Source organism: Aphelocoma coerulescens, chromosome 3 (genome assembly GCF_041296385.1).
Source record: "Aphelocoma coerulescens isolate FSJ_1873_10779 chromosome 3, UR_Acoe_1.0, whole genome shotgun sequence".
Taxonomy (NCBI): Eukaryota; Metazoa; Chordata; class Aves; order Passeriformes; family Corvidae; genus Aphelocoma; species Aphelocoma coerulescens.
This window is the reverse complement of record NC_091016.1, coordinates 43,708,448-43,984,610: the sequence shown is the minus strand read 5'-3', so window position 1 is coordinate 43,984,610 and position 276,163 is coordinate 43,708,448. Positions and strand designations below refer to the sequence as shown.

The 276,163-nt window shown below is 38.7% G+C and overlaps 3 protein-coding genes and 2 long non-coding RNA genes across 9 annotated transcripts; all 5 read right to left on the bottom strand.

The window, feature by feature from the left end:
- Window positions 1-8,936: 8,936 nt before the first annotated feature.
- Window positions 8,937-43,774, bottom strand: LOC138108000 (visual pigment-like receptor peropsin). Its single transcript, XM_069009973.1, has 7 exons — window positions 43,282-43,774; window positions 40,147-42,354; window positions 30,768-30,973; window positions 17,254-17,353; window positions 15,110-15,214; window positions 11,925-12,148; window positions 8,937-11,272 (listed from the first exon to the last, which is right to left on the bottom strand). Exons 2-7 carry the CDS (start codon window positions 40,265-40,267, stop codon window positions 10,832-10,834), a joined length of 1,197 nt encoding a protein of 398 aa, XP_068866074.1. The 5' UTR covers window positions 40,268-42,354; window positions 43,282-43,774; the 3' UTR covers window positions 8,937-10,831.
- Window positions 43,775-48,261: 4,487 nt separating this feature from the next.
- Window positions 48,262-49,713, bottom strand: LOC138107216 (uncharacterized). The gene is made up of 3 exons (XR_011149328.1): window positions 49,525-49,713; window positions 49,066-49,132; window positions 48,262-48,589 (listed from the first exon to the last, which is right to left on the bottom strand). It is a non-coding gene; the product is annotated as an uncharacterized lncRNA (long non-coding RNA).
- An 810-nt stretch (window positions 49,714-50,523) lies between these two features.
- On the bottom strand, window positions 50,524-53,881 carry LOC138107999 (uncharacterized). 2 transcript variants are annotated; one of them, XR_011149821.1, is made up of 4 exons: window positions 52,383-53,881; window positions 52,168-52,231; window positions 51,878-52,079; window positions 50,524-51,344 (listed from the first exon to the last, which is right to left on the bottom strand). It is a non-coding gene; the product is annotated as an uncharacterized lncRNA (long non-coding RNA). The 2 variants fall into 2 exon arrangements; XR_011149820.1 differs by having other exon boundaries at window positions 52,168-53,877.
- Window positions 53,882-57,557: 3,676 nt separating this feature from the next.
- On the bottom strand, window positions 57,558-85,060 carry FEZ2 (fasciculation and elongation protein zeta 2). 2 transcript variants are annotated; one of them, XM_069009971.1, is made up of 9 exons: window positions 84,769-85,060; window positions 83,158-83,266; window positions 79,981-80,097; window positions 78,437-78,581; window positions 75,508-75,776; window positions 72,703-72,783; window positions 68,148-68,223; window positions 65,895-65,960; window positions 57,558-59,714 (listed from the first exon to the last, which is right to left on the bottom strand). In XM_069009971.1, exons 1-9 carry the CDS (start codon window positions 85,005-85,007, stop codon window positions 59,698-59,700), a joined length of 1,119 nt encoding a protein of 372 aa, XP_068866072.1. In that variant the 5' UTR covers window positions 85,008-85,060; the 3' UTR covers window positions 57,558-59,697. The 2 variants fall into 2 exon arrangements, with proteins under 2 accessions (XP_068866072.1, XP_068866073.1); XM_069009972.1 differs by lacking the exon at window positions 72,703-72,783 and having other exon boundaries at window positions 84,769-85,058.
- Window positions 85,061-87,061: 2,001 nt separating this feature from the next.
- CRIM1 (cysteine rich transmembrane BMP regulator 1) lies at window positions 87,062-262,546 on the bottom strand. Of its 3 annotated transcripts, XM_069009969.1 has the most exons (18): window positions 261,859-261,905; window positions 222,827-222,904; window positions 206,159-206,259; window positions 176,838-177,080; window positions 171,597-171,717; window positions 155,201-155,322; window positions 142,967-143,149; window positions 138,727-138,924; window positions 122,466-122,594; window positions 109,936-110,092; window positions 107,197-107,318; window positions 103,390-103,599; window positions 99,672-99,887; window positions 97,737-97,958; window positions 93,114-93,308; window positions 91,999-92,121; window positions 90,434-90,621; window positions 87,062-90,016 (listed from the first exon to the last, which is right to left on the bottom strand). In XM_069009969.1, the coding sequence occupies exons 3-18, from the start codon at window positions 206,205-206,207 to the stop codon at window positions 89,840-89,842; spliced, it is 2,655 nt and encodes an 884-aa protein (XP_068866070.1). In that variant the 5' UTR covers window positions 206,208-206,259; window positions 222,827-222,904; window positions 261,859-261,905; the 3' UTR covers window positions 87,062-89,839. The 3 variants fall into 3 exon arrangements, with proteins under 3 accessions (XP_068866070.1, XP_068866069.1, XP_068866071.1); XM_069009968.1 differs by lacking the exons at window positions 206,159-206,259; window positions 222,827-222,904 and adding an exon at window positions 247,511-247,684 and having other exon boundaries at window positions 261,859-262,546; XM_069009970.1 differs by lacking the exons at window positions 222,827-222,904; window positions 261,859-261,905 and adding an exon at window positions 247,511-247,570.
- Between the last annotated feature and the right edge of the window lie 13,617 nt (window positions 262,547-276,163).

Below are 276,163 nucleotides of genomic sequence, written 5' to 3'. Positions count from 1 at the left end.
GAAATGAAAAACAACAGATAAATTGAATTCAAAGGACATCTGCACAGCCATTTTTTCCATCATTACCTCTGCTCTTCTACAAGAGTGGTTCATGCAAATTAAGACATATAAACAAGAAGTGCTCAGAAAGTGAGTGATCAAGAGCTTAGCAGCACCTGTAGGAAACAGGTACAAATGCTAGATTTCATTTATTTCTCTCTTTATTTTTCTATTTTTTGAAGAGTTTTTGAAAACATTCTGTTATGTCTTTGGTGTTTCTTCTGTAGGAAATCGTGACAGTGCAAGTGAACCTCCATGGAGTCAATTGGCGTGAAGAAGATCGAACTTAGGAACTAGATTTTAGTGCTTGGAGCTTGGACTGGTATTCCAGAAGACGTTTGCACCATCCTCACTTCTGCCACTAACTGTTTTATAGTCAACTCGTTGGACTAGGAGCTGTCTCAGGCACCCATCAGTGGGAGAGTGCAAGTGGTATATGCATGTTCTGTGTCATAAACAGTTGATGGAGTGTCATTTACTGCTGTCAGTGTGGCTATTGTTCCTAATCTACAAAACTTCAAAAAGTTTTGGAACAGTTTTATGCACAAGAATTTCAAATTCCTTATCCTGCAGCACCCCAGCACTCGGCCTTGGTGTTCTCCTTTCTCAACATTTTACATGTTCTGTGACTTGGCCTCATCTGAAGACCCTGCAGATGAAGTCTTTGCAATTTGCAATTAATCATTTTGCTGTTGCTTGCAAGGGAATAGGATTTTATCTCTAGGATAAAGGGAGGACCTTTTCTCCCTTTGCTCCAAGGGACAGACATAAACACATAAGCAAGGGCATGATGGAGAAGGGAAACGGGGTGTTTCCTCTCTGATGTCCTCTGTTTCTCCTTCCTTCAGTACTGTGAGGAGAAGCTGTAAGGAGGCTGCAGGCATGATCCTGGCTGCTTGGGTGTGGCAGGATCAAATAGGGAAGACCAACAGCTTTTTCTTCAGTCCATCAACAATAAATCTTACAGGCCTGGTCATGTGCTGATATTGCTGTGGCCATAAACACCAATGTTGAGTTGTTACTTGTGGCTGGGAGGAATTTCATCCTGCATTTGCAAGGGTTAATAATTGTGGTGAGTCTTTCTGAAAAAGGGTATCCATGGTGCGGTTTTTTGTAGTCACACAGCTTCTTTGTCACATGGTTTTATACAGTAAGGCTGAGGATTGGAGTAGTGGTACAAGGATTTTGGAACAAAGCCCTGAATTTTAATTATTCCAGGCAGGCAGAGGAGTTCTCTCTCTCTATGAATGATATTTAGGGATTTCTGCAGCTGAATGCCATTATCAAAGACAACATTTTGAATGAATAGCCCTACACATATTCTCCATGGCTGCCATATGAGTAACTATGAACACTTCTCGATCTTCCTCTTCCCACTCCCCTCTCCCACCTCAGCTAAAGCACAAACACTCATTTCAGGACTAAATATATACTCTTAAATAACTTCTGATATTTCTTTGTTGCTGCCTGATGAAGGCTGTGTTGATGAGCTAGAGAGAAGTTTTACATAAGCCCTTGTTGAGATGTTGTCATAGGATTGGAAGCGGGCAGCACTGACAATTGTTAGCATTTGTCTCTGGAGTTTATTTAACTGCAGGTCTGTAAGTCTGCATGTCTGCTCAGCATACAGGGCTTTGTTGTATTGGTTTTGAGCCTCAGTGATGTGTCGTGGTCCTGAGGACTGCGGGGTTCGAAGATCAAGCCACACTGCTGTCCCCGCTGTGCTAACAAGGGGTTTCTGTGTGCCCTTGTTTGGAAGGAGATGTCCCACCAGGGACGTGCCAGCTGCTCCTCTTGGCTTTTCCAACCCTTTCAAAACACTTTTACGCCCTGCTTCTTCCATTAATTGGATTATTTGTTTTTTAAGCTTGTTGCTGAGGAAGTCAAATCGACCACGCCTGGTTAACAAAGCCTGAAATAATTGTAAGTAAAAGCAGTGCTGAAGGGGGAGGCCAGCCACACAGACCAGGCCAGTTTCCTGGCCCTGCTGAGAGTACTTAATCCTTGCTGGGTTTATCCAGGTGTCATGAAAGGACACCTGAATGGCAGCCAGAGACGGGAAGCATGTCCACTTGCTACCTGGTCTGGCCGTTCATCCTCTGTTGGTAACCTGGGCTAATATAGGGATTTACAGATAACAGGAATGAGCTGGTTTTCTTGTGGGGTGTCTGGAAAAGCTGTCTTTTCTGTGTTGACCTTAACCTAACAAATGAAAATGTTCAGTTCAAAACGAGGGCTTCCTCCTGTTACCTGTAGGTAAGGGTGGTGGGACATTCTGCCCTTTGAAGTTTAGGTAGCTCAGTGAGATACCATAAGTCTGTGAGACCAACACATGAGGTAAACCTACTGTTTTGATTAAGCAGAGAAAATAATTTAAACATCTTTAATGACTGCAACTGCCCAGACAATAGCTAGTTTTTATTTTGCTTACTATATTAAAAAAATAAGATAAGCCTATTTTTTTTTATTTTATTTTTTTATGGCAGAAGTTCTTTGGGTACATTCTGCTACTCAGAAAGCAATCAAATTCTTCTGGATTAGAGGCAGCCGAGGCATGCATCTTCATCAAAACCTTTGGGATCTACAGCTGAGAGACCATATGTTTAGCATCCTTAGACCTGACTGTGCCCACTGAACTACAACTGAACTTGCTGGGTGAAGTACTATTCCAGATTTGGCAGGTGGAAGCATTAGGGAAAAGTCTTTAGGTTATTCAGCTGAATCACTGAGTGGGTCTTATTTGGAAACCATAATTTTATAAGACCAGAAATAGCATTCCAGGTATAGATTGTGGTAATATAACTAATGTTGTTAGCTTCATTTCTATTGCACATACTTGTAAAGGGAAGAAGGCCCCAAAATCCGTGTTGTCTTTGCAGGAGAAGTTCAGGGAGATTACCCTCGGTAGTGGTTTTTTGATGCATATGCTAGACCTATTCTTTTCTGCTAGCATGAGAAATGTTTAAAGGGCTCTTTGTGCGAGAACCAGGTAGGAGTTAACCTTATGGGAACTCCCTGTGTTTCGCTATTCCATGGTGATGCTCCATTTTCATAGTAGGTTGGGTGAGAAAAAGCATTTGGCAACAATTGCCCTCTTTATGGTAAGAATTCTAGTTGGAAAGTGTTTTGGTGGTGTATTCACCCCTGCTAACTTTCTGATTGTTGGCTGTGCTCTTCCTCATCTGTTGCCAAAGCACCTGCTGAAAATGCATATTGGGTTATTACGGGATGTGCCAATAAAACAAGCTGAAAACATGAAGCTTGAAACATGGGATTTCTGTTAGACTGGAAATGGGGAACTGCAGCGCTGCTTCTCCTCAGGTCATGGTGAATCAACAGAGACATGAGTGGGCACCACCAACCATTACAGAGAGACAGTGAGTGGGGCATAAGCAAACAGGACATCTAAATTAAACTGAGAAAGACTTAAGTGTGCTAAACACTGCTGCAGCCCAGGAGTTGGTAGAGCCTCCCTCTTATCTGTTCTAATGTCTGGTGTCAAGCTTTTTGGCTCCTTTATCAGCATACATACCTGTCTCATTATCCTAGTGCTAGCCAGGTCTTTTCTCACAGCCCCCTAAGAGTCACATTTTCCCACACTTCCTGAGTCCATGTTCTTCGCCTCTTGTAAAAGCTCTGATTTCCTTCAGAAGTCAAACTACTAAAGAGCTTCTTGTGAAGAATGTATAGCATCTTTCAAAGAATAAGGTGTATCAGTTTTCCAAAGTGAATGTTTTCCCTTGCCATGACTCCAAGGATGTGGAATGGTCTGGTAATAGCTCCTCCAAACTGTGGGGAGATATGGGTCTCATCTCTGGAGCTAAGAACTTAAACTTTCAAATTCTTGAACTGGTTATTTGCCTGGGATGATTTTTTCTGATAGGACACACAACAATGTGTGTCAGCTGATGTACTCAACTGCCTTTCAGCAAAGGAAGCTGAGGCTGGATTGTCAGGTAAAATGGTATCAGTCAAGGATAAGCTAAAGCCCCCTTTCTATTCCCTTTAAATCCCTGTATAGGCTACATGTTATCTCATGATTGGTAGCTCATTCTCAGAGATGTTGGTGTTGTTCATTTCACACAGCAGTTTACCAGTGGTGCAAAGCATGCCCCAAGTTCTCCCAGTTCACTGTATGAACATTAATGTGATATGAATCTGTTAGAAATTTGTCTTTGGCACATGACAAGGCTTTGCCAGGTCACATCACAAAGAGATGTTCATGCTCTCATTTGTACTGCCAGATATTATTCTTGACTTCACACTTTGTTTTGCAAACACTGTGGCAGATGTGACATATAGAGGTGTGTTGTGCTTGGGCAGCTTGCAGGGACCTTGTGCTGGACCCAGCAGATCTGCCTCTGGCCACACATGCACCCTCCAGGACCATCCCAGCTTTGCTCTAGCAGTGGTTCTTTCCAGCAGCCAGGCTGGCTGGTGTACAGTGTGAAAGGCTGCTGAAGGCTGTCAAATATCAGTGAAGGAGGGCATTTATTGCAGTGATATTTGCAAGTCCTTCCACTCTCCTTTTACTAGGTTACATCCTATTACATAATTAAATGCTGGATGTTTGTTATCCCAGAGGCCTTTTCTCATTCACTGAGCATCAAAGAAGATGATTATTGGCACAGACAGCCCATAGTTCTATTTTTATTTTTATTATTCAGCGTGGCCCTGTTTTTTCTATCAGTAATGGGCTTATTACATTTCATTTAGTAATTTTCTTACTGTTCTGTGTTCCTACTGTAGTACTATTTTGACATTCTTTAAATCTTATATTTATTCTTGTGCTTCTCCTGCACATCAAGATGTTTTCAGTCTTGTTTTCCTTTTATGATAATACAAAAATAATCCAACCCAGAAAACAAAGTACTTTAAGAAGTATGTGTTAAATACACATGTGGGTACCCAAAGCTATAGAGGAAAGCACAGGTCTAGATGACACTCCTGCAGTCAATGCAATTCACTTACCTCTTTTAATCTCAGTGTGGGTATATGAAGCTCTTTAAGAGTCTGCTAGGCACAAATATTCTTGCAGAATCTCTGGATATGAGTATTCAGTAGTACCTTTACTCCATTCTTCTGGACAAGACCACGTTTTCAGTTCTAGCTTGCTTCATCTGGAATCACTTAATTGCCATCTCCCAGGAAGCAGGAATATATGCTGATCATGAGGACCTTAGAGGTATTTTTTCCCAATTGCACAAGATTGTAGCTTTTCATATTCCTTCATCACCAGTGCAGGAAGGGATTAGGGAGTTTTTGCTGCAGGTGGGAATTAGGCACTTCAGACCAAAACTAAACACAGAGCCATTTTACCCTGCAGGCGCCTTCGCTTTGGTCTGCAGAGTTCCTGAAGTGCTTGCAAAAATCCTTTGCATTTGTTGATTTACTGAGAAGGCTCAGACTCCACACTTTCAGCAATTTGAGAGGTAGGCAGAGGCACACACAGCATTGGAAGAAAACCTGGTTTGCCAGGCTCGTTTGAAAACAGAGCCAAGGTAGTGTTACCAATCCTTTTCTTTATTGCCCAAGGTGAAACTATTCACCAGGGTAGCAGCAGAACAATGTTCTTGTTGAACCCTGTCCTCAGGAAGGGGTTTTGCCTCCATCTGTCTCTCCTGAAGAAAGAACTAAACCATAGGCCATGTTTGGATGCGCACACTCTAGATCTCTCTTATTGTGTTAGTCTGTGCAGCCAAGAATGAAGAACTTATGGGATGAAGAGAGAGCCTGCAAGGGGGTGCAAGCCTGAGTGGTTCACACTGTAATAAAATCACTGTCTTAAAGGGGGATGAAGGGTTTCTTGTTTTCTGGCCTCTGCTACAAGAAATACTTTTACATGAGTCATCAGATAAAAATGCATAACAGCACTGAGAACAGGGACTGGACTGGAGTAGGCTATCCCACTCCCTCCAACTACACACTCAAGTTATTCATGTTTGCGCTTGAAATGTCAAAGTTATTAAGGAATGCTGTTGTGTATCTCAATGTGCCAACATCCTGAAGGGTTTTCAGCTTGGCAAAAATGCTAGCAGGGTAAAGGTGGGCCCAAATGGTTTTCTTGGCATAAATAAACAAAGGATTATGATAACTTTTTCCCTCTCCCCAATCCAGAAGTGGATATTTTTAAATGTGGAAATTGAACAGAATTAATCCTGAATTAACTTAATTGTTTGAACTCTGTAGTCCCAGAGAAAGGGTTGTGTCAGTGGCAGGGATGTTGGTAATCCACTTGTAAGGCCAGGTTGTACATGTGAGTATTAATAACTGCACTTCATGATTAATAACTGCAGTGATTTTGGTATAATACTGATATGTTGGTAATAACGAATAATATTGATAATAAGAAGTAATCAAGTAAGATCTAATGAGATTTTGATACACATGAATTATGTGGCCATTAAGAACACCTGCTGAGTGTACTAATCAATAGCTAATCAAAACAGTTGGGAAATGGTTGGAAATTAATATGTAGAGTAGCTAAAGGCATAATTTAAAGGGTGCCTTAAGGGCTTCAAGCATTTTTCAAGGTGACTTCATTATGCTCAAGCACATTGGTTTTGCTAGGTTGCTTTAGCAATGTCAAAAACGCTGTGATTACAGAATTGGATAATGAACAGCTAGCAAGGAGTTTTTGGGTGGGTTCCTTGCATCTAGGGTAAGATGTCTGTCTCAGATCCTACTGGAGGAAGCCAGAAAACGCTGACAGCATCCTTCAAAAATGGTAGAATTGGTTGGCCTACTACCTTCTGCCAGATAGTGCTATAATTTTGGTGTTCCATACATGAAAACAACCCCAACAATCACAAAACCTCACAGTAGAACCCAGGGCTGATCAAGAGAGACAGAGGGAGCCTACAGGCTAGAATTCCTATGCCAAAGGGAGAGAGATCTAAATATTGTTCTCCTACCTCATGACAAGAAACCATTTGGATACTAGCAATAGACATGAGATCTCATTTGTGCAGGCTGGCACTAAGCCATTCAATACGAAACACAATGAAATAGGCCCATGGCTGAGGCAGTGGAAGAACTAGGTGCTGTTATGCAGCCCATGTGGGTTGTCTCCTCTGTGCCTTCACAAAATCGGAAGAGGCATCACTAGGATGGATATCCTATGTCATGGAGATATGACCTCTAGCCCTGCCTTTGGTTCACCCATCAGCTTTTGGCATTAGAACAAAGCAAAAATATAGTGTTGCTAAAGAGAAAGCACTGGGAGAAGGTAGTTCTTTGCTTGGTCACGCTGAGCAGGACCTCCCTTGTCAGACCATCTCAGGTGGAGAGCGTTCAAACCTGCAATTTTCCAGAGAAGCCTCCTTGTCACCAGACTATCAGTCAGGACAACAGCCTTCTCACACCTCTGCTGCTAAGAGTCACCAACTGTAAAAGAAAATCCAAGGCTGTGAGGAGCAGCAAGGTTACGGGCAGAAGTGAGAAGTGAGACTCTCTATGTTGTTTGTCCTTCATTCTTGCTAAGTAAAAATCATGAAACCCCACACCCCTCTTCAGCATCCTTCCTGCCTGTCTCAAGCCACCAAGATCTTTGCTCCTTTCTGACTGGCTGTGCTGGCTCAGCAGGCTGAGGAGCCCATCTGTGGATGCAGCAGCAGGGGCCAGCCTAGTCTGGGCACGAGGGACCACAGACAAGGGGAGGAAATCCAAGGTACAGGAAAAGTGTTTTACAAATGAATTTGTGATGATTCCCACACTTAAAATGCTGATGTGCATTCCCTTACATGCACTCCAATAATGGATTCTGGATCTCTTTTCTGCCTTTAGCCACTTGCTGGTGTTGTGGGTGCAGCTACAGGGCACATGCTTTAGGGCTGGAAGCTTTTTTACCTGAGTAACTTTAGTGACAAATGTGCTCCTGCTGTTACTGATCCTGGAACACAGATTGGTGTCTGCAAAGACATCTCGCGGCACCTGTAAAACCAGCTGCTCTGCTCTGCAGCTGTGCAGTCCTGTGGTATTACCATGTATCCACAAAGGACTGGAGCTGTTGGCCTTGCCAGAGAGAGATCTTGAGCCAGTAAAGGCTTTTTCTGTGTTGTCTGCTTCTAGTTGTCTTTCAGCAGGTATGCATCCTTTGACTCCTGGCCTCTTGCTCCCCTGCTGATCTGGTTTCCCCCCCTCTTATGTTTTTCCTCTAATTTTGCTCCTATTTTGCTCCTTTTTGCATACACCCTCCTCTTCCCCCAGTCTAACCTCACTGTATGTGCTCAAGGGTGTATGAACTACTAGAGATTTCAGCTGGAGTTTGGGACGCTCTTGGAAATGGCCTTGTGCTCTGCCTGCCTTCTTGTCTTTTTCACATCTTTCTGTTTCAGAGTCTGAATCCTGCAGATCAGCAGCATTTTTGTAACGCAGCAGGGCAAGAATTTTCTCTAGGTATCTGTAAATTAGCAGAAATACAGATTGCAAGCCAGGCTGGCACCTATGGCCACAGAGTGCCTCTGGGCAGGTGTCCGGCACACACGTGGCTGCTGCGGGTGTCTCTGGGAATGCAGGGGGATGCACGGCACCGCTGTCTCTCTGTGGAGCAAAACCCAAGCACTTTCAGCAGTGAGAAGTCTCAGTCCATCATGGTTACTAAGGTGGATTTTTTTTTACACTTAGAAGCTTTCAAAACTGTATGCTAACTTTGGCTAGCCCAGCCTGGCTTCATCCAGCTGCAACAGGATTTTGCACTAAACAATTTCATCTATTTCTGCAGCTACAGCATGCACTTTTATCTGGAAGCAAAATGTTTACTTATTTGCCTTTAATTATTTATGGTAATGAAATAGCATCCATATCTCAAAATTTTCCAGAAAAATGAATGCTCTTGTAGTTCAGACCTGTGGCCATGAAAGAAAACACAGTTCCTCAGTGTTGCTTGTAATGTTTATTTGTTTTTAACTTCAAAACACAGGTGATTTTCTCAAAACAAATAGAGTAATGGGGGAAATGGAGGTGGGCTCTCTTTGTAACTTTCCCAAGAAACGAATCTGGAAGAGCATATTTTGCAAAACATCTACATTTTAGCACACCCAGACAGCAAGATTTCAAAAATTCATAAATATCAGAGGTTAGAAAAGAGTGTTGCTGCTTTTTTCTTTTTTTTTACCCCTTCTTTTTCCCCTGTTTAACTTGCAAATGGCACTAAATGAACCCACAATTTCCATGACTAACACGGAGACATTTTAAAAGAAGTCTTTGAGTATGCAGTTACTTTTCAAGACAGGAGATTATGAAGACATACCTCCTCATTTTGATTCTGTAAAATAAACTTGGTGATATAATTGCAACATCTGGTAGTCTGGCAACTGATTTAGGCCTACAGCATTGCTATTTAAATCATTATCCTTAGTTTCTACTTAGTTGAGTTTACCTAAAAGTCACTTTTTACCCATAGGCAGGTAGCTACACTTTCTTTAGAAGCAGCAGTGAAGTGTTGGATTATACTTTGTAAATAGCTCTGATGCCACACCTCATCAGTCCTCTTAAAACCTAAGTGTCAGTTTTGGTTTCATTGCCTGTACATCTGTTGCTCCACCTTGATAGAAAGGTAGAAAAATAACCATTTTGGAGACAGTCAGTAAAATCAAAGGCCAGCTTTCCTGAATCAGAGTGCTAGAGCCAGGCCCTGCTCACCAGGAAGGTCAGGGGAGGTGTAAATAATTCTGCAAACCAATGAGGAAAAGTATGAAGCCACTGCTCAGACTATAGTGACCGGAAAATACCAGGCTAGCATTTTCAGTATATTACTACTCCTAGTCCTTGCATAGACACACAGAGAGTCAGGCACAGGCTGTCAGAAGATGACCTATGAAGGTGATCTATGAAGACAGGCTGAGAGCTGGGGCTATTTAGTCTGGAGAAGGCTTTGGGGAGACCTCACAGCAGCCTTCCAGTACAAAAGGGAAGCCTACAAGAAAGATGGAGAGGGACATTTTACAAGTGACAGGACAAGGGGGAAAGACTTTAAACTGAAAGACAGTAGGTTTAGATTAGATATTAGGAAGAATTCTTTACTGTGAGGGTAATGAGACATTGCAACAGGTTGCCCAGGGAAGATGAGGGTGCTCCACCCATGGAAGCATTCAAGAGCGGGTTGGGTTGGGCTTTGAGCAACCTAGTGTAGTGGAAGGTGTCCTGGTCCATGGCAGAGGGGTTGAAATTAGATGATCTATAAGGTTCCTTCCAACACAAACTGTTCTCTGATCCTGTGGTCAGACACACTCCCATGAGGTCCCTGTGGGGCCTGGGAGCCCTATGGTGGGCACACCTGGGTGCTCTAAAGGGAGAACATGGCTTTTCCCACTACCTTGCAGCCTTTGCAGCAGTAGCAGCTCCACAGCAATCTCAGCAGGGCCCATCTTCTCCTACAGCCACAGCTGTGAAGCACCACTGAGTTAAAACAATCATCTGTGGCTGTGACTGTTAAAGAGCAAAAGACATATTTGGAAATGTAGTCCAGAACTTATAAAATTTGGATAGCAACGTATTAATTATTTTTGCTAGCTAATGCCTGGTCTCCTGAAGTCAGTCTTTCTTTTCCTACATGCCTGTGAAAATGAAGTGTTTCTGGCACTGGGTGTGCTGCCCACACTGTAATGTTCTTTGTAGCATTTTGTATCTACATGGAAGGAAAATATCACTTTACCATCTGATTTGCTTGAGTTGTATAGTCATCAGTGCTACAGCAAGAAACAGATGGAACGGGAATTAGTAAATTACTCAAGCACTGCTCTGTAGAGCATCTTCCTGAACACAGAGTGCATGTATTAAACAGCCACAAAACTTACAACCTATCACATTCAATATCAGCGTTCTTGGAGGGTGTATCGAGAGTACCAAAATACACTTCCCTGTTTGCTGGTGGTGGGGTGTTGGTCGGGCTTCCCACCCCAGAATCAGGGCTTGGTGCAGGGCGCATTTCTGCAGCACACTTCTCTTCTTTCTGAGAAGGCTGCGGCTGCTTTGGTTTGAGGTTTTTGAAACGTTTGAGCTTCACAGGATCCTTGACTTCCTTGGCACAATGGAACAAGATAAAAATGTCCCTTCGAAATTTGGAGCTCATTCCAAAGTAGATAACGGGATTGTAGAAGCTAGCAGACTTAGCAAACAAACTGGCAAGGATGCTGGTAAGGTTGGGCACAGGGTGACCGTAGGCAGACCATATAGAGATGACAGCATATGGTGACCATGCAATAATGAAGGCTGTGCAAATGACAATAGAAACCTAAAACACAAAAGAAGAATAGTCTTAAATCTATTCTGGAAGACTACATCAGGAAAGCAAAACACTGGGAATAGTAACCTGAACACTTGGCTGGAAGGGAAAAGTCCAGATTGCCCTGAGGGTATGGCTTACAGGAGAATATGGGAAAGCAAATGGTTTGCTTTGATACAGCCAGGCAGACCTAGGAGCTATATATTGAATTTTGTCATGGTGGTGTGGTTGAGAAATGCCTCATCTAACAGAATGAAAATAGCTACATTCCCATATGTTTATAAGCATACAGAAGGTTTCAGGTAGACTTAACAGTGAGTAAATTGAAATCTCCACTCTGAGTATGCTCAGAAGTAATGTAACTTCTGAAAGAAAAAAGCATATGCCAAACCAAAATTTTGGGGTTTGTGCTGTGTAACCTACTCCAATTATATTTAGATTATTTTTCACATGTGATGTAGCACCAATATTAACCAATAGATGCAGTAGGAATTTTAAACAAAGCTCATATTCTTCACTGAGTTCAGACTCTGTCACTACAGTTATCAAGAAATTAAATGCAATTGATTGGTTTTGTTCTCTTCTGTTCTAGTTGAGACCAATTTTTGAAAAGACAGATTTCATTGAGATGAATCCTACCCAATATGAAACCCAGACTCACCCTGGTGACGTCCCGCTCTATTCTCCTCTGTCTGTCTGTGGGATCACCCAGTCCGGTCAATGCATGGCTTAGTTTGACAGTATTGATAATCGAGACATATGAGAAGACCATGACTGTGACAGGTAGGAAAAAACAGCAGATAAAAATGGAGATGATGTAGGACTTGTAGATTGTAGAGAAGTTGGCTTTTGCCCAGTCTATCTCACATGTGCCATACATGCGATCTGGAAAGCAAGGATATGTTGGTCAGCATTTTTATAATATTTATCTACTTTTAAGCAATTAATTTATTAGTTAAAATGCTGTATTTTTTTTCTGTTGAGCACTACAGAATGGATTTATCTTCCTGATTTAATGAGACATGACATTACTTCCTACATAAATTGTTTTTCAAGACCAGCTAGACTGTAACAAAATTTAATGTGTATTATCATTCTGTCGAGTTTCTATTGCCAGTGTAAACCCATAATGCACAAACTGTTGTTTCAGGATAGGAAATTGTGACACTTTATTTAAAAAAAAAAGGTTTTATGTCCTTGAGTGATATGTACTCTTACTTGTCATAGCACTCTACATAGTAACTTCATAAGATGGGCACTGTAACAGCGTTAACAAGGAATTCCATAGACCGTATGCCAAAAGAAAAAAGTCACTACTTACATAACTAAGTAGAAAATAAAAATATTGAGGCTCCTTGAGACAATGGAACTTCGACTGCAGAGAAGTACTACTGAGAGCCATGAGACCAAATTGATACAGCTAATGATAAAGATTATGAGACAATAAAACATATAAATACTTTGAAAGATATGAGACCTTTCGATAAATGGGAAACACACAGTCCTGCAACACAGAGATGCAGTCAGGCAGATTGCAGGGTGTACCACAAGTGAGACACCAGCTGATCAGGTACTTAAGGAAAAGGCAGTGGGAATAACGTGGGAATAGGCAGTGGGAATAACTGGCTCAAACACTTATATATAACAGTTGACTTCTTTAGATCCCCTGATGTGTTTGTAAAGATGTCCTGATAGAAAAACTTGAGTTCTATAACATTAGAGGGTGTTCTATAACATTAGAGGGTTTTCTATAGATCGTGAATTGTGTATTTTCCTTTTTAAGTGGAAAAATCTGGGGTTTTTTTCTAACAGCTGTGGCAACAAATTGAATTACAAATAAATGAAGCATGAATCAAAATTATGTAAGTCAAGTATTCACAGGTCCCGGAGATATATTACAGGTGAAGACTACATGATTTAGCAGCAGATCTCTCCCTAACATCCAGCAGTAGTTTTGAAGAAGAAAAATTCCCTTAATTCCTCACAGGTGATAGGAGATTTAAACAGGAGGAATTAAATGAGCAAAACCTTAAAATCTCTTTTATGATTCTCATCAAAAAGAGCTTGGTATTTTATCACCAAAAGCTCTAGGTTTTCCTGTCTGAATTTGTTCTGTAATAGAAATAGATTTTTCTCTCCTTTGCCTTTTTTGTCAGTAGACCTCAAGATTCAAAAATATAACCATAAAATCTGGCTTAATTCTGGATTTCTGCTTTTTGGAACTTTTGCCTGAAAAATGAAACTAGCCTCCAGATGACAGGAAAAGAAAATCCTGCAGATTTTCCACAAGTCAGAATTCAGAGCTATGTTTTCCCCCTCCGCAGGGACACAAACAAGTGGCTTTCCCAAAAATCAGTGGGGTCCTGGGGTCCCCTGAAGATATTGTGTAGAAGTGAAAGGTCCAAGGCAGCCAGCTGTAATGTGCTGTGGTCTGCTGCTGCCTGCTGCTGAACTTGCCACTGCTGGGCTCCCACATCTCCATGGGTGCCCTCACTGGAGGTGTGTTTAGAGAGAGATAGCCCAGGAACCTGAAACTGCTGTGAGTCTCAGTAGGGGAAAGCACTCCTAGAAGTAGTCTTGAAAACCACTGTCAAGCAATTGAATTCAAAGTACAAACGAGGTCTACAGGGGCACTTGAATGTCCTGACAAAGCAGTGTTGCCCAAAAAGTCTGTGGCTCCAGTTTAAGGCCAAAAGCAGACATCAGAAGTCCCTCTATAAATGAGGAGCTGGTAGATTAGTGTAAAAAGAATACAGATCACCAGAAGATACACAGAAAATTACCAGTCCAAAACACCCAAGTTTATGACAGGTCCAGAGTGCAAAAATATGACATAAAATTCAAACAGTCTAATAAACAGTTGGAATTTGTCTCAAACCAAAGGTCCATTGAGCTTAATATCTTGGGTGTATTTTGGTTTGTGAAGGATAGAACATTTAACCAACCATAGGAATGGCTGCTTTTCTCACACCCACACTTCAAGGGTCCAGAGATACCTCAAAGTTACGTACTTAGTAAATAAGAAAATAAATGCACATAATAAGAAAATAAATGCACATTCAGTAAGTCTCCATATATGTCATGACTTCTCAAAGAATGCAGAGGCCTACGGGATCCAGACAGGTAACTGCTGGACAGTGTCAGTCACATGATTTCAACTGTTGAGACTTCTGTATCATTACCATTTGTTCCTAGATACTGCTTTTGTTGAATTCTTAGAGGCTTGAATTGAGGCAATTTCTCCATCTTTCCCCCATGAAAAAATTTTCTGGTCTGGGAATATCCCTTAGCCCTTTAATTCCTTCAGTGTTCACTATATTAATTTTTTCCTATTTTAAATCCCCCTCCTTTTTTGATATGGCCTTATCTTGCGCCCTGATTCTTTCTTGGACTGACAAACTTTCCAACATCTTTTAGTTCCTTTGCTATGTAAGTTTTCATATTTCCAACAAATTGTTTTGTCAAATCTTTCTTGCTCATCTTACTATAGTCTCAAGTTTAACTTGCTGGAACTTGTGTTCTTTTCTAGTTTCCTAAACTTGACAGTTTTTGAAAGATGTCTTTTGATAATTTTCTTTATCTCACTGCTTAACCATGCCAAGTATTTTTGGCCTCTCTTTTTTCATAGGCAATGTGCACTTGGTCCAAGCCTTTCCTGTGATATCTTCAAAAAAAATCTCTTTATAGCTGATACCAAAGCAGGCAAAACTCTGCGCCTACATCACGCATGATGAATGATTTTCTCAGCTCCATGGTCTGGTTTATCATAAACAGCAAGCAAGAAAGGTAAGTATCTTTGTCAAGTGGAGAGGTGCCAGGTAAGTACAACTGAAAGATACCTGTTACCTGTATAACTGCCCCAGCCAAGTAATGGAGCTGCAGACCAGAAGAAAGCTGCTACCCAAATGAGAACCAGAGCGACCGACATGCTGCTGTTGCTGATGCAGTGACCTGCAATGGCAATGCTTGTGTCAGAAAATAGTATTGGAAAGGCAAACATATCTCTGAAACCTAAATGGACTCCTATACTACCAGCTAATAAGTAAAACACAGCTATTAAAAAAAGAATCAAGATAGAAAAATGCATATTCATAAGAAAAGTTTGATTTTGAAAGCATCTGTCAGGCTTATGTTACCACTGAAGAGTGGAAATGAATGTTTTTTAAGCAGGAGACAATGAGTTCGTTGAGCACTGTGGAATTAGCAAATTCTAGACTTACACTTTGCAATTTTGTAAAATGCAGGAAACAGTTATATTTTACATAGCAATGAACAAGATAAATCTAAATTCAGGGGATTTTCTTACTTGCTTCAAGGTTTTTCCCTGTTAAAAGGGAGAAACTAGCCCAGACTGTATTAACCATTCTATACAAAAGATTCAATCTGTCCTGCTGTTGCCATTCACTGTGGTTATTTCTTCATTTATGTAGGAAATATTTATTCAGTCACCAATTTCTGTTCCTCAACACGTTTCTGTAATGTTATACTGGGTACTTGCTCAGATTTACTTGAGATACAAACATCAATTATGCACACGACCAGATGGAAATGTGGTAGAGCTTCACAAAAGAGAAATGTGGGTTTAAAATATGACTTCTTAACATGCAATGAATAGAAGATGTAGGATTATATCACAACAAAATTCTATCAGCTCCAGCAGCATTTTGTGCTGAAAGCTGACTTCAACAAGTCTACCATTACCCCAAACTGCAGAAGAACTTTCTGCGGAAAAAGTACCTCCGTGCAGAAGTTCTTTTCACAGCAATTACTCCTTGTGCTAGTAAAGAGAAAAACTCATCTGATGCATCCTGTATACTTACACATACTTTCCCTGCAGACATTGAGAGGTTCCTGCCTGAAAGACAGTGCAAGCCACTTGTAATAAAGGCATGAAAATCGATCATACATTGTCCAAAGATTGGTGAGAAGAAGCCTAGGGATAACTGATGGTAGGTGTAGGTACAAAGAAGAGAGATTACATAAGACTCTCAGTGGAAGTCAAAATTTTGAGCAGGCAGGAGGCCCAGGATAAATGGTGAGGAAGTTTTTACTGATCCAGTGAAAGAGAGTGCCTGGGATGAGCGTGGTGATATATACGGACTGGTGAGGGCTTCACAGGGCAGGAAATGTTTAAAGGATTTCAGATCAGGTTTGTGGGACAGTGGGACAATCATATGTCTTCACAGAGGCATAACCAAAGGTTAACAAAAAACAAAGTTCAAAAATACAGAGTGGTGAATAAAAAGTTTGTAGCACCCGAGAGAGGAATGGACTGCGGGTATGAAGCTGTGGTGATGATGCTTTGCAGATCTGGGAGACAGGTAGGAGACAGGGACTGTGCAGGCAGAGTTGGGTCATAGTCAGTTCTGGGGATGGTAGGAGTAATCTTCATCTGACATGGCATGAAAATGTCCAAGGGGAGTCTGGAGAGGCACGTGGGGATAGCAGTGCTGCAAAAGCTGGAGGAAAGACCTGCAGACTGAATGTTCCCAGTGCCATCTAAAGGCATCATGATGCCTGCTGTGCATAAACCCTGGCAAAACACCCTGAAGAATGAAAATGTTTGTATGCACGGCAGCCTTCTGAATGAAGGATCTGATCCCTGACCGGAAACTTCCGAAACATCATCTCATAGAAGATCAAATCTATTTCTGTGAGATCCAGACAACGATGTATCACTTAGGAGCAATTTAAGTCACACTTTGAGGAATACAGAGGGTCAGGAGGACCTGTGGTATCTTTGGCACAAGGATGAATTTACTCATGGTGGCCCAAGTGTACTTGTAATAATTTGGCTCTTCCTGGACTTTACCCTGAAGGATTCTATGAAAAGATGTTTGTAATGTAAATGACAATATTATGTCCTGGTTTCCAATGCATTTAATTTATATTTAATATAGTCTGAGTGACTGACAATAGTAACTCTGAGAGACATACAGATTGGCACCAGGTTCAGTGAAGGCAGAACTGGATGTGCCTTTATTCCTTACCTCTCTCAGGATGGCAGCCCTTGATATAGCGTGTCACACTGATCACTGTAAGGGTATTAATGCTAGCCAGGCCAAAGAGAAGTGTCAGGAAGCCATCAACCTGAAAAACAAAGCAGTACAGAATGTTCTTTTACTGTAGAGAGTTGAGGGGGAAAAGAACCACAGGAATTTCTCCTGTCATTTTCATGTTAATGAACTCAAAAGTTTTTCCAGAAACCCAACTAGCAGGGAAATACAAAATGTCAGGTGCAGTTATCCTCTATAGGATCAGTGAGCACGTAAATGTTCAAAAATTATATAAGTGCTCTGTCATGTACATACAATAAGCAAGCAAGCACACCCTTACGTCTATGCTTCCCTTAAATGACTTGCTAAATGAAGGAGAAAAACTTTGAACTGGAAAGAAGAAAAGCCCTGAACAGGCAAAAATGCCCTGGATACAGCTGCCCTGCTTATACAGAACAAACATGTAAACTGATCCTAAGAAATTTAGGCCAAAGAGGGAAGAATGTAGGAGGTGATGGGCTTGGCTGAGTGAGAAAATTTGGGTTTTTTTCAAAAAAGACCCCAAAACCTAAATAGATCCAGTAGATTGAGTCTCAATGTCTGGTGCTACTGGTTGCCTGCTATTTCTGAAGGCCTGACCCTCATCCCCTTGCTGTGACACAGGCAGAGCTGTGCAGCTCTGTGGCTCCCACTGACATCAGTGCCTCAGCCACATCCCAGGATGGCCACAACTCCGTGAGCTTCATGTCCGGGTGTAACCAGGAAGTTCTGTTGACTGTAGTGGACATGGATGCAGCCATCTTCTAGGGAGCACTGTATGGCTGGGAAATGATCCAGGCAAAATGTTGACGGCAGTCTTTATTTTTGGAATCTTGCACTGATATATTAAACTGTCCAGAGCAGAGGAGCTCTTGGAGGTCCCAGTTTTACATCTAGAGAAGCAAGAATATTAAGCAAGTGCCTCTGGAGCGTAACTTGGCATTAAAATAGTGACATTATCAGTGGAAAGGCACATAATTATTCTACAGTAACAAACTCTGTCTTTGTATGAACAGGGACAACTCCTGTGGAATTCAATTTATCCCAGCACTGAATCTGGGGCTTTAATCCAGGCTTAAAGCTAAGACCCTGGCAGATTGTATAAATTAAATCGGGTAAAGAGTTAGAAAAAGGACTGCTTCATCACTTCTTTCACTGGTGTTTTTTCTTACTACCAGTGCCCTCATATTGATTCTAAATACTCTTTATTGCAAACTTTTACAGACCCACCACATTTTAAATGCATACAAGGCTTGCTACTACAACAATCTACACCCACCTGTGCTCCAATTGCAATCAGCTCATGCTTGGTGTATAAACACAACCATGTTTAAAACAGACTTTCTTGGATGTCTCAGCTACTTGCTAGAAGCTGCACTCAGCTGAATTTGGCCTGCTGTGTGCTGTGGAGGTTGGTGAAATACCTGGATATGTAAATGTGCTCTGTGTTTCATTAGTCTTACTGGTGCAAACAGCTGCTGCTTCTCCATTTGCTCTACCAATGCTTCGTAGATGCGGAAAGTATAATGGCCATAATCTTAAGGAATTGCATTAGTTATTTGATTAGAAAGGAAGCAGTACTTCAACAAGAATGCAAATAAACACTTTGAAATTAAGTCTAAAGAGCCATGAGATTGAATGCTAAAAGAGCAGAACAGGCTTCTCACTATGTATTACAGGCCTGTGTTGAAAGCAGGGGAGTTTTTCTGAAATAGATCTGTGTTTGTTTTATCACTGGCAGATGTGACTGTCACTTTTCTCCCAACCTCCTTCCCTGATGTCAGACTAAAGAGAGACAATTATATCAAGTGATTGGCCCAAACAGCCTCTGAGCACACCTACAAGGGACAAAGGTGGGTCTAAAAATACACTCTTGTCCTTTATCATTTAAGATGAAGCTGTCACCATAAGAAAGAAAAGCCTAAATGTTTTCTTTGGAGTGGGGCCTTGCTAATAAAATGCAGATTTACCTAAATCAACATAGTTCATAGGATTGAGCCATTGCCAGCACCACATCTTGTTTTCATACTACTTCATAACATCATTTCATCAGATCTTCTGCAGGTGTGGGAGCTACCACCAGAGATGTTACCAGGGCCAAATGGTTTGTGAGTGGCTAAGTGGCAGCAGCCTCCCAGGGCAGCTATCATTGCCCCCATGCTGACCAGAGGCTTGGTGGTTTGGGAACAGGCGACTGCGGGAAATGTCATGAAGCAGAGGGAGCCCTGGGGATGACAAGAGCTTGGATGAAGTGAATAAAGGAGGTAAATGGTGGCTCTCAGGCAGAACAGCCCTTACAGGAGCCACAGCACCTGGAACATTAAACCATGAGAGACCATCCAACAGGCTGCTTTGGGAGCACGATGCTCAGATCACTCTTGACCCAAATGCTTATTGGCAACAAGTGGCTTTTGAGGCCTGCTATGCATAAACCATTTCCCAGCAAGTTTGTCAATGCTGTAACACTTTTATACGGGTGTCACTTAGCCATATGTCTTCAGAAAAAAACAAGGGATCTTCCTCTAGATGTAGCCAAATTACTTCAAGCTTACACCTACTGGATTTGGAAGAAAGATCTGTGCTACTTTTTCTGCTCTTGAGCAGACAGCCCTGAGTGTAGGTAACAAGGCAACTGCTTGGCACCCAAAGTAGGTAACAACAGGAAAACTGCTTTAACACAGTCCCAATTTCTATAGACAGAGATTAATATCTGCAGGTTACAAAAATATGTGATAATTTCAGTTTTCTGCATTTTTAAAGATGTTTGGAATGAGGAAGGAAATACTAGAATAGTAAATAAGATTTAATTACTTTGGGAGATTGATGCTCTTCTCCTTCCACAGTTCTGGTTTTCCTTTTATTCTACCCCCCAGCTAGCTCCTTCCTTCCACAGTCATAATATTTCCTCCATTTTTGTGTAATGCAATTTTGTCCTTCCTATTATTAGTTATGATCAAATAGCAGCAGTGTTAATAGGCAATAACAAATTCTGATATAAACACAAAGTTGATTGCGTGGTAATTTGAATACACCAGCTTTCCCTTTTACCCATTAAGAAGCAGGAATGGATTAGCAATTTTAAAAGCTTTTCTCTCAGTGCTCTACCAGCATTACTCCCTTGGCTATATAGATACTCATGGAAGGTGCTCATTATCTTTATGCTGCCTGGAAGCTAAGAGACAACTGAAGAAAAAATTGTGGGTTTTTTCTGCTTTGTACTTGTGCCTGACTTTAAATCTCACTAATGCTCTCGGTGCACTACTTACAACCCACAATACATAGCACATGCAAATTCATTTACTTCGACACAGGGAGAGTTTGGAATCCCCAGAGCACTATGAACTTTTTAGCTGTGAGCTTGGGTGTGCCCCACTTTTACTACCTTTAATACTTATGAATCCCTACTGATTCATAAGGGTTGTCTTCATTTAAAGCAGAGTAAAATATAACCTATTGTTCTTATTATTGGATTAATCAAGGCTTAATTGCACAAAATCAGATTGGCAAAATAGCTATTACTTTTTACTTTAGGCCAAAATATTGGTCTCACCAGCCACAAAGGCTGCCTCGCTCCCTCCTCTGGCCTACTGGTAAATCTGCTGCAATTTCCCAAAGTCCATTTGTTTCCCTTCAGAACCACAGCGTCCTGTATTTTTCTTCTATTGAAAATGAGATAATGGATATGTAAAGAAAAGGATATACTTCAAACAGGGGTTATTTGCCCACAGCATAAAGTCACCACAATAAGCTCTCTCAGAATCACTTTTTTTTAAAATACAGATCAGATTCTTCTGAGATCATAGTGTAAATAGATAATGGCAATAAACCTCCTTCAACATCAAGAAATGAAAAAGCGCTTAAATCAATCTTCAAGAAACACATTCGTAAAAGCAATTGCAGATACCTTTGAATAGATATTTTAAAATTTAAAAACTTCATTTTAAAGTTAACAATTTCTTAAAGTTTGAAGTAAATGCAAAAATATTCCAGTTGAGTCTGATGACATCACAATTCTCCCATTCCTCAAATATACTATGATGCGTCAACTGGACTACAGTAAATCTTTAGTCATGGAGGTTCTAGAAAAACTACCAGGGTTCATAATCAAAACTTGTCTTCACAGAAGACTAATTAAAACTCACAATGCATAGTGCTCCTAAAGCACTCAGGTGGTTTCTTTAAGATTTCCTACAATACAGGAGGTGAAAGAGACTTATCATTTGCTACAGTTCCCACAACATCTTTTGCTCATGAGACATTTTTCTGCTATGGCTGCATTCTGCCTTTTAAAATGCCTTAGTAGGCTTCAAGGGTAGCTGCTCTTAGAGGTGATGGCATTAACCCAAGCCATTAGAGGCCTCCGACACAAATGCCACTCCATGTATCAGTAAACAATGAGAATTGATACGCTACAGGATTAGGGAGTTTAAACCATTAAATGAGACCATCAGACACTCAGTATTTTGCACTCACAAAGTGATTCAATCTTTCTGTGGATGGCATATATTCTAAAGATAGAAAAATGTGAATGCAGTATTTAGACTATAATATTATGTCTCCAGATATGAAATTATACTAATTATATTATATAGTCAATGTATAGTCAGTGCCACTATTAATATAGGCAGGTCAAGTTTTGCCTTTAGTAATATTGTGGAACCCAGTTTTATATACCAGGTTAATCAAATGAGGTTCAAGGCATACTTACTTTGGGCTGACCTTTAGCTACTTTACTTGCAGCCTCTGAGGCCACAGTTTCTACTCCTAGTCATACATGCCCCTATCAGTGAGCACAGCTTTGAAGTCAACAACCCCACTGAGGGCATGGCATTTAACAAACAGGTAGAAACTGCTTGCAGAATTTCCTTACACAGCCTCATCAGATTATAATCTTACTTCAAATACCCCATCTCCAAATGCTTGGAAACACCTGCTTTCTAGCTCTGGACAGATGCCATGGAATCATGGCAGGTTTTAAGCCTCTCATGTCCCCCCATGAAGAATAAACAGGGAGCATGTAGTTCATACTACCAGATGATCCAGGCACAATGGAAAGATTCCCATCTTCAGGTTAAATGCTGAATTGCCATTGTCTTTTTGTGAATTAGTGTAGAGGGAAATCAAGAAGCACCAGATAGGAAAATCTAGCATTGCCCTTTGGAAACACCTGTGCTACACTATGTAAAATTCTTTTCAGTGGGCTTGAGTCAAAACTCCTCTCCACTTTAGTGATGATAATTCAGATAATTCTACTTGTTTAGTGCTAGCATCACCATTAATACCAACAAACAAATACACAGATAAAAGAACAGAAGAGTCACCTGTCTCATCTTTACATTACCATAGAAGGCAAGGCTTGGCTTTGTGGCCTGTGGAAAACTGAGATCCATGAACATCAGATTAAAATCACGCTTTTGTTTTTTATGTATTTTCTTTGACATTTCAGAATATCATGCTAAATGTTTCTCTAGTTTTACACAGCTCAAGGGAATCAGAAGTCCCACTGTTCATGGACTTTGCCAGGACAGCCCAGAGACTACAAGTGACTCTCCACTTTCTCCAAAGTACAATCGTCTGTGCTGCTTCCCAGCAAGAAGGAATTTGCTTACGTAGCCACCCTCAGATCAATACAAGGCCACCATGACTGCTGGCTTAATGCCTACAGTTGAGCTTGTTCTTCTGCTCATGAAGCTCCTAGGCAAAAGGCAGGGCAGCTTAGTGGTGGTACCAGCTTGGCCTTAAGTGGCCAAGACAGGAACATGCTACTTTCCTGAAAACCTGAAAAAGCTGCATGGCTACTAGCAGACCTCTTAAGTTAATACTCTTGTCCCCTATGGATCCTGTACCAAAATAACAGGAGTCACAAGCATTTCCAAGGAGTCCTAGTAGACCAGGGAGAGCATGGAAGGCAGTATAAAAGATACAGTTTATTCTTGGCCTTAAAGGGTGATCTGGAAACACACCAGATGCAATATCATCCCTTTCTGCAAGGACAATGGTGTGGAAATTCTGTATGTCATGTCATATACAGCCCACTGCAAGCAGCAGTCATCTTGTCATTGATTCACTTAGCACAGGACCAAGGTCAGGACCTGATTTGCTTCCTACGTACTAGCAGTGTACTCACATAATGGAATATATTTTTGTTATAGAGAACATGAGTAAATGTGAGGTAGAACTATATAGGATATTTACAAATTTTATCAGAGTGGTATTTTAATTTCAGATGAAATTTTTGCCTAAAGGGCAGTGAGAGGGTGTGGCATACAGAGAGGATTCAGAAGAATATGAATTGTTCAGCCCCATGGTGAGAAGATCTTGAATGATGAGGGATTGATGGACAGCATTTTTTGAAAGAAGACATTTAATATCTTAGACATCAGCACAGAAGGATGTCGAAGGCAACTGTTTTCCACATAGAGAAATAAGAAAAGGGTATTTCAAAGCCCTCTGGGAGGAAAAGCAAGTGCAGGAATCAAAGCTTAGGCTTTGTAAATTCCTGGTTCTGTAGGAGCACTCTCAGGCAACAAATGCCCATTCCAGGCAGCAGTGTGTGGTTTGACACAGAGCTTGGGTGTCACAGCAGAGGCTACGTCAGACTTGTTAAACAAGGAAACAGATAGTTTGGGCATGATTTTTCACTAACAGATATATAACTTACCTAATTAGTCACAATTGACTGCAGAAATAATAATTTAGAGGAAAATGAAGGAGAATTCATGACTAATGAAAACTGGCGGAACTTCCCTGAAGTCACATTAGTTACACTGAAATGATCTTCTATGTTGCTAATGATTCTGTTTGTGCAGTCTTTCACCCCTTCCCTGCACATGAAGTATTTTTCTCATTAAAATTCAGCTCACAGATGTCTACATGAGTTGCCTTTACCTCTTTGACTGCAATGTGTACACTCTTTAGATTATATGAAGGCAGACCAGAAATAAAGAAATAGGGAAGACTATTACCTCTACAATTTTATATTTCAGTATCCAATCTCATGTAGGCAAGGAAGCAAGAAGGAGGATACATACTAGTGTTCATAATTGAGATATAAATTTGTTTCAGAAAAGGTGAAGGAAAGAAATGAATGGATGATGGAGCAAGGTGAATGGGTGGTTAAGCTGGAACAAGTATGAGAAACAATGCATAGACATTTGGCAGTAGTGGCTGTCATTTTCCTCAGTAATCTCCCCAGGAGCAGTACAGGGAAGGTAGTAAAATGAAAACTTGTGAGTTTTAATTTTGGTCCTTCCCATCTGACATTGCTTTTATTACCAGTCACATGGACTGTGGAGCTACCACTGGTCACTTGTCTCCCCAGAATGTGAGGGAGAACCATTCCACATATAGTAATGTGTAAACACTTTCTTGGTATTTATAAAACACATAAAATCACTAACTGAGTCAAGAGAGTCAACAGTCTATCTAAATAAAGAATTGGTTGGTTTTATGTTTATGTCCATATTAAATGGACAGAAATTAATGTGTTCCAAATTTAATCTGTTTATAAGAACATAAATGCCTTTAGGGTTTTTATCAGACAATTTAAAGAAGATTTTGTTAAAAGAAGAAAGTATTAATCCTCTGTTTTGTGCTCAGACAAGATTTAGCAATATTTTACAATCTGTGTATAGAAAAAGAGATAAATGCATGTTCTGAGAAAGCAAATTCCATAAATAAAATAAAGAAGAATTTATTCTAGGTTAAAAGCCCTGTCCTCAAAACTTCTGAAAACAGCCCATGTGTTTTCATCATACTGTTCTCAGCATTTTCTACTGCTGCAATCTTCTTTTGGTGTTTCAGATATTCAGTTCTGTTTTTTACAGAAGGGGGACATTATTTCTTCTAGAAATGTCATTATAGAGCCCTAGATATTTAATAACACCCAAAATACTGGAGATTTTTAGGTGCTAGCAAGAGGTAGTGACTGGAAGTTGAATCTCCAAAAGGGGGTAAGAGCCAATGTGCTCAGTTTTGCAGGCTTTGCTCACTTGCCTGGTGAAAGGAGGGTTGTGGCTCTGAGCTCTGCTCCTAGATTGTAGGTGGCTAAGCTGGTGAGCAAATGAGGCTCCTAAAGAAGCCAACAGAGCAAGGTAATGGACATCTCACCCTCTGATTTTTCATGTCTTCTCAACACAAGGGATTGTGATTCCTTGTTATTCACAGCCATATCCTTCCCTTAACTGTGCAAGACCTTTCAAAAATTAAGCAGTGTCTCTGTAAAAAGCAGAGGCATTGCTGACCCATTCTCCCTTTACCCCCATGGAGTGTGTAGGAGAGCTGGATTTACTTTTCTCCATTCGAAGGTGCTCAGACCCACATTCCCTGCCTAGGAAGAAAGACCCAAGACTATTCATCATAAGGGGATGCCCAGATGTTCCTAAAGCAAACAAATACTGGGGCCAGAGACTAAAAGAGGCTCCCTACATTACTGTCAGACATCCATCAGAGGCAGGGGAACCCTCCTTGTCCAACAGCAGCATTGGTAAAGCAGGGATATCACACATTTAATTTAGCTTTTCTTAGATATCCTTATTTATCTGTGATTTCAGATGACAACTTGATCAGCTGCACCACCACAATCTAGAAAATCTGCTAAAGTGCAAGAAATCCCAGATATCTGTGGGCCACTTACTCCTCAGTGAGTACACACTAAGTCTGGTGCTTCCAGAAAATTTTTGACTTCCTGGCCACACCATGCCCTTTCAGGGTGCACATACACCACAGATCTGGTGCTGCCAGGCAAACTGAGCATTAGTTTCAGTGTATTAGGGCTAACAGAGTAGAACAATACCTGTGTACATTGTGGGGCTTACTGCTGATCACCACATTGCCATGTGCTTCTGCCCAAGGTATGCCAGGCAGGAATAAAGAAGCTCTGTGTGAAGCATGGAAGCACTGCAGAGCTCAAACCCAGGTTTCCTCCCTGCTTTGTAGCAAACCCAGCCACAGGATGAAACAGTCATTTCTCTCTCTTCTGCTCCCCTCCATGTCTTTATTATGTTGCACAACACAAAGCAGCTTTGTGAGGTTGAAGGCAGGACCTTGAAGGCTGGTGCTTGGGACGGTGAGGGCAGGCTGCAGGGACAGAGTCAGTGGGAGTTGGATCCTGTCAGGCAAGCTACTGTGGTACCCACTGATACCTCAAAGTGGAACTTTTTTTTTTATGGCTGCTCCTAAGGCTGTTTCTGTGCAGAGACAGGTCTGCTGGGGATGCTCTGGCACCATCTGGCTGGCCAGATGGGCTGGGAATACCTGGGCTAGTGATAGTGAGGTGAGTGCATCTGCGGTAACAGCGTCAGTCAGCATGTCAGGGACAGGGGGTACGGCCGTGAGGGTACCGTGACCTGGAGATAAACACTCTGTGCTCTGGGCTGCACAGCCCACACACATCCTACACGTAAGAAACAGGCAGAAAAAAGGAATTTTTTAAAAGAAGCCTATACAAACAGAGTGAGCACGCGGTAAAAACAGTCAGTTTTCTTGATCCTCATAGTAAAACCTGTGTTTATAAAATTAATATTTAAGTAACCAAAGTGCATTATGAAAAATAATTTTAAAAAATTAGAAAAGTGAACTACTGGAAAAAAGTTTAAACTGAAGTACCAGGATTATGAAGGATTTCAAATTCTAAGGCACTCCATAGCCCATTCTTGTTTTCAGACATGACTGCAATGTACCTATGGAGTTCAGATAGGTTATAATCCTTTCCCTGTATTTAGAGGCCTCCTGAAGCCTGCAACTTTTCTTGTATTTGCCATGTGATTAACAAATACAAGAAAAACTTTCTGTCATTTGATGAATAAGGCTTAGAAGAAACCATATTTACCTGCAGAGAAGTAATATTTCTCTACTTCCTACACGTAAGAACATTTGCACACAGTTTTATTTACAGGTTTCAGTGTAACTTCTGGTTCAGCAGAACATACAAATAAAAAAATACAGGAAGGACAAAAATATATTCTGCGGTAGCTGTTCACTCGGAATATGGTCAATGGGCAACAGATGGCTCTTGGTCACTGGGTTACATTTCCTGACCTGAAATTTACCATATGAACCAGTTTACTTACTGATCATATTGGGAGACGCTAAAAAATGAATGTGTCAGAGCCTGACTGTCCTTCCTCTATCCAGATCAGGAACAAGAGACAGTGATAGAGCAGAGGTATTAAAGAGAAACGAAAGCAGATTCCAAAACCCACCATTGGAAAACTGTATTTCTACAGAACATTTGGCAGAGGCAGCACTTGAATACAGACATACCATGTAACCTCATTCCCAAGAGAATAGCCCTGTCAGACTCAAAAAGCAGTGTTTGGCATGGGAAAGAAAAGTGTTGTTTCTTCCATAAAGAGGAGGAGAACAGGAGAACTCCTCTCTGTCCCTTTCAGCAGGTATGCAGTGAGATGGTCCTTGCACCTTTGTTACAGAGAGCTTTCAAAGACTAGGCTGAGAGAACTACTATTTGTCTGTCTTTCCCCTACTCCCTTCACCCGGGGCAGCCAAGGATGGTGAACCTTAAAGTTCAAAAATGTTACCTGAGGGCACAGAAAGAGACCCGAGTCAGAGGAAAACAAAATAGTTAGGTGGATTAAGTGAGGTGATAGTTTCTTCATAAACAGAAATGACAGGCTACCTTGGGAAAATAAAATTTCCCTAAGCATACCTGACGGCAGAAGCTGACTGATCAATAGGAGCAAATGTGTAGTGAACCGGACAATGACAGAAAACCAAGCAAGGCCATCCTCTGCACTCAGCAAAACAAACCAAGTGAGGGAAAACACACAGGCCATGCTAAGGAGAGAGCCATGCTCATGTATGCAAAGTGCCACCCCAGCTACTTGCAGAGGAGCCAGCGTGTATGAGGGGAACAAGAGACACTGACTTTGGCAGGTCCTCACAGAGAGCATGGGCTTTACCTTCATGGCACAAAGGTCCTCACTCCTCATGTTCTGCATGTGAGACCCCTTCTAGCAAGACTACAAATTCAGACTACAGCAATCAAAACACTACTGTTCAACATTAACTATTTTTAGAACGATTTTTGTGCGGGCTGTCCACACACACGTGGAAATTTTCACATCTCTTTTTTTATGCACAGAAGATTCCTTCTATTTCTGCAGAATATTCTTGCTAAAATCTATCCATTCTATTTCCATAACTTACTTTTTCATCACTGGCTTCTGTTTTGTCAAGCTTATTAATCAAGAAGATGGATGTCAGGTTTTAAACATGTTTTTGAGGTTTTCCATGACAGAACAAAATCTCGATGGAAATAGGAATCCTACACGATATTCTCTCAACATGCCGTAACCATCTTGACCACTCAGCAAGCCACAACAAATCCAAACTTAATTCAAAGTATAAATTGACTTTTCCAGATTACCATTAATTTTTAATTAGTATTAATAACAGTATAAATTCTTATTTGGAGTGGTGTTACCTTCTAGAGCCTACAGAGAATAATCAAAGCAGAAACTTTTAATGTTTTGCAAATCAGAGTGTTAAGAAAAGCCAACGCATTATTAGTGTCTCGCACAAAATCTTTGGATCCCTATACCTTAAAACTTTGCTTGATATCCAGACTTTACAAATGAATACTATTTAAAACAAGAAGATCCAAAACAAATTACTTAACACACCCTGACCAACAAACTATCTGGGTACCCTAAAAATGTTATGGACCACTTCTCCCCTTGAAAAGGCAGTTCAAGCACAGCCAGCTTAAGCACACCTCCACCTCACAAAGCTCAAGCACACCTCTATCCCTGTATTTTTAAATCTTAAAAAAAGAAGTCAGATCATCATTAACAAGACTTAATAGCTCCAAGTCAGCCAAAGAAGGACAGACAGAAGCATCATGAAAGAAATCTATAAGGCTGCTGACAGAAGTTCCATGCAAACCAAGATGCAGAGACAAAGTGTGCCATGCCTTGCCAATTCCTCCGTGTGCTGTTTTTTACAGCCCAAAAAAAAAGGAGCCACAGTAGGGACAGGACTCTGAAAGAGCTTGGAGTAAGAATGCAGAAAGGTCATTTAATGTTACCTCTTTCAGCCTTGTGAGTTCTAAGAATTAAGATAAGCCACTGACCTTGGGTCAGGATTTCACACTGAATGGCTTACCCTGTCTTACACAGGAAATCTGCAACAAAGGTAGAACTGAACCTGGAGATGCAGATTTTAACTTTCCTTCCTCATTCATTGCTCCAACCTTCCTTGAAAGAGGGGGAAAATATGCATATGTTTAATTCTGAGTATGGGTGTGAATTTTACGGTTTTCCAGTATGTGTTTATTTATATGATGACTTCAAAGTTTTCCATTAATAAAAAAATTCGAAGTTTCTGCTCAGCAGACCTTAGATTGCAACTATAGGTGATGTTGTTAGAGAAAGAGTGAGTTTGCTGAGGAAATAATTAGCTTCAATTTGATAAGTCCTTTTCTGCCAAATGACTATAGAGATACATTTTAAACAATAAAATAATAATTTTTTAGATCAAGCTACAGCTCCTAGGTTAATCAGAGTCTCCTACAGGAAGTTTTCCTCTCTATAAACCAAACCTTTTTATTGGAAGGGAGGGGAGCATGATCTGTAAATGTTCTTTCATCTATGTTGCACAATAGCTCAACTTCCTCTTAAAAAAACCCGAAAAACCAAACCTCCAAGAAAAGAGGATTATTTCTCTCTCCCTTTTCCTTCATCATGATCTTTCTTACACCTTGCTGTAGGATATCCTGTCATTTTCAGATTTTTGATTCCCTGATGAAACAGAGTATAATATTTCTCACAGATGTTGCTGAAAGCACCAGGGAACCAGCTTTGTGCCTAGCTGTCCATGGGGTGCATTTATATTCTGTCCACATAGATATGTTTCAGAATTAACAATGATAACTTTTTCCGAGCACTTCAACAAAAAGCTGACTCTGAGGTAAGGGATGACTGTGCCATAAAGTTAAATCACTCATTCTACCACAGTCAATGAATGAACCAAGCGTTTAGGAATGTGACTGAACAGTTACAACTGAGTTAGTGCAAAAAGCTGCATGCTAAAACGTATGGGTATGCCCAAATTCTGTGTGGAGGCTTTGCTCTACATGCCTTGTCAAGCAGGAGTTGACATTGGCACTTTAATATTTGGCTTAAAACAACAACCAGGTTGCTTTCAGATGAGCTGAAGACAAGCACAGCTTATGCCTTGACTTTCCAACATGAGTGTGAGCTCCGACATGAAGTAAAAAACCCCAAACTAGTAAGAACTATTGTGAATACGCAGGAAAAATGCCACTGAAAATTGGTGAAGCACTAATCAAATGCACAGATTTATGGGTGTAACAAAAGAGAACACTGTCCTTTTGAAAGGTTAGTGACTACCACCTTTCATTCTTTGGGTCCTGTCTGGTTATTTATATACAGCACACCCACAGAAATAGCTGCACCTCTTCTGTCTAATTAAGTATAATCCAGTCTTACCTGACAAGTCCATATTGACGTGATGACGAAGCCATCATCTCTGAAGACATTGAAGATTTCAATGATGCCCCGCGAATAACCAAACACGGAGATGCTGGCATCTGACACTGCCAAGTTAAATGTGAGGTAGTCGGTAGGCTGCAGAAGATGTCTTTGTTTATACAGGACAAAAATCACAATGCTGTTTCCAAACCAAGACAGCCAACCTGGAAAAAAAATTAAACCTGTAGAACTAGATGATCATTAAGGTCCTTTCCAACTCAGTCCATTCTATGATTCTATGAAATCAAAAAGCAAATAAAGAAAGAAGCTGTTGAGTGTGTAAATTTATGATATCTCTTCTAAAATACCTTTTTGTTCCATTAGAAGCATATTAAACCAGATCATCCACTAGAAAACTATGCATGAAACCTTTTTGAGCAGCTGGGTACATTTCAGAAGTAGGAGCAAGTGAGCAATTGAATGCAGCAATAAAACAGAGCAAACACAAAGAGCTGCTGCCACTTCTACTGCAGATGCACCATTTAAGGGCCTAAAGTGGATTTTTTCCCTAAAGTTTTTTTCCTTAAGTGGATAGATGAAACTCATGAAGTGTTACACCTGGGAAAAACAGGAAGGAAAACAGACTGGCAGAGTGGAGCAGAAACTACGGACAATCTGTCAAAACCTGCAGCTGTTTAGGTACCTCATATACAATAATGGATACAGAAAGTTCATGCACTTAGCCAGAGAGCTGTTTTATCAGTCCTCTCTAGAGAAGTGCACATAATACAACTAGGTTTCTTCTCTTAGAACAGTGTAGGGTCACCTTGCAGCAAAGTCTGTCCTAGATGGGAATATTTTTCAGTAACGCACATGGTAATCCATATGAAAAGAATGTTTGGAATAGAACTTCAAAGTCTCTTTTTATTTATTTTTACAGAAAGTTGCATTCTCTCTTACTCTCCAGGAAGAGAGATGCCTGACTTGTATGTGTCTAAGTATGTGAGGAAAACACAAGGGAAATTACTGTAAAGATGGTGAAAGTCAGACACTCTGTTGGATAGACCTAGAGTTTCCAAATGTCCACAGTTATTGCTCTGCCCATCAGTGCAAGACCCTAGTAGTTTGCATCCCACTTTTTGAAATTATGTAGATGTGCAGAGATGAATGACTTTTAACAAAAAGTTTATTGATAAGTATCAGGTTCAGTGTTGAAAATGTGGCTTAGCCAGTTAAGGGGGTGGAGGGCTGAGCAGCAGGTCAGGCAGCACCTGGCTCCCTGCTGGCTCCAGCTTCTATCCCACAAACCAGCTCTGCCACTTTTGACTTTGGTGGCCTCACTTCACCTTGGCAAGGTAGAGCAAGACATGACCTCTTTTGAGCGTCTGCTGCCTACAACAGGACAAAGAATGCAACACCTGGTGGCTTATGCCAGGGTACGACATTACCAGGTGAGGGAGAAAAGGGCCGACCCACAGCCCTCTACTCAGGCACAAGCTGTTGATAGCCCAGAGTAAGGCTGGTGTATATTGACCTAGCAATAGATGAACACAGACAATAAAGAGGGATGTGACATGATGGCACTGCACAGTGTCTCTGGGTATTCAAAGGAGTCTGTGAGATGAAAGATGGCTGATAGGTTTAATGTTCTAGCAAGGGGGCAGCTGCCTTCCTTCAGGAAGCACCACTTCATATGTCAAGAACCTGGCGCTTCACTGCCAGGCTGCGGTGGCTAGGAAGGGAAGGGAGGAACTTGCCTCTCAATCTCCAGGCCATGTGGGAGTATCAGGAGCTGAAATGCCAAAGAGCAAAGCACTTGTTCTGTAAAGAAAAAGATTGGGCAGGTACCTCACAGTGAGTAGCTCTGAGTACTTTGGAGTGGGAGGGAGGTGGTTGATGGGACGGTCTCTGTATGGCACTATGAGCTGCTTCTTCTGTGGAGCAATTTCCTTTTAATAGTTTCTCTTTGCAGCATTGCCAAGCTGCTGCTGCTCTGGCTTGTTTAGTAAATGCACATGGTTTACTGAAGAGCATTTGAACTGGGAAGAGCTGAAATGTCAGCATATGGTATTGACCAGAAATAGCCACTGGTGCAATGATACACTGAGATACACGCATGCCTTCTATATATACCTTGTTGTAAGATCAGCAATAATAAATATATCTTGTTCTGGCCACTAGATGACAATGTTTCTTAATCAAGTCTTGTTTTGAACAACTGCATTCACTTTAAGTGAGGGATTTTCTGACTTTTGAGTCTGGGTATTATAAATAGGCAGAGCAGGGCACCGGGGGAGGAAGGCTTTGGGAGTGAATGAGGATAGCCTGCAATCAAACATGGGAGTTGTGTTGTTTGTGCATGTTGGTTCTACCCTCTGCAAGGTAACATAGTTATCAAGGCAGTAGGTATGAAGTATTTTTCCCTGTCCCTATGAAGACATAGTGCTAAAATGGCAGACAAACTAAAATGGCACCTCCTTTGTAAATAGGAAAATTTTGCTAAAGGAGTGTAATGGATAGGAGGGCTACCCTCACAGTGTCAGACACCTGCCCTTCCTGGGAATATACAGAGCAGATTCCCCCTAGCATGGAGGGTTAGGGAGTTTTCAGTTGAAGTGTATTAGGGAAGAAACTGAGCAAAACATCACTTTAAACAACATTGCACATTTTAGATGTAGGTGAGAGAGACACAGAACTTGTGATAATTTTTTGGAAGTACATTGACAAATTGAGGTTGGAGATGAGGAAAGCATGAGGATAAGGTTACAGAGCGAGTATGATTTCTGCCATTAGGCACAGTCCTTTTAAGCAAAGTAGTGGAGAACTGCACTGGCATATCCAGTTCCTAAAATGGTCTGTCTTTGTAGTAGACCATATTAATTCTGATTAAAAAAAAAAAAAGAAACTGAAGAAAATCAATTCTTAGTAAACCACTCAGTAACAAAACCAGTGGTCACATAAAAGTGCTGTCAACTAGAGTAGTGACTATGGGACACTGGATCTCTATGCCATCAGATACATGTGCTAGTCTGAGTTGCTGCCTGTACTGACTGACTGAATTAAAAAACCCCAAACAAATCACCCCAAACCAGAGGATCAACTGAAAGAACACCCCAAAGCAAACAAACTCTCTCCCTTCCTCCCTCCAGCCCTGACAGCATAACAGGGAGGAAGGTTGAAAATGCAACGCAAGCACAGTGATAGCTCTGACACTCCCAGTGAGCACAGAGATCTCCCCAGCTGCACTGCAGGTGGTGTGTGCCTCAGGGGACATCAGAGGTAGATCAGGAGCCCAGAAAGAAACCTCTGAACTTTGAAGTGCCTCCATGTTGCCAGGTGTCATCTCAATAAGACAGAAGATAGAAAACAAACAGCAGAGGGAACTTGTTCCATCTTTTGCCAGCTGCCACTAATATTCATTCATAAGAGTAAGTGGAAAAAAACCCAAACCAACCCCAAAATCCAAACCCAGCATACTAAGGTAATTCTGATAAAAAAGACAGATTTCAGCTGTGGTCAAAATGTGGCAAGAGAGGGAAAAATAGCAGCTAGGTAGAAACTGAGCACTCCCTCCCAGCATAAAGTTCAGAGAGGGATCACCACATTTTTCCCATAAGCACAGCCTGACATGAATTGTTCATCAGAGATGCTGGATCTTCTGAAGTGGCAAAATATACAGATAATATGCCAATGCTGAAGTAGTTTTGCAAACATTGTGAGGTGGGAGGAATAGGATGGACAGCAATATTAAAAATACTGTATTGCCTCTGTATAATTCAGTAGTAATCCTTCTCCTGGAATAACACTCCCTAAGAGAGCATTTGAATCCACAGATGTCAAAAGCACTCCACAAGAGAGGCTGGTGCTGTTATATGTGATTTCTTGGGAAGTACAGAAGGGCTGGCAAGCAAGCTGGTGAAAGTCAGGAACTGAAACCCTATTCACAAGCTCCTGTGTCAGTGTGATGCCCACCAGCCCGTGCGAAGAAAACACCAGAAAAGTAGCCAGAAGGAGTGAGTAAGGAGGCTGAAAATCTCTCTGCTGAAAGCAAATGAGAACAGTGAGATAGTTTAGGAATATCAAAAAGGTACATTATAATGTTACAAAGATTTGTGTCAAATCACTCAAGCCTGTGCATTCAGACATCCCTATTTTTCTCTCATGTACCTGAGATGGTCTTGGAACAAGCAATATGCACCTGAGGCTGCATGCAGTTCCATTGTTAACATCATTTCTGGAGTACTAAATAAGGCACAAGTGAATTGATAGCTCTGAGCTGGTCATCCACATTTCCAGCTGATGACTGTCCTGGGGTGACTGTATGATACTGTATTGCCTGTCATCTGCCCTATGCCAGACATGAGTTCTGTGCCTTTAGAGCTAGCTAAGGGAGAGAGGGGAGAGCCAGTGGAATTCTTTTGGCCCTGTGTTCAAAACAGAGATAAGCTTGCTGGCTTCTCCTGCCCGGCTGCCCTGCTTCTGCAGCAGGGAAGTTACATTCCTTTTGCTTTTTAGCTCATTTCTTGTTCGTTAGCTAAAATATGGAGCCCTGGGACTTTGGCTTCTTCTTCTTCCTCTTCTGGACTGTTCAGCAACACCAGAGCATCATGGGGACACCCTACACTGTGGCCTGGAGGGGCCCATGCCGAACCCCAGCTCCGGAGAGGAGAGAGCCACATCCAGAAGGACTTTGAATTTTACTCAGGTTTTCTCCACAGCGAGAGGTTTTATTATTTAGCATTATTTTTTTTTTTTTTTTTTTTTTTTTTTTCCTGTGCCTGTGTGCACTTTACTTGTTAAATAAATAGGGTTTTTTTCACTTTCCCCCAAGGAAAATTCTTTCCAAACCTGGTGGGGGAGGGATGGCTCTAACCTGCCTTCTATCAGAGGATGTTCATTTTGGATGTTCCTCCCAATTGGTCTCAAACCGGGACAATGACTTAACCTGTGCCCAGCCAAAATAGGTTATTATGCTTTCTACTTAGACTTGCTCTTATTAGACATTGTTGCACAGTCTTGTAAAACCTGGCAGGACTGAAATAGAAAAATGGGTGTTACAACTTGGCCATATGCAGTTTAAAATAGATATAAAGCCTTAAGTGGAAGAATTCAAGAAATGAGAGCAAAAGGCGAGGCTCAGTGTTACAAGACAAAGTAGGCTCTTCCCTCAGCAAATAACCTTTCTCTAGGAGAGAAATTGGATTGAGCATCTTAATACAGAGCAGGCATGAATGAAATCAGTTACTTACGCAACTACATATACACAAGCATAAATGCCTATCAGAAGAGGTTTTCTGCAAAACATTTTCCACCTAGAAAACTTTAATTAAAACAGTGATAAAATTCAGAGAATTTGCAAAGCTGCCATTAACTATTGCAATTGTGAAGTGACCCTGCTCTGTTTTCAGTCTTTGCTGCCAATTATACACACACAATATCCTGTCCAGGGCGCATTGCCAGTTCTGACAGGAAGGAGAAGAGTCATCTTGTTTTAGACTTGACAAAGCATGGAGAGATTATTTGTTCAATAAATGCAATTTTGTGGATGAATGCTCTGTGAATAGCTTGTTTCCTTTCCCACCTTCTCAGATTTATCTGTCAAACAAAATCCCAAAATAACACTCATTTTGTCACTTGTCAAGTAACAGTTTACTATTACCATTCGGAAACGTGTGTCTTTTAAAGGCACATTTGAATCTTGTGGTCTGTTCCAGTTTTCTGATAGGATTGGTAATGCTCTCAGCATGCCTTTCAGATAGAAGCACTCACAAAAAGCCAGAATTTGTTCTCTAACAAGTACTCTCTCTTACTGAATTAAAATTTCCTTTTATGCTTCATATTTACTCTAACAGCCTCAGTTAAATGTGAAACTAGGGGAAACGAACAGAGAACAAATTGTGTATAAATGTAGGAAAAAAAACAGCTTAAGAATTCCAGTTAATAACTATGAAGAAAAAAATGCTTTATATTTTTGCCTGATGTCTAGCAGCCAGCAGCAATGGGCAGTACTTTTCAATTGCACCTCATAATTTAAACTGTACAAAGATTTTCCACCGTACCACACCACTTAGGGCATAGGCAAAAAGGGGTCAGATATAATCCTAGCAGCAGGACAAGCTTTCACTTGTCTGTTAGAGACAGTTTTGAGGTCATTGAAGGAAAGGATGGGAGCAGAGTGCTGCCTTAAGAAAGAGGATGCTGACACAGTTGACCTAGTGCACGGTAACACAGCGGTTGCTATCACTTGCAGAGAGTTCCTCTAAAATAGGATCACTGCTGTTGGATGGGCACTGCACTTTCTCCCCACTTTGCTGGTCCCCTAACCAAAACATTAGCAAGGAGAACAATGGAACAATGACTTGGGTATCAAGAAGCACTGCAGTGATCTCAACGTCCGTCAGCATTTGCAAAACACAACGCGCACTTCATGTTGGTTTTCTCATGATGTCAGTGTGTGACACCACTGTGCTCAGGCTGCCATGCAGGGTGCTGAGGACCCCTCAGCTGGATTCAAAGCTGCCTGGCTGCTGTACCACGTGCAACACGTACATCAGTGTCCTGTCGGTCACAAATGACAGCTGTGCTGCCTGTGACCTATGAGAATTTCCAGAAGGGGACACACAAACACCTTATCTCAGCAAAGGGCGTTAGACCATGGTTCTTGGATATACATGTCCTCTGTCAAGATGTGTGACTCTGGGAAGACTTGGCCAAAGATAGGTAGGTTTTTAGTACTTTATCCTGTGAAGGTGAGGAGATTCAGAGGAACCCAGTCTTCTGGATAAATGCTAACACCAATCACATACATCTCTTTGGTTTTGGAAAAGTACGTCAGAATTTGCAAGAAGCTGCACTGCCATATGCATATTCAAAAGAGAAGAAAACAGTAACTACAGAAGTGTAATCGCTGAAGACATTTTTCAAGGCATCAAAACCCCAAGAGTATCAAATATGAACATCTTTGGGGCTTTGTGTAAGGAAGTATCAATAGACTCCAGCAAATGTAGATTGTCTTGTCAGACCCCCAAAAGCAACAGAGGTACAGGAAGCTACTGCATGGACTGGCCTTTTTTCTCTGCCAGAGGGGCAAGAGGGTGTCTGTATGAAAGAGTCCTCGTTCTGCCACATCACAGCTCCCTGGATAGAACAAGTTATTGGTGTACATAAAACTAATACCTGTAAATTGCTGTGGCTGGTGCTTGCAGACGTGCAACAGTAGACCTTTGAGGAGAAAAGACATTAGGACTTTTCTTATTTCTGTATGACTAACAGATTTTTTCAAAAGTTTCATTTCCGAAAGGTATACTACATCCATCAGTTTTAGCCAGATCTACACTACACTTGGAGTAGTGCTACTGCTGGTTTTACATACTCTGCAAAAAACGCAAGTTGGGTTTTGAATCTGGAGGTAAGTTTCAAGACCAGTATCTATGACATGCAAAGCACTTGTAAGCTTGGCTGAAGGACCTGGAGAAATCAAACCCGAATAGTCTAAAGACTCAGGCACCTAAATATTTGCTAGAAGATGTGAGGTCAGTATTAGGAAGCAGCAGAGGAGAACATCTCTGTTGGCTGATGATGGAAGAAGTTTGAACTACCAGTGTGATGCAGAGGCAACACTGAGAGGGATCAGTAGAGTTGGTAGAGTGTAAATATGAATGTGAATAGTGATGGCAAGACCTTGCTAGGATGGTGTATTCAGTCCTGGCTATAAGGCTGCTGGAATGACAGGGGGAAGGTATAATGACAGGAGATAAATACATTATAATCACCCCCTGCCCCCCAATCAACCAACCAACAAAATAGAATTCCCTCAATTGCTTAATATAGGAATACAGAGGTTGACCTCAAGGTATGATCGTTCCTTAAGGAACATAGATAGGCCATAGAATGTCATTTGCCAGCAAAAAAATTATTTCAATTAACAGGGGTCACCAAAAAGTGTGTAAAGTTGTTGTGATCACTTTAGCTAAAAACTTAGGCGAAGGCTCCTATCCAACAGAGAAACAAAATCAGGAACATGCTTTCAATTGGAAGAGTGATAACACCAAAAACCCCCCTAGCCAGTTATATGAGAGAGCACGATAGCTGTGTAAATGAGATTATACACTGTCTCAGCAGGGGACTGGCCTTGCTGACCTAAGATCTTCTTTCTAGTCTTAAGTGCAACTGATTAATTCTTTAGCTGATGGTGCAGACATTTCCCAGCCATTCATGAGGGGATACGCAGATGTGAACAGACTGGGGATAAATTGGAATACCTCTGATTTAGCTTACAACCACTCTCCTAATCAACTCTCCTAAGATAGAAGCCATATGTATTTCTACTACAGTCTCTGTTTTTGTTCTAAGCACAACTTTCCCTAGTTCCTATAGACAAAGATAAGAAAGTCTCAGGTAAACATATTAGTATACTTAGCAGTTTACATTTTAACTTACACAGACCTTTGTCAAGTGTAAGCTGAAGGCTAATAAGTTAATTGAAATATGTAATAAGCTTAGAATAAGAAAAAAATCTGTTAGGCCAATCATTTATAAACCGAATATAAACATTTTTGTACATGCTGTTTAGAAGAACAGATTTAATAAAAGTTAAATTTTCTTCTATTTTCCTGTGAGGTTCTATGGTTGAAATTTTTATTACTTGCACTTACATGCTTGCACTCTTTGAAATTTCATAAATTTTCCCTTGTGTTGTGTGCCCAAAATAAGTCTGCCCAAAATAAATAATATTTAAACAAAGAAAACAAAATTACAGTGGTATCAGAGTGCATTCATCCAGAGTGCCATTCTCAAATCCCTGTTATACACTTACAATAGCTGTCTTCCAGCAGAACTAAAAGAAACACTTGGTATTGTGACTGCTAACACAGGATAAGGTTCCAGTACCTAGATCTTTCATAGATCCTGTTTGAAGAAGTCAATTTCTATGTGCATCCAACATTTAAAGCAAGAACAATATAAACAATTAAAGTTAAGAACCACAAAACCATATTTTGTTTCTCTGCAGAAGATAACTGTAGGATGCCAACTGACAGTCAAAAGCCACAACTCTGAAAATCAGAGAACATTTATTCAGTGGTACTAAAACACAAGCAGACACAGAATTATCACGTACTTCTGATAAGATACTTTTTAAATCTTCCTACATATTAAGCTTAATTAACGTTAGTTGAAAGTTTACAGGCTTCACTATTTATTTTTCTTCCAGATTTCTGCGTTAAATATAAATCTCTTTTTATCAAAAACAAGTTGTACCTCTCTGATCTTGCAATTATTGAAAAAAAATTACATTTTCTACCATCCTGTTCCATTAGGGATGAAATCCAAATGAATCACTTTGAACTTGATAATGTCTATTTAAGAGCTCCCTTTCACATCCAAGCCAAATACCTACCTAAAGCCAAGAGGTAGAAACCTATGATAGTCTCTCCTTGCTCTGTTATAGCTGCCTCTCTGGTCAGAAAACTGATGTTGTTGTTCCTCCAGGGTGCCTGTGCAGAAAACTGGACAGACATTTTCAGTGGAGCTTATGACCTAGAAATCGCCCTTCCCCAGCACGTCCTGGTGAACGAAATGGTTCCAGCCTTTTCCTCAGTTTCTGCTCGCTGTATTCAAGGGAGCTCTCAATAAGACTAATGATCTAAAGAAGGAAATCTCAAGGGACAGGAGCTTTGCAGCCTTCTGACCTATTCTTCTTCACTAATCCTATCTATTAATGCAGCCTGTGAACCTGTGGCCAGCAAAAGACAGCAGATTTCTTTGTATCCTCATTACTGCTGTGTGCAAAAATCTTTAATGAAGAGTGTGGATATGACAAAAGAAAACTTCCTTTAAAATAAGGTAATACCACATAACCTACAGGCTCACAGGCACACCCACACCATACTGATATGCTGCTTAAATAGCTGTACTTTCATCTTTTTTCTTCACTAAAGATGACTTGCATTTTAGGTCAAATGAAATTCAGGAAAAATCTCACACAAATTTAAAAAAAAAAGGCACAGTGAAAAAAAACCAGGGAGGTGTCACTACCTGAAAACGTGACCTCAACATTGCAGAAAAAATCATCTATGAAGTCACTTTGCCAGCAAGTTAGCTGTTAATTTAAGAAGAAGGGAAGGTAATTTCCAATACAGGTTGAAAAATAATGTAAGTACTCTGGATCATATTTTTAGACTGCTAAGCACCCTCCAATCTTGGAGTAAGCTGGAAGTATGATGTGGGATTTTTCCTGTACTGTTGAAAAATGAGACCTTGTCTTGTTGAAGTACATGGACTTGAGTCAGTCAGGAGTATTTTTAATTTTTCTGAGGTATCAATGATTGTAGTCATAACTAAAATATGTGAGTCTGAATTAATTCATCTGGAGCAGCAAAATTTTCCTGGTGAGCAACACATTCTCATTGCACTGAAACCACCATGCCCGTCTTGCACTGGCTTGTCCCTTCTCACCCTGGGCAGCAAACTGGGCCCAGTGGTGGCATCCAGCTGAAGGCAGTAGAGCACCTCACTATGGATCTCCCCTGTCCACAGGCTCTTTGTCCTTCCTGGGGCAGACTGACTGCTCCTGTCAAGCTTTCCCTGTGTTCGTTATGGAAGTGTCACCACACAAGAGGGGAATAATGGCAATGTGACAAGAATTAAAGGGCAGAGCAATCCATTACCATGAGGAGGGAGACACAGACATGCTGTGATGAAAGAGAGGAGCCTCTCACCTTCCTGCTAAAGCTGAGGACAGTGACCCAAACACTTGGTTCAGCGAAGTGCCTTGCAAGGGTTGCAGGTTTGACTTGTCCCCAGCCATCTTGCTCTTGTACCAGGCACTGAACTGCTGCTCTTTCTCCAACCTAAAGTCTGTAGGATGGGTCTGGCAGTTCCTACAGATCACATTTCTGCAGCTAAGTGGTCTGATTTTCCCAGCCACGTGCCACAGCTCACCTTCTGACTCTTTGAGAGACCTATCAATAGACAGCTGGAGTTGAACCCTGACAAGCCTCCTAAAGCTCACTGCTCGGCAGACTGTGACAGAGTGACCAGGGACTTACCAGCTCAGTGATTAAAAATGGCCCTAGCACTGCTCTTGAGGCCAAAGGCCTTCACTGCTGTGCTTCTGCAACAGTTCCAGGTTGGCTCCAATGTTCCCATCCCACCTAACTTCAGGCATCTCTTGACCATGCACACATCCCTCACAAGGCTGTCTGGCATGCCCGGCACAAGAGGCCTTTTCTCTGCTGTGGTGTTGCTCTCTGCAGCCATTTAAGTACCCTGGGCCCCCAGCAAAGCTGTGAACATGCATCAGCTTTCATGGGGAACGTGCACAATCACACATTTTCAGCAATGAGCTGCAGCAGCCACTTCTGGCTAGTTATCCCCCTGTGAGTTCGTCAGATGCCTGTTCAGATGGAGGGCAGGGAGAGAGTTCTTGCTGAAGGCAGTGCCCTGGGACATTCACAATGCTCAAGAAGGCCCACAACAAAGCACAGCAATGTCACCTACTTTCAGGACAAGGAACTTGGATCAGAGAAGAGGTCCTCAGAGGAGAATCCATCACAAAATCTCTGTCCATGAATGCTCATGTCTTCATTGGAGGGTATTTTATCAACTACCAAGAGAAAGATGCACAAAAGGGTAACATTTTACATTGGGCAGAAACCTGGTCCATGCTCTCTCTACTCTCACTGGAGAAGAAACAGCCACCCAACAGCCCATTTGTGGGACAAATCCAAGGCCTCTGGGCAAGATTCCTCAGCTTAGTGAGAGGAAAGAGAAGAGCTCCCCAAGAGTTTCCCCCAGCGACGAGGCACATCTCACACTGCAGGTCTCTCCTGCTGCGCAGCCAGGACCCGGTGTCCTGGAACAGGGTGTTGTTTCCCACCTTGCAGGAATCCACCCTCATGGCAAGCATAGGGTGCATTGATCTGCTACAGCACAGGCAGTGCTGAGTGGCACAGCATGTTTGCTGACCACTTCCCTTTGTGCACAAGCAGTTTTTCCATGGCATTTGACACAGGCCCGGACTTCCAAGTCTGAGTTTGGCATCTCTCGTCACACTAATGCTAGTGCTCTCTACTTTGATTAAATAGGGAGAGGGACAACCAGCAGAGAGGGTTTTTTATGCAAGGAAATAGTATGATTTACATAAATGTGACCTCTTTTGGCACAAGCACTTTAAATGGTAATAAGTAACCATGATAATTATTTCCTTTTTGCCACAATAAAAGGCAAATTATATTATTTGCCTTGATATCCTGAACCTGAATTTTGATTTTTCCCAGCTGTGAGTTTCTTCTGACTTCATAGGAATACCACAGGTCCGTGGATATATCAACTTTACATTTCAATGACAGTCTTCTGCCAAGCCTTATCCCTTGTAATAATAGCGAGAAGGAAGAAAGAGGGGGAAAATATTTTTTTTGCTATTAAAGGAAAAAATAAATCTGAGTAAACTCCTCTCCATGGTTAAGCATCCTTTTTGATGATTGTTTTCCCCCCACCCCGGTCTTCACACATTACACTGAGTGATTAATACCTTAACCTGCTTGCAGTTTTCTCCTTCCTCCCTCTGGTGGCATCCTCCAGTGAAGAACAGAGGCTTTGCAAACTGCTGTGGTTTATTCGGTGGGTCTGCATGTCACCGTGCTTCCAAACGAGAGAAAAAAAGCTCCCTCTGCAGATTACTGGAGCCTAGTTTCACGTCTCGCAGTCCTTCGGTGGTGACCAATTTAGTGGCTTCACAGAGATTATCCCCGAGTGCCTTCACTATCTTCACAAAGTGCTTTGAAAGGATTAAAGCAGCATCTGCTATGAGCCGTTCTATAAAAGGACAAGAAAACTAAAACGCTGTGATGGTACAGAGGAATTACTCTGTTTGACATAGCTGTGACTGTGGGAAGGCATGGGAAAAAAATGGACTTGGATATGAAAGGACCTAAACCAGCCTTTTCGTAAATCCATAGGAACTGCAGGCTGGGTCCGCAGAAGGGACACAAAAAGGCAAACGCGCCTTGGGACGCTGCGGCCCCTCCTCTGCTCCCTCTGCTCGCCCCAAGCCCAGCCGTGCCCTCCCCACGGCGACCCGCCCGCAGGTACAGCAGGGCCACGGCACCCCCTGGGCAGGGGCAGCGCTGGGGCGGCTCCGGAGCCCGGCCAAGCCGGGAAAAGGGCGCACAGCTCCGGGCACACCTGGGGCAGAGCAGCGAGCCCTGCTGGGAGCAGCCACACGGACGCTTCGGTCCTGCTGCGAGCTGCGCCCCACAGACCTTGGGGGGGGACCACAGTGCCGACCCCATCGGGCCGGAGTGAGCCCTGCACAGCCCCTGCCAGCTGCATCCCATGGCCGCCCTGGAATCACCGCTCGGGGCTGCACCTGAGGGCTTGGGCAGCTGCTCCCGGCAGGATAATGAGTGAGGAAACCCCCTGAAATCACTGATACCTCAGGGCACCTGACTAAAGCAAGTGAGGAAATGACCAGATTAGGACACAACTGGGCAATGAAGCCCATTTTAGGAACACACAAAACCAAACAGGGGTCTCTGAGGTAGCAGGCAAAGCCAATTTAGAGCAGATACAAGCCAGCAGTACCTCCTGTTTGAGCTGCTAAAATGTGCAACAGCCTTTTAACCCTCCCTATTTGCCTCTCTAAATGTTTTCAAAGTGACATATATACCAGTACAAGAAGGCAAGTATCACAGCAGCACTAACCAGCCTGAGATGCTCAGTCTAGGTACATTAGAATCCAGTGTACTGTTTCCAATACAGAAAACCAGAAAAATCCTAAAAATTAGTGTGTGACAGAAAACATATGATGAACGTTTCCAACAAGCACCTGTTTTCCCCGAGGAGCACAGAGATTTGGGCAGTTGCCAAAGGAATGATTTTGTCAGAAAGCTGTTGTATGTTCTCAAGGCACTATTTTTGCACGATACCTGTCATGTGTGGGTTAAAGGAAAGGACCACTGAAGAAGGATGCAAAAGGAAAACTATTCAGAAGGGATGGCTTAAAATAATCCATAAGCAGATAGAAAATTGGTTGTGTGGAATAAAATACAGTTTTGTCTCTGTAAGGCATAAAATCTTCTGAGATTTTACAGAAATATAATTGAGGGATTTCAAGGCAAATCCAATGGTGTATTAGTAGGGACATCTCTACATAGGTTCTTTCTGATAAATTATTTTCATTTTTGCTTCACATTTTTGAATTAGAATATTCACTACAAAATGAAAAAAAAATTGATATCCAACAAGACATCACTTAGTCTTGCAATAAACAATCATACAATAATGAGTTATGCCTATGGATTTCATTGAGTTAGCCAGAAAATGCATTTTGTATCAGAAGATTTTTCCAAATCACATCATCTTTTTTTTCCCTGGTTCCAATAAAATACACTTGTTGAAAGTATTTACGCATATTCTTTTCTAATACACATTGAATGAAAAGGAAAAAAATCCTGAGATTAGATCAGTAATGCTCAAAATGTGTTGATGGACAAATGGGAATGTCTGTGCCTGCTGCAAGCCATTTGGAATAGTCTACCTGTAAGAACCAGATCTGAATCTGCTCTTTTGTTGCCAATGTTCAATTTTGTAGCACAAAACCACATCTGAAATTCTTAAACTGAAGAGTAATCATAATGTGAAATATGCTTGACCACTTATATTTCAAAACATGCCTGTTTAACCCTGGAGAGTTCCCTTGCTGTGACATTTTAGCATGAAAACAATTGCACTCTATGCATTGTCTAGTTAAATGTCTAAACCACATTTCTTTGCCTGTGTTGGGTTATTTGCCAAACTCAGTTAAGAAAATGGTTACATTATATCATGAATATATTGTAAAATCCATACTTCTGCCATGATTTCAATGGCCTTTAGCCTATTCAGCTTCATACATTATTTTTGTTCTCATCAATCCTGAATGCTAATGTTTCTCTGGGAGTTGTGTTCTGTAGCTTGTGACAGATCTAGAAAACCACCTGACAGAAAATAATGCTTGATCAGTGCTTATCACTGCAATATACAGTTTGAAATTAACTGTTTCTCAAGGAACACCATTTAGATTGATGCTAATATGAAGACAGGCTATCTTGCCACTTCAGATATCTGCTAGTTTTATGTTGAAAGATGATTGAGGAGAATGGAAACTACTTTGTGCAGATTAGGAGGCTGAGGCTTTGTACTATTTGACCTCCCTGCTCTGAGCTGAACTCACACTGAGATGGTTAGGTGACGACAAAGGAAATGAAAACCTTTTGGGCAGCTGAATCAGTTTGTGAGAGATCTCAGTGAAGTGTGGGAAGTCTAGCTCCTGAGATGATAGGGAGTTTCCTAAAAAGAGGGGGGGCACTCTTGGCAACCACTGGTAGAGTGGCTGAAAGGCAGGAGCCTCTCTGTGGCACAAAGGGATACAAGATTTGAGCTCTTTTATTTCTAACCTGTCTTTAAGAGTTGCACTGACTTTTTATTAATTGAAAGAATATGACTGCTACAGCAAAACTTGGCTTTTGGGCTTTAAAAGCCTTCCAGTCATTCTTGGTGAGCTCATTAGAGTAGCAGGTTTAAACAAACCTACTTCAAAAGAGTGGCTGGCTGGTGTTCTGTCACTGGGGTGCTTTTACTCTCTGTGTTGCAGCAGTGCTTCACTGCTTCAGTTCGGAAGGGAGACCAGCTAGAGCATAAATTTTCCCCAAATATGGGCTTGCACCATATCATATGCCTTCAATCTCAAAATGGTATGTTTTGAAAACTGATCCCTAATTTCTTAGGGGTTTGTTCAAAAAAGCAGAATGTATTGGGATTTTTCAGCTTACCAAACTGTAAATACACTGAAAGAGGCAGGTGCACTGAATGACCTGTCACTTTGACTCAAGTGAAGAATTCGCTCTGCAGAAAAGGCAGAACAAAACCCCCAGAATTTCATGTATCAGCAGGACTTTAATGTCAGGAGAAACTTAGAGTTGCATTCTAGACACTAAGCAAGCTATTGCAAATTCAGCAAATTAGGGAATTAGACAGGGAAAGAAAAAGGGAAGAAAAAAGCATTTCAAAGTGTATTTCATTTATGAGAAAAGAAAATAAAGGAAGAACACTAACATGGGAAAAAGTCTCAACAACAATCCAACACATACTTCCTACCACCTACAATTCTCCCTGGTATTATACTCACCCTTCCACACTTTCTCTTGAGTCTTCATGCAGTTGGCTTCAGTCAGGGGAGGAAATGGTTACAGGGAGCATCATATTCCTATTTTTTTTCTAGAAGGAACACAATGGCAGTACCCAAGAATGATGTTGAAACTGTTGATTTCTTCCCTCTCTTTCTAATGTCCACTCCGGGCTTCTTTTGGTACATTTTCATTATTACTTTACACCTTGTTCTTTTTATTTGGTATGGTACTCCACATTATGTCTGAACGACCTGTCTAGAAAATATCTTACACATGTTGTATGCTTCTTATCTGTTTCCTCAGCCACCTATAAGCCAGTTTTGCCTGTTTCCAAGGTTTACTGCTGAGCTGTCCATAGCTCTCAGCTGACATTTCCATACCCTCTTCTCTCATCCTCTTCATGTCTGCACTCCTATCCTCTGCACCCTGGGTTGCCACAGGCAGCCCTCAATTGCCAGACCAGGCCTTTTTTCTTTTACATTGCAATATTAAGATGATGGAATACATATTTCACTATACACAAAATAACTACTCGCTATTCTTGTCTGTACAAAAATTGTGTTTATATCCCATGGCCAAATAAGGAAATAGTCACCTGATAATTAAAATAAACTGCTGCTACAGCTAAGCCAGCTAAAAAGTTCCAGGCAGGCTAAGGCAATCTGAGGCAAAGCAAGCCTGACATACCTCAGTACCGCAATGTCAGCACATAGCCTGTGTGTGTACATATAGACACATATGTGCAATAGCTATTGCAATAGCAATAACTGTATCCGTGGGCCTACAGGTTACACAGATCAGGCAGTGGCTGGACAGAGCTGCACTGGCTTCAGCAAAGTTTTGTTCATCATATAAAATTATAGAACAAAGCAAGCTTCCTGCTTAACTCCATCTGTTCTTGCCCTGTGTCAAATTATGCACACATTGATTCTGAACACTTTTTAAGAAGTGTGGGTTTCCTTTTGGATGATGCGTTTTGATCACTTTTGATGACCCTGAGCATGCTCAGCTCCAATATCCAAACTGGCAAAACAACACAGACCTTTATCTTAATGTGTTCATATGAGATTGTGTGCAGGCAGCATCAAATAGAGCAAAACCTAGGGCACTGTGCTTTCATTGCCTTGCCTTTCCCACCATGTCTCAGGACAGAGCCTGTGAGGTTTCTCTCCATTACTCTTACTTGTGTTTGCCTTGCATAAAACATCCAGAATTAACAGGGTAATAAGGTTCACACCCCGAAACTTCCCACCCAAACCTCAGGTATGTTGTCTTCCTAAAGCTTCCATTCAAAGTGATGAGCTTTCCAAGGGCTTAACCACAATTAGAATTTAATCCTGGATTAAGAGAATACACCACAGGAGGAAGAAATCACTGCAAATATAAATAATCTTAACCTGCTGTTATTCTTCTGTCAGTTGAATCCAGTTAAATGTTTCCAGGTGCCTGCTGCTATTATAAACTATATCACACAGACTTGTATGAAATGTTTAATACTTGCATTCCAGCAAGTGTGGGAGCGGAAAATAGGAGTGGCTCATAACAATGACCAGTCTAGGAAACTGCTGCATCAGAGGAGTTCTAAACATGCTGGTTTCTTCTGCTCTTACCCTTTCTGGACTTCTTGTAAGTTTCTGTTGAAAATCAGAAAGAATGCCTCCTCCCAGGATGCTGAAAAGGAAAAATGTTTTTCTTCTGATACCTAGTTCATGCTTCTGCACATCTCATGGACTCACAGGTATAATGGACATTTCCAGAATACAGAGAATATCATTCAAACAAACAAGATTAGAGCTTGGAAAGCATCTAACCTACTAGGAGGTTACTTGAAAACAGTACAAGCATTTAGAGAATCACTTGCAAGCTACATCACAATACACAATCAACCCAAGAATATAAAGTTTTATGGACAACAAGACACTTTTCCTTACTTCCTATGTACTGTTGCTTTTATATCTTCTCATATACTGGGCTGTATGGATCCATGCATTAAAATACCAGTACCCACAAGTCTTTATGTCTGAGCTCCCAAGAAAGAGGAAACCAGAAATTTCCTTCCCCTTATATGATTTAGTTTACTTCAGGCTGGTACTTCTGCATACATCAAAAATATATGAAAAATACCCAAACAATGTATTTATACTTACACAATGATAAAGGTCCTTTGCTCCCTTGTTGAACAGGATATATGATTCTAAGACTAGCATCTACACTCTGGAAAGTTAGTGGGACCATTATTTTTTGGACAAACTACTTCAGTTTTTCTTCCAAACTTGGGGAAGAAGTCAGGAGTGCAATTTCTAGAAAAGCAAACTGAGGTTTGGATTGCCACTATGTGACTAGTGGCTCTTTTGTGTGACTGCCAAAGGAATTCTGTATAAATCCCAGGTATCTGGGGCATATGGTAAAACCCGTGAGTTTTATCACAGACATTATTTCCTCACATGAACAGTTTTAACAGAAGCATCATTGTGCCACAGAATACAAGTGTTGTGTGAATGGACTCCATTCTGGCTCAGAATTTAATTTGGCATTTTATAGCAGACAGCCTTCTGCCAATAAACTGTGTATAGACAATATTTTATAACCACATTGTACATACTCACTGTATTAGAGAGGAAGGAGCTGCACATCCATACAAGCAGTGGGATTTTACAGAAGAAATTCTGACTCCTTTAAGCTTTTATTTACTAAAGACAAGACTCCTGCTCATTTGCAACAACACAGGTGAAAGAAAGTGAAAAATGTCAGAAACACTGTATATTTTGTAATGCCAAAGATCTCTGTCTTCAGGGCTTTGGCTTCACTAAGAATATTTTAGAAACACGACAGATACATTATAGGTTACCCTACAGGTGAAACACAATCAGCTGATGATTCCAAAACAAGGCACCTTGGGGCAAAGCAGGAGAGGCAGCACTGCTGCTCCACTGACTTTCTAACACCTGAGCCCCATCACCAGCACCAGCCGTGCTTCAGCCCCAGCACCTGCGAGGAACAGCTCGTGCCTCAAGAACTCCCAGTGCAAGAGCCCCACATTCCACCTTGAAGATGGATAAAGCCTGCAAGCAGTCACACACATTTGCCAAAGAATGGGGGTGCTGGGATGACAAGTGCACAGGCAGTTGCCTGTGTCTGTTGCAGCACTTCAGCCATCTCTCCTCTCATCACCACTGCCCACCCCACTCTCTCTTCCTGAGCTTTTGTGTAGAGAAAGGCTGATTCCCTTCACAGTTCCTTCTACAAGGATTTAATGGAGCTCGAGTGCTCATTTATTTTCTTTCTCATCCAAAACCCAGGACCTGTACAAAATCAGAATGTAGATGCTCTCAATTCACTGGGTTTATTTGAAGCTGACTGCTTTCCAGCAGCATTTCCTAAAGAAAAAGCAGGTGTGCCATCACTCTATCAGCCTGCTCCTCCCTGCAAATTTGAAACAGTGTGCCAGTCCCAACCACCTGCAACAGAGAAGTAGTTTCAGATGAAAGGATTACAAGAGGTTTCAGGTAAAGCTTTCTCAGCCTATGATAATGCCAAGTGAGAATTACTAATAAAGTTTCCTAGCCTCTTCCTTAAAAGGACATTAAAAGAGGGCAATAGTGGTTATCTGTGTCTTCACCACAAGGTTGGGATCAACAGTCTTACAGAAGACAGAGATACCACTACCTCAGCAGTCCTCAAGAGGCCAAGGTGGTACACAGAAAGGCTGTAGATATTAGCCTTCTTCGTGGGAAACACTGATGCAAGACATACATAAAGGCAAAAAGTTTTATTTTGTTTTTTGGTAAACTTCCAAGCATTTCACATTTCTAAGTTGATCTCCTTAACAAAATGATATTGACACTGCAACTTCAAATCAAAAGGTTGACAAAAAGGGTAATAGATGCCAGTAACTTCCACTGAAGAACCATATGGTGCTACAAACAGCTTTTCCATGTGAATGAATGCAGCATTTCTACAAGAGGAATAGACTCAGCACAACATAAGACCCACAGATGAGAAAACACTGTCTCTTCTTTCCCTGGAAAGTTTTAAATCAGTGCTCTTTGCAGGGATTCTGCTCTGAGATGAATTTAGGGAAAGGATGGAAGCAGATGACTTCTTAGGGAAGAAACAGGAACAAACAACTCCAGTAGGGATTTCAGATTGGCTTGCCCAAAAATTACAGTCTCTCTGATCTTGTAAATGAATGGCAAAGTTCTTCAGCACTTCAAAAGAAGCAGTATCAGCTTTACAGGGCTGTTTGCCTGGTGTATAAATAAATGGGCTGCTTACTTGGGCAAGAGCACATGCTACCAAGCAAGGTTGGAAGAGGTGAAGAGTTACATCCAAACCGCAGCTTGACATGGCCAAGGAGTTGGGCACTTCATCACATTGCCCACTTTTGCTCATAATCCTTCGAGCAGGTCAGCCACGGCTGTATCTGCTGAGGGAAAACAGAGACCATCACTGTGCACAGACACACAAGAAGTGAGCTTTCACAGCACTCTCAGTTCTCAGGTCACTTACCCAATGCAAACTGGAAAAATAAAGAATAAAATTCGAATGGCATTTTGCACCATTAGGGTGCCAGGGCTTTTCACAAAGGACATTTTATTTGCCCAGGCAAACCTGAAAGTCCCTGTCAGTCTCAGGGCTTGGCCACACATCAGGCAAGTGATCTGAGCCTTGCTTGCACCTGTGGTGAGTTTTAAGGTTCTTTTCTGATACTAGGTCAGAGATATTTGCTTTCTCATAATGCTTTCAGCTACATGGTATCTCTCAAGGAGTGGAATTGTAAAGCTCTAGGCTATTGAGGGTTTTCTTTACAAGGCTACAAAAACTGATTTTCTAGCATCCTGACTGGAAAGACGAGTTGGTAGAGCTATCCATACTGTGGCAGTACTATTTCTGAATGTTCACTTCCACTTGGAGCAAGATGAAGTTAGACTGAAAGACATCTGAGTAATTTCAACTTACAGAGGCAACCCCCAAAAACAATAGCAGCTGGTCATAGACAGAAGGTTGTGTCTCCATTCTCCATGAGGTTCCTTCTTTCCCCACAGCAAAACACCCAGGGAAGTAATTGACAGCATGGCAGCCAAGATGGTTCTCTGCAGAAATCCTAGATTTTCCATCCTGTTTGGGATTTCTGGGAATGAAAACTGATGGCAGCAGGAGACTGAGAATAGATGAATACAAAGACTGCAATCAGCTGTTAGTCAAGAACAAAAACCTTCTGACCTGTGTGAACAGCAGAAGGAAATCACCTTTCAGATGCTTCTTGATGCCATCCTCATGATGAGGTACACAGGTCAGGAGCCTGCATTAGCACTGCAAGAAAAACAAGTGGAGAGCTCTGACTAAACACACCTAATTCAGAATTATCCTTCTAAATCTTTAAATCTATAACCTAGATCAGTGTGCCATGTGAGATCATACAGATCTTGCCAATAGCTCAATTGTTCCCTCTCCTCATGCATACCTGCTAGAATCTCAGGGATAAGGAGGTATGCTTTGTTAAATAGATCCTTGATCCCACCTCTGGTCTGATGCCTTCAGTGATGGTAAATTTCAGCTGTGCCTTTTCTACCTCCCTCAGGGCTTTTCACATGTTCTTTTGTTTTCTGACTCTAAGCACCCTCACACCCATACTGAAGAGTATGATTTCTCTCACTGTAGATGCAGGTGTGCCCCAATCTACCCCCATTACATGCAGCCAACACTGGAAGGAGTATGTCTCCCACACCATGGGAAAAAGGGTTCTGCGGTAAAGAGGAGCACAAGTCTTTCCTCTCTCAGTACTATTCCTGGCACAGCCTCAGATTATTGACTCCAGTGATATAAAAATGTGTCATCCCAGTATTATACTGTCTCAGGATGCTTTCCTTCAAATCCCTGTAAATGAATTCTCTGTCTCCAAAGGGACATGACATCAAACAGCTGGGCAAAGACACTCGTGGCACTTTCCATCATCTGTGCAGGGAAAAGAATGGACAAAACCAAGCATGTTTTTGTTGGATTGCTCTAGAACAACAATTGATGCATTGCTATGTGGGCTAGCAGAAGCAGCCAGGAAAATCTACCTGTCAGAGTGCTATTAACAGCTTTGAGAAAGTAGCATGCCTTCTCTGGTAGTGGGCTCTCTGTACTGAGTCATATGAAATTATTACTTTAGCAAGACAGTCAACATTTATAGCACTCTCTTGTGGCTCACTTTGAAGCTAAGATTTGCATTCATCTTACACTTTTACTTTGCTACCTCTGTCATGGCGAAGCTGAGCACCCCACCTCAAGCTGCCTGAAGGAGCCCGAGTCTGCTCCCCTGAATTCCAGGGCTTTCTCTCTGTCACTTGCCTTCCTCACCCCCCCTTTCACATCAGCCACCATGCTGACTGCCTCATCCCTGTCTTTACGCCCTGCTGGAGGAGTTTCTAGTCCTCAGTACTCTCTAGGCAGAGGGTAGCTCTGGTTCTGTGAGCAGCTGATACATCTCTGCAGGAGCACCATTAGGATTAGCACGGCTCATGTTTGCAGTCATTATTGGGCTTGGGGGTGAGAGAGACAGGCCCTGCACTTCCTGTGGTGCTGGACAGGGACATGCAGATCCCTGGCTGGAGGCATCATGACTTACTGTCTGCCAGGGCAGAGAGCTTGCTGGCTACAAATCCTGCTTTGCCCCTGCACTTTTTGATGTTTAAAACCATATTCTCTAACAGAAAGGCTCAGCTTTCACGAAATACGTCCTTCAAAGAATAATTTAATTTCACAAGGTCCTTTACACAGTAACAGTTATAAACCCCCCTAAGCTTTCACAAAGCCTTGCTTTTTTCAGTCAGTACTGGGGCAGGTCACTGACCACAGAACCAACCAGGGTTCTGCAAGTGACTTATGAGGCCTGGATGTTAAAATTAATTTATAGTTTCAGAAGAGATGACAGCAAACTTGCTGCAAGTAATTGTACATACACATGAAAATAGTAATGACTGGCTCCAGGCACTGAATGTCTTCAAACAGGCCCTGAATTCCAGGGAAACAGAAGGTATATTGCAGATAAGCATCACACTGTAGTGATGTATTGTTTAGATGGCCTTAGGAAGTGGAAACACAGGCCTAAAGGTGAAAACCCCATAGATTTTGGTAGGAAATATGTGCTCACTGGGGAGCATTAAAAAGAAATTACTTCCCTTACCCTCTGTATTTAACCCTCCACAGAATGAACTCCCATACCAACTGCTATATGAGAAAATATTCAGAGCTCATCCCCAGGGCCAGCTTTTGTAGCAAAGCAAATTATCACATTGTAACAAACGTTGTAAACCATGGCTTTAATTAATAACGAGTACGTGTACACAAAGGCTTCCCTGTGCTTGTCATATCAACTTCACAAAGAGATCGTGTGTGGATAGCTTATCTTTGGGCTTCATCTTGAGATGCAACACTCGAACTGAGAGATGCTTCAGTGGTGACGGATTGCTGCCATCCTGTGGCAGGCACATGCATTTCAGACTGACACTTGCCTGAGAGAAAAGTCCTTTAAGGGTGTCGTTTTAGAAAGAACTACTAACCTGCATTACTCTTAAATGCCACAGAAAGAAAGCCAGTCGTCTGTAACCTGTAATATTCAGATCTTAGAAAGCCACTACAGCGATTCCACTACAAATTACTCTCCAAAGCAGAAAATGAGGACCAGGTGACAATGGGCTCATGCCACCTTTTTACTTGGAGAGGTATTGCAGCATTCTGTGGTCTAACTCCAGAAAGGATGCTAACCCTAGCCCAGTTCTAACCCTCACCATTTCAGAGTGCCAGTTCCAGAATGGACATAAGTAAAAGGCTATCCCTGTTTCTGATGCCAGCTGTGCTGGTGTACTCATTTGGAAAAGCTACCAAATGGCTCGAATAAGGTGAACCCTCTGCTAAGATTGTATCCAAATTCAATACAATAGCACTGTTCCTAACACTGAGTCTAAGGGTGTGTGTTTGGGGAGGTGTGTGACATAAATGAACTATAGTGAATGACCAGTTGATTGTTACTTTCTGAGATTCTGTTTCTCACATCTTATCCCCAGTTCTAGTCTTTGGCGGGAGAAAGTTTTCTGTAAGGTGGCTGTGAGACCCAGGCATCTGGGAACACACGTGAGAACCTGCAGGTTGACAGTAGTGGGGCCAGTATTGTTTAACCTGTTCATCAGTGACCTGGATGAAGGGGCAGATGCCTCCTCAGCAAGTTCACTGATGACACAAAGCTGGGAGGAGTGGCCAATGCCCCAGAGGCTGTGCAGCCCTTCAGAAGGACCTCAACAGGCTGGACAGATGGACAGGAGGGAACCTTCTGAAATTCTGAAAAGGAAATGCAGGGTCCTGCACCTGGGTAGGAATAACCCTGGGCACCAGCACAGGCTGGGACCTGACCTGCAGGAAAGCAGCTCTGCTGAGAGGGACCTGGGGGTTCTGGTGGACAACAAACTGTCCATGAGCCAGCAGTGAGCCCTTGGGGCCAAGAAGGCCAATGGAATCCTGGGGTGCAGCAGGAAGAGCATTGGCAGCAGGTCAAGGGAGGTGATCCTGCCCTTATGCTCAGCCCCAGTGAGGCACTTCTGGAGTGCTGTGTCCAGCTCTGGGCTCCTCAGGGCAAGAGAGACGTGGAGCTCCTGGAGCAGCTCCAGTGGAGGGTAACAAAGATGATTAAGGCACTGGAGCATCTCTCTTATGAGGAAAGGCTGAGGGAGCTGGGCCTGTCCAGCCTCAGGAAGAGACACTGAGAGGGGACCTCATCAATGTCTGTGAGTATCTGAAGGGAGGTGCCAAGAGGATGGAGCCAGGCTGTGCTCAGTGGTGCCCAGCAATAGGACAGGAGGCAATGGGCAGAAACTGATGCACAGAAGTTCCACCTGGACATGAGGAAGAACTTCTTTACTGTGCAGGTGACCACACACTGGAATAGATTGACCAGAGAGGTTGTGGAGTCTCCCTGACTGGAGATACTCCAGAACTGTCTGGACACAATCCTCTGTAATGTGCTCTAGGATGGTGACCCTGGTATCCAACTTTTCTACATGATGAAGAAAAAAAAAGGAAAAAAAAATGCAGCACAAAGTTCAGTAACTAGATCTCTCAGTTCATACAGTTTCATTATTGTTAGGATAGAACAGTGATCAGCTAATCCAGACAGCCATTGCTGATCAAGACATTCAAACAAAACAGCCAGAATTCCTGAGGTAGGTCCTGGTCAAAAGAAAGTGGGCAAGGGAACAAGACCTCTAATTTCACCAGTCAGGACAAACTGCTTAAACATGTTCCTTCTGGTTGCTCAGGTGTCAGAAACTTTGCAAGGAAGGTAACTAGCACATCTCCATCATTAGATGGGCCCTATTAAATGCTCCAAGCACACTGCTACCTGCAAAATTGCAGACACCTTGAAAATAAATTGTATTGTCTTTGCATTACAACTGGTAGATTGCCTGTATTACAATCAGAGTGTTTCTGTTCAGGGTTAGAATAAACACTTCTGTGCCCACAAGAAAAGCAGAACACTAAATTCACAAAATGTGACTTAAGATCCATTTTGTTTTGAGATTTCATATTTTACTGGATGATAGTTTTTTTGAGGTTTTTTAATTTGGGAGGTTCATAAGTTTTAAAAATCAGGATTAATATCTGAATCAAATAATAGTTCCACTATTGCCTGAAACAAAGATACACTGCAGAATGACACAAGGAGTGAGTATGTTCCAGTTTGGATCCATCAGAGCCAGGAGCACTCTGCTAGAAAAGCTTTGCCAGTGAGGCTGCTGCTGTCCACTGCCTGTGGCTGCCAGAGCCAGAGAAGCAGGCCTCCTGCTGCACAGGCTCTGCACCATCTACAGCTTCACAAGTTGAAACCCAGACCACAAATTGTCCCTTTGGAAATGAGAAGGAGGCTGCTGTGAAAGGTGCTGTGCAGATATACACTTGATTATCAACACTGTTGCCAAGCGCGCAGGGTGCCATTTCTGGCCTAGCTACAGTTTCCAGGTGACAAGCATGCACAAAGAATCCCAGGGTAATCCACTCTGGAAGCAACAATGTGAACAGCTATGGTACTAATCCAAGTTAAAGGCTACGATTACCTGGCACAGTCAACAGCAGATGTTCTTTATCACCAGTTTCCTACACTAGCTGAGAGTCCAGCTACATCTATCACCAGAACGGAACTGATGTTGTTTTCAAGTTTTTTCCCTTAACCAAAACCACACAATTTTAGGACTCTTGACTACCTCTGACATCCTGGCCACATAGTCCCTGACTCAAAATTCTACCCTATCCATGAAGCAAGTAAACTTCAGACAAAAGAGCTGAAACACAGAAAAAGGGTTAGATAAAAGCAGACAAAGAAGTAAAGCAAGTGGTACAAATAAATTAAGTACCTTAAAACTCAATGACTTTAGGGCAACTTCGCTTCCAGCACTCTTCATATCAAAATGAGAACTGATTTTCACCAAATCTCTGCTCAGGTATCTGTCAGGTTTTTTTTGGGTGGCCATTTACAACTGTCACATGCTAAAACTAAAAAGAAGAATGAAATCCATTTCCCTGAAAGAATGCAAGATTCAATAATGGATCAGGAAGAAAAGGATGCATAGTAGAGACTACAAAGTACATAGAACTCAGCAGAAAAGCAGATTTACATGGTTCTTTTTATTCAAATGTTTTGAGATCTGTTTTTTTAAATGTACATATATAGGTATACATATAATACTTGCCACATTTGGCAGCTGTTGTTTATGCATACAAGGTAAACAGGTACTTTTCATACTGAAATCTTGTTTAGTCTGATGAGAGGCATGAAATTCCCAAGCAGATGCTTAGCTCACTAAAGCTGTTTCTGGTCTTTATTTCCAGTTTCATTACTTTTAGTAGTTTGTGACTTTAAGTCATACAAGATTTGTTACAAGTAACACAAACTTTGACAGAAGTTTTTCTGTTGTTGTCCTTTTTTTTTTTTCTTCTCTTAATTGTTATTTATTTTGTTCCATCTTGTCACTTCAAGCCTCATCAGGAGATTGAAGCACCTCTGAATAATCTCACACAGAGACACGGTGGGTTTCACATGTGCACCTTTTTTAAAATAAAGCAGGGTCATCCCCTTTGCCCATTTCCAGGTATCAACAGTCAACATCAAGAATTTCTGTACAAAAAGCATGCCATAATGAATGTATAACACACCAGCTACAGAAATAAATGGCAGCCTTCTTTTTAGAGAAACCACAAATGAATTCAAATAAAGCAACAAAAAAACTTCTTCATATATGACACACTTATGGAGAGGATCTATTTATTCCTGAGCAGGCTGGAAAGTATCCATTGGTGGTCAAGTGGGGGAGAGGGAGGAGAAAAAGAATTTTAAGCTGAAAAAGGCACAGAAGACAAAAATATTGAGGCCTTTAGAACAAAAAAAATGCATTATGAGGACTATTTTCAAACCATGTTGTTTTACTGATCAAAATGGTATTTGGTGATGACGATAAAGCTGAACATTAAGGATGATTCAAGGTATTCAGGATCAAATTTCTCTTTAACAGAACCCCTGAAGACTTTAGATGGAAAAAACTGAAGAAAACATGTTTGTCTCTTTAGAACCTTATATTCCAATGCCTTCAGATATTCAGTATATGTATCTGGATGAAGAATCAATAGGAACTCAAACTAGAAAAAAGTGGGGGTTTTTTTGTTGTTTTTTTTTTTTTTGTTTTTTTTTTTTAAATTAGTACTCCTTACATTTCAATCTCATCTTTTAGACTGGCAAAATTACTTGTGACAAGTATTTAAAGTTGAGATTATGGGGTACGTTTCATTTACAGGATTTGTAAAATACATTCTCATCTGTTTCAATGCGGCTACATCATCACAGAGGAGACAGTGCATACAATTTACAAGAGAGATTTGTAGTAAAATTCAGAGATACACAAAACCAAACATCTCAATATAATACTAGCTTGGAAGTCAGGTGCAAGTTTTTCAAACTGTACATGTATTTTTAAAAAGATACTGCCTTTTAAAATGTTTATATATTGAAGCATTTTCATTAAGATCAAACACTTTTTAAAACCAGTAAAATTATAGCAGCAATACGGGAGAATATCTAAGCCACATGAACATTAATAATTAAAATAAAACCAAACATGAAATACTACGTAAGTCAGATGTTTGTGTTAATACCAAGAACAAGTAACACACAATTACTTATGTCAAACCAGGAAATCTGGATTTGTTCATCTATGAACAAATCTTGTATAGTTCAAGGTTACCATATCCAAAGCAGTGTTGATTGCTGACTTTCAGAATCACCTTCCTGGAGTGTCCTGGAGAACTCACTTGAATCTTAAATTCCAAGTCTGACTAAAATCGTTTTTTTAACTTTGTTTAGGAACTAAGGATGCTTTTAAATACTGATTCCTTAAAATGAGGCTTATTTTATTTACACTATTCAAAGTTTACTTTTCCTTCCAACAACAAAATGTGCAGGAGGATTTACTACATGCTATACAATGTAAAAATAGACTTTAAAAAGTCAGAACAATGCAAGTAAAACTGTACAATGCTTGTTCCCTGCTCCAGTTCATTGCACTATTAAGTTAAACTGGATGAGTTGTCATGCCCAGTCGACTTACTGTATAATCAGAAAATCCACACACACAGAGGAGGTAAATGAATACTGCTTTAGGTATAGTGCCAAATGAAAACATAATATGAGTTATATCCAAGGAAAGCTTCTCATCACAGAAAGGAGCATGGCTAATTCTGAAAGGCAGCCCTCTTCATGTAGGACACAGAACTGCAAAAAACCACAAATACACATAGATAAATATCAGTGAAGCTGGTCTGCATAAAAATGTAATGTATATACTAAAATATTTAAATGTTGGATTCTACCCTATTAGTAACACAGTAAAATCTAGTAATCAACTGAAACTGGCAACTAAGTTTTCAGCCTCTCTCAAAAGTTAAGGAAGTGACACAACCCACTATCTTTAACTAATATTATCCAGAAATGAGTTAACTAAAGGTCATGTCTTAAATAGTGCTTTTTAAAGTGTTATATCTGAAAACAAAACATTAAATAACAGGTGATGCATGCAGTTATATTTTAAAAATATGCACTGACAATTTGGGATTCTAACTCTACTTTCTAATTCTGGTGTGTGTACTAGAATCACACAGTGGGAAGATAAGACATGTCCTTCATGTGTTTCTCATTCCTGTTTCAGTGTAAGACACAAACCTCAGAGCAATCCAGCTTTCAAACCAATGCTAGCACAACACAAAAGCAAATAAAGAAGTCAGGTGTAACAATTAAACAAAAACTTCAAAGGCAAGAAAATAAAATGTTCTCATTATCTGAAATATTTGCATAATTTAAAAATAGAACAAGGTGCAAATTCTTGCTTCGTTAAAACAAAAAAAATATTTTAAGTTTTTACTTGAAAGATCAGTTATGAAATAGCAAGGTGAAAGATGGACAATTATTCTGCTTCCACGACATCTACATTCAGAAAAAAAGAAGAAAACAATACTAGACATTTCATGCATTTTACTAACTAGTAATGTATAGCATATTATTTTTAGCACTCTGTCACAATTACTGTTTGAGGACAACTGGAAAAAATACATCTTAGCAGTAAATACATCTTATAACAGTTTACTGTAATAACACATCTGATTTCAAAGGCAATCATTTCAGCTATAAGTACATACTTATATATTTTATACAACAGTTAGGTAAAAATTGTCCTTGTACATGAAGCTAAATCTTCACATTTTGTAAAAACTGGAAGTACAAAAGTACTAATCTTGAAATAACATGTCTAGACGTGATACCAGACAACCTACCCTAACACCTTAATTCTGTGTACACACTGGTTAACATTTCATATATATCATCGATTTGTTCTGGAAGTAGCTAAATTAAGGAACTCTTGCTTCCAGAAGATTTTGTCAGATATTCTTCACTACCCATATAGCAATAAAACAAGATGATTCCCCTTCCCACAATGCTGTCCTCAGCTTCTACTTTAAACCTGCTGTGAACTCCATCCCAGCAGGCACTCCCATGTTCTCATGGCCCCAAACAGACAGGAGCCCCTGCATGTGCATTCAAGTAGGTGAATACATCAGACCAGGCAGATGTTGGCTTTTCAAGGCAACAGCTGCCAGCTCAATACAAAGAGCAGTTTCAGTCCTTCTCCTACCTAGATGCTGCTCCCTACAGTATTTCTGTTACTCCCACAATACTTGTTTCTGTCCTGTGGGGTTGAAATTGGCAATTATTATTTGTGAGATTGAAGACAAAAACAATTGCACAGAGGGATTTTCTTCAGAAAGCAACCTAAACTTGCCATACTGCAAAGATTACAGGTGCAACTACACTATATATAATATATATAATACTATCAATATAAATACTAATTTCTATAATTTGTAAAATATACTACTTGCATTATTGTACTCAGCAAATTAATCATAATGAAGAAAGTCATTACATTATACATGCAACAAAGAAAGACTGAAAGCTTCTTTAAAAAGAAAGTAAAAATTCAATGTGCAGTCCATACAAACACACTTTCATTAAAGGATATGGTACCTATTACTGTTGCAACACCTAAAACCAATGCAGCTACAAGGTATGACACAAGTACCTCCATCTGCTTTACAGCCCAACTTGTGCACAAGAAACTTGGTTTATTTAGGTCTTTCAATGGACATAAGCACAGTGTTTTCAAAGCACATTGTATTTGTTCAACCATCATAAAAGGTCAATAGAAAGATGAGCACAAACAGCATTTAAATACTGTGACCTTACAAAGCTGCCAGCTTCAGTCCAGAAGCGTGCTTGCTAAGGTAAAGAATTTCAGTCTTGGTTTGGTATTTCTTTCCCTGTCAGTAATTCATTCCCCTACCCTTTTTCAAATCCCAGTTTCTCCTTCATGACTCCTAGTGATAAAATATAATAACAATATTGATATATTAAAATACATCCAGAAAAAACTAAGCACAATTGCAAATGCTGATCAATTTCATGTTACCATCCATTTTAAGGTCTAAATCTATAAAATATAATGTAACTTATATGCTAGTGGGAGAAGAACTACAGTTCACTTGCAAAGCAAATCACTAATTCCCTTTCATTATTGTTAAGTTCAGGATAGAAATGTTCACTGAAAAGTAAAAACAAACAGAACCTCACAAAAGGAAAAACATCCCCTTGAAAATAATTAGGCTGCAGTAAGAGCAACATGAACAAGAGAAGGTAAGCTGCTACACTGTACCAGACTCTTCACAGGGTTTGTACTTAGTCTGGCTTTGGGATACTTACCTTTAAGGAGATACTTCCTACAGAAAAGATCCAGGGGAAAGCTAAACACCCCTGGGAAGAGGGACTTAAGCATGACAAGGAAAATGATGATATTTTTAACATTTGGGGGGACACAAGGGGCAGTAGAAATTGGGGAAAGAAGATGCTTTAAAGAAAGCAAGCACTAGGAATATTTTCAAAACTCATAATCCTATTGAGAAATGCATATAGAGTGTTTTTTTCCCCTAACATGAAATGCACTGAGCTGTTCTTTTTAATATCTTTATTACACAGGATTTGCCCACACCAGGTTTTGAGGATTTCTACTTCCAGCATTTCAGAAAGATTAGCTGGTTATGAAAACTAAAGTGCAAGAATGATCCATGGTAACACAGACGGTCAATAGCAGATCTGGCTGCAGAACTGTCCTTCAAGTTCCTGCTCTTGTCCAAGCAACTTTCCTCAATCATTATTAAATGAAGATAGTGAGTATTAGACAACACAGAGGGGTCTGTGTGTGTGTCTTCCCACATGATCCAAATTTCAGAATTATTTTGGCATTTAGTTCAAGTTATTCAAGATAGTGAATTCTACAAAACATGTTGGAATTCAGAGAAAATATAAACTTATTTCACTATCTTCAGAACACCAGTAATGTGGTAAGATTTCTTGTTACATCAACACTTATGCTCAATCTTATGTTTCCATTTACCTTTCCATGTTCACAGCATTCTTCTTTTATTTGTTCCTTTACATTGTACCAACAGTACTTTGGGAATAATCTTTTTCCTGACATTTTTTCTTCAGTTCTTGCTTCTGAACAATTAAAGCAACTTTTCAACAGTGCCCACCCATATCTGGGCAAGTCTATTAATCATTCTGTGGACAGCCATAACACCCATATAAGACTGCATATTCTGATTTTTTACATACCACAGAAGAGCAAGACAGTGCTGCTTTAAAAAATAATTAAGAGCTTGTTTGTAAGTTTCTTTTTCTGCTCCGTAAAACAGAATATAAAGTTTGAAAAAAAGGTTTTACCAGCGCAGTCAGATGCCAAACTGGATTTCCCATAAAGCTACACATATCCTAATGTCACGTCATTTACTGTCTGCTTTTTTTTGTTGTTGTAAGATTGGAAAAAAATGATCCTCAAAGGAACATGTACTTAACAGATTTTAACAGAACCAAGTACCTTTGGTGATATAATTCACACATTTCAAAATTTCATGTCTGATTAAAGCTTAAGAAAAAGCAGTAAAATCCATTCAGTGTAAAATGAATACAATTACCACCATACCATATGGATTATTATCACTGGGCCCAGAACTTCTTTCAGAAAAAAAATTCAAACCCTAAATCTCAAAGATTTTTACCTTGCCAAGACATTTTTAATCTTTACAGTGAAGAGAGCAGAATCCTCAAAAAGTAGGTCACTCCTTTTGTTTTGGAATTTAAGAATTAGGTTAGAATTTCAGGTATGAAAGCTCACCTGAACATTGACCTAAGTGGTTGCAAAGAATTCAACCAATCTCCTTTTAACTAACTTTAAAAATAATGTCTAGACAATAGACAGATGGCTGGGAGTATTTTGTGCCATGAAAGCCTTGCTGGAATTTCAGGCCAGAAGTTTTAGCAGCAGAAAAAGAGCAATAGGTTACAACTTCAGAAACAATTGGAAGACTTTGCCTGTGCCATAGAATAAATCTACACTACAGGGTGACACTGTCAGCTGAGTTATAAATATTTAACATAATGTCAGCATAGCATATAAAGTTTAGTTAAGGCTACACTGAAAGGAAAAGTAGAATTCTGTGCTCACAACTCCCTGCCACTGGGCACACAAACCCACAGAGGATAAAGAAAGGCTTGATTCTGTTCACTAAGGAAGTGGTAGCTGAGGGGAAATTGCCTTTTCCTTTCACTATGAGTGATGTGGGTGATTACTCTTCATGTTCCCACAATTTGTGTTTCACAATTTAAAGACAGCAGTGTTTGACCCAAGACACTCGATGGATGATGTTTTTGTAATTGTTGCATCTAACTAGTAGAACATCCCTCGTGATTTTTAAGTAACAAGCATGCAAAAGGCAGGAAGGCACTTCAATTGAAGCTTACTAGGTCATCCTCTCATATGTTCAGGTCATCTGCTTTTATAAGCTTTCTTTGCTTATAAAGAAGATTTCTCCATTTCCCTAAGATGCCAGTTTCTTCTCAATATCCCAGTAATCTGAAAGTTCTTCTGGATAGCTAACATCTAAAAATAAGAGCAGACACTGTGAAGAGCACTGTTAAATCCAGTCACTTACTACCAGATGTATTAAGAAGAGCAAATAGTTTTAATTACTGACAACAGTTCATCTTCTTGGGTCAAAGATTCTGCTTCACAAAACTACAGTTTAGTGCCATCACCACTGAAAAAACCTTGACCATGTTCCTACATAGCTCACAAGCAAACAAATCTGTCTAATTTAGGAAGAATTTTTAGAAAGAGTAACAATGGAAAAATCAAAGGAATGAACTGAAAGGATCTCTGCATTCTTATTGTATGTGACATTTTTTCAACCCTGCACAAAACTTAGAAACGGGTCTCTTTCAACATGAAGTCTGTTGGAGCTTCCAGAACACTAAATGGCTTTTTTCAGCTTTTCTGAAGTGACAGCACACTGTATGTCATCCATCATTTAAACCTGAAAGTAGTTCCAAATATCTGTGAGATGAGATTACGAGAGTGACTGTAAGTCTGTGTAAGAAATACAAAACCCTTTAAAAATCATATGGAGTGAGTTAAGTCAAATGATAGCGTAATTGAAAAAAAGATGAGACTTGCAATGCATGATACCAAAAGAAGAGAAAAACTTTTGCAGCATCTGAAAAGCAGAATATTATGAACATTTTGGCAGCAAACAAAAAGGCAACCATCATCCTTCTGTACAGCTATTTGTTCAGATCTTGGGAGTTTGATGCATTTGCTAAACTTTAAACACTTAAGAAAATTGTATCATATACCAAGAATTAAGTAAGAACATAAGCATTAGCAAGATCTAGGCAAAAATGAAGTCAGACGAAAAACATTTAAAGATAATTTAACAACATGGAAACTATCTGGAACAACTCCTTAAAGCTAAAGCAAGCAGTGTTTTTCTATGTCTGACATTCTATTAACATAATCAATGCATAAGACTGGAGAATAAATGATTCACATAAAAACTTCTGAAATAAAATCCTAAGAAGGTATAATAAGTAAAATAAATACTTTTTACTATTGATCAGAAGGTAACACTTGAAATGAAGCTGTAAGCACTCTGCATAGCAAATGCATTATTACCATGGGCAGTTTGAGTTCCAATACTTAAAAAACCGTACAATGGAAGATTTTAACTATACCCATTTCACTTCATAAGCCAGACTTCTTTGCTCCTGCTGATGCCATTAAGCAGTTTGTTATATTTTACTACCACAAACAAACATGTTTTATTTATGAACTGTACGCTCAGAAAGCTTGGACAAAACAGAACATAAATGAGAGCTGTGTTTGATTGCAAGGCAACATAATTCATGAATGCTGTACGATCACTATTTTCAAAAACACCTTTTATGTACTAATACCTTATATGTATTAATTTAGAAGCAAATAAAATCCCTGCTAAGAAGCATACTCACCCTTTAAAATATAGTCTGTTAACAAGCTTGGCACTTTTTCGCTATCCTCTTTCATGGCATGAAGAACTAAAGTATGAAAAAAATAAATCAGATATTTAGTCATAAATTAAACACAACACTTAAAAGAAATAGCATGGAGCATTTCCAAGTACTCATAGAGATATTATTACCAGATGAAAGAAATCTCTTAACTGAAATATGGGAAGATACGGGACACATCACATCCCCTCCACCTTTCACTTGTGTAATTCTCACCCAGCTCCACAGTTCATGGATGCAAGAGTCCCATTTCATGTGGTTAATTATTACAGTAAAATGCCATCAGTCATAACAACAGCAACAACAAGAAGAAGCTCCTCTTCCCTATAAAAAATTCTCACCTAAAGAAAGTCACAACATCCAAAACTAAAGTATGCTAACAAATATTAACGGGCTGGCAATCTCAGGCCAGAAAAGCATGCTGCATTTCTTAATTATCTTTGATCATTACTTCAAATAATGGAACAATGCTGTGAATGATTCTATGGAAATATTAGTGGTGCTTATTTTCCTCCCTGAAATGGTGAATGTTACCTGCTGTAGCTTAGAAAAATCTTGAATACATGACTGAATTTGGCATTAACTTAGAATAACGCAAAAATGCCATTTTTGTGACATACATGGATAGATCTTGTCCATCTTTCAGATTTCTGAAGAAGGAAGACACATGGACAAGCTTGACTGGACACATATAAGCCTGTCTACATGAAGAAAAACCATGACTGTTCTTTATAAAGCACTCAGGACATGATGGACAGAATCAAAAATACAAAATTATACTGAAAAGCAATATTTAATGAACTCCAAATTCCTCATATGAGACTCTAAACTCAAATTATAACAAGTATTTTATTTCAATTTTCATGTTGAAGTAAGACATTAGTGTTCATAACTATGGAATAAATCACAGCTTTGAAAGAGAAACCAACTGGGCAACCCTAAACACCTGCTTCACTGTCTGCCTTAACAACAGCAGAGACAGGGAGTCACAAGTCTGCAACTGAGTCAGAGGGTCAAGTTCCAACCAGCCCACAGAAATCAATACTGTTAATACTCTTTACAATGCATTTGTGTCAGACATTTTGTTAATAAACCATCAAACAACACAAAATGTTTTTAAGAGGCTTTTATCCATGCTTAATAGTGTCAAGTGAAATTTAAATACGGCCAGAGGAAAAAATTTCTTTGCAAGAATAAACATAAAATGAGAAATTCTTTGTCATAAAGTAAGTGTGAATTAACACCTAAGGCTATAGAAAAATAAAGGGAACTTTAATTCCTACTTAAACATTTAATTTACTCTTGAATTTATATAATATTTATTTTCTCTTTCCAGGAAACAACCAATGAGCCAACCAATTTACCACCCCTCAGCCACCTGTGGGACCATGGAACTGTTGCTGAAAATCCCCTTAAGACATAGTGAGAATCTCCACTGAGACCTGATCAAATGCATTCTACCATCTATTTTCAAACTGTTCCTATAAACATCCAATGGAGGAGATGCTATTGACTCCTAGAGATACTCTGTTATATTAAATCACCTTAAGTAATTTTTTTAAAAATACAACTTTGATTTCTTGCAAATAAGAATTAAAAAATCCCAATGAAATCAAACAACTAGAAGATTTATAACTTCAAATAATTTTGAGGATCTGGGCTAAAAAAGGTGTGAAGAATGGGGAAGTCAAAGCATTGACAAAACTCTGGTTTGGAATTCCTAATTATCAACATTTATTAAGAACAAAACCCCTCCATGAAAACCACAGAGAGAAACAGGCTATTTTAAAGGCAGTCAAGTGCAATCATTATGGAACTAGTCCTAAGTATCTTGACATCCACTCCATTTTGTCAAAGTCATTACAATAACCTCAATAAAGCACAGCAAATGTAAAACTAGGATTTATCAGGCACTGTAAGACCAAACTGTACGATATGCAGCCAACATCAAAATGTGAGAACACTTATTTCCTGATACATGCCAGTTTCTGGCCTTCAGGGTTTCAGAGAACAGCTAGGAAACAAACCTACCATGAAGGCTCAGAACACAAGCTGGCCAAAATGCATGGTTAAAATCATGCATTTTTACATACATGCCATAGGGTAAGGGGGAAGAGAGAACTGGATGGATTCATTGGCTTTGAGCAACTGGAAATACAAAACTGAGAAAAAATACAAAAAGGAGAAAGGATCAGTGGAATTTCATATGCTCACTTTTGGTTAATGTTTGAAGATCTTCAACAGACGGGGGTCCATTTTTCTTCTCATAAGGAATGACGGTTGTTAAATACTGTCAAACGAAAAACAAAGTTACTTGGCAGTTCTTTCATGCAACATTGTTGCTTGCATTTTGTTTTGTAAAAATTGTATCAATTGAAATTGCTAGCCATAAATAATCATCTTTCAGAATAGATTAAGATTTTACCTCTCCTATCTCAGAGCCTTTATCACAGAAAACAGCTTTTATGTTTTTTTCCAAATTATGTGGCCACCAGAAGTCATGCAGCTAACTGTCCTCTCTGCAGAGAAAATTATGCTGCCCCACAGTTAGGTGAAAATGAAAACAGATGGCTTTCACCTTCTGCTGCTATACACTTCCAACCAAAAAGAACAAGGCAAGCCTAATGAAACTTAATACCCCAGAATTTGGAATTTGATCTAAATTATCAGTTTTAACAGTTACGTGTGCTAACAGATTGTTTCAAACCCACTCCTTTTAATTCTATTTACTGAAATCTTTAATTCTTGTCTGCTTTTAAAAAACCCCACAAAAATTTCTTAAATCTTTCAAGAATTTCATACCTGCAGTGCAACTAAGATTAATTTTCAAATTCTTGATGTAACCCTGTTGGTCTTTTATTACACCCATTTTAGGCAACATCTTACTTTGCAGCCTATATGAATGCATATTCTCCTTAAAGAGGCCAGAATTTCAAAAGTACTAAAATAGCTGGGATTTTTCGCAATGGAAAAGCTTCCCAGAATTTCCCTCAAGTCAATTTTTAAGAATTAAACAGGAACTTTATTCTGGGTTAACAGCTACAAGGCAGTAGGCAAAGTAACCCTCAATGTCTCATTCGGCTCGACATGTACGCAGCTCTCCAAGCAACAAGCAGCAAACACATTACAAACAAGGTACAAGGTCTCCTCCTCTCCTGGTAACAGCCCTTCAGTGAGAGTCCCGTGTAACTCAGCCTCTGGTGGAAGGAGAGCTGCACTTTGCACAAGGAGACTGAGGGCTGCCACACGCAGCTGTAACCAACTGCCGTGTAACCACCGCCGTGCAACCACCGCCGTGTAACCAACTGCCGTGTAACCACTGCCGTGTAACCAACCGCCGTGTAACCACCGCCGTGTAACCACTGCCGTGTAACCACCGCCGTGTAACCAACCGCCATGTAACCACCCCCGTGTAACCACTGCCGTGTAACCAACTGCCGTGTAATCACCGCCGTGTAACCAACTGCCGTGTAACCACTGCCGTGTAACCACTGCCGTGTAACCACCGCCGTGTAACCAACTGCCGTGTAACCACTGCCGTGTAACCACTGCCGTGTAACCACCCCCGTGTAACCAACTGCCGTGTAACCACTGCCGTGTAATCACCGCCGTGTTTGCAGCACGATCACGCACCTCACACCCAACCACACAATCTGCCTAAAAGCCAAACAGACCCAGTTCAGTGGCACTTAAGCACTTGTACAGGTGGTACTGACACCTCCCCAAGATCTTCTGCAAACACGGGGTGCTTTTCTCCCTCCCTTTTCTTTTGGCATTTTCTCATGTCCACTCAGCACAGGAGAGGAAAGCATACAATGCTTCTTAGGAAACAATCAATTTCCAATTTCTTTTCCAGGATATGTAACCAACAAGTATCACCAGAGAACTGTGCTCTTAATAAAATTATCACAATCAATAGCTAGATATAAGGCTGCTTAATCTGTCAATGGCAGAGATGAAATTGGATCTACTAACACAGAAATCAGATTTCTGGCTGTCTTTTCCAGCCTTCAGAACTAAGTGGCATTCTACCCTTTACCTGGACAATAAAATACCAGGATATTTCACTGCACCAAATATCAACTAATCCTATTTCACTTCTTCTGTAAACTTCACTTTCCATTTTCCCTCTCTAATAATAGCAATTAAAAACCATAAAAGCAATTTCTTAGTTTCCAGAAATACTTTCCTTCTTCTCATCCTTTGCAGCTGTAACAATCAGTCTCTGTAACAGCACTATAAAAACTCATTTCCTGAACCGCTGTATGAAGGATAACATATTATGAAAAGAAAGGAGTGACTGAAGTGTAGCTTACTGACATTACCAAGTGTTACATCTGCTGTGACCTCTAAATTTTTGAAGCAGATTTGATGATATGATAAAGAAGCAATTCCCACTGCTTCCCAATTTTTCATCACCTATGAGAAGTGTTTGCTATGCCTGAAAACCAAGATGAAGATGACTGTCTTGAAGATTCTTCCAGAAATATGATCACAGAAAGAACTACCAACATTTCAATGTCTTTTTTTTTTTTTGACTGCATTATCAGATAGGAACAGGGAGTTCCCACTGGCAGTTTCTCTTTATGTTTTGAAAATCCCTTAAGTAATTTTCACTTACACCTCAAACACATGCACAGAAAAAAGGACGAAGATTTTAAAAAGGAAAGTACCCACTATAAGATGGTAGTAGAAGGTGGTAAATATAATTAAAATTAAAAAATGGAAAAGAGTTCTGAAATAACTGTACAAACTTGTCATAAACTTTTTTACGTTGTAACCTTATGTGCTGGAACTTCTGGCTTTCAAGGTACACAAAAAATTGTCTGTCCTTGCATTTTTTTTTACCAAAATTCCAGACTTCTAACTCTTCCCTGTTAGCAGAAAACACCTGAATTTATAATGACAAACACCTGAGTTTATAATGACACCCTGAAAAAAACACTCAAACTAATATTGTAAGAGCAGTGTTAAGGAACTGAATATCTGATACTTGTTTAATTTTGCAACTTGTTGCAATAAGAAGATTACACTAGTATTTCAAAAGCAGGGCCAGGGTTTGGTAATGTGACAAAAAACCCTAATCAAACAAAAAACTCCTAAACAGAAAACAAATGTCATAGAAAAATGGATTTCCAGGAATAAATCAGAACAGAGCTGGTATCTTTTCTACCTTTCTACCCTATATTTAAGTTCATGTTAATTCTATGATTTGCTTTAAGATAAAGAAAGGGAAAAAAAATCCCCATAACCATAAGGATACAGAAAAAGATAAATCAGGAGAAAAGTATGATCAACATGAAGAACAACATTAGTAAATTAACTCAAAAAATGACTGCAAAAGTCATTCAATCGATGTTATTTTTAACATATGATTATGCTACTTATGTCTACATAGGAGACAGTGAAAGTCTTTTAACCAAAAATAGATGGAGTGGCATAGTTAAATAAGCTCACTTTATGAAAATATATGATATTTAAAATAGCTAAAGATACAGGTATAAAAAGCTGTAATTTGTGGTAAAGATAGCAAAGAAAAAAAACAACCAGCACACAGGTACAGCTTTACTAGTACTGTGATAATGCAGAGTGATAAAAACTCTTGTTAGGTAAGTTCTGTGCATGTGTTCAAGATCCCCAAAGCTGAGGAAAATCAAAAGCTGGATAATGTATTAATAAAATCTCATACATATATCTGAGGAAGTGGGCAAGTCTTTGATTTCCAGCCTCATGATTGCAGAATGACTTGAGAGAAGTTGTTTCACCTCCCAAACTTCTCTGCAGGATACAACATTCATCTTCCAGACAAAAGCCTAATCAGCCTTGACTTCTAAACTGCCAGCCAATTTATTGCCTCAATGGACTTCTCACCGGAGAAAAAAAATAACTCTAATGGACTCCTCTGACAAAAGTGCATAAACTAAAATAGTGGGTACACATTAAATAAAGTGAAATACCAGTATTTTGTTAAGTGTGCCAGAAGACTAAACAACAGTGTAAGCATTAGGAGTTCACTAAAATTCAAAATGCAGTTAATAAAATACATACATACAGATCTGAAACAGCAGGCAAGTTATTACTTTGAAATAAGGCATAAGAATCTTGCTTCCAAGGTACATACAACATCTACATGATGCCCACTGAAGCTGGCTCTCTGCTTTACATTTCAATATTTAAACAGCCAATGAAAAGACACAGACTTGCCTATAGCTCGTGTATTTTATATTGGTAATCTGCATTGCACACATTTGGCTGCTTTTAAAATCATGCAGTTTTTCAAAGGCAAAAGAGAATATGGTCTACACATTTTCCAGGTGCTACTCTGTTTTTAGATGTATTGGCTCTGAACATTCGAAGAAAAAAGAAAACAAAACCTTTTTTCATTATGCAAGTTTCTAATGCTGAAGGGGGAAACACTGCATCTAACCTGATACACATTCTTTGACTAGTTATTAGATTTTTATCGACATGCAATGTATCTAAAGTATGCATTATGCTAAAGCAGACTTTTAGTTTGGGGTAACAAACATGGGTTATTAGCTCAGTGCATCAGGGTATCAAGTCTTGACTCTCTTGAGCTGTTGAGGAGAGAAAGAGACTGTAAGCTGATCACAATTCTGAGGTAGGGAAGGAGCACAGATTCCAGCATTTTGTCCTGGTTTTTCCTGTCTCAGCATTTATCTTCAACTACTGTCAGTTTTCAAGATCTCAGCTCCTACCAAAAGTGCAGGCAAAGAATGAGAAAAAAAGGGAGAAGATAGCCCAGCACCTGTTTCTCTCCACTCGAGTTTCCAAACGTGTGGCGGAAGCCATTCTGTATGACATTTGAGATCCCTTCCATGCTGAAGCGCTAAAAGTAGTGAAAACATAGCAGAAAGAAAAAAAAAGGGACAGAGAAAAGTTCAGAAGACTATTAATCAGCATTTATCAAGATTATGAAAGACAAATGGCAAAGACAAGCTCCAAGATGTATTTCAGCACATTTCTATTTCATCACTCATCTACTTAATTTTTTTAATTAAAAAGCAAAACCTTATAATGGCAGTTAAGCAGTACTTTTACACCAAAATTTATTTAAATAAAACCTTCACACTGCAGACCTGATAATCAAGACTTGCCTTTTACAGCTGTTTCATTTAGAAATGTACAAAATAGCATTTTTCAAAGTTCAGCTCCCAGTAAAATCCCCTCTAACATTTGTGTTTGAACAATGTATGTTTAGAGACACTACTGACAAGAATTTTTCAGATTTTAAGCACATACTAGAAACACTGTTCAGAGGTAGTCATTTTCAGCTCCACCTCTTAAAAACTTTTTATGCTTTCATGCTTCCTTTTCCACAACTGAAGGAACAATTAGTATTCCTCATTTTCTGTATTATGATAAAATATACACAATCAGTTAATAACACACCCATATTGATTTCAAGCTCCATTACATGGAATCCAAGTCAAGAAAAAGCAGTATATAATCCAACTACACATTTTTTCCTTGAACTTTGTAATCCTTTGTGCTTGCTGGAGAAGTAAGAAAAAAATCAAAACAGTTCTGATGTTTAGCATGCAATATAAAATGAGCAAGTGACAAAACATAAAATGAAACGGCCAAGCTGCTGACACAGGGCAGTATGGTGACCACACCTCAGCATGTTTATCTGAATGTATTTATTTATGTGAGGGGAATAAAATGTGCTGGAATACAGTATTCATTTGCTTTCTAAAGCACACAGGGTCAGTAAAGACATAAATTTTGCCAAAGCCATCTTAACTCTTTTAAGATATCCTATTTAAAGGAACTGGTATCTTCAAGCCCTGACTATTTTTAACTGCTCCCCAGTTTCCCCTTGTGAGAGAGGTAAAAGTTTACAAGTCTAAGAAACTGATTTACCTAAAGACTGTATCAAGGACAAAAAAATTAAAATACCTATTTTTTTTTTTTTTATATTCAGTTATAGTATCTACAGGAGAATTCATTTTCTTAAGAGTATGAAAATTTAACTCTACTTCCAATCTTTGTATTTAAATGAGACGTCATTGTAGTTAACAAAATCACCAACTAATACATTGTTTATGAACAGAAACTCAGACTTCACAAAGCTACTAGAACATACTATCTGCATGTTCACATTCTCAGCACTTTAAAAAAGAAAAAAAGAAAAAAAGGGTGCTGAAGAAAGGGACCTTGCAGCTCTTTGTGTGAGAGGGCTCTCAAACCTGTCCTTGGTGACAGTGAAATCTATTTTCAAAGGAATCACACACATGCAGCTACAGTCTCACTTGTGAGCTAATCAGTTCAATCCCTCTCAGAAAGCAACGTGACACACCTGTATCTTGAAGTGACCAAATATGAAAATGTCTTATACTGGGAACATATAAGCTATACCTGAAAGCATCATTCAAGTTTCTAAACTTTAACCTAACCAGAACAGCTTATGAATTACTAGACTCAAGTTTCAAAACAAAGTAGTTATTTTTCTTTCTAGGTAAACATCCCTTTTTATTTCCCCATGACTGAGAAGCAAAAAGAAACTACTGACTGTGCTCTTGTAAAGGGACGACAATTTTGTATGGTTTTCCAGATATGTAATTTCTTAAAGTTCCACTAAAACTTAGCTACACACACAAACATCTCTCATTTGACAGATGAGATCAGAACCCTATTTGGGTTATATCACAGGTATCTTATGCTTGTAAGTTTAGAAATAAATCCTGAAGTATTAATATTTAATTATAAATGTTTATTCCTTACATTTGAAAAGCAAACCCCAAAACCTTCTGATGTCCAACTGAAGCATTCTTTCTGGGACTTAGCCAAGATCTACAAAACCACATTTTCTGCATCCCATAAGAGGCACAAAGAAATTTAAACATTAATATCTCACTTAAGTAATTTTAAATTATACTAGACAGATAAGAAAGAAAAAATTGCTTTGACAAGCTAATAACCTAATTTCTTTTGTGCTCAGACTCCTCTTATTCAACTCTACTTGAAAGACATTTTTCCTTTTGTTGCTATGTTCTGTAAAGAATAAAACAAATTATCTCCTCCCCGAACACATCTACTACACGTTGACCTCCTCCCTGTCTCTTGTTGAATGTAGTAACTCTGCCACAGGTTAGGAGATCCAGGGTAAGACAACTCACTTTTTTCCTACCTGAGAATTAGCATGATCAATAAATATCTGTGCAACTACAGCAACAATAATACTGAATTTCCTGCAAGACTAACACATACTAAAATTCACTCACTGAAACCAAACAGATAAATGAATTTGCCTACTGATAATAGAAGAGAGAGCAGTAAATCCAAAGACAGTATTTTTTGCAAGAAAGGTATGCTAGTTCCAGGCTGATTTGCAAACAGTTAAAAAGTCTTTTCTGAGTATGAGAAGAGTAAAATATATAACCCTTTGAAAAAAAATTCTCAATAGGAAAAGCTTAAGCCTTGTTTGTGAATGAAGGCATCGAAGCAGGAGTACCAGGTATCTTAATATAATCTAGGACTACTTCTTCCCATAGGGGAAAAAAACCCCCAAAAAATTTAAATGTATAAAGACTTATAAAAATTTTCTTACTGTTCCAGGCATATGACCTCTTTCTTGTTTGCCATTCTGAGGACTACCATTTTTCAGCTTCTTTTTCTTCTTTGCTGTTTCTTTGTGTTCTCGCTGTTTGTTTTGTACTTCGATGAGGACAGAAATGAAGCTGTTTTTCACTTCCTTCTCAAACTCCAACTCATCCCGTAGAGCCAACTGCTGTACCAGTTCTTCAGAATAATCCTTAATAGCAGTCTCAATTTCTTCTAGCAGTTCATTTAATTCAGCAACAGACAATCTTTTTACTCCTACAAATAGTTAATATAAAAAGTAGTATGTCAAGATTTTAAGCACGAGAAAATTTGTGGGAATTACAAAAAAAAAGTACTCTGAAATTTTTCAAAGCAAAAAATTCAGTTCTAAAACCACACAGAACAAAACAATATTCTGAAAGGAATAAACACATCCCAGAGTGACAAGATTAGCAACAAAAAGATGGTTAAACTTTCTTCTTACTTCTGAGAAATCTGAGATAACCTGCAAATATGAAGAGTGTGCTGGTCGTTTATGCTGGAAACTGAAGTAAGTGCTAAACTTCTGACACAATTATTAACTGTTACTTTCCTCTGCACACACTGTTTAAAGTAAAAGGCTTTCATATTTTCTGAACTATTGGGTGATGTGTTACAGAGAGTGCAATCACAACCAAGCAAATGTTCTGAGGCTTGCTTGGGTTAAAAGTGGGCCTATCTTTGAGGACTGCTTTCTGTTCCAGTTTTAAGTCTGACACACCTAGGAAGCTGTTAAGTCCCAGCAGTTGCTGTGTCAAAGAACATAATCTTATTTGGCACCTGAGAAACAGCTAGTCCTAATTACACTGACGAGTACAATCTGTTTAAGGACACAGCATAGATGCTTGCAATTATTTAGTTTCATTGAATCAGTCTAGTAAATATCGTGTCTACAAGAATTCTTGTAAGGCAAAGCACCTACAGACAACTGTTAAAAAATACAAATAAGGCCACAAACTGGAAAAAAGTGTAGCTCTTAGAAGCATCAAAAGTAGCAATTGAAATGGGAATTTTTTCTCTTAAATTACAGCGGGGAAAATTGATTGAAGAAAGCTCCTTGTCACTTACTTAACTAAAGAGAAGGCAATGAAACCTGTTAAGAGAATTCTCTATCAAGGAGCCACAGTTTTTCAAGGTAGCTTAGGTCTTAAACTCTGTTCAAACACTGTAACAGTACTGAGAGAGAGAGCACTTGTGACTCCCAACACTTAAGAACCAGCTTCACAGCCTAAGAAACAATTGCTCCAAAAACATGGGTGCAGGTTACCCAACTGCAGTGGTGACTGATGACAGATCAGTTGTCACTATCGAAGTCTTCAAAGGGCTACATAGGAAATACTCAGCTAATACAGCTGAGTGAAGACAGAGGAATTCAAATACAGAAGACTACATGCACTGAAACTTAAGACAGTAGGCTGAAGAACTCACTTGTGTAACCAGAGCTTTATTTTTGGACTGCCTTAATATGTGTCTTTTCCTACCCCAGAAAAAAGTAAATACAAGTGATTTCCTGCTCTGAATTCTAAGTGAATGAGCATCTCTGATCTATCCTATAAAAGCCAGAGAGTTTCTAGGAAAAATGTGTAAAAATTTCAGAGATGCAGACAAATTCTGAAGCACCTTCACACACTAAAAATAGGTAGCAAGAGCTCTTAATAAAATAGTGACCTGAAAGACATGAAAGCAGATTCTGAGAAACTGGTGAAGCAAAGTTAAATTATCTGCCAAAGTAACTCAAGGCATTATTTGGTCGGGACTGACCTTTAAACCATAAAGATGCAACAGATGGACTCCTGAGGCAAAGCAAAATAAATATGATATGAAATACCAAGCAAGCTTGATTAGCTCCAAACCTAAAGACATATGGAACTGTCAGAAAAGCAGGAAGCCCTGCTGAACACAATACATTTTGCTTTCACATTCCTGAAATTTATGTGTTGAGACAGTTAAGAGACCATTTTCATGGTTGGAATCTCTTCCATAAATCTGAAATGTTGCAGAAACTCTAAGTCATGCCACAAGAGGTCGGCCAGTTTTCTGAATCTTCTACAGAGTTTGTATTGTTGACCCAGACTACAGGAAAGAAAGCACCAAACTTTTTAAGAGGAACCACAGTAGAAAGATCATCTGTCAAACATTCTTAGTGACCCCACTACCTTCTAGAATTTGTGCTGACAAATGCACAGATTAAACAAAATTTTTCATCATGAAACTGATTACTCATAGGTTTTTTTCATACAATTCAACCTACTACAATTAAATTATTAATGTATTTTCTCCTGTGCTTTTGTACAGGGAAGCACAGATGATTTCATTCGAGTAGAAGATACAAGGGATATTTTTAAGCTTTCTGAAGAGGAATGGAAGGGGAGGACTGAAAAATATGCATGGTCCTTGTGGTGGAAAAAAGAAATGGTTGCCTTATTTTTGTGTTACTGTCTATCGAGATATGTTGCAATGACTGAAACTGTACCAAAGGTACGGTAAAGCTTTTTTTACTGCATAGCTTTCAAGAGCTTTAGCTGATCCTACATAGTATACTGGCATCAAGAAAACGTCACACTTTACAGAAAATAACAAAGTTTAATAAAAAATAACCAACTTATCATTTTACCCATGAAGGAATCTCATTCCACTGTATCAATCTGCAGAGTATTTGCTTTAAATTGAAATTCTGTAAAGTTTTATTTTCGTTCTTAGTCATATGAAAGCTGACAAAGGTAAGTCCTCTATTTATGTTCTAAATCTAGGCTATTCTGTCAGGACATTTTGAAAATATTTTCGAATGCAGATATTTTGTAAGAAGGACTTGATATGAATCAAACACATGGCAAACTTACCCTTTAAACTGTTTTCAGTAAGCATAAGAGCAAAAATACTAAATAAATATCACTTACTCTCTTCATAGCTGTTGTTTGTACTGGATCTCTTGAGAGTCTGAATTTCCTGGGAAAGTATAGAGAGCCGATCTGATTGGGTGGGAGTTTCATCATCTTCTGGATCAGGCGATTCCTGCATCATTTCCTCTATTTCTTCAATCACCTTTGAGAAATGAAAACTCTTATGAAAACCCTCCTGCATGAAGAGTAACAGCCTGCAATTTGAAGCAAGGCTGGATGAAATTAGCACCAAGACTGGATGGAAGAGGCTCAATAAAATCATACTGACATTTCCTCCCCATCCTTGCTCTCTGAGAATAACCCCACCTTGTAACGGTAAATTGGCGATGGCGTAACAAGCAGTGTGTTGAAACGACAGGGTTATTTCTATATGAAGGCACCCATGATTCTGCTTAAGAGAACTAAATTAAAGAGTGAGCTGGAGTATCTTTCCTGAGTATTCAGTTGAAGGAAGACACAACAACAAAAATCAATTACCTTCCCCACCCCCTATTTCCCCACACTTCTCTATGTAAAACAAACAACCCTCCCTCCTCCAACAAAAAAAACCAACAAAATGAAAACAAACAAAAAACCCAAAGAAAACCTCTCAAAAAAACCTCTATAAACCCAAAAAGCCCCTCCGAACAGCCTGAAAATCTATTGTGTTCATGAGAAGTTTTATGAACTGATCCACCATAATCTGAAGCTGACTTACATCCCTGGGCATAAGACCTGAGCCAGACATAAACTATGATAGCAGAAATTTTGTCCATAGATAGCTTACTTTACATCTCATAAATGAACACATTTCTACAGGCTAAATTATTACCTAGACATCTGAATAAATAACACATCAACTTTTAGAAGTTTAAAGGCTGAGATCCAACTCACAGTAAAAAAGAGCCGAGGCAGTTCAAGCAATCCTGTCTCCCATACTATTAATAACCATGTTCGTCAGAGTTCACAGGTAACCATTTAAGCAACAACAAAATAGATTATTGTGTTTGCTTACTAAAGCAGGATCTTAACAGACCTGACTCTCATAAACCTTACCCAGAAGAGCAATTTTCCAGATAACTGAAGTAAACCCATGGATTTGATGCCTTTGGATACCAAGTAATTTGAAAGCTTAGTAGCAGAAACACTGATCTGCTTTAATGTTGGGCAAAAACTTCGAAGAATTCTTGCTAACAACAATGCCCCGTGAAGTTATGAACTGCCATACAGTCCTGCTGGAAAACCACAAACTATCATACCACTGAGATTCTGAAAATATTTTTGCTTTTTAACACAAATATTTAATTTAGTAGCATTCCTGACTAATTCATGGTAAGAAATACAGAAATATTTCAAAGACCCTGAACTACCAACCTCACCTGAAGTATTGAAACACTTTTCAAATCTGAATGACGTAATGACATCTCACACATTCTTAAAACCCTAAACAAAGAACAACCAGGAAGCTTAGCTACAGTGAAGAGCAAGAACAACAACAAAAAATAGCAACAAACTAAAAGAACATTCTACACTGACAACACTGTCTTTGCTGAACACTTTACCTGCTCTGCTGTGAAGAGTGGTTCTTCGTTGATGCAAGAAACAATGATAGAATGCATATCCAACTGTTCTCTCAGCTCTTCATCATCTGACAGGTCGAGGTTCAAGTTGTCATTTACCTAAAAAGCATGAAAAGGTATATTTATATAAATATATATACAACCCTAATGTAGGTGTATAAAATGCATGTACATGTACAAAAAACAAAAGGAGAACTAATATTGAATTTTAAGAATGAAACTGAATCTTGGCCCATAATAATGGAATCAATAATTCTTTCTGTCAAATAGCCTGGAAAACGAAATCAAAATTGCAACTGGACAAAGTTAAAATAGCTATCAATCTTTAATGTCTTTAAATAATGACAGTATATAAAGACCATATACACACTGATATGCAGATATCTACATGGGAGGCTGTCATTTCAATATAAATACTTAAATCTTAACTGAAGATTGACAAATGTCTGTGAGGGGTGAAAAACTTGCCTGTAACATCAAATGTTACACAAATCTCTTACTTTAAGTGCTTTTATAGTTCTAATTTGTCACAAAATAAAAGACATGGAAAAAAGTTGAAAAGAGTTGATATTGAATGGTAGTATCAGAATACTGGTATCACCCCAGATTATTATAAAAAATGTATTGTTAAATACCTCAGGATCATGTCAAAAAGAAAGAGAAATAACACTGTTGCCACATATATACCAATGATACTCATCCTTTCAAACCGAAGATATATGTACAGTAAAAGACTTAAGTCCCTTCCTTAAGTCAGGCATATTTTACTCTCACACAGGGATATATCCCGGTTTATTTAAAAAATTGTTTCTGTCCTTTCTCTATTACTAGACTGCAACCTAGAAAAGCCCCCCAAAGCTGCAACCCCTAACCTCTGACATTTGAGCTCGACTGCTTTAACCGATCTTTGGGCTAATTTACAAGCATCATGACTGGCTGGACAAAGTCCTTGGTTTCACAGTAGCAGTTCTGTTTTTCTTGTAATTCCTCCTATTTTCTGTTTCTTCAGAAACCTTAAGAGTTTTCAGATTCATTTTGAACCTGCAACCGACATCCCCAAATAGCTCATCTGTAGGGGAAAACATACAATTTGCACTTCTTCAGCCCTCAGAATGAAGTCAAATGTCCACTTTTTTCCAGAACCTGAATTCCAATAACTGTGCAGTGATAATGCTCCACTATGACTCTCTCTTCACGAACTACACAGATACACCCCCATTTGACATTTTTTAAATGTCTGCAGTCCTCAAATATTTTTTAATATAGGATTATGACAACAATGATGATATAATAAGCAAGGATAACAATTTATCTAGAAGATCTGCTTTCCCTCCTGACATCTCCAGAAACATTTTGAGAGACTTTCAGAATATGTTTTGATAATACAGACTAATAAACCACCAAAAATGGCATCAGCTGTAATCTGGACTAAAAGGAACACCTGGCTTTCCACCCAGCCACACTCCACGCCTCCTACTGTTCTCCTGCTACCAGGGAATGACATATTTAAAAGTAATCTAGTGAAAAAAAAACCAAACAAGGAATTGCACAATCCCACTCCTCATACCACTGTGCACACCACTTCCACCCAGCTACTTCTTTCACTGTCACAGACGTATAAAAGTGTGCACAGACCTGTCACGTGAAGCAACTGAGACCAGGCAAATCAGCCTTATTGACCTTACATTTTTCCCTACTAAACCAGGAGGAGAAATGCTTTCAGCACAATTTTGGTAGCATATTATTAGTTTCAAACGCATCAGGGAAGTGTTGCTTAGCTGTTAGTTTTCATTGTAAGGAAGTTAAAACAAGATACTAACTCGTCCATATGTGCTGTCACATATCCAGCAGTACTGCTGAACACAAAGAAGCAGAAGAAAAGTATGTCAAACACTCCCCACAGTCTTTACACATCAGAAGGCATGCCATGTGGAGTGAAAGCTGAAAAAACTTGAGATACATTTAATCCATAAACTCATTTTCTCTCTGGCACCATACCTAAGATTGGCACCATACCTAAGATTCTTTCTAATCCAGCCACACCACTTTAAACTTTTTTTATGTACTTTCTTCATAACTTCCTGCAAATAACTTACAAAAACTATATGAAACATTTTTTTTAATATATTATACTTAGTTACTTATCAGGAAATCCATTAGTTTTCCCGTCCATTTTTCCGTGACACAAGTTCACAGCATGAGGGGATTGTATTTTTACTTGAAATGTAAGGAATTAATTACTCTAAAAACCACTTAAAAAATCTGAACAAGCACTCAATTAGAAGAAACAGAAGTCAAACTGAAGGGATAACCATGAGACTCAAATCAAGAGAGTTCCAAATTTGCACCTGCCTCTGCTGAACCCCAAAGTATCCTCTTCAGCAGAACAATCTTTGCTCCTGTCACATTAAAAAGCATCTGTTGATCATCTAATGGATGGCAGAAGTCAAAGCACTACCTGATTCTCAGGTTACACACATATATTTTTACAACATAACTGAACTTCACTATGTTTAAAAGATAAGCCACTCATTTCCTCAGAAAACTTGTGAGATGGGAATTCCTCCTAGCTTTTCTTCCTGATGCGTTTTAATCCATTTTTAAGATCATCAGAGGACAACCCTTCCTATAAACCTCTCAGAAGGTTAATTCCCTGCTCCCTCCCCAAAGAACCATTCTAACTCTTAAATAAGGAAAACAAAACAAACTCTTGCACTTCAGTGTCTCCTGGGCCACCTTTCCTGTTAAAGAAGCCATCTGACTGCGGAATGAGATGAAGTTAAGAAAAGTCCTCACTGGATTTACTAAATCAGAGTACTCCTGCCTCTTTTCCTCCCTTACCCAGACCAGTGTTCAATAATGAATCATACAGCAGAAAGATTTTATGTGAAACACTTTCTCATTTCACATTTTTTTCTATCATGCTCTGACTCTAATGAACAGTCATCTAAAACTAACCCAGACTTATTCCAACCCAAAGAGATGCAAACATACATCAATGGTTCTTTGATTTTTAAAAAGCTCTCATGTATAATGGCAAGTACTAAAAATATTTTCAGCCACTTAATAACAACATTCTTTTATACAAATGCAAGCAGTTTTATTTCCCTGTTGAGTACCAAAGATCCAAAGAGGGTACTTCTGTTGATCAGAACTTACCCCTTTTTCTGAAAGATTCAGTGTTGGCAAGTGCAAAGCTCTGGTGTGGGAAGATTTCCAGTCAACTGGCATCACATTACCATAATTATCAGTCAAAGCATTCCAAATCCTGGAGAGAGGAATAAAGGAACAAAAACGCAGACCTCAAAACAAGCAGCAACTGATCAGTAATAAACATATTCCTAATGATATCTCATCAGTAACTACATTTTCCTCCCTGTATATTCATCAGCAAGTTACTGACAATATTTTTAGTGTTTTAAAGCTAAAAGAATTTTTTTTTTATAAACATAATTTACTTCCCTTTTTAAACAATGTATGCACAGCAGTGAAACAAAACAATAAATGAAGACACAGCTTCCATACTAATGATATAACTATACTCAAAATATTTTCTGGGGGTGGATGAGCCTTTCCTTCAATGAAATTTGAGCTGAGCTATAAATTCCATTGCTAACGTTGTTTAGCAGAGGCTGAGTAGCAAATTCTGAGCCAAATCTTTTTCTTCCTTTCCATTTATCACAGAATAATGAAAATACACAGATCAGACTAAAATTTTGGAAGAACTTTTTTTTTTTTCCAGAAGTATTCTTGCAGAGCTCAGCCCACCACTCTTGTCCTCAGTCAGTCTTTACTGTTTCTAGAGTGTACATCCTCTCTGGCTGTCCTGGAGGCTTGCCTATGCAGAGCTGAGGCTTGAACATGCAGACCTACGCTGGCAGCTCCGACTTTTACCACAGCAGCCCTGTAAGCAGGCTGCTTCCTCAAGTCCCCAACCCAGCCCTGCCTCCAGGCGCTATGCTGTGGGTGGATGTTTGGAATGGTCGCCTAGTTAAGGCTCAGAGGAGGTCAGAGGAAAGGCCGAGGCAGACAGAGAAGGGCAGACAGAGCCTCATCACTGCTCAACGTGATTCATGGTACTCTGAACTTACCTGTTTACACCACAGTGTTTTGCTAACAGGCTTTTTTTTCATTCTTCTGTTAGAACATGGCATAAAATTTAGTTACCTTAAAGTAAGACTGCAGTATTTTTAATGAAGATAAGCTGACTAAATTTACTATAAAATAAGAAAAAGAAATGCTAGTAAAACAATGTTAAAAACTGTACAGCAGCACGGATCAGGAAGGCTCTATTGCTCAGGGGGAAAAAAACCCAAACAATTATCGCAGTTGCAGTTGCGATTTTGTTATTCACCCGCTTTCTGCACTTTCCACATTTAATTTCAAGCACTGAGACAGTGGGTACTTTGCAAGAAGCTAAACAAATACTAACCCCGGTCACTGCACTTCAGAACAAGTACTTCTCGCTACCTCGGCGGGGTAAGAAGCTCTGGGATGCTCACGCTTCCCTGGCAGTCAGGGGGATAAAGCCGGAGGGCTCCATGCCAAACCCGCGCCGCGGAGGCCGAACGTGCCCTCTCTGCCGAGGCCCGGCAGTCGCCAGCTGCAGCCCCGGGGGCGGGGAAAGGCTCCGCTCCCGCAGCCTGCTGGACTCGGCAAGGCCCAGGGGCAGCGCTCCCGCAGGGCAGGGCTGCCTGGGCCGCGCTGTCCCCTCAGGCCGGGCTAGATCTCCCGTTCGCTCCCTCTCCGCGCCCCCCAGCCCGCACTCACTCGTCGTCCTGCAGCGCGCTCTGCTCCGTGAGCGGCCGCAGCGGAACACGGCTCTCGCCGCCGCCGCCAGCCCGGGCCTGCGGGGGCTCGAAGCAGAGGGACAGCTTCGCCCCTAGATCGCCGCCGCCCCAGCCGCTCTTGTCGCGGGCGGCCTCGGGGCCGCTCCCCGCGGAGGGCTGGAATCCCGAGAAATCCTGCCAATCGCCCGGGTCTCGCTGCGAGGCCGCCGCCGCCGCCATAGCCGCCGCCGCAGCTGGGGACGCGGCGCTGCGCGCTCCCGGCGGTGCGCGCTCCCGGCGGCGCACGGCGGCGGGCGGGCGGGGCCGTCCGGCCCCACGCGGGGCCCGGCTGTGACAGCGCCCGCGGAGCCGGGCCGGGGCCGCCCGGGCCGTGACAGCGCCCGCGGAGCCGGGCCGGGGCCGCCCGGGCCGTGACAGCGCCCGCGGAGCCGGGCACAGCGGTGTCCGTACTGACTCAGCCCCGCGCTGAGTAGGGCCGGCTCATCGGGCAGGAGGGGGAGGCGTAGAATGGTTTGGGTTGGAAGAGATCCCTTAAAGCTCACCCAGTTCCAGCGCCTTTGCCATGGTAGGAATATTTGCAGTAACTTCGTTGTAACCTGGTTTTTTCACTATCATCTGCCTCCATTCAGTCACCTAGTACGCAAGAATCTAAGCTTTGGAGATACTTTGTTCTTACCAGCACTGTCACTCCCGTGCCCATCCTCTGCTAGCATTGTGTTGTGCCCTTACGCGCAATAGCTTAGGATGGGCTTTTTTTATCTTGTATTTTTTTTTTTTTTTGACCCACCATAAACTTTTGATACCCTAAAGTACGTACCAGGAATTTTCTCAGCTTAACTTCCTGATTCGGTTTGAGCCTCCTTTAAGTTCCTTTTTGTACTTTCTACTTGATGTTTGACAACACTGCACGTGAAAAATGCATTCCTCGCTAAGCATCTGAGTGCCACTGAGGTCATTTAAAGGATTTGCATCCTATCCTACTCAGGATTACGACAAGCTGACAAATCCTAGTGTAAATAGGCATTCCAAATACGATTCTTTCAGACACTGTAAGGCAGAGAAGACCAGGACTACTTTTGAGTCTTCAAAGGTGGATGCACCATTGTTTTATACATTGGTGCAATATTTTCTGTTTCATTCTGATGAAAACCCTAAACGCTTGCAGAGTTTGAAGATGGTCTTCTTGAAGATGTAAGTCTTCCACAGCCTTAGTCTTGGGAAGGAGCAATAATGCTGGAACAGGTAACTAGCGAAGGGAGGGGAAATTCAGCATATGAAAATGTAAAGGGATGCACATAAATACTGATCTATCCTAATTAAAGTCAGTTATGGGCTTTGCAGTAACTACTGGGCATTTTGTATTATTGCAGCTAGCTCTGCAAGAACAGACTCAGTGGTCAGCAGCAATCCAAACAATAAACACCATGCTAGATCCAGGGAGTACCACATGTGAACAGTGTGGATGTTTTCAGTCCCCTTACCCTTCATCTTTAAAGGATGTACATGGAAGTACAAGGAATGGCAAGGTTGGCCACAAGGTATGGAACTGCTGCCAAAGAATCATATCTTGGGCTTTTTAAGGAAAAACGAAAACAAGATACAGGTCTCTTAATTAATGGGTGACTTACAAATACTGATTTACTGCTGCTTTGAATGTGGTATCAGGGATATTAAAGGAAACCATTAGGAGGGTAGGTTCAAAGAAAGAAGGCAGTTTTTTACAGAGCAAGTAGTTAAGCTGAAAACCACCTTGCCTCAGGATCTTACTTACCAGAACTTGAACATCAAGTTCATTAACTTACAAATTACTAGAAGAAAAAGGCCATTATAGGCTAATAGAGAAATATTCCTGCATCTCAGGAAGTCCAAATTCTGATTCCATATACTTTTTGTAGGACCTTGCATTAGAATCTTGTATGGTTAATCATGGCTTTCTGACAGGTAAGACTAGACCACATAAACTCCATGGCAGGGCAAAGGCCTAACTTTGCTTTTGATTCATCTTTACTGAATGCTGGAACTATTTGGAATTCCACATAGCTCTCTAATGTGAAAATTCTTTAGTGTAATACACAGAATCTTCTATACCAGCAAACTCTTCTTTACCCACAATGCATTCTGAACTGTTCTGATCTCAGGTCAGCGTGACAACAATATCCTCATAAGAATAACTCACCATAATATCAAACTATGAACTAATGTCTCCAGGAGCAGTGTACCAAAGTAATAAATATGAACATTTTAAATATGAACAATAAGAAAAGATGCATCAATAGGTTTAAAATTTTTTATTGTGCTGCCAAGAGCCAAATTACAAGAAACCGCCTTACAGTTAAAAAAGTAAACAAGCAATCTGCTGAACCGCAGTGCACTCCAAGTGCCACATATGCATCTATTTTTCAGAAAATTATATCTGCATTTCTCTTACAAGAGCACAACAGGAACCAAAGTAAAAGAGTGTAATGGATACAGCACATAGGATAAATCATATCTTTAAAATAATAATAATAAAATAATAATAATAAAAACATTTTACACCATGTCCTATATCCTGCTAATATTTTCAGAATATGGCCTTGATTGTAAAACAAAAGCAAGCATTTACAATTTCTGGATAAAGACTGCTTACTCTTATGCAAGGAATGGATGTTTTGTCTTGACAAAATCTCTGTAGTTACTGGACAGAAACATCTCTGTTTCATTATCAGATTGAGTACAAATCACTGGGGAGACTACATTTTTTCTTATTGGTGGTTGGAAACTGAAGTTACATAAGCAGAAAAAATGTTGACCCTTAATGATACACCTATTTTTTTCTTTGATGCAAACAGCTAGAACACCTTTTTGATATTCTAAAACAAAAAAATTGTTAATCTTCAGATTAATAAATTAGGTCATTATAATAATAAATTAGTTTTTTTTTTTTCAGTTTTAAAGTTCAGCAATCTCTGACCAAGTATTTACAACAATACTTGAGAGTTCCTTTACAAAAAATACATTTTCTTTTCACATTAAGCATACTGGGTATCTGTGTCTCTTACGACAAGCATTTGTAAAAGAAAAAAGGCAATGCACAAATGGGTAATTAGTATAAAAGTGCCAAGACCTGTTTGGAAAGTTAACATTGTATTATACAGTCAGAGTTATAAATGAGGCAAGCTACAACAAACTTCCAGCTTAATGCGGACAATATTCCAGTAGTTGTTTCAAACAATTGTTTGAAAAAAAAAAAAAAGAAAGAAAGAAAAACCCAACCAAAATCCAGGAGCTGATCGTGTTATTTTATGGAGTTGATTAGTGCTGCATGTATATTGTCATCAGTGTCTCTAGCCAATGCATTCATTAAAAAGCCTTTTTAAGGCTAAGCAGGAAAAGAAAAATAAGAAACACCCTGAAATGTAGCAAGTAGCAAGAGCAACGCTTACTGCTATAACCGTGCACGAACGGAACACACGCCAACACAAGAGTGCACACACACACACACACACACACACACACAAACACTTTCAAATCAAATCAAATCAAATCAAATCAAATCAAATCAAATCAAACTGTAGGTAGAATGAGATGCTCTTTTCTTGTCTTTCCTAAACTCACAAGCAATTAAGCATTGATATGGAATGCCTGTTATCTGTTTCTGCTCTGGGTAAAATCTCTCAGATAAAAATACATTCAACAAGAAAAAAAATAGAAAAAATATATACTGTATACATAGTATATTATATATACAGTATATATATGTATAGTGTATATACACATGCACGTATATATACATATGTATATCTACATGCATTTGTATATACTATATATACACAAACATACAAATACTTTTTGTTGTTTTTAGCATAATTATATTTACATAAATATTCCTATAATGCTAAAGTTTAAAGAAGCATGATCTCCTTTTTTTTCTGAGCTTCAAAAAAGGTGCTTGAGTAATATACAATTAAAATTAAGCAGCTTCCTAGCATGGAAGTAGTTTCTAAATCTGCATACCAGTAAATAAGAACATCAACAGGAAAAAAACAACAACCTTTAAACAGTCTCTTTTTTACTCTCTTGTATGCAAGAGCTTTGTCCAACAAAAATATTTTTCCTTCTCCTGTATGAACAACCAGAGATTGATATAAAATAACAAAACAAAACCACAACAGACAAAACAAACAAACAAAAGCCCCTGGAACTGCATGGTGTTCTTGACTTTTCCTTCCTTCCTTCTTTCCTTCCTTCCTTACTCCTTCCCTTCAATACTGCTGTCAAAAGATCCAGTGCTCATATCAGGAATTACTTAGGCCTCAGTCATTTGCTAACTCTGCTGAAGTCTGGCTAATCTAGCCAATCAGCTTTGAAGAAAACAAAAATAAAAACAAAAAGCAGCACAAGGTATAATTTTATACATCCTTAATAAACCCACCCTTTATTTTCTGCTATAATCTTTTCCTTGCTATTTCATTAACTACTGCAGCTTCTCATCATATAGAAAAATATTTGCAGCTACACCACACCTGTGATGTGACAAATTCTGTTCTAGGAGTATATTACTGTAGCAACAGCTGGAAAAAAATAATCAGACCTTTTCGTATTTTTTTTCACCTGGGGTTAGGCTTTTGCTGCAACAGATGTAATTTCAGAGCAACAAGGAAAACCACTATCCTGCTGCTCGGCAGGATATTTTCTTCTCCAGCCAAGCATGACCAGCTTTTCTTCTCTGAAGCTTCCTTTTACCTCACTGCCTACCCCTAGCCCCTGATTCCCCCTCCCAAAAAACCTCTATAGCTATGTTACAAGCAAATACATCTTAACAAGTTTTAAAACTTTGGTTCTAAGAAAACACTTGGTCAGTTATCTCAAGGAAAAGTGGGAATGCTTTTTCTGGCACATTGCAGGAGTCAGAGCTCATCCCAGAAAGGTCTTAGAGCTGTACATGTAGTCACAAATCCAATACAATCCACTAAGCAAGTGCACAATTCTAGTTTTATTTTAATAGCAGACTGTCTCTCTTTCTCTATCTCTCTCTCTCTCTCTTAAATCCTTGGTAAGGGTGCAATTCTTCAAACTGTTTGATAGAAATTATCTGCCTGTAGGTTGTTCTGTTTCTGCATGCTGTAAAATCCACTGTATCTTGAATCTGGGTCTGCAATTCTTAGCATCCTCTGAGAACTGTCCACCTGGACCATGGTACCTTTCTTGCAGTCCACATATACCAGTTGATTGTTTAGGCAAGAAGGCTGTTAAAACAGAAAGGAAATATTAAGTAAATCATACAATTTTTGTATTCCACACATAATTCAAAAAGTCCTTTTGGTTCAAGTCCATAAGCACAAAACAAAATCAAACTGGCAATGAAAGAGTTTGGACTTTTGCTAAAGTTGGCTTAGGCCAGACATAGTAACAGACCAACAGTCTCTTCAGAGTCACCATTTTTCATCTTCTGAAAGGAGCTCTGGTATTCTTATATCCCAGCTGGGCTGGTTTAACTGTTTTCTGGTAATTTAGCACCACACAAAGGCTTAACCTGGTTGCCCCAGATGTGCAGCAGCTTTTTCCCCAGCCTCTTTTAACAGCCTCTTTATTGCTTAACATTTTCCACAATGTTTTGTTCCTGGTTTCCTGAAAACAGGAAAGCGTGGAAATAGACATGGCACCTTTGTTGGAGCTTTGTAGCAGGACACTGGAATCCACTGCTTTTTCTGGTTGATGAACAGGAGGACGATGATCAGTAACAGCACTATCGTGATTGGGATTGTCACCAAGGCAACAGAGCTGACGGATGCATCTTCACTGGGGTGTGGCCCAGTGCCACTCCGGTATTCTCCCTGGAGATGGTTCATGTCTGCAGGGCAAATGGGAGCATTTGTTAGTAATTATAAAGGGGCCTTGGCTGTAGGGAAGAATGTAATTATAAGTCTCAGTCATACATCTTGTCATTCATATGAATTTGGACTTTCTCTCTTGCAATGTCACCTTATTTACATAAATTAGAACAACCGAAAGCTAGGATCTTGTAGAGGGACTGTATTAGCCAGGAAAAGGCCAACAAAAAGAGAGGAGATAGAAGGAAATCTAAAGCACAGTAACGACCAGGTCTGACAATAACCTCTTAACTCACTTGCATTTGCATGATCTTACCTGATCACAACCAAATTCCCACTTGTAAAAAAAATCAGACCGTGCTTCCAGGCTGAGAAGAACTTGGAAATCTTAGTATGAAAGTAATGATTTTTTTTTTACTTTTAAAAACTGGTAGGACAAGTACGATGTGTTCACTCTCTCATCTGTTGAGAGTGTATTTTAATACCTGCAGTACTCAGCCTGTGAAAGCAGACTGCTGGCAGTCTACGAGACTGTAGCAAGTTTTGTGTGTAATTGCAAAGAATGGTAACTTTCAATGACACATACAAAATTCTCACACAGTTTGTAGTGTGTGTTTATAATCCCCAGGCAGGATAGTTGCAAGCCAGCTACTAATGCCTGAGAAGTGAAAATGCTGTAATTATAAAAGCATAAGCTTAGAACTTTGTAAAGCAGTTACATTTCATGCATCCTTTCTACCAACAATAGTGTGCTATGAGATCATTCTCAGATTTTAAAAAATCCATAATTTAGGTTGTGCTTCAATTAGAAAAGGTTAACAAAGACTGTGGCACAGAGTGTTTCCTCTATGCTAGAATAATATTACAGTGCAGTTTTAAATAGAAAATGCTTAGATAACTTTATTAGCTGTGTGTCACTATACCTGAGGTGGCATTTTGTCTAAGGTCTGACATTTGGCTGTGATATATGTTGAGCTGTGGTACAAGTTTTTCTTTGTTTATCTATTCATGAGACTGTCAAATGGATCAAATGAAGATCTGTCAACTCCAATGGCCTGCTTTCTAGTTCTTGAATCAGAAAAGACACTGCAGAATCACTTTGGATTCATCATTTTGTTGTATTCTTAATTTTATAGAACTCCATCATACCAACGCAGATGTTTCTTCTATGCAGAACATGGAGTGATAACGAGACCAAAATGTATAAATATAATTTAGTCAACTGACTCATCTTTACTCAAAGCAAAATGCATGTAAGAATTATGCACTGAAGAATATTCTCAGATAACCACCTTTTTGAAGCATTATACAGATGCTACCTGAATAGGAAAAGTAGATGCATTATAACATGGGGAATAAACACAGTCCTAAATATCCCGGTTTATGTCAGATCTGACCTCTGTGAATGTGGATTATATCATTTTCACTCGGTGTTGGCCAGTTTGGTACTTCTAGTTCAACATCTCCTCGATGATTTGTCTTCTCAATGGGGATGTTAGTGGGTTCAGGTACATACATCTCTGTGAAATGAGATAAATGTGTTTCACAAGTTACAGGCTGCTTAACTTCTCAGTGCTGCTCTGAGTTCAGGAAATACACTTGTCCATCTGCAGTGCTTTGTCCTTTAAATTCTTTTATAGGTTTCAGAATTTTCACCATTAGCCTGGGATTTTGTTTGGAAACTTATTTCATATTGTATATGGGATACATGTCTGTTGCCATTACCATGATCATAATGTGAATGGGATGAAGGACTGGTGTGAATAAACTTGCTTTTGAAAATACCATCTCAGAATACACGCTTTACTACAGGCTTGCTCCTCTGTGATACTTAACAAAAAAAAAAAAAACAAAAAATGAAGGGAAGGCTACATCTTCCCAGCTGACAGTCCCTACTGGTTTCTTTGCTTTGCTTTTTTTTGTAATCCTCAAAGCAGGAGAATTGCAAGAGGGGGTACTGCTGATTCTCCCCAATGGTCCTATCAGAAGTAGTTACCAGCTGACTGAATAAGGTGAGCAAACTTCTGCAGAAGTGTATCAAGACTCACATTAAAAACCAGTTGCAATTCTTATGCCCCTTTGCCCATAGCTAAGAAAATGTCACATTGCTTTTAAGCCAAATTAAAGTGAGAAATAAAGCAATGTGATATTTGAAAAGTAACCAAGAGACTCAGAAAAGACAGAAATGTTAATCACTGTGACATAATCTGCGAGATGTAAGGATATTAATTTTCCCATTTCATTAACATATTTCCATAGCCTTGTGAAAGGACAAAATAGGGGCAAGCAAGTAATTTTTCAGTTCACAGTTCTCAGAATAAGTGAAATTCAAACTATGTTTTTGCACAATGTGCCTATCTGTTATGAATATTAATTTTCCTGAAGTCTAAAAGTCTGTTGCCTTTGTGATACTATTCAAACGTGGACTGACATTCAAAACCCAATTAAAAAAACTTATTATCGACCCAAGGAAACCAGCATCACAATAAACTGGGTTGTCACATCACATTACCTGGACACATGGGACAGCAGCTTCCCTCCACATTGATGGGTTCAGCACAAGGCAGAGGTGGGCAGCTGACAGTGGAGCAGAGAGTCTGACCCTGCAGGCAGTAGCAGTGTGTGCAGCTGTCAATGTCCCAGCGTTCCTCATCTGCGTACGTTTCTCCACTGAAGTGGCAGACCACTTTCTTTGGAACTGTATCTTCTACGGAAGGAAAACAGTGCTGTGATCATGCAGGAACAGCCAATTACACACAAATCTGATTTCTTTCCTAAACACAAAAGTGAAACAATTGCCACAAAGAAATCCCAGCTGTGATTAAAATCTTCCAGAAAATCTTTGTGAAAAAAAAAGTAATTTCTGCTTCTTTATCAAGCACATAATTAGCTTGGGCTGCTTCTCCTCATTTTCTTAATGCAAGAGGCTAGAGGATGGATGATTGTGACATGAAAAGATGATAGCAAAAGTGCTGTGAAAATTAAGAAAAATTCATTCTCTTTGACTGTTTGAGACTGCCAACTACTTGTCTTCCTCCTTGTTTCTTAGTAAATCTTATTAAGCTAAAAAACCCCAAACCCCTAACTGCTAAATTTCTAACTAGCAAAGCTCAAGAATGATGACTTCTGTCTAGAACACTTAAAAAAGCAAATTAGGCAGGATGCCAAAAAGGATGAAGCAACTCTCAGGTGAAATAAATAGAAGTGCTTAGACTGCAACAATAAAACAGATTTGAAGGAGATCTGATAATTCCCTGCAACTGCATCAATGGGAAACCCCAGGAAAAGAGCAATAACTAAACTCAGTATATTTTTTCATGGTTAATATTATATAAATTGGAAATCAGTGTGATCTTTCTGCCTAGGCATTCAATACACCACTTTTTAATGTTGCATCCCATGCAAGCCTTTTAGGTGGTCTGCAGTAAACCTATTTCACTGAGAAGGCAGTAATAAATAGCTTAGCCTAGGATGTTTTTTGCTGCTGGAGCACTTTAAGGATAATCAAAATAAAACCACACAGCAGAAACTCCAAAAGTCAAGCAGCACCTCATTTTCATCTTAGTTTCCTGCTACCTTTGTTTCTTAGAGGCAAAAATTATTGTTATGAAACCTGCTGATGACATGAGCTTGCACATTAAACATATGAATGAGATAAGAGAATGCAATCACAAATTTCTTAAATTTTCAGATAAATGCTGGTTTAACATTCACACAGATTACATCTTTAAGTATGCCAGTTAGACATATTTACCCTTTGTCAGCCTTATTATATATTTTGGCCATCAGTAAAGGTTTTAATTAGTGATAACATAATAGAGTGACATAATCTGGAATAGCAAGGCTTGAAGTCAGCAGACCAGTCCAACAGATCTGGAGAGAGTAAATTCAAATACAAAAGAAGACCAGCAAGATGTACTATTGTGAAAACATTAATGGAATTACCTGAAAAGCAAAAATGGTTCCAGAGGTCCTTGGTATATCTCATGGCTTTCATGGCTTTAAGAGGTCCCAGCCTCTCAAAGCAGATTTTGTAAGTGCATGTGGTGTGGGCATGGGGAAGGAAGAGTGGGAGGAAAAGGTGGCTGCAAGCTGCAGAAAGGACATTAGGTTCTTTGCTAGATGATGTGCATGCTGGCATATGGAGCCAGCAGAACCCTGTGTCAGTCAGGAAGGAGGTGTGTCTGGGGACAGGACGAGGCACACAGCCTGAGCACTCCTCTGCTGCTCGTTACCTATGCAGACCTAAAGCTGAGCACTCTTGGCCCATTCAGATTTGCTCCCAAAATGCTACCTTGCTTCACTTAGGACACCTTCTTCAATTCAGCAACTGGTTTGTCTGGAAAAGTCCTTTAACTTGCTCAGGCTTTTCCAAATTCGTGAAGAACACATCACGATTTAATACAGTAAATATTTTTTAGAAGAATGAACAAAGGTAAAATCACAATTACAGCATTGTACCTTTGAACCTCAAGAGGAAATTTTTAAGTCCTAAGGAAGTACTATCCTGTGAGTGTCTCCTGTTCTGGTGTTCATCTCTATGCAAGTATAAACAAGGATGAAGATGAAGGCCACAACACCAAAGGTGCTCAAGGACAGTGGAAAAAAGACAGACTTGCAGTAAGAAATCCACATACAAAACCACAGTTCAGTGTCTAGCTCTATCTGCTTCTCTCGAATTTCTCCTAGCTGCACCAGAAAATCAGTCTCATCTGGTAAATGACTGGTAAACAAACAGTCATTGCTCTGTTTTCTGCAGAAGAGTAATCTTGCCTCTAATCAAATCGATATCCCTTTATGCTCTCTAAACTAGAAGGTTATCTTTCCAAATTAATCTTTATTTGCATGAGAAAGATGAATGTTGAACACACAGGATGAATTTGAAGATTCAAACAACAAAGCACCCAAGACTGTAAAATTTTGAATTTGAATCTACACAAACTGGATCCAGAAAGAAGCAGAACAAAATAATGCAGTGCTAAAATCCTGCATAATTTTTGAAATTCCAATAAATGAAGAAGGCCTGTTTCCACAGAGTTTGCCTGTGCCCAAGGAAGTGACGGAATCACCATCCCTAGAAGTTTAAAAGATGTGTAGACACAGCATTTGGGGACATGATCTAGTGGTGGATTTGGCAGTGCAGGGTTAACAGTTGGACTCGTTGATCTTAGAGGTCTTTTCTAACCTAAATGATTCTATGATTCTAAACATTTTATCAAGTATTACATGAAAATAGTAAGAAAGAATCTGTGCAAGGATGTGCTTCACAGTCCTCAAAAATGAAGACTAAACCAGTAAGAACCAGAAAGATGAAAATTAAGTGCATGACATTATTCCTCTTACATGCGAGCGTATATGCAGTTCATAGAAACCATAAAAGAAGTTAAGTTTCCATGAATTTCAGTTATTTAAACCACAAAACTTTCTGACTACATAGGACACCATGGATTAGTAAAATGTAGCCTCACTGAAAATCTTTATATCTGAGTGTTAATTAAAATCTGGCTTCTGTATTTTGTATTGCTGAGCAGTTGCTACCAAAAAAAAATCATTAAGCTTTCATATCTCATACATTTAAGTATTTGCAATATTATACAATTATATAGGATTCAAGTAAATTAATCAAAGCCATGTCTACATGCTGTGTGTGTATATTTGCAAGCCTGACATGCAAGATGTAGGCAGCAAAGTTTTAAAGGTTTCATTTTTGTAGCTCGTTGCACAAGTCCCTGTGGTGCATCCCCTCCTCACCCATAGAATTCTCCAGTACAGTACTAAAGTTCATGTTCGGAATCTGCTGGTTTGATTGCCCAACTTTTCACACAGCCTATATATTTTTTAATGTTAAAATGTTTTCTGGATTAAAATTACTGTATGGTTCAAAGTCACTGGAAGAAAAGCCTGCAGAAAGACAGCTGTCAAAGAAATTTTAAATTCTCCCCGTTTTGTACGCAAACCATGCGTACAAAGAAGAAATAGTAATGGGATAACATTGTACTTTCCCCTCAAAATGTCCTCGTCAGGAATCTAGGTAGGGTTCCAAAGGGAACTGAAGCTTGAATAGTTTGTAACTTTTCCAGGCACTCTTTCATAGAACTCCCTGTACATCATATAAAACTGTATCACCTGTTATTAACGCTACTCTATCTGTAATGATTTAAAGATTTCAAAAGTTGTATCAATGTCTGAACATACTTCACAATCTTTCTGATGAAGACCTGTTTTGTTTACAGATTGGCAAGTTGACTCACATGTTCAATTAAATATTTAAAGCCCATCAATTTTATTATACTCTTTTTTACTGTTCTTTTCTACTGCATCTCTTTTCTACTTTTGCAAATGAAGGTAAGTAAGCTTTGAATGCTTTCCAACAATGCTACAAAGACTTAAATTCAGTAAATACATTATACGATTTTTCTCTATCAGCAGCTTCCATTCTACAGCCTTTGTATTTACTGTGAACTCATAAAAAAGTCATCTGTACATAAATACTCCAACACAGAACAGAAAAGTGATCGGTAATCTCAAATTTTGCTACTTTAAACATGCCTGGCAATTTTCACTGCCTACAGCATCCACTATTTACTTCAGCTCCAAATTCAACACCAGTGCATGGCCCTAATTCTTTATGCATTTTCAGTACTTAAAAAAAAAAAAAAAATTCCCTATTTATATCTCAAAGATATTATCATTAATGAAATTCCACTTTTCCTGTATTTTAATTTAGATGCCTTATTAACAGTTCTCCATTCTGTGAAATTTCAGAATGCTTCAGCTCATCTTCTGCAGTTATAATTCATGTTTTCCTCACATTATCACATAAATCTTGACATAACACATGTGTTACCTGGCAGATCTTCTTTTTTGTAATGTCTTTATCTAATAAGGTATCTTACCAAGACTCCAGGAGGATGGCCTCTGGAGTTTGTAGGCAAATTACATGTATATCTCTATGTGTTTCTACCTAAAAAACCACAAATCATGATCTTCAAAGCTCCCTATGCAGATCTGACTCTCCAATTCCACTGGTGGCATAGACTGCATCTCACCAAACAGGGAAAGCATTTCAGTTTGGAAGTAAAACTTCTGTCTCACTCCCAAGAAGGGAACAGCAAGTTAACAACTATTTTCTCACCAATACAGTAAGGACAACATTGTCCCTTTCTCAAAACAGGTCTCTCACAGGATACCGGTGGGCAAGACTCGGAGTAGCATCTAATCACACCATCCATGCAAATGCAGCTAGTGCAGACATTGGGCTTCCAGGACTCAGCTGTCAGAAAAATATCTCCTTCATCGTTTTTGCAATAACTGGGCATGCTGTCATTGCTTGATGGGGAGGGCTGAAGAGATCCATCTATAAATATAAACAGATTAGGTTATTTAACTTACAGTGGGTAACCTCTCTCACAGCTCCTTAACAGATGGTTCACTCTTGAAGAACACACTGGAACTGTTACACAATGCCTCATTATTTCAGAAGAACTAGAAGGACAGAGCCTCATGCCTCTTCAGTCCTTACATGGGATGAAGATCTCATGACAGGCTCTAGCATAATGCTTATTTAGACCTTTATTGAGTTTACTAAAAAAAAAAGGAAAAAAAAAAGAAAAAGAAAGAAAGAAAAAAAAAAAGCAAAAATAAAAGAAAAAAAAGCAACTTGGAAAAAGGACAGCAAAGTGAAAAACAATCACCATTAGAAGCAGCCCCTCCAAAAGTGACTCTGAATGCTCTGAATTGCATGGTATATAGGAATTCATCTCAAACAAGGGAGATTAAATTTTAAATCTAAAACCTAAATCCCAGCTTCTCCTCTGTCAGCCCAAGTCTTTGAATGATGCAAAGTGAAAAGCTATTATGCTGCTGTCACCTTCACTGGTGGACTTAGATGAGCTAATTATAAGCTGTTGAGAAACTAAAGGAACTTGATCATGCTTCAGCCTGATGCCAATGGTTTGCTTTAATTCTCATGCCTGTCCATGGGGGAGACATATTCCTGCAATGAAGCTGTACCTTAACAGACACTATGGGTCAATAAAAGGACTGTATGTGCAGAGAAAATAATACACAAAGGAGAAGAAAAGAAAGGATTCGTAAGAGCACTGAGATCGGGTTCTCAATCTAACTGCATTAAGCTATGAGACTAAGCTTATTATACAGCCAGTGAGGAAAGATCAGCTCTTCCAAAACCGTATTTTGAAGTAAGCAAATGTTCATTATTAATGATGAAAAAAATGTAGTCAGGAGAACTGGCTACCTTGTTTACTGAAAATACTGTGTCAGAAAAAAAGCCCCACACCCAAACAAATACCCTGTCACAAAACCTAATGGAAAAACCTAACTTCTGTTTTTTCCTAAAGTAAAACTTTTAATTTTGGTTTTAATAAAGACTTATTTTCTTACTGACTTTACATGCAATTCACAGGTTTGTACTAAATTTCCACTGCAATAAACTCCCCCCTTTACTAAGTAAAATAGGAATTTATATTCATTTATAATTGAGTATCTTTCCTTGGGGGAAAGCAAATCCTGTTATCTTCTTGACACTGCTTTGATATCACTCAGCTACTTTCAAATCACTCTCAGAATGATACCATGTGAAGGTAAAAGCAAACAGAAGTATTTTGAGACAAAATCCCAAACAGACAAGATAGTAACAAAAAGGTTCATAGAAACCAAAGGATGTAGAAAGAAAAAGAAACAAGCCTGTATGTACCTAAAACTTTGACTGCTTTCAACATTTCTCTAATCCTGCATGTCTCCATAAACAAGTACATATTTCATAAACCTTCCAAGGATTCTGGTTCTCACACAACCCCTACATTATTAGGTTGCCTTCAAAGATTTTCAAAGTTCAGGGCCACAACTCGTCTTTGCACATAAGATCTCTCTTGCACACAGTCGAGTTCTGCATTTGAATTAGAGGACTGCAGGCTGTCATTCCCAACTGCTGAAGAACAAAGGCACCACAACAACCACCGGAGCACCCACTGAAGCATTCTCATACTGAAAGATCAGACATCCTCAGATCAAGGAAGGGCTCTGATGAAAGCTGGATGTCAGCACATACCTGGGCACTGTGGACAGCAGGAGTCCTGTGTGCGGGTGGGGTTTTGACAAAGAAGAGGCGGACAGACTTCAGTCTCACACAGGACACGTCCACTGTGGCATGTACATTGTGTGCAAGAATCAATGTTCCACGTCTCTCCTTCTACAAAGTATTCCCCACCAGGAGCATGACAGATTGATGGACTGGTGAGCTCTGGCTTTTGCACAATTATTTCATCTGGGAAAAACAGAATTGGAAGACAGGCAAAATAAACTGTGAATCTTATAACTAACAGCTGTACTAACTAACAACAAGATGAAGAATTTCTGTTATTATTGAAAATACATATATATATTATTCTTAATGAAGCTCTTTTGACTTTATGGCACCTGCATCTCATGAAAAATGGAAAATATATAAACGAAACAATTTGAGAATCAGTCTGAATAAAGACTAGTTAATATAAATCAGAGATAACTTCAAGCATTCTTGGCATTTCAGAAAAAATCAAACTAACTTGTGATTTTCTGAAAAATTCTAATGATCAGACAGTTTCTTAACTGCTAAATATAAACTGCAGCTACAGTTCCTGAAAGGATGGATAAGTAAGCTTCTCTTCTGGGATTTAGGAAGTCCAGGTACAAGTTAAGTTTCTCAACAGGTATGTGTCTATATCATCTGTATTGTTTGATGCTACATTAAAAAACCAACGAAACAAGCCCCCTCAAAACCCTAAAGAAACAAATTCCAACCCACCAGAAAAGAAAAAGCAAAACACAGAATCCCCCCAGCCCCCTAAAAACATGTAAGTATTTAACATCAGTGGAAGTACTTCATCACTGTTCCATTAAAAAAAAAAATCTGCCATCTTTGAAAAAAAACTGGATCCAAAGAGATGCCACAGTGTGTAGGCTCATTCTTCCAGTAATTGCATCTCACCAAATGAACCATACTTTCTTTTCAAACAATTAATTACATCACCTCTGCAGCCCTGGCTAAAAGATTCACCCCAGTGGTTTAGAAAACAAATTTGACCTCTTTCATGTTAAGGAAGGAACTGAACCTGCTTCCCTTGTTCAGCATGAGTGTCCTCCAGCCTCTGGGGTATTAAAAAAAATGCGGAAACTCTTCACCTCTTGGTGTTTGGTACCTTGAGTGTTTAAGCTATCTGGTACCTTGAGTATTTAAGCACTTAACCATCAAGAAAAGGTTATGCCACCCTCCTCAGCCTGCTTAAAATCCTTTGAAGCCTGTCCCACACTAGGGGCAATGTGGGCAATAATAGTTGCCTGCTTACCATGCTGGTTGTTTTGTACCTACAGAGAGTCCACCAGCTTTCTCCATGTACTATGCAAAGATACCAAGATGTCTCACACAGCATGTTTTATTCAGCTGCAGAAGCCATGAGTTTGAAAGCTACGAGCTATAAAGTGAAGCTTCAGGCTTATAAGTGATGTCCTTTGGCCTGAATTCAACCCATTTAACATTAGACAGCTAAGTTAGGTGCCTCTGTTAAGAACCAAACCGCCTCAGTTTTCCTATGCTATGAATGGAAGAGAACTAGACTTCCTGCTAACTATGCTACATGTTTAAACCACTTTCTGAATGTGCCTCTCTCCTACTTCATTATAATGATGCCTAATGTGAACATCATCCTAACCCAAATATCTCGGTTAAGGGGAGGAAAATTAAGTGTACAGCAGCTCCTCTAGTCATTTAGGCAGGGCAAGGCTCTCAAAGTGCTTATGGCTTCTCTTCATGTTCCTAGCACTGCTGTTCCGGTCTGGAGAACAGCATTTGTGCCCTTTGCTCAAGGACACTGACACATAGAAGAACCACCACTCATTTGTTTTCATTTCTGGAGAATGATCAGCAGAACTCAAGGAAGCTTACTCTGGCTGATCTTACTCTATTCACAAAGTACCTGTCCTTTTCTTTCAGGGAATTATTTTCTCTTTCACTGATTTGCTTATGCTATGCTTTTCCAGTTGCTTACACTTATGAAGCACATACGTGATTCAGCATTTACCTGAAATGAGATTGCAAGTCTGCTGCCTTGTCACTGTTAGATTTTTATTTCAGCTGGAACAATATATCTATCACGTTATGCAATGGCATCCTAACTCACCATGGAAAAGGCAATACTGATTTTTTTCTGGAAATTTACTGAACCATTTCCTTTGCATTTAGTTCTCTGCAAAGTCACAGGCCTGTTTTGCTACAGCTCGTTACTTCTCCTGATCAAAAAAGCATAACCAGATAGTATTGCTGTATATATTCCCTACTGCATCATTGACAATGATGTATCTCTGCAACTGAAGTGCTACAAATGTGCAACTACTCTATACCTGAACAAGCAACTGGTCAAACAAATACACACTTTCTGAATAGCATGGTTCTGCAGAACACTAACAATTAGTGGCTTTCTAAATCTGAAAGGAAACCTGGAGATTTCCACAAGCATTGTGATGATCCATATACACCTTTTAATATATAGAAATAGGGTTATAAGGAGCATTTAGCATTCAAAAATTCACGAGTATGCTGACAGTAGAATGAAGTCCGGGATGACTCTTGGGGACCTAACAACAGAATTGCTGGAATTGGAACAACCACCACACATTGTAAATGTTGAATCTTGTTTGTTTATCTAAGGCAAGACTGACATGTTATCCTGCCCCCATCCATATGACACATTCCATCCCCTACAATACTACACAAATCCTTGTGGAAAGGCCAAAAGAGAGACAGACCTTTTGGAATATTGCATCTTTTTGGGGACTTATGTTTTTCCAGTTACTACAAGGTGTGACCAGATTGGAGATCACCCTGTGTCTAAGCAATCTAAAGAGATAGGTTATCTTAGGTCACAAGGAGGATGTAGCACTCTTCTCTGTCACTTTCAGAAAGAGGATCTGGCTGCTTATTTTGCCCCTAGGATTTCCTGTTCTTTAGAAAGAATTTGAAACAGTTCATAATTGCTTATATCCTGCTAGTACTGTCTTACTGTTCTGCTATTTATAGATGTTTCATTGTTCTTACTCCTAACATGAGTTCCAATAAAGTCATAGACAATATCACTGTATTACAAATTAATCTACTTAGCACATGAAATACTGTAGGAATAATTCTGAAACAGAGGGCATTAATCTTACACTCCACCCATACTTTTTTGTAGATGTTTTTCATATTAACACTTGTTAAAATTATATTGGAATGCAACATGAACTGTACTTGGCCTTCCCACTGAAAGTATTGAAGTAATCTACTGCTGGTGGCATAGGAGCTTTCCCTCAGAACACAGAATCATAATGTTCGATTACTTAAGACATCTGTTTGTGTACATCTTTGAGGGGTTGTAAAACATACATCAGGAGATACATTTTAATAAAACTCCACTTTAAAATCAGAAAATGAAAATACAATGGCTTATTACAATACTTACTATTATAGGTAACAGACTAGAAACTTTTACTTACTTTTACTACTTTAAAGATTCCAATGTGTCAAAGATTAACATGTTAGGACCCACAACATGCATATGTTTTAAATATTTAAGTTCCCATTTTCCACAGCTGAGAACTTAATGACAGCAACTCACCACATTACATTTGGGCACAGAAACCTTCATCTATGCCTGCTACTGAAGTATGCATGAGATTATTTTCATGTATTAAGAAACAGAACACGAGCAAAATGAAACTCAATTACAGAGCACGTAGAAGAAATCATGTGTTACCTGGACACGATGGACAACACTGCCCTGGATGTATGGTGGGGTTACCACAATTGGGAACGGGGCAGGTGATCAAGGCACACATTTCCCGCCCATTATGACAGTAACATTCCCTGCAGCCATCGTGCCAGCTCTCCTCATTCTCATGCCGGCGCCCATCCATGGACAGGCAAGAGCCTGTTTTAACGGGGGGCATAAGAGAAGCCGTTGCCTCTGCAAAAAATCACAGAAAAATGAGGTGTCCTGATAAGCATCTGTTGCTGAGGAAGAAATACCAACTTCGTGTCTGGATTGCATTTATTTTTAAAGCACATATAAAGCCAAGTGAGTAACAGTTCTTTCATTTACACTTAGAAATAAAGTAACAACACACAGGAAACAACTAGAAGGTATACTGAAGGCACAACAGGATGTAGTAGAACGTATTTCCTTGGAAAATAGAATCACTTCCTTCTGTTGAACCTATACTTTTTTTAATCAACCAGAAATGCAGTAGTGTCTAAATAATGTAAGAAAAAAGGAGAAATGCAATGGAGGGAAATAGCAGAAAGCTTGAAGCATATTTAAAATGAAATACTTAAATACCATAGCACATTAGATTATCTATAATGTATCTGATAGCAAGTAGAATATGAAAACATTTAGATGAGCTATGGATGGTCTTACGAATGATAAAAAGTTGCAATCAGGTGCTAACAGGGTAATGGTAGATACTGGAAATATTACATAAAGTACTTCCTGTGAGAAATTACTTGTTTACATTACTATGAAAAATGAGACATTTGGAAGAGAATTACGGGAATTTCATCTCTCATTTCTTTTAGCTTTTACTGAGAGGAGAATACAGTAGCTTAGACTGTGGCATTACTTGCACTCTGTCACCACAAACAAGCAGTTGGTCTAGAGAGGATAAAGTTTCATTTGTATCTTAAGGGGTATTTAAGTGCTGCAGGATTCAGCCTCAATATATTCTTTGTTAATCAGCAGAGTTAATTTAGAGCCAAACACTCCCTCATCCACATCACTATTATGATGAAGGATGTAGGATCAGTTTGTCAGTGAAGTGACTCCTTTTCAGTGGTATGTCAACCATATTCTGCTGATACACACACACACACATATATATATATATAAGGTTATTAGTACTAAGATCTTAATTTCATTTACTTTTGGAAAAGGATCATGTAAGAGAAGTAGTAATGTTTACATGTAATTTTAGTAAGTGTTCAGGTTTTTTTTGCTTGTTGGTTTTTTGGTTGGGTGAGGTGTGTTTTTTTGGTTTTTTTTTTGCACACTAGCATGTAGGTCAGCACTTCTTCAGCTGTGGCAGATATATCAAAGATGATCTCACAAGCAGATGGTACAAGCTAGTTTGAGGCACATTATCAGAATAGAAAGTCAATACATAGAAGTTACATTAGTATACCGTTCTGTGAACTAAACAGAAATGCTGCTTAAGGGTAAAATACTTAGAACAGACTTCATCCTACTGCCTGAACAGAAATACTAAGAAAAAAACTTCAGTTACTACACTTTCATACTTTAGTATCAGAATATTTAAATTATGACATGAATTAATGTCACTGAAATACTGCTCTATATTAAAATGATTATTGACACTCAGAAATCCTACATAGTAAGACTTCTTTTATTTAGGAAGGGAAAAGGGTATCTGAAGCAATCAGACTTTTTTTCCTGAAATATTCTGAAGTACACTCCAAAATTTGGAGAAACATATTTGGGGAGCTATTCAAAATTAAGTTCACAAACTGAGATTGTAATTAAAAATTGAAAAGTGAAAACAGTAAGTACAAAAGCTAATACTTGAAAAAATCTGATGTGTAAATACAAAATGGGAGTAACTGGCTAACTAGAGGTATGGTTGAAATCATCTGAGATGCAATAGTTCACAAGGAAAAGAAGTCTATAATGTGATACCACTGCAGAAAAGGCAAGTTCAATATAAGATACAAGTACAGGAGCACTGTAAATTTAAATACAGTACTACTACCTCTGCTAGTCTGAAGATTTTACTATGGCTAAAGTACAATATCAAATTTTTGAACAGTGATGAGAAATCACAGTAACTGGGTTTGTTTGACTTAGAAACCCATTTCCCACCCAAAAAAATGTTTATTAGTCTCCAGTTGCAACCCCTTGAATATTCCAAGAATTCTAAAGGGAATGGGGCTTAGCTGCTCCATACATCTGCTAAGCTCAGGACAAGAAGTAACCAGTTCAATGTGTATAAAGGGAGACAGAAATTTTAGAAAATTCATTTTTAAATGTCATATGTTTCTAACCACAGGTAAACACTATTTTAGAAAGGTTTGGTTTTTTCTCTTTCTGTTTTGTTCTGGTTTTTTATGTCTTTTGAAAGTGGAGATTCTTAATAAATTAAATCTTAGACAAACATCTGTCAAGGATTATCCAGATACACTCTATTCTATGCAAGGGCAAAGAAGTGGACTCAGTTTTTCAGAGTACTACTCCAGCCTGTACTTCTATGGTTCTACATCTATTAATCCTAGCATAAGCTATTTCTGGCAGAAGCAATTTAGAAAGTGGAGCTAATTCACAGGCAGGGGATTGACCCATCCCTTCCTCTTACTTAGGGATTCTGGGTCAAAATTTTAACAAGGACTCACATTTTCCCCATAACATACTGGTGATTGTTCTAATCATTCTTTGACAAACTGCTAATGAAGTGATGTTGAAGTGATATGCTCATGGCTTGGTATCTTTGTGATCATGACAACAATAAAGACTACTTAGAGAGGGATAAAGTTAATTTCACTAAATAATTGTGCATGTTTTAAAATCCATACTTGTTAGGGTGAACACTTAAAAGTGTGCATACACATAATTAGTGACCAAAGTTTATAGTCTGGGAGGCAATTATGGTACATCTAAGGGAACACTTGGCGTATGTTTAGTCACAGCATTATGAAAATCAGGAAAAGTGTTCTGATTGTGAACATGGAGACAAATGACAAGCTGAGTGATAAGAATTAACTCCATGGGACAACATTCAACATCTACCCTTTCTTATTTAATTTTTAGAATTTTAATTTCTAGTAAAAGTCATATATTGCAGCTTATGTCAATGAAACACATGGAGATGAGCAATGAAGGAAGTCTGATACCCAGACTAATATAAAACACAATCTGAAAATATAATAAAAAAGAGACATGCTAAAAGCAGCACAAGTATAAGGCAGACAACAAGTGAACATCTGATCTCAATATCCATCTTGAATGTGGTGGTGACAGGTTTGGCATGTGGCATGTGTGAATTTTTTAGCTTAAGAATACCAAGACCTTTCTCCTGGGTAACTGTTCTCTCTACTCACTGTTCATTAAGATTGCCTGAAAAGCATCCAAGAAACAGCACTCCAATTTTAGGTGATATACTGGACATCTAACAAATCCAACACTCATTTGTAAAGAAAAGACAATGGTGAAGAAGCCAAGGTGAACATTACTACTGAAAAAAATACCCTCAACTAGCTTATTATTAGTAGTTGTTTATTAAGAGCCTGCTACAATTTTTATTAATGATAACAAACTTTTTGTGCCTTTGTAGTGGGAGATGAAAGCAGAGCTGAAGCTTTCTGTTGAAGCAAGATGAACAGATAACAAACACCATCAAAACAATACATTCCTCTGAGCAATGTTGAACCAACTCCTCCCCAGTTACCATATTTTTAATTTGTAAGTATTCTGTGCAGTATTGCTTTTCTTTTACTCTGGTTTTCACCTGCTTTGAAAACAAGTTGTAGTTAGAGGTGGTAATGCACCGGCACGTACCTTTGCACTTGCAGATAACACAGCCATGACTGTTCTGCTGGAAGCCCAATGGACAGATTTTACCACAAGGCAGGTTGGGGCACTTCTTACACCGACAGATTTCACAGCCATGCTTGTTCTTCCTAGATGACCAAAATAATTTGTAAAAGGTCAGCAAGTCACTTTAAATATCTACATCTTTAAAACAAGAGCATCCCCCCTAAGGAAGTGACTGATGAGCAAAGAAAATTATTGTTAAGTTTCACCCTTCGATTCAGTGGTTTTATGGGCTGTACAAGTCTCCATCCCTGGCATGTGCTCCCTCCATTCTGTGAATCCTATGCTGAATGTTTCCTTGTCTTTTTTCAGAAAGGCAGATAATACTATTCAAACTTTAGGCACAGACGTGCTAAACAAAGAAAAGACATGGGAAGTTATAGAACACGACCTAGGAGGACAGAGGAGAAATAAATTATGTAAATCTCTAGAAAGCCCAGCTTCAAGTTGTAGAAAACTTTATTTAATTTATAGTTAAAAGGCTGAGAATAAAAACCTGTCATACAGTAGAGTGGAGAATGAAAGACTTTCTGTATGCCTATCCCATCAAAAGAAATGCTTCTTTCCATTAATGTGTAGAGCTTTCAAGCAGTGAGCTTTATTTAGCAGATTTTTTCAGACAGTTATGAAAAGGTTCTGGTTTCTTTAAAGACGCAAAACTCAGTATTTCCAATTACTAACTTTTAACAGTCTTAAAAAAAAGAAATCACAAATATGATGATTACTCCTTAACTGTTCACTCTCTAATATACTTTTCTTTTAATATTTCCTTCCTTTTGTCCTATTTGTGACTAAGTATTTACATTAAAATAGAGATTTGTCCTCCATCACATCCCATGTTTTTAATGATCATAACATGCATGGAAGTCAAATACATGGTATTTTAAAAAAGAATTTGGCACAGTAGCAGTAAACTGAACAAATACACTATACAACCACAACTCTAAATAATTTTCACACCAAGGTAAAACTCGAAGTGAAATGATCCTAAAGTAGTTCTTGCCACAACTTTAGCCCTTTATACTACAAACAGTTTCATACATAGTTATCTTTAAATGTTGGTAATTTCATTCAGTGTAATTATTCACGTATTTTGTAGAGAATGACAGGATTAGAGTGCTCATTTCCAATTTCTAAAAAATTGAATTATCTGAAAGCTTTATTAAACATTCATCACTTAAAAATACCAGCCAAGGATTGTGCATAATAAAATTACATTCTATATGTAAACCCAGGATTTAAATTGAGAGCTATTTTCCAAATAGCTTAAAAAGGTTTAAAGTTCATCTCTTTTTCAGGGGCACAAAAATGTATGGGAAAGATCATCCCAAAGACAGGGTTCTTGAAAACACTGGCATCAGCTTGAAATCAACTTGTTCTTAAAACATCTTAATCCTACAACTACCATACTATGCCCATTAAAATGTGCTGCTATTTGTAAAATGCTTTTGCTACTTAGTTCACATAGATTTTTTAATAAAACTGTTTTTCACACACTTTAATAAAAAAAAATAAAGGAAGGAGAGTGTGTTTTAGCTTATCTAAGTACAAAACCCACATACGTAAATTCCAATTTTCCTTTGTAGGTCAATATATTAACTATGTCGTATATACAGACTAAAACTTACTGCTCTTCCTTTTCTGTGACTTCCCTCTGGTTCTACTTTCTCCCACTTGCAAAACTGAAAATAACTCTCAGCCACCCCTGAAGTCAACATGCCTGAAGATAATTTTATTATCTCCTTAATTTAAAATTCTTTGTTTTCCTGTCTCATTTACTACTCAGTATGCTAAGAGGACACACCACAGTAAAGATGGCTATTAAAAAACCTGCAACATTTATGAACAAGGGTCAAAGAGAACCCTAGAATGAACCAGAAATTTAAGGAGTATTATTATCAAACACTAGGAGTTGCAAGTATAGTAAATTTCATTAAAAATAATTTTAAAAAAATTACATATGAATGTTATCTGAAGATCTGCTGTCATGAGGTAGAAATTAAACTATTATGAAAAGCAGGCAGTAACATGGAATGAACCCATAAAAAATAAAACATATGGTAAAATATATATATAGATGCCACCAGAACCAATTACTAAGAAATTTCTGTAACCAAGGACCTGCTCAGTTTTCATCACCTGTTCCACAATTGAATAAATACCACAAATATGGAGAAAGAAGTCCACCACAAATACAGATTTTGAACGCATTTACAAAAACGTAGATAAGATATAGTACTGTTCTTCACAAACCCTGTAATTACCAGAAATGTCTCACTAAAACTAGTCTGCTGTCGTATCAACATTAAAAGAAACTTGACATACTAGATAATAATTTGAAGAAAATAAATGGGCTATAAAATGAAAGGTTATCAAAGCATTCCAACAGAATTTCAAAAAGCTACATGCAAGAGATATTACTTGTAAGTAGCTTTCTCATCTTGTTTGTCAAATTTTTCAAAAAAATTTAAGCACTGCTCTGCCTTCATAATCTGCTAGTTTTTGAGCTGCTGTTTCCATATCTGTTGATCAAAATCCATTTTGAAGAATACAGCACTCTCACATCCATAACACCATTGTATTTTCCCACACTTCCCCCCGCTTTGCCACAAACGAAACACAAGAACATATTCCTGGATTTCTGCATATTTTCAGTACACATAGGGATTGCTTTAAGTGTGCTTTCAGGATGAGAATACGTACAAGTATCCAAAGGGACAGTACTTGTCACATACAATGGGTTTGCACTTCTTGGGCCGCGGCCGGCACTGACAGATCTCACAGTTGTGGGCGTCAGTCTGGAAGCCAAAGGAACAGTCCAAGGAACAGCCTGAAATGAGGCCGGTGCACAGCTCCTCTCCTGCAAAGGACACATGCAGTTTATCACAATATGAAAACTGTTTATATCAAACACGTCCTCAGCAGACCAAACCTGCTCCCTTTTACTTTGTAACTTTCTTAATACTGCTAGGCCTTACCTTAAGACTGTCCTATTTTTAAAATATTTGACAGAATTCTTCAGTAATGATCCAAACTGTATGAGCAGACACTACAGGATTCTTCAGTTCCTGTCAGCAACTTGGGTAGTACCACCTGGTACCACAAACTAACATGATTTTATGAACAGATGCACAGACAAGTCCAACATCCATGACTCCATTGGCTTTAAATAATACATCTAAAATAACATATACTTGCCACACATTAAACGGGTTTAATAGGCTTTTGTTCAAGACAGATCATCTTTATTTCTCCTCTGATTATTTTAAATAGAACTGAAAGGGTAGGATATATTAAAATCTTTTATTCTTTATGCTGTTTGCTGTCAACTTGATTTAGACCTGCTTTTAAAAAATATAACTGTGATACCCTAAGATGTGATCTAAGCTTAGAGATGCTAGACTAAAAGATCTGTCTCTTGAAGTCCAGTACCAAGTTTCATCTGCCTTTTATAGTATTAGGAAGACGCCAAACTGTTGGCATCTCAATTTTTCTGGTACAGAGATAAATAATGGTCATTATATTCACTCTCATTGCAATTTACTATTTTGAGATTAATCAGTTTCTTCTCACTTTTCTTGAAAGAAAAAATGCCAAAAAGACTACTCTTAACATATTGTGGGATACAATGTTCTTTTATTGGCTGCAGAGGTGAGAGGAAACAGAAAATTATGGGGTTTTTTACACTAGTGATGCAAAACACAAGGGAAAGAAATACCCATTATTACAATAGCCAAAGTGAGATCAAAATAGAAAAAGGGGGAAATATAATTAAGATTCTTCAATAGAAGAATATGATGGATGATATCCAAAGGCCTGACTTTAAGAGTGATATTTAAAGGATGGCTGATCTCTAGCTGAAACGTCCACACCACTATAAAGTATTGGTTGTACAGAGGTCAGCTGAAGAGTATTCTTCCAATGTGTTCCTCATTTGAGCCCTGAAGACCACTTTCCTTTAGGGGGATGAACATTTCGGGACACAGTTTTTCCAAAGCAGAGATCAGTTATTAACATTGGCTTATTCTCTAACATGGTAATTTACTGAAGGAAAATTACAGAAGGAATCTTTGCTTTACTTAAATGCTTCCTCGTCTGTTTTTGTAATGTTGCATTTAAGACTGCAAAATACAGACTTAACCAGATGTGGCTAAGCTAAGTGTTTCCTTATCTATTCTACCAAGTTAATGCTCATCTGGTAAAGAAAGCATGTTTCTTACTGTCTCAGAATGAGACCTCAGAGAAAACTGGCAAATTCACTGCCTACTTCTGCAGTGGAATTTGGGCATGCAAGTGCAATACAACATAAGAGTTTCATTATCCCAACCAACAGTGCTCAGTTTAAATCGGATGAATATAATCAGGGTCATGGCTCTCACCTCTCCACTTTTATGCAAATTTGGTGTCTGAAGAAAAAAGGGTGCAAGTTTGGGGTTTTTTTTTGCCATTCAGAATACAGAAAAAGAAATGCCCGATCCTTTCATAACCTCTAGAGATTGTGTCTGGAAGCAGAGTATCAATACCACAAGATTTAAGCATGTTCTCTCAGTCAGATCTAACCTTTGCACAGCAATAGTAACCCTTATCTCAGGTTCTTGCTTTAGAGAGAAACACACATACAAAGATCTTCATGAGGGTTTACACATTTTTTGAGGATTAAGTCAGGCTGATCTACCAAGAATATTAATCTTTTTAATACGTAGCCACTAATGCTGATTTTAAAACATTACAATGCAGAGGAAATTTTGATATTTTTCTCTAGTAAAGAGTGAGTTATGCTTAACACAAAGACTTTTCTTGAAGCAAGTTAAAATAATGAGAATTTTTCTTTCACTTATGAGCTTTTATAATAGGATGTTTGTACAGAATTATTCCCTAGCAACACACAGCGATAATTAAATTTAACTGAACTTTTCATTACACAAGACTTAATAAGGTAGTCGTAATTTTTAAAGCTAGGCTTGAACTTTATAAAGAATGTACAGAGAAGTACACTAGGTTATCTCCAAAAAAAATTATGTCCAGTTATGATCTTTGATATAATGTAAGTTGTGATATCTCCTACAGATGCTCAGAACTGATCAGTGAATAAACCTGGAATTGCACAGGTTGAACTGAACAGAGCTACTCATTTTCGGAAGCATACTTTTTCAGGGAGATGAAATGCTTATGTGGCTGTCTACAAACAGTAGGATCATGAACACAGATGAAGAAAAAAGAAGGTACATATGCAAAAGCATGGGAGAAATAAACAGGCAGTAAAGTAAAGTAAAAGGAAGAGCTGGAAATAACAACTTTAAAAAATATCTGAAAAACCAGAAAAAATAACAACTTCTTTTTTAGTCGGCATATTTCTTCATCTTATTTGTCTCCATATTATCTGCTAAGGAGGGCTATCAAAGTGCAAAATCCAGGTTTGACTAAGAAGTTATAGAAGATGGCAAAATAGGTGTGCCTCAGAACCCCACAGCCAAATACTTTGTTTTCAATCTTCTATTCTTCTCTGATTTGGTTAGTGAAACTGCTTTTCAGAAATGCAAAACAAGTTTGTTGCATTTGAAATCAATATACTTTATTTAAAGGCCCAGGGTGTCTAGGGCAGTGCTACACAAGAAGGAAGACATCCCAAGTGTCTCATCCCAAGTAGCTCATGACGTTAAGTATACTTAAAACTCAAATAGTCAGCTGACATACTAACCAGGAGATCCAGTCTTGAAGCAATATCCTCCTTGCTTAATCCTTTACATAGCGAGTTATCCACAAAAGAATTTTCACTTTGTAAGTGGCCAAGAAAGAAAAGTTCTTCAGAGCCTTGAGGTGGATGACTAATAATCACCATTGCCTCTCAGGAACAGATAGTGAAGAGCGTATGAAAAATCATCAAAATTCTGGCTATGTCAAATGTAAAGGGAAAGTTTGTTGAGGTCAGTGCAGACAACTGTTAATGTATGGACTTTCTAGTGTTATGTCAATGTTACGTATGAGGTGATCAGAATAATCTCCACAGACCTCTGCTCACTGTCTTTCTAATAAAATGCTGATGATTACATTCCTGATAAGATGCTTTTTACTGAAATTAACATGTTATTGCACTTAAATTTCTGATAGTATGACAGTACAAACTGTGGAAGTAGATTTTAAACAGTTTTTGAAAAAAATTCTCTATGAAGAAATGTAGTGTCATGAAACTAAGAATGTGAATTCTGGTCTGCTTTCTGATTTTACATCTAATCATCTAAATTTATCCTATTAAAACATTATTAAAAACATGACAACTGCAGGCAGACTCTAAATGAAGTACCATCTGGTACACAGAGTTTATGTCTGCTGCACAGGCCTGTTGAAAAGCATAGTCCAGCATTTTAAGCCAGGTATTTTTTTCAGAAAATTAAGTGAATCACCAATGTCACAAAGCAAAGCGTAGCTATCGGAGAAAGAAAGAAGAGAAAAAGATTGAAAAGATTGCGAACCTAAAAATTCAAATGTGGATCCAATTCAGTGCATACAACTGTCATCCTGACAATTTTTCTATAGCCTTAGCTATTGGTTTAAATTAATCATTGCTAAAATAATCACTAATCCATTACGAAAAGGTAAGTAAAACCAGATTTTTTCCTAAGGTTTTGCATTTCAAGTGACACATACTGAGGAACACGGAGAACTAGTTCATGACAGTCAACTGCAATGAAGTGAGGAAATTTATTATGACAAGATGTTGGAAGGTATTCATTTGAGGGTGTTTTCCATCTCTGCTTAGATAAATGTCATGAGGAAACTGAATCCAAAATCATGGAATGCATTTGCAGAGAGGAGATATGGCCTTAACTGGTCTAATAACTGCTTCAAAAGTGTATCAAGGCAACCAGACAGGCTGAAATGAGGGTATAGTAAACATTTTAAAAGCTAATGGAGAAGAAAACTACCATTCAGGATTTGACTGAACTGCATTATGGACTTGCATGTCACTGCAACTCTAACAGAATGAGATCAAGCTTCTGATCACATAGTATAAGCTAGTCTTTTGTTTTCGTGATTAGTTATAGTGACATCACATATAGGGAACTAAACTGATGGGTAGATAGGAGGTAGGAGAATAAAACAGAAACAAAATGATGAACAGGAAATCAGTTAAAGGGAAGACATCTCTCATTGTGCTGCTAAGGGAAATATCTGGGTGGAGAGTAGTTCTACATGGTTAGTAGTACATGTTCATTAATTTTTCTTATAAAACATGAAATGTCAATAAGGTTGTGCCAATACAGAAAACAATTTGCATGACAAGCTCAGAGTTTCGATGCAGGATATTGGTTGATCCCAGAATGATACTGACGAGATATGACTTTAAGAAAAGTTTAATGTTTTCCTGAATGTCTCAGGCTCATAGTATTTTAACTACAAATACTTATCTTTTTAATGTGATGACATTAGAGGAAATACTACATAAAATGCTGAAAGATTAAGTACAGTAGAAGGCTAGGACACTAAACATGAAAAGGTTGTTTGTCCTGAACCAACAATGTTATTAAATAGTCTCCTGCTTAGAACTAATACTCACTTGAGGACTAACATGCATCGAGTACTTATAGCAGTGAATCCTGCCCACACAACAAGATCATGCAGTTTTCTTTGCCATGTGCAACCACAACTGCAAAAGCAGCAGCAAAGTCAGTTACCAACAGGGCCAGTTGGTAGTTCACAGTCAGTCACAGTCTTCACTAGTCCTCATCATAATGGCAAAGGCTATTGCTTACAGATTTTGAGTCCTCTAAAGACTGCAGTACTAGACAATACTTTGTTCTGTAGTTTGCTACAATTTAACACATTATATGCTGACTTAAATATGGGAATTTCAAATTATTTGATTCATTTGGATCAATTTAACATGATGCTGTTGGAAAAAATACAAGCAGAAAGAACAGCTGAAGATTAATTGGTCTTCCAAAAAACCCATTTGTGAATTATTAACACACAAATAGATATTGGTGAGGTTTTTAAGCCTGATCACCATTGCCCATAAACTCCTTTTAAATATAATGATTTCTTTCCCCCACTTTCTCCACACACTTACAAACCCTTTCATACATGCAGACTATAATAAAACAAATATTGAGCATTTTGGAAGAGCATGACAGCGTTAAAGAGGAATCCCTTTGGGATATGGAGGATGGGACAACACTCTGTAGAAGAAAGTCTTGAGAACTGATGATTACCAAGATACGGTGAGGCTCTACACAGCATGTTACATACGAACTATGTGGTGTTTTAAAACTCTTTTCCACTAAGTATCTTACTCTCAACACTAACATCAACTCTAGTTTTAAAAGGTTGTTGGATACCTGTAAAACTGAGTCACTGGCTGCTGAAGGAAAAAAACATGTTCAAAATCAGCATGTAACAGCAGCTGACATACTGATGTGATCTAACACAGTCGAGGTCCCACCTTGCAAACAAGACAACAACATTCTGTCCCATGATATGTTAGCAATGCCTGCATTTGGCAAAATTAACTTTGTGGAATATTTCAGATACAACACAACCTCACCTTCCCAGGTATAGCATCTCAGGGGCAACGCATCTCAAAAGGAATCACGGGTCTTTGTCCTAAATTCAAACCACTGTATGCATGATTTATTCCTGATTTCAGAGTGCTCACATCCCTACCTCACATGAACCTATGAATATTTGGAGTGTTATAAAATGTTGCCAAAAAAAACCCTGAAAAGTAAACAAAATTCAATTCCATGAATTGTATGTTAGCTCTAGAAAGGGTCTTCTGCTTGAATTTCTAATAGCTTGATTGTAATTCCAGATCTTTTTTTTTTAAAGAAGACTTTCTTTTTTCTAGCATATATATGGTATTTAAAAAACTCTAGGTTCTTAAACTGGGATATTTATGTTTTTCCAATAAATTATTTTACATATGGACACACTGATATATGTACTGTAGGGACTGAAAATCTTCTTATTCTAAAAAGTTTTGAAATGCATTCGATGTTGAAATACTTTTAGTTTTCAGTCCTCTAATTCACAGATGAAAAAAATAACTGCCAGAGAATATTAATAGATACATGACAAGGACTATGTCAGTATTTCAACTTGGCTTAGGCTGGTGTCCATCCTTGAAAATTTGTAGCATGGCTACACAAAGCTAGCTACCTACCTTTACCAGCATTATTTTCTTGATGCTGAGGACAGATCATATCAGGAGAACTGTTTCACAGTACCTTTACAATTAAGCACTCCTCAGCCGTCCTCTCGGTGTGGATTGCTACTGCTGGTTAATCTTCGGGGGTGGGGATCTGGGGAGGCAAATTTATGAAGGAGAAAACTAGGTTACTTAACAGTAACTGGAATTCTCTGAATATATTGCCTCCACAGATCCACACTAACCCTCCCTCCTTTTGTTAGACTTAAATCATGATTCACAAAAGCTGGATAAAAATGAAGGGACTGGGCACTGTGATGCTAGAAAACCCTGTTTAAAAAAATAATCTTGTGAGTCCATTGAGGCAAATCAACCACTTGGATATTTGCTCTAAACAAATCTAGGATTCACATACAACACATGAAGTCATTAAAATGAAATTGTAGCAGTCACATCTCAAAGGTGGAATTACTGTAGAATGATCAAGCTTCAAGCACATTGGTTTTGGTTTGTTTTTTTTTTTCACAAGTCAAGCCAAGTGAAGTGCTAATCTGATTCTATTGCACTAGGTATACTGTAAGCACTAACTCCAATATATTGTAATCTTCAGAGATCCTGCCGAAGACTTTCACTCTAGTGAGAAGACAGATAATATTTGTTTGTCATTAGTTGTTCATCATAATTCCATCCTCTTCAGGGAGCACTTCCACTATCTTGCACATGTGTGCATAGAGTTAGTATTTTTGTTCTACTTAGAATATGTACTTTTTTTCTAATCTGAGCCTTAAATTTTTAGGAAACGTGCTTCATCCTAAATTTTCCATGGTTGTATTTCATTAACTGAGGTCTTATATGTAATAGCTATTCCTTTTTACATCACTGCAGAAGGATAAGACATCCTTTTTCTGTCTTACAGAATTACTCAAAAATCTAATATGTGCTCTCCTTTACACTAAGAAAGATTACCTGGACTTTTATTTTGTAACTTTTCCATAGAATTTGTTGGGAAATCAAAGTAACAGTGGAAGATAATTGCTACTAAAACAGAAAAGTGTTACCTAATTTATATTTTACTTTACTACTTTCGGGAATTATGCATTGCCTGAAGAACATTTTGTGTAATCAGTGTCCAGTTACTGTCTGACCTCAGTTTGACACAGAAATAAACACAAGTTTATTTAAATGGGAAAAATTAACACTGAGGGAGTTTACATGTTGAAAACACGCATCCCTGAGTATGGACTACTTACAGAAATACAGGAATTAAATATTCAAATTTTGGCTATAAGACTGAAAGGTTAGGACTCTAACTATTGTATAACTAACACACAAAAACAAGGAGTTGAGATGTGTTCTCTTGCTGCAGTCCCCACAAAGTTTTCTTAGGCTTTTTTCTATCATCAGTCCCTACACTTTTTCAGAGCCTTAACTGTTGCTATTTATAGACAGCCTGTAGATGAACTGACCTACCTTTCCTCAAACCTACCAATCCTGCCTTTGAATGCCTACGCAACTAAATGAAGACCCACATTGTCAAAGTCCATGCTGGAATTTCACTCTGCTTCATCACCTATAAAGGGAGATGGTGTGACTTTGCCAGAATATTGAGGACCATGCTTCTGGTGTGTGCTAGTATAGACTGAATGACAGTGCCTCCTTTTAACTCCATGGTAGAAAACGCGTTCTTCTCTTTAAAGGAAAAGGTATCAACACTTTCAAAATCATTTCTGTGTGCATCCATAGAATGTGCGCTGGGGAGAAGGTGGTTTCATGTTGAGAGAACTGTGCAAACACATAATATACCAAGATTTCTTATTTTTGAACAGTGGTTGCATGACTTGCTTTGACAGACAAAAGAGACCACGACATGAAGTGGAAGGTGATGAATTACAATGTGCAGGGGAAATGACTCATCTCAGTCTTCTACAATGGCATGCCACCATAAGGAGTCTGAAATCAATGAAACTGGATGACAGTTGCATTTTGGAACTGCAAAGGTAAGCTTTCTCAATGATACAAACAATTTTTAAAATTGTCAGCAACACTCTAATTTAATTCCATTTTAGTAAGATTTGAAAGGTTAAAAAAATATTAAAGTCATGTGTGCTCACATTTATATCCTGAAGAGTACTATATGTTCAATTCATTTGGTGTAAAACACTAGTCTCAGTCACAGGAGAGATTTTAAAGGGTTTTTCATTTCTGTGAAACTAATCCAGGGAACAGACAAGGCCTGCACTGCAGACGCTTGCTAAAGAATGACTTCATGTGCAGCAGCAGCTACCAATCAGATTTTAAATCCTATTTTACTGCAATCAGCAGTCTTCCTTGGGGCAACAGGAGTCCTGCCTCACAAACAGTGGATCACTGGTCTTCCACAAGGACTCCTCTGAACGTATTTGTCTTCCTAAAGACTTCAGTCCACTCCAGTTCTCCCTATGAAAGTAAAGGCCTAGAAACTCCAAACACAAGAGCAATCACTGCACACTGCAATTTTTTTCTTATTTACTTTCTTCTGTTTGTGTTTTGCTCTTGTATCATCTTATACCATCCTTGTGTTTTTTGTTGGGATTTTTTTGGGTTTTTCTGGGTAATGCCTTTCATGTTTTTCCTACTTGTTTTATTCTTGGTATTCTGCAGTGGTTCTTCCTAGGTGTCTTGAGGTGACTTTATGATGTGTATCCCATGTCGCTGCCCTATGCCCAGAAATTAATTTTGTGCCTTTCTATGCCTTTAAACTGAGCCTGAGAAGAGAAAAACCTGACCAAAACTTTCAAAGCAGTTTTTCAGTTTGTTTTCATGTTTTCGAGGACACAGAGATAAAACCGGTCTGTGTTCAGCTGCGGCAGGAGAGCAAGAGCGGAGGGAAGCACCCAGCTTGCTGCTTTCCAGCCAGTTTTTCACCTTCCTCTTTCTCCAGAGAGAGACAGAGAGTTGAACTTTTGTTTTCCTGGGACTTGGTTTTTTTCCCTTTTTTCTCTGCTGGACTGTTTCAACATCAGAATACATTGGGAGGACTTTCCACCGAGGCCTTGGCCCTGGAGGTGGGCCCACCACCCCATCCCAGCTCCAAGGTGGGAGAGAGAGAGAGACTACTGAAGGACTCTGAAATTTTCCCAGGTTTTCTCTCTACAGCAAGAGGTTTCATTATTTAGCATTAGTATCTTTTTTCCTGTGTACTTGTTAAATAAATAGTTGTTATCTCTTTCATTTTCCTTCGAGGAAAAAGTTTTTTTTCCCGAACCTGGTGTGGGAGGGGTGGTTTGTAACCTGCCTTCTCTCAGAGGATGTATTCCTAAATTTGGCCAAACTGGCACACCAGGTTCTGGATTATAATTTTTACCTTTTGTTGTCGTGTAGTGCTGCTTTGGCTTCTAGATGCTTCTGGTCAGTATGATCATTCTTTCTCCCTCATCATTTGTGGTTCCATGTATACTTACTGAATTTTCTTCCCATATCTGTCTATGCTCACTCTTTGCTCAATGTGGCTTTTTTTCTCCCTTCTCTTACAACTATGGTCTGGCTCTGCTACTTTAAAAAGCTATTTTATTTTACTTTACAGCATGCATTTTTCCACTGCATGTTGCTACAGCATGTTTTTGTGTTCACTGCAGAAACAAAAAGAAGGATAAAAGACAAAGTAAACTACTTCTATTAAAATCATATTCTAGAAATGTTTTGATTTGCTTCTTTCTTCCTTCTCATTCTGTAGTTGGCTTGAACCAGGCTGGATAGACTTGAAACTAATTACAATAAAGCACCAAACAAGTTTCACTATACTGTACTTACATAATCATTCCAAATAAACCTGTTGTACTTATTTCTGGCTACATGAATGTAAATGAAGATAACAATGAAGAACAAATTACACCCTCACTCTATGTTCTTCTACTTTGTCATTTTGCTTTTATTTTGGCTGAAATAACTGAAGTATAACAAACCTTCAGCAGAGATATCTAAAAAGAAATTAACAAAAAAGGAAACTTTATTGGAAATAGGTTAGTAGAATTAGGATAAGATGACTTCAAACGGTAGCGTGGGCATGGGGGCTTTCTTACTGAGGCACTTAAATTTGACACTGTCAAGTAGCTTAGACCAGCAAAAAACAAGTAGATGCAGTATAAAGATAGTGATGTTCACAAAAGTCCACCTGAGTCTATATGAGTTAAAGATAATATATGTTCTGATGTCCCTAAGAGAACCAAGATGCAACTGAACTGGTTTGGACTTTAAAGTACACAGGATCTCAAAACACAGTGAGCTAGCACAGTACATTTTCAGCATATTTGACCTAAGACTCCTCTCTTCTCATTTCTCACACACTCATTTGTCCAGAGCAGAGCCTTGCAAGTGAGAGACATTACTTTACAGAAAAATTCAATTTCTGTCATTTTGATTGATAACCACCAAATGATGATTTCCAAGCTGTTATTTTTCTTCACTTCCTTAGAAAATAAAGGTCTCCTCTAACTAAATGACTGAGATTTTTAAGCAATCTCCTAGTCACATTATTTAATGGAAAAAACAAAAGATGACAAATGATACTATTAAGTTTGCTCCAGACAGTTTGCTACTGTAAAATGAAGATAATTTCAAGCAAATCTGGCAAGACAAAAATTCCCCTGAATAGGTTCTTATGCTCTATTTAATCAGAAATACTCTAAGCAATAACATCCTGAGATGTGGTTTGTGTCCATACGCAATCTAGTAACCTAGAACAGAAGAAATCATCCTTTGGAATGGTGTGTCTCCAGTGCACCAGACCAGAGGGAAGGACTTGCATGCACAGGCATAGATGATGAAATTTGCCAAGTATGTCCATCTTCTTGCTTGTGTCAAACTCCCCAGTCAATTTAATAATAACAGAAGGAGAAGGAAAATCAAATTACAATGCTTAAAGCAGACCTTAACATTTCTAACATTTTCCTTAGGAACAACAAAGTAAGGCAAATATGCAACAGCTTGGATGTAACCTAAGGAAAACCCAACCTAATCCTTCCACGAATACAACTTGGAATCAAAGGTATTATTTCTGTATTGCCATGATAATGTTACGGCTTGCCATATATTTACTTTTGTTAAGATGTCTTCTCCAACACCAATCCATTCCTAAAACTCTTTAGTTTGTACTAATTAAGAATTTTATTTTAACCATTTCTATTTGGGACCCCTACAATAGTCATATTGGTTTAGAAAGTGGCTGAGAATGAGTGGACTGAAACCAAAAGAGGAGAAATGGAGTAATACTTTAGTTGTGAAAGCCTTAGAGGCTTCAAGAAAACTGAAAAACTGCAATAACATTACAAAGAGAGTTTAAACCCATTCCTAGGTTGGGTTGGCAGCCACAGAGATGCATCCTGCAGCTGAGACTAGCACTCCATAGGTCTCCTTCTGATATTTCTTTATATTTCATCTGTAAACAGTGAAGTCTTAAGGAAACACATATAGAAAATACGTTTTTCTTGATACACACAAAGTTCTCACAAGGCACGTTGTTTTTCCTTTGCGAAGAAATAGATGTTAAAGCTTGCATAAATGCTAACTAAAATATTATATATGTATATAAAATAAATATAAGAATATGTTCTAGAAAGAAATATAAATATGGATATACTCGTATATATACAAGCACCCACTCCCAAGCATATAATTTTCAAATATTTATCCTCAAAATCTAAATTTTGATGAAAAAAGCTAAGTTGAAAATAGGCTGTTTAGCAACAGGAGTTTCTGAAGTGCAGAAAGCTAGATGCTCTTAAAATTCTTTAGACAGAGGAAAATGAAATGTGGAATTCTGGTAAGACTTCTCAAAGTCTATACAAATATTAGATCCCAAATTATTACCTTTTCTAGTCAGCTATTAAATTTTTACCTCAAGTCAAACACTGTATGTTTTCCTCCAAACACATTTTAAGCAAGCAAGCAGCGTCAGAAGTCAGGAACTGATTCCTTAAAGATAAACAACCACAAAGTACACATACTAACACAACATACAATCAACACCATGAATGGGAAAAACCAGCATACTACCATTTTCACATACAGCTTGATATAAAAGGTAGAAGCCACTGTATTTTTGCATACTCACTAGTTTTGCACTGACAAATGCGACAACCATTTTGGTCCAGTTTGAAGCTATAGATGCAGTCTTTTTCGGTCAAAGTGCAGTTCACCAAAACCTCACAGGTGGGCGGACCTATTGTGATATACGTTGGTTCTGGGGGTAGAAAAAAAGAATAAGAGGTTCTTGAATATTTGAAGTAAGTTCACAAAAATCCACATGCAATGTAATAGTTTAGAGAGTAATTTTAATTACTTTTGTTTCTGATGAATATTCTTGGTACTTTAGAAACAATTCGAGAAACAGACTTTGTTTCAAAGTGATGTACACTCAACAAAAACAGTATGAAGTTGCAGAAAATTTTTCAAGTATTGAAACAGAAAAAGATACCACTTTTTTTCTTGTTCACTATGAAATCAGCTTTCCTGAACATGCAGTTTGAAACTGAGTGCAAAATATTTATTCTGTCCACTTTTCTCCAAAAGTATTTCATCAAAACTTCATGACGGGATTTTTGCTTTAGAAACTGAACAGAGTTTCTCTAAAGCTGAATTGATTGATACTACCAAGCTGCACATCAAACACGTAATGCAGTAGAGTCAAATCTTTCTCTGTGTGAATAACATCACCTCTACTGAAATTTATAGCAGAAGAGACTCTGAATACCAAATGGGAACGTAGGATGCACTGCATGTGAAAGATCTCTGGAAAGCATTTAACATGTCTCTTCATTGAAAATATCACATTTTACAGTATACTGTGCAGTCCCAGATTATGCTTTCTGAAGTTGAGGAGATTATTGGCAATTATAAGATATTTATCAACAGTATAATACTTCTGGACACCATTTAAATATGCTGGAATACGAAAATTGTTTTGATACATAGGGTACACAGAAACATTAATGTGCTCTAGTATAGAAAGTTGTTAAAATAAAAAAAACCCAGAAACTTATGGAAATAACAGGAAACCTCAAAATGACCATCATAAAACAGGATACAGAAGGAAAGTAATACCTGTAGTTTCTTGAATAACTTTTTGCTCTCTGAGACTAATTTTGTCTATCTTGTGCCCTTCATAGAATGCAGGCACTGAAGAACCAATTAATTCATAGTTATGAGCATTATTAACATTATACAAAATATTCAGGACACAAAATTTGCATGACTTAAAGAACTGTGAGCTTTCATTTCAGTGCTTCAACTGTTTATATGTACTCTGTTTCTCCATCTCAAGAAATGAAAATTTATAGGAAATTAAATTTAAAAAGCCTTCCATACTTAAATTGATAAATTGTGAAAATCTGGAGAAATTATATGGACTGGAGGTGGCCACATCTTGTCATGTTTCACTCTCAGACCACAGATTTTGCCGTTATAACCTATAGGCAGCTAGTCTTTCAAGTAAGGGTAAAATATTACTCAATGTAGATTAAATTGTTAGAAGTATACACTGTTAAACAAAATTTCTGTGCCTATTGGCTCCATTCCAGCAGGCAGCTTTTGCACCCATGCCTTCCAGTCAACTGAAAATTATCCTATTACAAGAATGAACTTTTCTGCTTTCATTGTCTTTCACAATTTTCAGCTTATATAGCTTCTCTCCAGCCCTGTTCTTCCCAGCACAACAGTTTATATAGCTGATGAACATTTTTAATACTTTTAAAATTAGGTCAGCTAACTAGAGTTTGGAATGAAAAAAACTGCATTAAAGACACTACAATTAAGTTAGATAACTTCAAACTTATCTCAGAGGTCATTTTTCAGATTATGCACTTGCCGAGTAACATTCAAATTCTGTTGCTTGTATTATTTCTAGTAGGAAAGTAGCAATACATTTTAAAAACATACAGAAAAGCACTAACACCTTTTTTTCATGTACAAACTGGAAATCTGTATAATGGCATCATGTTTCTCTAGATCCCTCAAATATCTTCTTATTTAAATTAAAATTTTTCCTTTGGTAGAGATTTAATATAAATTACTAGGTTGGAGGTCAAAGGATGGGTTTCCGTCAATTCTTCATCTCACAGCTCTGATTTTGGATGTGTAGTGTAGAAGAATAGACATAATGAGAAAAATACTTTAAAATCTGTGGATTTCCAAACTAGACTTGTTTTAGTCTAAATGAAATCTTTGTAGTTGTTTTCAAATTCATTCAGTAAAGTATCTGACTAACTCACATTAATGTCTAATACTTAACATTTGCAACTTCACCAAACCATTAGTTTAGGAATCATGAAGATATTGCTATATACCAATATATGCCCATAACATGATACATTCCATTAATTAATCCTGGCTGTTTAGGCCTCTGAGTACATAAACTAGTTTTGCAACCAAACTGACTTTTAGCATCATTCCATTGTCTAACCAAAATATCCTAAACACGCAAAAGACCAGAATGCAAGAGCTACCCTGAAGCTACATTCAGGTTACTGGTCAGCCACCACAAACCCTACACTTCAAATAACAAAAAAGCCACAGCAATGCTTGTACTCACAGGTAGTTAAAACCACTACAAATCATATGAATCATTACTGCTGCCCAGAGAAAAGTTCACAGACAGTAAGACAAGGCAGAGAACTGAAAGAAACTGCAGTTTTGCCATCTGACTGCAGTACGTGAGGTAAAACATCTTGATACAAAAAGCCTACAAGACCTTACTGAAAGTTGAGATGCAGGTTAGCTAGTATCCACTGATCCACTTGGGTGTAAACTAAACCTAGAGTGAAAGAGGATTGTATTTTACTCCCTATCACTAAAGTCCACCTCGCAGGATAACTTCCCTTTAATCAAAGGTATAACTTAATAGCTAGGAAAACCAGCACAAATATTCATAATTATATATATTTGTTATATAATTATTTGTGACTTTCCAAAAATAAACCTCTGTGTTTTGATGCTCTCTTCTCTTGGGGACATTGACACATTTTTTGTGCCTTTAATACATGCAGTAATATAGTGTTTCTTACAAGGGATGAAATTAAACTGTTGTTATATTAATTTGAAAAGTTTTTGTTCGTCCTCAATTCATTGTGTTTTATTATCCTGCTACCTTCCACTCTTGGGCCTGCTTTCAGCATCTTCAGTGTTTCCAGTCAAGCTTACAAATCTGTTTCTTTCTCCCTCCTCTCCCTAAAGGTAAGCCCCGAGATACAGTAATTTTATATGCATGCCTGCTTCTCAATGAGCTGCAAGCAGAGGACAAAAGAAATAATTTCATTCCCTACCCCCACATGTGCAAAAATGCAGCCAGGAAAAAAAAATAAATTCAGGCCTTTTCACTTCACTAGACAAGACTCAACAAATAAAGCCAGATCTGCTCTGCCAGACTTCTGGCTATTTGAATAGGCAAGCGGTAGCTAAGCTTGAAAAAGCATGTACCACCACACAATCTGAACTGGGCTTTCACTGCTGCTCTTGGTAGAAATGGCTGAAGAAAGATCCAGTGCACAAATGCACAGACAATGGGTGGGAAAAGTGGGTGCTGTTTCTGCCTGTGTGCTTTACCAACAATACAACCGTACCGTAGAAAGAAAGAGAGAAGAAAATAAAGAGGAGGGGATTGAAGAGAGTCTGGATGAAAACAGTGGATTATTTAACGGAGCACAGATTTTGCTGATGTCAACTGCTTATATATAAAGTGAAATGCAGATTCCTACTAGAACACCATGTTTTCATATATTCTCTCTGATCCTGATACTTTCTCTGCTGAATTTTAGTGCAGGTTATTAACTTGCCTGCTGTGAGATTGATAAAAATGTCTGAATTAATTTTTTACAATGCCATTTACTTAAAAACAACTTCAATGATTTTAAAATCCACATCAGCTATTTCATCTACTGGTGGACCTTTAGTCTGACTAGCTCACTGAAAAATACTACAATATGAGATCAAACCCTGAATCTCATTCATTCCAGCTTGAAATCAAACTGCATTTAAGGTGAAAGAAGGGAAGACGGTGACATTCAAATAATGCCTGGAGCTGGCTTTGTCCTTAAGGACCGACATTAACAATACCAACACAAAAACTGGTTGTCAAAAAAAAAAGGAAAATAAGTTATCCAGGTGGAATAGTACTTTCACTGATTTTTTCCCAATCTAGAATACTTTTGTAATATGAGCAAAACCAATCTCTATGCCCCTCTTTTTTGATTTCTGAGACCTCCCACTTCTCCTGAGTGATGTGACACAGCTTGTAGTACAAAGAGCAGATATTTTCTTCTGTTAACAATGTGAACTACTATAAATACACACACAAGAACACAGGATGGTCAATCTCGTCTAGTACTGTGCCTTATATTTGCTATACTTTGGTGAGTATTGAGGTCCTAAGATACTGCTCAAGTATTCAGACACGGAGAGAAGCTGATGCAACCATGTTTCAGTGAGATCAGGGAAAATTTGTTTCTCAGGATTAGAATTTTATTATATACACAATTTGATCAATTATTAAAAAAAACCAAAACAACAAAACAAGAGAAAGGAAACTGAAATATTCACTGACTGCTGAAGCCTTGGAACACAAATAAAACCAAAGAAAAAAATCAGGGACAATTTACTGCAATCTTGTTGACTTCTACTGTTTACTTGCACATTAAAAACAAACCATTCACTGAAGATGTCATCATAATTATTTAAATTATATAAAAGACAACTAACTAAATAGAATCCTTCTTGAGTGTGGAACCAGAATGAAAAATTATACCAACCTTCATAATCATATTCTTCATTGCTCAAAATCTGAACTCTGGCCATAGAGTTCATATCAGAAAGCAAAGTGGGATTACACTTAACTACTCTACTGAAAAGCCAAATATATTATGAGAGAACCAAGCATTCAGTTTTGGCTTGTGTGAAGGACCAGAGGGACCTGCACCAGCCAAAGCAGAGCCTGCAGGTACAAGGAAGCAATGGTTGCCCTCCATTTAGCACTTGGATGTCTACAGCTGGAGTAGGGTCCAGCTTTGGGCTCCTCAGCAGAAGAGAAACACGGACGCACTTGAGCAAGCACGTCACAAGGCTGGCCACTGAGCTGGCCAGGGCCTGGAGAGGTGGCATACAAGGCAGGCTGACAGACAAAGCAGGGCTTGCTCAGCCTGGGGAAGGAGGGTCAGGGGGCATCCTACTGCTGTCTACCGCTCCTTAACCGGAAGGTACTAAGATGAGAAGGCCTGGCTGACCTTGGAGATAGCTCCAGGCTAGGATGAGAGACAACCAACAAGCATGAAATGGGAAACTACAACTTGATAAAAGCTGTTTTGATCTTTCTTTTAAACCACATGGGTCATCAAACTACAACATGGTCACAGAGACTTGTGCAATCCCTATCCTTCAAAATACTCAAACTTCAACTGGGACAAGGCCCGGACATCCCTCTGCCACTGGACCTGCTTTGAGCAGGACAAAGGACTTGAAAAATCTCTGGTGGTCCTTTCTAACTTGCATGACTCCATGAATTTCACTTTCATATTAATTCAGGACATTTCCAGGGGAAGCAGCAATATCCTTGATGAATCCTAATCAAGGAACTGAAATCAAAAGACAAACATTTCAATTTCTGATGATTTCTGTATGCTTTTGCCAAGTACTGATTACCTTCCTTTTGCAAAATAAGTACATGTTTGTCTATCTCTCTGAATCTACTTCATGACTTAAAAACAAGCTTTTTTTATTCAGGAAGCAAAATTTCTTCCAGGTGTTTGTAAGAGAAATTCTCTGTTAAGAGTTATTTAGCAACAGCCACAACCAGCTTTAATCAGTCTCATTTTTTTGTTCTTCTTTAAATTAAACATTTCACATGCTTCACCTCTTGAAGGTATTTTTATTATTATTACATGAAAAACAATCTCTTTGCTTTGTTTCATCTGGAATGCAATATTTTAACTCCTAAAAGATTTAGTTTCAAACTTTTGGTAATACCATATGAGGGAAATACCTACTTCATGGTTTTACAAAATTCGTTGTAAATAGGGAAGTAACTATTGTATTCTAAGCTTTTTCCTCTGCATGTATTTCTTCTGAATAAGCTCAACAGAATAGAATTCTAAGATGTCCAAGATCTCATTTGTTTTCATAAAATTAAATCCTCTTTTGGGGGGGAAAAAAAAAAATTAATAAAGATCATATTATAAATAAGGATAAAGATCTCCAACGTGAATAATAAAGAACATGCCTGTGTTTGGGGAAAGTGAAATAGCTCCCTCTTCTGTAGTATTTCATAACACAAACTATACCTTTAAAAGAAGTTCGATGTTGTGATCCTATGAAACCAGCGTCAACCAGCTTAAAAGAAATTCAAAATCAGAGCATTCAAGCATTTACCATTAAAAAATACACAGAAAAAGATCCCCGTAACCAAATAGTACTCTAACTTTTTACCTAATGGTTTAAGTGATAACTGGCTCAAAACTGGGCCTGAAGGGTGTGCTGCTCAATAGCCTTTCATTCGAGTCTGCATACTTGTTTAAATTTTGTCTACTGTCCAAAAAAGTTAACTGCAGCCTACTAAGCAGCAGCATGTGTGTTTACTTAAGCTTCCTGTAAAAACATTCATATCATTCCAAGAGTGACTAAATGTTTTCCATCCTCATAGTTCGCATTCCAGCCTTCCCCGCCCCTCCAATTCATTACATGAAAAATATCAGTCCTGAGTCCTGAACTAAAGAATTTCCTTCCTGGGTTTGAAATACTTAATGCCTCACAGGAAATTTTTTCCCAGAATTTAGCTATCTGTGTCAGCTATCAGGGTTCAACAATTCAGTATCACAAAACAATTTATAAAATGTATGCAAGGACTTAGATGATATAACTTTCTAAGGTCTCAAGTAACTCTGAAAATATGTTGATTAATACCTCCAAAGACATAGTTCAGTTTGGCAGCCTTTTGTCTCAAATTTTATTCATGCTGCCATCCTGAAACTACTAAAATATGTATTTTTTCTTTGAAAGTAACTATTATAATCAAAGACTATTTATTGCTGCAGAATGAAGAAGCCTTCTATGTACCAAAGGTACATGTGTGGGGGTATATGTATGTCATTTTTGCAGTGAGATGCAATCAAAATACATACTTTCTATTCCCAAAATGTAAAGTTAAAATCTTTTGTCTGTCATAATCAATTCCAACAGTTTTTGGTTTAACAGGCATGTATACTCTTCAAATGAATTTGAATTCTGATAAGAACTTTTTTTGACAATTTTAGGTGGAATGACACTAAGAAACGACCACCTTGTTAAAGCAAAATCAATTAAGTCAATCAAGAAATGTCTAAATACATTAAGAAGGCCGTTCACTTATTTTTACTAGGTGAAGATAAACACTAAATTAGTGTACCTCTGGGGTAAATCTATGAAAGCCAGAAGTGCTGAAAAAAATTAGGAGGATCCATGAGGTTCTTTATAAGTGAGACATCCTCTGACATTTATTCATTAGGATTCCTTGGTTATTTATCCTTTCAGCAGTCGTCCACTGAATTCAACGATGCATCACGGAAAACCATGAAAACGTCATTTCATACTCGTGTACTCCTCCTGAATTTCACTGGCTTGCACGGGCAGCAGGTTTCATCACACATCAACAGGCTCATCTGCCTTCTCTAGAACCAGTATTCTAAATCATGATCTGGCAAACATAAGCCCAATTCTCTGCAGCATGGTGTTTGCATCCCTTAATTGACTTTGATGAAAGGGCTGGCTGGGAGCTCCAGGGCTGCTGCCGAACAATAACTTACACTTCATGCTCTAAGGAGGACTCTGGGCCCACACCCCGTGTCAGTGAACACTGCTTGCTACCACTGACTTCATCCTGAATGAATCAAATTTCTTTTCACTGGACTCTGCTGCCTGTTTTTACTTAATGAAGTGCTAGACACGCTAAAGGAACTGAACTGAATTACATCTCAGCTAGAGTTTAGATTCCTTTATTGATGAAAATGTTAATTTCTTTTTGTGAAGATAAAGTGTCAGCCATAATGACAGCGAAGTACTGTGGGTCTTATTCATGAAAATCCTCTGAGGGGATTTTGTTTAACACTTAATTTCTCATTCACAGCTTATGCTGGCACCCTGCCATCTGTACCTGAGGGCTCTCCTGCAGAAGGACGTGCTGTGAGTTAACCAATTACTGTGTATCAGCTTTCCCTATGAATAGCCTGAGCCTCTGAGAGATGCAAGGGAATAGAAGCAACCACAGACTTTCCTAAGGGACATTTTTAGCATCAATGCCAGTGCTGAGCACTTGCATTTATTACCTTGTTAAAAAAAAAAAAAGGTATTTTCATACTATCCTAACCAATATTTACTTCCTGTGAACACAGCTATTATTCTAATTTGCGGATGGCTGTCCACAGATGCAGATGGCCTGAGGGAAACAGTTATTTCTATCACTGTAGCTCTTTCAGTATTATTCACATGCTATTATATATTCATATCCTATATTCCCTCTTTTTTGGTAAAATTCATTAAAAATGGAATTGCTATTTAAACCACAGTAATGTTACTTAGAAAGCAAATTTGCCAGCCAGCAAGAAGCAGGCAGCTCTGTAAGCAGCAGTACTAACTGCAGCTGATTGCCAATGGATCTGATTGGCTCCAATGGAACAAGAACACAGACCAGCCCCCATGAAGAGCTGGTCTGAGCCAAAAGAAGTGTAAGCACATATCAAAATTTTGCAGTCCCTTATGGCACTTGGAAAACCACTTCCTCCCCTCTACCTAGCTGTCTGTTTTAATCTGAAGAAATGTGATCCCTTTGAGACTTCCTTGTGCTGCAAAAATAAGCTGTTGGCTCAAAAACCATGGGGAAAGCACAAGTATGATTGCCTAAGCCTTGGCTCCTAATGAAGAGAAGTCTAAAAAACAAACTAAATAGATAATAGATTAAATAAAGTCAAATCCCAGAGGGCCAATATCATTACAGAGATATAGAAGCTATATAGAAGCATCCATCAGAAGCTTAAAACTAATTCTTTGTGCTGGATCCACAGAAGGGAATGGGCCAGCTTTTCCCAGCTCTCACCAGAGAAAGGAGGCGCATGACTTGAAAAGCTGTGTCAGCTGAAGAGCTTAAGTTTGGGGACAGGCCAAGGATGAAGGAAGGTCTTCCCCTCCACACTGTTCTGTCTCAATACGCCTCTGTCTCTATGCCTTTTCTGTGGAAAGGCTTTCTGCCTTTCTCCCTGTGGAAACAGCTACCTCAGAACAGCCAGTCACCTGCTTCATACATTGAGTTTTTATTGATAGGCCTCATGCACAGCCCATGAGCTTTTGTGTGTCAGGTAACTGGCAAGAAGTGACTCAAGATGGACATATTGTATCAAGATGTCCCACCAAAAGGGTTCTGATCACCTTGATGTTTGTTAAAAAAACCCCAAACACCCTCCCCCACAAGCCCCCAGCTATATATTGGGCTCTATATTGGTAAGCTACAGCCATCACTTGCATAAACACTTGAAAGCTACATGTGAATTACCATTACTGCTTTCAGTTATGTAAGCAATTTCCTGAGCAAGTCTCTTTGCACTGAGGCTGAAAATACAACTGCTGTGCCCTGAACACATCAAAAAGACAATCTTAGTCACAACATGCCACAGAAGGAATTTCATTTTCCTCAACAACTTTCTGCCTTCCTCTAAATCCCATCTTTCACTTTTGTAATCCAATTTCATTTTTTTTTGTCTTATCTTTTTCTTTTCAACAATCTTTTAGGCAATTGAGGACTGCTATGTTCACATTCTGACTTCATAATTTTATTTTAAGCTGAACCAATCTAATTTATTCAGCCTGTCCTTCTAGGATGTGTTTTGCAAACTTTGGACTTACAGCTCTCCAACACTTTCCAGCTTCCATCTTTATCAGAGGAGCAATGTACAAAAAAGAAACAAGTACCTACTATGTCATCCAGGGACATACCCACCCACAGGAAAGAGAGCAAAAAGGATTACTTCAGGTCTTGTGAATTCTCCTCTTGATCTTAATTTCAGTATGGTGTTTGCCTTCTCAAGGCCCTGTTAATCCATGTTCAACATGTTCTTTCCCCTTAATCACCAAACTGCTCCTGGAAAGCTGCTATTTAACAATCACTCTGGCTCAGGACTCATGAAGGATGGCCTCCAAGCACATGTTGTGTTCCACTAAGGGGGAACTGTGGGGGTTCTTTTCAAACAGAAGATCTAGGAGAGAATTAAGCCAAACAAGGCAAATAGTGTATCTGAAAACCATTTACTGGTAACGAAAAGGCTATTGCCCTACTAAAGAAGAATAGAAAAGACAGAAAAGGAGGAAAAAGAAGAAAAAAGAATGGGGGGGGGGGGGGGCAGCAGAGAGAGAGGGGAGACAGAGAGGAAAAGCAGGCATTACCACCAGAACTTTGGAGTGTGCTATTGGCATCCAAGAGGCAGGGGGTGTGTGCACACTGTGCAGCTCTAGGAGACAGGCAGCTACACAGGCACAGCTCCCGCGGCAACGGGCGGCCGGACACAAGGTGAGCGGGGATCGGGCAGGAGGTCCAGAACCCTGGACAGGGTCATGGCGCGGATCGTGGCGATGGGCTGGATCGGTGACACAGGGCTGGAAGCAGGTGGCTCAGGCAGGAACCCGGGCAGGAACGCAGGGAGGCAGGACAGGAAATGGCTGGAGTGGGTTGAGGAAGATGGAAGTGGTAGGACAGGACACAGGAGGTGGTCAACAGGTGTCCAGCCAGCCAGAGGGAGAGCAAGCGAGCGAGAACAAGCAAAAAGAGCAAGGGCAAAAAGTGAGGGCAAAAAAGAGCCCTGCAGCTCGTGATGCAGTTACTTTTATACCCCTCAGCTCCTCCCAAGGTCTGGTCACTCGCAGGAAACCACTGGCCCAGTTGAACATTCCACTGGTGGAGACCTTTTGCCACCCGACTGGAGAACCTCTCTGGCGGACACAGCGTCCTTGGTGGTCTCCTACTGACTGCTTATTCCATGTGAGATGGAAATGGCTGTCAAAGCCTCTCTAGAGACAGGGCTTTCCTCCATCTTCTCCTAGCTGCCTCCTGCAAGCGGCACATGTGCAGCCCCTCCCCCACATACCTCTGGTCACACCATGTTGAGACAAAAATCAAACCAATCTGGGCATCCAGTCAACATGGGAACGTGTATTGCATAGCATGCATACAGGATATACACCATGGATAAACATACAGCAGCATGATAGGAGGAATTAAAAAGGGTTTACTGCAGAGAACAGATACAAATCAACTCTGTATGGTAACAGAAACACCAAAATTGCTACTTCTTGGTCTCTAATTTAGCAATGTGTGAACAGCTACTGTTATGTAACTTCAGTATCTACAATCCTTACACCCTGGTTTCCTCACTGCGGTAGTAAGAACATCAGGATTTTCTTCATGAGGGAATGGGAATGTTCTAGTTTGCTCTAAATTTACCATATTCAAAGACTGAATAGATTTGTGTGCTGACATACAGTGCTCATATTTCGAGAACCTTTGTACACAGAATTTCTAGCATGTTGTATGTGATCTCTGGCAGCAAAATTTTTTTGCAAGTGCAATCCAAGAAAAAATTTATCCTCATGAAACTGCTGGAATGTAAACTTACCTAGGGGAACAAATAATGTCCTTTATTGCAACTGATTATAAGCCAGCCAACAAATAACTGAATTTGCAGAACTGCAGGTAGAGCAGTGTTTAGATCCAAGACAGAGGGTAAGAGTCAGAACTGACTGATACAAATAACCTTTTACTCTGACTGAGCCACAGCCAGGCCAGATCCACAAGCAGCTTTGACTAGAATTTTCTCATCAATTTCATGCCCCACAAATCCCTCAACACTCAACCCAAAATATACTATAGAAATATCTTTGACTAAATGTTTTGGTTTGTGTATTAAAGAGCCTATATCTGACATGCATAAAGTAAGGTCACACAATTGAAGCTGGCTGCTGGCAAGTGGGTTCTCTTTCAAATGTAAATAGAGGTCCAGTGAGAAATAAATGCATGCTTAAAAACAGTGATAAGCATATAACGTGTCTTCCTTATTATTCTTCATCTAATACTTATTTCTAAATAGAAATATGGGTGTGAATTGGTCCATCAACTAAACTAAGATAGTAGGGGGTTTTCAGCAGGTATTCTTCTTCCTGCTTTAGATGTGACGCATAGTTAAGATTCTAGAATACAAGTAATTATTTCCTACATTCTGCATTATCTCCACAAAAAAAGTGAAAAAGTTAATGCAAAAAGACCTACAGCTGAATTAAGACATGTAGTATACAAGTAAGAGCAGAAAAGCAAAGTATATTCATGATGCAATTAAATAACACAACTTTTGAAAAATGTAATTTTAAATTAACCTGCAAAAAGTATGTTATTTCTCTATGGTATATACTCTATGTTGAGATGTGAATGAGAACTGGAATTCATTCAAAAGGGAAGTGCAAAATGAGGTATGCTTATCCTTGCAATCACTAATAAACTACTATTCCAAAATCAGCTGCAAAGTTTATGTTACTTTTGCCCATTTATTGAACATGTCACTAAAGTACACTGCTTTTTCTCCTTTAATAACCTGCATAGTTGAAAATACGACACTATATAACATCACAGACACCAGACCTTTGCCCACACTTCAGAATTGTGCTTCTCTTTCCTGAGCAGTAGGAAATAAGAGAAGCAGAAGGATGGAGAAACCAAACTGGAGAGCATATGACAGTCAACACTTCTGCTCATACAGTGCATTGCAAAATTCAGGTTAAGCTGTGGATATGCAAGTGCAATGAGGTGGTGTCAGTAATGAGTATTTTAGCCCAAACCACTACAGGTGGTAAGCAGAAAAGCATCAAATGCCTGACAAGGATGCATTTTAATTCCTCTTCAGGAAAAAATGGGCCTGGAATATACTTCATTGCTTGTAGCTCCATTAAATGTACTGCACATCATTTTCATTAGAATCATTAAAATCAAGGGGTTGATTTGTCAGCCAGCTTCCCAACCAGGACCTTATTCTCCCCTGTTCCCACCACCCCTGCAGGTCATGAATGACACAGTGAGCATCAGCAGCAGAACTTCATCAACAGAAACAATGCTCAGGAGAAAGAGTGAGAAGCTGATTTAAAATGGGAAGGAGCACTGATCCATGCAGCTTACCTGATTAACAGAATACAGATGTCACGTGGCTGGATGATGGCAGAAACAAAATAGCATTTCAGATGGGACTAGGTCGTCATTAAAATGATATAACTAAAATTCAGGAAAAATCAGTTGTGTGAAAAAAGTAAAAGTTTTTAACTGTCTTCCCATGGCATACTTACTTCTCCAGTTCAGCCTTACAATAAGGAGAAAACCAGAGACCAGAAATCTAAAGAAGTCCCTTTCCTACTGGGTTAGCAAGCAACAGCTGTATTGTAATGAAAGCAGACAGTACTTGCTTCCCACCCCACGCATTAAACTCCAAGTAGAAACACTACTAATCTCAGATTTAGGGTTTAAGACAAATGAAGCTATCTGACCTTGGAAGTGGGCCAGAAGTCTATGGCTAACACACAAGTCCCTGCTGCCATCATCTCAAACATCACCTTTTAAAAAAATAATTTTAAAATACATGTTCTTAATGTTAAATGCAGACAGCCAACATCTAACATTGTTATTTTTTCCTAATGTTCTGGGATTTTCTTAATGTGTTCTTTCAAAGAAAAATGTCCACAGATTCAGAAAGACACACAGGTCTTAAACTTCCAATCAGGTAACACCTTGCTCTCTTGTATCTAAATATTTTTATTCAGGCTGCTAATCACAAGGCCTAATAGCCTTGAACTCGTTTGATGCCCCAAAACATAACTTCAAGAGATTTGCTGGTACCCTTTATGTTTCATTTCTCAGGGATTTTTTCATTTGTTATTATTGCAAGATAAGTTGTTAAGTCTCAGATGCTGAATAATTTCTCATCAAATTATCCAAAGCTGCTTCTTGCAAACTCAATTTTTAAAATCTTAGGTGCTAGCATCTGAACTCACTGCTGTGTTTTAACAGTCCAGGTTTTTGATCCTTGAAATAATCCCATATTTGGATTCCTGGAATTAAATAATTTGCAATAATGGATCATAATAATCTGTTTTGGTTTGTTTTTTTTTTTTTTTTTTTCTGTGGGAGAGGGAGGGGATAAAAGAAGAGAGATTCAAGTGTTTTCAGATGTTCTGTGACCACTGGTACCCAAGTATGCTGAAGCCTCCTCCTAGCATGAACAAGAAGCACTTCCACTAATTGCTGGTTCCACCACTTACATAACTTCATCACCCATTGAAAAAGAAAAACACCACCAAGGCAAAGGTGATGCTTTTAAGCTTAAAATTTAGGAAGTTCCTCAAAATACCATTCAGTATCACTGTCTTCCAGACGACACACTCAAAACTAGATGACTACACTTAAACATACACCATACAACAGCTAACAGAGAAACAAATAAGAAGTCAGACTATTTTTTAATAAAACATAATTTAGATGACACAAAGAACTCATTTAAATATTGATGCCACAGTTCTATTGTGTCAGTTTACATCCATTTGTATGATAAGTATGATTGCACTCCATACGCCACTCACCCAGCAACTACAAAACAACTTCTACGGACTTAAACAGTTGCTAGCTACATCTTCTTCTAAGAGTAAAAACACATTAGTGCATAGAACTACCTGACCTAGTTCAAAGGACCGAATTCGTGTCCTGAGAGCACTGCAGAGGCATTAGTGTGGTGTGTTAATGAAGCACCAGCTTGCTTATGTTGCAACCTTTAGCAATGACAGATGGAAGCCTGTGCTTGACCCTGTGTTTGCTTCCCACGTTCTTCATAATTAGCTCAGTCCCATATATATATATATATATATATATATATTAGTTAGTACACTGAGAGGATTCTTTTCCTCTAATGAGGGAAGGCTAGGCAAATGTCTCTATTTTCCTCTTCCAGACTGGAGGAAATGAATGAGAGATAATTGAATTAAATGCATATATATATATATATATATATATATATATATATATATATATATATGCCTAGCCTTCCCTCATTAGAGGAAAAGAATCCTCTCAGTGTACTAACATGTTGAAAATTCTTCCATCAGCTTCTCTCTCTCTGGACTGCCTTCCCAAGCTGGCTCACAGACACCTAAATAATGAGGGGTGACAGCACAGGCTCTGCAATATCCATTGTGAGGTGATCACTGGGGATTAACAGAAGTTAACCTGCTTCCTCACAGTGAAATTCATTCAGTGCAAGCAGTGCAATTCTGTACAATTCACCAGCAGCTTTTACACACCGCATCAAACACCTTCTTCATACCTAGTGATGTGAATTCTGGAATTAAAGAGCACCTGCAAGAAATCCTTATGCTTCTCAGATTTATCCTAAAAAGTAAGTATCCCAGTGAGCTTATTTGGATGGATACTGCAAACCAAGAAGGGCCCTGAGGCACATGCAGATATACCAATTTTTTTTTTTTTTTTTAATCAGAGACGGAATGAGAAAAACTTATGTGGCAACTCACTGAGCACCAAGTGTTTGTGCACTGTGAAGATGGCCCTAGGCCTAGATGAGCCATTTCTAAATTTATCTGGTGTTTTTCTGGATGAACAGCTACTCCAGAAAATGCAGCTCTAAATGTACATTTACAAATACAGTTCAAAATACTTTATTTAACATCTCAGTTTGCAAGTCTTCATATTTCCATGGTCAGGCTGGGAAAGCATTTTACCTCTTAGTTAAGTTAAATCTCAATCAGTTACACCATATACATGTATTTCCAAAACAAATGAAAAATAATTGTAAACTTGACAAATGAATCTGAATCCCAGGTAACATCCCTTTTTACAAGTTTCACTGAAATAATTATGTCCAATATCAAACTATGTTGTACAAAGAGATTTTTTGTTGCACCTAAATGACAGAGATGAAGAAGAAAACAGGAGTAATTCAATTAACTGTAATACCAAGAGATAAACATTTTGACCTTCTAACTTCTGTATTTATTAATAAGGTTTAAGCAAAGATAAGAGAAAAATTAGTAAATAATGCTGATCTTAACCATCTCTTACTATACTCTTTGTGCCAAAAGAGTACCAAGGACTGCCAACATACAGGTGTAGTTAAACCACGCTGATGTTTCCTGCCCTCACCAATTTATTCAGTCATCAGCCAATGCTGCACCAGCTTCTTCAATCCTCCAAAATTTTAAAGTAAACCGAGAACTGCCAGGAAAGCAGGAGCCATGACAGACCAAAGCCAAATGAGGGGAAATGCCACTCTTACCTTCACACACGGGGCAGCACTCCCCGGGGACCTTGACAGGGTTTAGGCAGCTCTGTCCGCAGGCCGTTGCCACGCAGTGCGGGTCCCCATTGATGCACTGGCAGAACGTGCAGTCGTCCTCTCGCCAGCGGTCTCCGTGGGCTTGGATCTGCCCATTGGCATAGCAGCCAGCAGGGTTATTGACTGGATAAAGTGGGTCTGAAATGACAGCAATTGCAAGAGAATGTGTGTTTTAATGAACGTTTTAATTTTTTGATTTTGTTCTTCAGAAAAAAATTGTTCTTGGACCTATTGATTCTTCTTTTTTGCACTAGCTTTCTGAAGGAAATTTATATTTTCTGAATGACCCATTGGAATGACTCGTGTCAGCACCATATCACTATTTTACACTACGAGCAAAGATGAGGCCTCTGGCACATTTGTTGTTGGAACAGGAAGAGTGTCTTAACTACACCTCATCACAGTTTTGGAGATATACTAGCTATTTGAACAGGGTCAGTTTTCAATTTCATTTCAGTTGAAGTTTTTTCCCCTTGAAAGCCACAAGTCCCACTTACCTGCTAGCAATCAAATTAAGATCTGGGTATTTAAATAACAGAATTTTAGGGAGCATACTTTATATAGGCTTTCTCCTCAAGTTCCATGCAAGTCTGTATATGCTAACCCATTACCTGAAATAAAAGCAGCTTTTACTCTTCAGAAATAATAGTACTCCAGAGATGTGGTAATTCGCACTGATATTAACAGTTAAAAAGATATATATATAATGTGAATGCATACAATTTATCATGGTGGCTAATAAAAGGTCAGGCTCAAAAAACAAAGTATCTGAGAATGTACAGGAAGTAGGTCACATTTGCAAAGCAGGCAATACTAAAAATTACATATTAAAGCAAATTTAATATATTAAAAGCAATAAATACAACCAAAACCATCTTTTTATAGAGACATCAAACAAACACAAGTGATTTATTATAAGTTAATTTTCCAGGAGTGTTAAGTTGGAAGGACTTGGGAGAAGTAAGATATCCTATCTGAAGGGAAAAAAGGATCGAATGAAACTTGGATTATTTCTTTGAAGTTTCATCACTTCACTTTAGAAGGAAGGCAATGCATTTTGAGTGTAGATAAAACCTGTAGCAGTGCCAGTAGCTGTTGTCTTATTCTAAGCCACTTTATGACACTCCAAACATTTGGAGTGAAACTGCACACAATGTCATCCCCATCCTGAGCTGTACTGATATTCAGAATTTTGGTAAAATTCTGATTAAGGCCTAAACCAGATGTTTGTGAAAATAAGGCATTTAAAAATTAAAATGCTTCCTCGATTCTTAACTTTGCACCTTTCATGTTTTAGGATGACCTCACATCTGTAAACAACCATTTCAACCTAGCCAAAAATCAAATTATACACAAACAAGTGAAGTGAATTTTATCATTTAACTTATGTACAGGATTCTGACTGACAGGAATACAGAAAAAGCACAGAAAAGGCATACAAGACTCATGCTATTTGCAATAGCCTTCTATGCAACTCAAAGCACAAAGATCCTTGTACCCTTAAAAGGTCAGTAGTGTTTAAAGCTATACACTGAGTCCAGCAAATTACATCTCCTAATGCTGATATAGTCCACAGAACTTTGAGAAAGAACTCTTCCTGGAGTTAAGTCAAGAAGGGATTGTGCTGTACTATACAACTCACACCAAATTTACTACATGCTATTTTAGAATTGTTGGAGAAAAAAAAGTTTTATATTTCTTGATATTTCTATAATCAAGTAAATATTAGTAGGAAGCAACTAAGCACCTTGAAAACCAGTCACTCAACAGAAGAAGAGAAGGTAGAAAAAATGCCAACAACCAGAAAAGCATGAATGAGTGGGCTGATATGTTCTGCCCATTTAAAATACTTACCTTGTCAATTTAGGTGTCAGCTTTACTCAAGTTATTAAAAAAGGGATCAGAGCCACCTTTTTTTTTTTTTTAAGTATTTAAAGGAACCAGGACAATTATAATATGTTAATAGAGCCAGCTGTCTAGGCTCACTTCAAAGAATGCCAACAAATCAAGAGGGATTTCTAGTAAAAACCACCATATATCTTAGTATCCAATCATTGAGAAGTCAGACCTCCTTCATTTAGTGCCATAACCCCTATCAAAAGAACACACAATAGAAACAAGCAAGCCAAATAGCACCAGGTGATTTGACAAAGGACCCTGGAACTTGGCATTAAGACACAGGCATTACTAGAAAACAATGACTGGACTCAATAATTATAAATCATTATCCATTTTATTCTGTCTTACTAAGGACCTGTCTTAAAGAAGACATTTCCACTGCAGACTAACACATACCAACACATCAAACCTGAAATGGAATGTTATCAGGTTTTCTTGCTAGTCTGACTCAACGGTTGCAAAAATGGAGAAATCAAATTTTAATGTGGTATGATGATATGACAGAACAATTTATTGATCAATAATAAGGTAGCTGAATATTTAAATCATCAAAGAGGATAAAGGATGTATCTACAACTGCAAGTCCAATGTGGAAAATCAGCACCCATATCTGAATGTGAGAGGACAGATAAAGCAGATATATAGATACCTTATTTATATATCTATATATCTTGTCATAATGATTTCATAATGCCAAATCTTGGAATATTCATATATGTGAAAAAAATAGTAATTACAGGAAAAGAGCCCAAGAGAGTTCATATATTCTATAAAGTCAGCAGCTCATACAGCAATTTCTTCAGGAGTGCATCTGCACTTACTTGGGGGCTTTCACCACATCAGACATACTTTCTCTAGACTTTTTCAATTTGGCATTTAATGACAGCATAGCACAGACTTTTTTTTTTTTTCTTACAGTATGAAGGCTCTTGTAAGTTTAGGTGAAACTGCATCAGGAAAGACCAAAAATCTAGGATCCTGCCTTCAACTATAGTCAACAACAAATATCTAGGCACGGTCTTAAACACAGGGCAAATGCGGATTGGTATCCCTCTAGAATACCTAAGCCTACAGCATTTGCACTTCAATTTCTCTACATGTGAACACCATGTATCAACTGATGTGAACCTACACTAAAACATGTAAAATATACACCAAAATATAAAAAAATTACAAATACTCTTTAAGAAATGACTTCCTAACTTGCCCACTTGGTATTTCATTATCCAGATTTTGGGTTTAAAGCTCGGAAGCTCTCAGTAGCTTGGAACAAAACAAGCCATTTTTTACCAGATCCTGTGCTGAGTGAGAAGGTCCAGCTCTTACAGCTGCCTCTTTCAGACGTATTTTTGAGGTACCTTACTTTCTAATTCTCTGCGTGGAATAAAACATTACTATAATGGATCTTTTGGCTTATTTGCTCCTGCAAGGAGCTACAGGAATACTGATATTAAGGAGACTGCAAAGTGTTTGAAATTCACATTAATTATTAGATTCCTCCCCTCCTCTGAGGAGATTTCAGATTTCCAGGTGATTTCACTTACTGAGAAGATATTCCTATGTTCACATTTAAACAAAGGGACTAAATGGGCTTCACAGGCCTTTTGACTACCTGGTGGCCATAACCTGACCCCCACTGAGGCAAGATCCAAGTGCACAGCACCACCCCTATCTTCCTCTGCTGGGAATTCTGGTTGTATTCCAGCAGAAGATGCCTGCAATACTTTCTAATATAAGCAAGAAGGTCAATGTGAAATTTCTCACAGAGCCCTTTTTAGGAGGACTGCAGGCCTAGCAAGGCTGTCAGCAGGGCAAAGGAGGAAGAGAAAAACATTGACATTGGATTGCTGCCCCATGGCTTTGCTATAATTGTAGAGGAAAGAAATTTTGTGCCTTACTCTAGCTGAACAGAATAAGAAGCAGGTTGCAAAGCAATTGAAATTTGTCTCAGGGCCACAACTGCAGCTCTGGAGATGCCTGTCTAAATGTCTGAGCAGAAATTAGAAACAGTTTCTTATGTCCTTTGTCAAGAAGGCCCCCCCAAAATGCACTGCACACTTGACCATGTCTAAGAAGTAGTGTCAAGGTCAGACAAGCACTGCAAAGAACATAAAGCACACTCAGGCACAGCAAAAATGCAGAAATGAACTGAATTACGGAGGAATCTGCAAACTTCAGAAGAACAAAAGCCCTCATTTGCTCATTTCCATTGAACAGGCAAAAAAAAAAAAGAAAAAAAGCAGCAGAATTAAAAGCAGACAGGACTACAAAGAGACTGTACCTTCACACACTGGGCAGCACTCTCCTTCTGGCACATAGTACCTGTCGCAGTGTAGCTCACCACACTGGGCAGAGAAACAAATAGAGACTCCCCCTTGGCACCGACAAAATCGACAAGCATCCATCCGAAACATGTCTCCGTCATAATATTCCATGCTGTTAAATATGCAAGTTGGCTTCACTTCTGAAAGAAGAAAGAGAAAAGAAGTATTTCACAGATATTGCTAAACAGGAAATAGTTAAGCTTATGCTGCTACTGACAAAAACATATAAAAGAAACAGTTGATTTTTCTTTCATTTTTTAAACTCAAATACAATTTCATTTTAAGAACATGGTGTATTTTATTGTCTACTTCAACAATGGAAGAAAATAAAATGCTGCTTTCAAAATTACCTTCAGAGCAATTGACTACACTTAAAAGTCTCAACTAAAAATAATTAAAATCCTGGACCAAGTCTACAGCACTGGCATTTCTTTGTACAAGTTAAATATTTCTCATTCTCGATGAGCCTGAAGCTACTTCAAATTTCAGCACATGAAACAGTATGTTTTTCTGTTTTAAGAAGACAGTTTCTGATGTCTCTGAAGTGTAATCTTCCTCTCTGTAGGACTTGGTACTCAGGTGGATAAATTGCACTAAAGCTGTCCAATCGAAAAACATTTTGCGACTGCATGATCTGTTTTGCAGAACTGAACACTTCTTTTTTCAAGCAACCTGGAGCTGTAATAGCCAGCTCACAACTATACTCCCCACAAAAAAAATAAACTCAATTGTAATAATAGTTACATGATTACTTTAGTGTTTCAAAAACATAAGATGGATCTTTCTTGTATGCCTCCATCTACAGCAGAGCCTTGACTTAAAAATAAAACTTTGTGGGAAAGTAAGAGCCTTTCAAAATTTTGAAGTATTTTGGGAAGAACATTGCCCATTTACTTTGTTAACATTCAAAAAAAGAAAAGGAAAAAAAGATGCTAATTAAACCAATGAAACCATTTACAGATTTAATCAGATTTCCCTCATTATTATTATTATTGTTATTAATTATTATTATTTTATACCAAAGAGATTTGGTTCCACATTATGAAGAAGATCTATACACCATATATATATCATAAGGTCTTCATAGAGGATTTGACCTTGCAGTTCCCCCACATACATGAACCCACCTCCACCACCTATTGCCAGCAAATCCCACTCAGTTCAGCCTGCCCAACTGATCCCCCCTCCTCCATGACACTGTGCAGCTCCATGGCTCAGGACTGAATCACTGTGACTCACGACACTGCAGAAAAAACACTCTGAATTTATATTCAACTATACTACTCCACATTAGTCATTAGGAAATCATGACTTCACAGCATCATCATTATATTACCCAATGACATAAGCTCCCTCCCTCTTCCCCACTTCAGAATAAAATTTTGGCCTCCTATGACACTAGCCCAAAATACGTGAAAGCAGCCACCTGAAGTACAGCAGTATCTAGTTCACCAGTCTGTTTTTTTTCAGAAGCTGTAAATCTAGCAGTCTGAAAAAACAAAGGTTCTGCAAACAGGATGCTATTTACTTCAGCAACAACAGTATCAAATACTGTCGATAAACCCAACACAATTAATTGCATTTCAAGCAAAGAGCAAAGGAAAGAAAGTGCAATTTTTCATGTTTTTGATTTCTGTAGAACAGAAGGAAAAGACTATTTACTTACATATGTAATGCCTAGCCACATAGAGCTAAAACTGCCCATTTTATGGTCAGGTGATTTTTCTTTTGGTTAGAGTTCAATCTCACGTGGGAGATGAAATATATTTAAATGAAAAATCAACATTTGCAGATTCTTTTCAACCCACCCCAATTCTCTTAACTTTTGGGGAGCTAAAAACTTTACATCTGAGTTACTCTTGACAATGATACAGGTTTTCTTTAAAACTCTAAAGCATTTCAAGTGCTTCTTTCCACATATGCTTATATTGAGCTCCAGCCTTGAGTCATTTGAAATGATTGTAAAGCATTAGAGTTGAAACTTGGAAGTATCCTGAGCAATGTTTGATTTTTCTATGCCTGTTCTGTCTTCAAGGCATAATGTAGAAAGCAGCAAAAAAAATAAGAGCAAGAGGAGGAAATACCACTGTGTCCGGGAAAACAGCTATGACCTCATTAGAAAGCAATTCACATAAACAAACACTTGAGAAATATTTCAAGTTTATGCAGCTCAAGCTGTTAGTTTAAAAACCTTCTCAAAAAGGAAAAGTGCCAACACAACTCAAAAGGCCTTTAATCCCTTTGCTTCTGGCTTCACTGTTTTGATTGCAGCTTTCCAGATTTTTACTGATTCCCCCATCCCATAACAGCAGATATGAATTCCTGCCTGATTAGAAGTAGAAACATCATCTCCCATTAATTATTGTTATTTTTAAATGTCCAAACAAGACTATGCAAGTAACTGCAAATACTGTAAGGAAACAGCATGTACAATGAAAACCACTGTAGAATTTCACTACATGTGTATTTTTACCACCCAGGCTTATGGTAAGCGTATACATTCAGACTAAACTATAGACCTAAGCCTCTACATCCAGCTACAAGACAAGGATTACTTCTGTTAGAACCATATGTAAGACTCCAGTCTTGAGACTGAGTCAAGCCAAAACAAGCACGAAACAAAGAACTCTAGCTTTAGATACTCCAGGTGGAAGCCTGATGAAAGACTGAGCAACACACAGTGAAATTATAATGATGCATTTCTTCCACCACAGTATGCTGAAAGATCTTTCAGTTCCCTGCTTTGGGTTGTTTTGTTTTTGTTTTTTTTTTTTGAAGTGCCATTTTATTGCCTTATTCATCTAAGTATGACAGTCACAAAGGAATGAAAGACCATAAAGCTAACATTAAATAAATGCATCTTTTCCTAAATTCATGAATTCTTCCAATAAAGAGAAAACTACAGGTAGGATTCTTCAAGTTCACTGTGTCACAAAGTAATTCAAACTGCCAAAACTTTATAGCACAAAGCAGTTAAACATATCTGAAACTCCAAATCCCGTTTGTGATGCCAACTACCACAACAAAGCAATGGGCATGAGACACAGGCCATGGCTTTGTGAACATAAATTCAGTATCTGCTGGCTCTCAGATAACCCAGTAATACAAGATCGATCCAGCCCAAGCACTGACACACACAACTACCCATCTGTGAAAGAAGCCAGGACAGAGGGGACGGTCCTCAGAAAGATATAAGGTTTTTTTCTGGCAGTGGAAGAACAAATCCCTGCTCCTATATAAAGTCAAGCATGACTAAGATTGACTTGATTTGGCATTAAAGTTCCTGCCACAGAGTTAAAAAAAATAGTTCTGACACAAATTTAGCTCTACAGATCCCACAGCCACAACCTTTTAGTTCTGGGGGTGAGAGCCCAAAAAGTAAGGATTGCAGTAAACCCCACAGCCTTACACTACACAAACGATGATCATTTCTCAAAACCTTTATCACCAATCTGAACTGCAAAAGGACACAATCTGTTTTAACAAATTAGTTTTCAAAGGTATTTTACCTTCTACATGTACATCTAATGAAATGCATATTAGTTCCATGGGCTGAACTAGCCCAAAGTAAAACTTCTGTTATTGAGATTTCTCTAATTTCCTAATAGGTATGGTTTTCTTTGATTAGAGTCATGGAACAGCTCAGAAACACATGCAGGTTTGGCAAGCCATCCCTTGCAAGGCAGCCAGTCTGCACACAGTTACCCCAAGCACACGAGATGCTTCTGGCATCAGCTGTCTGTAGGTAAGTTTGGGCAACTTCTTCCGTAGTATCAGAAATTGCACCTCTCCCAAAGTGGAAGAAAGACTCAAAACAATTTTCTGTTGTTGAAATGATTAAAAGGTTCATGATTCCAGCACTTCACATGTTCCTTCAGCATAAAGAAGTATTTGTACCAGAGCCTTGGAAGGAACTAGGGTAAGTGCTGTGAACTTTCGATTAAATGAAAGGGAAGGTAACTGATAAATTTGAATCCTGTGTGCATATAAACAAAATACAGAATAGCTTTCTGTTTTTCAAAAGCTGAGCTGATAGAGTTTAAAAAAGAGAAGTTTATGTGTCATTGGAATTGGCCCATAACAATGTTACAGGACAACTGTATGGTCTTGCTTCCTTGCAAGCATATAAAAACAAGCTAGATAGAAAAAACTATTTGGATTCTAACTCTTCAGGCTGCACTGTTTAGTTTCCCTAAGGAGCGTATTCCCTATTTTTGCAGCATATTATATTGCAGCATATTCCCTACTAACACCATTACAAGATGGTTCTGAAAGTCCTTTGGTCCTGCATATTCTAAAAGGGTCATCCAGAAACAGAGAAATCAGAATTAAAGCAAAACTGTAACTATTATTTGTAAATCAATGCATTTATTTATACAATTATTTAAAAATACTTTCACAGCTTAAAGGAATGAAATACTATTTTGTGGCAACTGCATTCAGTAAAAGATATTAAAAGATACTTGGGATGCTGAGAAAACCCAAATTCAGCTCTGTCTGATACACTCCTGTCAATCTTTTTTTTAAAGCCACCAGTAACGGAGAAAACGCAACCTACCTATTAAACAATTCCACAGTTTTATTTACTGTAACTGAACAAAAATCATGGAAGGGGTAATTCAGGTTAGACAGAAACAGCAAACAAATAGAAAGGAAGCTTCCCCTAAGCTTCATTACATTTCCCATCTTCGAAGTCTCATGTTCTACTGCTTTTTCTATCCTCCAGTGTGCGAATTCCTTGCTAAGAGGACTCATCCTCAGGACACCTCAGGGTGTCCCTGCTACATCCTCTCTTACAAATAAAATTTACACCTTTCTTTCAATTTGTTTTTCTCCACCAGGTCATGTTTTTTTAGTGTTTGATTGTTTCTGTGGCTTTCCACAAGGCTACCTCCCTTCTGTCTCCTAAGTTCTTCTAGAAATTAGGCAGTGCTACTTTTTAACATCCTGAAGGCCTACCACAGGAAAATACCAGGACAACAAAGGAGGAGCTGGGGTCACAGAGGGTGGTGGCTATGCTCTAAAACCCCCAAACAGTGACAGATTTTCTTGATGAAATTGCCAAACAATTCTTGGAAGCAAGACATGTTCCTCATAACAGAGGAATGTGTTTAAATCCCAGTGGTCTTTGTCTGTCCATCACAGGAGAAAACACATGTTGTGATCAGTTTAGCCATAGGCATGTTAACAGGGCACAGACATCTGAAACAGTACCACTAATAGGTACTAGCATAGTCCACCATGCATTACCAGTACATCTGTGAGAAGCCTCTAGTGCATGAGAGAAGTTAAAAATTGCAGGGAATAAAAAAATCTCCAAACCTGCAACACAAGGCTGTGGTTTGGCATTATAACAGGTCTAACCATTTCCACCATGCTTTGAGAAAAAACCCTGAATTCTAACCTTGTCCTCTGAACTTTGTCCAAGTTTAAAAATCTAGCAATATCTGAGTCAGAACATTACTGGAGATATTAGTTTACCAAGACAATTCACTTTGGCAAAAATCATTCCTATTACATCAAAGTAAACACTAGAAGTATTTACTCTTTTTTTTTTTTTTTTTTTTTTTAAACCTGGGCAGAACTGCACCATTTAACATCTAATATTCTTTGTATATGACGTATCATTTCACAGAATCTATCTAGCATCTTGTTTTTCATTAACCAACATGAAATAAATGAATTAGATTTTGTCCTTTTTTATTTAAAAATTAACATTTTTATTTAACTCAGTCTCTACTTCCCACTGAACAACCCTCCTACTCCTAGTGAACCACTGTTCAGTTTTGAGTCTGGTTTCACATCCCACTGTGGTCCTGACAACACCTACCCCGTCTTTTTTATCTATTTACCTACAGACTGAATATTTTTTACCAGGAATTTTGGGTTGACTGGCCTTCAGTTTTCTGTGTTTTCCTTTTCCCTCCTGTTTTAAAGGTAACTGCTAATTACTTGCCCTGTTCACACACTTTCTCCAGTTTGACTATAAGGCAAGTATAATACAGGTTCGGAGGATCTAAAACATTTTACTTGGTTTGGCAGTCTGACCAGCTTTTTCACTATACTAGACCAAATTCTCATACAGTTGTGACTGGTGATGATTTAGCCATGATTTTCAAATACCTTTCAGATGTTCTGACTGAATTAAAAACAATAAACCCCAAAACCAAACCTCAGCCCACAACAACTAAATTCCTCTACCTTTTTGGTATCAGATTTTCTTCCTTTAATGTTAATCTTATTATGTACCAAACAATCTGTTATCTTTTGCATCTCACAACCTGCATTTTACATCTTATATTTTTAAGCAGCTGCCTATTTGAAGTCCACCACAAAAATCTGTGGTTTTGGATGGCCAAAGAGAAACATGCAGTACTATTTAATCAGTATTAGGATCATCTAGTTCTCTGTTCTGATACAGACTGTTACCTTGGTCAAATCCTTATTTCTTTAGAGCTCACATAAAGTCAGTTCAATGAAAGTACAGTAAGAACAGCCAAGATTAATGCAATAAATAATGAGAACTCCATGGTAGATGGTGTCTGTGAGATGCTTCACTTGGACTTCATTTCCTCCTTCTAAGGTGAATATTTTCCTTGCTGACCCTCTATTCCTCATCAAATCCCTTCCATACTCATTGATGCTCCCTTTAGGAATAGGCCATTCTTATTTCCTTTTAGAAACAGTGGAATGACCTTTATCCTCTTCTGCACCATGAGATTAATAATGGATCTGCAACTGCTGTGAAGAGCAAGTGCACCAACAGGTGACAAGAAGTGTGATTAAAGAGGGTTTTTAATCTCTCTTCCAATGCAGTACCACTGTATAGAGATGCAAGTGTGAAAATAGCCAGAAGGCACAGAGGAAAAAAAAAGCCTCCTTTATGTCAGGAGTAATTCCTTTATGTCAGGAAATGCCTCCTTTATGTTCTCAAATGAGGAAAAAAAAATTCACAGAAGCAGCTATAAAATGCAGATTGTGAGTCACATCAAGTGGTCCTACTGATGCAGGAGATCACTCCTGTACTACCATGCAATTATCAGTATAGCCTAAACCAGCAGTACAGAAAGGACCAAAGTCTTAGGTCCTGGGGAAGGTGGGATTCGATCTTCCCAGGATCAATGCCAGTTATTTTCATGCACCCATCAGGTAGTCCCATTTTCAGTGGATAGGACAAGGAAAGTCCATACCTCAATCCCTGGGGAAAATGGATTGGGACTCCACAGCCACCCTTGGCAGATCTGGACTCTAAAAGCACAGCTCACACACGGCCATGGCAGAAAGCAGCCTGGTCCCCTTGACCTTGAACCACGCTGACACATCGATCAGGACCACTCACACACGTAATGTATCATATTTCATAAACCAATCAACAACATTTTTGAAGTAGGAGTTGTTTTCAAGGAAACTTACTGAGAAGTGAAAGCCCTGACTGACAGAAGGCAGCAGCTGCAGGATTCTTGGTAATTGCTCTCTCAAATTTCTATGGCACAGCTCACAGTCAGTACATGCTTTAAGTGCAACTTACATTCAAGAGATCCATGCATCAATACCTAATTAGAGAACACGCAAGTTTGGAGACTCTCTTGTTTCCAAGCACTGGCACTCTTGCTGCACATTCAGCTTTTAATCTCTTTAGATTCACTTGTTGATGCTTGTAATTTAATGCTGAATCAATTTTCTTTCCTTACAAGCTCCCCCATGAGTAAAAGCAGCACATCAGGATTAGCAGACAAAAGTCCTGGCGAGTAATATACTTTGCACTGATCAGAAGAAACTAGCTTCTGTAAAATGCAAGACTTTGTGGAAGAGTGCCTATCTTGGGAATCTCTCACTCAATTTTCCCCTAGTATGTATCACATAGTATCTAGTAATCTCTAGATGAAAAGCAGTTCTCAGGTAAGTGAAGTGGGGAATCTTCACGCCAGTTGGCATAATTTCCCTTTAAACAAAGCAATACTGACTCTCACCTTCCCGGAGACAGGGCAGTGGAACCACGCAACAGACAAAAATCTCTTTGTTCAGTTTCATACAGTAAGATGAAATTATTTGCTACAGATTTCCCATGTTGCCTTATTTCCTTTATATCGACTTCACACTTCTCAGAAATGAGTACATTAGACTATGGATGTAGCTCTTCCCCGAAAACTTCACTACTGAACATCACTGTGCAAATCTCTGATTCCCATATGCAAAAAGCAGTGATGTATTTAGTTGCATCAGTTATACCTCTAGTGATACTATTTTATGCCAGCCAGAGATTTCAATTTAGCAATTCACACTTCTGTCTCCTTCAGGCTAAAATTGTCTTACATGCACGAACTAGGGCTCGCTCTCATGGTCATCAAAAATGTAAGATGAAAGAAGAAACAGCCAGCCAGCCATCTAAGCAGAGATGACTGACAAAATCATACCACTACTGCATTTTAAATCACTGTTTGCAAACAGCTCCATAGAGTTGCAAGGTCTAGGTTACAAATTAAACAGTAAGGACCTTTCTCCTGACAAAGAAAAAGGAGCAAAAATAAATAACATTGTTGTGGCCATCACTGTTGTCTGAGCTCTCATTGTGACATCCAAAGACCAGGCAGGGTATGCTCAGGGATGGCTCAAATACTCACCCTAGATAAATCATGACAAGGAACTTGACCATGTCAAAAGGGAACTTTGGATTGATTCCTACCACCATTTAACAACACAGAATGATTTTACTTACAAAGATGCTTCCCTTCAAAATGAAGAAATCAATTCATGCTGTAAAATTGACCTTTTTAATTGACTCACCTTTGGAACAAGAATCACATTCTAATGACAGTAAGCATTAATTGTAATAGTGAACTCTTTTAAATACAGTAGTGCTTTAAAAAGCATAACTTTATGTCTCTATTTAGTGTAACAGTTTTAGGTAAAATACTCTGATATCTGCATACATTCAGGATGTTTAAAATATCACACAGAAATATCTTAATCTATCTGCAATGTAGCTTCTAAATCAATTTTATATTAAATCCAGGAAAAACATGTGCAAAAGGATCTGTCCCAAAACTGTTGAGAAACAACAAAGAGAACATACTGCAGAGTCTCTCCATGACATCATTTTGCTGCCATTATTACTATCCCCACAACATTGGCCACTGTTATTCTACAACCACAGCAGAGCTCTTTCCCACACAGTAAAGCCAACCTAATTCTGTATCTATGACATTAGCACAAAATTGCAATAAGTATTGCAGAAGTCTGGCCTGCTTTAACACTCTGACCATAATTAGGGTTACCTAAATATACAAATTAGATTTTTTGCAGTCTACATACGCTAATTTGTAATGACACCCTTCTTTTAAGGTAATGATGATCAGTATTCTTCCTGACTGCTCCCCCCACTGCCAAAGGAATTATTTAATTCTTTCATTATTTCATTCAATAGATGTTATAATAGCAGGAAAATGACACTAATGTGAGTATGCACATTTCTTTTTTATTCCATCCTCTTGCTTGTTTTCAGAGGTTTTCAAACACAAAAGTAACTAATGAAACTTGTTGGTAATGCTGATTATACAACTTCCCCATTTACCATCTATAAACTCATTAAATTACATTTGATAAAAACACATACTTTAAAAAAGCATCTAATCCTAATTGGAAAGGATGAAGATAAGGAATTCAGCATCCTCCCGGCAGTTTGTGCCAACAGCTAGCCACCCTCACTGCTGAGAACAGCTTGTCCTAGATCTTGCAGATTTCACTCTTCTTACTTTGAAGGCAATTTTTTTAATGAAGCAAAGAAATTGATCTAAGCCTATCACTGTAAGATATTTTCTCCATCTGTTACTGATATCAATTGTATCTCCTCTGCACTTGTTATTATTTCAAAATACATTAAAAAAACAGAACTGGATATTAAATTCAATTATCAGTTTCACTAAGAACATTCCCCCTTCCTCTTCCTTTTAAACTGACAAAAGTAATGGTAGGGATTTACCGCACACACACACACACACACACACACACACACACACACGTCAGTTTGTCATTGCATTAAACATTTATCTAGAAGTTCTTGTCAGAATAAATTTAGAGGTTTTAGAGTTTTTGTTTGTAGTAGTTGTCCCTGAAATAAAAACCACCTAAACATGCTAAAATGCATTTGAAAAAGCCCAAATTATAAAGCAATGCAGATCATGTTCTATGACAATTCTGTCTTCTATACCAATGATATGCCACACAATCCAGATGCCATACACTCACGAGTAGTTTCACAATTGCTCACAGATTGTTATTAAAAATATTTATCATCTTCAGGTTTATAACTATTTCCTATTTCCCAAATGAAGCATCATTAACAACTGCACCTGGAAGTTTGCTTGAAGCACTTTAAAGTCACGTCATACAGCATTATTTTTTACAATTTGATTATAGTATTAAGAAACATAATGACAAATGTGTTTTTCTAAAAGAAGTATTTAACTTTTCTGACCAGTTTTGTCAGAATTATTTTCATTTTTTAAAGAGGAGCTTATTAAAGATAATTTTGACACTGGCCTGGAATATATTAAAACTGATTTTTAAGGACATATACAAGACAAACCTAAAACCCTTCATTTTTCTCCAATCTGGCCTTTCTGCTTCCCTCTGGGGCATCATCTTCCCTTCAAAGACTCCTATTTTTTCTTCCAATTTACTCTGTATTCTAGACTACTAAAGTATGGAAAGCCTGAGAGGCAAAAAGGAATCTTGATCCAAAAGCAGCTTGGATCTTTGGAGCGAGCTACAGTGCACAATAAGGCAGTGATGCCCAGGGCAGCAGTGCTAAAGACAGTCTAAATTCAGTTGCCAATGAAAAATGAATCTAACTTCTACTTGGAAATAGGACATGAAGAAGCCACAAAAAAAGTGTGCCATTGAAGAAGCTCCATCTCACACCTGCTACAATATATATACTGCAACAGTTTTGTCAGCAGTATCCACAAATAACATGCAGACTGAAGAGAAGCAATTAGCACAGTGCATTGTACCTTTGAGACATCATGTTGGAAATTGCTCAAACTACTACAGTACATCCTGAATTAAATATTGCATTGAGGTGCCTCACACAGTTAAATCAGATTCAGAAATGATACTTTAACAGAATGAAACAAATATGAAACAAAGATGAGTATTACTTTAGTGTACATAAACAAAAAGTAGATAAGTTGCATTTATACAATCTTACCCAAACAGTGAAAGAATTACTCTGAGAGTAAAGAATCTGTGACTCTTCCTGATATAAATTCCTTTATTTGCATGGGAAAACTTAATTTTTATATATAATATCCCATTATACATACTATTATTTTTCAATCAGCATTTGTGTTTTTAAAATATTGTTATGTGTAAATAACACAAACCTTCCCCTGGGGAAATCTCTCCCTCTCTCCACTTGCAATGACAGTTGTAAAATAAAGGTTGTTTCAAACATATAAAACACGTAACACTAAACAAGATTAAATATTGCTGAATAATTAATAAATACTGCAACAGTTTGTAATTTTTTATGCTCAGAAATTATTACGCAATGCTTCAAGAGCATTTTTCCCCTTACCAACAATCAAATATCGTTTCTTCACAACTCACCACATACAGCACCTATAAACAGTTCTATACATAGAACAGTCCTGAGATAGAGTCACTTGCATGACAAATTCAAGGTCTTAAAGTATATTCTAAACATTTAGACTGGGAAGCAAAGAATGAGAATAAATACATTCCTACACTGTCTTCTAATTTCTAAAGGTTGTACACTCACGTTAAAAATTACTCCGCAATTGATTCTTAAAGCAAACCCCATCGTCTAAACGCACTTAGTGCTGCCACAAGCAGTTGTGATGATTAACAAAATTTCACTTCTAGAAGGCCTCTCGTGTTTGCTAATGGCAAAAGACTACCTGAAAAACATACAGTGAGGGAGTCTTGCTAAACCTGTGATTGCCTGTCACAGAGAAAAGTGCTTCAGAAACTAAAGCAGCTGACAACTTCAAAATGAGTTTCCCATGTCAGTATCTTCACCTAAACTTCCAGTTCCTTCTTACTGAGTGAACTTCAAGAAAATGAATTCTCTTAGATCTTGACAACATAATAAAAATAACCAAATGCCCAGCATCTCCCAGAGACACATAAAACCCTCTTCTTCAGGTGCAAGAGAAAGTTTCACATACCATTGACACATTCAAAGACATCACAGCACTTGCCAGGTGTTCCATCTCCACGTGAGACTATCTGGGGAACGGAGCCTGCCTCGCACATGGGGAAACCACATAAACCAGTGAGACACTCGCATCTGAAACCAAAGAAAAGCAAGGAAAACCCCATAAATAAATGAAGCTACATACAAGGTGAAAGAATAAGCAAAAGAAAAACAGAAAGAGCACAAGTTACAGCTTTGGCGTATTCATGTCTTAGAATCATCTTTTATTAACAACCAAGATGGTTTATCAACCTGAAGGGTTCTTTTTAACCATCCAAACTCTGCTGGCTGTCAAGGAAACAAAAAGGTGTTAGTGTGCAACACCAATGGTGCTCTTCTGCTCTGCATAAAAATTTGAAAACTGTAATAACTGTGTTCTCCAGACTTGCAAAGTAAGGCTTTCTCCTCCAATTTTGTCTTGAATAATGAAAATTGGTGAAACGCTAATAGCAGAAATTGCATCCAATCATCAGAAGGGTGTTCTCTCATTAGGCAACCACATTATATCCAGTGTAATGTTGGGAAAAATTGAAGAGGAAGGAAGACCAGATTCATTAAATCTAAGGCAAACGAAAATAATTCCAAGTTCTCTTCTGGTGTTGATGGTGCTGCAGTTTGCAGAAGGGGAAACCAATTACATGTGATGTCAAATAATATGGGAGGCTAGGTATAGTACGTACTGTGGTTAGCTTAGGAGCATTCTAAAAGGAGCACTTTCTCCATGTAAGTAGTTTTTATTTGCTTATTTGAGAAAATTTGAGCCTAACGAACTGGGAGATATAAAATGTGGATAAACAATAGTCATGTTTGCTTCCAGATTCTTTGCTTCATGATTAACGTAACAGTTTAAAAGTCAAAACACTTACTACTTTTGATAAGTTTACATTTAACAGAGTTCTTGCCCTGAACAATGGGCACATTATAGGGATAAGCAGCAATGATTCCATAATAGAAGTTCCTGTAATTATGAGTTAAAGAAATAAGAACTCTACTTGTTAATAACTATTTCAAATATTTTAAGTATCCCAAGAAAACCCCCACATCAAACCACCCGTTAGTAAGAAGCAGCATCAGCTCTTAATGCATTTGCTTATTCTTTATGCTCAAAAACCAGGAAGTTTGGTTCTCCTCTGCCATGCATGTCTCCTTAATTGTCCAACAGCCATTTCATCTCAGATCAGCATCCAATGAATGAGGAAGAACTACCTCTCAACAGACAGGTTTTTAATATCCCTCCCTTAAACCTCATCAGTTTTAGATAAAATTGTTATATTCTCCAGTGTAAGGTATCACTCAAAAGGAAGTTTGCAAGAAATACCAGTCAAGGAATCTCACAGAACCTCTATTAAACTACCTGAAAAGGATTTTTAAAATACTGCATTACAGAAGCATGTTACTGTAAAGAGATAAAGAAGTCCATTTCATGAACAATGTTAAATACATTAAGATAAAGCGAAGCAATTTAACTTCATGTGCAGACATATGCTACAGTAACAGCTTTAAAGCAGGCATTTCAAGGTTTGGGTTTTTTTGTTTGTTTGTTTTTTAATAATACTATGCCTCCCAGTAAAGGATAATGGACTAAACAAAAAAGTAAGAGTACAGAAACCAAAGTTTTATTTATCACACATTTGCTTGTGACATTTTCTTCTCAACTTATTTGTAAATACAAAGAGGGAATCCAATTATTTTCTTTACTGTATGCTGTTTGCCTTCAGAGATGTAGAAGGAAGAAAAGGCATCCTGGCTTCTACTACATGTGATCAAAAAATCGAAAGGATTTGTGACAGCTGTTTCCCTTTAAGATGACTCTGTGAATAATTTTACAGAATTACTAATATCTCTCACTTTTGCTGTCCCAGTAGTGCAGGAAGATGGTGGGAGGGAAGAAAAAGATGACCTCTAGTAATCAATGAAAAATTAGCACTGTCAGGTTCATGGAATTTGTACCTTAACCCATGTAGCAGACTGCTTTAAAAGATGCTTTTCTTTTCTGAAAAGAATGAAACCCAGAAATAAGTACCTACATATTACTAATGAAAAAGGAAAAAAAATATTTTAAAACATTTATAACAAAAGTGCAGACACAATCTGAAAGTGGTATTAAAAGCCTAAATAAAAGTTGAAGTTTCACTTCAATAACCCTACATTCAACATCCAGATGACGTCTGGGAAAACAGGTAGATCAAACTTCCTGAAAATTCAGAGAAAATGTCACACATTATGAAAATAGTTGTGGACCTTGATTTTCCAAGTCTCATGAGCTGAAATTACCACTCTTAGTTCTACTGCCTTCACAACAATCTTTCTCAGAAGTATCTTCTTTCTGTCTCACATTCCTTGTAACTGATAAGAATTGCAGTATTAAATGCTTAGATTAATAACTTGTACTTTTCCTCTCACATTTTTTTCCCAATCAACAGCTTAAAAAAAACCAAACCCAAAACACAAGACTGAACAATAAGAAACTATGAACCACCACTTCAAATAGCTTAAGATAGGACAATCTCCCATTAATAGGGATGAAAGGGATATTTAAAAGATTGGTGGGAGCCAATGTTCTTTTCTGCAGAAAAGACTCCCTCCTATTCAGAGTAACGAAAGTTTCGCATAATCACAGAGTTAGCAAACAAAACCTCAACACTCCAAAATTTTATAAACTGACTTCCTATTTGGTTAAAAAATAATCCATGCATAGGAGAATGTCAAAGTAGCAAATGATCTCAGATGGACTTTTAAATAGTCTGCATTCTTTTCAGCCAGTTCTGCTAGGAAAACCTTTGACCATTGTCCAGGTTATTAGCATGGAAAACATTGTTTTGGAGACAGAAGTCTGTCAGAAAGAAACCTGAGGAATTCTGGTAGCTGAGCATGGCTGTCACGCTGCCAAAACAACATCTGGAAATTTGGAATAAGTGATCCCATTCTCAGCAAGAGAGCAAGATGAGCTTTATAGAACTAGATTTTTCTGAAGTGCTTCTTGGAGCAGAGGGACAGATGGAAGTGAAGTTGCAGCCCAGGTCTGTGCTCTGCCACAGACATCTATCCACCTGTGTATATCTTACACTTGCTAATGGAACATTAAGTTTGAAGAAGTTTAGCAGGACAGTTTGAGTTAAGTCTGCTGACAGTGGCCACAGTCCCTCTCAGACTAATTTCTAAAAAATTCAGCTGCTCAGACTGCTGCTCACTAAGGCCCCACGCTGGTTCTGAGCTGCTCCCCCTGTAACTGTAGCTTGCCTAAGGAAAACAGTCACAGCAGAAATTGCTACAAGGAAACCTTCCCAGAGAGAAGACTGCACCAATAGGGCACCTTCTCCGTTCACGCAACCTGCAGTGGCACCACTGCAACACCAAATGGCACTGTGGCATCCACCAGTTCTAGCATTAAAGGGAGGGCAGTACTTGAGGTACCGGGAAGTTAGCACTCAGTATCTGCCCCTGACACACCTTATTAGCAAAGGCTGTAAGGAAACAAGCCTCTTGGCATGTTATTACCACAACAGCACTCAAGCCAAGAACATGTCCTTTAAACAAGGAAGAACAGTCCTGTAGGAGAGTACAATGTTACCTTACAAGAGGGGCCAGAAAGAAAAAAAAGAAGAATCAGTTATGCAAGAGACTTTATGGCACCTGAAAAGGTGGTGGCACGGCCTAGAAGGAACCAGGAATCCCAAGGAAGAGGTTCTCTGCACTAAAATTTTGCAAATACAGAATCAACCCGACTAATAGAAGGAATTGCTTCCAGTTCTTCAGGCTAAAAAACCAAATGAAGCAAACAAAAAACCCCAACCCAACCACTACCAACCCCCAAGAAAAACCCACCCAACAACAGTAATCCTAGAAATTTCAACAACTGAGCAAGGCAAACGTCAGTATACAAAGAACCAGAAATGAGATTATGTACATTAACCAATGCTTTATAGATTGAGGAAGGCGACTTCTTCAGTAATATAAATGGCCTGATTTTTAAATTCAGTTTTTAAGATCTTCAGAAGATAAGTAAATTCATTATCAGTTTAGTTTATGTTTGAGGGGTGTTGTTGGTGGGGTTGTTTTGTTCTGGTTTTTGTTGTCTGGGTTTTTTTTTAATATAATCACTTCGCTTTCTCCTTTATGTCTCCAAAAGTGCAAAAAGGAAAAAGATTAAAAAAATCAAATGGAATACTTGTAAATGACAACTTTTACTTCAAATCCAATTATCTTGGTTCATTTACTTCAGTTATTAAACAGATTTAAAGAGAGAAGGCCTTGCTTAGCCTCAGAAAAGCTGTTTTGATGGTAGGATCAAAAGAGTTCTCCAGGCACAAGGCATAATGGCAATGAAAATAAGAACAGGCACCTTGGAAAAAAAGATTTAGTACTAGTGAATGGGAGGGTTGAGGCAGGGGTGTATTGATGAGAAGGATATTTATTTTGAGGATCAAAACAAAATTAAAGTCTAAAGCACTGAGACTAGAGAAAAGCATTCCTGAAACATACATTGCATTCCTGTGGAGATTTTATCACAGTCCTTTTTTTTTCCCCCTTGCAGCAATCCAGTACAATTTGCTTTAACATTATTAACACTTATACTATTCAAATGTAGCAGACAAAACTTCCGCAGATGTGTTAATAATATAAGCACTTAAGGATAATGTGAAATAATGAATTTCCAGAACAGAATGTCCAGCATTATCAAAGCTTGACAGTAGCAAAGAATTTTAACAGCAAGACCCCAGCTACCATAAAGCACATGATATAAGTGATGATCAGACAGCAAAATTAAATATTGACATAGCAATCTCATGAAATTACTGAAGAATTATTTCCATGTTATTCACACCTGAATCCACAATGTGAGTTAAGCAGACAGGATGATGAGCTTTAACTGGTCAAGCTATAGCTTAAGGAATCAAACAAATGCTAGTCTTGGAAAACAAACTCCAGTCCTACACAGAAAGTGACACTGCAGGCAAAGCCAAAGCCATTGCGACACCACCATACAGGAATTTCAACTAGAATTTCCCTAAATCTTCAGCCACAGACTGGAGAGTTTTTGTTCAGAAATTCAGTATCACTATTTCACGCATTTTTGGTTTTAAAGATATTATTCTAAAAGTCAGTAATGAAAATACTAATTTTTTCATGGAAATCTTTCAGTATTTTATTTCAAAGATCAATAATAAACCTCTAGAGAGAGATGACAGAAAAACTGTGGAAGCTGCATATAACACTTGTTATGAGACTGACTGCAAATGCTCAGAAGTTTTACATCACTGCTACATAAACTGACTCACATGGAAGTTCTTCCTATTTTAATTTTGCGGGGGGTTTACTTATCAAAAAATCAAAGCTAGTGTGCTCCCAGGTAAGAATTCCTTTTTAAAATCTGGATATTGTTAAGAGACACACAACATAATAGGGAACTTTTCCATTATTCTTCATACACACAGGACTTTTAAATACTACAAAAGGCAACTATCAAGCTTTTAATTAAAGATACTGTGAAAGGGAACTTTTTTGTGCATCTTTTGTGTATTATTAGCATTAGGAAATAGCAAACAGATGCTAAGCAAGGGAAGATGTCATAAAAATCAGCATTCACACCAAGTAGATTACCAGCTTTGCAAGGTTGATTAGGATCTAAAGAGTTCATCTGACTAAAAAACTTCATTTCATCCTTTGACTAATATTAAATTAATTTGTCTGTTTGCCTGAGGGCCAAGACAGAAGAAGAGGATAGTCATAAAAGAGTGATGCCTTAGATGCAGTAGGCATACAACCAGTGGCCAAGTGCACTGACTTTTCAAGTGCACTGGCTTTTTTCAAGTACACAGATGTATATATAGACCCTTTTGAATTCATCAGTATAGGAAACAAAATACAATGTAAACTAGTTCAACCCTGTATTTTTCTCATATTTTGCCATACCAGCTAGTGCTTTTTTTCTGTTGAAGGTCTCTGTGGTTTTTACCACTGTGTACCTCAGTTACTCTATTTTTAGGTTTATCCGCTTCACCCTTCATAATATAACACACATTTCAAAACCAAAAATAAGGTGCTAGTTAAGATGTTATACAAATGTCAGTTTTCTGATATTACGAAAAGCTATTTATTTTCTTATTCCACCACTGTTTAATGAGGAATTATAAATATCTGATCCTCTTACAAATAAAACACTATTCCTAAGGACTTCAGGTCAAAAACCACTTAGAGATAATAGCTTTATAAGTAATTCATTAACTTCCATATTCCAGTAATTCCAAACTTTCTTACTCCTGAATGACATCTCCCTACAACTAAGCCATCAGAGATGGCTTTGCCATAAGCAAAGAACCCCTAAATAACAAAGAAAAAGCGAAAACTTTCACAGCCCCCCCCCCAAAATATTGTTTAATTAATTTAGTTGACTGTTTAATTTCATGTCCACTTTCTCCTCTTTGCAAGAAAAAAAAAAAAAAAAACCACCCTAATAATTATTTCATGTTTAGTTTTCCCATGCCATTCAACACCTTTCTCAAATCCCTGAAGGCAATTCTGTACAAGTTTAGGAAAGATATTTATAGAATGGTTTGGTTTGGAAAGGAACCCTTAAATGTCGTCTAGTCCACTCCCACCCTGGCAATGATCAGGGATATTTTCAACGAGATCAGGTTGCTCAGAGTCCCATTCAACCCGATGTTGAATAAAAATGAGGCTCGAAGTTTGCTGCAAAATCTAAGTGTTTTTGAGACCAAACAACTTAACTCAATAATAAGACCCTTTCCATGTGGTAGAAACCATGCATGCAAGAACTGTAATGCTTTTGTAGAAACCAGACTGAAATTCACCAACGACATTTCAAAGAACAGGAGTGAGAAACTACGTTTTAAATTAAAATGGTCCACAACCTTCAGTTCCACTTTTTAATTATTCAATATTTTGAGAAGAAGAAAGAAGTAGAATTTGTGGCTGCTGAATTCTGACATGATGTTTCCTGCTATTTTCTAGAGGAAACATAACTTCACACTCTTCATATGACTCCAGTAATGTTGGTATTATCATCTGCTCCAAGTACCATTGGAAGCTGCTGGGAAGTTCTCTTATCTATTTCCCTTTTAAAATGCAAGCATCCAAACTATAATTCTATTGCTTTATTATGTATATGGGTCTCACTAGACATCTGTGCAGTTGCAAGCCTCAAGACAACAGTCAGACATTATTCTCAACTAAATCACTTATTCAATTTCCAAACAAGGTAATAGCTAATTAAGTAGAATAAATGAAACAAAACACAGTGGGGAAGTCTCAGGAGAAAGAGGAAAAGCAATACTCAGTGTGATCAAGGTACACGCTAATTGTTAGACCAACATGTGAAAACAAAAACTGAAACAGAAAGATATAACTACCAGCTTATTATAAGCTGAAAGAGTTCAAACACCAGCTTGCTTATAAAGAACGGAAACAAACCCAAATTCTGTAGACACAACAACCTCATTCTAATTTCAAGCATAAAACACCACCTAAAAGTAGATACAATTAGGAGTCACTTCAATTTATCTGGCTTAAAATTTCTTTAAAAGTTTCACAGTGGAGGAGTAAATATACCATTAACTCAGCACATGGTCAGATTAAAGTACTACAAATACTTTTCCATAAAAAGGAAATTGCTTGCATAGCTATCATCAATACATCCACCACCAGTGCAAATGGCTTTTTTTGTTTTGCTCTTGGGAAATGTGCTTCTTCCTTTAAGGTGGCATTGTCTTTCTGGTTTTCCAATTCAGTATTTCCTAGAAGTTGGTGGAAGACCACAGATGTGTTTTTAACCCATCATACAGACACAAAAAGCTGATCTTAGATGCAAGCAGAGACCTCTGTATTGTCTTACAACTTCTTCTGCAAAAGATATACGTGCTATTTCTTCTGCAAACATTCTCATGTTTTCTCTCCTTTTCTGAGGTCTCTGACACTCAGAAATCAGCCATCAGGCTCCAGAAATGTTTCATGTTTCAAGAGCTTCTGTTCAAGTTTTATTGAGATGTCTTTAAAGAAACAATCAACCAACCAACATATCATCTTCTCCTCATTTGTGTACTTCAGGAAAATACGGTTGCTTGCCAAAACAACCCACATGGTGAGGCTGAACGCCAAGGCAGCAATAACTACCATCACGTTGAGAACACACAGGGATTCCTAAGGCAGCAGTAGTAAGGAAGAAGGAGAATGCTTGAACTCTGAGTTCAGCAATTCACTACCTTTCCTGGAAGACACCAGGAGAAGATAAGACATGAAACATGGGTCACCTTACAAAGGTTACACACATGCCCTGTTATCCTCGCTTTTTGTGGATATTAAGTACAGTGCAGTCTGTAAGAAGGATTGAATATCTCAGCAGACCTGAATGAAGCAAAATAGTTTTCCTGGGAAAAATATTCACCAATTCCTAACTTCCGAGGATTTAATTTTAAAGACCAAAATGCAAATGTCTAAACACCTACTTCCAGATACTATGAAACTTCAAAAAATTGCAGTGTTCTATTCATCGACCATTAAACAAAAGCCTGCTACAAACCTGGATGTGGGATGGGTTCAGCTGTCATCAATGTAGAGCTTTCCTTCAATATAAACCTGCCTCTTCAATCAGGAACAGAGTCTCCAATTCAACATAAGTGTTACACCACCATGGTACTGATGCACTTGAGACAGCAAAGTGGTCTGCTAGAGTTGAAGTGCACGAGGAACAACCTGAGCAAGTTGGCCAGGATGGTTAGAAACCAGAGTTTCTAAGAAGCTGATGATAGAACTGAAGGCATAACAAAGCTTCTGCAGAGTTCTTAACATGCTTTTGTTGGACCTTTGATCCAGCTACCCAGGTTACTCAGGAGTCAATCCCTCAATAGAAGTCTCAGGAAGATACAGGTCTTGGATCCATGATTGGTCTTACCAGTTCCAGCTGAACCTTCCTTTAACAAAAAATGGGATTCACAACCACTTTGTCCTGGATACCAATTCTTGAGGATGAGATAGGTGGAGGAGAAGGATCTAAAATTCCAGAACAAATACAAGGGAGACCTCTGTATCAGCAAAAGTTGCTTAAGACAGGTGACTGGTACAGGGGAAAATGAGGAAAAAGCTACTCTTGCTGGAAAATCATGACTGTGCTCTAAAGAAGGTTGAAGAAATCAAAGTGGTGAATGCTGTATGGAACACCAAAACAATTTATCATAAAATTAAGGTCTTCCACAGACAGGAAGACCTAAGAAAATCTAGACAAATGTGAGAAACACAAGGAATGACACAGAGAAGATCTGAAACAGCCAAAAAGCAAAGAAGAATGAACAGAGCGGGTGCACAACACCCTTCCTATTAAATGGGATAGGTGCAAAGTTAATCAGGGACTCAGAGGCCACCTCTACAGATGCTGTCAGAATAAAAACATCCAGCTAGTTGTGTAAGGGCACTCTCAAATACAATGCAAATATATTTGATAATAGCTTAAAAGGGAACTTACAACAATAGACTTCCCAGATATGATCCTGGTGCCTGCCATAGAATGAGAGGAAAAGAACTGTGCTGATTTTCGTGTTGCTGGCACTGGATTGCCTAGACACTGGTGTTAACATGAAGTACACAATACTGGCTGGTAGGTCTAATGCTGTGACAGGTTGTCGATGCAATACATGATACAATAACAACATGTCCAAGTGCCATAAAAGCAGATAAAGTACATTAAAAGCAATTTCTTACTGGACAAAGTCATCTAGGGGATAAAAAATAATGGAATTATAGAACAGGTGCCATGTGTATGGACATCTTCCACTAGACCAGGCTGATCAAAGCCCCATCCAAACTGGCCTTGAACACTTCCAGGGATGGGACATCTACTCGTTCTCTGGGAAACTTGTTCCAGTATTTCACCACCCTGATAGTGAAAAAGGTCTTCCTAATATCTAATCTAAATCTACCCTCTTTCCATTTAAAATCCCTTGCCCTATCACTATACTAATCCTACAACAATTTAAATGACCTCTAAAGAGGTGTGATTTTTGCATAATCATCTGCCACAGGACCTCTGTTTCAATTCACTTATGTGAAAAGACAGCATGGTTGACATATCTACATAACATATTTACAGATTTTCTGAAAAATACAAATGAACAGCTAAGGGTGAATTTCTCAAATGGCATCTATATTGTGCCTAAGACAACACAAGTTTTTATTAGAAATAAAAGATTAAAAGTAACAAAATAGGTAATGTCTTCCTTTGGAATCAAAACCAATCCACCAATGGTATATACTAATTTTAGATCTAGATCACTAATCTAGATCACTACTTAGCCTAAAAGCCTTTAGAACTGCTAAATAAAGCACACTCATGTTAAAAATATGGACATACAGGACAAATAAAAAAGAGCATTCTCTTAAGAAGATTCTTAAAGTGAAGTACATTTTTGTAGATTTACTCTTCTTCCGACTATTTCACACATTGAAAGGTAACTAAATATGATAGAAAAATCTAGTCTAGTTCTGTTCTAAGTTATATTCAATTTCTATCCAGATATAGCTTAAATTAAGCCTTATCTAAAAAACTATTTCCTACTACATCAAGGTATTTCTCATTTTCATGAGCTGTATAAAAGTGAAAGTATTTAACAATTTGGGGTGGGGGAAGAACTGGGCTGTTCTCTAAGTAAAGCTTTAATGCAGATATTAATTGCCCCTCTGACCCTCCAGTGGGGCTGAGTAGGTGATTAAAACGTAAAACAATATTTTATCATCCAGAGACTTGACACTTGGCTTTGCTCACCAAGCACGTTTCACTTCTTTACCATACTGCAGACCGAATGGTGGCACTACCATTCACAGCAGCCTCAGATTGAGACATTTCAGCCACATACAAGGGAAAAATGACAGGGAAAAGACCATAAAACAAGGAAAAAGGAATTCTATGACTAATTCCTTTGCGAAATTTTTTCAGGGGTTTTCTTCTAAACAATACAACCATAATCCCACTCCTTCATGCTACTTGAGCCAACTGAGAGGTCTGCATTTGTAATGCCATTCAGCTATCTGTAACTAAGTGATAGTGAAATAGTCCAATTCAAAGCGTCTTCATTCACTCAAACATCAAGCCCAAGCCTTTTGGGCTCCAATCCTGCAAGACTGCATCTGTAAAAAGCTTTTAATCCCTTTTTTGGCATATGAATTTTATCTGCTTCTGTTATACTTAATTTACAATTGCTTTTTCTTCTCCACATCACACCACACCATTCTTGAAGCAGCTTTTTTTAAAGCTAGGACTCAGGTAGAAAATAAAGTACAGGAAATTTTGATACACAAACATATCAATTATTTCTGATTTTTTTCAAATCTAAAATATATTCAGGATTATGGTGTGAGCTTTTTAAAAAGGTATGTCAAGCGAACTTATTACTGGGTGTCATTTAGTGAACATACTCCTGGATGCTTCTCTCCTCCCAGAAGAATATACTATATCCTATATTATCAGCAAGATATTCAAGCCAGCATCCATATGCTGGTGGAGTTCCTCTCAGGAGCTAAAGGACAATGATGCTGACTCATTCAGACTGTCACTCCCAAAATCTGAGGGAGGTGTGGGGAATGTCCTTCAATGTTAAGTAGTTTGGGGAAGGGGATACCTTTCAGTTTTATAAAGTAAGCTCTGTGAGACAATATTAATTTAAAAGTCCTAGTTATTTTTAGTTTGTTTGTTTTGTTTAAAGCTAGAATCCAATACAAAAAAAGGACTAGTGACAATGGAAGACAGAAATTGAAAAGGAAAGCATTCTGATGGCCCAGTTTTTAAGGCAAGCTTAGTATCTTCAGAAGACAAAATCAGATTTCAGCAACATTGGTTGCTTCTAGCTATAGTTACATCCTTTAATCCTTAATTCAAACCTCTATCAGTTTTGCCACTATTTTTCTCAGAACTGATAACAAGACAACCAGATTTAATTACTTTGTTTTTGTTCTTTTTCATATTGGCATGGTACTAACATCTTGTTGTTCTCTATGGAATTTTCTTGGTTATCTGGTTTTATTGGAAGACTGACCAAGAATAGCTGGGGTGGGGGGAGGAGTGAGTGTGTGTGTGAAATATCCCTGAGAACAGAGCACTGAATGAATCTTGAAATGACGTAATCTGTAACAGATAACAGCACAGAAGCAGCGGTATAAAACTACAGACCGAATAAAGACTAAACTTCCAAATTATTGTGACAACAGTCACTAAGAGGAAAAGATAATCCAAAAATATATGGTGCAAAGCTATCCAAACAGGCCATTTACTTTGTTGTAAAAATCTTATGAAACATGTACAAAACTATGTGAGCAATAGAAATATAAGCCATTGATAATCACTGTCCTGTTCCATTTTTCACAGATAAAAAAATTAAACAGATTTTGATAAAGATTTTTAGACTTAAAAATAAGTTCCCAAAGGAATCTGAAAATTTGAAGAAACTTCATTCACAACAGAAAAACTGGAAACATATGAAGATAACAGATTCTGTAACATTGATATTGATAACCTCTTCATTCAACTTTGTAATAGAAGACAACAAATTTACATTAAAAAAAACCCGTGGTTAAGTTTTCTGTAAGAGCTCTAATACATTTTTTGTTCAACAACCTCCTTGGAGAAGCAAGCATCTCTACCAAGACCAGAGACAGACTGTTCTAAATCTTTGCTAACATAATAGCTGTTTTCCTGTTTTCCAAACATTTAGCTTTCCTAACATAATAGCTGGAAATTTAAGGTAATCATCTCATAACAGTCTGATGAAAGCTAAAGCAACTGGTATTTTGATGTTGATGCCAAATCAGTATGTTCTGTTTTGTTTGAACCACTGCATTAGAAATCAGTGTGACACTAAATGCAATCTCTGAGCGCAAGAACAAGAATTTATGGTATCAGATGTTTAGTATTCCCACTTTTCCCCTGGCATTGCTGGAGGAGTTTTCATTGTTATGAATACGCATTCAAGAGTCACCTCACAAACAAATGCCAATTTAACAACAGATTTAAGGATCTTCATTTTCCTAGTATATTGCATACAAGAAACAGGCCAAGAACAAGATGTGAGACAGAAGTCAATCTGCTCCTACTGTATGTAAAATTATCAACTACTTGTTAACCAGCTCAGTGACACATCATCTGTCCTTAATCATGGTACTCTCCTTTAATTGCTTTCTGGTTCTGCTGGTATTAGGCTTTTATTTTAGTGGCCATAAATGAAACAGATGATCATAATTTCTTCAAAGAGTTCATAGTCTTAAAAACATAATTTCATAAAGTCGAAATGACGGTCTAAAGTCTAAAGTCCATGACCTTACGGAACAATGTCTCTGCTTTTAATAAATTATTCTCAAATGTACACTAAAACAATACAGTGCCACTTCTTTTGAATTAATTCTGACAATTAAAAAGAGATATGATATGCAATTAGGCGATCCTAAACTGAACCTCAGACAAGGCAATGTTGATATTTCATCATTCTTAATATTTTATTAAGAAATTTTGAAATTAAGAAAAACCATCCCATTTTCCTATTGTAGACCCATTTATCCACAAATATGCACTTTTCTTCTATAATTTTGACATGCAAGTCTCACAGACACCCTTCAAATATAAAGCTCCAACTTCTCCTCAAATCTGATGAAACACTGAACCTGAATCCAAATGGCTTGATTTTCATGTTCCAAGTAACTGCACTTTGTTTCCCTTTCTGCTCTCTTTTCATACATGCGCTTCTCTTCCCTCTAACCTTTTTTTAAAGCTTTCTTTTCTATTATCCCCATGCCTATGTTCCTTTATTCCCCCCTTCAAGTAAAATCTTTAGTTACAGCACATGAATGATGACTATGGCACTGTCTTCCTTAAGAAGCACAGTAGTATATTAAAATGAAAATAACTAAATCTATTTCTAGCCAGCACACAACATTTAAAGCATCTATATGAACATATTGCTGCCAGATTCAGTTTTTCTTCTTTCCTTCTCACCTACTCCATTAAAAAGTGTATTATTGTTTTGGCTGATTTGAGGCAATCCAAATAGCAACCCACATAATAACTACATACAGCAACGTAGACCGAGCCACGAAATTAAAAAATAATGGAGGAGTACAAGACACCTACAATTGTTTCTACCTGCCTGAAGACATACTAGGTTCTGCTAATTGTGGAGTTATTTTGCAGTTTTGTACATCAAGGAGGGCAGAGCTATTAACACAAAACCCCCTCCAATCATAAGATCAGATCCTAAGACTCCAGGGGCTAAGTACTCATCTATCCCAGCTCTGATCTCTTGTTAAACTCTGATCCCAGGAATGCGCAACAACTGATTTCAAAGAGGTTTCAGGAATTCACAATTATCTACTAATTCACACACTGTAAGCCTGCTTGTACAATTGGGATCTTTGTGCACAGGAGAGTACTGGTTTCATCACTGACTTCGCACACACATGGACAAGGACACTTCAGACATCAGTTAACACACAGCAAACCAACTGATTTTATTTTTAAACATTCTCAACAAAATAAAAAGATTCTTTCAAAAACATGTTTGCTGCTCTAGGTGTTTTATTTAAGGTCAGTTCCCACATGTGTACTAGAAATAGAAGATATTTTGAACTGGTAATTTTTCTGAGGTAAATGAAGATTTATTTTCTTGGTACTCTATATTTCCTGATAGAAGGAACACTGAAGTTATCACTGACAAAGAATAAAAGGGATATTTTTCATTACCTTCACCCAAGCACTAGAAAAATCAAACCACATATTAGACTGCATAAAAATAGAACATAATTTTACTTTTGTGAAACAAAAATAATTTGGCTTATGTATCACTTCTTAATCCAACAAGCTGAAACAAATTTGGGAGTAAGAATGTACCATTAATCTTTCTATCGTTTCAAGATTACTAAGTGTTAATCTGAACTCTAAATTTGTGAAATATGAATCTGAGACTGCTTCTTTGACTTTATCATCTGCCTTTCTGAATACAGTCCTTAGCATCGTTTTATTCTAGTTGTCTTGAACATGCAGAGAGCTGTATTTGCACCAATGGCTCTATGATGACTGCATAAAATCTACGAACCCCTGCACAGTCCCAGCCAGCCAGGTCAGCTCTCATTGCAATTCCTACAGATTTTACAGAAAATATGTCTGAGAATAAAGGGAGGATACTGAGAATCCATACCATGTTCTGGTATACAAAATTCAGAAAACAGGAAAATAAAAGAAAACAATTCTGAACTAAGTAACATTTGCAGCGTTCACTGAGAAAGGATAATAAGAATCAGACTACTCTCAGTAGTCTGTAATTCTACAATTACAAATAAAACCTGTCAAGTTTAGAAATACACTTTCAAATTTTAAGAGTCAGGATTAGTGCATTATATAATATTTTCCATATCTCTTTTTCTGCCTTCGTTTTATTAAATAAATACATTTTTGACTCTCCATGCAATAAAAGGCCTTCATACATCATGGAAACAACAGTTTTAAAGAAGATGCCACAGTAAATGCACACCCAAAGGGTACCCAAAAGAGAACAGCCTTGATTATACAACCTTTGCCATCTTCTACTTCCTGAACTCTTTGCAAGTTTTTTACTACTTTACACAAGGGGCTGAGAATACAACGATACTCTATGGGTGCAAAGACCTTCCACTAAGTAAGCCAACTGGTTACATTTACAAGAAAAATTTTCTTTTTGGTGTAAAATGTTTTCATTTATGTTAATTTTTGCTTGATTATCTGTTTATTTGGCATATTCATGAACCAGGTTTTGGGAAATTTGTTGTGAAAACACAAACTCAAATAGTGCATAACTGTGGAACAAAACCAACTCTGAAACGGTCTTATTTTTTAAAATCACAGTAAGTTATACCTACTTGAACAACAACAGAAGTAAAATGGAAGCAAGTACTTGAAATTTCTGTACCCCTACAGTTCCAGAGAGTTCCATCTTTCAACTTTTTACAGTGGTCTTCCACATACAAAAAATTAGATTTTTTTCTCCTTTAACTAGATGAGATTTTCTCTAGCATGTCTTCTGTAATCTCCATCACTTAACTCCTTACCATCCAACACCTTCAAAAATTAACTTTTGCAAAATCAATTGAATTAACTGAAAGTCAATCTAGAGACATGAACTCCTCAAATAATTGTAGCAAAAATCAACTTCATGCATTTGCACTGTGAAGATTCTTTTTCTGCCTTAAAAGATTCTGTATTTCCATCAGACTGATACCTACTTCATGTAGCTTTTATTCTGAATCAGCATTTATTGTCACAGAAGTTTGCATTCTTATCCTGCATTTACAATACTCGAATTGTCAAGAGCAAGTTAAAGATACTGAGCCATCGAGACACCAACCTTGTGGGCAGGGTGCAGCAGCCATCAGCCGTCAGCCTGACTTGGGTTTCATAGCTATCCAGGGGGCAAACAACTTGCTGAACAGGGGGACATTCGACTGTGCTGCAATCCACACTGAACACTACAGAGGAAGGGAAGAAGAAAATTTCTTTTAGTCGTGTTTTAGAAGCTGTTTGCAAATTACTTCCTCATAAGCAACCACTTACGCATCAGCCTTGTAAGTCACAAAAATTATCCGAAGAATGCACGCTTGCTAGGTAACATTACAAAAAGCCTGCCTTTCTCTTTAAGATTCACTTTTTAGAATTATTGACTCAGGAAGCAACTGCACTGATATTAGTTAACAAAAAAATTTATGGAAGTTAGACAACTTTAAACAATCATTACAACTGTGAATATCAGTTAATAGAAATATCATAGTTATGAAGAATATATATTTCCCATAGCTTTTAAAATAGTAAAAAATTCATTGTTTAATTTTTAACTAATTAAAGTCTGTTTAAACAGCAAGATACTTGGTTTATAGGATATTTAGAAAAAAAAAGATACACTATAGATTTATGTGTGCATGTGTAAAGCACATTTTTAAAGACTATTCTATTAGGTTGTCTTGTTTGTATATTTATATATGGCAAAAATGAAATGCAAATTAACAAATCTTTCTGCATTAGTGAGACGAAGAATTCTACTTAACAAGAAAGACTGACCAACAGTTTTTAGAAAGCAACAAATATCTATATTTAATTTTATAAGTCATACTCAGGAAAGCTGAAACACATCTATCTCTTATTTGGTACTAAATCTTCCAAGTAGCAAACAGTACCAGCTCAGGTATTATGTATCTGCTATGCTTTTTCATAATTGTACTAAGAAAGTGCAGAATAAAACATGGATCCCTCTTTAAGAAATGAGCTACTTTCCGACTGAGCAAGCAGGATGAACAGAATGTTATCAGGCTGCAAATTATGCAGTATGATGTCCCTGATACTGATTAAACTTCACTGCAATATCGACACTATCACAGCTACTTACTGAACTGCTAAAGCAGCTTGGCAATGCTACCCACATTTCTCACAAGAGCTCATAACCCTCAAAGGCCCATTTCTTCTCTTCCGGTCCTACATTTTCCAAGCTTGATCCTCAGTGGTACATAGCAATAACTGACTCAGTCACCATGAGACATCAGTCTCAGAATTACATCTGCTCTGCACTTCTACACTGCAGTGGTTACAGTGTGATAGTACATGGCTCACTAATATTGAAAAACAGCACTCTGTCTTTTTTAACAACAAACCCCAAGTTAAGACTACTCAAACGGATTTTTTTCTCTTCATTATTACATTATTAGATAAATCACAAAACAGTTACAGAGGTAGGACAGGACCTACCTACAGGAGGTTCCCAAGCCAGGCCATGTAGATCTGGCTGCCCAGGACTATGCCCAGGTAGCTTTTCAATATCTCCACTACCTCTCTGGGAAAACTGTGTCAGTGCTCAGTCACCCCCATTGTGAAAAAGTGCTTCCTGATGTTCAGAGGGAACCTCTTGTGTTTCTGTTTGTGTCTCTTGCTGCTCTGGTCCTGTCACTGGGCACCACTGAAAAGAACCTGGGTCTGCTTTTACACTCCCTTCAGGTACTCATATGAACTGATGAGATCTTCCCTGAGTCTCCTCTTCTCCAGGTGGAACAGTCACATCTCTCCCCCAGTATCCTCACAGGAGATGAAGACAAATAAGAAATGAAAAATATTTGAAAAAGGAAAAAAGTTCCTACTTTCTTTCAGATTTAAACAGGTTTCTCAAATTTGAAAAAGTATTGAGACAAACTTACAGACTGGAACAAACTGGAAATATTCTGAGGTTACAGAACAGCCTGTAACTGGATTCTTCATTTCTTTAAAAGATAACTCCCACATTAGCTGCACTACTGTCCTAAAAAATAAGACTGCAAACATTCGCCGCTGAACTTCTAGGGTTTTTTTCACATCCTACTGTGATTCCAATAATTAACGCGTATATTTCATGAACAGTTTATTATAAGCTTTTATTCTAAACTCTTTTTTTTGTCTATCATAGAAGCTTTAAGCTTTAAATAGTTTGAAAAATCAGTGTCTTCAAGAATTCATAAAGATGTTCCAATTTCTTATCAGCAAAATTTCACCCAATCAACCTTTGCTTACAAGTCTTCAAAGAATTTTCTCATGCACTGAATTTGTATATAGAAGCATCTGAGAGGTACCACTTTTCTACAGGAATGTAGCAAAAACCCTGCCATGGTTGCAGACCCTGACATATCTGTAATAACGTACTACCGCCTTTGTAGACTACAAAACCAAAGGTTTTGAAACTGTAATGAAACTAGGTGAATAAAACGTTCTAGTAGAGTAAGTTAACAAAGTATATTAAGTGTGTAAAGTTTCACCCTGACATATTTCAGCTAATAAAATGGCTGGCTTTTCAACTAATACAATGTACATTTGAGGGCAAGATCTAAATAAATACTTATGCATCTAATGATGCAGGAGCAAGTCAGTGTTTGCATTTCTCACGAAACACAGTGGCTCGGCACAGGGTAAGGCTTCAGAAGTCACAGATTTCTGAGGGTTCAGTACAAGGATGCACAGTCTGCTTTTACAGCATAGAAGCATGACATGACATCCTTTGCTTTCACTTCAGATGCATTTCAACTGGTTCCTCATGAATAATGCAACGCAACACAACTACACATGATAATGATAGTCACATTGGCTGCCATGGGAGAAGTGGAAAGGGAGTATCCTTTTTACATTCCATGACACTTCAGAATGTATTACATACAACCATATCATTCCTGGACCTTCAATGCAGCCGTATCACTGCCTGAATCACTTTCTTAGCTGCCCTATCCCTTAACTGCTCTATCCCAGGTATTTCCCAACATGGATCTCCACATTTGCTGATTTTTTCCCCTCCCTCACCTTCATTGTCAACTTAAAAGCCATTTCTCCAGCTCCATTAGAAATGCATCTGTAATTCTTGCTCACTCTTTTTCTCCAGTCCTTTTCCACTCTTATCTCAAGTTCGGTCAACATAAGCTTTTGACAAATCATCCAATAAAACAATGTAAGTACTATTTCTGTAAGTAACAGAGGGTAAAAGAAAAATATTATAGAGTTCTATTTCTCTGAGCTGTGTATAAAAACTTGATTTTGCTGACCCTTGTCCTAAGTGCAAGACCGTAAAAGATCCAGACCTGATTTTCTGTGCTGAAGCTGTATCAGGGTGGAGCCCAAACTACTTCCCTGTGCGTCATTACACACTACCTACTAAATTTTGCTGCTGATCTCGGACTTTCCATCAAGCCCTGACTGCACAGAATTCCCCAAAGAAGTAAGCCAAACAATAACATTTTCTTTACAATTGTGTTTAAACCATTGTTTGGTACCAGAAAAAAAAGAGGAATTTTCAGGCCATGCTGGAGATGCATGAATGAAAGCTCTACCAAAAAGACTTCTGAAAGAATGACAAATGAGTGGTCTTTTCAACACAGGTTACGTCCATCATGACAGACATTTCCCAAAGCTTTCCCAAGGATGTCAGAAACTAAAAGATGACACTCCCCATTGCACCAGATACAACACCAAAGTTATCACAAAAGGTACAACAAACATCTGTTAGACAACTGCCAAAGTAAATTATTCAGCTTGTTTTATTCAGAAGCGACAGCCAGAGTTCCTATCAACACTGCAGCAAAATGCATTTTAAATGAGATTTTAACTCAGTCTTTAGCTAAACAAGCATGATTTTTAAAACATCCTTGTTCATAGTGGTTTAGCACATATACTCCCACAAATGTTGCTTTGGGTTATTTTTATTTTTGCTGTTAACACATTATGCAGTTCCATTTGAGATTGCTCATTCAAACTATCTTAAAGAAGAAAAATGTTTTGAAAATGTATTTTGAGAAATGTAATCTTCAGCTTAAAATTAAATTCAACACATATTGACTAAATTCACTACTCATGAATGGACAGTTACATACATCTTGTAGGAATAAGAGGTTGCTTATGGAACCAGACTAGGGTTACCTCACCTCTGAGTTTTAAAATCACAGTAAAACAAGGAGCATGACATACTTGTTCTCAGTAGGTACAACAACTGTGATGAGATGCTTGGTGGAGCAACATTTAAAGCTAATTAATCTGGAGGTTAATAGACATGTGTGACTAAATACTAAGTTTCTTCACTATGCATTTTAACCGAATACCAATGCCTTTAGTTGTATTCCTAAAGTAAAAGGGACAGAAGAGGAAGGGGATCTCAAAATGAAATATTTTATTTTTATTCTAGCATTTAGTGTTGAGGAATCGCTTTCTATTTTCCTTTCACTAACTCTGTTGTCAATCACAGCACTTGAACATACGCAGTTCTCAGCAGAAGGCGCCCAACTGAAATGCCAGAGTAAACTAAAGAGCACTGATATCTTTTTTAAGGAGCAGAAATAAACACAATTTATGCTTTAATTGCGCAAGCACTTTATCTTGGCATAAAGCAGCACTGCTGTCACAGGAAGTAGTCCTCCCAGTTTTGTTTCCACCAGAAAGCCCTTGCTGGTGCAAAACCCCTATGAGGCTGGTTAAGCAGACATGGAGGTGCAGGAAGAGTGTTCTGGAAACATTACTCACAGAGCTTAAGTTTTTAGGTCTGTGGCAAAAAATGGAAACATAATTTTCTCTGTTCAGCATGTTAACTCCATAGATTTGGTGACATACTCAGTAAAACGGGTAACATCAGCCCCACAAGAGTATCTGCATGAACACCTACCTCCCAGGCCTTACTCTGTCCTTTATCCTGTATTTTTCTAGCAACATGGCATTTCGGCTATAATTCATATAGTTCAGTTCCTCTCTAACTCTTCTTTCCTACAATTCTTCAGGATACCAAGTTAGACTCTGAAGACACAAGGTTTATTACCAGGTCTCTTAATTTCTAATCCTCATATGCAAAGCTCTACACTTCCCTTAAATCCATTAGTTTCTTTCCTTCCCCAATCACTTCAAAGTCATTGTTCTTCTACCCTCCTAACACACACCTTCATTTTTACAGTCCCATGTACCTTCACCTCTTAAAACTCCCTACAGCAAAAAATACAAACCATTTCAGAAAACAATATAGGCTTTATTGGATGTATTTATATAGATTATTTTGCTTTTCAGACAGAAAAAATTGAAAAATGGGAAAAGAAATTGTGTCTACTTTTACCTGGCTTGCACTCATAGAGATCACAGCATTCCCCTGGCTTTCCTGATGCCTTAGAAACCAATATATTCAAATAGCCAGGCTGGCAAACCTTCCTCAAGCAGCCTGCAGGATTACACACACAACGGCTTGGGAGCGGACAGCATTCACCAGGAGGAGCATAGCCTTCAATCAAGATGGAATCTTCTGGACATCGAGGAGAAAACTGGACCTCACAGCGGGCCTTGGAGCAATCAGGTTTCTCTTCTGAAAAGGAGAGAAAAATCATCATGCCATATGTGTCAGTAAAACACTGAAACTGTAAAGATAAACTCAGATAAAGCTCCCTCTCTTCTCCCTCCTCCCAAAATAGTAAAAAAGAAAAGGAAACAGCAGCTTCTGAACTGATTAGTGAAAATTACCAAATATCCTTTCAAAAGTATAGGTATTTGCAAGACAGCAGCTGCCTTATAAAATTTTTCTACAAGTTTCCAATCTGTGTGATGTGTGTGAGGGTTGAACCCACACAGCCTCAGGTAGAGCTGTGAAGTTACACATTTGGCCAAGATGTTAAGAAACAACTTGTCATATCATGTCAGCCCTGATTTTCACACCTATACCTTTGGTTTCCCAAGACTTTCCATTATGGACTGATTTAAATGGATTGATTTATTAACCTGAACTGAGGGCACATACTCAAAAAGCAAGTTAAAAGTTCAACAGCTAACATATTTGAACAGCTCATACATTAGCAGAAGAGGATTTTTCCTGTACACAGTCCCAATGTTCACATTAGAAGCGTTGTTCCTATGTACTTCAGCAGCTTTAATACTAAAAGGTAAGAGGTTTGACTGTGATGATGGTGAGGTTTGTTCATGATCCTTATGGGTCCCTTCCAGCTCAGGATATTCTATGATTCCTTTATGTACAAGTACTTTTATATTTTTTCTTAAAACCATCAAAGATTACTAACCTAAATGTGGTACTAGATAGCATTATAGCTCTTTTCTTATAGTTAAAAATCCTACTATTTCCATCTATATTTAAAACAGCCTTGACTAGATACGTATTTTGCCTAGAACTTTAAATAACATTTTTAAGACCAATTTTTTTTTTAAACCTACTCTTATGTTTAGGTTCTTATCTGCTTTATTAAACACATTGTTCAGACTGAACATTACTGGTTACAGCGGTTCACTGTAGAGAGTTGTATAAATAATAGATAACATACTAGTTTCAGTATTTTATTGATAGCCTTTAGTTTATGGATATAATAAAAGGCTTGACATTCTAGCTTTTAAAATTATTTTCATTTCCACTGCATGTTTGCTCAACATGCACAGTGACAGAACTGCTGCAGTAGCAGCCCTTAAAAATAATAATAAAGCCTTTAAAATACTCATGACAGACTCTTGATAGAGCACTTGTACTCATGATGACCCTTAAATTCCCACTGTTCATTACTTTATTTATCCTAGCGTTATGCATCCAGTGATCTTCTGATTTCCATGACTAATAGACAATCCCATCTCCACGCAATCTCTCTCATGCAAATACTTTGTATTATAAGTATTTTAAAAAGCTGACCTGCTATTTTTCACTTGACTGCATTTACATACATACATGTATCTATATGACAATAAGCATTTCCTTAAGGACTGCTTAGATAAGTTAATAAAATTAAAATTTGACCAATGCAATTGGTCAAATACAATAAAAACTATTTTTGATCAATTTGGCTAACTTTCCAAAAGGCAAGGTTTGTCAGAAATGCACGTCAAACTGTTCAAATTCAGACTGTTCAGGACTCTAGATAGGTCTTTTTTGAAGACCAATGCAAAGTCTACTGCTGGAGTTGGTAAGACCACCTAGCAAAGATAGGAAAACAAGGATATGTCACTACCTACATGTAAGAAGCATCACAAACAATAGAAGAGAGAAATTTAAAATATAGAACCATGTCAAATATTTCTGTATGAAATATTCACTCAGTGTTTTGCAGTTATTATCTTCAATAGTCTTTTCCACGTTATTCTGCTCAATGTAGTTAAAGTTAATAGACTGCAACAGGAGTCTTACCTAAATCCAGCACTGTTTTCAGAGGAAATGGTTTAAACATAACCACTATCTTGCAAAATATATGTTTATGTTTCAATACCAGGTAGCGTAACACCATTAGGTATTTATAAACCTTTTTCTTCTTAATCCACATCACTATTAGTTTTGTACTTCATAATCCCAAAAAATAAACAAACAAAGCTCTACTAATAACTCCCTGCTAATACTCATGTAAATATTGTACTTCCAAATTACATCTCAAACTATGTACATGTTGAAATATTCCCTTCCCAATATACAAACGCAACTGAGCAACAGGAAAGTCAAATATATTCACCCACGCTGAATCAACCAACAGACAATTATATTTCAGCTTCCCAAACTCCAGCCCACAGCAGAGTCAAAGGCAGGTTAAGAAACTTTTTGCAGACTATGTCACACTTTTTTTCTTGATTTAGATGTCATTTTCCTTTATGGAAAGCAGCTACTGACTAAAATGGTATGTGGTAAGCAGTCTATGAAGTGTTTCCTTAAGCATAATCTTTATTTAAAACATGAAAATCCAGCAGCTCCAGGTGTAGCATTACTACATTGGTTAAAACTTCCATCAGCTGGCATCGCACTGGTGTAAGTGCATTCCAGGTCCGGAACTCACTGCAATGTAAGAAGGTGGGGGTTCAGCTTTACTGCATCTCAGTAAAAGCTGATGCGGGCTCCTCACTTTGATACCAATTTTGGATAAAAACCACTACTTCTAAGCAACCAATTCAGAAAAGTTTCAAGGGTTTTCTTCTTATTTCAGCAAATGACAAGATCTTCTCTATCCACAGGGATTCATTACACTAAACTAGTTCTATCTTTTCATTATTTCATCAAAGAAGGTGTCAAAATTTAACCTGTTCTCAAAATAAATGACCAACATTAATAAGCAATAAATGTCACTGTTCTAGCAGAATTCCTGATTTAATTCCAATACATACAGCTATTTAAGATTTCATCAAACAAGAATTGTTTAATAGCTCTTTTTTTCTTTATTAACAAACACTCCTAGCCCTTACAAAAGGAATGTTTAAAAAACCCCATGTAAGAACAAAATAATTAAAAATATGCCAACAGCCTCAAAAGACAGAAAGCAGCGTAATGCCAAGCTGTATTCCACAAAAAATCACTCACCAGTGCTATTTCTGCTACTTTGCCCCTTTTACATACCAGACTGTTTCAAAGTAACTTCTCAACATACCAAAAGAAGCAGAGCCTACTGCTTCTCCGTCAAATAGACACATACACTGCAAAGCACTGACCTGTCCCCTAGATGTTTTAAGTTACCGTCTGTTACACAAATCAGGTTCTTCCTGACCCATGTCTTCAAAGTCAAACAATGCATCAGGACTTAAACTCCATTTTCTTATCTTTATTTTGATAATAAATAGAATATAAACAAATACTATGTATGTCCAGAAACAGGAGAACGTCATTTTTCAAAGCAGTGTGGTGAATGTAAAAAATTAGGCTTTTGCGGAAAGGGAGACCTATATATAGGACTATATATGTGATTTACTACGAAATAAATTAGTATAGCAAATATATACATATTCCTTAATAATAAGGCATCTTAACACACAGATTACACAGCAAGATACATGTGTCGCATTCTCCTCACCCACAGAGCAGACGCCTTCACAAGAAGAACTTCATACATCCCTAACTGCATGTAGAGACAGTAAAATTGCTGAAGCAGATACATGGTTTCTTAACCAAGAGGCTGTACTCAGGACAATTATCACACTAATTAAATTTATATTTCTATAAAACATTGTTCTACCTCTACATTTAAAACAACTGCTACGCCTCATTTAATAAATTTACTATTTTAGAAAGGAAAGAAATTGCTTATACAACTCACCAATTAATTTACTGAAGTGAGGATTTCTATACACTTACCCTGTTTGATTATCAGAATCAGACAGTTAATCACAAAATCCCAGTATAGATAAGGTTGGAAGGGACCACTGTGGGTCATCCGGTCTAAACTCACTGCTCAAGCAGCTTCCCCCCAGAGAACATGGCACAGGATTGTGCAATACCTCTCTAAGCAATCTGTTCCAGTGCTCAGTCACCCACACAGTAAAGAAGTTCTTCCTCATGTCCAGGTGGAACTTCCTGTGCATCAGTTTCTGCCCATTGCCTCCTGTCCTATTGCTGGGCACCACTGAGCACAGCCTGGCTCCATCCTCTTGGCACCTCCCTTCAGATACTCACAGACATTGATGAGGTCCCCTCTCAGTGTCTCTTCCTGAGACTGGACAGGCCCAGCTCCCTCAGCCTTTCCTCATAAGAGAGATGCTCCAGTGCCTTAATCATCTTTGTTACCCTCCACTGGAGCTGCTCCAGGAGCTCCACGTCTCTCTTGCCCTGAGGAGCCCAGAGCTGGACACAGCACTCCAGAAGTGCCTCACTGGGGCTGAGCAAAAGGGCAGGATCACCTCCCTTGACCTGCTGCCAATGCTCTTCCTGCTGCACCCCAGGATTCCATTGGCCTTCTTGGCCCCAAGGGCTCACTGCTGGCTCATGGACAGTTTGTTGTCCACCAGAACCCCCAGGTCCCTCTCAGCAGAGCTGCTTTCCTGCAGGTCAGGTCCCAGCCTGTGCTGGTGCCCAGGGTTATTCCTACCCAGGTGCAGGACCCTGCATTTCCTTTTCAGAATTTCAGAAGGTTCCCCCCTGTCCATCTCTCCAGCCTGTTGAGGTCCTTCTGAAGGGCTGCACAGCCTCTGGGGCATTGGCCACTCCTCCCAGCTTTGTGTCATCAGTGAACTTGCTGAGGAGGCATCTGCTCCTTCAGGTCATTGATGAATAAGTTAAACAATACTGGCCCCAGTATTGAAGCTTGGAGGACACCACTGCTGACAGGCCTCCAACTAGACCCTGTGCCACTGATTACAACCCTCTGGGATCTGCCATTCAGCCAGGTGTCTTGGGGTGATTTTATGACAATGTATTCCCTTATGGTCCGCTTTATGTCCAGAAATGGGTCCTGCAGCTTTAATGGGTCCACGGAAAGGGGGTGGGGGGAAGCTGGGCAAATTCTTCAGCACGGTTTGTGTTCAAGCACTCATACACACTCCCCCGCATTCTCTTGCCGCTGCAGAGCTGAGAGAGTTGACTCCTGCTTTTAGCTAACCTGTTAGCTAAGACATGAAGTTTTTCCCAGGACTGAATACTGAAATCCTCCCATAACTACCTCTTCTGGAACTGTCTGGCCTAGCTGTGATCCGAGAACCAGATCATCGAACCCCATGGACCGGCACGGAGGCTGAGAGGACACCGCATCCTGGCCTTGGACCTCAGGAGGGGCTGAGCCAGCTACAGGAAAGAACTCTGATCGACCAGCTTTCTCCACAGTGAGGAGGTTTAATATTGAATGGTTATTAATTTTTTCCTGTGCCCTGCCAGCACTTTGTTTGTTAAATAAATAGGTTTTTCACTTTCCTCCAAGAAATTCCTTTCCATCAGTGAGGGGAGGGAGTGCCAACACTTGCCTTCTGTGGAGGAGTGGTTCCTTCCAGAGTGTTTCCCCCTAAACTTGTCTCAAACCGAGACACCAGGTCTCAATCTACCTCACTGTCCACTCATCCAGTCCATACTTCCTGAGTCTGCCCTATGAGGATGTTGTGACAGACAGTGTCAAAAGCCTTGCTGAAGTTGAGGAAATAGAAAAAAACTATATGAAACTCAATCACATTTCAATATACCCTTTAAAAAATATCCCAACCATTAATAAGGAGAACAATCACTTTTCAGGGATGCATCCACCAAGCTTCCCCTAAAAGTCTGAATTGATGACCTAAAACTCACTAAGGAAAACATAGCTGGCTGCAAATGCTGCTTTTATGTTCAAAAAAAGCACCATTTCAAATAACTACACAAAGAAAAGAAAATATCGGTTGGTTTTCTGATGAGGTTTCTCTGTGGGACACCTTCTCTTTATAGCCTTTCATCAAACACCACCAAAGCTGGTAGCATTCTCGTATCCCTGACATCTCAGCAGCCCGAGCCAACAAAGAATCTCTACGTAGATAAAGGAAGAGTCTGGATCAATCAAGCTTTTGCGAACTATCTGTTCTGAGACAATTTTCTTAAGAAATTCAGAAACGTAGCTGGAAATAAAACATTCTTAGTAAACTGAACACAATCCAGACAGGAAAACTAACATTTTGATGAATTCCAAACAAGAATCCTCTCCTTGGAAACAAACTTAATCCCTACTCTAAAAGGCAGCTCTAGAGATAATTTAATATACAGTTCTCCAGTTTACCAGTGACAGTGTTATTTTTAGATATAAATTACTACTGGTAGAAGTTTTGCATTTCAGGACAAACTTTACTTTCTGTAGGTCTGGAGGTTCAGGCTTACTTGCTTGTACTTTGCTAAGAGCCTGCAAAAAGATCTTGCTGTTATTGAGCGCATGAGAGTACCCCCTACAATTACTAAGAATAACCTAAGTTACAATGTATAATTGAAAAATAATAGCTGAATAAGATACAATGCACTGTGTGCTTTATTATTAAAACAGGGATCATTCACTTAAAAAGTCAGGATGTCCCAAAAAAATTTCTCACTTTCACCTCAGAAGTGCACAGGAAAGCTGAGCATCTCAGAAGTTGAGGCACAACAACATTCAAACTGACCTTTCACTGCAACCACAGCATACTTGTTATAAGGTGCATGAGGGGGAAGAGAACAATCTTCAAAGGATAGAATAATAATAAGAAATAAAGATATGGATTTGAATTTTTTTCTTTCCATTAACTTTAGAAAGGGTCTGTATAAAGCAACAGCCATAAACCCAGAACTTTGTCACAAAGTTTCCCCATATCAAAAGCTACAGTGTGTTTTTAAAATTATACTTCCCATGACCGTACAAAGTTCTAATGGGGAAGCAGAGGTATAATGGCAAGTTACTGAAGCACTTATGTTGCAACCAATGCTTTCTTTGAGAGAAGGCAGATTCTTTACCTTCCTGAAAGGTTTATGCAATACTGGGTACTAGTTTGATATGTTTTTATTAAGACACTCACTGAATATAGGAAGTCTAGATCTCAGGCGTTCTTCATTTCTTTTGTTTAAGTAGAGCAGTTGTAAAAAAACCAAGCCAAACCACCCCTCAACTTCCCCTCCCCCCCCAATCTTTGTTAATACCAAAGCAGTATGTAAATAAAAATGGCTCCTCAAGAAATACTAAACACTTTGCTTTCACCTCTGTATCAAATTCTTTTCCTTCATTAAGTTTGCATGCTCTGCTTTGACACGCAGAGAAAGTACATGCCAATTTTATTTAATGAGAAAAGCAGAACAGTTAAAGCATTGGTTAGTACAGTGAAAGGATCCTAGGGTATAATCTAGTGTGGGAGAAATAGAAAAGCCCTGATGGGGATGGGAGGGTCTTCTCATTCTTCAGGTGAAGTGGAACACATCCATGCTTCTCAGAAAACCATTTCAGGGAGGAATTTTTATCATTTTGTCAGAGCTTCATGTGATGCTGTTACTCAGTCACCATAGAAACGAGGACAGAATGTTTTATTGGAGGAGATGGCTGAAGAGAAGTATCAGAGACGGGTCCAAATGTTTCTATAGAGATATTTAAACTGTTCTACAGTTGATCCTTTAAAATCAAGTTTTTAATACATATGCATACGGATATACACAGATATACACACACAGAGATGGAGAGAATACATTCTCTTTTTCTGTTAGGTCCGTACAAAGAATACAGAATAAGAAGCACTTAGAAATAGCAAGCTTCATATTTCATTTTTGAGTAGTTCAGAATAGGTTATGGTTTATAAAGATGAACATTTTACATGACTAAGCAAAGCAATGCACTACAGTTGGCATACATGCTTTGAAGGCACATGTTCAGCTTTTTATTTTTGTTTCACTGTAAAGCATTTCTGTGAAATCTAGGCTCAAACACAGTCACTTTTATTGTACAATCTTACAGTCATCATTGAGATACATGCCAAACAACAGGCATACTGTACTGTTATACAGTGGCAGGAAGGAAATATTTAAAGGATTAGAGATAAACAAGAAAAATGATTACCCAGCTGAAGCAGTCAGACAGACAGGGATCGATATCGGAATGCAAAACACCCGAAAGGATTTTCAAGAATCAAAAGGGCAGTTATAGTAGATTAAAAAATGAGATTAACTTACACGTGTAATATGCACAGTACTGTATATGGGTGAACTGCTACAAATAAAAAAGGAACTAGAGCCTGACCTTTTACCTAAAACTGGACTTTATTTAAAATCCATTCTATTTTCTTAATGAGTCTTGCTACACTTCCCAGCATTCTGGTGCTCTGCATTTTATGTACTACACAGTGGGGCAACCTGTCTCACCCACATTATTGCCTAATCTTCTCATATTATAACAACAGCATGGAACTAACCTGGGCTAAAAAAAGTGACACACAAAAAGACAGTCACAGATACCAGTTTTAACAAACATGCATTCATTGATACACATTTTTGCAACACAGTATTCACTATAGATTTCCCAAAGATTTTCCATTTCGTGGACCAAATAACCAGAAAAAGGGTTATATCACTCGAGATGGCTACAGTCAAGGAAGACAGTAACCCCCTCTGGGTAAATAGCAAAGCTATTCCAATGTTATAATTTCATTTCCTGAACTAGTTTCTTTTCCTATACTTAAAATATTAAAAAGAAAAGTGGTAATTCAAAACAAACAAACCCCAAAAAACACCACACCAGAATTGCAAACAATCCTGACCCAAAACTGATGTCTTCCGAAAAAGGAATTAAGAGACTCAATGAGGATCTGTCAAACACCTTCATCTAAATGCAAATGCAAGTTCTATAAAACCAATAATGTTTGTGGCAGTAGCTGCATTTGGGTTCAGACCTCCCAGCTCACAGCATTTTTCTGTTATGCTTAGAAGCACTCAGGTCTTGAAATCCCAAAGGTAATTTTACTTTTCCTTCATTTTATTCAAAACCTCCTTTCAACAGATACGTATTAGCTTGATGCCAACAAGTTAATCCAAATCAATAATAGGTAACATTAGCTGACAGAACTGTACATGAAGGACATGAGCCCAGCCCACTGCACAGAACACAGGGGAAGCTGTGCCATCCCTGGGACAGGACCCATTTCTACTGCTAACTGCACTGCTTTCAACAGAAATAAAGCACCTTTAAACTTCAGCAGTAAAAATCCTTCAGAAGTTAGTTGGAGAAATGAGCCGACAGCTGTAGTCAGATTTACAGCTGTGTTGCCTCTATTGCAAAATAAAATTAAAAAATGTTTTCAGTACTGTCATGGCTGGAATAACATTGTATATCGTGATTTCTTTATATAAGAGCCTGTTGTGCTGGATGAATGGTACTACTCCTACTATTGCTCAATCTTTATATATTGGCAAATCAACTGCAATTTCCAAAGTAAGAGTATGCAAACAGAAATGAGATGGTCTCAGCTATAGACTCAGGACTTTAAAGAATGCCAAATCATTCCGTGAATAAACCGAAAATGGAAACACTAGATTTATAATCAATATAAACTGCACGTACTTTGATGACTTACAAAAATGTACACAAGCAGTAAATTTACTTAAAGCAGAAAGTACTATTTATTGCAACAGTATATTCAGCTGCAAAACCAAAGGTAATGCTGAGTAAGTGCCAAAATGATGACAAAGCACAACTATTTGGAACAATTTTGATTCGCACAGCTTAAGAAAACAATATGAGCCTGTGGAAAGCTGGGAGCCCTTGGCACAAGAGCCCTCTGCACTCCATTGGAGGAGAGAGGCCTGAGGGCAAAAAGACTCTCTCAGAGATAAGCAACCTTCCTCAGGTCATGGTGACAAAGTGAACCACCCCCAGCATGCCTTGTTTCTATATGGTAATAGCCTGTACCCCTTGGCTAGTTGGTTTCTACCCCACCCCCTGCCTTTCCCATAAAAAGCCCCCTGTTTCTGCCCCTCAGGAGGGAGCCTTTGTCCCTGGCCTTCCCTTCACAGGGGCTGCTGGACAATACAAGCTGCCTCTGTGGAACTGCCAAGCGAGGTTCTTGTCTCTCTATCCCCGAGTTTGCCTTGGGTGATTTCACAAAGAGCTGATATCACAAGAGCTGGAATCACTTGTGGTGGAGAAGTTGCTACACTTGCTGAAATCACCTGCTGCCCAGGGAGGCCTGCCATCACTCCCGGAAGAGTTGTTCTTTGCAGGACATGCTTTCTAGGAAGGTCGTGGCACACCGGTGCTGACCAGCATCGGACCCCCTGTGATACGAGCCTAGCTGATATCTGGAGAAATAATCACAAATATTCACTGAAGGAGAAGCACTGCAATGAACACCTTGATGTGATGAGGAAAAAGGGATTTGAATTCGAGGACACACTGTATACCTCACAAAGGACAAACCTCTGAAGACAGCTCAGGATGAAAGGAGCACCCAACAACTTACTCTACCACATAATCACACCCAAATTAGTGTCTCAAATTACTCTTAGCTTCTTACTTAAAGTCTAAAAACATAAGCAGAACAAGGACTCTTGTGTTTGCAACAAATGCAAATTATAATTAAAATACATACATGAGTTTACAAGGAGTAAGAATTTACATGTGTATGAAGCTAGCAACTGAGACTGAACAGCAGAAATGGCAATCAGTTTTCTGGAGCTGATTAAAAAAAGCAACAGAGTTGTAAACATTAACTTAGAAATGAGAGGTTTGATAGCCAAAGAAATGTAGTTTTTGTTGTTAGTAAAATTGAATCAACTCCTGTCTGCCCTTCAGTGTTTTGCTTTGTTAATACAAATAAATTTAAAGTATGTGTTTTCTTTTAGTTCTCTCTGATAATTGCTAATGTTAAAAAACCCCACCAAAACCCACAACACCCAGCCCACACACAGTATAAGAAGGATCTAAACGCTTTAAGACACTTCTGACAAGTAAACTCCAGTATGCAAACTAGTTTTCCTAGCTATTATGTTCAAAGAACCTCTGTCTCTTACCAGTTTAACCTCTGTATTTTTATTAGAGGCTTAACCATGTGTTTCTAAAATTCTTTCACAAAAATATTCAAGATGCATAATTATCAAGAAAATCAACCCTGTTCAACATTTTGATCTTCTCTTTACTAACCTAAGACATCACAGTAGTCAGAAACTACAAAGAGAAGCATAGTTTCCTTCTTTTAGGTAAACGGGAAGTGACTGCTTCCAATGGTGAAGGCCAATGCCTCAGTGTTTCAAGACATTTTCACACTCCCAACTGCTATGGTTAATCTCTCTTGACTTCTCTGGCTTAGCTTCTTCCTAAGCCCTTCAAAATAACCTCTCTACTTTAGAATTTAAACACATTTTTATTATACAAGATTTTCCATACAACCAGAGATCTTCCCAAATTCTTGCTTTTTTCCTTTATGTCTTTTTTAACATTAACATTTCTGTTGTCTCCCCAGAATGAGTTTTAATGCCAACTACTCTAACTGTTCCTTTGCTACTCATCAGTTACCAAACCTGCATCATTATTGAACGAAATTTCCATGCATTACTTAGGACAACAGAAACCAACTCTACCTATAATAAGAAATATGACAGCAAAGCAAAAAGGGGCCATTATAATTTTAGAGGAAATCTATACTGACACTATACTGACTATCAGAGAATTCTGATGTATAAATTCTTGGTGTCTTGCAGTGAAGAGATTCTACAAACTTTTTACAACATTTCCAATTAGAAGAGAAATTGTCAACGTGAAGGCATTAAACAGCTCAGTTCTCCAGAAAAAGTAGATACTGGTTCTTACTAGATCTATTTTTGCTGAGAAATGACACTTTACAAAACTCTAGTTAGGAGCATTTCACTGAATACAGAAATGGTGGATATTCCACACAAAACATTATCTTTTCTCCAAAGGCAAAGTCTTCTAATAAACTGCCACATTTGACACTTAAAATGCAAAATGCAGAAATAAGCAGCTTATCAGAAGACTCCAATTTAAACGAAGCTAAAGCACTCTGTTCTTTGGTTCTTATACTGAAGGCAATTTCTCATAATCCATGTAAAAATATGGAATAAATAAATATAATAGAAACTGTGCTTTCGTGACTCCAAAGAACATTTGCACTAGGCAAAATAAATAAAGCATCTAAAAATCATGCAAGCAATTCTGTTAAATTCCAAGCTCCTGCTTGCAATACCTGCTTTCACTGCTAGTTTGAAGGTGTTTCTGCATTTTTACAACTGTCATTCACACAAATAAAAAAGGAAAACCAAAATATATACTGGGGAAAAAAGCAACAAGACAGAAGAAGCATGAGAAATTTTAATTTTATTCCAGGATCTAGACAGCTTAAGCTTGAGAAGACAGGTGCCCTACTGCTTGACCGAAGGTTTTTGAGAACTGATTAGAAAAATAGACCCCTGGAAATTTGTAAATCATCTTACTAGTCCTGCTTTCAAACTACAGCAGTATCCTAACCAGAAAAACCTACACATTTCAGGGAGGGTGGGTGGTGGCACATGTGCAATACATGCACACAGGGATTCATAACCAGCCCTCAAACACAGTAAGACCACAAGGAATCACAGTATGAGAAGTTTGTTCTGCTCTGCGGTACTGCTGCACAAGACATAAGAAACCAGATTACATTTAAGACAAACTAAGAATCATGCAATATCCACAGTCTTTATTCCTCAGTCAGTCACTAAACAGGTGCCTGAATAGGACTATGCAGGTACATAAAAAAAAAATTTGATGATATCCATTAAACACAGCTTCAAGTCCACCATACATTAAACACTATTAGGTATCACCACCCTCTTGCAGCATCCCTTATTCTACCTTAAAGCAGCAACAACCCACAGAGGGAATTAAATGTCAAAACTACAAAAAAGCAGAAAGTCAGAGTTTACACAGCACCGAGCTTCTGTTAACACTAGTACAAGTATTTTGCTGACTTCAGTAGTCATTAAACTTGGACCCCTCTGTTTCAAGCTGGATGGAAGCCAACACCTTGTATTACAAAAAAAAGACAGAGAGTCTGGAAAAAGACCAATGATCCTATGCCAAATATATAAAAATAATCTCTCAATTTCAGAACGTTGTTGGCTGCAATGTTCTTTAATTAGATTCAGTTTCTGATCTCATTTGAAGCATACAGTTGTGTATTAAATACCTGGAAAGTTTGTTTCCAAGAGCAGATTAAAGGGGAATGATCTAGAGGATTGCAAGCACGGTAATCTGTTTATCCCCAAGTGTATTATTTGGATTTTTTTTTTAATCATACTATCAAAAAGTATCACAAGTTATCCTGGCTCAGACATTTTTTTCTGATTCTTCGCCCTCTGCTTTTGTTAATCTTTATTCTTCATTGACCTTTCCTCTTAAGTTTTCCACTTATTGTTTATGTCCTCTTTAAAGCAAACCTCAACTACTATTTACTTCACATCTTTTCTAACCTGTCTTTTATATTATACATCTCCATCAGTACAATACACAGTAAAGTACTTGTTTTGTGTAAAAATCTACCTAAAAACAAAATATTAGTTTCTCTTAAACACTAAGCAAGAACATATTTTGTGGCATTTTGCACAGCAGCTTCCACAACACAAGTGAAAAGAGAACAAACTAGGAAGGTCAGATGCAGAAGCTTTAGATTAGCATAATCTCTTACGGCAGTTTGGCTAAGTCTTGAATGCAGATTAAATTTACAAGCACTAAAATGCAGGTTACATACCACTGTGGAACATTAGGCATTGTGGCAGAAGCTACTGCCAGGAAACTGCAGCTACAGATGCACTTCCTAAGTGAAGCAAATTAGTATTATTGCCAGCAAGATTCCCATGATGGCACCCCTTGCACAAGTTTGGGATTCAGTCACCTCCAAAGCCATTCCATTTTTAGATCAAACTCAGAAACTGGACACAATCAATGTACATTAATCCTATGTATAGAAGTTTGCAGCACACGTTACAGAGTATGTGGTTCCGTGACCAGAGACAAGGCATACAGGCTTATTAATAAATTGGTCAAGTATGAAGATGGCACATTATCCACAGAAGTTATTATCATCTTTAAAACAGTAGAGAAACACTGTTGTGTTGTATTTGTTGTATTTGGTGAGGACACTGTTGTATTTGATGAGGACAGACTCCGTGTCAAACCTGGAAAAACTCTAGAAGTGGGAAGACGGCAAATGCGGTTTTGAACAATATCTACTGAGTGCCCCAAGGAAGGGACTGGCTCTGTACTCTCATACTACAATGACAGTGGATCCTACCTCACAAACACACCCTGGGAGGCAACATGAGCAGCAAGACCAGAATTTTAATTGAGAGCTTTTGTGAACAAAATGGTTCTAATGCTTGAAACAGACTAAGGAAAATAGAAGAAAGGAGTTGAGGTTACTAGCAAACACGAGGAAATTTTTTTCTCAAAAGATGCAATGATCCTTACAACCATGATACTGCACTGATCCTACAAACTCACACAATACATTCAAGAGATCCCAAGGCTGAGAAGTTATTCTTTTATATAGGCCAAGCATTGCAGAAGTGAGCAAAGCCTGAGCAGCGCTAACCAGGAAAGCCTGTTGACATTCAACGAGATAACAGCAGAAAACAAAAGCCACCAAACAGCCTTATCAAATACCACAGACACTGGTGCTTACACATCTCAAAGCAGAGATTTCATTGTTTTCCCCTATTTGGCTGGAAAAAGACAGCAGAGAGAATAAAATCTAGTGTTACATGATGAGGTATCTCACATGCCACTTAAGATATCTCCTCCACAGTACATCTCCGTGAACAGCAGTCCTCACAGTAAAGCAGTAGCAACAGAAGTAAATGAGAAAAAATGAAAAAAACAGGTCTTTAGTTACAGCAGTTGTAGGTGCTAATTGCTAACAAAGGCAATATTAATGAGGTGAGTTTTAAAGGAGACTTTTCATTAGCACGACTCAAAATTCACTTTTTTTTCAACAAAAAGAATAATGCGTAAAACATGCCGCTGAGTACTACTGCCAACAATCTAACAGTTCTGCTCTAATCTTTCTCCCAATCGATGCAATTAACGCACTTTTCTCAACACAGAATAAGTACTTGCTTTCATGGAAATCTGGATCAAGACTTACTAACATTTATCCAAAGTCTCTGTGATATAACCAAGCAGGAAAGACAAGATTAAGCAATACTGATATATCAATAATGGCAAAATAGGATGCAAGTATGTCAATTCTGTCACCTGCATGCCTTGTGAAACATGCCCTAAGAATCCCACCAGCATAAAAAGAAAGAATAATTGAAATACAACGGAAGAAAGTTGAAAATTTTACTCCAAATTTCTTACCACATGTATACCCTCCCCAGGCACTATGACCCATTAATGCCTTAGGTGAATGCTTAAAAGGAAACAAAGCTAGTAAGTTTAAGAAATCTCTTGCACTTAACCTCACACTTAACTTACCTGATATCCTATAAAGCAGGATTTTAATTATCACTTTAATAAACTGGCCTTCTTCCACTTCACATAATTTTCTTGAATTATGCTGTCGATTTTAAGACACTTTAAAATATACTTAAGCACCAACTTATTCAGCACCAACTTATTTCAGGAAAAAAACATTAAAAAAATAAAAATTAAGCTGAGTAAATGTCATGTTCAGCTACAATTTTTGTTATGCTACAAAAACAAGCAACACTTAGATCACACAAAAGTGGACAGTACAAGCTTAAGTAACCTGTAAATGCATTGTTTAAGAAATGTGGAAAGACCGTCTTACTAAATTAATTATTTATATAGCAAGATTTAAGGACAAATATTCAGTTAGCATAAATTGCCTTAGATGCTTGACAGGACTTAAAGAAAGGACTTGTAAGTACTTGTGTGGATTCATATTGTCTCTTGTCCTGCACATTACAGTGTGGTAACTTAGAGCACAGACTGAAAAAACCCCCAAACAACAAAACCCCACAAAACCATTCCCTACACCCCAAAAACACAACAAACAAAAAAAATCCCCCAAACCCAAATTTTAAAAAATGCATCACAAAAAGAGAAGAAAATGAACAAAAACATGACCAAAGGCATAGAAACGATTATATAACAATGAAGTATCCAAACCAAGGGACACCTAACATATATAGAAATGATGTTCCAATGCATGGAAAATTCAGAAGACTTAGGACCAAATTTCAGGACCACATTTAAATAGATTGAGTTTCTATTCCTGGTTTCAGGAAATTCAGACAAGCTATTTTGATTGTTTCACTCCCCAATCTACCATTCTTTTTAGCAACACAATTTCTGCACAAGTGCAAGGGAACTTGTTCTGCATGTGATGTCATGCTCTGTGCAACACATGATCCTTTTTTCAGTTAAGAGTCCTAGGTGCTACAAAACAACCACTCCACTCCAACCAAACAAATCCCAACTTTTCAGTATGTATCTGAAAACGCTTTACAGCTGCTAAAAATTCCTAGTATTCAGGAATAAATGGACAAGTTTTTCTTCAATAGAAAAATGGCATCCAAGTAGTCATCCTTGCCTAGATCAGTTGAAAAGAAGGTAATAAAAATGCATATTCACAAGTCAGTCACTGGCAAGTAGTTGTGAATTGGTGTTTTACAAAGAAACTTAAATTCACTCAGTTTTTGGTAGGCAAAACTAGTAGTCTAGTAGTCTAAACCAAAGCATAATGTATCCACCTTTCTTCTTTAAATTAACCCTTACGTCCTAGGCTATACACCCATATGCAGTTAGAGAGTTTGCTAAAAATGTCCTATTCTGATCAGAACAAAACAAGAATGGAAGAAAACATATTTTTGGTTAATCGCTCCCAAACAATTTTTTCAGAAGGGAGCTGCTTCTAAGAAAAGGTAGAAAAGCCAACCACTGTCCCAGCAGGGTGAGCTCTATGGTGTAAACGTGCAAGCTGCCTCAAATGCATCCTAGGAAGGAAGGTAGAGATAGAGGAGATATAGACAGCAACGAAACCAACTAGGTTATGTAATCTATTAGTGTCTCATAGGTATCACCTTGTAATGTATTAATGTCTCATAGAAACTACCTGTTCCAACTGACAGCATATGGAGAAAAAGAAAACCAAATGCTTGCAGGTAATAAGCAGTCCAGAACTGCTTTTAAGAATGGTGTCACTAAGTCAAATTTCTGAGCATTTTTCCCAAGGCAAGTACTTTCAGAACTTTCAAGGCAAGTCTGAGACCCTCTATCACTTTTGGTGAGGATCTATCCTTTCTAATCTGTCAACTGCAGAGTAATTCCAGTCTAACTGGACATCCTAAGGTCATCTGGTCCCATCCCCTACTCTGAGAAAAGCTGATGCTAGTCAGCTGCTGCGGTCCAAGTGAGTTCAGACAACCCTGAGGATGGCAATTGCACTTCCTCTTGGGGAAGTTTATCCCTCCCACATCCCACCATGTAATTGGCATGTTTTTGTTGCAGCTTGTGTCTGATGCTTCTCATCCTTCCCCTGTGCACCTTGGTGCAGCGCCTACCTACATCTTCTCTGCGACCGAATACGAGGCCGCTGAAGACAGTGTCAAAGTCCCTTCTGCTGCTTCCTTTTCTTTAGACAGAACAAAACGTCTCCTGGCTGTAGACAGTGTTGTCCAGCTCCTGCTGAAGGCGGCTGTGGCAGGAGGGACGCCGAGGCTGTGCCCCAGCGCGGCAGGGAAGGTGCGCGGCTGGCAGCGCCGCTCCGCACCCCGGGCTGCAGTTGGCCGCCGCCGCCGCCAGGGCACACTGCCGGCTCGCCATCCGCGCTGCGCCGCCAGCCCCTGTCGCGGCACACCGCTGCTCCTGCCCGCGACGGGCACGCTTCTGCCCCGATCGGCTTCTCACGAGGGCAAAACAAAACAATCTTCACAACTGGTAACATATTGTCCCAGTGGGGCATTTTAGTACAGTAAAATAGTATACTATTTAGTATAGTAGAGCATTTTAGGGTGGGTTTTCCATCCCATCATTGGCACCAGCCAAACAGAAACTTCAAAAGCTTTATTTTACTTTGGAGCTAGATGTTTATGACCAATAAATGTGATAAAGAAAGTTCAAAGACATGTATTTTTAACCTTGGATTGAGTTTTTATCCTCCATCTATCTCAGTTATGTCTCCTGAAGCTGTTCAAACGTTCAGGAGTAGCACAGGCTTATGCACTGCAAAAAATAGAAATTAATTTTGTCTACAAATTGCTAATGCAGTGGGGAGTTTATGCACTCCTCATCTCTTAAACTGTGACCTGAATTCAACTTTACGTGTAACAGACAAATCTGAATAAACAAGAGGAAATTTTCAGAGCACCTCACATTTTGGTATGCCATATAATCTCCAGTCAGATCAGATGCCCTTTTCTGTCCTTGATCTAAATATTAACTCTGAACTTAGCTTAATTCATTAGTTCAGAGAGCCATATAGAGACTAAAGTGCCAATAAGCTTCCTCCTAGAGCTAACATATGTTCTTCAATAATTTACTGACTTGATTTGATATAAGGGGATAGTGCCAGAAGCATTAGGGTGAGATATGACAACCTTCCCTCTCATCTCAGCATTGCTATTTCTAGTACTTGAGGATGGTGTGTAGGGTGTGTGCTGTACTGAATAACAACTGAGTAGAAACAATAGTACTCTTCCCCTCAGCTCCAAGACTAATTCGTCCCTAAATATTTAATATAAACTTAAGTTATCCTAGAAGCTCATTTGTTTCAAAGCAAAAAGCCCAACACCCAAGAGGGTGGCACAGTCTAGGAGTTACCATGTCCTGCATCTTCACTCAGCCAGTGCAGCCCCTCCTTGGATGACCACTCTTGTCCAGACAAGTATGAAAAGACCACAGCCACCTTTATACAGGTCAAGTAGGAGGCCAGTCCCAACATACCAAACTTTCATCCAACAGGCTACATTCCTCCATCTAAACACACCCACCTTCATTAGCAACCACAGTTCAGCTATCACAGATTTACCATACGTTGTGGTAAATCAAGATGACCACACAGAATAGCTAGACAGATATGTATTATTTATACCTACACTGTCTAACTACATTAATGACTAGCCTGCAGTAACATTTTCTTTTCTTCTAAGAACTCAACTTCAAGAGTGCAAGATTTTCAATAAGAAATAATTTTCATTTCTACTACAAAGCCTTTGCCTTCAAAAAAAGACTTGGTTGTGACAAGCACTGGAATAAAACAAATACACTTGCATTTGTGCCCATAGCCAGAGCTCTGTGTTTGCCCTGTAATACCAGTCACACAGATGCTTCAATTATGGATGCAGTTATTATTACAAAACATAGCAATGTAGTAATCATCTGAAAATAAAGTTGTACAGAGGCCAACAGTAAGTGGGTGACATTTGTTATGCTAACAAGGCTCAGATGCTATAGCTACATAACTTCTGTGCTTCAATAACACTATCGTGTAACAGTTAGGTAAAAATAATGATCTATTTTACAATGGTGCGAAATGCGAATTATTTTGGTAAATTTTTCATTCCTCTGTATCTTTCAGGTATTTAATTTTTCATTATATATATTTAAACATTATTAGAACATCTAATACAACATAACTAGTAAATGAATATATTTGTATTTTTATACATAGATTAAATTCAGATCTGTATACTGAGCAAGACTAAATGACAAATGCACCACTGAAAAACAAGGATATTTTTCTCTCTCCTTTTAAAGTTAGTACTACTTGCAATCTTTTTTTAAAATTTTTCTTTCAAATAGAAAATAAATACTGCTTGGACTTTGAAAGAAAATGTACCGAGGACATATTGACAGGACACTAGAATCTTGTATATTAAAAAGAAACAATATGCATATTAAATAACACCTAAAGATCATCTTACAATATATATCTGTATGGAGTAGAAAGATTTCAACTGCAGAAGGCTCACTGCAGTCGCAACTTCACTAGTGATTCAACTTCATGAGCAGTAGTATCCAACAAATAGATTTCTGTAATACTTTAGATTCCAGAAGTAGTGATATAGAGAAGCAAAATGTCAAACCTAACACGAATATGGTGAAGTCTCCAAATAAGCAAGCAAACTCTTAAAGCACGTATAGAGGAATCTATACAACATGCCACTGGCAGATCTTGAAAGCATGTGAGTCTAGAATACTACTTCATATTAACTTGCAACATTCAGCAGGCAATCAGCCAAACTTTTCAAGACTTCATTTTGATAAACTTTCATAAATGAACTGAAGTTATGTCATGGTTTAATCCCAGTAGGCAGTTCAAGCACCACACAGCTGCTGGCTCACTGCCCACCCACCACTGGGATGGGGAGAGAATTGGAAGGGCAAAAGTGCAAAAACTCATGGGTTGAGATAAATACAGCTTAATAAGGAAAAAGGAGTAGTATAAAAAGAAAAACAGAACTCCTCAAAGAAAAACAAAACAAAACCACCACAAATAATGCAAAAATCCCACAATTGCTCATCAACAGCCAACCTACTGAACTCCAGTCAGTGCTGGCAAACCTCTCCCCTTCTCCCCATGTTTTGTTGCTGGGCATGATGTGGAAAGGTGTGGAAAATCTCTTTGGGCAGTTGGGGTCAGTCATCCCAGCTGTGTCCCCTCCCAACTCCTTGTGCACCTCCAGACAACTCCCTGGTGGAGCAGAACGAGAAGCAGAAAAGGCCCCAACTCCATGTCAACACTGTTTAACAATTCCTAAAACATCAGTATGTTATCAAAACTATTTCATCATAAATCCAAAACCCAGCCCCATACAAACTCCTATGGAGAAAATTAACTCTTTACCATTCTAAACTAGCACAAGGTAACAACAGAAGTCAACTTGCAAAATAGTATTCTGGTGAATGCAAACAGCTTTACCCACCCTTAAGTACAGATCTTTAAGAGATTAACCCTTTCTGATTATTCTGGGATATTCAAAGAGAATTAGAATTTAGCTAAATACCATATTTTCTTTCAGCAGAATGTTTTCCCTAACAACTCAGTTGGTTTCCAGACCAACTCTGTCCACATTAGTTTATGCATTTCCAAGCCCCACTACTGTTGCCTAGTAAATAATTAAATGCAGAAACATTTTACTCCATGACAGCAACAGGAAGACTATTAAAAACATATAAAATACAAGCTGCATTTACAGATCCTTTTGAATGTGACTCTACATGTACCACATGAATTCAAAGATTTTTGAGACAATATTCCTTTTAGAATGTTGCATTTATTTTTAGGATAGAATATGAATTGGCATCATTTGGAGTTGTATTAATTCATGAATAGGAGGGATATTTATTAGATTCACCACAGATTTACAATGCTTGCAAATATTTTCTAATGATAATGCCTTGTAAGGCAGAGGAAGTAATGAATTTCTATCCAGACCAACATTGACTCAAGACCTAACTAATTTGGTAAGTAAATGGTAAATATACAAAATCTGTCAATTATTCCAAGCTTGAACTGCAGAGAGTGAAAGTACAAAGATGCAAACTTTTGCATATCTTCCTTCCCCATCTCCTCTTCAAACATCAGCCCTTATCACTCCCCTAGCTGTTATAGTTCTTCCTTTCTGAATTCCTCCATTTCCCTCATCTCCATTCACCTCATGTTTAATTGCCTAGCCCTCTCCTTCTTTCATACTCTTTCCTCTCCTTCTTCAGATCCCATCCCTATTTCATTTAGTTCAAACATCCTCCTTCCAATGCACTGTCCAAGTGTGAGTGGAGAAGAAGGAGCCCAAATGTCTGTCCTTGCTTTCAATCCTCACACCTGACAACACAGTTACAAGACTGCATGACGTCCTCCTTCACCTTCTCATGTCCAAAAGCCCGCTGAATCCTCTGAAAACAAAGATGGGCAAATTTTTCTTAAATCTCTACTGAACTTTTGCAAACATCTTTTGAATGGTTTATATCCTGGCCAACTATAAGCAGTGTCTATTTTGACAGATAATGTCATATCAAAAACTAAAGAGACAGCTGGTAAAAGAAAGAATATAATGAAAACATTCCCTACTGGTTATCTCCAAGTACAAAAATCATCAATGTCAAAGTTAGATCTCAGGTACAAGTTCTTCTGAGGTTTTTTTTTTGTTTTTTTGTGGGTTTTTTTTGTTGTTGTTGTTGTTTTTTTTTTTTTTTAATTATAAACATTAAAATGTACTTAATACAAAACCCTCAAAGAAAACAAAACCTAAACTGGTTATTTGCTCTGGGATTGAACTTTGTTGTCCTTACTTTGGTTTTAAATCATCTAGAAGCAGATGCAGCAAAAAGCACTTAAATTTACATGTTTAAAGTTCAGCAACAAAAATATTTTAATTGCTAAATTATCTCAACACTAGTTGTAACTTTTCCCCTTCTTACCTCTCTCACATAGGAAATGCTACCAATAATGCAAGAGAAGAGCACAGCAGGGATCAGGGCAGGTTTGATAGCCTTTTCGTCCCGTACCATACAAGGCACACAAAAAACCAAACAGTAGAAAGAAACACACTTCATCCACCCACTTAAAATTTTTAAGTGGTACATTTACCTATGTTTAAAGGTATACATGCTGAAGCACAAAAACTAGAACTCATCCTTAGCTTGAAAGCAGATTTGACAAAGAACAGACAGACAGAACCCAGTAATTGTCTAAATACCTTTTGGAGACAATATAACTGAGAAGCTAGTAATAGTAAATTTGAACCTGAAACATGATATAAAACAGGGTCCTTATGTACTCACTAACATACAGAAAACTGAACACTCAGTGTACTTGTAGTGTGTGTTTGTTACACACAGCATGGCTGTACCAAAAAACAACCACAGCAGTGCCCTAATGGCCTAACCCACCAAAATTTAGGCAAGGTCAGTTGCTGCTGGTTGTGTTGACTTCATTGGTATCATACTAGCAGAGCTGTCCATTGTGCTTACACATATGGGCCATGCTTTCTGATACAAGTGTGTTAAAATGTTACGCTTTTTAAAAAGTACTTTATCATTGCCATGTAGTTCAGCAACAAACTTCAAGAGAAACCAGTCAAGCCCACAGCTGTACATTTACTCTCCTCAAAATGTCAGCAGAACATCAGCAAAGTAACAGTGAAAGTCAACTCAGTTTTCATACAAAGACATTTTCACAGAACAGCACAAAATGATGTGGAATTACACCCTGATGAACTTTTTATTGACAGGAAAAAAAGCCCTAACAATTACAAACAAAACGAGGTTGTTAAGATTACGTACTGCACCTGAGGTATTCCATCAGTGGTGGAATAAACACTGCTCTTAAATAGTAAAAGTAAGTTAATTGTAAGGACTTTACATCACAAACTAGCCCTCAGAGATCGTATGACAGAGGATTAAACACATACAGTCACACCCTAACAAGTAAAACATTGTAAGTTTACACTCCTAGCTGGCACCAAACCCAAAGAATTGTGTCATTTGCTGTCTGCTGGGATTCCTTTTTACCTTTCATTTTTTTAAAGTAGTTTCTTGTTGGTTCCAGCCCAAACCTGCCAGAGTTAAAGACTCATTACTGCTGACTCAAGAAAAAACATAGTAAGAAGAAAACACATAGAGAAGCAGTGCTCATGAGATCCTTAGAAGTATAAATTAAAAAGGAAGCTTTCAAAATAATTGCATCAGATCTCAAGAAAACTAATTTGTAGCACTGAAAAAGAAAGAGACTACTTTAAGACCAAATGCATCCTCCCCATTACATTATGGGTTAGTTACTGTACCAGGCATGATATAATGGAAGCAACTACGCACATGTATGAACACAGAAGCAAAATGCGTAATCCAATGAAGTTTAAAGCACAGCAGTTTCTTTGAAAAAGGAAAAATACCAGAGACAAGAATGATAACTAAGAAGGGCTTTTCCCTAATATCAGACGGTAAAAAAGAAGTTTTTTATTAGAGAAGAAAAAGGTATTGAAATACCTTCTGTAATACTAAACAAGCAAACAACAGAATGACTATACAAACCTCAAATAATTGGCTGGATGTTACACCACGTGTATGCTATTTCTTTGTTGTGTCCAGTAAGAGAGGCTATAAACATCCCATGGACACAGTGCTAGTTTCTATGCATATGGGAACAACCAAATCAGCCAACTTGAATTAAGCTTCCAAGCTCATACCAGAAGTCACCATCTTAGTATCAAGTACAACTGAAATTTTCATAACAAGAATTTCAAGCAAGATAGTCTTTATTTTTTCCCATTCTTCAGGAATAGCAAATCAAAACAGTACAAGAGAAAAAAAATGCTACTTCTAAAGCTTATTCAGATTAAATATTTTTTTTAATTTCACTTCAGATTTTCATTTTTTCCTAGAATTATTTTTCCTGTGTTGTAAAGTTAGTTTACTCTTTAAACATTTTTGCCAATAATTTTCTGAGTAATGATAAAAGTCTATTTAATATTCATATGCATAGCCAGTAACACCTCTTCACAATTCAACAGCAAAAGAAATCATATGTACAAATGTACATGCAATATACAAACAGTCATCTGGAAAAAAATTTTGCTAATTCAAACTATAAACAAGTATTACATACAAACAATGCTTAATATTCTACTCTATATTACAAGGTGGGAAGAAAGCAAAGAAATCATTAAATCTTGTCGTGAGACAAATGGTAATGGATAAAATTGTCAATCCGTTTATAAAAACAGAGGTTCAGACAACTGGAACTGCCCATGGCTTATAATATATATATATCCTGGCTATCTAATTCCTTCACCATATAGCAGCTTCATTACATATAAAGAAGTCTGCCTTAATATTACTCTACAATAAAGGAAGCTAAACATCTTTGATTACAATAACAACAACAAAAGAGCAATTCCTGTATTACTAGTTTAAGACCATTAGATAAAGTTTGGGGAAAACAAATCAGACACCATTTCTGTACCATTATCATTACCAGTGTATTTTTCTCACCAGCATACTGGTTTGCCCCAGGTATTTCTGACCATGCTGAACTACGCATGACACTGGAGATGCATGCAGTTGTTCTTTGAAATCATACAGAAGCAACGGAGTACTTTAGATAGGTTATGAAACAGTGCTGCATCACATCATGAAATTTTAGTCAGATGGGTCTATAGGTTTAGTTTATGTTTTTTTATATATGTATACACACACACACACACATATAAAAAACCCAGAACATTATGTCGTTATGAATGCCCACTCATTAAAATCATCATTGAATTTGCTACAATATTATTCATATATCTTCTACTACTGAGAACAGCTACAAAATGTATTAGTGGACTTTTGTCCTATTAGTGTTAACTGTAAATCAGAAGCATAAAGATCACTGGGAAAAAAAATAGCTACAAGACATGTATCTCCAGAAAAACCATGCTACTGTCTCTTTGAAAAAGGTATTTCTAGAGTATTCAAATCTCTTCAGTCATATTCTAATTTCTCTGCATCACCACAAATGTGGATGAGAAAGAAACATGTATCAAGATCAATCAAAAAAGCTCTACTGTATTCAAAAATACTGTATTGCACTGGGCCTACAGAGGTAGCCAAGAACTCCTCCCTCAGGCAGCACCACTGAAATGGCTAAAAGTAAACAAACAAGAAACACTTGTTTTGTCTAGAGACAGAAGTTACTCAGGGCTACAACAAATTTGGGAAGAGTTAATTAGGTTCGATAGATCATGAGGAACGGCACAACCACAGAACACAGCACAGACTGAGAATAATCCTGATCTTCAAACAGGCAAAGCTGCATAGCAAGAATCATTGGCATTGACCGCAGGCATTCCTTGTGCAAACCTCCCTGGCTTGGCCTCCTGACGGAACTGTCAGCACCACAGAAGCCGCATGAAGCTAAGAAATAAAAGATGCAACTAATGGAGAAAAAGTTGATGTTTTGATCAGCCTGCCACAGAGTGTGGTGCTCAGAAACACGCTGGAAGCCATGAATTGAGAACACATCAAAACAAACCTGCAAGCAGGTCAAAGCCTCCTTCACCCCCCAAGCAACCCTCAGATGCATTTTGCATGCCTGCTCCAAGAATATGCTTTCTCCATTAAATGTTACTGCCAGAACCAAACAAGCAATGAACATGATCATCCACTTTGTCCATAAAAGCATATGTAGGAGAAAAAAAATTCATATTAACTTCTACTGCGATTTTTAATGATGATAGTAATATGAAATACACAGAGATGACTAGAGTATCAGACAGCTGGGCAGCTGAAGAGACTGACACAATTCTGCCTGAAGGTTGAATCAATCTCAAAAAAAGGTCTCGTGCTACCAAGAAAATTTACCATCAAATGTACAAAAACGTAGTTTAGGAGAAGTTTAAAGGAGTGGAAGAAGTGATAAAGTTGAGAAGGAATATCATACTGTGTAAATGGCTTTTATTCAGTGACGCAGTAAACGCAAAAATTCTCCCTTAGTGCGAGGCAGAGTAAACAGAAGAGGATTAACACCACAGTTCAGATCTCTACCTGAAGGCAGTGCCAGGGAAGGTGTCTGACCGCCCACACTGCTGCTGCAGGCAGCTGGCACCATGGCTTCACTCAGAACAGAGGGAAACCTGGCAGGGCTGCTTGCTCACTTACATCCCAAAACAATCCTGAGCTGGACTTGGTCAGCATCCTGCTCCTCAGTGGTGTCTCAGTAAGCCAAAGCAGCTTTGGCCACCTGCCCACTATCAGCTTCTCTGCAACAGAAATCACTCCTGTTGCTCACTGAGAAGTCAAACACTGCGGATAAACAGAAGCACACACCTACCATTTTCCTGTCTGATCAGTTTTTTATGGCACGAATAAAAATATATCAAAGGCAATTTTCATACCACCTTCAGTCTTCATTCTAAAAATGAAAAACGTTTTCAAGATACATTTGTAACAAATGTGTAGTATGTAGCTTCATACTGCAAAGATCTTTCCACACAGAGCAAAGGAACATAATTGTGCAATGGAATTCTAAAAATCTTCGCATCAGACACTTAACACCGAGACGATTCCTTTCACAGACACCAAATAGCTACATTCACTATGTGGATGTGGTATTTGTGCATTGACCATGTCAGTTTTAATCGATAAGAGTACCCCACCCCTCCCCAAATCTTACATCTATGTAAAATATAATTCAATTAGCCAGAATCAGTAGTAATATCAACCAAAAAGACAAAAACTATGATATAATAGTAATTTGAGTACAGATAATGCTTAGTCTCTAACTTGTATTAAGTGACTTTTTTGATCAAGACATATAAAAACAAGCATAAAAATGTAACAATACAAGTCACCACTTAGCCACTCAGACTACAATTATAACACCACCACTGCTCATCATTTAACTCATACAACAGTGCTACAGCTGTCTGCAGAACTCATTAAAAGAGCAAGACACAAGCATCTCCAAATAGTAGCTGTTAGGATTTACCACCCCAGATGATACTAGTAGCTGGGAGTTTTTTAACCTTCTGTATTTTCTAACATATTAATACAACAGCAGCAATTCATTACTTAACACTGGACTGCACAACAGTTGAAACGGTACACGTTAAATGATAATATTTTTCGGTAAGGATTTTTCCTATCAAAATAAAGTACAGAGAAAAAGTAAAGGATAACAAGAAGTAATGTGCAGTCAAGACCAGCCAGCAGTACAGAAACATTGGCCATAAAAAGTTTCAAGAAACTGAGGACAACATTTCTTCAAAGTTTTCATATCAACTATGACTTGAAATGAGAAAAGCTCCAAATTAACTTGAGTAAAGTTAATCTCATTTTGTAAACAATACATTCATTTTTAATCTGAATTTAACTTTTCTTACATTGCCCTGAATAAGGATTCACTAAGTCTACTTTAATTGACCACAGCCTTGTATGGAATTCTATAAAATACTACTCAACACAAATGTTGAATGCTTAAATTTGAGTACTATTTAATTAGGCAAATGAACAGAGATTCTAATAAATGATCTAGTCTTAACAAGATGAAATAATCTTTGTATAAGGTAAAACAAAATGAGGTACCATGAAAGCCATCTCCACCTCAAAGTACATTTACTTCAGAAGTCTCCTCTTACTCTACTTTGCTTGCCCACACATTTTTTTTGTAGATGTGAGGTGCTTACTTCAAGTAATGGAAGATGCTAAGGAATGGCAATGGTCCTTTTACCATCATCTTCTTTAGACTCTCATTTAGGCAGCTTTGCAGTTGCCACATGTTATTATCTAGTGCTGGTCCACAAACTGAAGCACCCACTTACTAAACAGTTTAACAGATTATCATCACTAAATCTTGAGTATATGAGCCTCTCAGATGCTCATTTAGCAGTAACAGCTATTATATAGCTGTTTATACCAACTACTAGTAAACCAACTACATTGGTTTATTTTAAAGACAGCATTATGCAAATCCTAAATGGAGCTACTAGCTAACAAAGTAATGCTCAGCATGAAGGTGACTTAATCCCACCACTTAAGGAAAGCAAAAACTTCATAGTTTGAAAAAGCTTGTCTAACTTGTTGAATCAAGCACCATTTCAAAGCACCACTTCCAACTGACATGAAAAGCTCCATGATCAGTGATTAAGTATCTTGTTGAACTACTTCAGACAAAAGATAAGAAATTGATCTTTAAAAAGAAACAGAACTGAGTATATTGTTTTCAACCTATGATCTTCTTTTAGCTAGGCACCTCCAAAAACATACAGGTTCAGGAGCCCTACTGTAAAAAAACCAAACCAAACCAAAAAAAATCTATGAGGCTTTGTTAGTTCTTTCCACATCCATTGGTAACTAGCAGTCCTGTGCCTCTCTACCAATTCCTACCAACAAAACAGGACTCCGGATTTTGTCAGTGACAGATCGATAAAGAAGAAACAGAGGAAGCACCAGAACACATTCAAGCCATGACCTGTAACACTTGGCGGTCTTTCAGCTTTCTAAAAGACCAAGATTTCTGATGGAAGGAATCACAGACACTGAGAGGCCCATGGGAATGGATGCTTCTTTCTCACTGCAGTTAACAGACTAACGAGGAGCTGCCACATAACTGGGAGGCTATTAAGAGTTTGTCTCTAGTTAAAAACTCCTGTCAAAAGACCTCCACCATGCCTGTAAACTGGAGGGAAGTGCAAATGCTGCATGACAAATAGGTAGAGTTTGAGGGGAATTTACAGGCTGCCTGGGAAGAAGAGGAGCAAGTAGGAGGAGAGGCGCTACTGTCCAGGCCTCCATCCCAATGGCCTCTACTCACCCACAGAACGGCTGAGGCTGCTCCTCCTGCAAGGAGACCATCTGGGCATCAGCAGCAGTGGGAAAAGTCCCACTGTGCAACCAGGAAAGTGGGGAGAGCACCTACAAACAAAATGGAACAAAATGTAAAACTGAATTTAAGGAAGATGAGATAGGTGGAGCTCGCTGGATTCAAAATTCTAAGGAAATATATTTGAAACTTGAAAGGAAATCAAATCATAGATCCCAGCTTAGCAACAGTTCTCTAGAGTGTTTTTAATAAAATGGAAGATTTTATCCCAAAGAAATTCCTGTAAACATTCTGATTATAAACAGCTATATGAGAAATTCAGTTTACATAGAAACTAACTTCATGAACAAAAGATACAAGCTAACTAGAAGAAACTATGAGAAACCTGCATCCAATAAATTAAATCAATATTCCATGCACTAATATTTCCAGACCCATGTTAATCCACAGCAAAGCAACGATGTCTTTGTAATTACTTACTGTCATCTAGGACAAAACCAAAATAAAAGCACACATGCTGTATCTGGAAAAAACTGGGACTTAGGGGAAAGGCAAGTGGTATTTGTTTATATAAATATTTCCCCTCCTCAATTTCCAAATCCTTATTACATCAGAAGAAAATTATAGATGATTACACTGCACCACAAAGTGACATCCCTTACAGCACAGTATCCCAGTCTGGGCCTTGAGATCTATCAATATTAATAAAAAAACAGATGAAATTGCCCATCTAAACTCTATGACAAGGAACTTACGAGTTTGTTCATACCATTTGGTTTAAACACAAAAAAATTACAAACTCAACTGCTAATCTTTTCTGTCTGTGCTACAATGTAAGCCTTCGATGGATCTATTACCTATAACTACTGTTAATTAAACAAGTATACAAAGAGAATATTTTCTTCCATGTAAAAGACAGCTGGCTAACAACATATTAATTAAATTCTAAATCCTGTACTGAAAAAATATTAGATAAAAACATCTTAATCCCCTTTGACAATCAATCTCACCCTAAATGTTTAAAATAATTAATCATGTTGAAGATAGATGAGTTATTTGTTTAAAGGCCACAGTCATAAAACCTATTGGTCTCACATTTATAGAGCTATTTAGAACTAACACAAAGGCATTTTTTGCATGAATAGCTTCCTGCAATTCCAGAATCCCTGGAATGCAAATTCAGTTATGAAACCAATTAATCTTTTAAGTTACTTAATTATCTCTCAGATCCAACAAACAGGCAATTGTAAAATACAAGAGAAACAGGAGGTAGAATGAAGGCATTTGTAACTGTGCAATGTCTAACCCATTGCAGAAGAACTGCCCTCTGGAAGTGGCAATTTCCTCTGCAAGGCAGGATCCCTGGTACATCTGCAAGCAGCTGGGCTTCCAGCACTCTGTCTGGAGTGTTTTTCAAGTGTCTTGGTATACTCCATTTGAGATCTGCACATATTGTCATCAGAAAAGGTGAACGTGAAACAGATTGTCAAGAGCAACAAGCACCTTGGATTCAGCTCTCATTTCGAAAGGCTCATTTCAGCCTTTCTGGAGCAGAAAGTTCATCTGCCTCTCCTGTCCTGAGTAACAGCCTGAGTAATTTTACTTTATATATATAAATATATATTACTTCTGAGCAAAAGTTAGCTTTTCTTCACTGCAATTTATCAGGTTTGATTTAGCACTGACCCCTGTTAAGAAATATTTTTTCTCCAATTTACTTGATTTTTGCTAATTTCCTTTTATTTTGTCTACTTGCTGCATTAACCCTACACTTTCATTTGCAGAGGTCTGCCCCATATATAACACTGGGAACAGTGGTAAATATGTGCCTCATGTTCTCAAGAGACCAACGCAATACTTTACACACTTGCCTATTACAGACTCCCGACCTTTTCTTCAGGTCTGGATAGTCCACAGCAAATGGAAACTGATCACTTTTTGGAAATGTTAAGATAAAAGATTTTTAGTACTATTTTTGCCCATTCAACACACTGCCCTTCAACTCCTGATTTCAAACACATTTCAGATGCATGTCTGGTTTTCTTTGAAACCAAACCACAAGTGCCATAGATATTGCTCAAAGTTTTAAAATAAAAAGCACATTATGTTGAAAAACTATATAGAGGAAAAAAAAACCCCTGCAAAACAACAAAATAAGGTCGCATTAAGAGTCTGTGGTTTAGATTACATTTCATCATTAGAAATTGTAACTAACACATTTTATCATTTGCCATTGAAATCATATTTATCATATTTTGGTTGCTTCTAACTGGCAAACTTAGCCCTTTAACCCAGAACTCCTTGTATTTCAGCACCAGTATTTTCTATTAAGGAGAAAAAACATCACATTTCAGCAATGTCAGCTTGAATTTCTTCAAGAAAATGAGAGAAGAGAAGCAATGCTGGCATTTCTTGCCAGCGCTAAAAGCAAGTTAATCCTTTTTAATTTGAATTTCTCAAGCTTATGCAATCTGCTAGCACCTCTACCTGAGAGGTTTTAAACTGGTTGCTAAATCCAGTCAAATAAGGACAGCGTTTGAAATACAGGAAAATAAACTCTTAAAAGGTAAGGATAAGGAGGAATAAAGCCAGTATCTGATTACTGCCGTTATCTAGCAACCTGAGAAAAAACCTTATCCACAGAAAAAGGGAAAAGGTGGTTTCTTTGTCGTTGGGTTTGGATTGGTTTTTTTGAGGGATGGGGTGGGCGGGGAGTTTGGGGGGACTTTTTGTTTGCTTCTTGTTGGTCTCGGTTTTTTTTTTTTAATTCAATACTCTTTTGCCTTCTAGAATAGTTGGCAATCACCATATGTTTAGCTGTTAATTGCATACCATGCATGCATCTTTCTTTGCCTAGTGCAGGTGCCATGAAAGATGCAAAAAGAGGCAGATAAACATAAAACACGGCATAAGCTTTTCGAACAATGATGAGGAGCTTTGAATCACCTAGACATGCTCAGCTTGAGGCATCCAGCTGAAGTGTCTGAACTATGAACCCAACCTCCCCATCCTGGCATAACACTATGGACAAGTCTGGATGTCTGCAAAGGCATTTCAGACCTTTGGTGACCGGGATCATCTGCCCCAGTTTCCCTGTTAACCACAATACAGCAAATCCATACTTTTGACACACTAAAAAAAGTGCAGAATGTATCACAATTACACCTATCAAAAACTACCCTAATCCAAACAGCCCAGTAAAATCTTCAACTCTTTCAAAGAACATATGTGCCACTATATTTTACAATGTATAGGCTTTCTGGGCTTTTCTGTGAATACAGACATAGTAAAATAGATTATGATGCAAGAAGAAAACACTCTAGAAAGGAACAGTTTAATTGGTTTTTCATGTTTTTAGTATCGTGAGTGGTTTTTATACTAAACTTATGTTTGTATGCTAACAACCATACCAAGGCTAAAAGAGATGCTGCAGTGCTGCTAGACACCATACTCTGCTGTGAAAGAGACTGTTTGAAGTAAGCTAGAAGTAGAGAGAAAAGATATAATTATGTTTTTTATTTATGAACTTTGTTTGTGCCACGTACAGAAGCGTATGGGAGAAGGTAAGAGATGGACTGTAGAAGAGACATTGGAGGAGGAGTCAGAAGAGGCTGATCTGGGCAGACAACTGGAAGAGGGCTGAGAGGAGCTGTTCAGCCAGCAGAGGATAGAAACTCTCCATATTGGAAGCACCCACCATTAATCATCAGGTAGTTTAAACTGCTGCAACTGCTAGTTGAAGGGACAACTTTAAACTCTTTGTGGCTCTTCTACAGGGCTGCTTTTTGAAGGCCTTTTACTTCAGGCACAGAAGTAAGTTCAAGTGCCCTCATGAAGTGAAGAAGTTTTGTCAACCTCCAAATATATACAGACTAGTGGCAGATGATCACTTCAGGACATCCTTTAAGGTTATACTGCAAGCAGCACATGATAAAAGTGAGCAAGTACAACTTGATTTTCACACCTTCCTCAATGAGGCTTTAGAGATGAAAGTTGAGAAACAAGATGTCTAGGGCACTTCTCACACGATAAAACATTATTTTCTTCCTGCTGAAATTCTCTTGTTGGAACAAGTCAGCATGACATGAAAAGCATTTTGAAAAATAGAAATACAGTAGTTTTACAATATTTTCTTAGCTTTAAATTAGCTCCAAAAATTAAGCACTTAATGGGGATGTATAGAGCAGTCTAAAAAACTACAGTATCTTTCATACTTTTGAATTTAAAGTTGCTATCATTGTAATAACATAAAATTAAGGTTATGTCTACTGTGCAAGACAGGATTTTGACCCTGTTAAAATGCTAAACTCTGTAGTACTTTCGGTGAACCAGAAAAACACCAAAAGATTGCTGAGGCAAAGTAGGACACTCATGAAAAGCAGCAGGGAGAGAGGTGCAAAACCCCAAAAGCAGAACAACAAAAAAATCTCTTGCCGTTACTCCATATTTACTTGCAAGAAACTTTCTTGGAAAAATTAATTTCAGGTGTCAACATTTGTTGGACTTTTCCTCCCCCAAAAGATACATGCAGAGAAAATATATTTTCAAATATTTTGTTTTAAAGATTGGATTTCTCATGACTTCATAGTTACTTCTTCTACAGTTCTGAAACAAGACAAGAATATCTCAATTTAACTATGAAATTAAAATTTGGATGTTGTATACGAGGTGAGACACACTACCAAGAGTCAATTTTCTTCCAAATGTGAATGGTAATAGTAGGAAAATCAAGTCACACTCTAAATAATTATATGTTCTTCATCCAAGCTTTTAGGGCAAGGGATTGAAATAACCTTTCAAAAAATACATGAAAGTTATTTTTGAAAATGGTCACTTTCTCGCAATACTTTGGCATTGTAACACAACTATTAAAGCAATCATTTATTGCAGAATGCAGCTTTAGTATTTTTACATAATACAAGGCTTGCAGTTTGAAGATACTAAGATGGAAGCATACTAAGAATACAGAAGAATAAATTCAAATATTTAAGTCACAATTATCACAATTTCTGAATGGGATGTTATTTTTACTGCTCTACAACTGTTTTAAAGCAGCAAAACCCTTAAGGCTTTATTTTAAAAGTTGCACTGATAACAATGATTAGTCTTTATGTTCAAAGGAAAGAACAGCATGATCCAGCCAATGCTTTCCTGTCTTACATGCCTACCCTGGAAAATTTTCCCTGCAGTAAACACTGCATCTTTTTCAGCCAAACAATAGATATATTACTCATCCTCTTCCTTGAACACCTATGCTGAAGTTCACAGTTGTGTGGAAGAGAGCACAAAAGCCCTTTCAAATAGCCTTTTTATTTTTAACAAAGAAAATTCTTTTTTTTTCCTCCATAGAACAAAGTCAATTGTATTATTTTATTTAAATTAGGAAGACAAAATACACAAGGTTCAAATTTTCAACCTGAAATTCAAGTCCCAGAGTCTTGCTTAATTATTCCATACATATAATAAAAAGCTTTTCAATTTGGTGAAAAACTTCAAATAAAAATCACATTACAAATTGTGGCAGTTAAATACTATTCTAAACAGCCCATTTTTATTTAAATAAAAAAGTTTTTATGTAATTGCAGCATCCTAGTTCACATATCACAGAATAGTTCCAGCAGGACAGGACCTCCAGAGGTCACGTGGTTCAACCTCCCTACTCAAGCAGGGCCATACTGAGCGATCTGCCCAGGATCACATCCAGATGGCTTCTGAGTATCTCAAAAGATAAAGACTCTGGTTAAACCTGTGCCAGCACTTGGTCACCCTCACAGTGAAAAAGTGTTTCCTGATGTTCAGAGGGGAACCTCCTGTGTTTCAGTGTGTGACCATTGCCTCTGGTCCTGTCACTGTGCACCACTGGAAAGAGCCTGTCTGTCTACTGTACACCACCCCTTCAGGTCATTATATACATTGTAGAGACCACCCCCAAGCCTCCTCTTTGACAAGCAGAACACTCCCATCAGCTCTCTCAAGCCTTTCATCATGGGAGACATGCTCCAGTCACTAATCATCTTTGTCCTCTTTGATGGACACTCTCTGCTATGGCCACAGCTCTCTTGGAAAGCCCAGACCTGGACGCAGTACTCCAGGTATGGCCTCACCAGGCTTGAGTAACGGGAAAGGATCAACTCCCTGCACCTGATGGCAACACTTTGATGCAGCCCCATCAGCCTTCTTTGCTGCAAGGGCACAGAGCTGGTCCATGCTCACCAGGACAGACAGAGCCCCCTCTGCCAAACTGCTTTCCAGCTGGGCAGCCCCCAGCATATACTGGTGGTGTCTGGGGTTTTTCCTCTCCAGATGCAGGACTTGGCACTCCTTCTTGTTGATCTTCATGAGGCTCCTGCCAGCCTATTTCTCCAGGCTGTTGGGTTCCTTATAGATGGCAGCATGATCCTCTGGCGTACCAGGCAATTCATCCAGTTCTGCATCATCAACGAATTTGCCCCATCATTCAAATCATTAATGAAGATGCTCAACAGGACTGGTTCCAGTACTCACTCCTGGGTACACCACTAGCTGCCAGACTCTAACTAGGCTTTGAACTACTGACCACCACACTGTGGACCTGTCCATTCAGTGAGTTTTTACCGCATTGTCTGCTCACCCAACCCATATCTCATCAGCTTCTCTATGAGGATCTTATTGGAGGCAGTGCCAAAAGCCCTACTGAAGCCAAGGTAGGCAACTGTCCACTGTTCTCCCCTCATCTACCAAGCCAGTCATATCGTTATGGAAGGTTATTGAGTTGGTCAAGAATGACTTCACCATGGTGAATCCATGTTGACTAGACCATATACATTACTCCCTTGCTTTACACTCCATTCAAATAAATTTTGTAATCATTCATACATATGCATCCCCAAACTATTTTAATATCAATTGGAAGAATCAGTATTATATACATTGACTTCTCTAACACTCATATAGCACCCCACCAAAACAAACAAACAAAAAAACAGCTGTTGTGTCCAATTAAGCTCATGACTCTTTTTAGCAAGATACCCAGAGCTTGGCTTTAAAACTGCAAGTGATAGGAAAAATAATAATTTAAAGCTTAACCAGCCTTAACAATAATGAGATGATTTTTTTTCTAAGTTTTAGCTTGCAGGTTCTAGATCTTTTACACCTTCATCTTTAAAATCCATGTACCTACCCCATTCAACGGGATCTTTTCTGCTGTTACAGAATTGTAATAAAAATAACCATAACACTTCTCTTTATACATTAAACACACTGAAGTTGTTTTACAAGGTAGAATGAACTTTTCCAATTCTAAAAAAGTTACAAACACATCTAGGAGTCTTTTCCTAACAGCACAAGCTAGTTATCATTAGTAAGGTTCTTGAACTGATTAAAAAAAGAGCTATAAGAGCAAGTCAAAGGGAAAACAAGCAGAATGCACATCTAACACCAATACCTAAGGCAAGATTTGGCTCACTGCCATGCAAAAGCATATATTTTAAAATTATCTGTATTTGTTCACTGCTTAATAACCAAGTAATGAATATTCAAGTAGTGTAATTATTCAGATATATTATTCCTGCCTCACTGTAACCATAACCTAAGAAAAAACAGAAGAAGGAAAGATGACAGTTAAATAGCGAGGCTGAAGGACAAATGGTCATTCTCACAAAAAGTGCAGCTGCCACCCTCAGATTACTAGACTGTCCCACAATATCATTATTCCTAGATCCTTATTAAGCTCTTGATAAGATACCAAATACAAATCTTGACACTGCTAAATTTCCAATGCTAGCCTCCATGCTAACCAGATTTTCTGCTCTTTTCAGTTAAACATTTGTTGGTATCCTTCGCTTACTTCATGTGTAAGTTGAACAGAAAAAGATTTTCATTATTAATCTGTATAACCCTTAATGTAATTTGAGATGCTCGTCCAGGCTTACATTGTGGCAATGTCCTTTAAAAAATAAAAAAAGCAACACCACCTCAAAGCACATGATCATATGCAGCCTGTCTATATCACTAGCCACATTGATCAAGCTATTTAACTATTGCTATACTTGATTACAACTCCTCACAACAACAAATAAATATCAGTTTTTAATACATACTGTAGGTAAAACAAAGTGAAATAAGTATTCATGAGCATATGACTATAGCACAAGACTATGCTGATGATGTAATATTAGAATTGTTATCTTCTATAATTCAAGATTCCTGTCTAGACACATCAGCTAAATTTCAGTAAAATTAAGCTTTCAACCCAAACCAGCTGCTAAGTATGCGCTTTGAAACAGTATTATAGATGACAGGGCAGGAGATCAGAATGGTTGACTATGCCTCAAAAAAAGAACTGAAGTCCTTGGCATAGGAGAGACTGCTACTAGGGTGTTCATTTCATATTTAATAATCACAGGGAAAGTTCAAGCTTTGGCCAAAGATGTTAATTCCTTGTGGAAGTAAAATGTCCTTCAGAAATACATCATTTGGGAATGGGTTATTACAAAGCCTTAGTGAAAAATTGCAATCAAAAAAGATGCAGTTTATTTCAGATAACTGATTTTTAGATTTATGTCATGTCCTTGGCCTTACTACTTGTAGAATCCTGCATAAGCACTGCCTTTCTCCTGCCTCTGGAGCTGTACCAGCATTGGGAACAGCAGCTGGCAATGGTCTCAAGCCAGACTTCCTAAGGTTCACCACAAAGCAACTACCCTGTGGTGAACCATAAGCTGCAGTGCTGTGGGGCCACTGAAGCAACACAAGGCAGCCTGCAGTCGCTGGGGAACTCTGCCAGATTCCTACACAGACACATCAGAAAGGAGAGACAACAGACCACAGATTAACCTGTCAAATGCTCATTAAGACAGCTATGCTCTTCCTGTATTGAAGTCAGGTATCTCAGAATGTGCAGGGGTATCCCCAGGGCAGTGCTCTGCTCACTCAGGGGCACACTTGTAGTACTCAGTGCTGAGTGTATTATTCTTTAATTAAACAAGCACTCAGCATTTGGTGAAGAGCCATGAAGAAGGTTGCATGTTTGCTTTGTCTAGTGTGTTGAACTCTTTCAGGTGAGATCTTATGAAAGACAGAAAGTGCCCCTTCCCCTTGAAGCAGCTAACCATACCCAGCCAGGGGAAGCTGCCACAGTCTCAGGATAAGACAGCAGACAGGCAGAGATACAGCAAGCCCAGGATCCCAGTGCACAGGACATCCCTGAGAAGGCACACAACAGGTGAACAAACCAGCCACAGACGTGAAAAAGACAGCAGGATCTTCTCAAGGTCTACGTGGGGATTTGGAAAGGCTTACCATGAATCCGGAAGCCTGTGAAAACTGCCTGGTTGGAAAGCAAAACTCTACAAGACAGAAGAGATAGTTCTGATTCTAAACCATTAATGTTAACATTTTGCCAAGCAGACACGAGTTCTTGTGGTATGCAGTTTGAATCAATATTTTGTACTCTTACATAATCTACTTTTAAAGTGAAAACTTAGCATTTTGGAAGACTTACTGTAAGCATGGTACAGGACAGTTCCACCTCAAAGCATCCAAATCAGAAAATCCATTACAGCAAGTAGAAAAAGGATCTTTGCTTTTCTTTCCAAAATGTTAAAATTATTCAGAGGTTAAGTTTTGACATTGCATACATGTAATTTTTTATCCAGCATCCTTGCTTTTATTATATAATCTGAAAACAACTAGCCTGAATGCCCATTTTCATCTTAAAGTAAGGAAGGCCTGAATTTCAATTTAAAGGTTTTTTGGGAACGAATGAGTTCTATGTTTTATGGTGTGTATTGCATTTGAGTATTTCCACTGGTTATTGCATATGAATAATCTTGCTATTAATCTCTTCAATTAAGTTTCACTGGTTAAAATTACAGTTGTCATTTTAAACTACAGGTCAGATTAGATGGTATCTTCCGGCTTAAGATACAAGAATCTGGTGTTGGAAAATGCTGTAACCTGAAAGTATGCTGAACTCTATCAACTAAAATTATGTAGGAGATGAGGCATAATTAGTAACCCTACTGGACCTGCTACTCCAAATATAAGAGCTCCCCTTCTTTTAGAGTAATATCCAAGAAACAGGTGCCTGGGTTTCATTAATTTCTACTATTTCAGAGTTCAGCCTGTTACAGGCAGCACTATACTCTCCATATTTGTACTGCAGCACAAGGTGAAGCCTGACATGATTAGCAACTTAATCCTTAAAATTAGTACTAAGCATTTTCTCCATTGTGTCTTGGCTTGTCTTCTCAAAAATGTTCCACTTGGTGCTGAAAATATTTCTCCTTCCATTCATAAATATTCTTCCAAAAATTTAGAAACTGAGAACTGGAGTACGATTTTAAGATGACGAACTACCAATTAAATTCTCAAGAGTTCCTCTTAAGAAACCACAGAAGTAGGAATTTATAATTAAGGAGCAATGCAATTGCATGAAAAACTAACTGTTAAGGCCATTGTAAAAACAAAGTGCCAAATTTCCTTGAATGATACAGTTTCCAGAACGTTACTTTCCTGTAAGCTACTGCTAGATCTATGTTACAGTCCAAGTCAGAAAGTTTTAAATGGCATAAATTGTTCTTTCACATCCTAAAAATATGACTGATACTTACATTGAAACATGCTTGTTTTAAATCAGGGAGCTCTGAAATTGCAAAACTATGCATTTATGCCTCTGTGCAGAGATTGCTACAAAAGACTGATTTTATAAAAAGTAAGAGATACATGAAGTAAAAATTATGATTTATCAGACCTAAAATACCTATTTGTGAAATCTCAATATGAATAGATGCCATGCATATATATTTGGAAAGAGGAAAATCTAGTGAAGGAAGGAAGATGAAAACCTTGACTCTCAGCAGAGCTTCAGGGAAGATCTTTTATTCCAATATGCAATGGCTACTTAAACAGGTCATCAAATGACCTAATTACAGTATGCCCTTTCAGCTGTATCCCAACAGACTTTCAGTCATTACACTGCTCATTAAATGATCAGTTTTTAGTCTCCCCTCCCCCTCCACAATTATTTCAAATTTCTTTCTCTTTTGCCTCCCTCCAAAATATAAGCAGCATGGACAGAAACTCCTGGTTTCTCTGGACATACATAATATACTTTACTTCTTGCACAACTCATAATCATGTGGAAGCATTAATACATACACTACCACTTCCAGAACTGACTGCAATACAAAAATCTACTCTTTTAACATGACACAGTACCCCAATATACAGGTACTCCGGTATTCAACATTCTAGCATTTAGCATTGCCCTCCATTATATTTATGCTGCTCTCTTCAGCTTCTGGTGCAACTGAAGTCCTGCTTTTTTATATTAATAAGTCTGTGTTAAGCAAGTGTTAATTACTCAATATTCCTCAAAAGCAAAGTGAATAATTGTCAGCCTTTTAAAAACAAACTCACCCTTCCTTCCTATCTTGCTTAATATTATATGACTCATGAACCACCTATACAGTTCCCATCACCTACTTAATAAAGCAAGTATGAAAAATTTTTGCAGTAAATTATAGCCAATTAAAACAATGAGGACACTATATAGATCACCAAGTCAATGTAAAAAAATCAAAGGAAGAAGAGCTACAAAGCACAGAATTCTTCCCTCAAGTGTACACACAAGGTGGTAAATCTCCACGGGGAAGCCTCACAAAAACGCTTTAGTCTGAACCTTTTGCTGAGCAACTGACTGTGGGAAGTGCTGTTCTGCCCTGCAGTGTTTATTAGCCACACACCCAGGCATAACATCTCTCTCTTGCTTGTCTTCATCATGTATAGCACGTTTTCTGTTCAAAACAGTTACTAAAACTTTCTGAATGCTTGAATTTACTAGGAAAGCATGAAAAGATACTTAAACTTACAGACAACTATTGCCATTTTCTTTCATAGATTTTCACATATACTGGAATAAGACCAATTTCTTGTTAGTGCCAAAACAAATTCAATTAGGACTGGTACTAAGCAAGTAACTCCCAAAGGCTCATCATCTGGCCTTTTGTTTGTTTTACAGATAAAATTTATCACATGCTGCTTTTCTAAAGCTCTTAAGTGTACTTCAACCATGAATATTTTTCTCCATACAATGTCATGAAGGAAGACAATGTATCACAAAATCTTGGGAGCAAAGAGACTACAATAATGCTTTTCATTGAAATTTTAATGCTGTGTTTTGGAAAAGTCTCTTTCCTTCTCGTGTACCTGAAAATTAGCTAACCCCACCGCTGCAAATATTTATTAAATTTTGCTGTCCTTTTAAGAAAGGGTCAAGTTTTTCTCAGTCTGCAGTGTAGACCAGTTCATATATTCAGTATACAATAACCAAAGTCTGTGAACCAATAAAGTAAACCCAACCTTTCCCAGGCACTGCCTGAGTAATTTATGCAAACTCAAAATAAAGTGTAGGCAGAGCTGGGCTGCTCAGAGACAATTGCTCAGACACACCAGGATGACATCAAGAAAGCCAAAGTTGGGCTGTATTTGAAACTGGTAGTGGGGGTAAAAACCACAGGGATTTCTACAGGTTACAATAACAGGAAAAAAAATATTAAGGAAAGCAGAGCAGCTACGCAATGGAAGGAGGACCTAGCAGTAAAAATATATGGGGAAGGCTGATTTAATCTACATCTCCTTTGCCTCAGTCTTTCCTGATAAGGTCTATTATCAGCCCTCCTGGCTCTCTGCCACTGCACATTCATAAGGATGAAAGATTATATCAGGATTGAGAAAGGTGAAGTTGGAGACGTCTAAGAGCAACCGGACTTACAGAATTCCTGAGTACAGAAGAAGAATATAGACCTACTCACTGTGGAAGCTACTTCTAGCTACATGAAGTAAGTGACTCAGAACGGCCACCATTGCTGGAATTATGCCTCATCACTGCCTACAACAAAAAGGCTGGTTTGGTGGATGAGGGGAGAGCAGTGGATCATTTAAATGTTAATTTACGGGGGACCCATGTTCTTCATTAAAGTCACTTACCTTGACTTTAACAAAGCTTTGAACATGGGTCCCCCATAACACCTCTGCAACCAAAGGGAGAAATGGACTGGACAGGTGCACTGCAAGGTGAGTGAACAACATGGCAGACTACCAGCCTTAAAGCATGGTGGCTACAGCCCTGAACAGCGGGTGACCCCTTCCTGCAGTGCTAATCTAATTGCTGGCTCCAAGTGCCTGACTGGAGCTACAAAGAAAGCAGCACCCAACTCTCCACAGAGATGCCCAGCGGGAGAGTGGGCACAACAATCACAAACTGCAGCAAGTGCTACTCCAGTTCAACACAAGGAAAACATGCTTCACAGCAGGGTGGTCAAACACCAGATCTGTCTGCCTGGAAAGCAGCCTGCAAACATCACATTTTCAAAATGTTAGTTCACTTACTTTTAGGTCTTAGCTCTAAACAATCTTCTGGGTTATGTGCAATTTTTCTTGAACAAACATCATTTCAGCCCAATGTACTAGATTACAGTGAGCATTTCTGGTTTCTTAGGAAGCTGGCTGCATGCTTCATCACTTAAGACTTCAGGGCTGTTTTTCTGTTGTGGGGTTGTTTTGGGTTTTTTTTAACTCACATTGCAGTACTTCTCATTCCATACCACTCACCAACTGTTTTCTACTGCTTTCTGCAAAACTGCTTATCCTTGATTCTACAAGTTTTACCTAACTAACCCATTGTTTTTTCTCCCTCACTCTAAGTAGAATACACATCTGAAACAATTTCTGGTTTTGGAGTATTTTCTCTTTAACATCCATACATAATTTATAACAACCACCATTAGCTATAATCACCTATAAGCTATCAATTATTAGTCAGATGGCTAATGGTGCAATGGAGTACCAGTAACTATGGCACTTCCACATCACATCATGCACTATTTTGTAGTTAATGTCTTTTATCATCTCTATATGGGAACTTTCACACAGAAGTAGAAGTTATTCATTTTATCCATATAGTTCCTTTGAGGAGGAAAATCAGCTGTTGCCAGAGTGGGGAAATGCCACTTTCCCAAATTGTATGGGAACAAGTGGAATGGGAAGTAAAAGCTGCACAGAAACCTGCAAGAATATTACCACTACAATTTTCTGAACAACTCAGAGGAGTAGGAAGAGGGAACAAAGCAATTAAGCAGACTTCTCACGTTTTCTAAGAAAAGTGAGAAAATAAGAAAAGGACCTGTTTTGCATTGAATCTGTTTCTTCTTCTTGAGGCTGACTATTAAGCCCTCTGCTCCAAATCAGAAGTGGTAAGATGGCATGGGTGCTAACTAGATATATCAAAGCAGAAATCAATGCTGTTTCTAGCTAGAACTACTACTGGAACTTCTCTCAGTAGCATTAGTTGCAAGAGACAAACTGTTCGTGAAAGGGTCACTGCGTAACTTACAGCAAACTAAGGGCTAAAGACAGATGTGCCAGACTTTAGCACACCTTTTATTTGACACATGTGTAGCCAAAGTGTTTCTTTCTCCTTCAAGACATCTGGAAGCAGATAAAAGTTAAATACTTATGACTTTTAATAGCTCCAAGAAGATGCCAGTAAGTTCTCAGTACTAATTCACTATTTTCTTTTCAGCTCAAATAACCTCACTAAAATTTAACTGTCCACTAAAATCAACTGTAGGATAACTCCATTTATCTTCAGAGCCCAGCAAGCCCGGCTCTTTAGCCTCAACTGCCTTGTTTATTAGAGATACTAAAATACATGAGCACCCTCCAGTTTTTATTAAGCTCTACAGAGATACATAGTAGTTTCTCAGGTTAAGAAACTGAAGCAGAAAGAATATCTCTATTTCAAAGGGCTTAGGAGGAACCCTGCCACACTTACAGAAAACTTAATATATTCTGTCTTTCTATACTTGCTGAGCTACCAGACTCTATATATATAGAGCTGAAGTTAAGAAAGTCTGATGAACCATTAATATGGTTTTAAGACACTAATTTGCTTTCAAGGCATGAAGGGTGGAAATCTATGACAACATGGTAATGTTGCCAAAAAGAACTCTTGCTTGCAAAGTTGATGACAATAAAACCAAGGGAAGTATTAAATTATGAATCATCAACTGATTTTTTTTAAGTGAAACTCTTTGAAGGCAATGCTTCCATGTAATTGGAGGTTAAGTAAAAGTTTGACAATAGCTTGCCAATAAATATTTATACATTTAATAAAGAGTCCAGCAACAAACCAAGTGTGTCTCATCCTCCAATATTTCCCATTCTTGTTAAAGTACTGTTGAATGATGCAAGGAACAGCAATTTTAATTCATAACAATGCTTTATTCTATCCCATAGAAAGGAATTATTTATCCTTTCATACTCAAGATCCTAAGGCAAACTCATGTGATCCTGCATTTGTAATCCATCGGTCCTCCTGCTCTGCCAATAGCTTGATTTTTATCACCATGCAAATTTCAGCAAATAACATAAAAAAAATTACTTGCCCAAGCAGATTTCTTTGTCAGCATAACTACCTTACCAACTCTTCTCAAGGCCTTCTAGAGGCTTCCGTTCTGAAAACACAAACTTACCCCAACTCATTGCCCACTCAAAAGGATGGCAACCACTGTTCAATGAATGAAAATTCCACAACCCTTTTTTGTGATTATACCTGCAAAATTATTGCAATATTTACCTGTAAAGCACAGTAACTTTCCCAGTTTACTGTGACCAGATTTTTTACCATGTGCTATCATTGCCTTCTAATACCTTATGAAACTTATCAGGTGGATAAGGGCAATCAGGAAAATTCCTGAAACCTCTCCAGTAATTTTTAGTTTTAGTAATTTTTAGCGCCGGCTCTGGCACAGTAATAACACTCATGCACTTCACATTGAAAAGCAACACCAAAAAAGAGCTGCAATATTGATGCTGTACATGAAATTAGCAATTTTCATCACACATCATCAAGAAGTTGAGAATCATTTTCATCACAAAGCATTGAGAAGTCACCTGCTTTTCAAGGTTACACTAATGGCAACACATACCAATTTTAAGTGGCACCACTCATTTTGCTCAAGTACAGATGGACAAGACAGGTAGCTGTCATTTTTTCACCATTCTCTTCCTCTAGTTACAAAATACATGTGCTATTTTACTGGGATTTACTGATACCAATATGCAAACACCAAATAGTCCATCCTGAAACCTATTATGCCATCACCCAGAAATCTTAAAGATTTTAAGAGTACTGGAACGAAACACATCATTCCAAACATATATCAGAGGCAATTCGATTAATGAACATATATTTGCCTACAACATCAAAATGCTGTACAGATAAACAGCAGACATAGCTTTGAAATGCCTTTATTCCTTTTGCAGGGAAACCAAGCTCTTCTATTTGACAGGTAAGAAGAGAAAGTTCACCCACAGCAAAAATTAATATGCTTCCTAACGTTGTATTTGAGCACTTTCAATCCAGAAATACACTGGAGGTACCTGCTACTCTGAAGCTTCTCATATTGAGACCATCCTTTGCACCCTCAAAACTTGAAACAACTATTCTTAGCTACTCTGATGCTCTGAGAGTTTAATATATGTCACTAGGTAATATAGAACATTTTCTGGGAAGCCTCAGGAATGGGGGTTTTTCATCCAGAATCAATAATTTTTTCCAAAACAATTGCCATAAACTGGGAGGACTTTTATGGGAGGGGGATAAGTGTTACTTACCAGTTATCCTGTTTATTGCAGTCTTCCTCTTCCTCCAGCCTACAACAGAGTCCTTATACTAAGTGTTACGGCTCCCACCTACCAAGAAGCAAAAGAATTATCAGTCAAGGTCATCAGGGAAGTATCAGCCTGTACTTCTATCTCAGTCACATTTCCATACCATGGATACCTAAACTGCATGTGAAAGTCCAAAAAAACCTCATCACTAACCCATAATGAAGAAGAAAAAAGGAAAGCAATTGCTTGAGGCATTAGGAGGTTAGAGAGAAGCACTGACTTGCTGATATCCCTCTTTCTCCCCTGTCACACGTTTCTTAAATAGGAATCTCTGCTGAAAAAATCAGAGGGAGAAGAAAGATTGCTATAAACAGTTATCAGAAGCCAAATGCACACATGAGGCATGCATCCAAACCTGTGCTATATAAACACTAGGGGAACTGATGAAGCTCAATGGGGTGTAGCAAGCTACACAGGAATAGAACTTATTGCTATTATGGACACTTACTGATTTTGCTATGGCAAGACCATGTGCTGCTAGGCAACAAAACCTCAACTGTCTGCAGTACTTAGCTGTATTGGCTACTGTCCTTTGAAGACAAAGACTATGAAAGGACTTATGCTTCTCTATTAATGCAACCTCCAAAGAATGATCACACAGAGTATATGCATCACTCCTGTCTTAAACTATTCTGTCTGTACATGTGTATCAGTAAATTCTTTGATTGCACTGTTTACACACAGCTTTTTAAAAAGGGCCTGGACAAACCTGTTATACTTACCTATTCCTTTTGTTGGAATTTAGGAAAGTATGTGCAAAATTCATCTAATCTTTGTACAGAGGGGGAAAAAATTATCAATTCTCAGAAGTCTTTGAAGAGGAGGAATATAAAATGTATTGACTAGTGCAAAACACTGTTTTAGGAACTGTGTGAGCTAATTTAAGACAATTTACCTGTCTAAAATGAGGACACGTGACAAAGTTGTCATAAGATTTCATGCTTCTAACATGTTTTTTACAAGTATTACAAGTGTTTTATCCAAAAAATGTGGTTTTTATTTTAAAGTAAAAGTGACAGGCATCTCAGCTGCCAAAATTATTGGCATTATCACATTTGAAACTCAATCTTTGTGGAACTTAGAGGTATAAAAAGCTTAGCTACAGACAAGAGGTTGATGTGATGATACATAAGTTGATGTGAGAAAACAAGAATGAGAACATCTTCCTATTTGAAGTTCACCTTTCCCTGATGTTAACTTTCTTTACAAGAAAGTTTCTCGAAGTAAAGTTTTTGAAATTCCATCTTTTAGGAGCTGAGAATCAAAAATAACCCACTGTTTCCACAAATTATATAAAGTTTTCAAGGACAGTCACATTTTACTATCAGTTACAGAAAATAGAAGTCAAAAGGCTCAAAAATCAGCTTTTTTGTCTAAGCTCTGTCCATCACATTACATGTAGTTGTAAGTATCCAGGAACTACAGCTACCTAGGAAAGAGGGGTGAAATGAGAAACAATAGTAAATGAGAAAAACTCTCATTATCTGATAAAATAAATTAAACCACAAAACTTCCTGTGTGTCCAATAAAGACAACATATCAATGAAGTTGTATCTGTTTGAATTATTGACTTAACATACCTGGCAAACTCACTACACTTAAGGTAAGCATGGCTCAGACAACACCCCAGCACTAAGGTGAAAAAGTGGAAGGAATGGAGTCTCTTCTTTACAGACTGCCAAGGAGTATTCCTGGAGGGACACTCACAGGGATAGCTCAAAATATTAGCTTGAGATGCAGGTCCATGGGAATCTCATGTGGTTCAACAAGAGCAAGTGCAAGGTGCTGCACCTGAGCTGGGGCAGTCCCTGGTATCAACACAGGCTGGGGATGAACAGATGGAGAACAGCCCTGGGAAGAAGGACTTGAGGGTGCTGGAGGATGAGAGGCTGGACATGAGCCAGCAATGTGCACTCACAGCCCAGAAACCCATTGTATCCTGAGCTGCATCAAATAGAGAGTGGCCAGCAGGGTGAGGGAGGGGATTCTGCTGCTCTGCTCTGGTGAGACCCCACTTGGAGTGATGCATCCAGCTCTGAGGTCCCCACCACAGGAAGGACTTGGACCTGTTGAAGTGAGCCCAGATGAGGGTCACAAAGATGATTAGAGGAATGGAACACCTCTCCTATAAGGAAAGGCTGTGAGAATTTGGTTTGTTCAGTCTGGGAAAGAAAAGGCTTTGAGGTGACCTAACTGCAGCCTACCTGAATGGTGTCTACAAGAAACACGGAGAGGGACAAATCAGAAGGGAATGGAGTGACAGAACAAAGGGGAATGGCTTTAAATTGAGAGTAGGTTTAGATTAGATATTAGAAAGAAAGTCTTTACAGGGAGAGCAGTGAGGCATTTGAACAGCTTGCCCAGGGAAATTGTGGATGTACCATCCCTGGAAGTGTTCAGTGCCAGGTTGGATGTTAGAAGGTGTTGCAGCTCAGAGCAGGGGGGTTGGAACTGGATGTTCTTTAAGGTCCTTTCCAACCCAAACCATTTGGTGAATCTCTGATTCTATGAAAAGGTTATAGTTTCATGTCTCCACAAAAATAGAGACAGATGTTTACATTTGGGCCTGTCTACTTTTCAGACAGTGCTTAAAAATCACTCAATCAAAATTATGCTAACACCTTTACCAGCAAAATACAAGCAAAAAACCCACGGCAAAGGAAAGTTACAAATTATATTAAATAAGGAATGAAACAAGCATTAAGCTTGTGTAAGAACAGAATGAACGTAGACACGTACCCAATCTTCCTGCCATTCAAACACATGCACCACCCCCATGAAAATGAAGAACACTTGTATATGGAATTAGCCAGGATAACTGAAGAGGAGCTAAAGATTCCCAGTTTGAAGTCAGAAGCTGAATACCTCCAAAGCTTTAAAGCTTAATAAAACATGTCTCATTAAGCAGGAAGACCAGCAGGTTTAAAAAAAAATCCCATACCACAGGGCGCTGAAGATTTAACCCACACTATGCGATCAAAAATCTTGACCCAGTAGGTACTCTACAAAGAAGTGCTCAAAACACCTTCAAACACCTAACCAATGCTTTTAACATTACTTTAAGTGCTACTCCATTCCCCACTCACTCACTGCCCATCAATATAAAATTAATTACAATAACAGAAGGAACATTTCTTCACATAGATGCATTGACCTAGAAAAACAAGCTTGTAAGTGAGCAATACTGCAGTTCTTCATCCTGACAGACTGCACCTTGCCACTACTCAGTATCTATCTTATCAAATGTTCTCTGAACACATTTGTAAACCATCAGGCTGCTGAAAGCCCTTCAACAGGTATTTAACACTACAATGACTTTCCAGGATGGCAGTATCACTTCTGTTAGATGTCATGTTTCTGTCAAAATCAAAAGCAAAGAGAGCCCTTAAATTCCAAATCCAAAGCTGACCTTTCTGCCCCAGAGAATTAATACTCTTCACTTTGCTCAGTTGTATCTTCTGTACTTTTCCCTGTCAGTGATTCATCATCCAGTAAGACAATTTTCCCTAAGAGTGACACTCTTCCACTCACAGTGACAGGCGTTCTCAACCGCTCTCAAGCAGCTCAAGAATCTTGCAGCCTTCTCAAGACTGTCTTATCCTCATCTAGATACAGAGCTAGGCTTTTATTTAGTTACTGCCTTCTTCACCTTCTCCCTTTTCCTCTTCTCAAAACTGCACATAACATAACTGAAGAAGATAACTGAGTGTAAGTTATTAACACCTCTTTTGTTACTTCCATTCCTAGACCTTCCTGTGCACCACACCAGTTACCATCACACCTCAGCTTTCTTCTTTGATACTCACACAGACCTTAAGCTGTCAACTTTATCATCTATTTAGTTTCTCTCCTCTGCTTTTATATCTAAATCAACCAATTCTTGGCCTGCTTTTCTTTAATCAAAGTTGCCATCAACAGACATCACTGCATTTCTTGCTCTATCCCATTTCAGTTTTCAGTCCCTTTGCACATTAACAAAACCAATGTACACACACTGACGCTTGTATGGTATCACTTCATATCTGGAAGATGGGCATTTCAGGACAAAACCAGTTCATAAGAGAACTTTTATGAAGCAGCATCTGTCTCTCAATATTCAAATAGATGGCCTTAAGTTTTCTCTCCCTTGAATTTTTCTCTCTCATAGCTAAAATTGGAGTGATGGAAGCCCCTTAGAGCCTGCCTTAAGCTCCAAAACACTACCTTGAGACAGCATGGCATTTTCTTCAGTCCTTACTGGAGTTAACAGATGTTTCAATGAATGTTTAATAAAAAAATTGTCACAGAAAGCCTGTTTGCTTCTCAAGGTTCACTATTAACTACACCAGTAATTATAACATGGAAAAGCTTTATCAGGAATGACAGCACCAGAAAAGCAAAATGCTATTGAGAGTTTTCAATAGCTGTGCAGCAAAGGGGACAACTAGCATTTCAGAAAGTATTTTTGCTTTTGTTAATGCAAGCAAGGTTTGTAAGATAAACAAGCAGAGATTTGCTTAAAATAGTCTCTCAAGCCATTAAGAACCAAGTTTGAAAACACTGAAAGGAAATAAGGATTCCAGCCTATACTGATGGAAAGCCTGTGACATGCAGCTGCCCCCCCAAAATGAAAGAAAAAATTAAAGCACACAAAAGTTCGAAGCTACTCAGAAGTATGCATCTGAAGGTGTCTGGAGTTGACAAAATTTACTAATGAAAAAGTGTATTTGGAACTTTGCAGGCGGTAAGGGTAAGGACAGTGGGGAGGATCAATTCAGAGCAAACAAAACCCAAAGCATCTGAAAATGCCTGTGTAAAATTTTCCAGAAAATTACCACAATGAAAGTTTCTCTAAAAGAAGTTACAAAAAATTTATTTTATTACTGAAGGGTTCTCTTGGGCTTACAAAACAAAAAATCCAAAAGTTTAATATAGAGCAGCAGTAGTATATAAAGCAAACAGAATAGAAATTAAGGACGGATAATAATGGTCAAATTTTATATTTCCAATTCCAGTGACATCAAGAACACAACATGCTATATAAACCATGTTAATATTACCTTGTCTTAAAACGATAGCGCTTATCAGCTTATCTGTGACAAGAAATGACAGGGTGCTCACTCTGTCCTGACTGCAAATTCCAACTAAACTTAGAAATTTGCATTTGCGTTTGCAGTAGAGCTAAGCATGCGGACAAGAGCAGTTAAAAGTGCATCAGCTGACACTCACCTAGCTATTATTAGATCATGTATCCCCCACATCTTGGAGAGACAAAGTAAATCTGATTACAGAAGGATTCAAAATGGTTTGAGTGTAACAAACACTCAACACTGCTAGCAAATAAGCAGCAAGACCTAAGTGCAGATCTAAGACACTTTCATACATGCTTCCGTGGATACCTCAGGAAACAATTCCCCCCTCCACCAAAAAAAGTAGTGCTTTGGATAAGTAGAGCTGCTGCTGAGAAATATTCTTCCTGTAAAAGGAAGAGGAGAATATACTGTAAGGAAGAAAGCCAGTCAAGAAAGGTAGCAGGCTAGGAAAAGTAACTTCTTGTATTGGCTGAAAGAAATGAACAACTCTAGATGCAAGATAAGTGATGTACTAAACACAGAATGATTAACTTAGCATCATTCAACTTGAAAAGCAAACATATATTTTCATCTAAACAGTAGTCCTATTACAGGACTGCTAAAATTAAAAGACCATAGACAATGTTTTTCCAGTTCATTTAGTACACTTACCAGCATTTGCTGTATAGACAATTTCATTGATGAGTCAGTTGTACTTCCTCTCTAAAGTGCTTTGAGGGGAGCTCAAGTGCATCCTCTTCCTCAATCTTTGAAGTGTTTACCTGTACCACCAGCTTTGAAAGTAAAAGGCAACAGGCAGGCAATGCAGAGACAGGAATGAGGCTGAGTACAATAGTATATTACTCCAAAAATATTTTAGTGCTGCTTTTAAAATCTTACAGGGACAGACAATCCTTTTAATTTTTTAACTGAGACTTTAGATACTATTTAAAAGATACTTTTTAAAAATCAACATTTTAGAATTCAGTCAGAAATATATCAGTTGACAAGAATATAAGAGCAGATAATCTAAAATCATATACATTATACACACAAATACATAAACCAAACATAATTCTTGTCAGTGAATAAAATCATTGGTGTGTTATAACAGAAAACAATGAGAAAACTCCCAGTATTAAATAAAACAGCATCAATAGCGGGTACTAAGAACTAATGGGAGCACATTGTAATAGGAATGTTATGAAGGTGGAATTACAAAAAATAATTACATCTGTATAAACGTGTCACAGTAAAAGGAATTCCAACAGTGATGGAAATACTACAGGTGAAGGCTACAACTGGTAAAGGTTTGTTCACAAAGTGGGGAAGAAGAGGAAGAGGGGAACTACCAAAGAGAGAAAAACTGCAATTTATTTAATATTTGCATAAAATATTTTATATTCCAAAAGTGACTAAAATAGCTAAAGGACTCTGCAGCCTGTCACAGTTATTTCCAAAATCCAAAAATAAATCTTAAGGAAGAAATGCTTCATACAAGAATTATAAAGAACTAGCAAAGAATCAATATTGAGTACTTCTGTTTATGTTACTCATCTTCATGTTAAAAGGACAAGCATGCTGTGAAAGCATGAGAAGGAGATTATGTCTGAGCTGAAGATTACAACTAAGGAAATTTCCACCACGCTTAAATGTCAGGAAGCTCTCCAAGCACCTGGCTTTCATGGTATTTGTTATATGTCTACTGACCTAGGAACAGTAACCTGCTTCTTGTATAACCGGGAACTTTAAGAAAATAAAGAGGCTGACTTTTTTTTTTTATTAAATCTAACTGGCACACAGGCAGGCTGCATAATACTAGAGAATCTAAACATGACTATGCAAGAGCAAAATACTGAAAATTAATGCACTTTAGATTCCATCTCTACAGGGAAGAGACTGAAAGTAAAAGATAGTGGTTGTTGCTTCTCCTACCCTGTCCAACTATTGGGCTTTTTTTCATTTTGGGATGTTTCAGGATTTTTAAAATTGTTTGGGGTTTTTTTTAGTTAAATAGAATTTTTTAAATTTTCATTACTAACATCTAAAAACACACTTATGTTTTGTTCTTTTTCCCTTGACCATGAAAGTATAGAAATGAAAGTATTATAAATAATGATAAAAACTTATCCTGTACTTCCACATGCAATTAGCAAGGAGCAATTTTAGCATAATGAAGTGGGAACATTTCATAGTTTCTCGGGAATACATAACAGAACAAAGCAGATGTCTTGACTAGAAGAGAAAGGATTTTATTATCAGGAACAGTGAACTCCCTAAAATGTTAATCCTAGAGGTAAATTAAGTGAAATGTAAGAATATAAAGCTCCCTCAACTAGCTGAGAAAAAGTCAACACAAATGTTAGCATGTAAAAAGGAAAGTAACTACAGTTAGAAAACTGTAAGAGCAAAATGAATGAGAAAAGTAGGAAAGAGTCAGTTACCGTCATGTTTGTTGACTAAACAAGAAGTTTCCAAGTCAAGCTACCTACAGTGTAATATGGATTATAACAACTCCTATTTGCTACATCAGAAGTTTCAGTAGTGAAAACTACAGTGCATCAGTACTATAATTTCCAGTGAACATTCACTCATGATTCAGCACCAGTTCTCCAAGCAAAAAAGATGGAAATATGGCAAGACAAATTCAGTATCCTCTGCAGAGATGCTTCAGATGGATCAGAAACCAAAAATCTCTCATTATTAATGTCTAGAAAGCGAATCAGGAACAGTTTTCAACATCTATCCCTTTTCCCCAATTTTTAAATTCTTGTTCCATTACTATTTTCTTAATGCTTTTCCCTCCATTTAACTGCTATTTCAAGTACTATAGATTAAGAATCAAAAACTGAAATGCATTTGAATTCCTATGTTGTCAAGACCTGAAGTGGGGGCAGGTGAGTGAGTTGACTCAGACAACAGTCATCTTTCCTTCCACTGCTGCACAGTGTTCACTGTGGAGCAGGAAGAATTGTAAATATCTAGATATCCTCTCATACCACGGACAGTGGAAGTCTCAATCATGTCATTATTTTTGGACATTAAGAACCACAATCCACTGATGAACTTCTGAACAAGAGACAGAAAGCTGTATGACCTGACTATAACTGAGAGATACTTCATGCTTTCCCACAGATAAAACATCTGTACACTTAACATTCCTTTTGCTAAGTCTTAATGGGGCAGTAAAGGCAATAACCATTTATTGCACTTGAAAGAAAGTAATTCTACCATAATCTTCTGGAAAGGAGGTCAGCACCTTCACACACACAAGAAGAGCGTCTCAAAACATTTAGAAGGCATGGCTCTTGCTCAGCTCATTTGTTCTTGCACAGTTCTTCGGACCAGCTGCAGACCCACTACTGTGGGGAGAGATGAGCGAGAGCATCCGTCAGTAGCCGCTGCAGATGGTGCCAGCAACTGCAGTCTGTAATTTGTCTCCCACACTGTCCAAACAGGACCACACGAGGAAGAGCCACAGAACTGCTCTTGAGCACTCTGTGATCCCCTTGGATCCAGCAGAACTTTTTGAGACCCAAAAGGTCACGCTGAGAAACACGAGAGCTATGCTCCAAGTTACAGTAATTTGGCATGTGCAGCATTAGTGATAAAAGGCTAAATACAGCACTAACTCTTACAATTGCCTCTTCAAAAACTAACTGAAAGTGATGCTGGGTTTGATGGGGTGGTTTTATTCCAAAGAAAATTCCCTTTTAAGGGACTTACCTTTTCCAGTGCCAACGAATCCACAGGCTCAAGACTGATGGAAGCCAGGGACTGCAGAGCTGATAGACTTAATCCACCTGCTAAAAAGGATCATGCTGGAGCTGGTAAGAACCACTGGCTGCACAGTCCAAACCTAATTCACTTAACACAGTGTGACATCTCTAGAGAACCTTACTGCCTAGCTTCTTGGCTAGGCAGAGTCACAGAAGCCCTCTGAAATCAACACCCCAGGGTCACTGAGTTCCCTAAGGGGCACAAGACACACCAAACCAATGCATCACTCCCCAAACACACTCTCATAAATAAGCAGAAAAAGAATATTCCACTGGAGAATTTAAACATTTGCATCCCAGTTAGCAATTACATCTACCGTGAAATGAAAGAAGAACTGCAAGGATGAAATTAAATTTCTTCACACAGAAGTCAGCAGAAAATTCATTTGAACCATAGGCACAATCTGGACATTCGAACCAGCATTGTCAGTCTTCTCTGCATTTTGTTTCAAGAAGACTAAAAGGATCATTATTTCAGGAAGACTAAAAGGATAATCATTGTAATTTCAGGAATTTCTAAATAAAGCTCACTGCACTCATACAGCCTCAGTACAACCCTGTACATCAGGACAAAACAAAAACTTGTTTTAAAGCCAAGCCTCTTTTCGAGAGCGTCACCCAATCTCATGGGCAGATATCACACAGTGTTCCACATACTCCAAAACAAGGTCTAATATCACCAAGGCAGATGCGTTACACAAGGTATTTGCCCTCACAGTGGATTTCCAGTTTGCTCTCTCTAAACAAAAACCCATCAAGACACCATGCAAGACCTCTATCACAAGGGGGACATCACTTCAGCATTAGTCATTGTCTCATCAACAGGACAGAAATACACCATTATCTCTAATATTGCTGTTCTTAATGCATAGTCCACAGCTATCTTTGGAACTGTAGTATTTTCAGTGTCTCCGTATGTCCACTACATTTCCTTTCAGTAACCCCCTTCACCAATACTGAACTCTTCAGCATCTGAGGTCTGCCAAAGGTTGCTTAAGAAGTTTCTCTGTACTTCACTGCAATAGCTTCATCAGGAATCGCCATCACTTCCAAATAGTCAACAAAATTGGGATGCTACATCCAGACATCACTGCTCACCCGCTTAGTACCAACTTGCTTTTATGACCAGTTTAGTAGGCTAGGTTTATACTGTCTCAAATGACAGTAGCAAGAGTCTCCAGGCATTATACAGATCTTGTGCTAGAGCTCTCAAGTTGCAATGATCCAACCATCAGCTATTTTCAACATGTCACAGGAAAACACACAGTCAACAAAATTTCCTGTCTGAAAGGAAGATTGCTTTCTATGCACGATTTTTAAAGTTCTACTTAAAATTAGAAAAAACAAAACATAAAAAAATCTAATTTATAACAATGAACCTCAAACTTTCAAGAAATACCATCTTTCCTACTGCATAATGTAGGAAAACAATAACTTGAGCATAACTGGGAACTGCAGGCATATCATGCATAAATACCCATAGATGTTACACCACAAATAAAGCCTGTTGAATGATCTCTGTGGTATTGGTTTGTAGGTAGAAATTATATAGAGCTAATGATATGAACAAGATACAAAAGAGAAACTACACACATAATTCTGAACACCAAGATGCTTCAGGCATTTCTTTCAGCATAGTATATTTTTAAAAATATATTTAAATTAAAAGTAGATGACTTTTTGGTATTTGGGGTTGTTATTTCAATTTACCTTTCTAAGATAAAGAGACTGAGAGCCAAAGTAGCACCCCCCTGAAAACTGCTCTATTTTTTGGGTGAATTTCTTTCCTTCACAGTACTTCCTTCAATGTTTCCATACACATTCCACAAAGACACTTCAAAGAAATACCAGTAGTTTTAAAAGGAACAGTAAAGACAAACTAGCTTCAGACATGCTTGCCAGTAAAGAGCTTGTCAAAAAAGGTCATGCTGCCTGCATCTGACAGCCTAAAATCTCCTTCTTCAAAAAAACAAAAAAAAAAATTCAAAAAAACCCCACACAAACCCACCTTGTCCAGACTAGAGGGTTACATCTAGCACCAAGAGCACAAGTTCACAAACATCCCTATCACATCCCCAAAGTGGTACTGCAGTGGCTGCAACAGCACTTGCATTTCTTATTCAACTGTTCAGAGCAGATCCACAGAGGATGAAGGAAGGAATGAGGTATTCATGAGGTGTGGGCAGGCCCAGGAAGATCATCAGAAGTAACGACGGATTTGATGCAGGGTAGCTGGAGAAGAGATAGGTAGAAGCAGGCACAGTAGATGTACTAAAAAGGTAAAGAAGGCTGTGCACAGCTGACTGGAGCACTGAAAGAAAACTGAGGTGGGAAAAAGCCATTTGCATGCAAACTTTTATTTGACCTTACTGAGAAAAAGGAGACCTGTACAATTCCTCTAAGACACTACATTCAAAAGGTGATTCTCATTCATGTGTTTACTCCAGAAGAGCAAAATAAAGTTATAAACTAACCAATATTTATCCAACAACTGGAGTAAGCTGTTATGCCTTCACATTTCTTTATAGGTGGTCAGAAACATCTGAATTAAACTGCCCTCATGCAGCACAGCATCAACTGTATACAAAATGCAGAGTAGGTACCACATTCTGTTAAGTGAGTCTAATACCTTTTGAAAACCCTAATCAAGTGGCTTTGAAATCTGACACTTCAGTTTACATACTCCAAATTGAAATATCTAGATGATGTTCCTAAAATCCAGCACCAGAAGAAACAGACCCATGCTGCTTTTAGATTCATGAATCAGTACTTATCAGATTCATTACTAAGCATGCACTCACAGACGTACTCATTGAAAGAGATGGCATTAAGAGTAAATCAGGAGGACATGGATGTCTCCTGCCTTAGTAGCACTGTATCCCCTAATGCAAGATGAGGGCTGTATCCCAGTTAATACAATGTGTAAACATACACAATAATTGCAGGATTTATATTGTCCCCAAAAACCAGAACTACATAGCTCTCTACTAGTAAATAGAGGCAGGCAATGACCCTATTTTTGGACTGCTTTCAAGCCACCATCCCAGCTGCTCTATAAGTCAAAACAGCAATAAAACCAAAGCTAAAACGATCCTCCACAATGAATGGATGACAAACACACTGCAATCAAAGACTAGCACTAACAGAAGAGGAACCTTATTAAAAAGAATCATTAACAGGTATTCTTCAAGACAGGTTTGTTTCCCAACTGATAACTACTCAGGTACAAGGGTCTAACCAAGAGAAATGAGTTACTCCAAAACACTGAGCTTCCAACACTCAAAAATCACACCTTCTACCACAGGTGTAACCATTCACCATCTCCATGCTCCTGCCACTGTATCCTTTACAAAGCATTCCTCTTAAATGCCACTTTGTCATCTCCTCATTTCCCATCTATTAACAATAGAATCAAGAAAAAGGGAAGGAGTTGTGCTGACATCCAAGCGCAACTAAATGCGAGCAACTGCTTTGAGTAGCAGGCTTTTCAGAGGGAAAAAGCAGTCTGAACAAGTAAGGACAAGAGTGTGTTGCAAGCCCTCCATGTTTCCCACAACAGCAGCCAATATGAGCCCAATTAGGACAGCATGTAGGCATCCCTACTGATGTCTATTGTCATTACACGATAGCTGAAAAGTATTTTCAATATACTCAGACGAAGAATCAAAGCACAGAAAGAAATCCACAAAATAGATGCAGGGGTTCTGCCACCTAGTGGCATCTAGAGCCTCAAATTACTGTATCTACCATATTATTATTACCTTCTTTTTTTTACTGGAAGCATTTGACAGCAGAGAACAGAATAGAGAACACAGTTTCACTAGCACTGAAATTACTCAGCCTGGTTGCCTGCGGCTTCGTTTCAGAATTGCATTCTGTAGCACTCAAGATGGATGAGAGTTCCAGCTGAAGCTTTTCTAGTTGTTCAAATAGTAGTAGTATATTTCCCTTCATCAGTCCTCCAGCTCCCACAGATTCTCTGCTGCCTAGCACCAAAGTTGATTTCCTGCTGTATAGTCTCAGTCACCTGCCCATATTCAGTACCTGCAGAATGATAATATCTTTGAAGTCCTTATCCATTCCTTGAAATTCCTCAAATCTAATAAATCTCAAAAGTAATCGTGAGCAGGAAATAGGGAAAAGCAGAGACTGGGAGACAAGCAGAAGAATGACAAAAGCCTCGTTTTCTTTACAACACCATCTGAATCGCAATTTGTCAATAAAGAATCTTTGTTGGCCCCAATAGCTTCAGGGATTCCCCTCCCAGTTCCCAGCATGGACACACAGCATGTCATGTCAAGGCAACAGAGAGAAGAGATACAGAGGAGCATAGAGCCATGAACTCCTTAAGGCAAGAGCCAGCAGAAATCCCCCTTTTCACCAGGCCATAAACTCAAAAGCCCCCTTTTCCACTTGGGATTCAAAGCCAGAAGCATTTTAATGCCTAAACTAGGTCAGTCTTTGTTTACACAAAACACAGATGAGAAAGGAAGTATCAATTCATTCAACTTAGCCAGGATGGGTCAAAACCACCAGACTACAAAGCACAGAGCAGCTTGCTGGTTTTTTAATTTATTTTTAAGAGAATAAACCTTTTCAAAGGCACATTCAGAGAACACACCTCACACAGATGTAGCCAGGTAACAAACAAGTCTTTTTTAATTTACGACAGATATCCTTCTTCTGTGGGAAAATTGACAAAGAAATTTGAAGTGATGCCATATTCTTACTAGGCTATACCTCACAGATACTTTAGGTTTCAGCTCCCATTTGCCAACTTTTGTAACGCTGGAACACCATGAGGACTTCTGGTCTGTATCTACTACACATACCTTAGTAAATAGCAGATAGGTTGAAATACTTTAGTTTCAGTCCAGAAAAAACAAACAAAAAAACCCCAAACATCCCCAAAGAACAACAAAAACCCTCACTAAGCAAAAGAAAAAAGCCACCAAGCTACAAAACAAAAAGGACAAAAAAAACAAACTCCAAAACATAAGCAAAATCACAAGCATGATACAGTTGTCTTATCCTTTTGACAAATCTCCTTTGCCTTCTCAAGTTTTTCCTCCAACTCCATAGCAATCCTTGCACTCCCCAGAAAGTTCCTTAACTGTATGTAGCCTATGACAATTTTGCCCTTAACAGGTGGGGAAGAAGAGAGGAGAAAAATAACAAAAAAAGGGAAGATCTGCCACAAAGGATTCACAGGTGAGCCAATCCTACCGACCTAGCAATCACTGACAGATTACCACTGGGCTTTCATGAGGAAATAAGATTTCAGTAAGTTTTATTTCTTGCTCCATATTACACGGATTTGAATTTCAGTTATGTAAAATATCAAGCAAGTAAGAACTACCATAGTGATGGAAAGAAGTGCATATGTGACTTGATGTGAAACTATGTTTGATCACACAGTGATGGGTTTTGCAGCTATAAAGACAGACTAGATTTCTGCTAGAAAGCAAAGTGCTCTTTCCCTTGTCAATGAGCTAGAAGCTTTCACAGCAATAATCCCTAGGACTGAGAAGAAAAACAGAGATTACTGGAATAAGTGCATTGGTAAATCAATGTTTCACAAAAGCTGGACTGCGAGTAAACTCAATGTCAGACACAGACACTTCTGTCTGCACCCTCCTGAACCAAACCAATGGTGGCTTACAGAAAGTGCAGGACTTTCTTACAATGAGTACTCATGCTCTGGTCTACATGTAAGAGAGCTACTCACATTACTGGAATGTTATAGTCTCATTCAAAATAAGTCAGAGATGTGTTATTGTGAAGTTACACCTTTATCTCAGTTTTCAAATTTTTCTTAATCTCATTTCACCTTAGTACTGAACAGATCTGTTGAAACTCTTCTGCATGTAAGGAACCTGCAGAATATAGCAGTAAAGCACAGTCCCTTATACAGGACAATCCACACAAGGGATTGTTGATTAGAGGTCAGACAGAGTCCTTATTTAAGTAAACAGTCCTCATTTCAGTAAACAGCTTTCTCAGACAATGGCAAAGGAGAGAGTAAACTGTTATTATACCAATGCCTTTACATGATGCTAGCTCCTACAGACCTGGTTTGGGAATCTCAGTGACACCCTACAGAGTTTTGAAAAAAGTTCAAGCAAATACATGCTTAGAAAATGAGAATCTTGCTAAAGTTAGAGTAACTTCATGCAGTAATGAAAAGCTCTAAAATAGCACACTTTACATGTTGAAAATGGCAACATTTTCCTCTTCTCCTCATTTTCCACCATGCCTCAAATTAATTCATTAGGTGTTATGTGTACCATGTTTTGTAAGACATTCAAACCTATCAGTGAACCAGACAGGTCACGTGTTTCTTTATAAGGGCCCTGCTGCCCAGGTACAACCCTCGAGCCAGGATCTGAGTCCCATCCACCTCAGATACCTGTATGTTCTCCCAAATACCCATCATCCTGAAATACTCAGTTTCTTGCCTAACACACATAAGATCACACAACAAACAGTATTAGCATGCTTATCCATTAAGTGTTTTAACTCTCCAACTAGGAGGAGATGTCAGGGAAAAAAAGATGGGTTTTTCTCACACACTGCACTTAGATCTTGCTCGGCTCACTTGGAGTTTCCAGTTTCTGGTAAAGCTGGGATGAGGAGTCCTGCCTTACTCTACTCTTCTTACCCATGACTTGGCAGCTACCAGCATCTTGTTCAGGGACAGATCCAGTTCAAGGAGATTGACAGCATTTAACTTCCAGTAGCTCTCCGGCTCTAGCAGGTGAGTTCCAGGCTCAAGGTGTTTGTCCTTCTACCCAGTATGCCTATGTTGCAGGACATTCAAAGCCCCAGCAGAAGGTATCCAGTTATTGCAAGCTGGAAGCTAAGAACAGTGGCTTGCACCATGGTAAGGACTAGATGCTCCGAATGATGTCACAGACTGAAGTATAAGCTTTAACTCTTCAGCTGATATGGCAGTATGAAGTGCAAGACTTCTGAAAAGCAACAGCATCAAGACTGGTATTTTAGCTTTCTGTCACATGTGATCTTTGCAGGTAAAGAACATCCACACTGCCCACAAACTATAACAGCACAGTAATTAGAAAATTTTGTTTAACAGACTTATTTTACATCTTGTTTTCTATCCATCATTGTGCTACGGTACATCAGTCACAAGTTTATTAAACCATTTTGGATACTTGAAGTGGTTTTCTTCAGAAGCATCCAGATTAGTTTTTAAAAAATATATTATTTTTACTCAAGTTGTAAAACCTTGATACTAGTATTCTATGCTGACTTCTAAAAATGAACAAGAGTTTAGGAACTTGTGTTTAAAACTCCCATATAGCAATTAATACAAATTACAGAAAGACCCAAAGCAGAAAGATGAAACACACTGCTTTTGGCATTACTCTGTTCCCTATTTACAAGAAGCCTGACACAACTACTGCAAAGAAAAGACCTCTGACCTGCCCATGTACGTGTGCCAAAAGGGCTGGAAGCCGCAGCCCACATGATGAGAATGTCAAGCACTTCCTCTGCTGCTATATGACTGCATCTCCTAACCAGGGGTGAAAAGCAGATGTGAGTTTCCAGTTTGGGGGTTTTTTTAATACTTGTTTTAAATCAAAAGAGTGTTTTCTTTGTCCTTCTAAAGTTATATGCTAGTGCCAAAAATGTTCAACATTTAACATTATTAGTGCAGTCATTTATAGAAGCTGCAATTTTGGCATATATATCTGACAAGTCATTTAAATTCTAGCACCTTAAATTATGTAGATTGGTTTGTCACTATGACAACAATTTTTACATGTCTCTAAAACATACAAAAGTACCATTTTTTCTGTTCCTTACTGCAGCCAAGAGTTATTGAAGGCTTTACCTCTTCTGGACAGAAAGACAGAACTTACATAACATCTGATTCTAGACAAGCTGTATAAGTTACTTGTTGAATGAAGAAGGAAGTTTTCATGAACTTGAGCAGCTATAATTTAAAAAATATTTTGAACACAGAACACTTGAGGGAATCTAGAACAACAGAGAAGAGAACATTTGCAGGAATTCAGGAATGGGTAGAGCTCTTTCTTATCATCATTAAGGCTGAGAAAGTCTTTGAATGGCTTTCTCAAAAGAAAATCCAACCAGTCTCAAGGTCAAGCTTCACATTTAAAACCAAAGTTTCTCTAAAACCTAACTGGTTCAAAGGATCTTGCTTCGATTCTAGTCTCCATACAAACATACATCTTGGACACAAACACTTTTCTGGTGATGCCTCATTCTATTACAAAGAAAAATTAGTCTGATGACGTGGAAGTGGCATAATGCTTATTTTATTTAGAAAACAACACCACGACGACTTCGAGGCCTAAATTTGGAGACAAAGTGCTAAAATAGTTTGTCCCATGTTATACAACTGTTCAGAATCACAAAATATTGGTATATCATTCTTTTAAAGAGACAGCTGTGAAGTTACTGGAGGTGATCAAACAAAAAGAAAAAAAAAAAGTTGATTTTATAATTTTATGATTTTATAAACTGTTTCTTATTATTTATAGAGACATAGCCACTGTACTAAAATTGTCATATTGACCAGTATGTCCTTGATACCACTATCACTGGATACATTCACTCAACACTCTGTTATCTCTGTCAGCATCAATGCCATGTATATCCAAACAAGACTTGCCCTGTCAAAACAAGACCTGTGACCCAGCCACAGGAATACAGCTTCCTGCTACTATACAACATTAACCTAATGTTTACACACCATTCAAATTGAGATCTTTGCTCAGGTCTCTTCTGTCACATGTAACTAACTTTTGATCCTTAAAATCAACACTGCATCTGGAAGCGTTCTGCTGAAAGTCATCTGCTCTATTTTCACTCTCTTCCTCAACTTGAAGAGAAGTAAGGTCAAGCATTCATTTAAACCTGTAACTTGCCACTACAGTTAAAGTGGGCATATTTCAAGCACAGCTTACTTGCCAACATGGAAAAGAGCTTTTGGGAGGCACAGAATTTATCAAGAGCAAGATCTGCTCAGCTGTAAGATACCTGCCCTGTTTTCACCTGGTCTCATAGAAGCTCCAGGTACAATCAGTTATCCTGTATTCAGTTTCAGGTGAATGCAGGTAAGCATCTGAAACAGAAAAAGGCAAGAAGAATGCTCCTTTGTTTCTAAGAACAACCCTGCTTTGACCATCACATCTGACTGCTGGCTTTGTAGGAGGCATTTGTCACACAGTCCTCTCTCAGGGCCCACAGTTAAGGTTACACTTCTGTCCACAGCAATCTTGAAAACTGCCAGGTTTGAAGGAAACTGAAGTGTCACAAATTGAAGATCCAATATGCTCTCCATAAGCATTACAAGCCCAAGAATTTGGATGTAGAAAGGCAGGCGTGGCATCTGTACAGCAGCTCACAGGAGTGAGTGCAGCACAGCAAGGCAATAAGTTCAGTTACTACACTGCAAAAACACCACACGTTTACATTAAATGGTAAGGAAAAATAGAAAAGATACAACAATACTTCCGATTGTAAACTATTTTTGTGATGCAAACACTTTAGGGTTTTTAGCCAGCTGCTCAGTTTTGTGTTCTATATTCAATCTTCCCTCCTAACAGCTCCTGCAATGCAGCTTTTTCCCTATTAATACAAAATTCATTGCTCATAATCTAATTAAGCCTAAAATTAGGTATCCAGCCTCATCAATACGGAAATATGAAAATCAGTTTTCCCTTTTGGTATCTTCCTGAAACTTCCACAAGGTTTTCTTCTGGTTAGCTTGAAATCTCATGGCATAAATTTTGTCTGTGTGATAACTTGCCTCAAAAATAGGACATGCTAAGATAGCCAATATAGTAGGAAAATATCATACTTCCTTGATCAGGGAACAGTTCTCTGAGGAACTAGAGTCAGGAAAAAGCAGCAAGTTCTGCAAATGTAACACTGCACTGTCATGCTGTGAAAGGAACTGCACTGCCAGATGTGCCACTGTAACAGAACCCTCTCAGCAATTAATGATCGAGTTCTCTTTCCTTTTTGTTTTGGAAAATTGTTTTGTATGTTGAAGTTTGTATTACTATTCTTAATCTGTATTATTTCCATATCAAATGGGTTTTTCCCTTCTGTCTTTATGTACTCAGAAAAAAAGCCCAAAAGCTATACTGCTGGTTTTCCCTGTACTCATGTAAAATTTTGCCTTCAAATGCACTTACTTGGCTCTCACAAGCATGTTCAAGGGTAAAATCTGGAAGTTTGCCACAACTGCATTCCTTATTGCAAATACATGCCAACCTTCAAAGTTCAGTTAGTTGAGCAAAAACATACATTAATTGTTGTGCAGAGGGAGTGGAAAGTATATCAGATTAAGCACATCTGAAAGTATTTCACTCTGCTCCTTGCTTGATAAGTTAGCATAAAGCTGGAGCTATTCTGTTCTAGTTTTTCAATACAGCCATTAAGACCACACAAGTGAAGTTTTACACAAAATCAAACTTAACAACAACCAAACAAGCATTCAGAATAAAATTACCTTCTCATATTTGGTATTCCAGGACTGGCCTAACAGGTATTGCAACATTTGTCAGCATAAAGTTATTCAGTTACATGTAAAAAATAATGGAATGCAAGGAGAGCATTGCAATAAGCCAGCTTAATAGATACCAGCAACTTAAAAGGCCTTTTCCTTTCACCTATGAAGGACAGCAGTGAGCAGCTTGGAAAGGTGCAAGCTAGTTAACCAAGAAGAAACTCTTAAAACAACAGTTTCAATAATTTAGTATCAGCAGCATGTTTTACATGTGGACAGAGATGCAAGTGAAAGGAGTTTGTTTACCTAAAGCATTAATCATGTCTTTCATCAAAAAAGGTACAAATTTTATCCTTCACATTTGTTCTGAATAAAGACTGAGTTTAACTTTGATATGGAAAATGCTTATGGTTTAAATAGAGTAGAACTGATGAAGTTGACTGATTTCTCCTCTTAGAGCTCAAGTGTACACTGAACCTACGAGACAAAACCACCATCCTTGCTATGACTGGAACTTATGCTCTCTCTGGAAAACATGTTTGTCTGTGTCACATCAGAACCTGGTATTATCAAAGCAAACTCTTTAGAAGTCTCTGCAGACTGAAGTTTTCAGTAAATGAGTTGAAGAGAACCCAACTTGATGTATAGCCCATCTATTGAAAGACTGCAGGCCTCAGACCCCCAACCTTCCCCTCACTTCCCAGAGGGAAGAGAAGACAGCTATTCTAGCAGGGAATTTTTATTAAGAAGTGAGCTATCACTTCGAAGACCTGATGATGCCTCTGAAGAGGCAGATCATAAGAGCACAGATCCAGGCCTGCTCTAGTAGAAGAGGAGGAGCAGGCTCAAGAACATCCTTAGGTTCCTGTTCTTTAAAGCTCTGTGGGGCTATCTGAGCTGCTGCCAGTCAGGCATAGAGGGAGAGAAAGCAGAAGACCCCAGAACTGGAATATAGTCATTGAAACTAGATTTTCAGCTAACTGAACAGGCACTACATTACAAGTTTTCCATGCTACCTCCTATCAATACCCTACAAATGTATCCTGATGAAAAAAAAGTTACTTCCTCTTTTAATTCCCTCATCCCCAATCCTCAGCATCTCACACCAAGTCTGAAGAACTGACTCTTTTGTTCTGGCTGCAGCTAATTCTTTTCAAATCATGACTGCAAGAATGCATAGATGCAGCTTATTCAGACTCCTGACTGCTAAGTGTGGCTCAGAAGACAGAAGGCATCTTGTCACCTCCGGCCATATTTTTCACAGTCCACTCCAGCAGTCCAAGTTCAACCAAGCTGTCATCACTAGCAGGCTCCTGAATAGAAACAAACTTTCCAAGCTCAAGAACACAGGATTTCCTGAATCGTATCAGAACAGGCACTCATCAAGACAATAACCGAAAGCATTTTAAACAACAATAACAAAAAAGAAACCAAACCCAAACACCCCAACACAGGAATCTATTATTGTTGTTATTATTATTACAAGGTGTTCCGGTTTGGCCAAATTTAGAAATATATCCTCAGAGAAGGCACAACCACCCCTCCCCCACCAGGTTCAGTGGGGTGGTATTGCATACACTAGGCATGCAATAGCTTTTCCAGACAGTTTCTTTCTAGCCCCAAATGTGTGCATTTCCTCATAGTAGGATGGTTCATGACCTATATACAAACCTTCTCTATGAAAAGTCATTGATGATCCATGTAGAGAAACAGGCACTTCAAGCCTGGTGATAGAACTGGGAGACCTCTAAGCATAAGTGCTCATAAATACTCTATTGAAGTAACGACGCTTTAAACATTTCCAGCATGTCTGCATGAAAATTAGATAAAAGGTGGCTACCAAGTTTTATGACAAAACCAATTCTTTCAAATGTATCTAATCCTACTGTTTTCCAGGAAAACAAGTACAAGGGGTGGATATGAAACTGCCTTGAGTACCTGTATCACTGAGACTGCACTTTAGCCTTGCCATATTTTCTTGCCAATATACATCAGCACCCCTTACAGAGGTTACACACAATTGAGTAGAGATTAATCTCTTCTCATCACAGGCTTTCCCAGTACAGGGTAGAGCAAGATTCAGGCAGACAAAATAAAGAACATGGTCCTATCAGTAACATCAAAACAACATGACATTAGAGCCCAGGTGACCTGATTTTGGGAAGGAAGGATAGAAGTTGTTGTTTTAAGTGAACGGGGATATAAACAGAATTAAATAGGTAGGCAAAGAAACAGACAGAGAGGTAAAGTTAGAATGAAATATGAGGAGCCCAGGAAGGCAGGCAGAACCCAAGCCAATAGGAAAAGAAAGATCCTACATGAAGCTAAGAAGAGAAAACTTTGGGTTAGCAGAGTAAGCAAGCTAGAATTGACATCAAGCCTAGAAGGGAAGACCACACACAGGCTGAAAAGCTTAAGTATAAGGCAAACTAGATAAAGAAGGAAGATGACTGGAAAGACTCTTGAAAGACAAGGTGCTAGCAGAAAAACACACAAGAAAATGAAGCACATGCAAAAGCCTCAATCCCTCAGCTCATTCCCTTATGGAAATGGGATTCCAGATTTCATCCCACTGTTTGTTACTTGTCAGGTTGTATCTATGCAACAGATTCCTTATCTGCAGGCTTTCAGCAAGCTGTGCAGTTTTCTTCAGAAACTCTTACCATGTATCCATCATTCAGGTATTCAACTTACGTCTTTTTAATCACACTATATATTTAATTATCCATGTAAAGTGTGGTGAGGAGAGAGAAGTTAGACTACCCTCCCTTGGTCCCACTTTCCATGGCAACAGAGTCTATTAGAGTATTTAAAGGTTTAAATTACTAGTTTCAAATCTTCCTGCTATTATCTTTAACAGACAAGCCAAAAGAGTGAAGTGTACATCAGTAATTTGGATTTTAGGAAAATCTTAATTTGACATATTTAACAGATCTTATGAATCATCCCTTTTTACATGACACTACACTTTAAGATTTAGCTTGCCTTAAATAAACTGAAAGACTTCTCTATTTTAACATGCTCACAGAGCCCTGTGGTTTGTGTGCTACCTAAGCCATGTTTCAGGTGGACTTTCCAAGTGGTTGAATTCCATTTTCAGACTATTAAAATTTGAAAACCTGAAATATTCAAGCAGCAAGTACTGGCTCAGGCACACCAAAGTGTCTATTCCATTTTACCTAAGAGACTTGGCTTGCTTAGCAAACAGGGACGTGGCAAGCACTAGTGGAAAAAAGTTATTCTTCTTTTCCGTTAGCTTAGGTACAGGATGAAGCATTACTTTGGTTTTAATTACCAAAACAAGAACTAATGCATTTAAAGAAATAACCTCCATTAGCAGTTAGCATTCAATTACCAATGCTAGTTGGAGAAAGATGGAATAAGCATTTACAGTGCAAAATCCAGTAGGCAAATTTAACAGACTGTATCTGTAAAATGCAGAAATCAAAATTACATTATGGCTTCTGCTGTCTATTAGTAAATACAAAGGGATTACCTTCCAACATCCCTCAGTGGCACAGTCTGATAGTCTGAGGATGCAAATGCAAATTCACATTCTTGTGAGTAAAAGCTGGACTGTTTTAACACTCAAGTTGTAACTGCCAGACTTCTGTTATTTAAAGGTACTGTTGTTGCTTCAACACTTGCATCAGCCATCCTTCCCAACTGTGAAAAATTAAGAAGTCAACAGGCCCTAAACACTTCTACTGGTGCCCCATAGTCTGAAGGCTTTGGAAGAACACCCTCCCCACTCCACAAAAAAAAACCCCTGAGTTTAAAAAAAAAAGAAAATTAAAATTACATCTCTGAAAAAATAACTGCACCACAGCTCTTATACCAGACAGTTCACATGTAGAATATTGTTACCTCGTGGCTAATTATAAAATGCTGTTCTTTTTAAAATGAAAGTTTAGCTGAAAAAAGGGATCACTGAAAGCGACTCAGCATCAACCTGCTTCAGCTATGCCATTCCACAAGCTAAGTCCATTTCTTCCAAGGATGCAAAGTACAAAAAGACAACCCACAGCAGATTTTCATAGCAAGTTAAACATACGACGAACTGCCATGCCAATGGCATCCTGCTGAAATATTACAGAACTTAGTTACACATTCACAAGTCAAAAAAGAAGTGGTAAGACTGAAGAACCCATATATGCTATTGCCCATTACTACGCCAACAACAGACCAAAGGCTCTGCCTCTTCTCTTCCTAGAGTTACAAAAGAAAAGAATCCCACAAAAATCCCTGACCAAGCACTTGGACACCTTTAGTGAACATCATGACTGACAATCATGAGTATGTTTCTGCAGTTTCTCACAACATCTCCTTAGTTAAAGTCCATAGCACAAAACCAATTTTCTTAACACAAAAGGCGTATAACAGATGACATCACATCACACTTTCTCAAGTCAAAGATTTCCTTAACCTAAAATATGGTCAGTAGCCTTGTAAATACATTCACTTTTGCAATATGACTTTAAACATTGTTTTAAAGTAGTCTAATTAAGCAGGTTCACACCACTAATCAACTTCTGCATGTTCCTGAACACTTTGGAGAATAAACAGTAATTACAGCATCATAGAGAGGGTCCAAGATCACTCCTTTGACTGCTGTTCAGAACAATCCAGAAATACACCATGTAAATTTAATTCCAGCTGGATACATTTGAGCCAACTCATTTGCAGTTCAGCCATAAGCAACAAAAAGAAAAAAAAAGCAAAACAAATATGGATGTATGAATAAGCATAAACATATGGGACCTAATACAAATCTAATCAAAGGACATAAGAAGTGTAAAATATGAGCATTAAGGTAATGTAACATTATGTAAACTTAAAGAAAATAGCAATACATGCATTCATATAATAAAAGATACAAGTATAATTGGTAACTACCCCTTTTTCTATGCCTTTACTATTGAAATCCACTGTGTTAATTCATGATTCAGTCACATGAACACATCTAAAGAGAGTATTCCACACTACTTTGCAGCTGAAGATAAGCAAAGATAGCTACCACAAACTGCAAACAGAACCATTTAGTCTTAAAATCTGCAAACATCATAGCACACAAAGCATGGGTTTTTTTCCTTCTTAAAGTTAAGCATTTGGAATTCCAAGCTTATGAGGTACTATCTTCCTCTAAAACATACACCTGTTTTCTGACATGTAGAAGACCAGAGGTATCTGAAACTACACAAGTCATCCTAAGACACAAACTAAACTCTAGTTTTTCATCAACTGCACAGAAAAAATTACTAACTCTGAATTACTGAAGACAAGTGCTTACCTTCAATCCTTTTCAAGGCCGACAGACAAGTATCCCGGCTTGGAAACTCAAATGGGTTATTACAGGTCCGAATGGTGTCACATTCACATTTCCCGTTGATTATGTTACAACCTGTTATAAGGTTTTCATTGCACGGTTCAAATCCAAGAAGCTGATCATCATCCCAGTTTTCATCTAAAATAAACAAACAAACTCGCTCACTATTGGATTTCAGCTGCAGTACATAAATTTCAGCTGCTTTGAAGTTGGGTGCGATTCACTTCAAGTTCAACGCAGTGCTAAACAGAAGATAACATGAAAAAAAAGAATGGATTAATCTAAACAGTGGGATTTGTCAAGTACCATGTCTCGCAGCTCTTCTACTGCCCATTTTGCTAAAGCAACTGGCATTGTTTACTTCCATCTGTATGAAAAACAAAGTCATCTCAGGAAAATGCATAGCTGCAGTACAAATGAGTGCTAGTCTAACAGAATTAACTTTTGCAGATAGTAGAAGTTCTATTTATAATGGAAGTGAGAACATTGTACAGAATCTGCAGCTGTTACAGAAGTCAAAATTGAGTCAGAAAAAGAGCATTTTAAAAGATGATTAAAAAACGCACCACACAGAATTCACTCCATGGAGATAACTTTTTATTACAGAAAAGCCGCAAGATGCCAGGCCTCCGATTCCGTTATATGACCAAAAATGAGTTTTCCAGCAGTCCTGAATTATCATACATATTCTTGGAGAACTGACCAAGCACACAGCACTCCTTGCTGTCAAGGGTCTAGGGATAGTGGGGTCAGGATGAGTCTCTCTGCCTAAATAACTGTTCCTTTTGAATTAACCCTGACAAATGCGCATAACTGATGTTCCCACTGTACAACTGCCTGTCTCCCTTTTAGGGGGCTACTTGCAACAAGACGTATTTTTTTCTCCATAAAGAGATACAAATCCAGTCAATCCAAAATTCCAAAACCAGTCCTACAATACCTAAGTTTCCTTAGGTCAAGTGCACATACAGCAACATCCCACCAACTCACAAGTTTAATCAAGATAGAATCATAAAATGGCCTGGATTTGAAGGGACCTTCAAGACCATCCAGTTCCAACCCCCCTGACATGGGCAGGGATACCTTCTACTAGACCAGGTTGCTCAAAGCCCCATCCAGCCCAGCCTAGAACACTTCCAGGGCATCCACAACTTCTCTGGGCAACCTGTTACAGTGCCTCACCACCCTCACAGTAAAGAATTTCCATCAAGTCTAAGCCTATTCTCTTTCAGTTTTAAGCCATTCCCCCTTGTCCTATCAGATACTTTTCAAGCAAGATTGAAGAAACTAAATTAGGCATTGGGTATTCTTCACCAGAATACCAGATGTTTTACAGACAGACAAGCTTGGAAAATTAAGTGCTACGAAATAGTTGCACAAAGTCCACTGACTTCTAGTAATGAACATAGGAACAAATAGATATTTTTAATCTTTATACCCTTACACTCAACAGCAGCAGTCACACTGGGCATTCTAAGTAGTTCACTCCTATTTTATTTACTATTAACAAGCAAGTTTCCAATATAGATCCTACTAAGAAACACTCCAAAAAGTTAAAATACCTTCCAGTTATGAAGGATAGGTTTCGTGTTGTTGTTGGGGTTATCAGAAGCTGTCCTCCAGTATGACAGCCCACAGCCAAATACAAAACTGTCATTCAGTAGACTGATGCTCAATAGAAGCCTAAAAACTAACAGCAAATAACAGTATATACACACATGCTGAAGTTGACAAGTAAATTCTTTCCACTAATAGAAACATGCAGAGTATCTTCTGACCTCAAGTTTTTCCTGTTCTGGGGAAAATAAAAGAACATCTAGAAAGAGCCGTTTACCAATTTGGTACTGTACATGATCTACAGGAAGTGTCAGAGCAGATTCTCACAGGTGTATTTCTCCCTGTACAACCACATGCCTAATAGAACTTATGAGTCGGCAAAGTACCCTGCTGACAAAAAGCACTGATAAACAACAAAGACCATTTTAGACATGAAGATGGGAACCTCCATGGGAACCTCATGGCTCTTCTCCATAAAAATAGCAAAGGAAGAGTAGTCACTAACCCCAGGAAGTAATCTTTTTCTATCATCCAATACAGCAACTGTATCAATGAAAGTCAGAGGAAGTGCAGAAGTTCCTGAAGAGAAACTATTAAAATTCTTTCAAAAGAAGATGCCTCTCCAGTAATGCTTGGGACACTCTCGTGATGAGGCCATGCATACACAGGGAAAAAAAACCAAACAAACAAAACCCTGAGAATTTGGAGAACAAGAATACATCCTGTTTTTGAGAAGCCAGAATACAGCCTGGACAATTTGTATTTTAGAAGGCACAGCAGTAATCCATGTAACAAGAACAAAAGCTACACCTATGGTTCAAGACTGGCTGTTTCAAACTCTGCAACAGCAGGGACCACAGCTTCATCCAGATCAGTCTAACAGCCTTAAAGAAGTGCTTGTGTTGCTCTCTGACTCCTCCTGTACTCCTGGGTGCAGGACAGGAGCCCAGTGGCAGCACATGCACTCACTCTCAGCCCTGCGCCCCCCAGGCCTGTGCAGTGCAGACTGGAAGGACACACAGATGGCGATGCTGTGCTGCTTTTCTAGCAAATCAGTTTAGAGCATTTGTGCTGCTTTGCCTTGTGGTATTTCAGCACTAGATCTTCTCAAGGCAGACAGATCAGCAGGATCTTGTCACATGAGAGCTGCCCACCCCATGTAAGTTGGGACCTAGCTGGCACAGAAAGCAAAGTCATCCCTTACCTGCAGTAGAACACCTCAATGCAGATGCACTGCACACTGTGGCACCCTGACTCCCAGGACAGGTTAGTGGTTTGTACCACATCTGCCAGCTCTCATAAGTTTCCAGAAAAGGAGGAACACAGGAAGCACTTGGCCCAACAGTAAGTGCACCTAAAGTCTTCACTGCCCCACACCTCAAAAATTAGCTCAGTAGCCATTAAAGTCTTAATGAGAAGAGAAACCCCTCAGTAATACTTGTGCAGACTATACTTCTAACATGCTGAATCTTCAAACAAGGTATTTTTCATTACTTGGTGTGAATACAAAAAAGTTACATTCAGGCAGGAAGAATGCAAATCCAGTTTTAGCCTGCACATCTTCTAGCAGCTTACTTTTCACACAAGTTTATTTAGAAACATGATTTCCATCAATGAAGGAGCAAACGTGTAGCAAGAGCTTATTTTAGTTCAGTAAATCAGTGCCAAGTCTACCATGATTTTTCATGCAGACTAAAGACTGACTCCTTTTCCTGGTTGATTTAGTCCTTCTATGAACAGAATTTCAAGGTCCTGTTAAATGAGTTTACCACTCAGAATAAACTCTCAGAAGTCACATCAATATAGGCAGAACAAAATTCTTTGGAATGAAAGGTACAACCACATGAAAGTACTCACAAGAGCTAAAGGGATGAATCCATCTCACTTCAAATCAAAGCTTTGGATACTTGATGCAAAGGCCTCTAGTGCTCTCACTGATGCAGATAAATGGTGGTCCAGTATAACCTGCTCACTCCTTTAGAGGTCAGCAGTGCGTCAACTGACAATGGAACGATATCTTGTATGAAGCATATAACCTAGCCTCTATTACTCACAAAGATCATTATGTCCTGGGGACTACTCCAAAAACAAACTTTTACACACCAGTGATTTGGGACCTGGGACAGTTCATTAACTATTCCAGGCTGTATACACTTTCCTGCGTGCTCTACTTCACCTCTATGGCTTCCTTTTCAGAAGACTGTTCTTTCATGCCTACCTATCAAATCTGGATGATGTGAAGAAAGAAACTGATGTAGTAGTTTGTGAAAGCTTTATTTCTCTGCAAGCAGGGGCAACAAATCCCAAATATAAGAATCTAAACCTCAAACATTGGTATGCACATCCTATCCCCTAGCTGACTTCTAGGACACCTAAAAATATAAAAATCAAGTACGTATTTAACATTCTGGGGTTTTTAGAAGCAATCCAGCTGAAAAGAAGCCCAACTAAACTATTAGTTTTCATTCAAACTGATCTTTGTTTAGCTGTGATTTTCACCACCTCATTATGCTGGCATGATGAGGTAAGGGCAAGAAATCAAAGGGCCACACTTTTTAGCTGTCCTGAGTTGTCACTGGACTCTTATTATACAGTCACTCAAGTACCTTTTGCACACAAGCCTCGAAGCAGTTCAAATGCTCCCAGCAGGCTCATAACTACAGCTTCAAAGTAATTTCTCTTTCAAATAATTTCTATCTACATGCAGTTCCCCACTCTTTCTGACTCATTCAGGCAAGTTCCAGATAATAAAGTAGTTCTGCATTTACTCAGATCAAAGTTAAGTCTTGGACATAATACCTTTTCAATTCTTCTAACTGTGCTTTCATACCAAAAGGAAGCCACAGGAAGGGAGACTTCACATTAATTCCAAACTTTTTCCTTTTCTATCATTCATATAATCGCTTTCTGCAAAGCAAATGTTTCAGCTTGCTAAAAATTCACATACTGCTCTGGGTTGCTGAACTCCCAAGTCCTGTCATAGCATGCATCTAAAGTAGGGAAGAGGATTAAGGCATTAACAAGTTGAACAAGAGGTCCTTAAACAGGTCTAGTCTGGAAATAGTCTGAGAATCGTGTCTCTGGTAAGCAGCATTCCATCACTTCTTCCATACTAAATCCTGCATACCAGCACTCACAACACAGCACCATGCAAGGCACGATGCTCACAATTGAAGCATTCATCTTTGCCCAAAGAGCTGCCTGCATTTTTAGAAAAACATCATATTTAGAAACTAACTTTGAGCCTTATTTTCAAGGCACACAGTACCTCACTATAGTTACATTTATTGTCCCCATTGGCAAAGGATCATCTCAAAACAGGTGCAAGCTAAAAGTACAAGGAAAGACCTTTTCAGAGACTCCTTCTCCACTGCTTAATTTTTTGCTTTCCCTTCAAGTTCTCAATTCCTTCTGCCTGCCACAGAAACTTCTCTTTTGTGCCCCAACCCTTCTCCTTCTTTCTGGACACTTAATGATTATCAGCTACTGTTTGGAAAATGCTATACTGCTCTCCTTCACAGTTTACAAAGATAATGCATCACCTCAAAACAGCAAGAAACACTGAAATGGTCACTAAAGTATCACTGATGAAAACCAATTCACAAGCATTTCGCCCACAATAATCTTATGTTTACCACCCTACCCTTTGAACTGTAATTTAACTGGATCTGATTGAGTCAACTCCCATAATTTACATTTAACTAAAGCATGCTACTCAGCTACTTCTGCCCCTTTTTAAAGCATCACAGGTAGCTCTACGGATGCTGAAAAGAGCAAAGACACCGCAAAATGCATTGATGACCTGAAACTGTCCAAGTCACATCTCACAGACTTTTGCATCCTTTTAAATCTGCATTTGAAGACAAGAGAGAGGCAATCCTTACTGAGACTGGTACTGCCCTCTGGGAACTGGGAAGGGGAACTTTTCAGAAACTCCTCCATGACACTAGACTCAAGGTCTGAGCCCCACCACTCCAGTACACTGGCATACACAACAGTATTTTCAAATCAGTGGTATTCATTAAGATGGTATGAGACTCTGAAAGGATTTTAACTCGCTAAAATAAAAAAAAGGAAATGCTTCTTGCCAGTACACTCTTTGAACAGGAAAAAAGAATGATGGAAAGGAAATTCATGTTTTGGAGCAGCTGAACAATAGAAGTGACTAATCACCACTAAAGAATGCTTGAAACCCAGCCTCAGACCTTGAAAAGCAGCAGAAGGGAAGACTAGCCTTGAAGTGAGTTTGAGCTCATACACTGGCTTCAGTCCTTTCCCTTCTTGCAACTTATTCCTTCACTGAAGTCATGAATCAAGGACTAGAGCCGGCAGAAACTTTTATGGTAAGACACACAGCTGAGAGTTTTGTGAGAAAGCATTTTTTTTCCCACATTTTGGAATGGTTCATTTTCCAAGACCAAATCTTCATGTGGAATGTACAGCAGTATAAAAGGGTTTTGCAGCTTCCTGAGAAAATTTCTAGTCAAAGCTAGAAAGCAGAATTGTACCATAACATTTAGATACCTCAGAAACACATACATGTAATGCTTGTCTCCAACCTGACTGCCTGCTTTATCTTAGCATGTATCTCAGGTGATCCAATTCCCAACAGAGTGAGAAAGACTTTCCCTGCAGCAGCTCTTCAAATGTCTGAAGACAGTTATTTCATACTAAGGAATGAAGAAAGTATTTAAACAGATCAGCTTTCCAGTGAATTATCAGAAACTCCACAGAAGTCTTGAGGAAGGCAAGGAGATAAATGGGAATGTTAAGTGAAACATGTGATGTGGACAACTACTGCAAGTTCCACTGTCTGGAATATTTTACTTCTCCAGGTACTCCCCTCTCCCTGCCTTTTTTTTGGGCAGGGGGAATCAAGGGACAGAGGGAGTAGGGAGGAGTGTGTTTTGTCTTGTTTTTTTATGACTTTCACTCTTAGGGCTCCTCACAGCAAAAGTAAATGGTACTTCCAAAAGCCTTCTTCCCCAAAGATGGTTTGAAATATTAAATCATGAGTTTTGAAGTCTGACCCCTACACATTTACACACCTGAAAAAAGACTTACAGGCAAATTATTTTAATCCAATGACCAGAACCATGTCTTGTTCATAAATAGCTGACTGAAAATACTACACTGTGTCCCAGGATTTAACTGGTCAGAAAAAGCGTCTGCCAGTACTCTTGTGATTAGAACGAGCACAGACAGCGGTGTTTTAGCTGTCATAGCAGATTTTTCCTCTAGCTCTAGAAAACTCTTTACAAAAATAATTGCTAAAGCCTCAGAAGAGGGCCAAAGCTTCATAACCATTTTCCAAAGCAGTCTAAATTTCCAATTTTCTTTTTTTTTTTTTTCCAAGCCACACTCTGCACCCACACACTTCAGAAGCCTGCATGTACAGCAGCACGCATCAGCTTCACTGCAAACAAGTAGTTGGCTGGCAGCTTGCTGAAGCTGCTAGGCAGAGGCAAAGCTGACAGGAATAGGAAAAGTTTTGTCAAAGACAAATTCTGGAACAGAGCCATGAGTAAAGCAACCTATACCAAGAACAGTCCACACTATTGTAAGAAATCTGATATCCTAAATATTTTGCCCTTTCCCCCCAGACATTAATGCAGCACCACTGAACACAATTACAACATGTTTCAGAGGAATTACACCCCATTTCTTAGTCATAGAAGACTACAGGAAAAACTTTAGCCTGGATTTAGAATTACCCTCAAGGCTTCTTTTCTTTTTCTAAAACCTCACTTAGAGATAGACATCAAGTTTGGCATTTCTATTGTGAAAGCAGCACATGTTACATCAGTGAGTATAACACCATTATCAGTATGACCCCAGCTTTTTATCAACAACCCATCAGTGAGGGGAAGAAATGCCTCCACACACACACATCCAGCCTTTCTGAAAAAATCTTGAGGAGAGTACAACACAGCCTGTAGCAAAACACTGAAATTTAATTTATTTTAAGGATAAATGACCCAACAGAAAGGGCTGTCTTGGATTCAGAAACATTACTCTTGCTAGACTTTTCACCAGTGGAAAAAAAAAACAAAAAACAACAAACTCATCCAAACAAACAAAAAACCCCAACCAACAACTGAAGCCTAATGGTAGCTGTCTATATAAGACTTAAAGTCTAGGAAATAAGTAAGAACATGGGAATTGGTGCATGCCTATGAGCCAGTCAGTGCTTTTCCTCCTGCCCACAACCCTGCGCTCCCCAGTTCGTTTTCTTATTCAGTCTTAATAAAGACGCGCACACTCATGACCCACAAGGTGGTGGTAACATGATTTGCAGATTCTCTTAAGTACCCAGTATACCCAGTGAAATCTGCTGGGGACTAAGTATTGCCTCTGGTAAAGGTGTGAACTGCTTCCATTCTTCTCAAAACATTACTTCCCCAAAACAAGGCCAAACTAGTCTATTTAGACAAGAGCACCCTCAGGGACTATTCTTAATCCTTATGCTTATGTGGAATTTAATCTAGATAGCCTCTATGCAAAGTTGTTTTATGTTGGTAAGTTTCTCCATCTACATAAGCTTTCTGTGTCAGTATCAGTCATCTTCCGAATTCCAGTATTGTCAGACACAACCGGTGTCACTCAAAGTGTCAGGCAAAACCCTGAGTTCATGATTTCCAAGTTTACATTCCCTGTGGATTAAATGCATTCTCAAATGAAAGCAGTTTATAAGTCACAAGAGATACTTAATAGGTCAACTCTACAAAGTATTTAATCCATTAAAACAGAGAAACATTTAGTTCTGTCTGCAAGATTCTATAAACTTTACTTATTGAGATGAAAAATCCTTAAGGGGGCACAAAGTAAGGAGGGGGAGAGGAAAGCATTTTTGAACCATATTAATGGACTGATTATTGCATAATACGCCTGTCAGTGAAATGACATTTTGGTTGAATAAGTACCAGGCAAGAAGTTAAATTATGCAAGAATCCTTGAATTAGCTAGAGGGTGCTTAAACCAGCAAAGATGCCAAGGGGCAAGTTTGAAGGTAGTATAAAAAAATAAAAAGGAAAAAATCTGTATAAGCACCATGATTTTGGGAAACCTGGTGAAAAAGTCACCATGTGGAAAAATTAACATAAGCAGAGGATGCTTATACAAAGTTTTAAAAGCTAAAAATAAATAAAAAGAGACCATTCCTCTTAGAGAAGTTAAAAATTTAGTAATCCAGCCTATCTACAGTGACATTTCTAGTTTTAAACTAACTGTGCTGATCCACAACAGCAAAACCATACCAATTCCTGCATCACATCTGTTAGACTTTTCCATTTAATTTTTGCTGAAATACTGGAAGCAAGTCATTTCTAAAATTGAAACACGATGCCCAGAAACAGAGAGGAAACCATTTCCAAGTCAAATAAGCACCTGATCCAATTCAAATTCCATGCCACACTCAGTGTTACATGTTCTTACTGATGTTGAGATCTCAGCATTGATGGAATACAGAGTAGAAATAGCTTACAAATTATCCAGTCTGTGTGTATGAAGTCAGCATTCTCCTAGTAAGTGTTTTTTGGGGGGGCAGGGAGGAGGAGTAGGGGAAGGGGACTGTTAAATCTGATCAAGACTAGCATATCAGAAGCTGAACATTCACCAAAGAACTACTTCTAATTCCAGTTTCACAACTTCAATAATTTTTCTGATAATTTTCTTTTTTGACAACATGAATAATTTTTCCATTTGTCTCCCTGATTGTCTGGATTGCTGACAGCCTCTGAACGAAGTTCTTTGACTGTCTTCACACCAACAACCATTGGTACACTACTTAATATTGATGAAGTCCCCAATCAGACCATCAGTTTTAACACTTGATGTTTCTGAAGGAAGTTCTCTGCACATACATGGACATGAGAACCATTTGGACATTTTCCCAGCCATTCACTACTTAACAAAGAAAAAAAACACAACCAAACAAAAAGTTTTTGGACTGTTTCAGTCCAAACAGATGTAAACAACTGGGTTACCCACATACAACTTCCAAATTACGTGAACTTCAGTAACTCGTACTAAAAGCAAAATAGTGCCTGATCTTTAGGGGTCTGGACTACATCACAGGCAAGAAGCCAAGCATGTTGTACAGCAGTCTGTCTGCAGACAGAGCATCAAGTTGAGGGCTTTGTGTCCATTGACCCATTAGAAAGCACAGGACTGAAAACAACCGAAAATACGGTTCTGCAACAGAAGTTACGAGCATCAGCACTACTTATGATAAAAATACTATCAAGTCTATAAGCAAGTTGTTATTACTTCAGTAAAGCACAGACAAACTCCATTAGCACACATGTAAACCAATGCTTGAACAAAACAAAAAACAAGCTTTCCTCTTCCAAATTTTGAAAAAAACAAAAAAATAGCTGGGCTTTCAACGTTTAAATTTATTACCGCAGGCCTGGTTCCTAGGGTATATCACCGTATCCCGCAGCCATAGGGAGGAGGAGGAGGAGGAGAAGATCCAGCAGGCAGGAATTGTGCAGCAAGATTGATTTATTTAATTATTTTACAAACTCTTTTATAGACTTTTTTCTTCATAGTCTAATTGGACAAAGGACCAGCCACCCCTTGGGGGTGATTGGCTAAAATCCTAAAACACCCACTGTCAAAATATTTTTCTACTATACCATAAACAAGACTTTTCAAGGTTGCAGGTGGCTTGGTTGTTTACATTCCCTGCCACCTCTTCTGTGAGAGAGAAAAGTCTCTCACGGACTTAGAAAATAGCAAGAAAATCCTTGCTAGCAGCATTTTTGTATCTACATAAATTCTTCCCATCAACTCCAGTTTCACCAAGCTTCGGTTACATACCATACACTGTGCCCTTATATATTTCTCAGGGAGCAAAACCTGGCAGACTTAAAGGTGGGAAGAGGGACAATGGATACATCCAAGCTCTCCCAGCTTGCCCCAACAAGGAGTCAGACAGACTGTAATGCTCCAAACTCCCAAAAAGATGCAGTTCAGTTAATGAGACTAGGACTAGCCACAGTAAGGAAAGCTTCTGCCATCATCCTAGGAGATTAACACACATACTTCCCAGTACTTGCCTAAAATCTGCTACAGCAACTTTCTCCTGGTCCCAAGAGAACTCCAGTTCAGAAGCTACGCACTAGGCAGACAAGGCTCAAGTATTCAAGGCAAGCCTTAAGTTACCTACAGTAAGCAAAAAGAATACAGCAATAACTGTACCCCCCCCTTAAAAAAAATCCCCAACCAACAACTAAAGCAAAAAACACACCCAAAGCCCACTAAAACCAAACCAACAAACCAAGACCAAACAAAGCAATAGATATTATTGGTAAGCTAGTGGCACAGTGATATCTTCTTTCAATATCTACCCAGAAGCTAATTCATACGGAAGTATATTCTAAAGAGAAACTAAAACCACCATAAGACTAGCAGTTTTGTTAACTAAGCATTTCACATATATCACAAAAGCTTATGTTTCTGTTACACAGTTAAAAATAATTTCAGGTCATTTTCAGTTTTATATTATTTGCTATTGTCATGACTTTGGAGAATTTAGCAAAGCAATCTAGGCCTCTTCATCTAATGGCACCAGAAACCAGGGAAGCATGGAAACAGACAAGAGAGTCATCTCAAGAAACGCTTTCACAGAATAACCTAACTTCTTTGGCAGAGTTTTTTCAAGGCTCTCTGATCCCCTGGAAAGCCAGAGCCCTGCCCAGCTGCACTGCTGCAGTAGCCAGGGCTAAGGTGTTTTTGGAGAATTCAGTCTAATTCAGTGATGGCTCTAGGACCACCTTCAGAGGCAGAGAGCAAGGCAGTTCCTGCTTTGCATTAAAAATTTCTCAATCCTAAGAGCCTTTGGAAGGGGCTGTAGGGTCTCAACACCTCATTGAGCCAATCCAGTAAAGGATGTTGTAAAGTCAACAGGGGCTGGAGGCGTGCAAAGTTTCTCAAGAATGCCCTTCAGGAGGTATAGCCATCAGCACCAGGACCTCAGAATTATTATTTACTAAGAATAGAACTGCATTCAGGAAAGGCATTTACCCACTTCAGGATAACCACACAAATGGAGCCTTAGAACTCCTTAGAAATGTGTACAGTTAAGGTGGTAAGATAAATGAGAACTTCCTGCAGGTTTTAGAATGATAAAGGAAAAAACCCCTCAGGATCAGCAACAGATTTCATTAATAAACAGTGCTTTAACAAAGAATACTCTATTTGTATTTTCAGAAAGAGAAGCTACCAATAACAGATGCCAGGGAGATTTATCTGTCAGGTGTTACAGAATTCATTTATGTCAAGTGCGTTAAATGCTAAAACCAAGTTAGCAGACAAGTATTTCTACCTGCTGCTATTCCAGCTCTCAAAGTCTTCTATCAGCACATGCTGATAGTCTGAAATAAGACAGGGATAAAGCTTCAAAAATGATACAAAAAAACCATGCTTATAACTGTAGCCAGTAGGGGTCATTTCAGTGTAAAAAATTGCAATGAAATAAAAGGCTAGAGACAGGAAGGAGAGTAAAAACATGAATTTCTACTCACACAGTTCTGCAAGACACTTCTATTTCCTCCTCCCTGGACTGGGGAAGGAAAGGGTTTGCACTCCCAATGTGCAAGACAACAAAAAAAGTGCAGCCTTTATTCTGTTAAGGGATAAAGGCATGGCTTAATACCACTCACATCAGGCATCACCAGCCTAGCCTGTTGCATGTGTGCCTGTAAACTGCACAACTGTTTAGGTCACCACAATGAAAAAACCAGAGCTATTCAACCGCATATTAGTGATCAGAGGCAGTACAATCAGTACCCTTTTATCCTTGCTGCCACCTCATGTGCAAAACATGCACCATGAAGAACAACATATTACTTCTGTTTCTTAGAATGAGACAGTTTCCTGACAATTCACTAATAGGTATTCCAGGACTATTTATTAGGCTGACAGTTCAGCTTGGCTGCTTTTCACTTATGAGAATGAAAATTAAATAGATAAGTTAAAATGAAAAAATTAAATAGGTAAGTTATCTCCCTTAGTTATAGTTAATAGATCGTTATCTCCCTCCTCTTTACCTCCCTCCCCTAGGACTATTCCTATAGGGACAGCTGGAACTAGTTTCTAACCACAACACTAATTGAAACACAATCTTGCCAACAAATGCTTCATACTATTTTCAACAGTAGATGGGACGTGTTATGAGTTGAACTACAGCAACGTACAGATTGCATCACTTCAAAGGAATGAAATACTCCTAAACTGCCAGAGATGTCCATATTGTGATACAGTACGGGAACTGGAACATTAAGGCCTTTAATGACTGCAGGCTTTTAGTTCCTTTAACCATCGAGAAGGGGGGAAGCTATTTTAGCGCAGCTTTTACTTGAAAACACACGATAGGAGAAACTCCTGCAAAACCAGGTAAGTTTTCAAAGTACCTTTGCTTGTACTTTTCTATTTACAAAAACTTTTCCAATACGTATTAAAAATAAGAGACAACAGCAATGTATATATTCAGCAACACAGTCTCAACCAAGGTCTTAGAAACAGTTTAGGGTCATTTTAAAATGTTTAACAATCCACCTTTTAACCTGGAGCTCGTCCTCCCCAAGCATCAGCTCCCGAGGCTGATGGTATTGGTTGTAGCACAGGGGAGACACACTGCCCGGCTCTGCTGTGGTTTGCAATTTATTTGTTACGGAGGCAAATGGAGTTTTAAGCTAATAATGAGCGCCAGGAAAAAGGTCAGTTGCCCACTAAAAATGAACGGCTTTAGCTTTCTTAAAATAGTGCATCATTTTAAATGCAAGTTTTTTGGACAGATGCAGCCTCACCAGCTCTCTGGACTTTCTACTGCCCTCTACCCGCCGAGAGGAGACCGCCACCGTCTCCTCTTCCAGAACTGTCGAAGCTCCCGCTCCGAGTCACATATACATTTATACATATCCCAAACTACTGCTTATTTTTAATCTCTTTAGAGCGCCATGTTTTCCCTCAGCTTGGGGGAAAAGGCAACTGGAGGTACAAGAGAAAGAGAGACTAAAAATTTGCCCCTTTCATTGATTTGTAACATATATAAAAAAATAAATTTTAGTAACTCTATTAGATAAAAGCTGGAGGGGGGTGAACTCCTTTTGCATTTGATACCTATTCATCCTCTCACAAGCAGACGGCAGGAAGCTGAAGTGACTTTGAGAGGAGTTCTGCCGTGGTTATTTCCCCCACCCGCTTGATGCTCCAGCAGGAAAAAAGACACCCCTTATCATTATATGCCGAGCAGGACAGGCAGAGAGATATTAAGTGACAGGAACAGGAAAGAAAACTTTATAACAGATGATCAGTGTTTGTTGTTTCTTTACACAGGAGGGAATCCGGAACAGGCATCATGTGTGCACGACTGACCTCCGCCGATCTCCATCTGCCAAACCCTTCCCGAGTGCTTTATCAAGGAATTTTAGAGCTGAGTATCTGTAGCTGATATAAGCTATTAGCAAACCAGTGACACGCTACGGAGAAGGGAGAATTGGCAGAACCTTAAAGTTCAGGGTAAGAAAATTAAGGGCCAAACTTCTAAGTAGGAGTTTGTGGGGTTTTTTAAGCAGGAAAGGTTAGAAGACACGCTCGCAGATGGGACAGGCGGGCGGGCTGGAAGGGGAGGAGGGCGCACCGGCGCCTAAGACATCTTAGGTGCGCCCTCCTTCCTTTCCCGCCGCCCATCGGGCACCCCCACCCCAGGGGATGGATGGAGGGATAGATGGTGTCCCACCGCCTCTCACCTTCGCAGACGCCCACTTCGTACTCGGTGATGGAGTCTCCGTTTAGCGGCGGTCGTATGACACAGCGCAAGCCCCGGTCGCAAGCTCCGTGCAGCCCATAGACTCCCCCGCAGCTCTCGTTCCGCTGCCGAGCGCACATGAAACAGCAACTGCAGATCCCCAGCACGATGCTACCGGGGCAGCTCTTCGGTTCTTCGCATTTAGATTCGTCGCAGGGTAAGCAGACGAGAGCACGCGTCCCCGACTCGCCCAGCAGCAGGGCCAGCAGGAACAGCCACCCCGCAGCCGCCAGGTGCCAGCCGCCGTCTCCGCCCGGGCGTCTCCTCCCCGCCGAGACCGCTGCCAGGTACATCCCAGCCGCCGCAGCCCGGCCTGGGCCGGGGGGAGCCTCTCGGAAGCCCCCTCGCCGGGCGGCGGACCCGAGCGTGCCGCGGCTCCTTCCCGCCGCCCCCGCCTCCGGCCCCCCGAGGAAAGTTTCCTCTCTCGGCGGCGGCGGACGCTTCAGCCAAACTTCTCCTGCGGGCTGCGGCTCCGCCCGCTGCCCCCTCCGGGAAGCGGCGTCCCTCAGTCCGTTCGTCCCTCGCCCGCCGGCTCCCGGTTCCGCGGCGCCGTCCGTGCGAGAGGCTGCGAGCGCGGCTGCGACGGCTGCTGGCTCTGCCCCCCTCGCGTCCCGAGTCCCGACTCGCCTCCTGCCTCACTCTCGCCCCGCTCCAAGTGCGCCCTCTGCCCTGCCCCCCATTGGGCGATGATCTCCTCCGCACCGCCCCAAGTGCCCGTCCGCGCCTCTCTCATTGGGCACTCCTGAGGCGGGCCCGCCTCCTCTCCTCCCGCCCCCCCCCAGCCCCAGATCCTGGGGCTGGAAGAGGCGCAGCGGAGGCGACGAGCAGCCTGGGCCCCACAGCGGCCGCCGCCTCCGCCTCCCCCTGCACTTCCCCTCCCCCTCCCGGGGCTCCGGGCGCGGAGCGGAGCGGGGCGGCGGCGCCAGACCGCGGGGACGGGCTGGCGGCGGCCCGGGGGATACCGGGGGCGGGGAGGGAGAGGGCCCCACGAAGGGCGCAGCCCCAGCAGGGCGATGCTGCGGAGAGTCCTGAATGGGGCCTCGCCGTCCCCGGCCGCGGCGGCGAAAGCCTCCTCGTCTTTCTCTGCCTGCTCCCTCGAGGGGCGCGGAGATCCGGGACGGGGAGCGGCTCCGCGCCCTCTCAGCCCCGGCGCCACGGGAGAGGAGAGCCGGTCGCGCCCCGCCCCGCCCCGTTCCGTTCCCGCAGCCGGGCTCCCGGGCGCGCCCAGGTGCCCCGCGGGTGCAGGGGAGCCGTGGCGGACCCGCTCCGCGGGGGCGGGAGGGGCTGTCCCGCTCTAGCGGTGGCGCAGCGCTATCCCGGGCCGCCCCTCCGCCCGCTCGTAAACAAGCGGCGGTGCCGCCTCTCGCCCGCCGACCTCGGCACCAAAAGCCGGCCCCGGGCCGCCTGGTGCTCTTCGCCGGCACGCGGGCAAGACGCATCCGCGGCTACCGGCCGGTCTGCCCTACCGAGCGGCTGCCGTCACTGCCCAGAGCCGGCCGGGCAGCCGCGGCCCTGCTGCCGCCCGGTGCGCTGGGGTTGCGCGGGCCAAGGACGGCCCGGAGGTGCGGCGGCGCTGTGGCGCTGGCCCTGCGAGGCCGGCAGGCGGCAGCGCTCGGCGCGGCGCTCGCTCCGGCGGAGTGCGGCTGGCCGGAGTTGCCTGCCCCGAGCCGAGGCGAGGGGGCGGCGGGAGGGAAACCAAAAGGAACGATGTCGCCGAAGGTCAAAATGCTGCCTTGTCTGAGCTTGGCAACCGCGGGCGGCAGCGACCGGGAGGAGGAGACGGGAGGTAGTTGGCTGCACAGGGCAGCTCCTCGGTATAATCTCGGGGAGGGACCTGTCTCTGCCGTGTCCTGTCCAGCCCAAGGTGCGATGGTAGCTTTGGGAACGGTGCACCCCCGTGGTCAGGAATGCCGTTCAGAGTATGGAGCCATTGGCTCCGCAAGTGGGTTTTGTCAGCTTCAGGGTGCTGAGCCTGGGAAGGCTTGGGTTGCGTGTACTGGTGCCAGAAATCTGGGAAGGAGGGTCTGAAACCTTGATGAAGATTATTACAGATAGGCCAAGGTATGCTTTCTACAGTTCTCTAATCCCACACATTTGTCCACTTTGGCACAACCAGGTCTCATGTCAATCGAGGAGTTGCTATGGAAGAGCAAAGCTCCGAACTGGCAATGCAAAGTTGCCACCAGGAAGAGATGAAACTATAGTGTAAAGCTTTGTCAGCATTAGCGTACCTTTTAGGTGAGTTTTAAAAGCACTGTAATTCACCGTTTTTGACTCCAGCCTAAATACCTACTGGTAGCAGAGATTCCTTATTGCTAGAACAGGACTATTGGTAATGGAAACAGTGCAGCCATGTAACATGATGTTGAAAAATAAAGCATTTCCATATTTGTCTAATTTTAGAAATAATAATGGCTTTATTGTAGCAGAGAGCAGGTTATATTGTGATCCATTCCGTATTTAAACTAAATTGTAGGAGATATTTTTCAAGAGCTACAATGTTTTCATTAGTCTCAATAGTTTGCAAGACTGTTGATCTGTTTTTCAGTGAAGCCCCATTATTGCAATAAAACACTTGATATAGCAGACATTACATAGAATTAGGGCCATTCAGCTGACATTTCTCAACAACAAATGGACAAACAGTGATTTACTGGGCAATATTATCTGAAGTAACACTGTGGTATATTTTTTAGCAGATTTGGAAAGTAAATGACAAGCTGGTCTTGCTAAATGCACTGTGTTTTGGTGTAAACAAACCTAATATATACATTTGACAACAACCAAAAACAGTGTGTGTTCCTGAATTCTGGAAAGCAGTAGGGCAGGAAAGCACCCTGAAGGTCATGTTAGACCAGGCCTCAAACTCTGAATGTTACGGCAAATGGACAATACTCCTGGGTGAAGCGACACACCAAGAAGTTTTGCGCTGTTTCCTCAAAAATGCAAATTCTTCCCTCATCCTCAGTCCTCTCATGTCAGTTTGCCGAAGCACCTGCAGGGGTCAGAGTACTTGTGATTCACCAGAAATTTCCACCAAAACCCCGCTGTGATTTGGATGAGAGTTGTTTGTAAAAACATACTGTTTCCTATAACGTGGAAACACTGCCTTTTGGTCAGGTATTTTACTGACAAGGCGCATGAAGGGGTTTTTGCCTTCCGTGTATAGCATCGCTGAGATTGCTTTTTGAATGAGCCATACAGTTCCTACGACTGTATTTATAAAACACTGTTCACAAACCTGAGATTGTGCAGAAAGGAATCACAACAGTGATTTTAGTGCTAGGGAAGATGCTGCACCATACAATACGTGGTCAGAGGCTTGAATTTAATAGGCTTAGTTTATCAAAAGATGAAAAGTGAACTGATTACAATGTATTAATCCCCTCATGTGAAAAAATGAACTGGTCTATGAAAAATACGTACGTATTTTTCCAGGACTTATGTACATAGCCAGCATGGAAATCCCAGACATGTTGGATTGCATGCTCAGGCAGTTCAATATTTCCCAGACATGCCAGACCTACCCATCATGTACTGTACTGATGTACAGTATATTCAACACACAAAGAATTCACTGGACCTACTGTGCCTGTTTGCTTGTGTGGGAATGAACAAAGAAGCTCTAGAAGCAGTACAAAAACAGATGAAGAGGAAAGCTAGGGACAGCTTAGATAAGAATGTTGTAGGGCCCTGAGAAAAAGAGAGCAAACTTATGAGCTGACTGCCAAGAGAGAGAGGCTTCAGATGGGAACAGGATTAGTACCCTCATTTATACACTATTTATCCTGTGATAGTTGCCTGTAAGAGAGGAAAATACAGAAATATGTATGGAACAAGGACCAAAATTTAGGCTTCTTGTCTCCTTAGGCACTGCCCTTTAGGTACAAGTCACAAATTGTTCATGCTTATGCTTGTGTTTCCCTCTTCTGGCCCCAGAAATAAATACTTCAGTGCACAGTGGCAGTGATTCAACAGGAGAGCTAGGGAATTCTCTTGCCCTACACCTGAGAAGAGTCCATAGGGGCAATGAGGTAGTCCTTGGAAATCAGCAAATCTGATACCTGATGACTTTACAGGGAAAGTGAATATCCCCGCTTTTCCTAGCAAGAAGCAGTGATGGATTCTTATTGGGAAATTCACTTATCCCTGGTGCTACCTGCTTCTTGATTTATTAAGGGTTCCACTGATCCAAATAGCTTAGGAGTAAGTGGATTCAGCTACTGAAGTGAAACCCAGCTCCTTATTTCCCCTAGAAACAGGTTAGTAAATACTGCTGAATACAACTGTGGGAGGAAGAAGAGCATTCTAATAAACAGGCTGTAGCAGCTGAAATTTCCTGGGCTTGTTCTTCTGTAATGTTAGTGTTGTACTGAAGCCACATCTAGGCTGGATGAAGTTGCAGCAGTAATTGAGTGGAGCTGTACAGCTTTCTTGGCCATCATGGAGCTTTTGTGAAACCACACAGTGATATGAGAAAACTACCATCCCACTCACTGATACCTCAGTTCTGTACTCACTACCCTTCCTTCTGGGAAATCTTCCCATGTGAAAAATACATGTTCAGCATAAATCTCCAGTAAGTCTGAAACTCACAATAATGATAACTGAATTGATTTCATTTTATTACATGGTTGAGGATATTTATACTACCAAAAATAAAAACATCTCTCCCCCAACCCCTAAATAAAATATCAAAATGTCCCCATTTGAATTCAAAAAACTGTGCTGATCACTGTGCTGATATATGCCAGTAACTCCCTATATATCTCTGAATTTGGGAACACTGGTGCTTTTAATACCAAAGCTGTATTTTTTCCTACACTTTTTTTTTTTCTATTCTGTACCTCATTGTGTCTTTGTTGCACATTAAATTTCTTTTATATTTTTTAGTTTGTTAAGATCATTTATATCTCCTTTGTAGCAGTCTCTTGACATAAACTCTTTCGTAAACAGGTTATACACATGAGCAATCTCTACTACCAGAAAAGAAAAAGGATCAAGATGAAACCTGCCACTAATACAAGCAATGCTGAATCAGTCTAAACCACACAAGAATAATTTCTCTCATCTTCAGAGAAATATCATGGGCTTATTACATTAGTAGCTGCAAGGTGTTTCAAAACCCCTAAATGGAAAATGGTGGGAAATTGAGGAAGTGAATATAAGAGTTCATTTTAATAGAAACAATCTTTGTATGAATTGTTTTGAACCTTTTCATAAGAAATAAATATTCCATCAGGAAGTCTCTGGGGTGTTTTTTAGCCCTGCAAGTTTTTCCTCTCAGTTGAATCCTTAGCTTGGGACAGCTCAGTAGTTCAAAATTTAAGTCTGAATACCTAACAAGCAGGTTTGTAGCTTTTTCCTAGTACATCTTTGATTGCTCATGTGGAAAATAGGAGTAAAAGTATCTGCTTTTTTAATGGCCTTACAGCAACTGCATAAGAAATTTTAAAATACAATTGCATGACTAATTTATTTGTGAATGTTTTTTTCTCAAATTTAGAAGCCATATATTAATACAAATTATAAATAAATAAGCTATAAATGAATAGGACTGGCCATTTATAGGTGTAGTTCTTCACACTGCACTTAAGTCACTGAAACTGTGGATTCAACCCAAGGATTTTTTCAGCCCTTAACATGTTAGAATATATAACTTTAAAATTTCAAAGCTAAGGAACTAGGAAGTCAATATCTATTTAAGGATATATACCAGGAGCATATTGGGAGAAATAACTGCTATATCTAGAAATGCAGTGTTGTATTTAAATTGATCACACAAGGTCACGTTGGATTTAGCTTCTTTAGCATGAAGAAAATATTCTTAACAAATAAGCATACTTAGCGAGGAAAGACAATTTGCTGTCAGTTTACAGAAGAAAAGTAGAAGTATTTTAAACTGGTATGTCATTCTAGGGATTATTTGCATTTTTATTACAGAAAATCTGGCCACCAGAAAAGTAGGTGGATTAGATCAGCATCCACAATCCTCTTCATAGTGCTGCATACTGATAAGATTTAAAATGTTAAAATATAAATCTGAAAATACTGTGTTTATTTCACTGCAATCTGCCATGTATCAATAAGTGCAGTATAAAATAGATGAAATCAAATAGGATCAGGGATGGATGTGAATGTGGGTTTATCACAGTTATTCCCCTAGTTTAGTAGGTCCATGGAAAGTTCATAGCATTCTAAGCAAGGTACTTCCTATTCTGAACACTGTTTTGAGCTCTTGAAGGAAAAGCAGAAGGGCTGAAGCTGGTGGGTACAGACAAAGCTGGTGGGTAGCTGCTTATCAAGGTAAGTCAGGGCCCTGCTGTAAGACTTTCTATTTCAGTTCAAACTCATCAAAACTTGTCTGAGCTTGAAACGCTTCAAACGACTGATTCAAATAGGGGCAAAATGGCTTGTCCTCTGGTTTTCAGCTCAGTCAAATGCTGAAAGGAAGGTTGTTGAATAATGAGTGAGTGGCAACCATTGAAAAAAGATTTATAATGATAATATCAATGACAATGAGGATCTCCCCTTTCTCTTTTTCTAGGAGGATTATACCTATGAAACATCTCCAAAGTATATCTTCTGTGTTAGAGAAATTTCACTAAGTCAGGTACATTCATATGTGTGGGGCTAGTCAGCTCTTGATTATTAAGAGTAACCTGAAAAGGGAAAGAAACAAAACACCTGAAACCCAACCCTACCTCAAACCTTAGGAGGTACAGGATGAATGCAAGATGCTCTTTGGGATCACTCCATGAGAATGAAAGGGGAAAAAGAGAGAGGTGGTGACAATGGTGACTGCAGAGGGTGGTGACCCAGCGAGTGTGGAGCACACCAGTGTGTCAGTGTCCTGCCAACACAACTCTCCTGCTCATGGATGTGAGCTGTCTCATGCAGAGCCTTTCAGGAGTCTCTGGTCTTGCAATACGAGTAGTCCACAACCCTCATCAGCAGTAGACTGAGAGGCAATTACAGCTGATCCTGCCTAATGGCAAGAGGATCTTGCCATAAATATAACCCCTTGTGAGTTTTCTGACAATGTTTCTATAACTTTTTCAGGCACCATTGTGTATTTGGCTAGAACTCACAGATGCTAGAGGTTGTTACAGCAATCTCAACCTGCCTCATTACTTACTTAGCAAATGAAAACTCTTTCTGATATCTTTATTAAAGCTGGATAGAAGCTTCTATTCCAAGGAATCACAGCAAATTTCCAGGGTTTTTTTTCTAGCTCTTTCTAGATTTTAATGCTGATAAATATAACTGGCCATAAAAGCCACCTATCCCACTGACTTGCTTCCATTCATGTCTATAATCACCTTCTCAATTTCTGTGGATGATGATGTGGGTTAGCAAAAATGTTTATGCCAATGTGAAAGGCTGTTCTGATTACAGCAATTTCACCTATGCCAAATTAAGAAGTTTGTCTTCTGGTATCTACCAAGAATGTTGAGGGAATCAGATTTTGCTAGTTCCTCCCTTAATCCTAGGGAGATAATGCTGCTTATGAGAGTAAAGCAGAGACATTTTCCCAGAGTAAACGTGTATTTCTATAAATTGTTTGAGTTTTATTTCTCTTGATGGATAGTTAGCAGACAGTCTAACTACTCAGCTTTTTAGTATTTTGGTTAGAACCATGTACAGCTTAGATACCGTTTGCAAAGTTCATGTGTCTTAAGTTACTGGGGTATGGTTGCAGTGAGAGACCGAGGTAGTATAGGTCAACATTCATAACAATTGTTTAGTCTGTGTTAGTTTTTGTAACATCTTAGGGCAACCCCCCACATATTATTGTTTTTTTCCAAGGATATTTAGGCCTTGCACCTTTTGTTTCAGTCTGCAGGAAGACACTTTTAGTAGATTTCCTGGTCAGGCTTGGCTGAAAGAAGCAAATGAATGTAGCTGTATACTCAGCGTTTTGAACAGCATGTATCTGTTCAAGTGTGACCTTAGAATCTTAAGTTTAGAGACTTGGATGGGAGTTAAGGAAACAAGCAGGAAGGTAAGATGACTTGCTTGTAACAGGGGCAGTGATGCAGTTAGGAAGAGAACACAGCATCTCCTGCTTCTCAAAATATTTCTGCCTCACAAATTACCATTTCGCATGAAAAATGATGGTGAGGGGAAACAAGCCCTGAGGAGCAGAGAAGTCTCAGCAATAAGAAAGATGGGAAGGAAGATGGTTTGATTAGTTCAGACTCATGGAGAACAGGCAGACAAGAAAACTTTCTCAAACCAGGGGGATAGGTGGGTTGGATGGAGTAATGGGGAATAGCATCCTACCATTGGTAGGTACTTGCAATATATTAGCGGTTTCCTCAATATTTCAAATTCTATCACTTCCTAACAATAAAAGAATAAAACCACAAGACATTATCAGTATTATTCTCCCAGTCCTTCCCTGTCATAATATATAGGGGATGAATGTCAACGGCCTACTATGCCATCCCTTTTAAATCAGAAGGGTTTCTTCTCTCAATGTTCCAGTCATCATTGCTTTTGAGCTCAAGCAGACCCCCGTTCTAGGAAACGCCTTATTTGCGGGATTATGTCAAAGCAACAATTCTCATCTCCTTTCCTAGTTAATTGGTCTAGCCCCCACAGCTGATTGCAGCCTTTTATAACCTGCCCCCCAGGGTAACTAGGTTCTAGAGCACATAGGTAGATTTTAGCATGCTTTAACTCATGATAGGGAGTTTAGTTATGAAAGACTTTGTAAGGTTTAATATAATTAATATATTCTCTTGAGCGTTTGACTGGTTTTTTTTCTCTTTTTACTTTTTTACTATTTAAAAAAATCTTATTGTTTTTTCTTCAGAAAAGAAGATACAGAGAGTTTAGATTACAAATTTGAAAAAAAGTTAATCAACTGTCATGAGCTACTCTTCGATTCTACCAAAAACACTGCTACAGGGCTCCTGTTACCCTATGGCAGTGAAGCTGTTAGGATTTTCTTACTTAGTAACCGGGAGAAAGATTTGCTGTTATGCTTTGTCTGCTTAAATCTTCACAGCAATGCAGAGTAGGAGTAAAAAGGTATTTTTTACTGTCCACTTGATTTGCTTCTACAGGTGATTTTTCATTACTAGATTTGCATGCAGCAAGCAGATCACACTTATGACTATTGTACAGGCTGTATACAGCTCTTTCATCCTCTGTCTCAGCTATTGTCCACCTTGGTAGCACTTGGTAGCACTTGGTGTAGCACTGTCACCATACTGATGTGCATTTTGGAAATGTTTCTCTCAGCCTTCAGCTGGATCTTGTGATCAGACTGAGACTAGAGTGGTGTTCCAGTCCTGTTGACATACTAGTCTTTGTAGTAGATTTTATGAAGATAAACGCATACTGTCCTAAGAACCTGAGCAGGCGATCAGAAAGAGGACAACAATTCACAGTTCCCCTGACTTACATGAAAGAGATTCAGAACAGCTGGCAGTGGGATGTAAAAAGTCCATGTCCTCTCTACACAACTGAGTTTTTATATCCAGCATCAAGGCAGGGCAAAAGCATCTTGAATCACCTTCCTTTCCTTGGTCATCCAATATTTGCTTCAGCAGATCAAGGTGCCAATACATTATTTTTTTAATAACATTTTCTTATCTCACAAATTGCAGCTTTGGTGGGTTTTTTGTTTCTTTGCTTTGTTTTTGTTTTCACTTATACAAGAAACCGTGTCCTTGAATCAGCTTAAATGATGCAATTGGGTTTAGATCATATGTTTTATAGAGAACCTTTTGGAATGAACACAAACAAACTATACAAATGGACTCTTCTAATTCTTAAAACTCTGTTATATTTATTCTTAATGTAACAATTCTGAGACACAATTAATTTTAAAAATACTAAAAAGATAGGGTATTTTTAATTCTTTAGCTGAAGCTTAAAAAAATTGTGATTATGCAGTATGCAGTATTTCAAGTCCACCTGGGTATTTATACTACAAATTATTCCATAATACCTTTGATATTTCAAATTTGTTATAAGAAAAGGATTTTTTTTTTTTTTTAACAAAATAGGCAAAGAAAAGTGACAATTATCAAAAGGAATGCTCCTTGGACATTCATTATTCTCTCTGTATCAATTAATTTTTCCAGATCACCATGAATATTTCAAAGAGACATCTTAGTTTATATTCAATGCTTTGCCTTTTTTGCTATTAAAATGCAATATTTAGTAAGTGAGATTTAAAGCCTAAAAGTGACAAAAAGAGTCTGGATTAACTATAACTCTCCAATGAAAATATTTTTAGTAGAAAAATCTTAATTTGTCTCACTCCTAAATCCCATTGAAGCTAACGTTCAATTACAAGAACTTTATGCACGTAACTAAAGGACAGAACACCTAGTGAAGCTGGTAAAAATGCTCTAATTAACTTTATAAAGATCTACCTAATAATTACTTAAGTGAAATACATGTAACTTTATTCAGCTGTGATTCTGATTTCTCCTTTTTTTTTCCTTTTTTTTTTTTTTTTTTTTTCTTTTTTTTTTTTTTTTGTAGGCAGAGAAGCAATGTACAAATCTGGACTGTTTACTTTCATTCTAAATCTAACTGCTCTCAGAACTTTTGTACACATGTATTAATAATTTAGCTGGACTGTAACCATGACAATATTGATAGCACATGTAGAATAAATAGGAAGCAAGACTACTTACCCAGGAAATGTCAACACATAGAATATTATCAGGGTATTTGAAATTCTCAGATGTGAACAAGCCATTAGTTATTCATATTGTTTCTTATATTATAAGCTATAACAGGTTAATTTTTCTAAGTTGTTCTTTCCCTGTTATACATTTGTCTGTCAGTAGTCTCAACTATTTAACAGTCGTGACGTGTAAAAGGTTAAACCTGACAGTTGTCCTTTAGATTATATTCCTTTAAATGCCAAAGTGTGTCTCTCTATTTAAACCTTCTGCTGGGGAAAATATTCATTGAGGAATAGTGTTCACTTGATCTCAGATTCTCCTTAGGCATTGTATTTAAGAGCATTCAGAAGCAGACAGGGATGATTTTTCACTTCCTGGGAGCTCACTACAAAGAACTTCATATCTGATATGGAAATATTTGATTACATTGCAGTCATATTATCTGAAATTACTGTTTGCAAATCAAATCAGAGCAATCAGGTGCTCTGTCTTTTGCAAAACTTCCTATTCATTCCAAAATACTATTTTATTTCTACCTGTTTTCGCAGTCACTTTCCTGTTCTAGAGTTCAGAGCTTTCATTCATTGCGATCAATACCAAGGCGCACTAGGGCTATAAAATGAGCTTTTTCTACAATTTGGGGGCAGTGCAGACAACTTCTGTCACCTGTTGTGACATGTATTTCAGATGAGTGAGATGAAAGATCAATTTCTACCATGCACTGTCAGGTGGGACAGGTTATTGATGACCTTTACTGCTGGGTGAAACCTAAAGGAAATCGGAAACTGTCAATATGTTTGGTGAAGAGGGGCAGAGAAATGGTTCTTTGGTATTCTTAGGACTCCATTTAGATGCATTTTTCTACTTATTTCACAGTTATACTGCGTGCAGAACACTTCCTTTCTCTGTATTACTACTGTTAGAACAACAACAAAATCACCAGTATCTTTAAAAATCACATTGAGTGGCCAATGTTAATGTTAGTCAAAGTGCTGTTTCTATATCTACATATATTTGTAGGTCTTCCTTCCAGATAAATGAGGGTTAAAACTATACTATTAAAATATTCCAAATACAAAAATTGAAAAATCAGCAATTAAAAATAAATGTAATCTCAACCTAGTATAATAAAAAGTAGGTAATTTCTATGGTCCACTAACAAATGCTGAACTTCTAGAATGGTGATTTTCTGTCACAACTGCATGTTAGTTTAAACTTTGTGTTGCTTTCAATGCAATTAGAGCCAGTGCTGGTGAAGGAAGGGAGTTGCAGTGGTGGAAGAGGAGGGCTGGACATTGTTGCATCATTTGGGTAAGACGTGACAAGGCAGTTGGTACCTGGCAATTTTGTCTTGTTTGGGTCATACAGCTACCTTCACACTTCGGGGTGCCACTGGTTCATCTGTCAGGTACTGGGACCTTTGGAGGCAACCTCTACAAATCCTTCTTTAGCTGGAACTCCGCTATGGCCTAAGGGAAGCCTTACTAAATACAAACAAAATTTCTCTAAGATGCAGGTATATATGCATGTGTAAAGCAATGAAATTTGGACATTTAGGGGAGCTATCTCTAAGCTGCCATTGTAGCTGCAAGACACTTCTCACCTCCGTGAATATTTAGCCTTGGTCTTCTATAGCATCCTGGCTTTAATTGCTCCCTTCCCTTCCCTTCCCTTCCCTTCCCTTCCCTTCCCTTCCCTTCCCTTCCCTTCCCTTCCCTTCCCTTCCCTTCCCTTCCCTTCCCTTCCCTTCCCTTCCCTTCCCTTCCCTTCCCTTCCCTTCCCTTCCCTTCCCTTCCCTTCCCTTCCCTTCCCTTCCCTTCCCTTCCCTTCCCTTCCCTTCCCTTCCCTTCCCTTCCCTTCCCTTCCCTTCCCTTCCCTTCCCTTCCCTTCCCTTCCCTTCCCTTCCCTTCCCTTCCCTTCCCTCCCCTCCCCTCCCCTCCCCTCCCCTCCCCTCCCCTCCCCTCCCCTCCCCTCCCCTTCCTTTTCTCTCTTTTCACTTTTTCCTTTTCCTCTTCCTCTTCCTTTTTCTTTTTTTTTTTATTTTTTTCATAAATATGAACTGTTTTGAAGAGATTTGTGATAGGCAAGTTTAAAAGCACATATTTTCTACAGATTTCACAGAATCACAGCTATTTCTATTCACACAGTCCTGTGGAATTGAAACTAAGTTTATAAAAAACTGAGAAGAAGATTTCTGTACTTTGAGTATTTAACAGAACTCATTTCTTATTTGAATTAACTCTATTATGTTATGTATAAGTTCACCCAAAGGTTTTTAGAATTATTTAAAATACTGTCTAAAAGTGTAACCTTAGTAAAGAAATTGAGGCAATAGGCAAAAGATGTAGTAGTAAATGAGGGACAAACTGTAGCTCAGAAGAGAGGCTGAAGATAAGATCCTATACACAGCATCCTCTGGCACCAAATACATATCACAAAAAAAGAGTAGAGAGTGAATGTTGCCAGTTGGCAAAAATGGTAGTTAATAGACTAAATTTTTATTTTAGATTAATTTACCCATATCACATCAGTCAACAAAAGCATATTCTGTCTGGGAAAAATTGACATTTTATGACATGCATTGAAATTCAGTATTAATTAAAATAATTTGTTCAAAGAGCACTTTTTGTATGAAGAACATTTTGTAACAGATAATATAATTAAATTATCAAGATTCTTGGAAATAGAAGCATATGTGCTCAACAGATGACGTTTTTAGCTCAAGTCTCTTCTTTTTATACAAAAGCAAATAGCAGCGAATGTAGTAATAACATCTTTTCAAGTACAGGAGGTATGGCAACAATGATAATACTGTGCCTCAGTGACCATTCACCTCCATCAGCAAAAATCAGCTGGAAATCTAAAGGATAATGAGACAATTTTCATACCCCAGCAAGGCAGATGAGAAAGCTGAACATCTTTACATGTATCCAAATGTGCTCTACATGATCACATGGATTCTTGACAAGACAACCAACTGTTACGAAATTCAGTCAGAAAACAGAAAATGAATTATTCAACACAATCTGAAAGAATTTGTCTTTGAAGGGTGACACTCATTTCTGCTGCATTACACAAAGAACCTTGCTTGGGGGGGGGCAAAGACTCCGAGGTGGTTTCTTGGTGGGTTCTTTCTGTTTATTTTTGGGTTTCGGTTTGTGGCAATTTTTTATTCAGCTGTCAAACAAATTACACAGATGATAAAGCCATTTGAATATTTTTATTTCTTGTCACCAAGATTAAAATCCGGAAAATTGAATGGAACCTACTTCATCCAGACTGAGGAAATATTATATTTGATTCTCCAAAGTTGAAATATCTTGATTAGTTTGCCATTCCTAAAGTATTTCAGTTTTTAGGCACACACTGATTAAATTCAAGGAGACGGCAAACTAGATTCCTAGTGGTATTACTGTCAGGGCTTTTCTTCATATCAGACAGCCCAGGAAGGGGGAAAATGTTGAGGAGATCCTTTCTCTGTCTGAGAGGACTTGAATCTGTATTATCCTCCTTCTTGAGCAGCATGGCCACAGCACAGCACAGATGACTCTGGGCAGATCCTCAGTCTCTTTAGGTATGGACACTTCCACT

Coding starts and splice junctions, on each gene's coding strand:
- LOC138108000 (XM_069009973.1), bottom strand. CDS start 40,267: ATGTCTGTCCAGTTTTCTGCACAGGCACCCTGGAGGAACAACAACATC. Junction 30,974..40,146: donor TTTCTACCTCTTGGCTTTAG/GTAGGTATTTGG, acceptor TTTTTTTTCCAG/GTTGGCTGTCTTGGTTTGGA. Junction 17,354..30,767: donor CGTCAATATGGACTTGTCAG/GTAAGACTGGAT, acceptor TTTGTTTTTCAG/GTTGATGGCTTCCTGACACT.
- FEZ2 (XM_069009971.1), bottom strand. CDS start 85,007: ATGGCGGCGGCGGCGGCCTCGCAGCGAGACCCGGGCGATTGGCAGGAT. Junction 83,267..84,768: donor AGCGCGCTGCAGGACGACGA/GTGAGTGCGGGC, acceptor TCCTCTCTCCAG/GATTTGGAATGCTTTGACTG. Junction 75,777..78,436: donor AAACAACAGCTATGAAGAGA/GTAAGTGATATT, acceptor AACTATTTGTAG/GAGTAAAAAGATTGTCTGTT.
- CRIM1 (XM_069009968.1), bottom strand. CDS start 262,210: ATGTACCTGGCAGCGGTCTCGGCGGGGAGGAGACGCCCGGGCGGAGAC. Junction 138,925..142,966: donor GTGCTGCCCAGTGTGTGAAG/GTACAGTCTCTT, acceptor CTGTCATTTCAG/ACCCACTTTATCCAGTCAAT. Junction 90,622..91,998: donor TATAATCCACATTCACAGAG/GTCAGATCTGAC, acceptor TTTGCCCTGCAG/ACATGAACCATCTCCAGGGA.